This window comes from Mobula birostris, chromosome 1, assembly GCF_030028105.1.
Source record: "Mobula birostris isolate sMobBir1 chromosome 1, sMobBir1.hap1, whole genome shotgun sequence".
Taxonomy (NCBI): Eukaryota; Metazoa; Chordata; class Chondrichthyes; order Myliobatiformes; family Myliobatidae; genus Mobula; species Mobula birostris.
The window spans coordinates 121,983,124-122,271,481 of NC_092370.1; the positions used below are offsets into that span (position 1 = coordinate 121,983,124).

Genomic DNA, 288,358 nt, shown 5'->3' on the forward strand with positions numbered 1-288,358 from the left:
GAGGGTTGCAAATGTTGTTTCCTTGTTCAAGAAAGGGAGTAGGGGTAACCCAGGGAATTATAGACCAGTGAGTCTTACTTTAGTAATAAACAGGTCATTGAAGATCCTGAGAGGCAGGATTTATAAGCACTTGGAGAGACATTATCTGATTAGGGACAGTCAGCATGGATTTGACATGGGCAGGTCATGCCTTACGAGCCTGATTGAATTCCTTGACGATGTAACAAAACACATTGATGAAGGTAGAACAGTGGATGTAGTGTGTATGCATTTAGTAAGGCATCTGATAAGGTTCCCCATGCGAGGCTTATTCAGAAAGTAAGGAAGCATGGGATCCAAGGAGACCTTGCTTTGTGGATCCAGAATTGGCTTGCCCACAGAAGGCAAAGAGTGGTTGTAGATGATTCATATTCTGCATGGAGGTCAGTGAACAGTGGTATTCCTCAGGGATCTGTTCTGGGACCCATCCACTTTGTGATTTTTATGAATGACCTGGATGTGGAAGTGGAAGGGTGGGTTTGTAAGTTTGTTGATGAACAAAATTTAGGGGTGTTGTGGATGGTCTGGAGTGTTGTCAGAGGTTACAGCGGGACATTGATAGGATGCAGAACTGGGCTGAGATGTGGCAGATGGAGTTCAACCCAGATAAGTGTGAAACGGTTCATTTTGGTAGGTCAAATTTGAAGACAGAGTATAATATTAATGGTAAGACTCTTGGCAGTGTGGAGGATCAGAGATATCTTGAGGTCCATGTCCATGGGACACTCAAAGCTGCTGCACAGGTATACAGGTTAAGAAGACATATGGTGTGTTGGCCTTCATCAACTGTGGGATTGAGCTTAAGAGCCATGAGGTAATGCTACAGCTATATAAGATCTTAGTTAGACCGCACTTGGAGTACTGTATTCACTTTGGGTCACCTCACTACAGGAAGGATGTGGATACTGTAGAGAGAGTGCGGAGGAGATTTACAAGGATGTTGCCTAGATTGGAGAATGTGCCTTATGAGAATAGGTTGAGTGAACTTGGCCTTTTCTCCTTGGAGTGGCAAAGGATGAGAGGTGACCTGATAGAGGTGTATAAGATGATGAAAGGTATTGATCGTGTGGATAGCCAGAGGCTTTTTCCCAGGGCTTAAATTGCTAACACAAGGGGGCATAGTTTTAAGGTGCTTGGAAAGAGACACAGGGGGAATATCAAAGGTAAGTATTTACACAGAGAGTGGTAATGCACTGCAATGACAGTGGTAGAGGCAGATACAACACGGTCTTTTAAGAGACTCTTAGGTACATGGAGCTTAGAAAATTTGAGGACTGTGTGGTAGGGAAATTCTGGACAGTTCCTAGAGTAGGTTACATGGTCGGCACAACCATGTGTCGAAGGGCCTGTAGATTTCTAAGCTCCATGTTCTATATGAAGTTTCAGGTGGAAATCCTGCATCAATATGCCTACTTTACCCCACCCCACTGATATTGCTAGACCACTGAGTCCCCTCTAGCAGATTGTTTGTTGCTCCAGACTCCAGCACCTACAGTCTCTTCCATATTTTGCATATCAGATATTCTACTTAAACTGACAGGCGAGGCTGCAGATGCTGGAATCTGCTGCGAAGAACAGACTGCTGGAGGAACTGAGAGGGTCAAGCAGCATCTGTAGAGGGAAATGAACTGTAAACGTTTGGGGTTGAGTTTTTTCCACCTGAAATCCAGTGGAAACATATTACGTGACACTGGAATGTTTTATGAACTGTAACTGAGCAAATCAGGTCCGATTTATTAGTAGAACCCCACCTTTCAGACTAAGGGAGACTTGTCTCGCAATTGACGGCGATGGGCGTTTTTTTTTAGCAGAGGAGGGCTAGAAGGAGGTGTCTGGAGCTCCGTGGTGAGGGAAAAGCTGCGCTTCATCTGCAGTCTAACATCCCCTTTAAAAGAGTCTGTGCAAGTATCAGCCGCTTCGCTGTGTGACTGCAAACCCCAGGAACAGACTTATAGAGAGGAGGCAGTAGATGAACCTTCTGGGAGGGTGAAGCAACACAAATCAAAACTGCTTGGAACTACAGGCAAGAGTGAAGTCGCGGGAGAGTCGGAGGAGACGAGTGAGTTTAAAAGGGGTAGCCAGCCATTCAGGTGGTGGTGATGGGGGGGGGGGGGGTTTGCGTCTAAATCTGATACATAATTAAACGGGCATAATTTAACTTGTCGAGCGCACCGACTTCGAACAACTTTGCAAAGCCTTCCTGGTGTAAAGCAGAGAGAGAGAGAGAGAGAGAGAGAAAGAGAAAACTAAAGCTTGGAAGTGCTGTAGGCATTAACGATACTGTTATTGCTAGTTTGTTTAATCTACAGGTACAGGGATGGAACTGAACCATAGCAGTCTGGGGTTGAACGAGAGCGTGGAGGCTGCGGGAGGAGGCAGTCAGATCGGCACGGACGGGTACATCATCATCCCCGTTTTCAGCCTTATCTTCTGCCTCGGGGTCCTCGGCAATTCTCTAGTCATCACGGTGTTGGCTCGCAGTTCCCCGGGCAAGCCTCGAAGTACCACCAACATCTTAATCCTCAACCTCAGCATCGCCGACCTGTCCTACCTACTCTTCTGCATCCCGTTCCAGTCCACCTACTATTTCCTGCCCCACTGGGTCTTCGGGCGCTTCCTCTGCAAGTTCGTCCACTACTTCTTTACCGTGTCAATGCTGGTCAGCATTTTCTCTCTCGCGGCCATGGCGGTTGATCGCTATATTGCCATCGTCCACTCCAGGAAGTCCTCCTGCATTCGGGTGGCCAGGCACACAGTCATGGGAGTCCTGCTTATTTGGGTGCTCTCTTTGGCCGCCGCGTCGCCTGAAGCTTACTACCGCGTACTACTGCACATCAAAGGCCAGGGCCCCTTCTGTTGGGATTTGTGGACTTTCCTCGTTTATAGACGAATCTACAAGGTGGCCACCTTCGTGGTTGGCTACCTGCTGCCTCTGCTCCTCATCTGCTATTGCTACGCCAAGGTAAGTCCCGGGATTGCTCCAGTCACTAGCTCAGTATAGCAACACTCTCACCACTTTGCACTGTAATAGTCAGTTTTGTTCTGATGTTGCACAATTCTGTAAAATTTATGTTTACTTTGTATTTTCCATGTGACTATTGCGTATCTGATGCTACTTGCCTGTGATACTGCCGTTAGTTTATTATTGTACCACTGCATACATATACCTGACAACAAACTCGACTTTGATTGCAGGATAAGGGCAAACTGCAATTAGCAGTAACTTATATATTAACATGAATCATAGATAAGCATTTGATGTAAGTAGTTATAAGGAGTTAAAAACCCATATCTGCTCCCAGTATAATGCACTAGGCGGTTTGGATCTCACCGGCAGTAAATGTTGCACTTGCAACAAGGTACACTATCTGGTTGAGGAGCTGTGACCTACAGGGCTGGCTGATGGAGTAGCACAGATACAATGTTCAAAATAAATTTATTATCAAAGTACATATATGTCACCATAAACAGCCCTGTGATTCATTTTCTTGCAGGCATACTCAATAAATCCATAAAAGAATCAATGAAAGACCACACCAACTTGGGTGTTCAACCATCGTGCAAAAGACAACAAACTGTGCAAATACAAAAAGAAAGAAATAGTGATAATAATAATAAGAAATAAATATTGAGAACATGAAATGAAGATTCCTTGTAAGTGAGTCCCTAGGTTGTGGGAACAGTTCAATGGTGTGGCATGTGAAGTTGGGTGAAGTTATCCCCTTTGGTTCAAGAGTCTGATAGTTGATGGACGATAACTGTTCCCGAACATGTGAGTCATGAGGCTCCTGTTTCTTCTCCCTGAAGGCAGCAGTGGGACCTAGTTGGTGGGGGTCCCTGATGACAGATGCTGCTTCCCTGCAACAATGTTTCATGCAGATGTATGGGCTCAATGGTGGGGAGGCCTTTTACCCTGATGGACTGGGCTGTATCCACTACTTTTTGTAGGATTTTCGGTTCAAGGGCATTGGTGCTTCCATACCAGGCTATGATGTAGCAGTCAATATACTCTCCACCATACATCTATAGAAGTTTGTCAAAAGTTTTAGATGTCATGTTGAACCTTCAGAAACCCCTAAGGAAGTAGAGTTGCTGCCCTGCTTTCTTCGTGGGTGCAGTACAGGTCCTCTGAAAAGATAACACTGAGGAATTTAAATTTGCCGACCCTCTCCATGTCTGATCCCCCAGTGAGGGCTGGCTCATGGATTTCTAGTTTCCTCCTCCTGAAGTCAATAATCAGCTCCTTGGTTTTTGTGACATGGAGTGAGAGCATTTTGTTGTGGCCCCATTCAGCTAGATTTTCAATCTCCCTCCTATATGTTGATTTGTCACCACCTTTAATTTGGCCTGCAACAGTGTTGTCATCAGCAAACTTATATATGGCATTAGAACTGTGCTTATAAGTGTAAAGCAAATAGAGCAGGGGGGCTAAGGACACAGCCTTGGGGTACACCTGTGTTGATGGAGATTGTGGAGGAGATGTTGCCAATCAAAACTGACTGGAGTCCTCAAGTGAGGAAATCGAGGATCCAATTCAAAGAGGTATTGAAGAAAAGGTCTTGAAACTTATTGATTAGTTTTGAGGGGATGACATTTATATAACATGCTCCTCTGTAATTAAAACATTCAAATTGTGTCAAGTTTGCATTATCAAACAAAAGAATTGGACACTAAGCCACTTAAAGAGTATTAGATGTAATGAACAAAAGCTTGATAAAAGAAAGAGGCATGAAAGAGAATCTTAAATAGATAGTAACTTAAAGTGAGACCTCAAAGGCTTAGCTTGGTTGTGTTTGGTGAAGAGCCTATATTTTGCAGTGGAGAAGAGGCCAGAATTTGGAGAAGTGCCAGTTCTGGGGAGCTTGAAGAGAGTGGCAATTGTGAGGGAGTGGGTGTGTGCAAGCCCCTGGAGGTGTTTGAAAATCAGAAGCATTCTTGGTTGCTGAGTAAGGACATGGGTAAGACTGTTTCATCTGAACTCCTGTTTGCTGACTTTCGAATAGGATGGTTGGCCACAGGAGATTGAATTGAGAAGCAAGAAAAGGTATTGTCAATGGAAGCAGTAATGATGAGTGAAGTAAAAGTTGCTTCCCTCCTCATTATCAACTGGTTTACGCAATGAATTCACCCTGGCATAGGGAGAGCATGATCATCTCAGAGATATGTTATGTGCCATCATTCTCAAATCGTCAAATGGAGATCAGACCTGGACAGACTATAATACTCCCTTGATCCACTTTGCCCAGTATCATGTGGCTGAACTAAAGCTCAATATCTAGCTTCACCATGAAGCAATGTCACTCTGACAAGCTACCAGTGAGGAATTAGAGGCAATGTTACCTTGCAGCAGTGAGGAGTCATTGAGGTAGATTGGGACTTTGTAAAAATCTTGACAACCAGGAGACAAAGATCTAAAGTGACTGGGGGAAGGACTGGAGGGGAGATGAGGAAAAAGGAGGGGAGTGTCTAGAACATGTGGTGGAGCTGAAAACCACGTGGTATTTGGATGAGCTCTCTGACATGTGATAATCTGCAAGGTACACATCTAGAGCAGGGAAGTGAGAGTAGGCAAGATAGCTGTGCCTTGGTCTGAATGACTTCCCTCTGCCCCTTCCATTTCAAACAATCCTACAGTAAAGCTCCTATCCAATGCTAACCGTTTTGTATTGCTAACTGAAAAGAATTTCTAGCCCAGTGCATTCAGGTAGTGATGGGAAAGACAAAAAAAAAGTCAGGTTTCAACCCAAAACCTGGATTAAATGCCCTGCCTTTTTAATTCCTCGATAGATTGAAGCAGCAGGATGATGTGTTGCTTTTGGATGTTGGTGGGAAGGACTATGCTGAATTATCCTTCAAATGAAAGGACTGGGCAATAGTTCACTCTGTGCTTTGTGGAAACACCTTCATGTTTTCTATGGAAATAATCCAATGAGTTCAGAACCAGAGTTTATTGCACACTGAGGGAGTGGATCTGCGAGATCATTTGTTGAATTATCCTTTGATGATGCAAGAGACTGCAGATGTGGAATCACGGTTTTCACTTGAAACCTTGTCCATTTTCCTCCATAGATACTCTCATGTTCTTCCAGCATCTTTGTGTTACTCTTTACTTTTACTTTCCAAGTGGGAATGCTCAGAGTTTAACCTCTCTTCAAAAAAACATTCAGACAGCATAGAAGGAGGCTATTTGGTTATTCATGACTGTACTAGCTCACTAGTAGAGATAAAAATTACTTCTCTTTCCCACTGGCCTAACAAATATAAGACAAAATCCAAGTCCCTCTGATACCCGAATATGCCTCCTGGGCATGCATTCCAAATTGTTGAGACAAAACAATTTTCCTCACCTCCCTCATTATCTTCTTTGCTGGTTATTCCTAATCTCTGCACCCCGGTTACAATCTTTCTTCTAACCAATTTTTTCCATCTGTGCTGTCAAAGGTGCTTGAGTGCTGTAGTCGCATTTGTTTTGATTGTATAGCTGCAGCTTTTCTTGGAGTATCATCAAGATAACCGACAAGATCTCAAATGAGATTCTCATTGTAAATTGACCACCTTGCACACCTACAGTATGTATAAAAAAAACGATATTTCATTTCAGTGTCAGTTTCTGCAGCAGTGCCCACACTCGATGCTTGAACTGAGCAATCATTATTGAAAGCGAGATTGAACCAATCTCTTGTCCCTGCATTAGACTCTCCCCAAGTCTGATTTAATATGGTGTGTTAAAATGCTTACAGTCTCTAATTTTGCCTTATAGAGCTTCCCTCTTTTTATTGGAGTTCATCAATTCAATTTGAAATCATAAACCTCATAGAAAGCTTCTATCACTTATTGTGCAGCTTTAGATGAATTATAATATTAATACACCCTTTTTCATCTCGTATGTCATGATGCAGCTAGCATATCAAACAATGCAGGGTTTTGTATAAGAATGGGAAAGTTATTGGCTAATATTCTTAGATATACGTGGAGCATAGAACAGAGCAGCACAGAAACAGGTCTTTAATCGACAATATCTGCGCTGAACATGATGTCAAGTTAAACTAAATGTCTTCTGCCTGCATGTGATCCCTGTCCCTCCATTCCTTGCATTTTCATGTACTTAACCAAAAACCCCTTAAACACTCCTATCCTATTTGCATCCACCACTACAAATGGCAGCCTGTTTCAGTCATCTACCGCTCTCTAAAACAAACACTTGTCTCGTACATCTCACTTAAATATTCCCCCTCCTAACTTAAGCGCATGTCTGCTAGTATTTACCATTTCTATTCTGTGAAGGCGATCCTGTCTGCAAAACCTATACCTCTCATAATTGTATCAACTTCTGTCAGTCCTCCCCTGAGCCTCCAACGCTCTAGAGGAAACAACCTAAGTTTGCTAACATTTTCTTACAGCTCATACCCTGTAATCAAGGCAGCTTCTGGTATGGCAATATGATATCAAATTATATTCCACGATCTTTATGGTTGCAAGTCCATTAGTGTACAATGGCTCCCTGATCTGAAAATAGTGAATGTCACAACTGATAATGTGACTTTCAGGGTCAGCAAACTGAGAAGTTATTTGCAGATCAGCACTTTGGGTGTTTCTCTTTCCACAACCATCAGTGTAAATGATGTTTGTTACAAAGAGTCAAAGAGTAGTATATCACAGATACAGGCCCTTTGGCTCAAGCTGTCCATGTCAATCAAGGTACCCATCTAAACTAGTCCAATGTGCCTGCATTTGGACGCTATCCCTCTAACCCTGTCCTATCCATAAAGTATATCTTGCAATAAATGCAGTTAATGCGCAGAAGGAACAAATAGAGGGCAACTATAAGTCAAAGATAAATAACGTAGTGCTTTTCAGTGAGAAGAGTAGAGGTTGATTATTGCTTGGAATTTGTAAGTCTTTGTGGGATAGTTCAAAGTAAATTTATTGTCAAATTACAAATATGTCACCATATACAACCCTGAGATTCTTTTTCTAATGGGCAATCGCAGTAAACACTAGAATCAGTGATAGACCACATCCAACAGTGCAGACAATAACTCATGTGCAAAAGAAACAAATTGTGCAACTGCAAAAAGAAAGAGCAAAAAGAAATAATAATAAATAAAGAAGCAACAAATATTGAGAACAGGAGATGGAGAGTCCCTGAAGTGAGTCCAGTTCAGTGAAGGGCTATGTGAAGTTGAGTGGTTATCCCCTTTTGTTCAAGAGACTGATGGCTGAAGGGTAATAACTGTTCCTGAACCTGGCGACGTGGATCCTGAGGTTCCTATACCTCCTACCTGATGGCAGCAGAGAGAAGAGAGCAATGCCTGGAGGGCGGGGATCCTCGATGATGGAAGCTCCATTCCTGCAGCAGCGCTACATGTAGATGTGCTCAATGGTGCGGAGGGCTTTACCTGTGATGGACTCGGCCATATCCATTACTTTTCATAGGAATTTCCATACAAAGGCTTTAGTGTTTCCATACCAGACTGTGATGCAACCAGCAATATGCTCTCCACACAACTATAGAAGTTTGTCAAAGTTTCAGATGACATGCTGAATCTTCGCAAACTTCTAAGAAAGTGGAGGTGCTTTCTACATAATGGCACTTAAGTGCTGGACCCAGGACAGATCCACTCAAATGATAACTCTGAGGAATTTAAAGATGCTGACCCTCTCCACCTCTGATCCAGATGTTCCAGGATTGAGTGAAGAGCCAATGAAATGACATCTGCTGTTGACCTGTTGGATTGATAGACAAGCTGGATTGGATCCAAGTCACTCCTCAAGCAAGAGCTGATAAATTTCATCACCAGCCTCTCAAAGCACTTCATCACAGTGAATGTAAGTGCTACTGGATGATAGTCATTGGGTCATGTTACCATGTCCTTCTTAGGCTCTGGTAAAATTGAAACCTGCTTGAAGCAGTTGGGTAGTTTAGACTACTGATGGAAGGGTTTAAAGATATTGGTGAAAATTCCAGCTGGCTGCTCTGCACAAGTCCTTAACACTCAACCAGATACCTCATCTAGGCAGGATGCTTTCTGTGGGTTTATCTTCCTGAAGGACGCTCTCACGTCAGCCTCAGAAACCACAGGGTTTTCGGGGTTTGTGTGAGTTTATGAAGGTGCCTCCGTGTTTTGACGGTCAAAGCGAGCATATCAGGCATTGAGTTGATCTGGGAGTGAAGTCTTGGTGTCACCTATGTCACTTGGTTTCAATTTGTAGGACTGGTGATAGCATGCAAGCCCTACTACAGCTTTTGATCATCCTTCAGCGATTCAAGTTTGGTCCAAAATTGCTACTTTGGGTGTGAGGTAGCTTTCTGGAAATCATACCTGCACCTCTTGTATTTAATTTAGTTGCCAGACCTGAATGTTACTGATCTGGCTCTGAACAGATTGTGGATTTTATGGTTCAGCCAAGACTTATGGTTTGGGGAAGACTCAATGATTTTCTGAGGATACACTCGTTTACAAATGTTTTTATACAGACCTTGAACATGGCTCCATCTACCGACTTGAAGTAATCTGTAGCTCCTCCTCTGCCTCCATGACCACCTCTTTGTTGTCCTTATCTCTGGAGCCTTGCTTTTCAGTCTCTGCCTGTATGCAGGTGGGATAGGAAGATAGCTAGGATAGGGGAACAGAGGCATCCTGGAGTTAAAATGTACGCATCATTTGATGTGATGTGAGCCATTAAGTCTACAAACCAGGGTCTTCCTCCTTCCTTCTCAGTCTTGACGAAGGCTCTTGGGCGAAAATGTCAACTGTTTATTCATTTCAATAGATGTTTCCTAACCTGCTGAGTTCTTCCAGCATTTTGCGTATGTTACTCGGATTTTATTTCTAGAGGGATAAAATTGAAAATTGGGAAAGATATGCCAGATTTGTATTGGATCCTGATTAGATCATTGTAATCTTACACACGTTTCAGATTATCATCAAAAAGGATATGGAGGCACTGGAGATGGTACAGAGAAGACTTACAAGGCTGATAACAGAAATGCAAAGTTACACACATCATGAAAAGATGAACAAGCTAGGTTTATTTTATCTTGCAAACAGAAAGTTGAATAGTAAACTAATAGAGGTCATTAATATGATGAAAGGCTTTGGCAGAGTGGGTACAAAAAGAGAACATGGGAAAGAGCAAACCAGAGGCCACTGATGTAAGAAAATCCACAAGGCAATTCACAAGAGACATAGTTTTTAAGGATCAGTGAGAATGTTGGACATGCTCCCACTGGGCATGCTTGAAGCAAAGGTTATTTAAGGCTGTGAAAATCAAAAAGAGCTGCAGATATTAAAAGTCTGAAATAGAGAATATTACAGGACAGGACCAGACCACAATGCCTGAGCCGAGCATAATGCCACATTAAACTAATCTCTTTTGCCTGCAATTGATTCAAATTTCTGCATATTCATCTGCCTATCAAAAAACCTCTTCCATAGCTCAATATATAGTATTTGCTTCCAATACCACATCCACAAGCCATTTTGGGCTCCTACCATTCTCCGTGTTTAAAAAAAATCAAAACTTGTCCCACACATCCCCTTTCAACTTTCTCTCTCTCACCTGAAAAATATTCCATCTAGTGTGGTCCATGCTAGAGAAAAGAACCTGAGTTTGCATATCCTCTCCTTATAGCTTATACTTTCTAATCCAGGCAGCATCCTGATAAACTCCTGCACCCTCATAAAAACTGAAATAAAAAATGAATAAAAAAAGCACTGAGTTTTTGTCCTGAGACACTGTTTTTCTTTCCACAGATGCTGCTTGATCTGCTAAACTTTTCCAGCATTTTCTGTTTTTATTTTACACTTAAAGGGAGACTGGGTAAGCATTTGAGGAGGAGGTTACGCTAATGGGTTAGTGAAGGAAGCTCAAATGGAGTGAGAACATCAGCATGAACTGGTTGGGTCAAACAACTTGATTCCCTGTTGTGATCCTATATAATTTTTATGATTATTTTATGCCAATTGTTGATCCATTTAACCTAGAGTTTAAAAATTGATTGATAGTTATGATGCAAAAGTAGTTAAGGGTCAGCAAGGCCTTTGTGGGTGAGAATGTGCCTTCGCGAATGTATTGGTCATACCCAAAAAAAAGGCTGTCGATGAACTGGAGGTTCATAGTCTCCTGAGGACTAGATCTGTGGCATTCAAGAACTATACAAGAGGTCCAAGTATGATCTATCAAAGTCAATTTTAAGGACGAGAAAGCAAACCTGATTGCGATTAGAGATGGAGTCAGATGCACGTCAACTCTGGCACGGATTACAGGCCATAACTTCCTACAAAGCAAAACTTAACATCATGAATGGCTGTGATTCTTCATTCTCTGATGAGTTCCATATCTTTTATGTATACTTTGAAATGGAAAGTAGAACTACACCTGTACGAATCCCTGCAGCATCTGGTGACCCAGTGATGTCTGTTTTGGAGGCCAATGCCAGAACACCGCTCAGGAGTGTAAACCCTCATGAGGCGACAGGCCCCAGACGATGTACCTGGCAAGGCTCTGGAAACCTGAGCCAACCAACTGGTGGGAGTGTTCAAGAACAACTCCAATCTCTCACTGCTGCAGTTGGATGATCCACCTGCTTCAAAAGAGTGACTATCATACTAGTGCTGAAGAAGGGCAGGGTGAGCTGTCATCCAGTGGTACACACACCTACTGTGTTGAGGTGCTTTGAGAAGTTAGTCATGACAAGAATGAATGCCTACCTAAGCAAGGACTTGGACCTGCTGTAACTTGCCTTTTGCCACATTAGGTCCACAGTAGATGCAATCCCATTGGCTCTCCACTTGACTTGAATCACCTGGACAAGAGTAATAGGCTGCAGTTTATTGATTACAGCTCAACTTTCATCACAATCATACCCCAGTTCTAATCAACAAGCTCCAAGTTCTGGGCCTCTGTACCTCCCTCTGCGACAGGATCCTTGAATGCCTCACAGGGAGACCACAGACTGTGCGGATTGGAAACAATATTTCCTCCTTGCTGACAATCAGCACTGTCGTACCTCAGGGATGTGAGCTTAGACCACTGCTCTACTTTCTCTATACCCGTGCCTGTGTGGCTATGCAGAGTTCAAATGCTGTCTATAAATTTTCTTATGTCACAGCTATTGTTGGCAGAATTTCTGATGGTGATGAAGAGATGTACAAGCATGAGATAGATGAGCTGGCTGAAAGGTATCGCAGCAACAACCTTGCACTCAACATCAGTAAGACCAGGAAACTGAATGTAGACTTTAGAGAGGGTAAGACGAGAAAACACAAACCAGTCCTCATCGAGGGATCAGAAGTGGACAGAGTGAGCAATTTCAAGTTCCTGGGTGTCAACATCTCTGAGGATCTATCCTGGGCCCAACATATTGATGCAACTGCAAAGAAGGCTTGGGATTGGCTATATTTCATTAGGAATTTGAGATGAACTGGTATATCACCAAAGACATTTGCAAATTTCTACATAGTGAACATTCTAACTGTTTGCATCACAGCCTGGTATGGAGGGGGAAGGGCCACTGCACAGGATCGGAGGAAGCTTCAGAAAGTTGCAAACTCAGCCAGCTCTCTCATGGGCACTAGCCTTCCCAACATCCAGGTCACCTTCAATAGGCAATGCCTTAAAAGAGTGGCATCCATCATGAAGTACCCCTGTCGCCCAGGACATAAGACCATAAGACATACGAGCAGAATTAGGCCATTTGGCCCATCGAGTCTGCTCCAGCATTCAATCATGGATGATCCCCTTTTTTCTCCTCCTCAACCCTATTTCCCCACCTTCTCCCTGTAACCTTTGATGTCCTGTCCAAACAGAAACCTATCAGTCTCTGCCCTAAATACACCCAATGACCTGGCCTCCACAGCTGCATATGACAACAAATTCCACAAATTCACCACCCTTTGGCTAAAGAAATTTCTCCACATCTCTGTTCTGAAAGGGTGACCCTCTGTCCTGAGGCTGTGCCCTCTTGTCCTAGACTCCCTCCTCGTGGGCAACATCCTTTCCACACCTACTCTGTCTAGGCCTTTCAACATTCGAAAGGTTTCAAAGAGATCTCCCCCTTCATCCTTCTGAATTCCAGTGAGTACAGACCCAGAGCCATCAAACGCTCCTCATATGATAACTCTTTCATTCCTGGAATCATCCTTGTGAACCTCCTCTGGACCCTTTCCAATGTCAGCACATCTTTTCTAAAATGAGGACCCAAAATTGTACACAATACTCAAGGAGAGACCTCACAATTGCCTTATAAACCCTCAGCATCACATCCCTGCTCTTGTATCCTAGACCTCTTGAAATGAATGCTAACATGGCATTTGCCTTCCTCACCCACTGACTCAAACTGAAAATTAACCTTTAGGGTGTTCTGCATAAGGTCTCCCAAATCCCTTTGCACCTCAGATTTTTGGCTTTTCTCCCCATTTAGAAAATAGTCTGCACATTTCTACTACCAAAGTGCATGTCCAAGCATTTTCAACTATTATAATTCATTTGCCACTTTCTGGCCCATTCCCCTAATCTGACCTTCTGCATCCTGCCTGCTTCCACAAAACTACCTGCCCCTCCACCAATCTTTGTATCATCTGCAAACTTGGCAGTAAAGCCATCTATTCTATCATCTAAATCATTTATATACAGCATAAAAAGAAGTGGTCCCAACACTGACCCCTGCGGAACACCACTAGTCACTGGCAGCCAACCAGAAAAGGATCCTTTTATTCCCACTCGCTGCCTCTTACCAATCAGTCAATGCTCTAACCATGTTAATAACTTTCCTGTAATACCACGGGCTCTTAACTTGGTAAGCAGCCTCATGTGTGGCACCTTGTCAAAGGCCTCTGAAAGTCCAAATATACAACATCCACTGCATATTCTTTATCTATCCTACTTGTAATCTCCTCAAAGAATTCCAATTGGTTCGTCAGGCAGAATTTTCCCTGAAGGAAACCATGCTAACTTTATACTATCTTGTCCTGTGTCACCAAGTACTCCATCACCTCATCCTTAACATCTTCCCAACCACTGAGGTCAGGCTAACTGGTCTATAGTTTTCTTTCTGCTGCGTTCCTCCTTTCTTAAAGAATGGAGTGACATTTCTAATTTTCCAGTCCTCTGGCACCATGACAGAGTCCAACGATTTCTGAAAGATCTTTTCTAATGCCACCACAATATCTAATAATGCTACATCTTTCAGAACCCTAGGATGCAGTTCATCTGGTCCGGATGACTTATGTACCTTTAGGTCTTTCAGCTTTTTGAGCACCTTCTCTCTTGTAATAGTAACTGCACCCACTTCTCTTCCTTCACACGCTACAACATCAGGCATACTGTTAGTGTCCTCCACAGTGAAGACTGATACAAAATACTCATATAGTTCATCTGCCATCTCCTTGTCCCTGTTATTACTTTTCCTACCTCACTTTCTAGCAGTCCTATATCCACTTTCATCTCTTTTTTATTTTTTAAGTGCTTGAAAATACTTTTACTATCCACTTTGATATTATTTGCTCGCTTGCTTTCATATTTCATCTTTTCCACTCTTAGTTGCTCTCCGTAGGTTTTTAAAAAGTTCCCAATCCTCTATCTTCCCAATAATTTTTGCTTTGTTGTATGCCCTCTCTTTTGTTTTTACATTAGCTTTGACTTCCCTTGTCAGCTATGGTTGTACTACTTTGCCATTTGAGTATTTCTTTAATTTTGGAATAGACATGTCCTGCACCTTCCTCATTTTTCCCAGAAATGTATGCCATTGCTGATCTGCTGACATCCCTACCAGCAACTCCTTCCAATTTACTTTGGCCAACTCCTGTCTCAGACCACTGTAATTTCCCTTACTCCACTGAAATATTGCTACATCAGACTTTACCTTCTCCCTATCAAATTTCAAGTTGAACTCAATCCTATTGTGATCACTGGTTCCTAAGGGTTCTTTTACCTTAAGCTCTCTAATCGCCTCCAGTTCATTACATAACACCCAATTCAGTATACTAGGCTCAACGGCAAACTGCTCTGAAAAAAACCATCTCTTAGGCATTCAACAAACTCACTCTCTGGAGATCCATTATTAACCTGATTTTTCCAATCGACCTGCATGTTAAAATCTCCCATGACTACCATAACATTGCTCTTTTGACTCGCCTTTTCTATTTCCTGTTGTAACCTGTGGTCCACCTCCCAGCCACTGTTGGGAGGCCTGTATATAACTGCCATCAACATCCTTTTACCCTTGCATTTCCTTAACTCAACCCACAAGGATTCAACATCTTCTGATCTTATGTCACATATTTCTACTAATTTGATGGCATTCTTTACCAGTAGAGCCATGCCTCCCCCTCTGCCAACCTTCCTATCCCTCTGCTACAACGTGTAACCTTAGACATTTGGCTCCCAACTACAACCATCCTTCAGCCATTATTCAGAGATGGCCACAACATCATAACTGGCAATCTGTAATAGTGCAACAAGATCATCCATCTTATTTCTGATACTCCGCACATTGAGATACAACACCTTGAGTGCCGTATTTACTACCCTTTTTGATTTTGCATCCCTAATGTACTGATACTCACACTGTTGGCTGCGACTATGTCCCATCACCTGCCTGTTCTTCCTGACAGTCTGACTGCACACTATCTTTACTCTTTCACCATCCATCCTACCCTGAGTCCCATCACTCCGTTTCCCACCCCACTGCCAAATTAGTTTAAACCCTCCCTAACAGCGCTAACAAACTTGCCCGCGAGAATATTGGTCTCCCTCAGGTTCAGGTGCAACCCATCACTTTTGAACAGGTCATACGTTCCCCACCGCACCAGCTTCTGAGCTACGCGTTTATCTGCCAAATCATCCTGTTTCTACCCTCACTGGCGCGTGGCAACAGGCAGCAATTCAGAGATTACTACTCTGGAGGTCTTTCTCATTGCTCTCACATGCTCTCATGCTTTTCACATGCTCTCTTCTCATTGCTACCATCAAGGAGAAGGCACAGGAACCAAAAGGCACACACAGCTTTTCAGGAACAACTTCCCATCCGCCAGTCAGATTTTAGAATGGACAATGACCCCTTGGACAATACCTCTGTATTTTTCTTCTCTTTTTGCACTACTTAATTAATTTAATTTTCTCTTTTTATATACAATTTTTATCATAATTCAGCCACTCAGGCAGCATCAATGGATGTGAATAAACAGCTGACATTTTGAGCCAGACCCTTTTTCAGGACCGGGAAGGAAGGGGGAAGATGCCAGAATAAAAAGGTAGGGGAGGGGACCCAGGGGGAGGTGATAAGTAGATGAGAAGAGGTAAGAGGCCAGAGTGAGGAATAGAAAAAGAGGGGAGGTGGAGTGAATTTTTTTTACCGGAAGGAGTAATTCATATTCATGCCATCAGGTTGGAGGCTACCCAGATGGAATATAAGGAATTGCTCCTCCACCCTGACTGTGGTCTCATCGTGGCACAAGGCTTTTGGCAGATGGAGCAGATGTGCTCGATGAGGCGATTACCCACTCTATGATGGAGCTCTCCAATGTAGAAGAGTGCTCAACAGAGCAGTCCTGTAATTTATGTTGCGTCTCACCAGTGTAGAGAAGACCCCAATTTACGATGGGTCTCAGTAATGTAGGGAGCTCACCTTCCCCGCTTGCCATTTGCCTTTCCTTTTTATTCTGGCTTCTTCCTCTTTCCAGTCCTGAAGAAGGATCTCGGCCTGAATGTTGACTTTTTACTCCTCCTGCATTCTGTGTGTATTGCTTTGGATTTCTGGCATTTGCAGAGTTTCTCATGTTCTTACTATAAGTTATAGTTTTTATTATTATATGCTGCTGCCACAAAACAAGTTTCAGAATATTTCTCAGTTATATTAAACCTGATTCTGATTCTGACAATAGCAAAATACCTCAGGTGATGGAAATACTGATTTTTTTTCTATGCAAAGCAGAAAATTGTTCAAAATATTAACTTAATTCAAAGGAAGGCAGAGTTTGGGAATCCAAGTTTAACCTTGTCTTTATTTTAAGTGAGGTGCACACTTATCATGTGGCAGCATCATGACGTATGCAAGTCACTTATTTATACACATAACCCAAAATGAATTATTTAATCAAACAATAATGCTTAATCATATATCTATATATATACACACACACACAGTGCCTGTAAAATTTTCACCCACCCTTGGAAGTTTTTATTGTTTTACAGTGTTGAATCATAATAGATTTAATTTGGCTTTTTTGACACTGATTAACAGAAGAAGACTCTTTCGTGTCAAAGTGAAATCAGATCTCTAAAAAGTGATCTAAATTAAATACTAATATAGAACACAAAATAATTGACTGCATAAGTATTCACCCCATTCAAGCCAGTATTTAGTAGATGCACCTTTGACAGCAATTTCAGCCTTGAGTCTGTGTGGATAGGTCTCAACTAGCTTTGTACATCTAAACACTGCAATTTTTCCCCATTCTTCTTTACAAAACAGCTCAAGCTCTGTCAGATTGCATGGGGATTGTGAGTGAACAGCCCTTTTCAAGCCCAACCACAAATTCTCAGTTGGATTGTGGTCTAGACTGTGACTTGGCCACTCCAGGACATTAACTTTGTTGTTTTTAAGCCATTCCTGTGTAACTTTCGCTTTATGCGTGGGGTCATTGTTTGGCTGGAAGGCAAATCTTCTCCCCAGTCACAGTTCTCTTGCAGTCTGCATCAGGTTTTCCTCCAGGATTTTCCTGTAATTTGCTGCATTCATTTTACCCGCTACTTTCACAAGCCCTCCATGGCCTGCTGCAGTGAAGCATCCCCACAGCATGATGCAGCCACCACCATGCTTCACGGTAGGGATGGTGTGTTTTTAATAATGTGTTGTGTTTGGTTTACACCAAACATAGAGCTTAGTCTGATGGCCAGAAAGCTTCATTTTGGTTTCATCAGGCCATAGAACCTTCTTCCATCTGACTTCAGACTCTCGCACATGCCCTCTGGAAATTCTAGCCGAGATTTCATGTGCGTTTTTTCAACAGTGGCTTTCTCTTTGCTACTCTCTCATAAAGCTGCGACTAGTGAAGCACCCAGGCAACAGCTGTTGTATGCGCTGTCTCTCCCATCTCAGCCACTGAAGCCTGTCTGGAGTTGTTATAGGTCTCTTGGTGGCTCCCCCACTAGTCCCTTTCTTGTATGGTCACTGAGTTTTTGAGGACAGCCTACTCTAGGAAGATTTACAACTGTGTGATATTATTTCCATATCTTGTTGATTGAATTGGAAATTTTCTTGTATCCATCTCCTGACTTTTGCTTTTCAATCACCTTTTCGCAGAGTTGCTTGGAGTGTTCTTTTGTCTTCATGGTGTAGTTTTTGCCAGGGTACTGATTCACCAGCAGTTGGACCTTCCAGATACAAGTGTATTTTTACTACAATCAGTTGAAACACCTTGAATGTACCCAGGTCTCCAAAAACAGATCTCTATTTAACTAATTATGTAACTTCTAAAACCAATTGGCTGTACCAGTGATGATTTGAAGTGTCATGTTAAAGGGATGTGAATACTTTTGCAAACAATTATTTTGTGTTTTATATTTGTAATTAATTCAGTTCACTTTATAGAGATTAGTTTTCACTTTGACATGAAAGAGTCTTTTTCCTGTTGATCAGTGTCAAAAAACCAAATTAAATCCACTGTTATTCAATGTTGTAAAACAATAAAACATGAAAACTTCCTGGTGGGGGGGTGAATGCTTTTTATAGGCACTGTGTATATTAGATTACGCAAACATTTCTTAAATCTTAAATACACAACAGAGAGGTAGGAAAAGTAGGATGAACTGATTGAAGAAATGACTAAGGTTACAAGACAAGAGAAGGGGGGGATGAGTTCATTAACTTCCTTGATTCTCCGCAATCTTAAGTCATCTCCTATCATTGTCCAGTTCTGATGAAAGGTCATTGACCTGATTAGCTTCGTTAGTATCCTGATAAATATGCTGTCTGATCGATCGATTATTCACTATAGAAGGAAGAAACCAGAGGTCCATGGGTCAGTCCTCATTAGGGGAGTGAAAGTGGAGAGGGTCAGTAACATTAGTTTCCTTGCTGTTAGCATATCACTGGATCTGTTCTGGGACCAGCACCCAAGTGCCATCACAAGGGAGGCACAATAGCACCTCTACTTTCTTAGAAGTTTGTGTTGATTCAGCATGTTATCTAAAACTTTGACAAACTTCTATAGGTGCACAGTGGAGAGAATCCTAACTGGTTGCATCATGACCTGTGGTGGAAACACCAATGCCAAGGAATGGGAAAGTTTACAAAAATGGTGGATACAGCCCAGTCCAAAGCAGGCAAAGCACTCTCCATCATTGAGCACATTTACAAGGAGCACTACCACAAGAAAGCAGCATCCATCACCAATGACCCCTATTGTCGAGGCCATGCTGTCTTCTCACTATTACCATCAGGCAGGAAGTACAGAAGATTTAAGTACCATATCAATAGGTTCAGGAACAGTTATTACCCTACAACAATCAGGTTCTGAACCAACATAGAAAATGTCATTCACCGCAACACTGAACTGACTCCACAATCTATAAAGTCACTTTCAAGGACTCCACAATTCAGCATTTATTTATTTAGAGCTACAGTGTGGAATAGGGCCTTCTGGCCCTTTGAGCTGCACCACCCCAGAACCCGTGATAACCCTGGTTTAACATTAATCTCATCATGGGACAATTTACAATGAGCAATTAACCTGCTGGGTATGTCTTTGGACTGTGGGAGAAAACCAGAGGACCTGGAGAAAACCCAGGGAGGACGTACAGTGGAGGCTCGGATGGAGCTCTGAATTCCAATGCCCCAAGTTATAATAGCATTGTACTAACTGATACACTGTCTTGCTGTGTGATATTTACTTACTTTTTATTACTGGCACATTTTGTCTCATTTTACATGTTGATTGCCTGGCCGTCTTTGTTATTTACAGCTTTTCATAAATTATATTGCATTTCTTTATTTTTCTGTAAACTTCAGCAAGAAAACAAATTTCAATGTAGTATAAGATGACAAATATGTACTTTGATAATAAATTCACTTTGAACTTTTTGACCTGAGTACTTCGAATATTTTTGCTATAAATTCATTTTATGTTGTCTTGAGAGATCCTTGTGATATTTCTGGATGTCCCTGTTGGTTTATAATGCTGCTTGTACTGCTTTCAGGTCTTGAATCACTTACGCAAAAAACTACGCAATATTTCAAAGAAGTCCGAATCATCTAAAAGGAAGGTAAGCTGTTATTTTGACAACATCTAGGGACTCATCCAATTCCGTCCTATACTATATCCATTGACTCAGTAATGGCGACTGCGTCTTAAGGTTCCTAAATCTTAGGCTCTAGAATTCTCCCTCTAACATCCTTCTCTTAAAGGTACTTAAAATCTAGTCAGACTTTCTTAAATAGCCCCATATCAGATTTTGTTTGTTCAGTTTCCTTCTCTGGACTAATTCATGTTGGTGATGACATATTACACAAGTGCCTATTGTTGGTTATGTTTTATGTAATAAAAATTCATTGAATTTCATCCCATTTTATCAATATGCATTAGTTTGTAATGTAGTATAAGATTCCATAAGCACTGACTGTATGTGATTTAAAATCTTGGTGATGGAGTAACAATATCTGTAGAGAGAGATCTAATTACAATTTTGATAGACTCAATTCAAGAATAACGATGAAGTAGGTTGTTACACTCACTAGTTCTGAGAAACCAATATTAAGACTCAAACTCGAGGGACTGTTCAGATTAAATAGCAGTTTTATTTTAAATATTTGAAAGAATTGTCTCATGAGTAAAGTAAATAGGATATAGTGAAAATTAAACTCTTATTCCGTAGAGAGATATAGTAGCAGTAGTAATAGTCTTTCCTTGTTGGTGAGAAGCTGGAAAAATATGAAAAAAATGACAGGGATGAATAATGATAAAATTACACCGTGCTGCAACATGGCATGAAACATTTCTAACAAAAGCTATTTGGCCCCTCAAATATGATCATGATTCATTTGGATAATGGTTGAGCTACATCTACCTACCTTAGGTCTGTAACCTTTAAAATCCATACTCAATAAAACTCTGCCTCATGGTTTTTGAAATTTTCAATTGAATCAGCTCTAACAACTCATTGTGGGGAAGGGTTTTAGATTTTATCTCTCCTGCCTCCTGTTTCCTGTATTATATTTCAGGATTACGCCCACATCCTCCAAAATCTCCCAGCCACCTGCTACTCAAATCTCATCTCCCCGTCATCCAGCCCACCCTGAAACCCTGAAGAATTAATGTAGCTGGAGAGAAACCATCAAATCTTTCATCTTCTTAAACACCTAATTAGATTGTGCTCTTTCATGCTGATTAAGTAGTCGCTGTGGATTTAAAAGAGACAGGACTTAACTTCACTGCTTTGATCCTGGAAAATCATTGGCAAGTTCAGCTTGAGCACAGCCTTGATGTACCAACACACTTACAACCGTGAAGATTAATAACCAGTTTCTGGAAACTAGAGTGACAACATGCATAAGGGACCAGCTAATAGTCTGAAAGCAAAGAACAACATGTTTCTCACATTGGCAGTGTATGCCTTGTTACGTGCCTGTGTCTCATTGTTGGAAATCCTGCAACTGATACCTCTTAAACTCTTGCATGTTATGAGTTGTATAAGAATCAGATTCAGAATCAAGCTCATTATCACTGACATATTTCGTGAAATGTGTTGTTTTGTAGCAGTAGTATAGTGCAATACATAAAAAATTACTATAAGATACAGCAAGAAATATAAAAATATAACTAAATTATGCAAAAAGTGAGTTGGTGTTTATAGGTTCATGATCCGTTCAGAAATATAATGGTGGAAGGGAGGAAGCTGCTCCTAAAACGTTGAGTCTGTATCTACAGACTCCTATACCTCCTTGTGAGTGTAGTAATGAGAAGAGGGCAAGTTCTGCGTGGTGGGTGTCCTTAATGATGGGTGCCACCCTTCTGAGGCATCGCCTTTTAAAGATGCTCTTATTGCTGAGGGAGCTCGTGCCCATAATGGAGTTGGGTGAATTTACAGAATGCTCTGCAGCTTTCTCTGATCTGATGCAGTGGCCCTCTCCATACCAGATGATGATGCAACCAGTATAGTACAACTATAGAAAAATTTACTAGACTCTTTGCTAGATAAGATTAGATTAGATTATGAGGACTCTCAGTCCTCGTTTTATTGTCATTTAGAAATGCATGCATTAAAAATGATACAATTTTCCTCCAGTATGATATCACAGAAACACAAAACAGACCAAGACTAAAACTGACAAAAAACACATAATTATAACATATAGTTAAAACAGTGGAAAGCAATACCGTAATTTGATAAAATAACTAAATGTCCTCAATTCCTAATGAAATATAGTTGCTGGCATGTCTTCTTTGTAATTTCATAAATATGTTGTGTCCAGGATATATCTTCAGAGATTTGTCACCAAGATTAGCTGATACCAAATGGGAGCATTATAAAATATGAACAAGCATGCATGAGGTTACAAGAGTTAGAGACAGATTATGCAGATACAGGCATAGGCAACTCAGATTTGTGTAATCTAAGATTGTGTATTTTAGGAGCGGGAAAGGAAATGTATTCTAAGCTGTAAAATAATTCCACGTGTTTGAACAGCTGAGAACTTTACAGCTAGATTTCAGATTTATAGACTTATACATCATAGAAGTAGTTACTTTGATCCAACTCACCCATGCCAACCAAGATAGTTGCCTGAGCTAGTCTGTTTTGCCTAGGTGTAGCCTATATCTCTCTAAACCAGGGGTTCCTACCTTTTGTATGCCATAGACAAATACTATTAAGTAAGGGTTCTGTGGACCCCGGGTTGGGAACCCCTGCTGTAAACCTTTCCTATCAATGTACATGTCCAAATGTCTTCTAAATGTAGTAAATGTACACATGTCTGTCATTTCCTCTGTAGGGTCATTCTATATACCTACCATCCTCTAAGTGAAGAAGTTGTCCATCAGGTCCCTTTTAACTCTTTCCTGTCACACCTTAAATTTATGCCCTATTGTCCTGGAGCCCACTACCTGGGGGGAAAAAAGGACTGTGACATTATCTCTGTCCTTCATGCTTTTAGAAACTGCTAAAAGGTCACCCTTTGCTCTAGCGAAAACAGTTCCCAATCTATCTAATCTCTTCTTACAATTCAAGCTCTCAATATCCTTGAGATTTTTTTTGCATCCTCTGTAAATGAGTCACATCCTGCCTACAGTTCGGTGACCAGAAATGCTCTTAGTACTCCAAGTGCAGTCTCCCTAACAAAGAATATGATGTTTCCCATCATGTTCTGATTCTAAAATGTCTTCCAATCCTAACGATTCAAATCACTAATGATTTAATCTAATTTCTCCAAAGCTCTATCAATGATGTGTCTGTAAATCACTGTCTTTCTCTTCTGGTCAGGGGCATGGTACGAGTTGTATAGGAATCAGATTCAGAATCAGGCTTATTATCACTGACATATTTCGTGAAATGTGTTGTTTGTAGCAGTAGTATAGTGCAATACATTAAAAAATTACTATAAGATACAGTAAGAAATATAAAAATATAATTAAGTTGTGCAAAAAGAGAGCAAAAGTGAGTTGGTGTTCATGGGTTCATGATCCGTTCAGAAATCGGATGGTGGAAGGGAAGAAACATACTGCCTCTCACAGCTATCCTGACTATAGTTCTTCCCAATCTGTAACAGTGCCCCTCCCTTTTCTCAGTTCCTTCATCTCCACTGCATCTGTTCCCAGAATGCGGATTTCCTTTCCAGAACATCAGAGATGTCTTCCTTCTTCAAAGAATGGAATTTCCCTTCCTCCACCATTGCTGTGCCCTCACCATTATTCCTTCCATTTTCCGGACATCCACCTTCGCCCCATCTTCTAGCCACCTTAACAGGGATACAGCTCCCCTTGTCCTTACTTACCACCCCGTGAGCCTCTGCATCCAGCACATTATTCTCCACAACTTCCGCAATGTTCAACAGGACCCTGCCACCAAACACATCTTTAACTCCTCCTACTCTCCACTTTCCGCAGGGATCACTCACTTTGAAATTCTCTCATCCATTTGTTCCTCCCCACTTGGCAGCATCCTGGCACTTATCCTGCAAGTGGAAGAAGTGCTATACCTGCCCATTTCAGCTCCTCTCTCACCTCCTTTATGGGCTCCAAACAGTCCTTTCAGGTGAGGAAACACTTTTCCTGCAAATTTGTAGGAGTCATTTACTGTATCTGGTGCTCCTGATGTGTCCTCCTCTATATTGATGAGACATGGCGGAAATTGGAGTCTGCTTTGCTGAGCACCTTCGCTCCATTCGTAACAAGCAAGATTTCCTAGTGGCTAATCATTTTAGTTCCAATTGCCATTCCCATTTTGGCATGTCAGTTCATGGCCTTCTCGACTGCAACGCCTTCAACCTGACAGCACAAACGTCGATTTCTCTAACTTCCAGTAGTTTTCTCTGCCTTCCCCTTCCTTCTTTTTCCCCTCTCCTCGCCTGCCAATTGTCTCTCTCTCGTGCCCTTTCTCCTTTCCTTTCTCTCATGGTCCATTTTCCTCTCCTATCAGATTCCTTCTTCTTCAGCCCTTTACCATTTTCATCCATCATCTCCCAGTTTCTCACTTCATCCCGTCTTCCTGGTTTCACCTAGCACCTTCCAGCTTGAACTCCTCCCCCTCCCCCTCCCCGCACCTTCCTTTTCTGGCTTCTTCTCCTCTCCCTTCCAGTACTGACGAAGAGCCTCGGCTCGAAGTATTGACTGTTTATTCCTTCAAAGTTTTAAAGTACATTTAATATCAGAGTATGTTTACAGTACTCAACCTGAAATTCATCCTCTCACAAAAGTCCATGAAATAAAGAAACCTCATAGAATGATAGAAACATCGAAATCCCGAAGCCCCCCCCAACTTTGCCCAAGCAACTGCAAAAGTATCAATCCCTCCCTTTACCTCCAGTCACGCTAGCAGAAGAACCGACCACCCTAGACTCCCTCCCAACCCCATCACCATGCACGGCAGCAACAGAAGCACCAAAGAGTCCATCAAACTGCAGTTCACAAACCAGCCCTTCAGTATCTCAGACAGGCTGTCTCTGTCCAGCAAGAGAGAGAGAGGTCGCTCCCGTAACAACCAGAGTGGAGACCAGCAACTTGCCACTCCGATGTTACAATCCTTTGCGTTGCACCTCCAAGCCCCCTGTCTCAGGGACCAGCAGGCTCGATCTCTCTGTTGAAAGAAAGAGAGAAGGGATCGCTCGAGTACAGGGACTTCCCTCCAATAGCAACCGGTGATTAGCAAACACACTGCCTGCTGTCTTGATGTTCCAGTCTTGACAATTCAGTTGGCAAAACTGGTGAATGACCAGGTTGCCGACAGGGCCACTACCCAGCTGCTGACCTCCCTGCCCTAAGGGCACATGTCTTCCAGGCTGTTCCTAGAAACAGCGAAGCACAAGGCTGCACATTTGGTCTGGAAACCCATCGCTTGTGAAGAACTGTAGATCACAGACTCTGACAGAACGACAACCACCTTGAAAAGAAATGAAAGACATAAGAGAAGAGAAATAAGCTGTTTTGTGGACAAACTGGAAGAAGTCGCCTGGGTCTGCAGAATCCTTTGGTGCCATCTTTCCTTGCTCCACCCTCATTCTTTCCACAGATGCTGCCTGACCTGCTGAGATTCCCCAGTATGTTGCATGAGTTCCTCTGGATTCCAGCGCCTGCAGTTCCTTGTGCATCCCCATCTCCCAACTTTTAACTGTGCTTTGGGTATCTTTCCTTCATCTGTACGCTACCATGATTGCAGGAATGTGTATCTGGAATCAAATATTGCTTGGGGCTGGGGGAACTTAATGGATAGAGTATGGGGGTGATTGGCAGATTAAACCGGATGAGAGAAAGCAAAGAAATTTCATAACTGTGGGCTGTGGTGAAGGGGGTTCATGTGTTGGAAAGAACCTCACCCCTCCCAGTTTCTGTTAACCCAGTTATGATTCAGCATTTCAACCCCAAATGTTGACGACCCTTTGCATTCACAGACACTGTTTGACCCTTTGAATTTGTCTAGCTCCTTGCTTTCTGCTTCAGGTTCCAGCATCTGTAACAAATTGGTTTTGGCAACCCAGAATCTTGTCTACTGGCCTGTTTCCTGTGGTTAATTTATATCTTATGTTACTTTATCTGTCACTTGGGTAGATACCACCTTTGATTTCCTGAAGAAATGCTGTTGATGGATGCACAGAGCAGTGGATATGATGCAGGTATCAAGCAATAGTGAATAGTGATGTTTCCTTGGTTACAGATTATGTTGGCATGGTGCTAACAGGCCAATGCACAATGTCCGATGTAAAGGCTTTGTTACTTCAAATGGATTCAGAAGAATTACTGATAAATGTCATAAACTATGGCAAAATATTCATTATTACTTTCAACTCTAGAATCTATGAGAGAGGAATTTCTTTTGTGCAGTATAATATATGTGAGCAAATTTATCTAAAAATCATGCAATTAGGCCACTTAAAACTTCATAACTGAAATTCATAGACTTTTAATAGGTAAAGATATAAATAATTACCGAATCGAAGGTGGTAGGTACAGATCAGCTATGATCCAGTTGAAACACTAACAGCTTCATAATAGCCCAACATTGTTATTAATGTTCTTTCCCACGGTCCTGACAATGTTTGTGGCTAATGTCTGCCTGGGTAGCATATTTATATATCTTTAGCCTGAATCCCCACATGTTGCATGCCTGCAGATAGTGACGTCAAATCATGCACAATGCAGTTTTTTTGATGCAAATTAAAACACAAGACTGAAGAATTGAAGGCATTTTTGCTCTCAGTTTATGGGCCAATCTTATTCGGTCTGCTCCTGGACTGGAAGACACCAGTTACCTCCATGCTAGCCCACAAAAGGGCTCATTGAGGGAGTCTCCACAACATCTGAAACAGGAAATTTGAGGTTATTATTTGGAATTATTATTATTGCTCATAAAATACAGTACTACAGACAAAAAATGAGGTGTTGCAAGAGATTAAAGGTTCTATAGGCTGTACAGGCTGTCAGTAGCTAAAACCCACCATCGGTGTCATATGTAGATAGGGTGGTGAGAAAGGTATTTAGCAGGCTGGTCTTCATCAGTCAGGGCATTGAAGAAAGCAGCTGGACCATTATGTTGCAGTTGGAGAATTTATTGGTGATGTCACAGTTGGTGAACTGTGTATAGTTTTATAGGAAAGATGTGGTTAAACTGGAAAGCCAATGTTTGACTCCATTTTGCTGATTATAGCTTCCATTGTTCACCATGTAATGTGATGAGGGTGTTTGAAACATCAAGGCGAGTGCTGAAGTTTGGAGGTTGTTGGATGCTCCAGCGCTCTGCAGTCACTGAGCGGCTGAGGTAGCAAGCACGAACCTTGTAGCAGGCAGGCTGCGGGATGGGTGCAAGTTGATGTTTGGCTCTATTTTGCCGATTAAAGCTTCCATTGTTTGCTGATTAAAGTGATGAGGGAGTTTGAAGCATGGAAGGAAGCGCAAAGGGTGAGTGCTGGCTGCTTGCCTTTTGATCAGTTGCTCTGTACCAGAGAAGGGAGAGGCTGCTGCTGGGCCTGAAGGGTGGTGCCCAGGTTATTTTCTGCGTTTTAGATGTGGACTTGGATTATAGACTCTTTGTTTTTCAGTCTTATAGTTTTTTATATTTTGTGTTTTTTTGCCCGATCTTCTCGCCTTTTTGTGCAAGGAGGGGAATTTTGAAGGTTGACGTGCCTGATCCATTTTGTTTGCCTTTGTGTGGGAGAGGGATTTGGGTGTCGATGTACCTGATCTGTTTTGTTCATTTTTTTTGTGCAGGAGGAGGGATTTGGGTGTCGATGTGCCTGATCTATTTTGCTCAGTTTTTGTGCAGGACGAGGGGCTTGGGTGATGATGTGCCTGTTCCGATTTTGTTCATTTTTTTTTGCAGGGAGGTGAGGTTTGTGGGTTGATGATCATATTGCCTTTCATTTCTTTCTTGGATTCATGGCTACTCAGAGAATTGAAGAATTTTGGAGTTGTATACTTTGATAATAAACGAACCTTTAGACCTTTGAAAGAATGCATAAAGAATTTATGAGGGCATTGCTAGGACTAAAAGGCCTGAGTTATAGGGAGAGGTTGGTCGGGGTGGATGTTTATTCCTTAGAAGATTGGAGAATGAGAGGCAACCTTACAAAATTGTTTAAAATTATGAGAGGCATAAATAAGGTATATGGAAACAGTATTTTTCCTAGGGTAGGAGAGTCCAAAAATAGGAAGAAAAGATTCCTTAGGTGAAAAGATTAAAAGAGAGCTGAGGGACAACTTAATGACATGGAAGGTTGGAAGTATATGTAATGAACTGTGGGGAGAAATGTTTGAAGCAGGTACAGTATTATTTAAGAAGCACCTGGATAGGTACAGGGAGGATGGGTCTTGGAGGGATGCAGATAGAATGCAGGAAATTGGGACTAGTTGGGTGAGGACCATGGTGAGAATGGACTGGTTGGGCAGAAGGGCCTATATCCTTCCTGTATTGCTCTATGACTCTATGGTGCTAGTGCAACTTGGCCTTCTTGATCTGCTTGGTGCTTTGTCTTAACAACAAGCTCTCTGGTGATCTCCTTAGATTCTAATTGAAGCAGATTGACAGACAGTTGGCTGGTGTTTAACAGAATGGACTTGCTACTTGAAGTGCTACTACAGCGGTACAATCTTCTGAAATTTAAGGCACTATCAACAAATCAAAATTATTTCAGATCTTAATAACTTCATGGAGACCAAGTTAAAAGCAGAATTCCTGGCTCAGAGACTCTGAGTACTCAGAGATTGTGCATATGAAGGACTGAAATTGTTAGGTTTTTAGATACTGAGGAAATTGAGGAGATATGAGGACTGAATGGAACTTGGGATTAAGACATTGGGTCAGCCAAGTTCCTACTAAATGGTGGAGTGGGCTTTAGCAAACAGTCTGCTTGTACTTCTACTTTCTCTGCTCCTAAAGAAGATTAAAATGACTAGTCCATTACATTAAGAGTCTCATTGATTGATTGCTCCAGGATACTAGTATTCAAATTTTCCATCCATAGAGGCTTTAGAAGTATCCTGGAGACTTGCTACATGCAAGGATGGGGCCAGTGTGGAGATATCTAATGGAAAGAATTGCCGAGCTCCCAGGTAGTCAGGTCCTCTTATCTCATTGATATCTCCTTAAGATCCAAATGTATCCACAAGAACAATAAATTGGAGAAAATTTGCACATAAGAGGCCATTCGTGCCATCTTATCTGTGACATTGGAAGAAGTGTCATTTAGCCTAATCTCACCACCCAAGAGCAGGTCAATCCTATCCCCTATCTCCTCATGCACTGTATATGTTCAGATGTTTTTACATGACAGCTACTTCCTCCAATACTCGTTCACTTCCAGATCCCTGTTATACTCAGTTTGGCTCCAGAACAGTGTGTTTTGCAGCAGATTAAAGTTCTTTTGGAGTGACTTTAACCAGAAAACATGGAGCTCACCACAGCAACAAAAATTGCAGTTGATAAAGAATCTTTTTACCAAAGCACATTGATTCTGTGCTTCTGCAAAATACCAAGCCAAATAATGAGCCAAATAAATCATCAAAAATAAAACAAAAATGCTAAATTCTGAAAGTTAAAGGCAGAACATGCCAGAAATGTATCAGTTCCATGTGTTTTTCTTTTATTTGCAAGAAGTTTACGCCCCTACGCTGTCACATGTACTGAGGCGCAGTGAAAAATATTTTTTTTAAATCTACCATACATAATTACAGTGGGGTAGAAAAAAAAACAAAATACATAATATAGGTTACAAAGATATGGAAGGGTGTGAATAAAGAGTTTTTAAGATGCAATGTTTAACTGGGTGATAAAAAGAGCAGCAAGCGCAGAGTGAGGGACAAATGGACTCTGATGGAAAATGTGGATGGAGCGGTTAAGATAATTGGCAGAGAAACGTTTAAGAGAAAGCTGACCTGATCTTTTCATGTATTCATTCACAGCAGTTGTATGCCATAGTATTTATTGAGCATATCTAATTTCCTCTGATATGAGGGGGCAGTTAAAAGTTAGCTATGAGAGGGAGAAAGGGCTAAATATGTATGCTGAGGGTGTGGGAGGTGATAGGGGTGCAAACTAAACTCCAGCATGGGCCCATCTGATGAATAGACTATTCTTCCCTGGATGTAATATTCTTATATCACAGGTGTTAAATTTAGACTCTGAATTTAACTTTTGGCTCTGCATCTTGTGGGAAGGTTATGACAACAGTTAATCTGAAGCAATTTACTGATGCGATTAACAGTCACCCTTACCACTGAATTGTAACCAATCAAACACTGGCTGCGATCACCCCTTTAAGTAGTAGCCAGAGAGCACATAAGTGAGAAGCTTTTCCTATACTTGACTTATTGTGGCTTTTCTCTTTGAGTCTTTGCCAGAAATGCTCAGTCCATTGAACCAGTTCATATGCATTAAATTGTGCACTTGTCACCTTGTCACCATGCCATTTCTAAATCATATTCCGTCGTGTGGAAGAGGATCCATTGACTCTCTTATTATCATGTCTGGCTACCCTCAACTTAAAGGCTCAAATGGAATATTGTGCAGCTAAGTCATTGCTTCTTACTCTATGAATATTCTTATAGTTAAAATAATAAATCAATTAAATTTTTTTTTGCAATACATCAATGTTGTTTCAATTCCAAATGATCTTCGTTGCAGAGGCTTTAGGCTATCTCATAGTTATTAAAGGTGTTGCATAAAAGGACACCTTTATTTAGATGGACAAAGTATTTTGGCTGAAGAGGAGCAGAATGTAACTTTATGAACAGTAAAAGACAGAAAGTGGAAAGATGATAACAATTTATGGCCCTAATAGAGATATACACACAGTGGCCACTTTAATAGCTACACCTGTACATCTGCTTGTCAATCAAATATCTAATTAGACAATCATGCATTAGTAACTCACTGTATAAAAGCATGCAGACATGGTCAAGATGTTCAGTTGTTATTCAGACCAAACATCAGAGCAAAGTCAAGGGGTGGTTTGAATATCTCAGAAATTGCTGATCTTCTATGATTTTCATGCACAAAAGTCTCTAGGTTTACAGAGAATATTGCGGAAAAGTTTTTTAAATCCAGTTAGCAGCAGTTCTGTGGGCGAAAATGCCTTGTTAATAAGGGACATCAGAGGAGAATGGCCAGACTGGTTCAAGCTGACAGGAAGGAGACAGTAACTCAAATAACCACATGTTACAATGTCCCAAGGCAGGACAACATCTATGAATGCACAGCATGTCAAAACTTGATGTGGGTGGGCTATCACAGCAGAAGGTCACACTGGGTTCCACTTATGTATCTAATAAAGTGGCCACTGTTATACAGCATGAAAAACAGGCTTTTGGCCCAACTCATCCGCGTCCACCAAGGTGCCTATCTGAGCTGTTCCCATTTGCCTTTGGGCCATAATCTGTTAACCCTTTCCTCTCCAAGTACTTGCCTGAATGTCTTTTAATGTACCTGCCTCTACCACTTTTGGCAGCTTGCTCCATACCCCCTGCCCTCTGTGTGAAGAAGTTGCTGCTAAGGTCCATTTTAAATCACTCCTCTCTAATCTTAAACCTATAGACTCTAGTTTTAAGCTCCCCTACTCTAGGGAAAATACTGTGAAAATTCACTGTATCTCTGTCCCTCATGATTTTATAAACATCTAAAAGGTCAGTATGGTGAAACGTCCCAAGGCACTTCAGGGGTGTGTTCAGATAGAAAATAAGACCTTCCCCAAACAAGAATGATGGAGTTATGGACATGAAGCAGTTCTTTTGGAACACTAATCCAATGTTTATTCTCCCCACGTTTTCATTAAATCTCCCGGGGTTCTACCTCATACGGGCTCTCTTCCAGGTGCAGGTGGGAACTATACAAATATGATGTTTCACCTCACTGGAGGGGAAGCATTATCTGGAAGGTTAGCAGGGGTATTTGGGAGGGTTTAAATTGAGTGCAAGTAGGATGGAAACCACAGCAGCAGGGCAACAGGTGATAGGGCTTTGGATTCTCTTGTTAGTCACAGTCGTGTCATCTAGCCTTTAGAAAACTTCTTCCTCTTTGGGATATATATATCCTGTACCTTCCAAATTGCTTCTAGAAATTCCAGCCAATGCTATTCTGCTGTCATCCCTGCCAGCGTTCCTTTCCAGTCAATTTTCGCCAGCTCCTCTCTCATGCCTCTGTAATTCTCCTTACTCCACTGTAATATTGATACACCTGACTTTGGCTTCCCCTTCTCAAATTTCAAGATGAATTCTATCATATTATGATCACTTTCACCTCAAGGGCCCTTTATCTTAAGCTCTCTAATCAATTCCGAATCATTGCACAACACCCAATCCAGAATAGCTGATCCCCCTGTGGGCTCAACCATGAGCTGCTCTAAAAACCTATCTCATAGGCATTCTAGAATTTTCCCCTCTTGGAATCCCACACCAACTTGATTTTCCTAATCTACTAGCATATTGAAATCCCCCATGACTATTGTATCATTGCCCTTTTGGCATGCATTTTCTATCTCCCATTGAAATTTGTAGACCACATCCTTACTACTGTTTGTTTTATATATATATATAGATATATATAGCCTCTACTTCCTTAGGAGTCTTTGGAGATTCGCCATGCCATCAAAAACCTTGACAATCTTCTATAGATGTGTGGTAGACCGGCTACATTATGGCCTGGAATAGGAACACCAATGCTTTTGACTTGTTTGAGGAAGTGACAAGGGGCTAGATATGGGTAAGGCATGGATGGTATCTCCATTGCTGTTAGTAAGGATTTAATAAGGTTCCTTATGCTAGGTTGATTCAGAAGATAAAAGTGCATGTGATCTAGGGTGAAATGCAAGTTCAGATTCACAACCGGCTCGTCTACAGAAGAGAGAATGTAGAGGTGGAAGGACAATATTCTCTCTGCAGGTTCATGACCACTGACGTTCCACGAGGATCAACGCTGGGACCTCTGTTGTTTGTGATACATATAATGATTTGGATGAAAATGTAGATGAGTGGATTAGTAAGTTTGTGGATGACACCAAGTTTGGTGGAGTTATGGACACTGCAAGGGGCTATCAAGGAATACAGTGGGATATAGACATGGGCAGAGAGATGGAAGATAGAGTTTAATCTGGGCAAGTGTGAGGTGTTGCACTTTGGGAGGTTCAAAGGTCCAATTTTATGTCAGAGAAATGCATACAATATACATCCTGAAATGCTTTTACTTCGCCAACATCCATGAAAACAGAGAAGTGCCCCAAAGAATGAACGTAAGAACCCCAGTCCCCCCCAGTTCCCCTCCCTCCCATGTGTAGTGGCAGTGAGCAACAATCCCCCCTCCCCGCACCGGAAAATAAAAGCAAGCATTGGTCCCACCACCGAGCACTCAACGTGAGCAAAGCGACAGCAAAGACACAGACTTGCAGTTACCCCAAAGACTCGCATTCAACATACCGCAGGTTCTCTCTCTCCCTAATAAGGAGAAAAAGATGTCTCCATTTTCCCAGCGAGCGGGGTGACATAGCAAACAACTCACTGGTTTACGATGTTATAAGTCCATTATGTCGCTTTTTCCAATCTCTGTTCTCCAAGATCTCAAAGATCCCGGGTCTGTGGGCACACAGCAGATATCCCGACACACGGGTCTCCTGCCATGACACCGACCCTCGATCCACCCGTCTCCAGAACCCCGAGATCTTAGGCTTCCAAATACGAGCCGGACTCTCAGGCCGAACCCCTGGCGTGCCGAACAACGGCCAGTCCTGAAACCCCGGGAACAGGTCCCATTCCCACAAAGAACCGAAGTTAGCGTGTAATTCCAGGTTACGGTCTTCAAAAGAACCCTGAAAGGGAAAAATAAAGATATTAAAGATGGAAATAGAGCTGCTTCCAAAGATACAAGCAAAGGAGTCACCATTTAGCGCCATCTTAACTTAGCTCGCTCCGCCTCTGTCAAATGAAATGAGAAAGTATACAAGTAACCGTAGATCCATAGCTCATTGAAAGTGGCAATGCAAGTGGGTAAAGTGGTAAAGAAAGCACATGGAATGCTTGCTTTCATTGGTAGAGGTGTTGAGTACAAGAATAAAGAAGTCATGCTGCATCTACAGTCTATAAAAATTCAGTCAGACTGCACTTGGAGTATTGTGTGCAGTATAGGAAGGATGTGAAGACTATGGAGAGGATGCAGCAAGGGTTTACCAGGATGCTGCCTGGATTAGAGAGTATGAGCTGTAAAGTAAGGTTAGACAATGTTGGGTTGTTCTCCCTACAGCGTCGGAGGCTGAGGGGAGACTTGATAGAAGTTTATAAAACTACGAGAGACATAGAAGGTAGACCCTCAGAATCATTTCTCCAGAGCAGATGTATCAAAGACCGAGGATATTCTCTTAAGGTTGGTGGGGGGTAGGGTTGAAAGCAATCTGAATTGTAAGTTCTTTACACAGAGATTGGCAGGTGCCTGGAATAGATCACCAGGGGCCATAGTGGAAGCAGTTTGGTGGAGTTTAAGAGGCTTTTAGAATCTGAAGGGAATGGTGGGATATAGATGATAACAGAGGAGGGAACTTAGTATAAATTGGTATCAGGATTACCACAACATTGTAGGCTGAATGGCCTGTTCAGTGTGGTATTATTCCATCTACACTCTAGGTGGAACTTACAGTAGGGAGGAAAGGAGAGCACCTGGAGGAGAAAGATACAGTCACAGACAGAACATGCAAACACCACGCTGACAGCTGGAAATGTGAGGCAGCAGCTCTACCAACTGTGCCACGGTTTACCAAAGGTTTAAGCATGCAGGAGGCTAAAGGAGCGTCTAAAAGAAGAGGTAGTTCCAGTAAATAGGACCGGATTTTGTTAGCTGGGTTTCGAGAAAAGTCCTTGGGATATTTTTTCATATGAAAGATCTTGCATAAATGCAAATTGAAAAGTGAGTTGGGATGTCCTAAAAGAGATGTGAAAGGCACTATACAAGTGCAAGTTACTACTTGGGACCCTTTCTAGTATATATTTACTGAGCAATGCCAATGCAAATGAGATATCAGCAGATGGATCTTCACTTAAGCCATGGCTTCCAGTGGCAGGATGAAGGAGACAGGGTCTATGCAGCTGAAAGTGGGAGCAAGCATGGACGCCTGGTTATGAACAGGTTCTTGAACCGACCTGCACAACCATAATGCTTTCTCAGCATAGGAACACCTCTTGTACTACCATGGGCATAGTATCTGACTGCTAGCATCATAGTCTGGTATGGCTATTTAAATGTGCAGCAATGTAAGAAGCTGAAGACAGTAATAGATCCAGTCCAACACTTGATTGATCGATCCCTCCTCACTTTGGGTGTTTTCTAAATGAGCTACTGCCTCAAGAAGGCAGCAACTGTTGTCAAACATCCCCTTCATCCAGGACATGCCATCTTCCTGCAGCTACCATTGGGCAGGAGGTATAGAAGCCTGAACTCCCACACCACCAGGTTCAAGAGCAAATACTTCCCTTCAACCATGACATTCTTGAACCAGTGGTACAATCCTAATCACTACCTCAGTGTAGAAACCCAGTGACCACTCAAGCACTTTGCACTACAATGAAGCTTTCATTTTTCCTATTTGTGTATGTAAATTATGTTGAACTTATGTTTCCTTTGTGAATGTTGTGTCCCTGATGCTATGTGCCTGTGATGCTGCTGCAGTTAAGTTTTACATCACACCTGTGTATAAATGCACTTGTACGCATGACAATAAACTCAACTTTGATTTTGTCTCTGATTGTCTGCTCTTTGCACTGATGTTTTGTTTCATACAATCTTTTTGTTTCTTCATCATCTAATATCATTTATGCATACTGCCTGTGTCTGTGCATTGTCCATTTGGCTGTGATGCTGCAGCAAACAACCTTTTATTATACCTGTACCTCACTGCACTTATATGTATGACAGTAATCCCACCCTGAGTTGACCTAATGTTGCTTTTTTGCTTGTTCCCCTCTCCCCAGACTACACAGACGGTACTGGTGGTGATCGTGGTCTTCTGCATCTCCTGGCTCCCCAGCCATGTGATTGCTCTGTGGACTGAGTTCGGCAGCTTCCCGCTGAACAATGCCTCCTACATCTTCAGGATAACCGCCCACTGCCTAGCCTACAGCAACTCCTCCATCAACCCCGTCATCTACGCCTTCCTGTCAGAAAACTTCAGGAAATCCTACAAGGAGGTATTCAGATGCAAAGTCCGAAACACCTCTCCACCGAATCAAGTCAAGGAACTTCGGACTACAACAGACGTTGTGTCATCTAATTGCAGCACTGATATGTGATCTGAATTAAGACTGGATCAGTGAGGCTAATGGTAATACTGTAACATTCACACCAGTCATCCATTTTAGCGTTAAGCAGTCTGTTCTGTTGGAGATCATTAATCATTTTTGGGTGCAAGGAATTTTGGTTGAAGTTGTACTAGTGCACAGGAACCCAATGGGATAACAGTTTAGAGACATGTCATTGTAGGCTGTTCATTCCAAAATGTTCTGGCAGCACCATTGACTCTGGATTCAAATGGTGTGTGTTATTTTCCACTTGAGACGCAAGTGCGCACAATGTAGATTTGAACTTTTAGTGCAGTGTTGAGAAAGTGTAGGACTTGTTTATTCAGTTAGTTGCTAAATTGAATTCCCTCTATTGGGTATGAATGAAGATCCAATGGGAGTATTTTGAAAGAGTTGCGGGGGAGGGGGGGGTTGTTTGCTGTTATATCCTGGACAGTGTTAGTTATTCAATCAACATTCAACATTGGGGAACAGACATGTTCGTAATTATATTTCTTTACATACAGGAGCTACAGTGTCTATAAAAAGTTTTCATGCCCTTTGGAAGTTTTCATGATTTATTGTTTTACAATATTGTATCACTGTGATTTAATTTGGCTTATTTGACACTGATCAACAGAAAAAGACTCTTTCGTGTCAAAGCGAAAACAGATCTCTACAAGATGATCTAAATTAATTACAAATATAATACAGAAAATAATTGATTGCATAAGTATTCACCCCCTTCAAGTTGGTATTTAGTAGATGCACCTTTGGCAGCAATTACAGCCTTGAGGCTGTGTGGATAGGTCTTGCAACACTTTTTTCGTAATTAATTTAGATCACTTTGTAGAGATGTTTTCACTTTAACACAAGGGTCTTTTTCCTGTTGATCAGTGTCAAAGAAACCAAATTATATCCATTGTGCTTCCATGTTAGAAAACAATAAAACATGAAAACTTCCAAGGGAGGGGGTGGTGAATACCTTTTATAGGCACGATATCTGAATGCAGTTGGCTGACTTGTTCCCTTCATTATGATGGAGATTTATTTCATTAAATATAAACTAACTGGGATGTTCTGAAAAGGTTGTGAAAGGCACCATATAAATGGAAAGTATTAATTTGCAAACTCTTCGATATATAAAGTTTCACTGCTCAATACAGTGATCACACTTTAGTAATGAACAAAGTGGCAATGGAAATGAGATAACAGCACACAGTAGTATTACTAATCTTTCATCAGCATTGCCAGCAATGCCAGGATTGATTACCTGTCACTAACTGCTGCGAGATGGAATGGTTTGCTCAAATAGTTGAGAAGACAGATGTTCTGGTGCCGTTTGCATTTGCATGTATGCTGGATATAAAGACGCTGATTGAGAATGTGCGGGAAACACTCAGCAGGTTATGCAGTGGAAGGAGAAAGAAATAACCTTTTTAGATCAGAGACCCTTTGCAGAAAGGAAAAAGAAAGACAACAAAAGAGTAATTTTAACCTACAAAGAAAGCGATGGGAGGAATTGATTAGCCAAAGGGAATATCATTGATACAGTGAGGCTTCATTGAGATGGCATATTTCCATCTACTAGATTTTTTTTGAAACAACAGTTCAGTGGGTTCATGATTATCACTGCTGATGAACTTTATCCCGCCTTCTGTGGTGCCTCTGGCTGACTGTAATAAAAACTAAATGCTGGCAGAATTTTGGGGGAAGTAAACACTCTGCGAACTTTGGGCCTTGTATGAGCAGCCTGTACTGAGCTCTGAAACCCATCAGTCAGGCTTGATGTCAACAGAACTTACCTTTCAAAAGGCATAGAAGCAACTCTTTGGCAGATGTGCTCCTAAATATATTGTGGCTATTCACTGAAGTTTGTAGCTTGTACCTTTAAGTTCCAACTAATGTTTCTGAGGGAAGAAACATGAAATTTGCATCTGGTAATGATACTGGGAAACATCAAAGCACTAAGGGGAATCATGCACAAAGGTTCTGGAGACAACTTACCAATGGCTGTAATTTTGGGCAGAAATAAATTGTGCTTTCTAACATCACTACATTGCTTAGAGGAGGGACTGCACCTGAAAATGGACACTCAATCCAGTTTGTAGCCTCTTGAGATCAATTTAAAGGTAGAGGTCAGAACATCTGATCTTCTTTATTATGTTCTTTTGCCAGCCCTATGAGGCAATTAGCATTAGTGTATTTTAAATTGCAAGGACTGTGAGATGAATATTATGTGGGCTGGAACACAGGATTCAGAGTTTTGCTGCGGATATTGGCATAATGTCATAGGCAGTTTCAGGTTCTATTAGTAAAAAATAATCGACTTGCGTTAGAGTTGCCTTGGCTCCTATGGATTGGTCCCTGAATTGAGGGACTTCTCCTGTGAAGAAACAATGAGGAAGATTGGCCTGAAGAGAAGTCCAGGAGGGATTGGCAGGACTGGTGTTATAAGGCACATGCTTTGATTTAATGGATCAGCAGCTTAGTCCTGAGATGTGGAAGCACTTCTGTCAGCAGAGCATCCTAAATATTTGGGACTGTCTCTATCCCAGAAGTCTGAGGATGCTCGTAGAGTTATGCAGCCCCCTGAATCAGCAGAAAATATCATGCATGCATTTATGCTGAATCCATTTTTGTTTCTCTCCACATGTCCCCACCCAACTCATATTCTATCACTTGCCTGCACGACAGACAATCTACAACCATGAATTAACCTAACAACTCTCATGTCTGTGGGAGGAAACCAAAGTGCCTGGGTGAAATCGGTGTTGTCACAGGGAGAACATGCAGACTCCACACAGACAAGATTGAGTACGGTCACTGGCGCTGGGAGGCAGCACTTGCTGGACCCTGTGTGCTGCCAACCTCAAGGCTGTGATAAATTGTTGGATGTGACAGAAAACGGGAGTTATATAGATTGGTTTGATAGGTGCACCTGAGGCCTTAGTTCGGCTGTGATCATATTTCAAGCAAGACCAGGGTTATAATTTATCATTTATCACCACAATACAAGTTGCAGGTTAATGCAAGCTGCTTCAGTAAGAAGATTAAGAAGAAGAATGAGATTAGCTTTATTTGTTACCTGTACATCAAAGCAGGTGTATGGGGTTGGGTAGAATCCGGGATCAACCATGATGGAATATCAGAGCAGACTTGATGGGCTGAATGGCCTAATTCTGCTCCTATGTCTTATGGTCATGAATGGTACTAGATATGAGGAATTTCATTGTGATCATTCTCAGACTGGAACAGTGAAAGGGACTTTTAATGTTTTAATAAGAAGAGTAATGCTGAGTCAAGTATTGGAGTTCTGAAATACTGTGCAGCCTACAAACGTACAGTTGAATGAAAAATTTTTCCTTGGTACCAGCTACCATTGGCAAGGCTGTCATTCATTGCCCAACTCAATTTGCCCTTGACAATGGTTCAGCGATCCCTCCTCAAACCCATGTAGAAGCTGTGGAGAAAAGACTCCAGCAGTGGGAAGTTTTAGGATGTTGGTTCAGTGACAGGGAAGGAATGACCATATATTCTGAGTCAGGAAGCCATGGAACCAAAGACAGTGGCATTCTTGTACACGTACCAGTGTTTGCAAGATGTTGGTGTAGCCTTGCCAAGCAGCAGTGGTACAAATAGAAACCAAGATAAGCCAGTGCTGGAAGGTATTTTTCATAATCTATGCTTATTCTTTTGTAATTTCCTGTCATAACCTCCTCCAATGCTATAAATACTATTACCTTTGGCCCTTCGGAATATTCCACTTCCATCATCCCACTAGCATTCTGTTAACAAGGTCCTAAGCTTTGAAACTCATGCCCCCTCGTACTCTGATCACTTATGCCTGTCTCTCCACTCCTTGTCTGATCCTCTCTTCAGTTCCCCAGGCCCAAAGGTGTAAGACTCGTGCACCTGCCTCTCTTTTGTTGCTTGGGTCCAAAGCTCTGAAGCTAATTCCTCTTTTTTTCCTCTTCCTCTTTTTTTCTCTCCCTCTCCCCCTCAGCTCCCCCTCTCCCTCTCTGTCCCTCTCCCTCCCTTTTCTTTACTCCCCCCCCCCAATCTGTTTTTTCTGTGTCTCTGTGGTTTGTCTCCTTCTTTCATGGACCTAGAACATGGAAACTTCCAGGACAGCAGAAGGACAGCAGGTCCTTCATGTCTGTACAGAGCATGTTGCCAGATTTAAATGATCCCTTCTGCCTGTGTATGATCCATATCCCTCCACTCACTGCATATTTATGTATCTACCTGAAAGACTTTACAACAGCACTACAGTATTGTGTCAGTTTCCACGACCACCTCCGGCTGCCTGTTCCCGGCTCCTATCACTCTTTGTGCTTAAAGAAAACTCACCCTGCACATCCCTTGTAAACTTTGCCCTCTCACCTTAAAGCTTTGCTCTCTAGTATTATCAATTTCAACCCCAGTAGAACAATAATTTTGAGTGTCTACTCTATCTATGACCCGGCTGGTGGCGTAGTGGCATCAGTGCCGGACTTCAGAATGAAGGGTCCCAAGTTCAAATCCAACCAGCTCTTCTGCACGCTTTCCATCCGTGCTGGGTTACGAGCTGGTGATCCCTTTGGAAACTCACCCGGCAGAAGACAATGGCAAACCACTGCTGTAACTTGCCTCGTACGCGGTTCCCCTCTACGTCAGAGAGGCGTTGAGGGAAATCGTCCGCTAACCGGAGAAACTGGTTGCAACGTACCTTTCCTACTCTAGCTATACCTCGCAAAATCGTATACACCTGTCAGATCTCTGCTCAGTCTACGGCGCTTCAGATGAAACGATGATCCACCTCCAATAAAATGTCGCATGTATAGCTCTTACCTTCCCTGTTCCTCTACATCATGTTGCCCAGCATAATTATTGTGAATGATAATAACTAGTATTATAAGAACTCTTTTTTGGAATAAGTGTCCTTCAACAGATTCGGAGTGTAGCAAAATTATTTTGACATGTTTTGGACTAGTGATAAGCATGTGTTAAAAGCAAGTTACCACTGTATGTGTGTTTGACGTATGCTTAGCTTGTCACTTGTTTCTGACATCAGAAAACTTCATGTTTGCTCATGCAGTTCATTCTGACAGCCTCAAGATTTGGACGAGTAGATTTAGGTCGGAGATGAGGAGGAACTGCTTTACCCAGAGAGTGGTGAATCTGTGGAATTCTCTGCCCAGTGAAACAGTGGCTCTCCACGTCCTCTTCCAAGCATTCTGGCATGGGTGAATCAGAGCCCTGGTGGACTGCCCTCCGCAGGTTACAACGGGGATTGGTAACCAAGAAGCACCTTAAAAGGTTGCGTACCTCTGGCAGAGGAAGTGTGCAGATCATGGGACAGCTCAGCCCAGGGCAGATACCTTTCCGATCTGGAGGTGGTGAAGCATCATAAAAACTCCACTGGCTGATTGTCTCTTTCTGACTGACCGTTGGTCTGTGGATGATGGCCGGAGGACAACCTCACTGAGATGTGGAGGAGGGAGAAGACTCACCGGAAGTGGGAGATGAATCGTGGACCCCAGTCCGACATAATGACCTGAGTGAAGCAGTGGAGGTAATCTGCTTATTAGAGAATCAGGGCCACTGTCTCAGTGGCTGACGTAAGTTTGGGAGGGGCGATGATTTGGGCCACCTTGGAGGGTTCGTCTGCCACTCTCATGACCACTGAGGCCCCAGTGAAATGTGGAAAACTGTGATGAAATTCATGGTGTTGTAGGACCACGGGTGTCAAGGGACTGGTAGGGGCTGTAGGAGCCCAGAGGGCTGCTGGTTGGGGAAATTGGACTGGGCACATTAAGGGCAGAGAGCAATGAACAGACATTCATCTGTAATCATGGCAGGCCACTGGAACAGGAATTGCAGAAAATCCAGAGTCTGTTGTGTGCCTGGATGGCCAGAGAAGGGTGAGGAGTGCGTAACTGGATGACCTCAAAGTGCATGGCTGCCAACATGTATATGTGGATGTCAGGTGTGTCAGCCCGAGCGTGCATCTGCTGTAGGGCCTGGCGTATCTGGTTCCCAAGGTCCCAGATTATCAGGGTGAGGATCTGAGAGGATGGAATGATCTCTGTTTCAACTGGGTCGAGCTGTCATGATGGGGTGTCCGCCTTAGTGTACTTGGAACCAGGTCAGTAGGAGATGGTGAATTTGAATTGCTTGAAGAAGAGGGCCAAGCAAGCTTGATGTGGGTTGAGTTGGCAGGTCTATTGGCAGGTTCTGGCTATCAGTCCAGATCAGAAGGGCCCAGTGTTCCCATCAGCCAATGTCTCCATTCCTCCAAGGCTCATTAAATGGAGAGTAGCTCCCTGTTTCCTACTCCACAATGGCATTCTGTAGATTTGAACTTATGCAAGGAGGAGGCACAATGGTATGTCATCCAGGACATTTCTCACCTGGAGTAGATGGCCCCGGCTCCCATGTCTGATGTGTCCGTCTCTATCACAAAGTGTCTGGAGGGGCTTGGATGGCAGAGATTGGGAGGGGTGGTGAAGCACTTCTTGAGCTCTTTGAAAGTGTGGTCTACGGCAGCAGGCCAGGTTACCTGTGAGGTAGGTGAGAGAACTGGTGATTTGGCTGCTGTTTCTGATCAGCAGTAGAAGTTGTGGAAGCTGAAGAAGCACCACATCTGTTTGTGGCCATTCAATGATGATATGCACTTTCTCTGTGCCCATGGTTATGGATATTTCACAGGAAGGAAATGGCTGGGGTGTGGAACTGGTATTTTTCTAACTTGTCATACAGTTTGTTTTTAAGGAGATGCTGAAGGACTGAATGATGTGACAGACGTGGTCTTGGGGTTTCTTGGAGAAGATGAGGATGTCGTTGAGGTAGATGAACACATACCTGTGTTGCATGTCTCAGAGGGTCTCATTAATGAAGGCTTAGAAAACTGTTGGACTGTTGGAAAGTCTGAAAGGCATCACCAAGCATTTATAGTTGCCAGTGGGTGCTATGATCGCTGTCTTCCACTCACCCCCCCTGGAGGATGTGGATCAGGATATATACAGTTTCATGAAGATCTGGGCCCACTAGCATGTCTTGAATCTGTTATCCATCAAGTGGGAGGGTATCGGTTCTTATATGGTGATTTTGTTGAGTCCATGGTAGTCAATACAGGAGAAGAAGACCCACATCTTTCTCTTAGACAAAGAAGCGTCTTGCACTGGATACGGACTGTGATGTTCGAATGAAGCTGTGGTGTAGTGCCTCAGCGATGTGTTCATTCATGGCTTGCATCTCAGGAGGGGAGAGGGAGTGCAGACAACATCAAGAAGGTGTGGTGCCCAGGTGGAGGTCGATCGTGCAGTCGTGTAGGCTGTAGGAAGCAGGGTTCTGTCTTTCTCTTTTACTGAAGGCAATGGCTAGGTTGTGGTATTCCTGCGGGAGTTTGTTGATGTCGAAGATTCCCTCCATCTCTGTCGCACAGGGTGAAGTCAACTGAAGTTGCAGGCAGGTGGGCCCCCAATTAGGCAGTGAGTGGGGTGACCACATGAAATGAGGGATGTGAGTTGAGAGCCAGGGGTAACCTTAGGTGAGAAGAGTGTTGGGTGAGTCAATCAGGAGGAATTGGATGGACTCATGGTGGTCTGTGATGGTCTGAAGCAGAGGCTGCGTGCACGCTCTGACCATCCCAGACCCCAAGCGATGCCCATCAATGGCTATGATGAAGAAGTAAGAGATAGGCTTGCTAGGAGTCCAAGTTGCACACACAGATCCTGGTCCAGAAAGTTGCGGGCGGTGCTGGAGTCCATCAGAGTCTCCCGTGCGCACAGAGCCATTGGGGTGTGGAGAGTGAGTCTGACTATAGTGCTGGATTGAGATGTTGGGGAAGATTGCCAGAGAGAAGGCTCCTCTATGTGGTTGTGCCATTTCTCAGACACAGTGGCTATTTGCATGAGGTGCAAAAGGACTTGGGAATCTTTGTGCAGGATTCTTTCCACTTAGATTAGGAGAGATAAACATGAGAGGACATAGCTTTAGGGTGAAAGGGGAAAGATTTAGGGGGAACTTCTTCACTCAGAGAGTGGTGGGAGTGTGGAACGAGCTGCCATCTGACGTGGTAAATGCGGGCTCACTCTTAAGTTTTAAGAATAAGTTGGATAGGTGCATGGATGGGAGAGGTCTGGAGGGTTGTGGACTGGGTGTGGGTCAATGGGACTAGTGGAATAAAGTTTCAGCACAGACTAGAAGGGCCAAATGGCCTGTTTTCTGTGCTGTAGTGTTCTATGGTTCTATGATTCTCTGGAACAGGGGTTCCCAATCTTTTTTTAAATGTCCAGGATCAAAACCATTAAGTAAGGTGTCCGTGGACCCCAGTTTGGGAATCCCTGATTTAAAGGTTTACTTGCAGGTTGAGTTGGTGGTGAGGAAGGCAAATGCAATGTTAGAAATGAAGAGGCTAGAAGTCAGCATCCTAGGTCTCGGTGAAATAAGATGGAAAGGCCCTGGAGTATTCCAATCAGATGACTACAGGATGATATACTCTGGTGGAGATAAACATGAAAAGGGTGTTGCAATCATCTTAGACAAAGAAACATCCAAGAGCCTGCTAGGATACTGGCATATCTCAGACAGAATGATGCTAATCAAACTAAAAGGACAACAAAACAACATCTCTATCATCCAAGTATATGCACCCACAATGGCAAGTTCAGAGGAAGATATTGATGCCTTCTACCACTCCCTAGACAAAGCACTAGAAGAATGCAAATCACAAGAAGCCATCATAGTCTTGAGCGACCTCAATGCAAAAGTTGGTGAGGGAAGAGAAGGCCATATTGTTGGAGACCAGGGACTGGGAGAAAGAAATGAAAGAGGAGAAAAGCTTATATCATGGTGCAAAACAAACAATCAGATAATGACTCTTCCTTCAGTTAGTCCTGACGAAGGGTCTCGGCCTGAAACGTCGACTGCACCTCTTCCTAGAGATGCTGCCTGGCCTGCTGCGTTCACCAGCAACTTTGATGTGTGTTGCTTGAATTTCCAGCATCTGCAGAATTCCTGTTGTTTGCAATCAGATAATCACCAACACTTGGTTTAAACAACATCCAAGAAGGAAATGGACATGGAGAAGCCCAGATGGGAACTACATAACAATCAATAACAGATTCAAAAACTCGATAACTCAATCTAAAAGCTACCCTGGAGCAGACTGTGGAAGTGACCACATACCAGTCATTTGCAAAATGAAAATAAAGATGAGAAAATTAAAGAAACTAAAAAGATCAGAACCACTGGATTATCAACAACCACAAAATAACCCTCATCTGAAAACAGAATACACAATCAAGGTGATAAACCGTTTTCAATTGTCGCAGGATGAACGAGGCAAAACTTCCTGGGACATACTGAAGGAATCCATGGTTGAAGCTGCAAAAGAAACCATCCCATAAAAAGTATGGAAAAGTAAGAAGAAATGGATAACTGAAGATATAATACAATTGATGCAACAAAAACAGACCATCAAATCAAGAGACAGTGAAGAATACAAACAACTTGATAAGACAATAAAAAGAAAATGCAGAGAAGCTAAAGACAGATGGCTAAATGAGAAGTGCTCAGAGATAAAAATGCTACACACCCATAACCCTGGAACAAAGTTGATGCACGGTAAGATTAAAGAACCAACGGGGAAATTACCTTGCTCAGCAAGTGGATGCATCAAGGCAAAGGACCGCAGCTTAATTATGAGCAAAAAGGAAATCCTAAACAGATGGACAGAATATATAAGAGAACTTTTTGAAGACCAGAGAGGAGAAAAACCAAACATAAAGAAGAATCTTGAAGGACCTAGCATTCTAAAATGAGAAATTCGAGCAGCCATAAATAAAACAAAACATAACAGAGCAACTGGTCCAGACAACATCGCTGTTGAGATGAAACTGGCCTTAGAAGATTTTGGAATAGAGAAAATAAAAGGAATAGCGAATGAAATCTATGATCATGGGGACATACCTGATGATTTAAGTAAATCAGTGTTCATCACACTTCCAAAGAAAGAGGGAGCAACAGAGTGTGAGTTACATCGTACAATAAGCCTGATGAGCCACGTGGCAAAAACTATTCTCAATGTAATCATGATGAGAGCAAGACGCTGTATAAAACCAGAAATCAGTAAAGAACCATGTGGCTTTGTGGAAAACGCTGGAACCAGAAATGCAATTTTCATGCTACAGATGATCTGTGAATAAGCCATCCATGTACAAAAAGACACCTACCTATGTTTCATCAACTGTACAAAAGCTTTTGACACTGTCAGACACCAAGATCTTCTGGAAATGCTTCAAGATCCTGACATAGATGGGAAAGATATACGTTTCTTAAGAAACTTATACTGGGACCAGTCAGCATCCATCAGAACAGAAGGAGAAGAGAGTGAGTATGTGAATATCATGAGAGGAGTCAGGCAAAGTTGTGTCTTTTCGCCAGACTTATTCAACCTGTATAGTGAAAGTATCTTGAGAAGTATCAAAGACATCAAAGGATTCACAGTTGGAGGCCATAATATAAATAACATCAGATATGCTGATGACATCGTACTAATAGTTGACTCAGAAACAAAACTTCAAGAGCTACTCACTACAGTGGCAGCAGAAAGTAATCGCAGAGGCCTCTCAATCAACACCAAGAAGACAGAAAGCATGGTCATCTCCAGAGAGAAAAATATCCCACAGTGTGTGATCAAGATTGGAAATACAAACATAAAACAAGTCAACAAATTCAGTTATCCTGGCAGCCTAATAACAAGTAATGGCAGGTGCGACACAGATATCAAATACAGAATAGCAATGGCGAAGGAAGCTTTCCAAAAAATGAAGACCATATTAACGGACAAAAAGATGAGCATGTACACTAAAAACAGAATAATGCAGTGCTACATTTATTCTATCCTGACTTATGGAAGTGAATGCTGGACCATTTCCCCAGCAATAGAAAAGAGACTAGTAGCAGCTGAATTATGGTTCTACAGGAGAATGTTAAAAAATATCATGGACCACACACACATCAAATGAAGAAGTTCTCAGAAGAGCCCAAGCAGGTAGATCACTCATACCAACAATAAGAGAAAGACAACTCAGATTCCTAGGACACATCATGCAGAAAGATGAACTGGAAAGATTGAGGGGAGCAAACCTAGAGGAAGGCCTTGGCTTATGTACATCAAAAGCCTAGCCAGGTGGCTACACATCGAGGAAATGGAAGTCATCCAAAGAACGAGGGGTAGATCTATATGGAAAACCATGGTCACCAACATCCGCATCGGGTGTGGTACCTAGACAGTACAGCTGTGGAGGCCAAGTCATTCAATATATTTAAAGTGGAAGTTGATAGGTTCTTGATTAGTCAGGGTGCCAAACGTTACGGGGAGAAGGCAGGAGAATGAGGTTGAGAGGGATAATAAATAAGCCATGATGGAATGGCAGAGCAGACCCAAGTGGCCTAGTTCTGCTCTTTTGTTTTATGGGTCTTATTTGATACATGGGTGATTGACTGCTCCTCAGAAACAAGCTGGTTCTCCATTGACGCTCATAATTTTGGGGGTTTTAAGAGAGCTCTCCCCAACTGCATGGGTTCTGGAGGTGCTGTTGATGAGGGTCCTGCAGGAATGGAATTGGGTTCTGGCTGATGATGTGAAGGGTCATTCCATAAGATGCTTGTCAATACAGAGGGCCTGAGTGATGAGGCTTCTGAGGTCGGTGGGCATCCTTCGGGTAGACAGCTCATCCTTCAAACACTCCAACATGCCAGCAGTGCTTCCGCATTCCAACTACACTCTACCGTGAGGGTCTGGAATTCCACGGCATAATCCAGCACTGAGCAGGAGCCAGGACGCAGGTGAAGTAACCGATCCGCTGCTTACCTTCCACTTCCCATGTATCTAAAAGCCAAGCATACCTCGGTGGTGATATACTCATATTTATTGCAAATGGTGCATTTATTCACCAGTTAGCGGCGGCAGAGGTCAGAGCTCGCTCAGTCAAGGGAGAGATCGCTCAGACAAAGGCAATCTTGGCTAAGTCTGTTGAACACAGCGGTGGCTGGAGCTCAAAGCATAAGATGCACTGGGGCAGGAAGTTGCAGAATTGGGTTGGAGCTCCCTCGGGCACTGGAATCTAGGGTTGTGAAGGCGGAGTTTGACTGGCGTGAGGCCGCAGTATTGAGACGGAGAGTTGGTTGAGATGATGGTCAATGGTCCCCTGCTGTTCCTGCATGGTGGACTCATGTTGGAGGACAACTTGCTTTGGATGATCATACTCCTCTGGATCAACCAAGGGTTCATTCATCCCGTTGGGAAACGTAGAGGAGGCTTGGCCCAAAAGCAGAACAGGGGAGATGATTTATCAGTGAACAATATCTTTAATTATAAACTGCAAAATAACAAGCTACGAGCAGCCTCAAAACAAGAGCGAACAGGTGCTAAACACAACAAGGTAACTGAAAGCTGGGAGCAAGCGGTTGAGGCTGGCTGGTTGGATGAGTGAACAAGGACAGTGGATGAGAGCTGGGTTTAAATGGGCTGTACTGATGAGTTAGAAATGAGTGACAAGTGACTTCTATTAGCTGGGTGGAGAATGGGAGGAGCTGCACGTGCAGGCCTGACACAATCAATGTCCTGAGTCTTGGAGACCCAGATCTTCATCTTCACTGTTAAAAAAATTGTCGTCATCAAATAATGCTTGTAAAATTTGGATACAGCACCGCACCTGGCAATTAACTACTTGGGGAAAAAATATCAGCTGGTCACACTCTTAACTCTGGTTTGGGAGGGAAAAAAATGAGCAAATGGTTTAAACATTTGAAGGCTGTACAATACTTGGAAAGTGGAAATGGCTTTTTTATTGATTGGCTTGCATAGTACAGGGAGTCACAAGTTACGACAGGGTTTATTCCTGAGAACTGCTTGTAGCCTGAAATGTTCAAGAACTGCCGGAAATGAATAGAAACAGTGCGCAGGAAGAACAGCCACCAGCTGGCCACAGTGAGTCAGTGTGTGAGCGAGTTATTCTGCTCTGTGCTTCCAGCTCTGCTTAGCTCTTCCAGGTCCCTCACTGTTACAGGAGATGAAGCGGGAAGTGGTGGTGGGGGGGGGAGGGGTGGCAGAATGGATAGAGAAGGCACATGGAAATGCCCCATTCCCACATTCCTAACTGGCAGAAAATGGTTCCCTGCAGCAGCTGGCACACACATCCCCTTCCAACCCACTGGTCTCCCAAACACTGACATGTCCACAGGGTATCCATAAGCATTGGTAACTCTAGGAGGAAGATGAAAAATAAACTGCAGAGGCTGGAAATCTTAAACAAAAATGGAAAATGCTGGAAATACTTAGCAGACCAGGCAGAATCCATGGAATTATAAATGGAACTAACACTTAAATTGCTTGCTGAGTTTAAATCTATGAGTTTTTCATAATATCCCTTGAATCCAAACAGTTTTGTGGATGAAGGGGTTGCAGGCTGTACAATTGTCCCATTGTCTAAGGGTTCACTATTATCATTGTTGTTATTGGAGTGGCATTATGATCAAAAGATAGGAGCATACAAATCCAACTGTTCAGAGTTTTTTCTTGATGGGATTACGGGCAGAAGCAGTTGGAACATCCTGCTCTGCCTCGTGCTTAACCTTAGATTCGTAGGGTTAAGCAGAATGGAAAATGGCCCCTTGCCTCAACAAGTCCATGCCAACCAAGTTGTCTATCTAAGCTAATGCAATTTCCTGTACTTGGCCTATATCCCTCTAAACCAGGGGTTTCCAACGTAGGCTCCATGCACCCTTGGATAATGGTAAGGCTCACTGGCAAAAAAAAACAGTTGGAAACTTCCTGCTCTATGTCTGTGCTATCCAGGTACCCATTCAAATGTATTTTAATAACCCCTACAACTTTCTCTGGTGGCTCACTTGGCACAGTGAAGGGGTTGAGGCCTAAGGCAGGTCAGCATGATCCTGTTGAATGGAGGAACAGGCTTGAGAGGCCAGGATTCATTCCTGAGGCCTGCTCTGTTTTCTTGTGCACTTGTATCTATGCTTGCTGTTAAGTATTTCATATTGATAATTGGTTTATAATTGTCACATTAACCAGATACAGTGGAAAAACCTTAATTTTTATATATATGCATAAAATGTGTAGTGCAGAAAAACAAATAAGTTGAAAGGACACGGGGATGTAGATTGGGAGATCAGGAGTCTTGGAGTTCATTTTTTAGCATACGAGAGGGCCGTTGAAGAGTCTGATAACAGTGGGATAGAAACTGTCCTTCAGGTGGCTTATGGTCTCAGCCTTTTGTATTTTCTGCTTGATGGAAAAAGGAAGAAGAGAGAATGAGAGGGTGGAAGGATCATTGATTATATTGGCTGCTTTTCTGAGGTGGTGAAAAGGCACACAATTCCCATTTTCCAGCAGCTGGCCCATGGCCTTCTATACCATGGTGTTTCAAGAGCACAACTTAATTTTTGGCGGTGAAGTCCCCACCATTCCCAAATAGTGAGTCTTAGGTTCCAACCAACATCTGAGTGGAAAAGTTATTCCTTAAATCTCTTGAAACCCCAATTCTTGCCTTAATGTAACTGTGGATGATACGAGAGAACCACCAGTGCATGAATGAAACTTGGCCAGCAATAATGATGCCAAAAAATGGATAGCACTGTTGTAGCATTGGTTCATAGCTACAGAAGGAGCTTCAAACTGGAAGACAGGTCTTTGTGTAAGAAAGCAGACCCATGAATGTCTCTAAATGATGAGAATTTAAGCTCTTTTTTTGTTAAGTGCAATCGTGAACAATAGCCAGATCAGAAATGCTGATCAAGTCAACTAGTTCCCAAAGAGAATTCTGATAGGCCAATCAGATGGTTCACTGCTGCTCAGCGATAACAGGCACAAGAGTCGCTAGCCCCTGTACCCCAGAAACACACCTGAGCGGTGAGGCGGAGGTATGTGCTATGCATGACCTGATCTGAAAGCATCATGTTGACTCATAATAGATCATGTTCATGGTGGAACAGCTTAGTCAAGGATGGGGTGATCAGCACAGATGGACAAATTATACCTCCACTACCCCATTAGCTCAATTCAGACTTCGGAACAAGGCACTAGGCTTTGCACCCAGTGCTGTACAATGCTGTTTGAAGGAATCCTGAATTTCCAACACTAGTCTTCAAAAGTACTTCTTTATCCACAAGGCATTTGTGCATCATGGAAGGCACTTTATAAACACAATTATTTTCTGGTTTAATACTGGAAAAAATAATGCATGGCAATGTTATTGCTCTGAAAAGGGACGTGAAGGGTGCTATATAAAGGCAAGTTAATCTTCTGTCTCAATTTGTAGTTAGTAGCAAAAGTGGAAATTGTTCAACCTTCCCCTAACTATATATGACATGTGCTTCTCCAATTTATTGCTTTTCAAGAGACCATGTAGCCATACAGTTGTTTTGTGAAGCATAACTAGAAGTTAGGATTAAGTATTACAGTGTAGACTCATTAAATTGTGAAGCAGATGAATTGAATTATGCGGGCTCTCTGGAGAAGTCATATCTGGAGATACAGTAAACCCAAGGCCACTGGCAGGGGATCCTTGCATCACCTTCCCTCAGAAATCGGAAGTTCTTTCGGTTGGTCCAGTTTTCTGTGCTGGCCTTCCCAGCACTGGATGAAACCACATCTTGCCCACTCTAAAGCAGATCTGAAGCTCAGATGAGCTTGATAATTCATCAGATAAAGGTGATAAGTACTCGTGCTCTGCCCCACTTGTACTAGCATGTTGGAAAATGGAAGAAACTTGATCAGAGACTCTAATCAAGACCAGAATCAATTTAGACAGAGGCTTGTGTATAATGCCAGGAATCATGGAGGTTTCTCTATGGATATATGGTGTAGTGCAATTTTTAAAACATCCAAACTAGCAATCAAGAGATCAGACTTCAAACCTGCCATGTCTAAATGAGGTTTGCTAATTTGTAATGAAGGATCAGAATAGTTTCCTTGGGTTAAAAAAAAAGCATCTGTCCACATATGTCTTTCAAGAAATAAAATCTGTTTGCCTTCTTCTGGGCAACCTAAATATGAGTCCCTGTCCACCATCTGTCTATTTAATGCCTGCTGAACCTAGCAAATCACTCAGTTCGAGTCTAGTTACGGATGGTAATAAATACTGGGCTTGTCAGTGACACCAAAAGTCTGAAAAACATATGATGTAACCAGTGAGATAATTATGGAAACAAAGCTTAAGGCAATGTCCTGCTGCAGTTAAAGCCAAGTTTAGTGTCATATGCACAAGTACATGTCTGCACAGGTGAAATGAAAAATTTACATGCAGCAGCATACGAAAGTATATGGCATCATATCAGCAGCATAAAAAGAAAAAAACATAAATTGAACATAGATATGCACAAGCTTTACAAGAAAAGTATACAATTAGGTTAAAAAAACACTAAGTCCATTTTAATAGAACGTGGTTATAGTGATGCTAAACTGTAATGATTAGGGTTTTTCCAGTTGGTCCAAAAACTGAATAGTTAAAGAGATGTAACTGTCCTTGAATCTGCTGGTGTGGGACTTGAGGCCTCTATGACTCCTACCTAATGGTTATTATAACAAATGGGGACTACTCACTGGGAAAATTACTGCTATTTATTTGAAATTTAGAATATTATTGTTAATTTTAAGATAATTTGAAAATGTTGTCTCCTATAATGTACGTAGACATCAGCTGTAAGATGCTGATCAACTTAATCCTTTCTATTCCATTATCTGAATGTTAGGCATTAAATAATGCTTTAATCACACACTACAGTACAGTACAGCATGTCAGTAGTTCTGTGAGATTCAGCCAATTTCTACAGTCACCCAGAAAAGATTTTTATTTTATTGATGCTCCAATGGGCTTCGTATGCAGTTATACTTGGTTATTTCTGTATAAAGTGTTGCCTTTTGAATAGTTGCCTTTTAAACAGTTCTTTAGCAGCACTCACAAAGCACTCAGTAGGTCAAGTAGCATCTGTGGGGGAAATCGTTGATGTTTTGCATTAAAACCTTGCATCCGGACTGAGGGTGGAGAGGAGAGACAGTCAGTATAATGAGGAGAGAGAGAGTGGTGAGACAGGAACTCCAAGGTGACCGAGGTGGAGTGAAGGATGATGAGCAGAAGGAGCCAGGTAGGAGAGGTGGAAGAGTGGAGTTGGAAGACTGTGGCAGGTTGATTATAGACGGAGACAAGCAAAGGGAAAATTGATAGTGAGGGGAGAGTGAAGGTGGAGATAGCTGGGAGGCTGCTAAGCAGCAGCACAAAGGCTCCCAGTGCTGGAAGTGGATGAGTAAGGAATATGATAATTAGAAGGGTGAAAAGAACCAAATCTTGATGGGGGAAGGAGAGAGCTGGTGGATGAAATGTTGGAAAAGAGAGAGAGTGATATATATATAAGAAAAAACACACCAGAGGTCTCGCTTACCTGAAATTGAAAATAGTCCCATGAATCATTTCATGTAATCACATTGTAAATACTTCTGTGAAAAGGGAAGGATTTACAGGACCCCAGTGAGGTGTTCAGCTGAGATAGTATGGAGACACACAAGTTTGGTGTAGTTCCCTTGTAAAACAAAAGTCTTTGGGTCAAGCTTCTCACCCACATCTTGAGTAGAAAGTTGATGCTGATCATACTACTGGGGGACAGAGGACACTCGCCTGTGATTGGCCCATATCCCTCTAAAGATTTCCTATCCATTTACCTGTCCAAGTGGACTTTAAACATTGTAATTGTACCTGTCATAACTATTTTTTGTGGCAGCTCATTCCATAATCCACCAGCCTCGGGCTGAAAAATGTTTTCCCTTACGTTCATTTTAAATCTTCCCCTGTCACTTTAAACCTAAAATGTACTTTGAACTTTGAACTTCAGAGTCTCATACCCTGGGGAAAAGACTGTGACAAATTTCCCACATCCATGCCTCTCAGAGTTTTATAAACCTCTATAAGGTCACTCCCCTCAGCCTCATACACTCTGTTGCTTTTGCTGCTGAGAAACTTGGGCAGAGATCAGCACCTGGCTCTGAGTTCTCCTGGATCAGAGGGAAGGCCTTTGGCAGAGCTGATCTTTGAAAGGAGAATACACGAAGGGATTTTAAAAAGGAGAAAAGAATGGAAGGATTTATTGGTGGTTGAGATGAAAAGATGAGACAGATTGTATGCAGTATAAAACTCAGCAACTCGAGTCCAGTTACTGACTCTTGTGTTTTGCCTTTGCACACTAAATTATTTGCAAGGGAACACTTAGCAAAGCTAAACTCTCAGTAAGAAATCTTGCTCACTACTGTGGGCTGAAACTCTCTGATACAGAATCCCTGGGATATGTCTGCTGTTAGACCACAGAAAATTCGTACCATAGAAATCGCCCCTGATCATCTGAGTAGGAGAACAGATCATTTTATGCGGGAGCACTCCCCAGTCTCATCAGGGTCCTGCGAATTGTCTGTAACCTGAAGTTTCCAAAAATTGGAAACACTGTTGGCTGAAATCATAATTTACTGAGCTATAAATTAGTATGGATTTTAGTTAATTTTTGCTCTTCATTAGATCACAGTTAGAATGAGTTAATTAGCACAGATCTGTACTACAGACTTAAAACAAGCCAGGCAGGGGAAGCTAGACCAAAGAATGCTGGACTAATTTCAACCAGTGTCATGTAGTTCGCTGAGCTATAGGTTGAAACTCCATAATTCAGCTAAACTACATGACACTGGATGTACAGCAGAGCGAAGTTATCCAAGAACATCACTTCATATTGTTGCACCACCAAGCCTTGTAACACTTCCCTTAGAAATGATCCACTGAAACAAAAATGGCCTGAGATTTCAACACATATGTAAAGAGAAAAAAATTCTTTCCAAGTATGTCATTTTGGAAGTGTAGGCATAACAGTGCTATAAGTTGATTTCAGTGTCATTCATTGCTCCGAGGCCTCTCACTTGAACCTGTCAGCTTCCTGGAAAAATATATTCCTCAGATCAGCTAAGACCTCTTCCTTGTTGGCAGTGGATGCCTTTTGAGACAAGCTCCCATGTCTTTGCATGCTTTCATGTAATCTGTAAATGTTTACAGCGTCGGTAACCTGGGAGACAATATGCATTCATCAACAAAACTGAACATTCGTTGCTTGGAGGAAAATGCAGAATGAATAGTGTTTAAATAAATATTCCTGTTTATAATGCATCAATATTGTATGTACTTTCATTAAAGCAAGGACTCTGCTTGCTTTTCTGTGCCTTTGTTCTGTCTGTAATGTGGCCTTAATGTAATTTGGAGCTATGAATTTGTCTAGTTTTGTGCAGAAGATGCTGTAGTCTCTTGTGTTGATTAGATAAAAAGTTGCTTTCTTTAGATGTGTTAATAAATGCATATTGAATCTGACAAAGTTTTGCATTTAATTATCAATTTGTATGTTTCTCCACAAGTTTTCCCTTCTTGTTATAATAAAGTTGGATATTAATTGCATATATTTGAATACTTAAAAATCATATTGAAGTCATTTGGAGTTTAAAAACTGTATATGTCCAGAAACAGAATTATTAACAACCACAGATTTATGAAAATTTTCAAAACAAAATTCTTGGGGAGAGTTTACCCTTGAACACTGAGGTGTTTTGACTTGGAGCCCAATGACTAAATGGCTGATGAAAACAGATTTAGTTGTAACATTCAAAAGAAACTTGCTAACATCTGCCGGACGATGCTGAGGATGTTCTACATGTCTGTGGTGGCCAGTGCGATCATGTTTGCTGTTGTGTGCTGGGGCAGCAGGCTGAAGGTAGCAGACACCAACAGAATCAACAAACTCATTCGTAAGGCCAGTGATGTTGTGGGGATGGAACTGGACTCTCTCACGGTGGTGTCTGAAAAGAGGATGCTGTCCAAGTTGCATGCCATCTTGGATAATGTCTCCCATCCACTACATAATGTCCTGGTTGGGCACAGGAGTACATTCAGCCAGAGACTCATTCCACCGAGATGCAGCACAGAGTGTCATAGGAGGTCATTCCTGCCTGTGGCCATCAAACTTTACAACTCCTCCCTTGGAGGGTCAGACACCCTGAGCCAATAGGCTGGTCCTGGACTTATTTCTTGGCATAATTTACATATTACTATTTAACTATTTATGGTTTTATTACTACTTAATTATTTATGGTGCAATTGTAACGAAAACCAATTTCCCCCGGGATCAATAAAGTATGACTATGACTATGACTAAACATTCGAAGATGAAAGCGTTTCCTCTTAAAAAGTGACAGTACAACCTTGATAGGCTGAATTTCCGTCAGCCAAATTATCCCATGATTATATAGTTAAAGGCCCTAGTGCCACATTTGGATCAACTAACTATGTTAAGATCAGAATTAAAAACAAGATGTAGAAAACTTTTAGTAAGTCATTTGATGCTCCGTCACTTGCTGAATATTTCCTGCATTTTCTGTTTTTATTTTGGATTTCCAGTATCAGTATCAGATTATGTATGGAAAATGTCAAAAGCCAGGAAAAAGTAAGACTGCTGAGGTTCTAACTTGTTCTGAACAAGTAGCAACTCAGGATTTGAAAAATCACTGTGGGCAATTGGTAGATTCAAGGAACTACTGAGCACAGAAGCAGACCCTATTGCCCGCCCGTCTGTGCTGACCATTAAGTACCCATCTGTACTATCCCCACTTAATAGCACTTGGCCTGTTGACTTCTACATAAGCCTTGGTGATTCAGTGCAAGTTCAATTGGATGAATTGCACAGTCAGGTTCTAGACTACTTTATTCCTGGCCACATTTTCCGACAGATCATCTGTCTTGAATGTGCTCACTCTTCCTCCTTGGAAGGATGGACGATTGCATGTCTTCTGTGCCTGGTAGTAGCTGGTACCAGATGGATCTGTTGCTACCATCCATCTATCAGGCTAGTATGGAGACAGTTTGCTAACATTGGAAATTGGAGCAATAAATAATTTGATCAAGGAACTCTAACAAATGAGAGTGAGCTGCATCTGTGGGAAGAAAGGAATTCTCATGGGGTCCAAATACAGGGGTTTGAGCTGAAGCATTGGCAATTCCTTCCTCCCACAGAAACTGCTCAGCCTACTAAGTTCTTCCAGTAGATTGCTGGTTGCTATCAGGCCTGAGCCCATGGTATTTTTGCAACATCTGGTGCGCGAACAGAGGTTAAATGCTCTTCTTTCAACTTATCACAGAAAGTTGCTTAGAGTCTCTTGGAGCCAGTAGGTCACAAACATCCAGACACTGTGCCAAATGCACTGGATACTCACAGCTCCTCTGGCTCATTCCTGTGGAGTTTATGTCTGGAGATTATCTAAATGCAGGTAAGTGGATGAGTACAGATGGGTACTTGATAGTCAGCATACATGTAATGGGCCAAAGGGGTTGTTTCTGCTGAATGATGCTATGACTCCATAACCATGAATTGACTGCAGTAATTTTCCAGATATATGTTTGCGCTCTGTCCAGTCCAGAACTGAAGATGGAATCTCCAAAACAATTGGAAAAAATTGTAATTTGCTCAATTTAGGTGTCATAAAAATTTAGGAAGGAATGATGGGAAAATTAGCCAGAGGTAATGACTAAAATTGCACACAGTACTCCAAATTAGGCCTCACCAAGGTCTCATACAACTTCAACAGAATGTCCCAACTCCTCTACCCAATACTTTGATTTATGAGGGCCTATGTGCCAAAAGCTTTCTTTATGACCCTGTCTACCTGTGACCCTGCTTCAAGGAGTTATGGACCTGTATTCCAGGATCCCCTTGTTCTATAGCACTCCGTTCACCGTATAAGACCAACCTACCGAAGTGGACCTATTTGGACCTACTGAAGTGCAACACCTTGCACTTCTCTGCATTAAGTTCCATCTGCCATTTTTCAGACCTTTTCCCGGGTGGTCCAGATCCTAGTGCAAGCTCTGATAGTTTTCCTCAATGTCCACTATGCCCCCAATCTTGGTATCATTTGCGAATTTTCAGATCCAGTTAACCACATTATCATCTAGATCATTGATATAGATGACAAACAACAATGGACCCAGCACTGATCCCTGCAGCACTCCCATCAGAGAGGCAACCATTTACTATCACTCTTTGGCTTCACTCAGAAAGCCAATGTCTAATCCAATTTACTACCTCATCATGAACGCTGAGTGACTGAACCTTCTTGACCATGCGGGGCCTTGTCAAATGCCTGACTAAAGTCCATGTAGACAACATCCATTGCCTTGACTTCATCAACTTTCCCAGTAACTTCCTCATGAAACTCTATAAGATTGGTTAGACATGACCTACCTCGCAAAAAGCTATGCTGACTATCCCAAATCAATCATTGTTTATCCAAATATTCATATAACCGGTCCCTTAGAATAACTACCAATAACTTTCCTGCTACTGATGTCAGGCTCACTGGCTGATAATTTCCTGGTTTATCTTAAACAGGAGAACAACATTAACTATCCCCCAATCCTCCAATACCTCACTTGTTGATAAGGATGATTTAAATATATCTGCTAGGGCCCTGTAACTTCTGCAGTTGAATCCCAGAGAGTCCAAGAGTACACCTTGTCAGACCTTGGGGATTTATTCACCCTAATTTGCCTCAAGACAGCAAACACCTCTTCCTCTGTAATCTGTATAGGGTCCATGAAGTTGATGATGCTTTGCCTCACTTCTATAGACTCTGTGTCCATGTCCTGAGTAAATTTAGATTCAAGAAATCCATTTAAGATCTCCCCCATCTCTTTTGGCTCCACACATGGATTACCATTCTGATATTCCAGAGGACCAATTTTGTCCCTAACAATACTTTTGCTCTTAATATATCTGCAGAACCCATTAGGATTCCCCTTCATCTTGTCTGCTAAGGCAACCTCATGCCTTCTTTTAGCTCTCCAGATTCCTTTGTTAAGTGCATTTCTTGTACTCCGTAAGTGTCTCATTTGTTGCTACTTGCCTATGCCTGCTATGCACCTCCTTTTTTTTTCTTATTCAGAGCATCAATATCTCTTGAAAACCAAGGTTCGCTAAACCCGTTATCTTTACCTTTTATGCTGGCAGACACATACAAGCTTTGTACTCTCAAAATTTCACTTTTGGAGGCCTTCCCCTTACCATGTACATCCTTGCCAGAAAATAACCTGTTTTATTTCACAAGTGCCAAATCCTTTTTGATTCCATCAAAATTGGCCTTTCTCCAATTTAGAATCTCAACCCATGGACCAGACCTATCTCTTTTTCCATATTTACTTTGAAACCAATGTCATAATGATCACTAAGTGCAAAGTGTTCCCCATCACAAAATTCTGTCACCTACCCTGTTTCATTTCCTAATAGCAGATCAAGTATAGCACACTCTGTCACTGGGACATCTACGTACTTGTTAAGAAAGCATTCCTGAACCCACTTGACAAAATCTATCTCATCCAGTTCTTTTACAGTATGGCAGTGCCAGTCAATATGTGGAAAGTTAAAACCACCTACAAAAACAACCTTATGTTTCATGCAACAGTCTGTGATCTCTTTACAAATTTGTTCCTCTAAATCCCATAGACTGTTGGGTGGCATGTAGTATAGCCTCATTAACATGGTCGTACATTTTTATTCTCGGTTCCACCCATTACACCTCACTAGTCAAGTTCTGGCCGGCTGGTGGCACAGTGGCATAAGCGCTGGACTTCGGGGCGAGAGGTCCCGAGTTTGAATCCAGCCGGCTCCTGGTAAGAGCTGGTGATCCCTTAGAAAAAACTCACCTGGCAGAAGGCAATGGCAAACCACTGCTGTAATTTGCCTCGTACGCGATTTCCCAGTACGTCAGAGCGGCGTGGAAGGAAATCGTCCGCTAACTGGAAATAATTCCGGATGTGACATACCTTGCCTTGCCAGTCAGGTTCTCCTGTCTGTCCTGATGGAGCACTTCTGCGACATTTTCCCTGACTAGTAATACTACGCCTCCTTCCTCAATCCCTCCCACTCCGTTGCATCTGAAACAACGGAACACCAGAATACTGAGCTGTCAGTCCTGTCCCTTCTGCGATCAAGTCTCACTAATGCCCAAAATATGATAACTTCATGTGTTGATCCATGCCCTAGGTCTCCCAAATGATTTGGAGTCCAACCAGTTCTCGCGCCAACTCCTTAATGTGGTGTGTTAGAAGCTGCAGCTGGTTGCACTTCTTGCAATTGTAGTCATCATGGTCGCTGGAGGTCTCCCTGCCTTCACACATCCAGCAAGAAGAGCCTTCAACTATCCTGCTTGGCATTCCTACTGTTCTAAATGAGCAAATATAAAGAAGGAAAAACATAGATGAGTTAGCTACATCTTCTCATGCTTTGGATTTCCAATTGGCCGCTGCTCAAAACATCAAACTGCCACGAGTCAATGTCTTATGGACTCTATCAATTGCCAATGTTGTTGGCAATTTGAAGTGACTAGGGTCTGACAGTGAGGAAATTGAGGATCCAGTTGCACAATGAGGTACTGAGGCCTGGATCTCGAAGCTTATTAATTAGATTTGAAGGTATGGTAGTACTGATTGCCAAACGTTAGTCAGTGAAGAGCATCCTGATGTATTGATCGTCACTGTCCAGCTGTTCCAGAGTTCCAGAGCCAATGAGGTAGCATCTCCTGTTGACCTGTCGTAATTGTAGGCAAAATGGAGCAGATCCAAGTTGCTTCTCAGGCAGTACTTGGTATGATTCACCACCAACCTCTCAATGCACTTCGTTACGGTGGATGTAAGTGCAACTGGATGATAGTCATCGAGGCAGGTTACCACATTCTTCTTAGGCACCAGTATAATTGAAGCCTACTTGAAGCAGGTAGAAACTTGAGACTGCCAAAGTGAGAAGTTGAAGATATTGGTGAGCACTCCAGCCTGTTGATCAGCACTGGTCTTTAGTCCTCAGCAGTAATGGGCTGGATTAATCATATCCAACTTTTTAAGTGTCCAGGAGATGTAGTAATAAGCGTACAAGCACGACAAAGTAACTTAAGCCTAATTTATTATCATAAAACAGACAGCACAAATAAATCATACAATATGCTACATAGCAAGTCACAAAGATTTCTGCAAGGCACAAAGACTACTGGATAAATGACTCTTAGTTACCACTTGATTGCTGCATATCATAGACCACATATGACGTCAGGTCTCCCTCTGGGACACTGGGAATATGAATTGCCCTTATAGCAATTGCGGTAGACCCAGAGACCCAGCCATATCCCTAGGCAACAGGTTCAGTAATGCAGAGCCAACCAGGGTCCAATTCATGCAAGTCCAGATGTAACTGGGGAATGTCCTTCTTTTTGGGATTAACATTACATGCAGGTAGAGTGACTGGTCCCTTTGTACGAGCTATAGAATACAACCCACCTGGGTCACTATGCTCATTGTATAAGAGATAAAAAAATGCCAATAGGTGCACCATCAATTTTTTCCTTATCTAGTCCTGCCGTCAGTACAAACAGAAAAATTCTTTTCTACTAAGATGGGAAGAGGGGCTCTTTGATACTGACTGCTGGGGCACAGACATCAGTTGCTTTGTGGTATTCCTAGTTCCATTCATCTTGCGCCCAATATGCCCCTGCTGCTTCCAGGATGTAAAAGCACCCTTAAACTGCACCCATTCCCAATCTAGATCTGACCCTTCAAGTTGACCCAATAGACTGCTAGTCCCTGCAGCAGTCCGACACTCAGCTGGCCTGAATAAAGTCAGCAAGTCTCCCTTCCACTGTAAGGCCCCGATTCCTTCAATCAGGTGCACATACCAATGGAAAAGGGGACAGCCTCAGGGCAGTTAAAGGAGTTGTTATTATAAATGGCAGATTGCATTGCCATATCATGGAGGCATGAAATAGCCTCCGGGGGTGGGGGTGGGGGTTCCAGTGATGAGGAGACGCATTTCACTTCAAAGGGGTAGGGTAGTGAGCACAGGCAACATGTATAACCACTGCCCATAGGGAGCTTTCAGCTCCGTCAGCCTGACTGGCTTGCACTTAGGCCAGGATTAATGGATCTGTCTTTAATGACCCTAACTGAATAAGCTCATGCACATTGAAATCAGTTGGGACACTTCTGAATCCCATAGGTGGGTGAGCCAGCGGACAAGGATTGACACAGCCGCTGGGATATATAGTGTAACTCAGTGATAGTGTACTTGCAGATAATGGTCTTGGTGGTGGTAGGGACAGTTGCTACAGCTTGGTTTTGTTAGCTAGCACTTGTGTGATCCTCTTTAACTTTTACATGCCGGAAGGACGTGTGCCTCTGCATTGTTTTCATTCCCATCCAAATCATCATCATAGCAGATATCCCCATCCCAAGAATCTGGGTCCCAAACATCCTGCAGGACCACAGATTGGACCTTTACAGTCCTGCGCTGTATATAACACTTTTGCATAATGGCAGGCAATCTACATGCCACAATAATTTGTTGAACTTCAGAGTGCTCAGCACGTTCCTCTGCTGCCCGCACTGTTTCACTTCACATGGTGTTCTGAGAACACAAAGAGGCCAACTCACACTGCAGTCACTGGATTACCTCCCAGAATTCTGCTTTTTCAGTACTCAACTGCTGTCATGCAGTCAAAAATCCACCCTACTTGAGGTAGAGAATCCCTTTTAGAGGGAAATTCTATATGTGTTTGAATTATCCGTCCCTCTGGGGACCTGAAAAGCTTTGAACATAGAACATAGAAATTTACAGCACATTACAGGCCCTTCAGCCCACAATGTTGTGCTGACCACGTAACCTACTCTAGAGACTGCCTAGAATTTCCCTAACACATAGGCCTCTATTTTTCTAAGCTCCATGTACCCATCTAAGAGGTTCTTAAAATCAGAGTCAGATTTATTATCACCGGCATGTGACGTGAAATTTCTTAACTCAGCAGCAGCAGTTCAATGCAATACATAATCTAGCAGAGGGAGAGAGAAAAAAAAAAATTAAATAAATAAGTAAATCAAAACAGATTATTTAAAAAAGTGCAAAAACAGAAATACTGTATATTAAAAAAAGTGAGGTAGCGTCCAAAGCTTCGAAATTCATTTAGGAATTGGATGGCAGAGAGGAAGGAGCTGTTCCTGAATCGCTGAGTGTGTGCCTTCAGGCTTCTGTATCTCTTACCTGATGGCAACAGTGAGAAAAGTGCTTGCCCTCGGTGCTGGAGGTCCTTAATAATGGATGCTGCCTTACTGAGACACGGCTTCCTAACGATGTCCTGGGTACTTTGTAGGCTAGTACCCAAGATGAAGCTGACTAGATTTACATCCTTCTGCAGCTTCTTTCGGTCCTGTGCAGTAGCCCCCACCCCCATAGCAGATAGTGATGCAACCCGTCAGAATGCTCTCCACGGTGCAACTATAGAAGTTTTTCTGTCTATTTGCTGACATGCCAAGTCTCTTCAAACTCCGAATAAAGTATAGCCACTGTCTTGCCTTCTTTATGACTACATCAGTATGCTGGGACCAGGTTAGATCCTCAGAGATCCCGACACCCAGAAACTTGAAACTGCTCACTCTCTCCACTTCTGATCCCTCTATGAGGATTGGTATGTGTTCCTTCATCTTACCCTTCCTGAACTCCACAATCAGCTCTTTCATCTTACTGATGTTGAGTGCCAGGTTGTTGCTGCAACACCATTCCACTAGTTGGCATATCTCACTCTTCTACGCCCTCTTGTCATCACCTGTGATTCTACCAACAATAGTTGTATCATCAGCAAATTTATAGATAGTATTTGAGCTATGCCTAGCCACACAGTCTTGTGTATACAGAGAGTAGAGCAGTGGGCTAAGCACACACCCCTGAGGTGCGCCAGTGTTGATTGTCAGCGAAGAGGAGATGTTATCACCAATCCGCACAGACTGTGGTCTTCCCGTTAGGAAGTTGAGGATCCAATTGCAGAGGGAGGTACAACGGCTCAGGTTCTGCAACTTCTCAATTAGGATTGTGGGAATGATGGTATTAAATGCTGAGCTATAGTCGATGAACAGCATCCTGATGTAGGTGTTTGTGTTGTCTAGGTGGTCTAAAACCGTGTGAAAAGCCATTGAGATTGCGTCTGCCGTTGACCTATTGTGGTGATAGGCAAATTGCAATGGGTCTAGGTCCTTGCTGAGGCAGGAGTTCAGTCTCGTCATAACCAACCTCTCAAAGCATTTCATCACTGTCAATGCGAGTGCTACCGGGTGATAGTCGTTTAGGCAGCCCACATTATTCTTCTTTGGCACTGGTATAATTGTTGCCTTTTTAAAGCAAGTGGGAACTTCTGCCCGTAGCAGTGAGAGGTTGAAAATGTCCTCGAATACTCCCGCCCGTTGACTGGCACAGGTTTTCAGAGCCATACCAGGTATTCCATCGGGACCTTCTGCCTTGCGACGGTTCACTCTCTTTAAAGACAGTCTAACATCGGCCTCTGAGACAGAGATCACAGGGTCATCAGGTGCAGCCCTGTTGTATCCATTTTGGGTGCAATTAAATAAATAATACCAAAACAATTTACATGTTCATTTATTTATTGAGAAAACTGATCCAATATTACATGTATTTCTTGGAAAAATTATGTGAACCTCTGGGTGATGTCTTCTACAAAAGCTATTTGGAGTCAGATGTCCCAATCAATGAGATGAGATTGGAGGTGTGCGTTGTAGATGTGCCCTGCCCTATAAAAAAACACACAAAGTCAGGTTACTGACAGAGCCTGCTCTTCTTAGGAAAAATCTGTTTATGCTTCAATGCTTTGATCAAAATAACTTTCAGAGGACTTTAGAAGAAGAATTGTAAAGATGCATAAAGCTGGAAAAGGCTACAAAAGCATTTCTAAAGGCCGGAGTACTCATCGGTCCACAGTAAGAGAAATTGACTACAAATGGAGGAAAATCAGTCATGCTGCTATTCTCCCTCAGACTGAGCATCCTGCAAAGATCACACCAAGAGCACAAGGTGCAATGCTGAAGGTGGTGAAAGAGAATCCAATACAATATACTGACTTGACCTGTAAATATACTTGTTTTAAATATTGTCAGTCACTTCACCCCGCGGGACTCTTTTTTAAATAAAGGAGGGGTGAATGTGGTAAACCATATATATATGTTGTAACTGGGTTACCTGTCTGGACACGCCCCTCTGCTGACTGGTCCTGTGGCTCCTCCCACAGACCCCTGAATAAAGGCGATTGTGCCATTGCTCCTCCTCTCAGTCCAGGGGCAGATACTCAACATGGTGGAGGTCACATTTTACTGCTAATAAAAGCCTTTCAGTATTTACTCTACTTCCGGTCTTTTGGAGTTATTGAAAGTGCATCACTGCCGAATAGAACTGACTAAGTCCAGCCTCAGTTCTGTGGTGATGCATACTGACTGAATGACAGAGAGAGCCATCAAGTCTAATAGCAACTTCTGAGGGACTTGCCCATTTGATTAAAGGGCAGATTACAGGAACTGATTGATTTTGATTGCTGGAGGTAAATAAAAGTTGCTAGTAGCACTCAGTTGGTCAGGCAGCACAGAGTAGAACAGCATAGAAATAGGTCTTTCATCTGAACTTACCTATGCCTACCAATCAAGTTTCATTTGCCTGCATTTGGCCCATATCCCTCTGAACCTTTCCTCTCCAAGTACTCATTGAGAGGTCTTTTAAATGTTCTCATTAATATTGCTTCCGTGGAGAGAGAAACAGAGTTAATGTTTCAGATTGAAGAATATTGCCAAAGGGAAACTCTATTTCTCCTTCACACATGCTGAGTCTTCTCAGAATTTTTAGCTCTGATTTTAGGTGTGCAGTTTTTGTTAGATTTTCTTAAGAAAGGAGAGAAGTAGAAGCCTGAAAGCACAGAGTATTAGTGACTTATCAAACTTTTACATTGATACATTCCCTTGAAATACAGCACTATTGTATAGTTAGATTACAAGAGCAGAGAATAGGAGTTGATGCAGGGCAAATTCACAGTTTTTGTTAGAAAGTGACCATTAAGGGCTGGGTTGAGAAAGCATTTCTTTGTCTGGAGTGCCAGTTGTTAAGTTTTATAACTCCAAAACATTAAACTAATTCAAAGGAAGACACAGGAGTCCAATATGCATGTCTAACTTTGAGTTAGTTTAATGTGTTGAAGTTATAAGACATAACATTAAACTAACTTGAAATTAGACCCGCATTTCGGACTCCTACACCCAACCCTAATGTTCAGAATTTTCTTCCTCAGAAAACTCTGAATGTCCCTTTGTTGAGTATAATGAAAGATAGGATTGCTGGAATTTTAGAATCCAGGGAATCAAAACTCTGGGAATTAGGTAGGAAAGTTGACCTGCAAAAGGGGACAGGTATTAACTGACTCAGCGGCACTAGCTGGAGTAGTCCACATGTGCTTCTTGTAGGATATTAGTGATGATATGAATGCATTCATATCTCTGGTTCATAAAGCACAACTATGCCTCTATTTCCTGAGAAGGCTAATGAAATTCAGCATGTCCTGATGACTCTCACTAACTTTTATAGATGCACCATAGGAAACATCCTAACTGGATGCATTACAGCTTGGTATAGTAACTGCTCTCCACAAGATCACAAGAAACTGCAGAGAGTTGTGAATGCAGCCTAGCCATTACAGAAGCCAGCCTTCACAAACTCCATCTGTACTTCAGGTTTCCCATGACAACAAGTGATGTATCTATGTGGAAGCCAGGACTTCAGAAAGCAGGGGTGCAGATAAATTGGCTTTATTTACTCCAGCCACAATTCCTGGACACTTCGTAGAGAAACCACTTTTTCCACTGGGTATAGAATGTGTATGAAACTAAAATCAGAGATTTATATTTATAGGAGGATGTTTGTAATATCTTGATGAGATGTTGTTATGTGACTCCCAACTTAACCCCTTAAAAGTAGAACATAGAACACAGCACAGGAATGGCCCTTCAGCTCACAATGTTGTTCCAACTAATTAAGCTAATGACACCTAATCACTTCTACCTGCACATGATCCATATCCCTCCATTTCCTGAATATTCATGTGTCTACCTAAGAGCCTTTTAGATGCTTTTATTGTATATGCATCCACCACCACCTGTGGCTGCCAATTCCAGTGACTGCGTAAAAAGCAACATCTGCCTGCACATCTCCTTTGAACTATCCCCCATCTCCTTAAATGCATGTCCTCTAGTAATAGACATTTTGACCTCAGAAGAGATACCAACTGTCCACTCAATAACTCTCATGTTTTTATACACTTCTTTCAGGTCTCCACACAGTCTATGCCACTCCAGAGAAAACCACCTCATTTCGCCCATCCTCCCCTTATAGGAAACAATCTTTATTTCAGACAGCATCCTGGTCAACCTTTTCTGCATCCTCTCTGTAGATTTCACATCCTTCCTACAAAGGGACAAGCAGAATTGAATATGAACCTCCAGATGTGGCTTATTCAAAGTTTTATCAAGCTGCATATACTGCAGCTTCCTGACTCAAAGTCAATTTCATGCTTAAGGAAAACATGCATGCCAAACGCCTTCTTTACCACCCAACTGACTTGTGCATCTTCTTGCAGGGAGTTTTTTTTTTCCCAGTTCTGCACCATGTGTTGGTGCTGAGTGGAGAGGATGGTGAATCAGGATGTTGAGTCAGAGTAACTTGCGTTGAGTTTGGCTTGGTTTGCTCAAGAGAACATAGCAAAGGAGAGTGAGTCTAACTAATTAAACTGCAGTATTGTTTTTGACTAATTAATCTTCAATAGTAGAATGGTGTCAAAGAGGGCTTTGCCATTTCTCCAGCACCTTTCTGAATATTTCTTGTTGCAACGTTCTAAGTTCAAATTAAATTTATTATTCAAATACGTACATGTCACCATATACTACCCTGAGATTTATTTTCTTGTTGGTATTCACAGTACATGCAAAGAAACACAATAAGGTCAATAAAAATTACACACAAAGCAGGACAAACAACCTTTGTGCAAAAGAAGACAAATGGAACAAATACAAAAAAAGTAATAAGTAATATTCAGAATATGAGTTGTAGAGTCCATAAGACTATTAGACCATAAGACCATCAGACATAGGAGCAGAATTAGGCCATCTGGCCCATAGAGTCTGCTCTGCCATTCAATCATGGCTGATCCTTTTTTTTTCTCCTCCTCAACCCCAGTTCCCAGCCTTCTTCCTATAACCTTTGATGTCATGTCCAATGAAGAACCTATCAATCTCCGCCTTAAATACACCCAACGAGCTGGCCTCCATGGCTGCATGTGGCAACAAATTCCAGAAATTCATCACCCTTTGCCTAAAGAAATTCCTCTGCATCTCTGTTCTGAAAGGGTGCCACTCTATCCTGAGGCTGTGCCCTTTTGTCCTTGAAAGTGAATCCATAGGTTGTGGAATCAGTTCAATGTTGGGATGAACGAAGTTGTCCATGTTGGTTTAGAAGCGTAATGTTTGAAGAGTAATAACTGTTCCTGAACCTGGTGGTTTGGGACCTAAGGTTCCTGTACCTCCTTCCCAATGCCACCTCACTTAAACAAGTTTCAGGCAAGGGAGTAGCTACTCTTCAGACCTAATGAGAAGCTGTTCAACTATATGCCAGAACAAGGGCTCTGCAGTTCAGTGGCCCAACTGCAATATGCAGAGCACAGTTGTGGACAACAGTATCTGCTCACATGCTCACTACTTCACAGATGATGCATTCACTAAAGAACATCATGGTGGTACAAAAGGGGAAAAATAGAATATGGCGTTACAGTGACAGAGAAAGTGAAGTACAGGTAGACAAATAAAGTGCAAGGCCCACAATGAGGTAGATTGAAAGATGAGGAGTTCATCTTTATTGTATAAGAAGATTGTTCAAGTATCTGACAACAGCAAGATAGAAGCTGGTGGTCTGTGTTATCAAGCTTTTGTGTCTACCCTCAGTAAGCAGATACAAAAACAGATTAGGAGTCACTTGAAAGCAAGACTGAGGCAGGTAAACATGGTAGATTTCTTTCCTAAAGAACTTTAATGAATCATACAGGTTTCAAAGACCCAGCTGCCCCCGTGACAAAGTTTAATTCCAGATTTATTTGATTATGAATTAGATTCCTCTGGTTCCATGGGGGTTTGAACAATGTGCCTTGATCAGTAGCCTAGAATATGAAGCTGCTATTTCAATAGCTTAAAATAGATGGGTATAAGAGTCCATCTAGTTCACTGTTATCCTGTGGGGAAAGCTGCTGTTTTTACCTGATATGACCACCTTGAGACTCCTAACACACCAATGAGATTCACTTTTAACCATTTCCTCATTCAGACATTATGGGATATACAATCAATGCCATATATATTAATTGTAGAGAAATAATGTCAAGATGAAGATGGATTTGGTTTGAATATTGGAAAACTATATTGAAAATCCAACAATCCTTTCCAGGAAAGGCTTTAAGCCTATTTTATCAGAGTGATTGGCAATTGCGGTGTTTGACATATTGCTCTGCGACTGAAGTTATAATTTTATATTCATTATCTAATGCTTCAGTGTGTTCCATCGTAATTGTATGAGATAGCACCTAACCAGTACAGATTAAGTAAGACTATACTTGCATATAATATACTGTATCTTTGTATGATATCTGATTTTGAGATTTAAATTTCAGGATTAATTAACTTCTTTATTCATTCTGTACTCCGAGTAGAACAATTCACTAACAAGCTTCAAACAGGAGTGTACAGTGAAGCCAATGCCGCTGGTGGATGGCAGTGTAGTGGTTAAACTATTGAACTAGCAGCTGACATTTCTGGACTATTGATCATGAAACAGAAGTTCAAGCCCATCATAGAAACTGGGGAATCAAATGATTCTGGACTTAAGGCTTGTCTAGGTGCCAGCTGAGTTTTTGAAACCTGTCTGATTCATTAATTTTCCTCAGGAAAGAATTTTGAAATGTTAACCTACCCCAGTCTGGCTTTTGTATGTCTCTTAATCTAGTTCACTCTGAAGTGTCTCCTCTGATCAGAGATTCACAATGACAATGCCTGATCCTATGAGTAAATATGAGAAAAGTGTAACCTAAATCTCTTTGAGTCCTTCATCACAAAGCCCTTCCATCAACAAATGAACTAGTGGTAGTTGTAGGATATTGGGTCTATCTCAGGTACCCCAGTCAGGAAGGACCTCTATTTCCTAAGAAGTTTAACGTGAATTGGTGTGTCACTAAACACTCTAACAAGCTGCTACAGGTGAACTGTTGAAAGTGTCCTAATTTGTTATATCGTGGCCTGGTACAGCAATTCCAATGCACAGTAATACAGGAGACTCCAAAGAGTTATGAACACAACCTGTCCAGCAGGGGCTGAGCCTACCCCGGCATTGACAGCACCTATAAGAGCCCCATCACTCATGATAGGCACCAACTATCATTAAGAGTTCGCACTATCCAGGTCATGCCCTCTTTTCACTGCTATTCTTGGGCAGCAATACAGAGGTCTGAAGTCCTAGGGCACCAGGTTCAGGAACAGTTACTTTTCTACAACCATTCAGCTCCTGAACCAACCTGCACAACTCTAACCCTACCCTAGCAATGAAACACTAACGACTACCTCTTGCACTAAGATGGATTTATTTCTGATTGCGTGTGTTTTTGTACATGTGTCTTTTTCTCTTCACTATCTTGTATAATTTATGTATATTTAGGTTATATTTTTGCCTAAATCTATGTGTCTGTGATGTTGCTCCAAACAAGTTTCTGATTGTACCTCTATCTCACCATATTTGTGCACATGACAATAGGCTCAACTTAATATCCTTGAGATGAAGAACTATTGTAATTATACAAAGGATAATGGCTATCTGCTATTCCAAGAAACCAGAAATTTAGAAGAGACGGGGATTTAAAATAGACCCAGTTTAGTAGTCCAGCTGCAGTATGCAGAACACAGTTGCGGACAACAGTGTCTGCTCACATGGTTTTACTTCACAGATGATGCTTTCACTAAAGAACATCATGGTGGTACAAAAGGGGAAAAATAGAATATGACATTACAGTGACAGAGAAAGTGAAGTGCAGGTGGATAAATAAAGGGCAAGCCCCACTCTGAGCTAGATTGAAAGATGAAGAATTCATCTTATTGTATAAGAAGATTGTTCAAGTATCTGGCAACAGCAGGATAGAAGCCGGTGGTCTGTGTCCCCAAGCTTTTGTATCTACCCTCAGTAAGTAGATACAAGCACAGATTTGGAGTCACATAAAAGCAATACTGGGGCAGGTAAACATGGTAGATTACTTTCCTGAAGAACTTTAATAAATCATACAGGTTTCAAAGACCCAGCTGCTCCATTGGCAAACCTTAATGCCAGATTTACTTGATTATGAATTAGATTCCTCTGCTCCCAGGGGATTTGAACAACATGCCTTGATCAGTAGCCCAGAATTTGCAGCTTCTAGTTCAATAGGTTAAAGTAGATGGGTATAAGAGTCCATCTAATTCACTGGGGAAATTTGCTGTCTTTACCTGATATGACCACCTTTGGACTCCTAACACACCAATGAGGTTCACTTTTAACTATTTCCTCATTCAGGCTTATTATGGGATATACAATCAATGCCACATATATTAATCATTAATGCCACATATATTAATCATTAGTCAATGGCAGATGAAGATAGATTTGGTTTGAATATTGATAAGTTGGATTGAAAATCCCCCAATCCTTTCCAGGAAAGGCTTTAAGCCTATTTTATCGAAGTGATTTGGCAATTGCGGTGTTTGACATACTGCTCTGTGACTGAAGTTATGATTTGATATTCATTATCTAATGCTTCAGTGTGTTCCATTGTAAATGTATGAGATAGCATCTAACCAGTACAGATTAAGTAAGACTATGCTTGCATATAACATACTGTATCTTTGTACGATATCTGATTTTGAGATTTAAATTTCAGGATTAATTAATTTCTTTATTCATTCTGTATTCAGAGCAGAACAATTCAGTAATAAGCCTGTAACAAGAGTATACTGCAAAGCCAATGCTGCTGGTGAATGGCAGTGCAGTGGTTAAACTATTAAACTAGCTGTTGACATTTCTGGGCTATTGATCATGAAACGAAGTTCAAGCCCATCATAGAAACTGGGGAATTAATCATAATCATATGAATCTGGACCTAAGGCTTGTCTAGGTGCCAGCTGAGTATTTGAAACCTGTCTGATTCATTAATTTTCCTCAGCAAAAAATTTTGCCATGTTAACCTGCCACAATCTGGCTCTTGTATGTCTCTTAACCTGGTTGACTCTAATGGCCATCTGCTAGTTCAAGAAAACAAAAGTTTAGAAGAGACGGGGATTATTCTCCTTCGACTGAAGATGCCTAAAGGAAGACTCAATTAGAAGGAACTTTGTCAACATAATTAAGGAGAAAGGGATGTCGACTTCACTCAACTTCACTTGCCCCATCACTGAATTGTTCTTGCTATCCATGGATTCACATTCAAGGACTCTTCATCTCATGTTTTTGATTATTTATTATCATTAATAATAAATAAGCTTAGGAGACAATGTCACCTAACGGCAACTCCTTTGTTTGCATCTTCTGAAACAGTTCTATTTCTATCTTTACCATCTCTATTTTCTCCTTTCAGGGTTCTTTTGAAGACCCTGACCTGGAGTTACACACTGACTTTGGTTCTTTGCGGGAATGGAACCCGCTCCTGGGGCCTTACAACCGGCTGCTATTCAATATACCAAGGATGTGGCCGAGAAGGCCAGCATGCCATCAGAGTTTCAGGATGTCATGGCTCTGGAGGCAGGCAGACTTGAGGTCAGTGCCTCTGCAGGAATCTGATGTGTCGTGGGAGTACAAAGAAGATCGAAAGCAGCGAGCTGGCTGTGTGCCCAGAGACCTGGGTTCTTTGGGCACAGAGCTCAGTAAAAGTGACCCAATGGACTTTTAACAAAATAAATCAACGAGTTGTTCATTATGTCTCCCCGCTCACTGTGAAATGGGGACATCCCTTTTTCCCTTATTAGGGAGAGAGGGAGAGCCTGTGGTATGTTGAATTACTGGGTGAACGAGTAGTCCTTGGGGTACTGCAAGTCTGTGTCTTTATTGATGCTTTGCTGCACGCTTGAGTGTTCAGTGGGGGGGTGCAGATACTTTTTTGCTGGTGGAGTGGGTTATTGCTTTGCTGCTGCTTATGCATGGGAGGGGAGCTGGGGGTACTTTGGGGTTCTAACATCTAGCTGTCATTCCTCTGTTTTTGTGGATGGTTGCGAAGAAAAAGAATTTTAGGATGTATATTGTACACATTTCTTTGACATTAAATGTACCATTGAAATCATAACTTTCTTTTGTTCTTTTTGTATTTGCACTGTTTGTCTGCCCTGATGCTGCTGTCTTTCACTGATTCAATTATGGTTATTGGATTTATTGAGTCTGCCCGCAAGAAAAATAAATTGCAGGTTTGTATATGGTGACATATATTACCTTGATAATAAATTTACTTCAAACTTTGAATAATGCTGGGAGTGAAAGAGTTAGTGAAAGAATGAAAGGAGCATTTGATGGCTCTGGGCCTGTACTTGCTGGAGTTCAAAAGACTGAGGAGGGAATCTCACTGAAACCTAACAAACATTAAAGGCTTAGATAGAGTGGACGTAGGGAGGATGTTTCCCGCAGTGAGGGAGCCTAGGACCAGAGAGCACAGCCTCAGATTATAGGGATGTTCCTTTAGAACAGAGATGAGGAGGAATCTCCTGAGCCAGAAGGTGGGGTGTATCAGTGGATTCATCAGCAGAGATGACTGTGGCCAGTTCATTGGGTATATTTAAAGCAGAGGTTGATAGGTTCTTGATTAGTCAGGGTGTCCAAGGTTACGGGAGAGGGACCATAGGTCACAGCCTCAGAGTAGAAGGGTGTCCCTTTTGAAGAGATGAGGAGGAATTTCTATTGTTGGACTTGCTCTGTGCATACATAACATGCCTATCACCACTCCTCACCTGCATCCACCCATCACCTCCCAGCTTCTGTCACCATTCCCACTCTCCCCTCCTCCATCTGCCTATCACCCCTCCTCACCTGGATCCACCCATCATCACCCAGCTGTCACCATTCCCACTTTCCCCTCCTCCATCTGCCTATTGCCTCTCCTCACCTGGATCCACCCATTACCTCCTAGCTTCTGCAACTACTCCCACTTCCTGTCACTATCCCACTCTTCCCTCCTCCATCTGCCAAACATTAAAGGCTTAGATAGAGTGGACGTAGAGAGGATGCTTCCTGCAGTGAGGGAGCCACTGCTTTCACCTATCACCTCCAATCTTCTGTCACCACTCCCACTTTCCTCTCCTGTCTCCACCTGGATCCATCTGTCAGCTCTTGCGCTTTGTCATAAGATAGCATAAGACCATAGGACACAGGAGAATTAGGCCATTTGGCCCATCAAGTCTGCTTCATCATTCTATCATTGCTGATTTATTATCCCCTCAAACCCATTCTCTTGCCTTCTTCCTGTAACCTTTGATATCCTTACTAATCAAGAACCTATCGACTTCTATTTTAAATATACTCAGCGCCTTGGCCTCCACAGTCATTTGTGGCAATGAATTTCACAGATTCACCACTCTCTGGCTAAATGAATTCATCCTCATCTCTGTTCTAAAGGATAGCTCTCTATTCTGAGGCTGTACCCTCTAGTCCTAGATTCTTCCATTATAGAAAAATATCCTCTACATGTCCTCTCTATCTAGGCCTTTCAATATTTAATAGATTTTAATAAGATATCCATTATTCTTCTAAACTTCAGTGAGTAGAGGCCTAGAGCAACCAAATGCTCCCCATTCATTAACCTTTTCATTCTTGGAATCATTCTTATGACCCTCTGCAAAGCCAGTACGTCTTTTCTTAGACAAGGGGCCCAAAACTACTCACAATACTACAAATGTGATCTGACCAATGCCCTGTGAAGCCTCAGCAATACATCCTGTTTCTTACGTTCTAGTCATCTCAAATGCTGCCTTCCGCAGAGAGAAAGATGCAACAGAGAATTGCGGGGGTGGGGTGGGGAGTGTGATAATTCTCTAGAATTTTCTATGCTTGCAGGAAAGCTTCCAGCTGTAGAACTGAAGTGGAAAGTAAATAATTACCCAGACTTTCAAGCAATTAAATCACAAAGTAATCATGTCTTGCTCAGCTCCAGAAAAGAAGAACATGCTGAGTTTCAAATAGCCGATGATTTCTCATATTTGTTTGTGTTACTTTGTAAAAATATCAAATGCAACAAAACCGGAACAAGTGCCTGGAGTTTAGTGTTGGAAATGATTAACACACAAAAGAATGAAATCTTCTGCAGTATGGCTCACTTACAATCAGTTTTATTTGTCTTTGACAGAAACACAAATTAGTCATAACGTTTATTGGGAAAAATTATTTCCACTTTATTTCCTAGCTGGTATCTAGAGGCAAGAAGAGATTGTGCCAACAAAGCTAAAGAGTTGTGGGTCATCTGTGATGGAGGAAGGTGTGAGGGAGGTCAATTCTGCCAACATCACTTATTTGAGGCACAACCAAAATGGGGAATGAGAGATAAATCAACTTGATACATCAGAAGATGGTGCTCACTTCCCATTGTAGACCTAACTACACCGTTGAGATCTTCAGGATTGCAACTTTAAAAGTTTTCTTCCATAGATGCTGCCTAACCTGCTGAGTTCCTCCAGCTTTTTGAGTGTTGCTCTAGTTTCCAGCATTTGAAATCCCTTGTGTTGTCAACTACTCTGTACATGAGGAAGAGACTGGCTAGCAGTTGCTAGCTCCTTAAAGCCAGTCTCTTTGGGAAAATGGGGCTCATCAGCTGTGGTTGGCAGCTCATCTAGGAGAAAGAAAACTCTGATCTCAAACCTGCTGTGCCTTAGGCTGTACCCCCTCATAGGGTAGTCTTCAGGTATAAATCCTGAGGGAGCTAGAGTCCTACACTGAGTTCAACACTGTCTTCAAACTCCTGCGATGCAGCTGGTGCCAAACTGCATCGGTCGCTGCCATTCCTTTGGGTTCATCAGATGTGTGAAGAGAGGGAGTCTGCTACATGGACAACAGCTTGCTCTCCATATCGTACTGCCCAGGCTTGTGTATCTAGACAGCTAGAACACAACTTCCACGGTTAACCCTGACCAATAGAGGCCACAGAATCATAGAGTGTGATGGTACAGAAGGGATATCTTGCACATAATATCCATGGCAAGCAAGGATTGAACTGAGATCAATCCCACTACCCATCCCATGGTCTGAACTCTGCATGTTTCAGCTGACTAATATCAACACAATTATGTTATAGAAGGAGGCCACTTCGAAAAGCCATCCCATTGTAATATATATACTGGAAGTCTCGAGCAACACACACAAGATACTGGATGAACTCAACTGGTCAGGGTGCAACTACAGAGGGCAATGTACTCATCAACCTTTTGCAGATTCTGCCACTAACAGCACACACACAAACAGCAATTCACGTTAGCTGATCAACTTCCCAACAGGATTCTAAGGGGAAAATTTCAGACCTGCATAAAACTCTGGTGTCTGGAAACAAGACTACATATTTTGTAAGGAAGAACACCTTGTCACCACCGCTGATGGCTCAGGTCCATGTCTGAAATCACTTTAATTCAATGGTGCAGGTCAGAAATCTGTAAAGCAAGTTGTAGCTCTCTTTGCTGCATGAGCAGCTGTGTGATCTAATTTGTCAGACTCTGTTCAGAAGCACACACTATGTGATTATATTTGAGTTATAAATGGTCAAGACTGTCAAACAGACATGAAGCAAAGAATGATGGAAACTGAGACCTCTTTGAAGCAAAAGTTTGCTGGCACAAATGTTGGACATTAAAATCACAAGAAGGTCTTTACTTTGTTTCATTTGTATGGATCTGGGTAACAACTGCAAGTCCACCCATTCTTAAATCCACTTGAGAAGGCGGGGGTAATCTGCTTTCCTAACCTGTTATAGTTCTAGTCCCGTACAGTTCGAAGAGTTAGAACCAATGATGATGACAGACCAGTGATTTATTTCCAAATCGGATGGTGTGCAAGTTGGAATCTACAAGTGCATTGATAACTGGTAGCGAGATACAGTGAAAAGCTTATATTTTGTGTGCCATCCATACTGATGATGCTGTACAAAATTACACTGAGGTAGCAAAAAGAAAGCAGAAATCAGAATATTCTGTTTCAGTTACAGAGGAAGTGCAGTGCGGGTAGACAAATGAAGAGAAGGCCACAACGTAGTGTTCCTTTGCACTGACTGCCATGGCTAATCTTGGGAGTGGCAGTCATGGGTTTGGGAGGTGCCGCTGGAGAAGATGGGCTGAGTACCTTCAGCATGTTTTACAAATGAGATGGTGGGGAATTGAATGATTAGATTGGTGGGTATGAATATGGATTTCAAGAGCCTTCTTATAGAACTAAGAACATAGGACGACACATAACAAGGAACTGGTACTTCAGCACATGATGTTGTGGTAAGCTAACTAAACTAGTAATCATATGCCCAACTAAACCAATTCTTTCTGCCAGCACTTTGCCGATATCCTTCCATTTTCAACACATTTACTTGCCTGTTTGAGAGGAGCTTCTTATATACCTCTATCGTATTTGCCTGCTCTGCACCCCAGTAATATTCCTCTGCTCCATCGCTGCTCCTTCAATGTCACTGGGTCTAAATCCCGGAATTCTCTCATGTCAACAGTAAGGTGCAAGGGCCTTCATCAGAGGTACAGCAGTGGGTCACCCATCACATTCTCAAGGGCAGTTAGAGATGGTTAATGCAAGTTGGTTTTATTAACGACAGCCACATGGGAGAATGAATTTTAAAAATGAGTTAATATTGACTGCATCATCTGTGATTGGTAAGTGTCACATCCCTGTGTCACACCCAGGAATGCACAACAGTGATCTTCAGCTCCTCTCGAGTAGATGCAGTAATATGACATGTAGGGGCACGTTGCATTCGAGGCCTTGTTCCTTCTCCAGTGATTCAACACATTTCAAAGTAAATTTATTATCAAAGTATATATATACTACCCTAAGATTCAATTTCTTGTGGCTAGTCACAGTAAATACAAAGAAACACAATAGAACTAGTGAAAAGCTGCATCCAACGGGATGGACAACAAAAACCAACAAACTGAAAATATCTTCAAATATCCCTGTTTTACAGTACTACAGCTGAGATCCACGGTTACAGCTGTAGATATTACAGTAAGCAACATTGTTTTATGGTGTTTAAAAGACTCTATAGCTACTCAAAGTGCATCAAATCTTGGATGGCAGTCTCTGGTCGCAAGTGGGGTTCTTCTTTAAGACAGTGGAAGAGAGGATGCCATGATGGAGAAGTGTGTTCCAATCTCCACTATCAACTATTCTGTTGGCAAACGCACAGTCTCTAGGATAATAAAATCAAAGACCTCAGAGCGAGGTTGCAGTACCAGAAGGACATGAGGGACTGCTGTGTATTTTGTTTCATGGAGTCTTGGCTATCCCCTGCCAATTTGATCGCAGCAATACATGATTCACCGCCAAGATAGAACCACTGATTCTTTCAAAGGCAGAGAAGATGGAATATACTTTATGATTAACTCCCTTTGGTGCACAGATGTGGTGGTTCTGGCCCAGTCCTGCTCACTTGACTTAAAACATCTGGCGATTACATGTCATCCATTTTATCTACCGTGGGAGTTTTCAGCCATCATCTCGGTACTGGTGTACAGCCCACCTCAGGTCCATGTTGAACAGGCTGTAGACCAGAGTTTCCCACCTTTTTTATGCTATAAACCACTAACATTAAGCAAGGGGCCCTTGGACCTCAGGTTGGGAATCGTTGCTCTAGACGAACTGAGCGATGTAATCAACAGGCTTGAAACAATCTTCTCCGTCATTTTGGGGGGATTTTAAGTAGGCCAGCTTGAAAAAGTCTCCAGATAATTATCACCAATATATCACTTGTGGAACTAGAGGAGCCGGTACACTGGACTACTGTTACCCTATCATCAAGAACTCTTATCTTGCCATCCCACACTCACACATTGGAAAGTCTGACCACTGGCTGCACTTCTACTCCCAGGATATATGCAGAGACTGAAGACTGCAGCACCAGTAGAGTGGACCAAGAAACTATGGACAAGAGAGCCGAAGAAGTTTTTAAAGAACTGCTTTGAGTTGGTGGACTGGACATTATTCAGGGAATCATCTTCGAGCTTGAACGAATGCACCACCGTTGTCACTGACTTCATTAAACCCTGTGTGGAATACCTGAACCAAAAGCTGTGGATGAACCAGGAGATTCATAATCTGCTGAGGGCCACTCAGGTGGGCTTGCATCCCATTACTTACTCTTCAGCAAAACTTAACATCATGAATGGCAGTGATGCTTCACTCCCAGATGAACTCAGCACTTTTTATGCACGCTTTGAAAGGGAGAATAAAACTACAGCTATGAGGATACCTGCAGCACCCGATGTCCCTGTGATCTCTGTCTCAGAGGCTGACGTCAGAATGTCTTTCAAGAAGGTGAACCCTCACAAGGCGACAGGCCCCAATGGTGTCCTCTGAACACCTGTGCCAACCAACTGCTGATGGTTTCCAAAGACACCTTAAATTTCTCATTATTACGATCGGAAGTTCCCACCTGCTTTAAAAGGGCAACAATCATACCAGTGCCCACGAAAAGCACGGTGAGCTGCCTTAACAACTATTGTCCAGTAGCACTCAAATCTACGGAGATGAAGAGATTTGAGAGGTTGGTTATGGCTAGAATCAACTCCTCCCTAGCAAGGACGTGACTGCACCACAATCACTACAATAGGTCTACGGTGCATGTGATCTCATTGGCTTTTTATGTGGCCTTGTATCACCTGAACAATACCAATACTTACAACAGGCTGCTGTTTGTTGACTACAGGTCAGAGTTTAACACAATCATTCCTACAGCCCTGATCAAAAAGCTTCAAAACCTGGGCTTCTGCATCTTCCTCTGCAACTGGATTCTCAACTTCCTCAACGGAAGAGCACAGTCAGTGCGGATCAGAAAGAATATCTCCCCCTCACTGATAATCAACACTGCCACACCCCAAGGATGTGTGCTTAGCCCACTGCTCTATTTTCTTTACACCCATGACTATGTGGCTAGGCACAGCTCAAATGCCATCTATAAATTTGCCAATATCACAACTATTGTTTGCAAAATTTCACATGGTGACGAGAAGGCGTACAGGTGTGAGCTAGATTAGCTAGTTGAGTGGTATCGTAGCAACAACCTTGCACTCAACGTCAGTAAGATCGATTGTGGACTTCAGAAAGGGCAAGATGAGGGAACACATACATATCCTCATAGGGACATCAGAAGCAGAAAAGGTGAGCGATTTCAAGTTCCAGGGTGTCAACGTCTCTGAAGATCTAGTCTGGGCCCGGCACATCAATGCAGTTACAAAGAAGGCACAACAGCGGCTATGTTTTATTAGGCGCTTGAGAAGATTTGGTATGTCATCAGAGATACTCACAAGTTTCTACTAATGTACCGTGGAGTGCATTCTAACTGGCTGCATCACTGTTTGGTATTAGGGTGGCGGGGGGAGGGTGGCACTGCACAGGATTGAAATAAGCTGCAGAAAGATATAAACTCAGTCAGCTCCATTATGGGAACTAGAACCTCCCCACCCCTAGCATCCAGGACCTCTTCAAGGAGCAATGCCTCAAAGAGGCAGCATCTATAATTAAAGACCTCCATCATCCAGGACATACTCTTTTCTCATTGTTACCATCAGGGAGGAGATACAGGAGCCAGAAGGCATACACTCTACAATACAAGAACAGTTTCTTCCCCTCGAATCAGATTTCTGAATGGACATTGAAACCATGAACACTATCTCAATATTTTTCTAAAAATCATTTTGCACTATGTGTTTAATCTAACTTTTAAAAAATATATATACTTCTTACTGTAATTTACAGTTTATTATTATTATGTATTGCAATGTACTGCTACTACATAATAACATATTTCATGACATAGGCCAAAGATATTAAACCTGATTTTGAACTGTGCAAATACAATAAGAAACAGAAAAAAATAATATTCAATAAGTAAATAATAAATATTGAGAACATGAGCTGTTGATTCCTCGAAAGTGAGCCTATAAGTTGTGGAAACATTTCAGTGGTGGGGTGAGTGAAGTTATCCCCTCTGATTCAAGAGCCTGATGGCTGAGGGGTAATAACTGTTTCTGAATCTGGTGATGTTAGTCCTGAAGCTTCTGTACCTCCTTCATGATGACAGCAGTGTGGATGGTCTGGATGGTGGGGGTCCTTGATGATGGCTGCTGCTTTCCTGTGACAGCACTCCTTGTGCTTAACATGAACTGAGGCAATGCTTTTTCATCCGTTTCAAACTAACACAGCCTTTGATATCAGAACATTTAATAAGTAAGAGGTAACATTAGCACAGGGCAAGGCAACACTGACTCAAATGATTTCATAAACTGATGGCAAATTCTGGGAGCTGATCAATTACCAATGAACCATGATATGTTGTGTCTGATGCCTAGTTAGTGATTTTAGAATCAGAATCAGAGACAGCTTATTATCACTGTCTTACATGATATGAAATTTATTGTCTTGTGACAGCAGTATAGTACAAAGACATGCATAAAATTACCATGCATTTTAAATTAAATAAATGGTGAAGACCATAGTCCATAAGACATCGGAGCAGAATTAGGCCATTCAGCCCGTCAAGTCTGCTCTGTCATTCCATCAGGGCTGATCACGGATTGCACTCAACCCCATACACCTGCCTTCTCCCCATTGACGCCCTGACCAATCAGGAATCTATTAACTTTCGATTTAAATATACCCACGGACTTGGCTTCCTCAGCAGTCTGTGGCGGAGCATTTCACAGATTCACTACTTTCTGGCTAGAAAAATTCCTCCCTACCTCTGTTCTAAAAGGTTGCCCCTCAATTTTGAGGCTGTGTGCTCTAATTCTGGCCACCCCAACCATAGGCTACGTCCTCTCCACATCCACCTTATCTAGTTATTTCAATACTTGGCAGTTTTCAATGAGATTCTAAATTCCAATGAGTACAGATCCAAAGCTGCCGAAAGCTCCTCACATGTTAACCCCTTCATTCCCGGAATCATCCTCGTGAACCTCTTCTGGGCTCTCTTCAATGACAACATATCCGTTCTGAGATATGGGGCCCAAAACTATTGACAATACTGCACCTATCTTCGTATCATCTGCAAACTTTGCCACAAAGCTATCAATTCCGTTATCTAAACCACTGACAAACAACGTAAAAAATAGCGGTCCCAACCTGACCCCTGAGGAACATCACTAGTCATTGGCAGCCAACCAGAGAAGGTCCCCATTATTCCTACTCATTGCCTCCTGGCTGTCAACTATTTCTTTTCAATATCTTTTCAGTAATGCCATTGGATTTTATCTTGTTATGCAGCCTCATGTGCCTTCTGAAATTCCAAGTAAATGACATCCACTGCCTCTCCTTTATCCACCCTGCTTGTTACTTCCTCAAAGAACTCTAAGAGATCTGTCAGGCAAGATTTCCCCTTACAGAAACCATGCTGACTTTGACTTAATTTTATCATTAGTCTCCAAGTACCCCGAAACCTCATAGTTAATAATGGACTCCAACACTTTCCCAACCACTGAGGTTAGGCTAACTGGCCTATAATCTTGCCTTCCTCCCTCTTTAAAGAGTGAAGTGACATTTTCCAGTCTTCCGGAACCATGCCAAAATCAAGTGATTCTTAAAAGATCATAACCAATGCATCTGCTATCTCTTCTGCAACCTCTTTCAGAACTCTGGGATGTAGTCCATCTGGTCCAGGTGACTTATCCACTTTAAGACTTGCCTAGCACTTTTCAGTTTGCCTAGCACTTTTTCCTTTGTAATAGCAATGGCACTCACTCCTGCTCCCTGACACTCATGGACCTCTGGCACACTGCTAGTGTCTTCCATAGTGAGGACTGATGCAAAGTACTTATTTAGTTCATCTGCCATTTCTTTGTCCTGTCACCAGCATCATTTCCCAGTGGTCCAATATCAACTCTCACCTTCGTTTTAGTAGTAGTAGGCAGCCGTTGATCCCAGGGATCATGGGTTTGCGCCTCTGGTGGACTGCATCCTCTCCAGGGCTCAAGCCTGGGCGGGATGATTTGAAGAACCGGCTGTTCTGTGTCATTGATGTAGTTGAAGGGAAGGGCAAGTGCTGATACAGTTTGGCACCAGCTTGGCAGAGGTTGCCAGAGTGAAGTTGTAAACAACATCAAACTGCCTTAGGGAGCCTGGCTCCTGATTTCTTCCTCGGGGTTTACTACTGAAACCTTTCCCATGGGTGGGTATGGCCACAAGGTAGTGGAGGTTTAAAATCAGAGTTTTCTTTCTCCTAGGTGGGTTGCCATCCAAGGCTGACGAGCCCCACCTGCCTGACGTAACCAGTTTTGAGGTGCCAGTTGTCCACCTTTGCCCCTTCTCCTGTCAGTAGAAACAGTTCCGCTGGGCCTAGTAGCTGAGCCACACGTGAATGCCAAGAGTTGGACTTGGTTATCACAGGCTGTTAGAGAAGCACACCATTTGGAGCACTTTACAGGTCGTCGGAACTTAACCCCACTACCACCCCTGGCTATGACAACCTTAGGAACCACCCTTTTACTCTTTATATAGCTGAAAAAACTTTTAGTATCCCGCTTTATATGATTGGCTAGTTTGCATCTTCATCTTCATCTTGCAGATTTCCTCTTTTCCCTTCTTATAGCTTTTTAGTTGCTTTTTGTTGGATTTTATAAACTTCCCAATCATCCAACTTCCCATTTACTTTTGCTACCTTATATGCCTTTCCTTGGCTTTTATGCAGTCATTAACTTCTCTTGTCAGCCACGGTTGCCCACCCTTGCCATTTGAGAACTTCTTCCTCTGTGGGACATCCCTATCCTCCGCCTTGTGAACTATTTCCAGAAACTTCAGCCATCTCTGCTCTGCCATCATTGAATTGAATTGAATATCTTTATTGTCATTGTTGTGGAGCAATGAAACACAGTTTAGCAGCGCAATGTTTTGCAGCATGACAAAGAATATATACATAAAATAAACTCTAAAACCTCAGGAGTGCAGTCCAAAATTAATAATATATGGATGGGGGGGGGTGGGGGTAGGACTATTGTACACCTGCCATTCCTGGAAGTGTGATGCATTTAGCTGCCGCCGTCTTAGGAGGGGGGCAGGAGAAGGGAAGGGGGTGTTATACATTTCACTGCTTGCGGGTAGAAGCTGTTAAGGAGTCTCTTTGTTTTCATCCTTAATGCTCTGTATCTCTTCCCAGAAGGTAGAGGGGAAAACAGGTGATGTCCAGGATGAGTGGGATCCTTTGAAATACAAGTAGCCTTCTTTTGAAGTCTGCCAGTATAAATGTCTCTAAGGGAGGGTAATGTTGTGCCAATAACCCGCTCTGCTACCCTCAACACCCGCTGCAAGTCCTTCCTGTTCTGTTCTGTGCAGATGGCAAACCACACTGCACAGCAATACATCAGGAGGCTCTCTATAGTTGTCCGATAGAAGTTGATCAGCAGGTGATGAGGGAGGAGAGCGTGCTTTAGCTTCCTTAAGAAGTAGAGCCTCTGTTGGGCCTTCCCCACCTGATAAGAGACATGGGCAGTCCAGGTGAGGTCAGCCGAGATGTGGACACCGAGGAACTTGAAACTCTTCACCCTCTCCACCTCTTCCCCGTATACGTGCAGAGCAGAGTGCTCGACGCGCTTTGATTTCCTGAAGTCTACTATCAGCTCCTTGGTTTTTGTGATGTTCAAGTCCAGGTTATTATGACAACACCATTCTGTCAAATGCTGTGCCTCCTCCCTATAGGCTGTCTCGTCACAGTCTCATATGATACCTATTAGGGTGGTAGGGTCACTCCCACCAGTATCTCCCTCCAATCTGCCTGGGCAAGTTCCATTCTCATGCCTCTGTAATTCCCTTTAATCCATTGCGATACTGATACATGTGACAAGCTTCTCCCTCTCAAAATGTAGTATGAATTCAATCATATTATGATGTGAAAACGGAGGAGCTAAGATAGTGCCAGAGGGAAAAAGTGGCTGGGGTCCTCACTGGTGTTGTCAACTGTAACATCATGGAGATTGGAACATTGAGACAGGGGTGCAGCTGTCGGAGGCCTCTGCACTCAGGCAATCACTCTCTCTCTGTCTCTTTCATTGGGGGTGGGGGACAGTCTGCTGGTTCTCGAGTCAGGTGAACTCAAATAAGCATCGCTTTAGATTGCAACATTGAAATAGTGGCTTGTTGGTCTCTCTCTCTCGCGGTAGAATGTGGACACCTCTCTGTCCCTTGTTAGTGAGAGAGCTTGTGGCATGTCAAAGTGTTGGGTTATGAACTGTAGTTTTTGTTGGACTGTGAATCATCAGCTCTTAGGGTGCTTTGCTTAGTGAGTGGTGAGCGTTGATGCTTCCTGCTGGAACAAGTGGGAGGGTTGATGCTTTGCTGTTTGTGTGTGGGAGGTGAGTGGGTGGGCTTTGGGGTTCTAATGATTTTTCTCTGATTCATTCTTTGGGGTTTTCTTCTGTTTCGCGAATGTCTGTGAAAGTAAGAATTTCAGGTTGTAGCTTGTGTCCATTCACTGATGTATACATTCTCTGATATTAAATAGAACCATTGAAACATTGAAAAAAATGAATAATGAGGTGATGGTTATGGAACTCATGGATTATTCAGAAATTTGATGGTAGAGGAGAAGAAGCTATATCTGAATCATTGAGTGTGGATCTTCAGGCTCCTGTATCTCCTCTCCAAAGATAGTAGTGAGAAGTGGGCATGTCTTGGATGGTGAGAGTCCTTAGTGTTAATACCAGCTACCTGAGGAGCCGTCTCTTGAAGATGTCCTAAGTGGGAGGGGGGCGGGGGGTTGATTTTACCCATGTTGAAGCCTGCTGAATTTACGACAATCTGCAGCAAGCTGTGATCCTATGCTTTGCAAGCTCTGCTAGGCTGTGAGTACCTGTCAGAATACTTTCTATTGTACATCTATAGAAATTGGTCAGTGGTTGATGATATACCGGACATCCTCAATCTCTGAACAAACTAGAGCTGTTGATGTGCCTTCTTTGTGATTGCTTCAATGTGTTGACTTCAGGATTGATTCTCTGAGATTTAAATTTAGTTTTATTGATTTATGGTTTTCAGTTTCACAAATCTCTATGGAGTATACAAATGATAATAGTAGGTGTCCCAAATTAGAATTACAGATCTGTAAAGCATAATAGGAAACCATTCAGTTCATCTGGTCCATGGCCGTCTTCTGAAAACAAAAGTACTAATTATTTCTCTCTATTCTGTCTTTATTCTACAAAATTTTCCATTTACAAGGAGTGGTCCAGTTTGCAGCTTAAAGCTTCTGTTGTATCCACTTCCTGGTTATAACAACACATTATCATGCTTTGTAGTGATGGTTCATTAGAAATATGTCAGTTTCCGTTATGTTCTACGAGCTTATAAAGTCACTGAGTCAAGATAGTTTTGATTTTTGTTTGACCATTGCCTTAAGGTTGTGTTTGTATGATTCTAAATCTGCCTGTACATGGAAGTAATTACTCTCTCTCTCTCTCTCCACTCCATCACATATACTTCCATTAGAAATGCTCCTTGGAAGCTTTGCTGTTCTGAGGAGGACAACACCAGCTTTATCACATTCTCTCTCCTTTCAGCTGATTTTTAAGACTTCCAAGAAGCATTTACTTCTCTGCAGCATTGTGTGCAATAGTTTGTTCATGCAGTTCAGTATGACCTGTGCTGCAATACTCTGAAAGAAGAAAATAAAGAGAAAAAATTACCGAAGTATTGGCAGAGAAGAAATCAAAATTAAATTAAATTGCAGACCAATTGCTTTCTGTTTGTTCTGTACCAGGTGTTATTTATGAAGAATTTGGGAACTTTCTGTGCTTGAAGTGGAAAAATAACATACATTGCCAGTGTTAATATGATTAAGTGAATAAACTCCTGCTCCTCATGTCTTGGGTGGGAGAAGGGTTTTGAATTATTACTTTAGATGTGCAGGAAGATTTCACAGTCCTTCTGCTGACACCTGAAACATTCTTTCCCCTGGTAATAAAATGGAACATTTGATGACTTTATGTTGAATCATAAAAGGAAAGAAATGTAAATCATGAAAAACCAAGACCTTATTAAAGAATCTCTTCTTGTCACTTCGAATTAGAACATAGCTGAGTCTATTTCATCCTGGCCTTCACTCAATCCCAGGAGGTACACGGGTAGTTCAGATTCAGATTCATTTATTTATCATATGTACATCAAAACATACAGTGAAACACATAGTTCGTGTTAACAATCAACACAACCCAAGGATGTGCTGTTACACATTTCGACACCAACAATGCATGCCCACAATACTCAGCAGAACCATTCCTAATTGCCCAAAGAAGGTACGGATCATTTTGCTTCTTCAGACATGATGGACACTGCTTCTGCCTTCTAAATGGAGCAGCTTCCTCTGCCATTTGGGGAGCTCTTTTTAGTCACTCTTCTTGCTATAGGCTTAATTGGATTAGATTGGTTTAATATTGTGGTGAGCATTTGGTCCGTGACAGCTCAGAACAGCTTGTACAACTCAGCAACTGTTTTTACTGTGATAAACACAAAAACAGACTGGGGACTATGATCTGGGGAGAGAACTCGTTCAGCCACATACAGACAGGGGAGATGATTATTACACAGCCCAGTTACAGTCAGGGTGCCCCACAAACACATATGTGAATAATTGGGCAACCCAAGATAAAAGGTAACATGTAACAGTAAATGAACTTGAACTTCCCGGCATAATCCCAGGAAAGCATTTTAACACAAGAACAATAAACAGTACTGGTCTTTAGAAATGGAGGGGCGGGCTGTCGACCCTGCCCCCCCCCCCCCACCCGAAGCATCACAATATCGTCACATGTACTGAGATACAGTGAAAAGTTTTGCATGTCATCATTCCATGCATGATTACCTTGTGTTAGTAGAAAGAAAACAATGCACAGTATAGTATTACAGAGTAAGTACAGTACAGGTAGACAAATAAAGTTCCTTTAACATATAAGAGGTCCATTCAAATGTTTATTAACAGAAGATGATCTTGAGGTTGGTGAAGCATGCTCTCTGGCTCTTGTATCTTCTGCCTGTTGGGAGTGGGATAAGACAGAAGTGCGGGAGGGATCTTTGATTATCCTTGCTGCTTTCCTGAGGCAGTGGGATGTGAAGATTGTGTCAACAGAGGGGAGTATAGTTTGTATGATACACTGGGCTGCATTCCCAACCCTCGACAATTTCTTGTGGTCTTGGGTAGAGCAGCAGCCAAACCAAACTGTGTTGCATCTAGATAGGAAAGGGAAGGTACGTCGCATCTGGAGTTTCTCCGGTTAGCGGACGATTTCCCTCCACGCCTCTCTGTTGTAGAGGGGAATCGCGTACGAGGCAAGTTACAGCAGTGGATTGCCATTGCCTTCTGCCGGGTGAGTTTCCAAAGAGATCACCAGCTCATAGCCCAGCACGGATGGAAAGCGTGCAGGGGAGCCGGCTGGATTTGAACTCGGGACCTTTTATCCCAAAGTCCGGCACTAATGCCACTACGCCACCAGCCGGGTCACATCTAGATAAGAAACCCTATAACGGGTGGACAGTAAAGACGGCTGATTTCCTTTCCAAGAAGGATCCAGAGATCCAGAATTTTCTGACAATTTGGTAGTTCTTACAACCTCACTGTCTCATTACTGATGTTAATTTTTAGGTTCACTAACGTGAAATTCTGCATCTGCTGGTTCATGATTCAAATCCAATTTCTGCATCACAGGGATGAGATTATTGCCACTAAGGACAAAAATTAATTTTTGGGAATCAAAAAAAAACTGCAGAAATAAAAATAGGAAATGTTGGAAACATTCAGCAAGTAGGCAGAATCTGTGGAGAGAGAAACAGATAGTTAACATTTCAGGTCTAAGAACTTCATTATATATTTGTTGGAGAATCTTTGAGATTATCTGCCTTCTGCTATTCAGCAGATGTAAGGCTGAGATAGGTGGATGAAGGGAAATGAGGGATAATGAGCTCAGAAAGACACGTGTATTGGAATGACCACGGAAACAGATTTGAGGAGTTCTAAATCTGTTTTGTTTTAATTAGTCGGCCTTTTAGTTTACACATCCATGACTTTGCCACTTTGCCACCATAGCCATATTGACAGAACCTCCCAAGATCCTAGGTGGAATTGAACATGAAGCCATTATCAAATATGGCAGTAGTCGGTCTGATTGCCATGGACATATTTGATCTTCACCAGGCACAACCTAACCCTGCTATCAGATGTTCTTCTGTAACGACGAAGTCAAATTGAGATTATTGAGGTACAGGTACAATGAAAACATTCTTGTAGCAGCATCTCAGACACGTACATCCAGACAACAACACACAGAACGTAACATATGCAAGACAGTGAAGAGAAAAAGAGTGTGCTAAACAAGATACTAGTGCTACAGTAACACACTCAGAGACAAGTCCATAATGGTGCAAGAAGTGATCCGTGGTGTTCCATTGCAGAGGTAGGGTTGGGGTTGTACAGACCATTTCAAGAACCCAATGGCTGTATGAACTTAGCTGTTCCTGAACATAGTGGTGTAGGACATCAGAGTTCGGAGAAAGAGATAGCATTTTTTTTCATGACAGGTTCTTATAATCATATACAGTGGCTGAAAGGAGAGCGTGCCAGGAAACATTCAACAAAGAAATGGATAATACTTAAAGGAGATGAATTTACAGAACAGTGGGGAAAAGGTAGAAAAAATTACAGGGATAAGTCGCACACTCAAAATGCTGATGGAACGCAGCAGGCCAGGCAGCATCTATAGGAAGAGGTACAGTCGACATTTCGGGCCGAGACCCTTTGTCAGGACTAACTGAAAGAAGAGATAATAAGAGATTTGAATGTGGGAGAGGGAGGGGGGGATCTGAAATGATAGGAGAAGACAGGAGGGGGAGGGATGGAGCTAAGAGCTGGAAAGTTGATTGGCAAAAGGGATACAAGGCTGGAGAAGGGAGAGGATAATGGGACGGGAGGCCTAGGGAGAAAGAAAGGGGGAGAGGAGCACCAAAGGAATATATAGTGAGAGGGACAGAGGGAGAAAAAAGAGAGAGAAAGAAAGGGGAATAGATAAATAAATAAATAAACAAGGGATGGGGTAAGGAGGGGAGGAGGGGCATTAACGGAAGTTAGAGAAGTCAATGTTCATGCCAGCAGGTTGGAGGCTACCCAGATGGAATATAAGGTGTTTTTCCTCTAACCTGAATGTGGCTTCATCTTTACAGTAGAGGAGGCCATGGATGGGCATATCAGAATGGGAATGGGACGTGGAATTAAAATGTGTGGCCACTGGGAGATCCTGCTTTCTCTGGCGGACAGAGCATAGGCGTTCAGTGAAACGGTCTCCCATTCTGCGTCGGGTCTCGCCAATATATAAAAGGCCACATCGGGAGCACCGGACGCAGTATATCACCCCAACCGACTCACAGGTGAAGTGTCACCTCACCTGGAAGGACTGTCTGGGGCCCTGAATGGTGGTGAGGGAGGAAATGTAAGGGCATGTGTAGCACTTGTTCCGCTTACAAAGATAAGTGCCGGGAGGGAGATCAGTGGGAAGGGATGGGGGGGGGAACAAATGGACAAGGGAGTCATGTAGGGAGCGATCCCCGTGGAAAGCAGAAAGAGGGGGGTGAGGGAAAGATGTGCTTGGTGGTGAGATCCTGTTGGAGGTGGCGGAAGTTACAGAGAATTATATGTTGAACCCGGAGGCTGGTGGGGTGGTAGGTGAGGACAAGGGGAACCTTATCCCTAGTGGGGTGGCGGGAGGATGGAGTGAGAGCAGATGTGCGTGAAATGGGAGAGATGCGTTTGAGAGCAGAGTTGATGGTGGAGTAAGGGAAGCCCCTTTCTTTAAAAAAGGAAGACATCTCCTTCGTCCTGGAATGAAAAGCCTCATCCTGAGAGCAGATGCGGCCGAGCTGGAGGAATTGCGAGAAGGGGGTAGCATTTTTGTAAGAGATAGAGTGGGAAGAGCAATAGTCCAGGTAGCTGTGAGAGTCCGTAGGCTTATAGTAGACATCAGTAGATAAGCTGTCTCCAGAGATAGAGACAGAAAGATCAAGAAAGGGGAGGGAGGTGTCGGAAATGGACCAGGTAAATTTGGAGGGCAGGGTGAAAGTTGGAGGCAAATTTAATGAAGTCAACGAGCTCAGCATGTGTGCAGGAAGCAGTGCCAATGCAGTCATCGATGTAGCGAAGGAAAAGTGGGGGACAGATACCAGTATAGGCTTGGAACATGGATTGTTCCACAAAGCCAACAAAAAGGCAGGCATAGCTGGGACCCATACTGGTGCCCATGGCTACACCTTTAGTTTGGAGGAAAGGAGAAATTATTAAGGGTAAGGACTGATTCTGCTAGACGGATGAGAGTGGTGGTAGGGGAGAACTGGTTAGGTCTGGAATCCAAAAAGAAGCGGAGAGCTTTGAGACCTTCCTGAAGTTGAATAGGTTAGGGCTTCATTCACTGGAATGCAGGAGAATAAGAGTAGAGGAATACAAAATTATGAGGTATGTGGATAGGGTAAATGCCTACAGACTCTCTCCCTTCAGGTGGGGTAAGACTAGAACTAGAAATCATAAAACTTAGAATGAAAGGGGAAATACTTAATGGAAGTCTAGGGAGGAACTACTTCACTCAGAGGGTGTTGTAAGTGTGGAATGGTCTTGCAGTGTAAGTAATAGATGTGGGTTCAATTGCAATATTTATGGTAATTTTGTATAGGTACATGGATGAGAAAGGTATGAGTGCTATGATCTATGTGCGGGTAGATGGGACTAAGCAGGAAACCAGGCTGGCATGGGCCATTTAGGCCAAAGAGCTTGTTTCTGTGCTGTAGTTCTCTGTGACTCCTTGACACTATCATAAAAGGACAACCAAATGATACCATGGAGATCAACTTTACAGAGTTATAAATATTCACTGAGTCAAATGAACAAGTCCTTACTGCTGAGGATGAGTTTTTTTTTGTGAGATGGGATACATTCATGCACAGTACTCCACTCATTTTGCATTAGGAGGTGCATCAGAGCAGATGTTTCAATAGACATCATAATGGGGTCAGAAGCAGTCCATTATCCTATCTGCTCTCCCAAACCCTCACAGATTGGCTCCTCGGCCACTATTTAATAAGAAATTCCCACAAGACATCTTACACCTCACCTACAGATCAGGATATCTCCTCTGACAGAGCAATTTAGTTATAAAGAGAAACTGGAGAGGCTGGGTCTGTTCTCCCTAAAATAGGGGTTGATCAGGGGGTATGTGACTGAGGGTACGTAAGGGGCATATATAGGGTGGACTGTTGGAAACTTTTCTCCGTATTAGAGGTAGGTAAGAATTAAGGGCATATATTTAGGGTAAGGGGTGACAGATTTAGAGTGGATTCTTCACGCAGAGAGTGGTGAACTCTTGAAAAGCACTGTCTAAGAAAGTGGTGGAAGCAGGGTCACTGACAGCATTTAAGAAGTGACTAGACGAGCGCTTGAATCAGCCAGGCATGATGGAAGTCAATGGTCCAATTACTGGAAGATGGGCGCCCACTGATTGGCATGGACATACTGTAGCAGCTAAGTGGCCTGTTTTCATGCTGTATAACCCTGTGACTGTGATTATTGCGAACAAAGGTTTCTGCCAGCTGTCCTGTATATTGACACTATTGTGAACTTTGTCCCACCATGCTTGGGTGGCCTTCACATACTGTAGATACTTGTCGATCTTCCTACAACCCACAATCAGAGCCCACGGGTTGCAGAGCTTAAGATTGCATTCCTTCCCCATAACCCTGTAGAATCTCTTCCAATGCCATTTCACCCAGCTCTGTCAGCAGTGTTTGCTAATAAGGCAAAGTATGAGATCACCTCCCACTTACTGCAGAAACAAAACTTTGAATTATAATCAGCAACTCAACAATCTGAAGTTACCTCGGGTAGATCTGACAAAACACACAAAAAAACAATAATGTGCTCTTTCAGCCTTTGATGCTTTGCAATAAATTGATTTGAACACACCACTGTAATAAATGTAATGGATGTATTATATGAGATATAACGATGCAGAAAATAGTTTCACAGAGCCGTTCCTTAGTGCATGCAGCTCCTTTCCTTCTGCCATCAGATTTCTGAATGCTACCTCACTCTTCTTCTCTCTTTTTGTACTGCTAATTTATTCTCATATTCTGTATTTCTTATTGTCACTTATGTCACTTATTTTCATGTGTGCACTGATCAATACTGCTGCTACAAAACAACAAATTTCACAACATGCTTCAGAGAGAATAAACCTGATTCTGATTCTGTTTCTGAGAATGATTGAAGTATTAGGTTGCCTTTAATCCACTAGATCAAACAGGTTATAACTATTGGGAAAGGCAGAATGTGCTGGGAGATACAGGAGACTGCGGGTGCTGGAATCTGGAGCAATAAACTTAACTGCGCTGGAATTTGGCAGGTTGAGCAGCATCTGTTGGGGGGCAAAGGAACTGTAGGTTTTCAGGGTCAAAACCACGCATCAGGACTTTGGGCTTGGATTTCCACATCTCACTGCGCTTAGCTGAACAGACGTGACTCTGGAGCACTGTACTTTTGACAGGTGAAATTTTAAATCTGGCTTTCCCACTGCCCATGTCCCAGATCCCTTCACACTATTTCAAAGAAGAAAATGTTAACTATCTGTTTACAACAGGAATTCTGCAGATGCTGGAAATTCAAGCAACACACATTAAAGTTGCTGGTGAACGCAGCAAGCCAGGCAACATCTCTAGGAAGAGGTGCAGTCGACGTTTTGGGCCGAGACCCTTCGTCAGGACTAACTGGAGGAAGAGCTAGTAAGAGATTTGAAAGTGGGAGGGGGAGGGGGAGATCCAAAATGATAGGAGAAGACAGGAGGGGAAGGGATGGAGCCAAGAGCTGGACAGGTGATTGGCAAAAGGGATACGAGAGCATCATGGGACAGGAGGTCCGGGAAGAAAGACGGGGTGGGGGACCCAGAGGATGGGCAAGGGGTATAGTCAGAGGGACAGAGGGAGAAAAAGGAGAGTGAGAGAAAGAATGTGTGTAAAGATAAGTAACAGATGGGGTACGGGGGGGAGGTGGGGCATTACCGGAAGTTAGAGAAGTCGATGTTCATGCCATCAGGTTGGAGGCTACCCAGACGGAATATAAGGTGTTGTTCCTCCAACCTGAGTGTGGCTTCATCTTTACAGTAGAGGAGGCCGTGGATAGACATGTCAGAAAGGGAATGGGATGTGGAATTAAAATGTGTGGCCACTGGGAGATCCTGCTTTCTCTGGCGGACAGAGCGTAGATGTTCAGCAAAGCGGTCTCCCAGTCTGCGTCGGGTCTCACCAATATCTAAAAGGCCACATCGGGAGTACCGGACGCAGTACATCACCAGAGCCGACTCACAGGTGAAGTGTTGCCTCACCTGGAAGGACTGTTTGGAGCCCTGAATCGTGGTAAGGGAGGAAGTGTAAGGGCATGTGTAGCACTTGTTCCGCTTGCACGGATAAGTGCCAAGAGGGAGATCAGTGGGGAGGGATGGGGGGGACGAATGGACAAGGGAGTTGCGTAGGGAGCGATCACTGCGGAATGCAGAGGGGGGGGAGGGAAAGATGTGGTTAGTGGTGGGATCCCATTGGAGGTGGCGGAAGTTACGGAGAATAGTATGTTGGACCCGGAGGCTGGTGGGGTGGTAGGTGAGGACAAGGGGAACCCTATTCCTAGTGGGGTGGCGGGAGGATGGAGTGAGAGCAGATGGACGTGAAATGGGGGAGATGCGTTTAAGAGCAGAGTTGATAGTGGAGGAAGGGAAGCCCCTTTCTTTAAAAAAGGAAGACATCTCCCTCGTCCTAGAATGAAAAGACTAATCCTGAGAGCAGATGCGGCAGAGACGGAGGAATTGCGAGAAGAGGATGGCGTTTTTGCAAGAGACAGGATGAGAAGAGGAATAGTCCAGATAGCTGTGAGAGTCAGTAGGCTTATAGTAGACATCAGTGGATAAGCTGTCTCCAGAGACAGAGACAGGAAGATCTAGAAAGGGGAGGGAGGTGTCGGAAATGGACCAGGTAAACTTGAGGGCAGGGTGAAAGTTGGAGGCAAAGTTAATAAAGTCAACGAGCTCTGCTTGCATGCAGGAAGCAGCGCCAATGCAGTCGTCGATGTAGCGAAGGAAAAGTGGGGGACAGGTACCAGAATAGGCACGGAACATAGATTGTTCCACAAAGCCAACAAAAAGGCAGGCATAGCTAGGACCCATACGAGTGCCCATAGCTACACCTTTAGTTTGGAGGAAGTGGGAGGAGCCAAAGGAGAAATTATTAAGAGTAAGGACTAATTCCGCTAGACGGAGCAGAGTGGTGGTAGAGGGGAACTGATTAGGTCTGGAATCCAAAAAGAAGCGTAGATCTTTGAGACCTTCCTGATGGGGGATGGAAGTATATAGGGACTGGACATCCATGGTGAAAATAAAGCGGTGGGGGCCAGGGAACTTAAAATCATCAAAAAGTTTAAGAGTGTGAGAAGTGTCACGAACATAGGTAGGAAAAGATTGAACAAGGGGGGACAAAACCGTGTCGAGGTATGCAGAAACGAGTTCGGTGGGGCAAGAGCAAGCTGAGACAATAGGTCGGCCAGGACAGGCAGGTTTGTGGATCTTGGGTAGGAGGTAGAAACGGGAAGTGCGAGGTGTGGGAACTATAAGGTTGGTAGCAGTGGATGGGAGATCCCCTGAGCGGATAAAGTCGGTGATGGTGTGGGAGAGAATGGCCTGGTGCTCCTTAGTGGGGTCACGATCGAGGGGTAAATAGGAGGAGGTATCCGCGAGTTGTCGCTGTGCCTTGGCAAGGTAGAGGTCAGTACGCCAGACTACAACAGCATCCCCCTTATCGGCGGGTTTAATGATAAGGTTAGGATTAGTGCGGAGGGAGTGGAGAGCAGAGCATTCGGAAGGAGTGAGGTTGGAATGGGGACAAGGTGCGGTGAAGTCGAGACGGTTGATGTCCCATCAGCAGTTAGCGATAAAGAGATCCAGAGGAGGCAGAAGACCAGAGCGGGGTGTCCATGAAGAAGAGGAGGGTTGAAGACGGGAGAAGGGGTCATCGGTGGGGGTGGAAGAGTCCTTGCTGAAGAAGTAGGCACGGAGACGGTGGAAGAATAGTTCCGCATCATGGCGAACACGGAACTCACTGAGGTGTGGGCGAAGGGGGACAAAGGTGAGGCCCTTACTGAGGACAGAGCGCTCTGCCTCCGACAGTTGAAGGTCGGAGGGGATGGTAAAGACCCGGCACGGATGACAGCTGGGATCAGAGGGGGGAGGGGGGGAGGCTGGGGGTGTCAATGGAGAGGGGAGGTTTGGGGTGAGAGGAAGATGGAGCCTCTTGAGGACCCAGGAGCTGACGATGGGATCTGAAGGAGATGAAGAAGTAAACTATCTGTTTAGTTTGTTTTGGCCAATATTAGCCAATATTCATTCATTCAACATTATTAAAACTGCTCACTTGGGTATTGATACATTGCTATTTATGGGAGCTTCTTGTGAAGAAATGAAGACCATAAGATATAGGAGCAGAATTAGGCTCTTTGGCCTATTATAAAAAATGAACTGTTATAATAATATTATGTTACTGTGTGTATATATGTAGTTATATTTAAAACTAATGAGTAGTTTTAACTATGTTTGGAGTATTCTTGGCATAAAGCAGTCCCTTCAGCCTGTCATCAATTACCATTCTACACTAATCCTATCTTATACTCCCGACATTCCCTACATGCCTGGAACAGGCTGCAGAGTAGTAGTGAAAGCAGGTAAAACAGGTATTTGAGAGACTGTTAGAAATGTGAGTATACAAGGGATGGAAGCATAAGGATCATGTGCATGCAGAAGAGATTTAGTTTAATTTAGTTTAATTTTAGTGCAGACATTGTGGATCAAAGGTCCTGTTACTGTGCTGTGTTGTTCTATGTTCTATTCCCTTCATTTCTCCCCAGATTGTCAACAACTCAGCTACGCAGCAAGGGCAATTTACAGAGAGTAATAAATGTGCCAGCCAACATGACCTTGAGATGACTTTGATGCAGACCTAGGGAGAAGGTATAAACTCCACACGACGGCACCAAAGGTTAGGTTTGAACCTAGGTCAATAGAACTGTGTACCAATGGTCGTGACCTGAATGAACTATTGGAAGGACAGAAAAAGTAGATCCCATAGAGTTTTCAAAGAAGAATCAGGTAAATGCATGAACAGGGATCATTTACAAGGTTTTGAGGGTATGGGACTATATAAAGAGATCTTTCTAAGGTCCATTTGTAATATCATGGGATGAACTGGCTCATTCCGTAATGAGGATTTCAGTGCTCAGCAATGGCATTCAACATTGATTTTTCCTTTGACTGTCTCTCTCTCTCAATGGCATTCCAGACTCTATATTGAGACTACAGAAGATGCCAAATGTCACAACATTATCACTTAGTAGTTTTTACACCATTCATTGGGTAAGTATGGGCCTATTCTAATCCCAGAAAAATGACACTTAATGCAAAGATGTAATTTACATTCATTCTCAACTGAATTTCAAATAATATTGCTCTTCCTTCTATTTAGCTAATCTATTTTCATTTTCAGACCTATGCACTCTGTCACTAATTGATCATGCTCTAGATCTGCACTTTGTGTGAATGTGAGGATTCTGCACTGAGGGTGTGAATTTGAAAATATAGAGACCATCATATCCGTCAATGCTGCACATTATCCTACAACATGAATGTGGTGACTCAATTTGTTTTCTTCTGTGCTTTTGTTTTCTATAACCCCACCCAATTGAAACTTAGTTGTGTGGAAGTTATAAGCACAGAAACCTGGACCAATAATCGAATGACACAGTGGCACAGCCGGTAGAACGCTACTTCAGCTACTTAGAATTGATTCTGATCTCCGGTGCTATCTGTGTGCAGTCTACATATTCTTCTTGTGAATTTGTGGGCTTCTTCCACATTCTCTGGTCTCCTCCCACTTCTCAAAGATATGTGGGGTTGGTGGATTAATTGACCACTGCAAATTGTCTTGATGTAGGTTTTTGGTTAATGGTGGTGGGACCCGGAGAGAGATACATCAATGGGAATGTGTGATTAAAGGGAAAAAAGACAATGGGGAAGTGGCATTGCTTTATGAGCTGGCATAGGAACTTGATGGGGCTGAAATAATGTCCATCTATGTTGCAAGCAAGTTTGTAAATATGAAATGAATTTAAACTTCCCTAAATTTGTGTGGGTGTTTATTGGGGGAGGGGGTTAAGTTCACTTAAATAATTAAAGGAATACAAAACTAATCTAAATGTTAATGGAATCTCTAGACTAACAAAAAAGCCTTTCAGTTCATTAAAGTCCCTTAGGGAAGGAACCCCTCTTGCTGATCTGACAACATGTGAATCCCCTCCACCAGTTGTCACTACACATATTGCACATTCGTAATTGCCTTTGAATTAAGGAGGGAATTGAAAGTCAAGCACACTGCAGGATCTGGGATCACACATAAGTCAGTTCATGGAAGAGTAGTAGGCTTTCTCCTCTGAAGAGCATTAATGAAATCAGCTTTTAAATCATACCATTAGTTACTGAGCCTAGTGCTTTATTACTCATATAATGACATGGATTTAAATTTCTCAGTTGCATTGGTGGGAATTGTACTCATAAAACTGGGCATCAATTAATAACTTAACTACCATGCTCCTGTACTTTCTCATTTCCCTCTGCAATAGCATAGCAAGCCACTTAGTTGAAGAGGAAGCAGAAATTGGCAATAAAGTCAGTCATGAACAAAAATGGCCCCCTCCCATAAATGAATAAAAATTACCAACAAATATACCAGTTACCAACATCCTTCTCTCCTACTGAAAACAACCTAATAGATGGGAGGATCGGTTCTAAATCAGACTGTGAAGCAGTGCACCCAAATTTTCAGGCACAGTAAATGTCTACTAGCGAAGACAAAGCTCTTCAAAGAAGTCTGTCTTCTCTCAAATGGTATTTACTGTTCTTAGAGTAGCTACAAGCAACATGATATTCTGATTTTTGGTCTGAAGGGAACATGTTGACAGGGTTCACTGCCTGGTGGACCACAATCTTCTAGTCAAGTCTTACAATTACACTGCCAGAGTTAAAACTCACTCTGAGTGTGCATCTACCAGATTTAAGTAATGAAAAACAAATTAATGGATACGTGTATTTTTCTCTCCCACCAGTTAGTTTCCCTCAGCATTACTGGCCACTCCCAGTATTGTCTCAGAGTATTTCATCAGAAAATTAAAATGGCAGGGGAATAGGGTTGAGGAAGATGAGGAGAATTTATTTGTTGCAGCTGGAGTACATGATGACAGTATACAAAAGCCTGAAAGCACATGTTACCAGGCTCAAAAACAGCTTCTATCCTGCTGTTATATGACTATTGAATGGACCTCTTGTATGATAAGATGGATTGTTGACCTGCCAGACTACTTTGTCATGCCATTGCACATTGTCTGCTGCACTGTAATTATAACACTGCATTCTGCATTTTGTTATTGCTTTTACTTTGTGCTACCTCAACGCACCGATGTGGTGAAATGATCTGTATGAATGGCATGCAAAATAAAGCTTTTCATTGTAGCTTGAGACAGCTGGCAATAAGAAACCAATTACCTTCAATAAGCATCGGATATTTATTTGAAAGGGTAGGGATATTGAGAAGGAGGAGGAGAGTGGGTGTAATTAGATTCCAAAAGTTGACACAGGCTCCTTGTACCCTATTGCAACTCGACAATATTTTTCCTGAGTTTTTTTTTGTAACTTTCTTTTTATTTTCTAATTTCTAAGCATCTTAAGCATGATCCTCAGTTATTTCAATCCAGTCTCATTTGGTTAGAAATTCATTAGTGAATACATGTGTGATAAATTCTTGGACGTAGTTGCTGTTTGGGCTGTGGTCGTGTCGTGGTTAAGCAACTGAATTTATCGCCAGCATTTGGAAATAATCAGTTTGAATCTCACTGTGACAGCTGGGGAATTTAATGTCAAGAAATTAAATAAACCTAGAATTTAAACAAAAAGCTTGTGTCAATAATGGTAACTATCAAGTTATCAGTAATGCCATAAGAACCCATCTGGCTCACTACTGTCCTTACCTGACTGATTAATAAGTGAAAATTAAAAAAAGAGACATTTGTGAACGCTAGAAGTCTGAAATAAAAGCAAAAAGTGCTGGAAAAACTCAACTGATCTGACAGGATCTGTTGAAAGAGAAACAAGAATTAATGCTTCAGATTGAAGACCTTCATCAGAGCTGCTTGCTTTTATTTCCAATAAAGGGGCATGGACTGGAATATTAACATGATTGAGTTTTAATTGTTTCTCCTATCTTTAACATTTGGGAATGGACAGTAAATGATAGCATTGCCGATGACAGCCACATCCTGTAACAGGTAGAGGATAAACAAACAGTAGGTAACATTATGGCCTCCATCTCAAAGATTTGCAAGGTACATTTAATGTCAGAAAAATGTACACAGTATAACCATATAACTATATAACAATTACAGCACGGAAACAGGCCGTCATGGCCCTTCTAGTCCATGCCAAACTCTTACTCTCACCTAGTCCCACCGACCTGCACTCAGCCCATAACCCTCCATTCCTTTCCTGTCCATATAGCTGTCCAATTTAACTTTAAACAAAAACATCGAACCTGCCTCAACTACTTCTGCTGGAAGTTCATTCCACACAGCTACCACTCTCTGAGTAAAGAAGTTCCCCCTCATGTTACCCCTAAACTTTTGCCGTTTAACTCTCAACACGTGTCCTCTTGTTTAAATCTCCCCCACTCTCAACGGAAAAAGCCTATCCATGTCAACTCTATCTATCCCCCTCATAATTTTAAATACCTCTATCAAGTCCCTCCTCAACCTTCTATGTTCCAAAGAATAAAGACCCAACTTGTTCAACCTTTCTCTGTAACTTAGGTGATGAAACCCAGGTAACATTCTAGTAAATCTTCTCTGTACTCTCGCTATTTTCTTGACATCTTTCCAAAACTGTACACAATACTCCAAATTTGGCCTCACCAATGCCTTGTACAATTTTGACATTACATCCCAACTCCTATATTCAATGCTGTGATTTATAAAGGCCAGCAAACCAAAAGCTTTCCTCACCACCCTATCTACATGAGATTCCACCTTCAGGGAACTACGTACCATTATTCCTAGATCCCTCTGTTCTAAAGCATTCTTCAATGCCCTACCATTTACCATGTATGTTCTATTTTGATTAGTCCAACCAAAATGTAGCACCTCACATTTATCAGCATTAAACTCCATCTGCCATCTTTCAGCCCACTCTTCTTATTGGCCTACATCTCTCTGCAAGCTTTGAAAACCTACTTCATTATCTACAACTCCACCTATCTTAGCATCGTCTGCATATTTACTCATCCAATTTACCACCCCATCATCCAGATCATTAATGTATATGCAAACAACATTGGACCCAGTACAGATCCCTGAGGCACACCACTAGTCACCGGCCTCCAATCTGACAAACAGTTACCCACCACTACTCTCTGGTGTCTCCCATCTAGCCACTGCTGAATCCATTATACTACTTCAATATTAATACCTGACCATTGAACCTTCCTAACTAACCTTCCGTGTCGAACCTTGTCAAAGGCCTTACTGAAGTCCATATAGACAACATCCACCGCTTTACCCTCGTCAACTTTCCTAGTAACCTCTTCAAAAAATTCAATAAGATTTGTCAAACGTGACCTTCCACGCACAAATCCATGTTGACTGTTCCTAATCAGACCCTGTCTATCTATATTATGTACCATCTCTAAGAATACTTTCCATCAATTTACCCACCACTGACGCCAAACTCACAGGCCGATAATTGCTAGGTTTACTCTTAGAACCCTTTTTAAACAATGGAACAACATGAGCAATACGCCAATCCTCCGGCACCATCCCAGCTTCTAATGACGTTTGAAATATTTCTGTCAGAGCCCCTGCTAGTTCTACACTAACTTCCCTCAAGGTCCTATGGGGTATCCTGTCAGGACCCGGAGACTTATCCACTTTTATATTCCTTAAAAGCTCCCGTACTTCTTCCTCTTTAATCATCATAGTTTCCATAACTTTCCTACCTGTCTCCCTTATCTTACACAATTCAATATTCTTCTCCTTAGTGAATACTGAAGAAAAGAAATTGTTCAGAATCTCCTCCATCTCTTTTGCCTCCACACATAGCTGTCCACTCTGATTCCCTAAGGGACCAATTTTATCCCTCACTATCCTTTTGCTATTAATATAACTGTAGAAACCCTTGGGATTTATTTTCAACTTACTTGCCAAAGCAACCTTATATCTTCTTTAAGCTTTTCTAATTTCTTTCTTAAGATTCTTTTTACATCCTGAAATTCTTTTTCTTCACAACCATCCACATAAACAGAGGAATACTCCAAAGAGTGAATGACAGTTAAATGTTAGAACCCCAAAGACCCCCCATCTCCCCCCTCCCACGCATAAGCAGCAGCAAAGCAATGATCTCCCCCGTCCCCCACCAGCAAAAAAGTCATCGGCACCCCCCCCACCAAGAACTTAAGCACACAGCAAAGCATCAATAAAGACACAGACTTGCAGTACCCCAAAGACTACTCATTCACCCAGTAATTCGACATACCACAAATTGCACTGACCTCGCATCTGCTCGCCTCCAGAGCCACGAGATCCTGGAACCCTGAAGGCCCGCTTACTAGAGTCTAAATTCAAAATTTTCTTTTCCTTCAATATTGAGTTCTGGATTCTGACTCTTGAATTGGTTTATTCTTGTCACATGTATTGGGTAAAGTACAGTGAAAAACTCATTTAACATATTATCCACACAGATAATTTCAATGCAAGTTTGAGCAACGGTGGCTTTTTCTTTTTCTTCTCCTGCGACAACTTCTGCTTGTCATCAACTTCCCACTAATTCTCTTCCCACTCACTGACATGAGGAATAAGTTACCATGGGCACTCAACCTACCAGCACATCACTTGGGTGTGGAAAGCAAATGGAGTACACAGGGAAACCCTGGTAGTCATTTATACACATACGTCAAACTGCACAAGGTTAGAATTGAACTCAGGTCAATAAATTTAGTTAATCAACTTCAGTTTGTTACAAAAAATAAAAGCAAATCTTGGTTTTTCTTTTCTTCAAATACAATGAATTATGACAGGCATTCTTCTAGATTTGACAGCTTAATTTACCTGAAAAGAGTTTTAAAGTTGTTTTCAGTACCGTACATTTAATTTTGATCTAACTTGCATTTTGTCAATCACTCACCATTTTGCAAATTATGCACTCTCACAGCAAATTTTTCTTGCTAAACTGACATTGTTTGCTTTCAGTTTTTAAGACTTCCACTAATCGTCCCTCTTTGCCTCTTTTGTAAATAAGATTTAACCACTTACAGTTATGTTTACTCATTACCATTAATCATTCTCCTACATAGTGCCATTAGTTGAGAAATGACTCCTTTCAACCAAGGATATTTTGTTCGTTTCTCTACCTTTGTTAAGCAGAGAAGGCTTGTATTCTCTTAGCGCTGCAATGAAGGTCCTCCAACTTTGGTGGTGTGCGGAGCTTCCTTAATCATGTCAGTCGCTTTCCCTTATGTTTCACTGATGTCAGTCATGCAAGTCCTGGTTGGAGACACAGTAATGCAGTTGTACTCAGATGTAGCAGATAGAGAAGGATTCTTCATTGTATTTCGGTAACAATTTTGTTTTACTAGTCGGGGTTGCTAGCCCTGAGCAGAACCCCCAGAACTGGGGGAACTGGTGGACCACTTTTAGTCTGACTTCTAACCTTTGATCTGTTTCACATGGGTGACCCTACTGTAACCCTCTCTCTGGGGCTCATATATAGACCTGGCTCATTGGCTAACTCTGCTAACAGTCACGAGTCTTAGTGGTGAGAAGGGCACCTTTCATAAACAATATACATCTAGGGTCGGTATGATTTGGGGTTCAACCAAACAGCAAAGTTGTGGTGTTCTGATGAAAGAAACCTTGACTTGAGTGAATGCTGTGTAAATACTGTCCATACCTAATTATTGGTCGGCAAGAAATAACAGATTGTACACCGCATAAAGTTATAAAGAAGGCATATTTACTAATCTCAACTTTATCAAATAGTTACTAAGAGAAAGGAAAGAAAACAAAGATAAAGAAATAAAAGGACCCATTACAATTAAATGAGTCTAAATGTGCACATGACCATTGGAGCTCGTCTCTTCCAAAAGCTGGGTATAACTGTTACTCATGGCACTGAATTCTCATTGGTAGAGCTTCCCATCTTGGGCTCTTTCATCTTGTGAAGCATTCCCTGCAGTTATGCCTTCCCATCAAATTGGAATCCTACGAGTGCCTTTCCCGATCTTCTCTTTGCTGCATCTCCCACCAAAAGACCACGAACCAGACTACTCTCCTTTAGCAAACTCTTCTCCGCAGCTCTCTAGAACCTTCTCTCATAACCCACAATCCTGATTGGGTGACTCACATTACTAAGTTGGACAACATGGGTCTTTATCTCAGCCGAAGCCAAAACACACTTTCCAGCATGGCACACAGCTTTCACAGAAAACTGCTAATTTAAACTACCTCACAGCACAGCAGTAGAAATCTTAACCAGTGCATTACACTACCAAGAGCAAAAGTGTAAAGTCTTGACCCCAGCCAACATAGCTCTCCAGATCATTGAGGCATGCAAACCTCCAAACCGAACAACATGGTTGTGGTCTTCTTGGAGGTTAACAAAATAAGTAGAGGTCTTATTGAAACTTGTAAAACTCTTAAATTAGATAGATATGGATTTCATGTTTGCTTAGGTTTCCTGAGTCTAGAACTGAGGGCCCCAGCACCGGTCTAAGGGATTGTCTGTTCTGCACTGAAAAGAGAAGACTTTCCTTCACTCAAAAGGAGCTGAGTCTTTGGAATTTATTTAAGACAGAGAAAAAAGGGATTTTGGATATAACAGAAATTAGGGAATATGTGGTCAGCTCATGAATGGCACTGATGTGGCAGAGTGGCCATGATTTCATTAAATGGGAGAGCAGGCATGAGTGGTCAAATGGCCTACTCCTGCTTCTATATCTTATTTTTCTTTGTAAGTATCAACACTAAAGGTATTACAGACTCCTAATCTCCTCATCACTCGAATTTGACCTTAATGCTTTTTCATCTGGCTAATTGACTTGAATGAATGACGAAATTGACTTTATTACTTAGATCCTTCATATACATGAAGAGTAAAAATCTTCATGTTTTGTCTCTGTCTAAATGTGCAATATGCAATTATAGTAATTTTTAATACTATGTACAACAGGATAGTCAATATAACATAGAAGTACAGGAACTATCATTGCTTTTAGAATTTCCAATTCAAGCAACTGAAAGCAGCAGAATTTCCATTTGTTCTCATGGGTCCTATCATAATTTCTTGATCATCCTTGCTGGAATAGAATTTGCAGGGTAGTACACAAGATCAAGCTACTGCAGACACAGAAGCGGATAATGCTGGAGCAACACACACAAAATACTGGAGGAACTGAACAAATCAAACACCATCTTTGGAGGGGAGACCTCTATCAAGTCTCCCCTCAACCTTCTACGCTCCAAAGAATAAAGACCTAACTTGTTCAACCTTTCTCTGTAACTTAGGAGATAAAACCCAGGTAACATTCTAGTAAATCTTCTCTGTATTCTCTCTATTTTGTTGACATCTTTCCTGTAATTGGAAATGAAATGGCGGAAGAACTGAATAAGTATTTTGCATCAGTCTTCACTGTGGAAGACACTAACAGTGTGATGTGGTGTCAAGGGGCATGAAATGCCTGAAGTTGCCATAAGTAGAGAGAAGGTTCTTGGGAATCTGAAAGGTCTGAAGGTAGATAAGTCACCTGGACCAGATGGTGTATACCCCAGGATTCTGAAAGAGGTGGGTGAAGGCATTAGTAATGATCTTTCAAGAATCACTAGATTTTAGAATGGTTCTGGAAGAATAGAAAATTGCAAATGTCCTTCTACTCTTCAAGAAGGGAGACAGGCAGAAGAAAGGAAACTGTAGGCTTCTTAGTCTGACCTCAATGGTTGGGAAGATGTTGGAGTTATTTATTAAACATGAGGTTTCAGAGTACTTGGAAGCACATGATGAAATAGGCCATAGCCAGTGTGGTTTCCTCAAGAGAAAATCTTGCCTGACAAATCTGTTGGAATTATTTGAAGAAATAACAAGCAGGATAGACAAAAGTGAATTGGTTAATGTTGAATTAGTTGGATTTTCAGTAGGCCTTTGATAAGGTGTCACACATGAGGCTGCTTAATGAGCTACGAGCCCATGGTATTACAGGAAAGATTCCAGCATGGATAAAGCAGTAGCTGAATGGCAAGAAGTAAAGTGCAGGAATAAAGGAAGCCTTTTCTGGCTGCCAGTGACTAGTGATGTTCCACTGGGGTCTGTGTTTTTTTTACATAGACCAGTGGACACAGCCTCAGAATAAAGAGGCGTCCTTTTAAGATGGAGTTGACAAGGAATTTCTTTCGTCAAAGTGTGGTGAATCTGTGGATTTCTTTGCCACAGGCAACTATGGAGGCCAAGTCCATGTATATTTGAAGCAGAGGTTGATAGATTCTTCAAAGTTGCTGGTGAACGCAGCAGGCCAGGCAGCATCTCTAGGAAGAGGTACAGTCGACGTTTTGGGCCGAGATCCTTCGTCAGTCCTGACGAAGGGTCCCCGCCCGAAGCGTCGACTGTACCTCTTCCTAGAGATGCTGCCTGGCCTGCTGCGTTCACCAGCAACTTTGATGTGTGTTGCTTGAATTTCTAGCATCTGCAGAATTCCTCGTGTTTGCGTCGATAGATTCTTGATTGGTCACAGCATGAAGGGACACAGGAAGAAGACAAGAGACTGGGACTGAGTGGAAAATTGGACCAGTCATGATGAAATTGAAGAGCGAACTCAATGGGCCAAATGGCCTAATTCTGCTCCTATATCTTATGGACTTATGGACATTTCAGGTCGAGACCCTAAACGTCAACTCTTTATTCCTCTCCATTGATGCTGCCTGATCTGCTGAGTTCCTCAGGCATTTTGTATGTATGGCCCATTGATCAGTTTCCTTATTTAATTAAATATTTTCTGCACTGTTTCCTGACTCCATTTGCTTGGCAGTTCTCTCCATTCCCATGATTAACAAGCCTGTCAAATACAGTTTTGAAACTTCTGATTTATTCTTAGTCTTTATAGCTGACAATTCCTTATTTTGAGTGTTCACTGTTTCATAATTTGCAAGATTTACTCTGCTGCTTCAAATAAATATCTAATAACTTAACTGTCAGCTTCAATCCACAACCTAGTCTTCAAATTGGCAAGTTTCAGGATGGCATGCACAGATAGTGTTTTAAATTTGTATTATGGAGAGAATTTGACATCTTGTACAATAAGGAGATTATTTGCTTAAATGTTGTTGATATCACAATGTCTTTGATGAACAGAAATGTAGTTTGGATGATAATTTGGTACACATGTGACACAGCCTTCCTCAAAGGCTTTAATACAGTCACAGATGATCTGAAATCACAGTGATAGAGACCACAATTCGTAGTTCTCAAGCTCTCATTATTTAGAAACAAGCAGGTGGAAACTATCGGTACACTAGCTGTCTGAGGGAAGACTTTGATGCAGGCTAACATGTCCAAATGTTGTTGCTAAGTACGCACATTCAATTTTATTGTCATATGCACACATACCCAGGGTATAAATGACATGAAAATTAACTTTTGTGGCCGCAACAGAGAACATTACAGAGATAGCAAACACAAATTACAAAAACAAATTAACGTAGATTATACATAACCTGCAATGCAATATGTGCCAGAATAAAGATAACGGCATGGGAAATGTGGTCTGACGTAGAATGAGGGCTCTTCAGGTTGGTTGAAGAACCTGACTGCAGTGCGGAAGAAGCTGCTGTTGAACCTTGAGACTCCGCTCTCTCCTGCCTGATGGCAACATTAGGTTGAGCTAGCAAGAGACGTCAACACCATTCAAAGCAGAGCAGTTTATTCAAGGCAGTGCACACTGCACTTGAAACGTGCAATTGTGATCTCGGGGACTAAGCAAACCTGGTGTGTTCAGGAGATGAATTTAGCATGGATTACCGACAACAAACTCTTCATTTACCACACCCTATATAAATATGGCAAACAATATTACTGGGTGGCTGATAGGCACTCAATGTTATGTTATGGGATTCAGAGTGGTAAAAGTAATGTCAGGGATAACAGAATGTCTTTGGTAAAGGTTCCAGTGCTCTACAAATTGCTCAAATAACTTATCTCCCTAGGATGATCTCTGGACCGGAGACATAAGAGACTGCAGATGCAGGATTCTGGAATAACACACAAGACACAGGAGGAACTCAAAGCATCAGGAGGCAACCATGGAGGGAAATGGACAGTCGATATTTTAGGTTGAGACCCTTTAGCTGGAAATTCATGAATCTCAACAAAAACATCGAATGTCCATTTGTTTTCATTGATGCAGCCTGACCTGCTGTGTTTCTCTTGCACTTTGATTAATGATCAGTAGCTTCCCTGGTTTAGGTCAGGGTTGAAACAACACGAGTCTCGTTATCATCATTATCAATGGTTTATCTGTCTAATGGACTTTACCTACAAACTCCATCCCTAGCAGAAACAAGCTGCTAGAGGAAATCAGTAGGTCAGGCAACATCTGGATGAATGGGCTCACCGTGAAACATTGACTGTGTATTTCTCTCCACAGATGCTGCCTGGCCTGCTGAGTTCTACCAGTGTTTTGTTTTTTGCTCTACAATCTCTTGTACCTCCATCCTCAGGGCACTTAGGGCATAATGGTTAAGTGACTGGACTATTACTGGAAGCTTAGATAATTGCTCTGGTAGATTACTGGTTGGAAATTCAGAGGCACAGTCTAAAAATTACAGACAGAATTGAAGTCAGGAAACACTTCTGCAGACAGAGGGTAGGGTACATTTTAATTATCTTACACACAAACAATTGATGCTGGGTCAAATGTTAATTTTAAATCTGCATTGCATCACTCAAATCTTGTTAAGCTGAAATGTTTGGATTGTGAAAGATTTGGCAAGTTACAGAATTTAGAATTTAGTATCTGCCCCCACCCCATACAGTACCAGCAAACTTCCCCACTAGGATATTCATCCCTCTCAAGTTCAGATGCAAACCATCCCTTCTGGACAGGTTCCACCTTCCCTGGAAGAGAACTCCCGATCCAAAAATCTGAAGCATTTCCTCTTGCACTATCTCCTTAGCCATGTATTAGGCTGTAGGATCTTTCTTTTTCTGGCCTGACTAGCACATGGCATGAGTAGCAATCATGAGATCACACCCTGGAGATCCTGCCCTTTAACTTCAAACCTAACTCTCAGAATTCACTTTGCAGGACCTCATCACCTCTCCTACCCATGCCATTGGCACTGACATGCACTACAATATCTTAACCCTCCCACTTAAGGATGCTGTGGACTTGATCTGAGATCTCCCTGAACCCAGCACCAGGATGCCAACATACCATCTGGGAATCTTGTTCTCAGCCACAGAACCTCCTTCTTGTTCCCCTAACCAATGAATTCCCTATCACTACAGCTTGCCTCTCCCCCTCCCCCCCACTTCCCTTCTGAACCACAGAGCCAGACTCAGTGCCAGAGACCTGACCGCTGTGGCTTTCCTCTGCTAGGTCATCTCTTCCAACGGTATCCAAAACAGTGTACCTGTTGTTGAAAGGCACAGCCACAGGGGTGCTCTGCAATGACTGCCTAATCCTGGCAGTCACCCAGCTACATTTGTCCTGCACCTTGAGTGTAACTACCTCCCTGGATGTCCTATCAATCAAATCTTTAGCGTCCCAGATGATCCGGAGTTCAACCAGTTCCAGTCCAACTGCACAGCATGGTCTGTTTAAAAGCTGCAGCTGGATGCACTTTCTCTGGTGTAGTCATCAGAGGCACTGGAGATCTCCCTGCCTTCCTATATTCCACAACAGTAGCATTCGACTATCCTCTCTGGCATCTCCACTGCTCTAATTGTGCAATAAGAAGGAAAGAAAGAATAAATAATGAAAAAAATCTGTCTACGATCTATGCCTCTCCTTGCCAAAACCTTGAGAGACAATGCCTCAACTCTCCACTCTAACACTGGCCCACTCACACAATGACTGCTCTGATTAAACCTAACTTCTTTTTAATTGGATCTTGCCATCTTTCTAATTCTGTGTAATCCAATGTCTCCTCAGGAAAAGTGGTGCGCAAAATTTGTCATAGGTCAGCTGTGAACTCATTGAATGAGTCTATATAGGGTGACATGCAACAGCCAGGGATAAATATTATGTGGAGATTTGTGACAAATATGATTATATGATATATATGTACAGTATCTGAAATACATCTTATGGAAATGTTTCTTTGATGATGAAATTCAATAAAAAATAAATTACAAAAAAAAAGATGGCACCAGTGAACAATGCGACCAAAGGTGACATCCTTCAGAAACCTCACAAGACAACTTCTTTCACTTCATGCACTTCTTCTTCTTTCAAATATGATTCTGCTACTATTGGAGCAGGTGATTTACATTTTGCTGGTATGTTTTCAGGCTGGTTGAGTGAGCTGGAGCTCTGCTGCCTCTGAGGGAGCTCGCTGAGATTTTGAGCAAAGTGCGTGGCCTGAGTCTCCAGGAAGCCTGGAGTTGGGTCACGAGTCCATTTCTTGCTGATCTCACTAATTAAGCAATGAGGAAGATTGAATCCAATGAGGACAAGGGCAGCAGATGGGCGGGTGTTCAGCGACAACTGTCTGTGTTTGACCGGTCTCTCTCTCTCTCTTGCACACTGCTGCAGGAGGAAGGTGCCAGCGTTCGATCGGTCTCTCTTTTCCTCTTGTTCTATGCTGCCAGAGGATGGTGCCGAGTCTCAGATCTTGGGTGAAATTTAATCAACGCAGTTTGTGGATGGGTCTCTGTTGTTCATGTTATGATATGTTTCTGCTTTCTGCTTGCTTCTTTGTTTATTGTTATTTTATGCAATTTTGACTGGATCAAACTGGCTCTGCAGCCTGCGGTCAATGAACGACACAACGCTAAGTTAAACTGAAAATGTTCAAAGGTTCATTTTATTATCAAAGTATGTATGCAGAATACAACTTTGAGAATTTCTTCTCCAGATAGCCATAAAATACAGAAAACCATACAAGTAGTTGAAAGGAAGACACCAATCCCCCCCTCACACTTTAGTTGTAATCACTCCCAGGGCATGAAAAGAAATGTGACAAAAAACTCCAAAACCCCAAACCCTTTCCTCACACAAAAACTAACAGATCACCTACATGGAGAAAAAACAGTTAGATCATCAAACGCCAAACCTCCAGCCCACCAATCAGCAAAAAGAAAGAATGAATGAGCACATCAGAAAAGAAATAGAACTGAAAGAGGACAATATGAACTACAGTCCAATCCATAAATCACAAAAGTTTGATAACATCTTTGAGAGCATTGGGACCCAGCAACACAAGGGCAGCAGCATGAGCCAGTAGCCTCTCCGAGGGAAGTGACATGAACCACTGGCCTCTCTGACGCAGTGACTCGAACCCAGTGTCCGCTCTGAGCAAAGTGGCATGAACCAGCGGCCTCGCCGAGGGTAGTGACACAACTGGACTGCACTAAACTGAACATTCCTGGACTGTTTTGATAACCTTGTGGCTTGATGTTTTATATTCTGTGTTTTTCGCTTGTTTTTTGCCGTTTGGGCAGTTTGTTCTCTTTTTGTGCATTGGGGGTTTCATGATTTTCTTTGAATGAGTTTCATAGCTTTTCTTTGTTTCGTGGCTGTTTTTGGGAAGATGAATTTCAGGGTGGCGTACTGCATACATTGAATCTTGAATCTTGAATGTGCTGTTAGTGATAATAGTCATGAAATTCCAGATCCTGATTCACAAACTCAGTTGAAGCAGGTAATACACCACTATCTGGCCTAGGTGTGATCCAGCAGCATGGCTCTTAACTAATCATATAAATAACCTGGCAAAACATTTATTTCCATGAGTAATTAGGGATGGATAATAAATGCTGAATGCTGAGCCCTCATCCTGTAAGTAAATAGTTAATGAAGGATTGTGTACATATAGGAATTCATCCAAGGGTTGTATTAACAGCTTTATTTCTCTTTTAACTCTTTTTTAAACATTGCAAAACACATATCTCTTTCAATAAGGACAGCACCATTCCCTCCACATCACACATTCTCCTGATTTGCTTCTATGCCACCATTGCTTTATTGCTGCTTAGGTCTAATCCCTGGAGCTACCCAACTAAGCACACTGTAGAAGTGTCTTCACCATATGGAGCAGAGTGGTTTAAGGCAGATCACCATAACCCTCCAAAGGGACCTTAGGAGTTCAGCAGTAACTGGTAGTAACAACAGAGGTTATAAGAATAGTTTTCAAAAGATATGTCTCGCCCTGAAGACTAAGAGTAGTAATGTTTTGGGAATACTATCATCACCCACTTCCTCTTCAAACCACATGGCATTTTGATGTGGATAAATGCTGTGGAGCCCTTAATGGAATTGCTTCCATATCCTGGAATACGTCTGAACTGGGGAATGCCAACATCAAAAAGATTAGAGTGATTCAAAGACAAGGTCACCACTGAGCTCTTAGGATGAGGAATTAACTTTGTTCACATCTTACAAATAAACATTTTTTCAAAATAACCCATATACAACAAAAAAGCAGTATAGACTGGAAATAATGTAGGTCTGGCAGCATTTATAACAAGGACAGGCAGATTATCACTTCAGTTATGATCCCTTACCAGAATAGAGTTATTGAAGAAATCCTCAGTATAATAATTCATACATTTGGTTACGGAGCAAGGCAATCATCCACTGTAGATTGTTTAGTCACTCAGTGAGATCACAGCTGACTTATGACCTAATTCTGTACCTTGCCAAAACTTTCTCAATCCAAACACATCTGGATAACACAATCTGACTGATACAATGCAGATTTAAAATGAACATTGGACCCAGCATCATTTTTTTTTATTTATAGGATAGTTGAAAATGTTCCTTACCTTTTGTCTGTAGAAGAGTTTTCTACTTCACTTCTGTTTGTAATGTTTAGACTGTACCTTTGAATTTGCCAAACAGTGAAAATAAAATAGAAATCACAACATAAGTAGAAAAATACAGCACAAGAACAAGCCCTACAGCCCACTTTGCTGAAGGAAACGCAACCTAACTTAGGCTAAATCTCTTCTGTCTGTACATGATCCATATCCATTCTTTGCCTGCATATTTGTGTGTATATCTAAAAGCCTCTTAAATGGCACTATCATATCTACTTCCATCACCACCCTTCACAGACTGCTCAAGACACCTACAAAAATCATGGTACGTGCATCTTGCTTCAACTTTGCAATCTCATCCACTACGGCATATCTTCAAGTAATTGACATTTCTACCCTGGGGGAAGTTCTGGCTGTCTACCCTATCCACACCAATCATTGTTTTATAAATTTCTTTCACTCTTGAGGACAACGTCACTGAATTGGTTCCAGTGATTTGTGAGGGGATGTCACTGAGGTTGCTCAGCTTTTAAGACATTATGTTTTCATCCAAGAGATGTATTCTTGCCCCCTCTCCTTTAGAGATGTGTTTAGTTTCTGTAAGTAATGTCTATCGCATCAGAATCAGGTTTAATATCACTGGCATATATTGAGAAATTTGTTGTTATGTGGCAGTAGCACATTGCAACACTCAATAATAAAAGCTATAAATTACAATAAGAAATATATACAGGTAGATTAGATTAGATTATGAGGACCCTCAGTCCTCGTTTATTGTCATTTAGAAATGCATGCATTAAAAAATGATACAATATTCCTCCAGAATGATATCACAAGAAAACACAGGACAAACCAAGACTAAGACTGACAAAACCACATAATTATAACATATAGTTACAACAGCGCAAAGCAATACCATAATTTGATAAAGAGCAGACCATGGGCACGGTTAAAAAAAAGTCTCAAAGTCCTGATAGACTCATCATCTCACGCAGACGGTAGAAGAGAGGAACTCTCCCTGCCATGAACCTCCAAACGCCGCCAACTTGCTGATGCAGCACCATTGGAAGCACCTCACCGCAGCTGACTCTGAGTTCGTCCGAAAACTTCAAGCCTCTGACCAGCCCCTCCGACACAGCATCTCCAAGCACCATCCTTTGCCAAGCGCTTTGACTCCGTCCCGGCCGCCGAGCAACAAGCAAAGCTAAGGACTTGCGGCCTTCTCCTCTGGAGATTCTGGGCCACACAGTAGCAGCAGCAGTGAAGCAGGCATTTCAGAAGTTTCACCAGATGTTCCTCCATGCTCTCATGTCCGTCTCTATCAAATCAGGATTGTGCACGGCACCCTACTTGACAAATAACAGACATCACCACCGGAGTGGCCGCTGCGAGCTGCCTCTCCATATCCATTCTATCTAGGTCTTTCAATATTCGATAGTATTCAATAAGATCCCCCTTCATTCTTCTAAATTCCATTGAGTACAGGCCAGAGTGATTAAATGCTCCTCATACATTAACTCTTTCATTCTTGGAATAATTCTTGAGAACCTGCTCTGGACTATCTCCAATGCTAGCACATCTTTTCTTAGATAAAGGGCTCAAAAGTGCTCACAATACACCAAGTGCGGTCTAACCATTGCCTTATAATGTCTCAGACTTACATCCTTGATTTTGTATTCTAATCCTCTCAAAATAAATACTAACATTGTATTTGCCTTCCTTACCACTGACTTAACCTGAAAGCTAACCCATAGGGAATTCCCAAGTCCCTTTTCACCTCTGAATTTTGAACTTTCTCCCATTTTGAAAATAGTCCATACCTTTATTCTTTCTACAAAGCGCATGACCATGCACTTCCAAACACAATATTTCATCTTCCACTTTTTTGCCCATTATCCCAATCTGTCCTTCTGCAGGCATTCTGCTTCTTCAATACTACCTGCCCCTCTGCCTATCTTTATATCACCTGCAAACTTGGCCACAAAGCCATCAAATCCTTCTTTCAAATCATTGATATATAGTATGGAAAGAAGCTGTCCCAACACCGACTACTGTGGCACACAACTAGTCACCAGCAGCCAACCAGGAAAGGTTCCCTTTATTCCTATAATTTGCCTTCCGTCAGTCGTTCAATGTTCTATCCATGCTGGTATCTTTTCTGTAATACCACGCGCCCTGATCTTGTTAAGTAGCCTCATGTGCGGCACCCTGTCAGAGACCATCTGAAAATTGAAATAAACAACATCCACTGATTCTCCTTTGTCTATCCTGCCTGTTATTTCCTCAAAGAATTCCAATAAATTTGTCAGGCAAGATTTCTCCTTCTGGAAACCATGATGACTATGTACAAACAAAAGAAAATCTGCAGATTCTGGAAATCGAACCAACACACACAAAATGATGACTGTGGCCTATTTTATCATGTACCTCCAAGTATCCTGAAACCTCATCCTTAATAATACACTCCAACATCTTTCCAACCACTGATGTCAGGATAAGTGGCTTATAATTTTCTTTCTTCTGCCTTCCTCCCTTCATAAAGAGTGGAATGACATTTGCAATTTTCCAGTCCTCCAAAATCATTTCAGGATCTAAAGTTTCTTGAAAGGTCATTACTAATGCCTCCACAATTTCTTCAGCTGCCTCTTTCAGAACCCTGGAATTTAGTCCATCCGGTCTAGGTGACTTATCTACCTCAGACTTTTCAGCTTCTCCTTAGTAATAGCTACAGCAATCAGTTCTGCCCCCGGCACTCTTGCATTTCTGGCATTTCACAGTGAAGACTGATGAAAAATTTCATCTGCCATATCTTTGCCTCCATTACTGCAACTCCAGCGTAATTTTCCAGTGGTCCGATATCCACTCTCATCCGTCTTCTACTCTTTATATACTGTATCTGAAAAAAAAAACTCTTTGCATCCTCTTTCATATTATTGGCTAGTTTATCTTCGAATATCATCTTTCCTCTCTTTCTGCTTTTTTTAGTTGCCTTATTTTGGTTTTAAAAGTCTCTGAATCCTTTGCCTTTCCACTCATTTTTGCTATATAATATGCCCCCACTTTTGTTTTTATTCTGTCTTTGATTTTCCTTGGCAGCCTCATCCACCTTTTAGAATACTTCTTCCTCTTTGGGAAGAATCTTTCCTGCACCTTCCAAATTGCAGCAGTAACTCCAGCAATTGCTGTCCTGCCATCATCCCTGCTAGTGACCCCTTCCGATCAACTTTGTCCAGCTCCTCTTTTATGCCCCTATAATTCCCTTAACTACACTGCAATATTGATACATCCGATTTTTACTTCTCCTTTTCAAACTGCAGGGTAAATTCTTTTATATTATGATCATAGACTCCTAAGGATTCCTGTACCTTAAGCTCCCAAATCAAACCTGTGTCATTACATATCATCCAATCCAGAATTGCCATTCCCCTTGCTCTCAACTGGAAGCTGCTCTAAAAAGCCAACTCACACTCATTCCACGATTTCCCTCTCTTGGTATCCAGCACCAACCGGATTTGCCCAATCTACTTGCATATTGAATCTCCTATGACTATCACAACATTGCCCTTTTTATATGCCTTTCCTGTCTCCCATTTTAAATTGTAACCTACTTCCTGGCTACTGTTCGGATGCCTGTATATAACTCACAGCAAAGTCTTTTTACTCTTGCAGTTTCTTAACTCTACCCACAAGCATTCGACATCTTCCAATCCTATGTCACCTCTTTCTAAGGAGTTGATTTTACTTTTTCCCAGCAGAGCGACCCCTTACCTTTCGATGCAATGTGTATCCTTGTATGTTAAACTCCCAACTATGACCTTCTTTTAGCCATGACTCAGTGATGCACATAGCATTATACTTGCTAATCTCTAACTGTGCTACAAGATCATCTACCTCATTCTGTATATTGTGTGCATTCAAATGTAACACCTTTGGACTTGTATTCATTACCTATTTTGTATTTTGGCCCCCTGTCACTCTTTAACTCATCCCACTGCCTGCAATTTTGCCCAATCACCTGTCTGTCCTTTTTCATAGTCTCACTATACACTGCATCAAGTTGTATACAAACTGCTTCATCATTAGCCTTATCACTCTGCTTCTCATCCCCCTAACAATTTGGGTTAAAACCTCCCCAACAGCTCTATCAGAATTGAGGGCCTCTGTCAGTCAGAGTTTACCATGGATATTGCATCCTACCTGTCTAGATATGCAAGCCTATGCACTACGCTATGGAGTGTAAGCTGTTGCCCATGTAGCGAGCACCCTGTCTCCATACATCTGATGAACCCAAAGGAACGGCAGAGACTGATACAGTACAGTATGAGAAGCATTACAGGAGTTGCAGGTCAGTGCTGAACTCGATATAGGAAGGCTTTAGGGACTCCAGCTCCAGAATTTTCCCTCTGGTTTTACACCTGAAGACTTTACCATGAGTGGGTATAGCTGAAGGCACAGTAGGTTTGATATCAGAGATTTCCTTCTCCTAAGTGAGCTGCCAACCATGGCCGATGAGCCCCATCTGCCCGAATTGACTGGATTTAAGGCTCCTGTCAGTAGAAACGGTTCCGCTGGGCTTAGTATCCAAGACACACATGAAGACCAGGAGCTCGACTTGGTTGTCAAAGGCTGTTTGAGGCGCACACCTTTGGGGCATTTAATAGGTAGTGGGAGCTTGTCCCCATTACCATTCATGGCTATAACAACCTTAAGGAGCCTATCAAAGCTACTCGCAATAATATTGGTCCCTCTCGGGTTCAGGTGTAATCTGTCCTTTTTGTACAGGTCATACCTTCTCCAGGAGAGACCCCAGTTATCTAGAAATCTGAAACCCTATCCCCTGCATCAGTTCTTCAGCTACATGTTCATCTGCTAAATCATCCTATTCAAACCCTCACTGGTGTGTGGCACAGCCAACAATCTAGAGGTTACTATCCTGGAGGCCCTGCTTTTCAAATTTCTAACTCCCTATGTTCTCCCTTCAGGACCTCCTCCATTTTCCTATCTATGTCATTGGCAACAAGATATACCACAATTTCTGGCTGTTCATGTTTCCCATTTAGAAGGCTGTGAACCAAATCTGAAACCTCCCTGATCTTGGCACCTGGGAGGCAACATACCATCCAGGTCTCTTTTTCATGTACACAGAACCTGCTGTCTGCTGCTCTAATTATGGAATCCCTATCACCATCTTCTCTCCCTTCCTCTCTGAGCCATATAGACAAACTCAGAGCCTGAGATGAGATCACTGTGGCTTCCCCTGGTAGATTGCCCTACCCAACAGTATCCAAAATGGTGTACTTATTGTTCAGGGTAATAGCCAAGGGATACTCTACACTGGCTGCCTATTCCCTTTCCGTCTCCTGTCAGTTACCTAGGTACCTACCTACTGCAGCTTAGTGGAGACTACCTTCCTGTAGCTTATATCTATCTCCTCTACATTTTCCCAAATGAGATGAAGGCCAACTTGCTGCAGCTCCAGTTCCTTAACATGGTCTCTAAGGAGATGCAGCAAGTTGGCCTTCATTTCATTTGGGAAAATGTGGAGGAGATAGATATAAGCTATGTAGTTCATGCAGATGTAGTTATCAGGGAGACTGGAGGTCTCCTAAAGTTCCCACATCTCACACAGGGAATACACCACTAACCTTCAATTCATTCTCAGTGCACTACCTATGGATTAACAGGAAAAAAAAATGACTAGAAACTTACTTAGAGCCTCCTTCTGTGCTTGCCCAAGCCCATTGAGCCAAAGCCTGACAACTCTAGCACTGTCCACTCATACAATAGCTGCTCTCACAATGGCTGCTCCACTTACACCTTGGTTCCTTTCATTGGCCCCTGCTGAGTGCCTAATAGATTGTTATGATTACAGCCCATCAAATGGTCCTGAAAGCATCAGAGCTCTTTTTAAACTTCGCACTGCATCACCGCTGAAATGTTTCCATTTATGTCATTTGCAGTGAGAGGTTAACATCTTGCTTTGTTGCACTTTGACTTCACTCACTGGCTCACTTTTGGGTACTGAGTTGGTTACATGTGATCCATAAAATGCAGGGCAGATCCACCTCCAACATTCAGAAGGAAATTGCAGACATATGAGTTTACATCAAATGTTGTGTTGGTACTTTCAGATTTCAATACAATTAGCAGCAAGTGCACTCCCAGGATTGTCAAACCTGCAGTAACCTTTACATTTTCTCACTGATCCCTCATGGGACAATGGCAAAAATTGTTCAAAATGTGTTTGTTGATCAGCTTGACTTGAGCACCTGCATCAACAAGTGATTTGCAAATGTTGAATTATGAATGTGATGAATAACAAACATGGACTCAAATTCAGCTGAGATGTTATTGATCTCTGCATTAGCTTCAACACTGGGTTTACTGATCGACAAACTTCCACAAAGCAAAGTTTATTATCAACATACATTATATGTCACCATAAACAAACCCCGAGATTCAATTCCTTGTGAGCATACTCAGCAAATCAATAGAATAATAACCATAACAGAATCAATGAAAGACCACACTAATGAGTATTTAACCAGTGTGCAAAAGACAACAAACTGTTTAAATACAAATAAAAAGAAATAATAATAATAAATAAATAAGCAGCAAATATCGAGAACATGAGATGAAGAGTCCTTGAAAGTGAATCCATTGGTTGTGGGAAGATTTTAATGATGGGGCAATTGAAGTTGATTGAAGCTATCCCCTTTGGCTCAAGAACCTGATGGTTGAGGGGTAGTTACTGTTCCTGAACTTGGTGCTGTGAGTCTTGAGGCTCCTGTACCTCCTTCCTGATGACAGCAGCGTGAAGAGAGCATATCTTGGGTGGTGGGGGTCCCTGATGGCGGATGCTGCTTTCCCACAACAGTATTTCATGTACATGTGCTCAATCATTGGGACAGCTTTATCCATGATCGACTAGGGGCATATCCATTACTTTTTGTAGGATTTTCCATTCAAGAGCATTGGTAAATCCATACCAGGCTGTGATGCTACCAGTCAATATACATGCCACTACACATTTATTGAAGTTTCTCAAAGTTTTCAATGTCATGCTGAATCTTTGCAAACTCCTAAGGAAGTAGAGGTGCTGCTGTGCTTTCTTTGTAATTGCATTTATGAGCTGGGTCCAGGTCAGGTCCTCTGAAATGATAACGCCGAAGAATTTTAAGTTGCTGACCTTCTCCACCTCTGATCCTCCAACGAGGATTGGTTCATGGATCTCTGGTTTCCTTCTCTTGAAGTCAATAATCAGCTCCTTGGTCTTGCTGACATTGAGTAAAAGGTTGTTTTTATGGCAAATTTTCAATCTCCCTCCTGAATGAGGATTTATCACAACCCTTGATTTGGCCTATGACAGTGGTATCACCAGCAAACTTCAAAATGGCATTGGAGCTGTGCTTAACCACACAGTCCTAAGTGTAAAGTGTAAAGTGAGTAGAGTGGGGGGGGGGTGTTGAGTTTTCTACAGCATTTACATTATTTTCTCATTGTATGCCATATACTGCTGCAATGATGGTACAATTAATGACTCTGTCTACCTCACTGATATTAGCAGTTTGTTGATGATATCAGCAATTGTCTTATTCACAGTGCTACTCATGGCTTTACCATACCAGCTCCACTACTTCCTACTTGCTGTCCCATTCAGCTCAGGCGAGCTGATGCCAATAAATAAAAACAAAACAAATAAAACTGCTGGAAGATCCTCCAGGTCGATAGTTTCAGGTAACCTACGTCCTCCTGGGTTCCTTTTCCATTCCCACTTTCCCAGCTTTGAACAAAGCTTCTCTCCCTTTGTTCGCCCTTTCTATCCCTCCCTCACCCCTCCTACCCAGACTCATTATACTCTCCTGTATGGTTCAATCTGCCCCTCAGACACATGCCTCCCACTTAGATTTCTGCTCCCTTGGTTCACCTATCCCATCCCCTCCCCAACTGGTTCCATCTGTCCATTATCCCACCCATACCCATTTTCCACTCTTCACCTCCCAACCTGTTTCATCCCTCAGTCTTACTTCTATATGTACTCACTATCTACCCTCTATACGCTCAATCCTGATGCAAAACCTTGACCTGAAATGTCAACCATCTCCTTACTGCACGAATGCTGCTTCATCTACTGAATTCTTCCAGTAGTCTATTTTTTTTTTTTTGCTCCAGATTCCAGCATCTGCAGTCTTCTGTATTTTCAGATGATGGGATTTTTTTAATCAAGGGCTTTCACCAAACCACCTTTCTTATGCATTCATCAATGACCTTGTTCGGGTGCACAAGTTTTCAGTTATTATGCAAGATTAGAGAATTCACATTTTGGGGCAGCTCGTCTCAGACAGATAGAATATTGGTCAATTGTTTCTTTTGCTTCTTGCCTTGTGTGACAAAACACTATTTTGTTATGTCTATGTTTTTATTTCTTCTTTTTTAAATTAATTTTTTATGCATTTCTACAGTGAAACTACAAAGAGGAACCCAACAACAAAATGGAGATTTATACAGTGCAAAACAAACAAATCCAATATGTAATTCATAACAGTAAGAAAAAAAGCACCCAAAAGAGAAATATGTAAAATTAATATCCACCCCAACCTCCCACTGAAAAAAAGAAAAACTCAGGCCAACCACTTTACATATGAAAAAAAATCAATCAGAACATTCAACCCCAGAGAACTGTAAATATATATAGGGAAAAAATAATATAATGCCAACTACCAAAAGTATAATATAATTCATAACAAAAAAAGTATAACTTTCAAGAAAAAAAGCTGAAAGTAAGGGATTGTAGCATACTAAAAAAAAGGATAAACTTACCCTGAAGAAGAACAATGAAAATATTCAAGAAAAGGTCCCCACACCTTATGAAACTTTATGTCCGAATTAAGAAGTGAATAATTAACCTTTTCGAGCTCTAAACAGGCCATAATATCACTGAGCCATTGAGCGAGAGTGGGTGGGGCAACATCTTTCCACCTAAGAAGAACCAACCATCTAGCCAAAAGAGAGGCAAAAGGAAATGTTTGGCATTTTGACTCAAGTGCATATTTACTTCACCCAAGGTGCCAAAAAGAGCAACCAGAGGGTTAGGTTCTAAATGGTTATTTCATCTAACAAATGCATGACCATACACTTCCTGGTATTATATTCCATCTGCCACTTCTCCTCTGCCTACCTGCTTTTCCTTTTGATCCAATGTGTATCCTTGGACATTAAGCTCCCAGCGTTAATCTTCTTTCAGCCATGTTCCAACAACTGAGGCAACGCGGCTCCTTCAGCATCGGTCTCACCAATGAATCAGTGAATTGGACTCACAGTTTTCAACTTTACAAATATCCAAAAGGGTCTTGTGATTACAAGAAAAATGTTGAAACCAATCATTTCCACTGTTTGTTGGATTGCACACCGCTAGGGCAGCTAAGGTAGCTACATCCCAGTGCTCCATTGCCATCCAGCAACTCACTAGTGGGGTAGACTTGGCGTACTTAATATTCTTAACGTCCAGCACTGTCTTGCAATTGTAAAAAAACAAAAGGGATGAGCAATGGTGTCTTTAAATTCAAGAGTCTACCCCAAGGAAAAACAACTCCTTCACATCCATTCTGTTAGAAAACTTCATGTGGCTGTTACTCATACATACAAATAGACCTTTATTCCTATTGCCAATGTAAACTGCAGTTAATCATCCTTTTTCAGAGTCATTCTGTACGCAAAAATTGCTTTCCTTCAAGCATCACCCCATTTACAGGAATTATAAAGATTTACAGGTCTTACAAAGAAAATACAGGTAGATATTTTAAAAGGTGTTAACAATGCCTAACAAAAGCAAAATGGCACTGTAGAACTCACTGGAGCTTTTACGAGCAAAGACTGTAATAAACAACATGACGTTAATGAAGTTTCTCCAAGATGGACAAATGCTCTTTTTGTGATCATAGAAAGTGATAGAAAATATTCCCAGTTTCATTTCCAAGTTACAATTACAGTTGTAATGGAGATGTTGTATCTAACAAGTTTCAAGTGAGTTTTGGCACTTTGTGAAGGATGTTGTTCTCAGTTACATGATGCTGTTCTGTCCTAGTTTCGTTAATTGCAAATGCAGCCCAGTCAGAAATTACATTGCCTTCATGCCCCAGATTTCTCTATTCACATCTTGAAGTTTATACATGTCAAAAAAAATTCAAGGTAATTATTGTCCTCTTATGAACAAGTTATTGCACCATTTAATCTAATGGCACTGAATGCTCTCTTCTCTGGTGCACTGATGCTGTTAACATAATGAAGCACATCAATGGAGATGGAAAACAGATTATTTCTCAAAAGAATGTGAATTTCATCATGGTTTCCAGGAATTAAACTTGTATTTCCCCTAGCCTGGAGAGAACATATGGTGAGATGTGAAAATCCAAAATATTGCAGATGCTGAAAATAAGACAATAAAACTATAACATATAGGAGTAGAATTAGGCTCTTCAGCCCATTGAATCTGCTCCACCATTTAATCATAGTTGTTTTCTTCAACACCTTTGTCCTTCCTACTCCCCATTACCCTTAACCCGCTTACCAATCAAGAACCTATTAAGCTCAACCTTAAAGATAGGGAATGACTTGGCCTCCACCAAGTCACCACTTTCTGTGAATTTCTCCTCATCTGTTTTAAAGGGATTCCCTTTATTCTGATGCTGTGGCCTCAGATCCTAAATGGCAATACCCTCTCCATCTCCACTCTGTCCAGGCCCTTTAGTGTCCAGTAGGTTTGTTTCAATGAGATCTCCCCCCAGTCCTTCTGGACTCCATTGAGCACAAGCCCAAAGACATTAAATGCTCCTCGTATGTTAAGACCTTAATTCCTGAGACCATTCTTGTGAGCCTCCTCTGGACTCTTTCTAGATATGGGGCCCAAAATTGCTCACAATCTGAAATAAAAGTAGAAGGGACTCGAGGAGCAACTTTTTCACAAAGAGGGTGGCCCATGCATGGAACAAGCAGAAATACTTGAGGCAAGTGCACTAACACCATTTAAGAAACATTTAGTCAGGTATGTAGATAGGAAAGGTGTAGGAGGTTATGGGCCAAATGCAGTACATTAAGTACACTGTATATTAAGGTAGAACAACATAAAAGATAAACAATGCAGAATAAAGTGTAAAAGCTACAGGAAAAGTCCAGTACAGGTAAACAATAAAATGAACGATCGCATTGATGTAGATTTTGAGGTTAAGAGTCCAACTTATTGTAGTAGAGAACCTATTAGTACTCTTATAACAACAGGGCAGGAACTGTGCTTGAGCCTGGTGGTAGATAATTTCAGGCTCTGGTACCGTCTGCCTGATGGAAGAGAGGAGAAAGGAGGATGTTTGGGGTGGGTGAGGTCTTTGATTATGTTGGCTGCTTTGCCAAGTCAGCGAGAAGTGTAGCCAGAGTTCATGAGGGGAGGTTGTTTTCCATGATGTGCTGAGCTGTGACATGTGCTCATGTTCAGAGCAGTTGCCATACCAAGTCATTATGCATCCAAATAGAATGCTTTAGGATGGTGCACTAATAAAATTAATAAGGGCAAATGTCGTGTACCTTTTAACAGCACAAATGATTTCTAATCTGAAACATTAACTTTGTTTCCTCTCCTCACCTGGATGAGTAATTGCACCCTGCGGGGTTAAAGATGCAGAGCTAGAAAATGGAAACATACATTTGAACAGCATAGACTTGATGAACTGACTAGCTTCCTGTGCTACAAATGTCCATATTTCTCTTATCTGGAAAGGAAAAGCACGCCCACCTGAGCAATCAGATAGGACAATAGCTTAATGCCACATGCAAGAGGCAGACAGTTTCCATCTAGCAGAACCAGAGTGGAATGAGAACTTGGTTCTGGCCTCAGGCTTTACCAAGTCTGACCTGTGCAGAATCATTGCTCTTAGCAAGTGTTAGACAATGAATCAGGTGGAAGAAATGGGATTTGCACTAATATCCCAAAGATGTAAAGAGACTGGTGCTGAGATTGTTGGCAGGATATTTGTACAAATTCTGTTCAATGAACTGATAAAGCATTTAACATTCACTTTGTTCATTTTGAGCCTAAGACAAAATTCTTTGACAAAGGGTCTTCACCCTGAAAGATTAGCAATTTTTCTCTGCTGCCTTACCTGTTGAGTGTTAATGCAATACAGGACAGCACAGTTTTGGAACTGGCCCTTTGGCCGACAATGCTACACTGGTGCTGCACTCCCAGGATTTTCTGTTTAATGGTAAATTCCTCTTTGTTTCTAGCTCATTGAAGGTGGTATTGCTAAGCAACAATACTAATGGCATTGTCTCAGGTAAAGAATTAGTAATGATTGGATAATTAGAATATGAATTGATAGTCCACAATCTCCTGATTGACCATTGCCATTTGTCCTGTCTCACTAAACCTTTTCTCATTTCATAAAGTAATTTCTTTGCCCAATTTGCCAGTGAGATGGGAGAGGTGGGACTTTGGGGTTATGATGTTTCATTCATGCATTCTTTGCTGCTTTTTTTGTTTTGTGGATGTCTGTGAAGAGTAAGAATTTCAGGTTGTATTCTGTATACATTCTCTGATATTAAATTGAACCATTTGATTGGCAGAAGGCAAAGAGTGGGAATAAAGGTGGCCTTTTCTGGTTGGCTGCCAGTGACAAGTGGTCGGTGTTAGGTCTGTGACTTTTCACATTATATGTTAATAATCTGGATGATGGAATTCATGGCTTTGTGGCCATGTTTGTGGATGATATGAAGATAAATGGAGGGTCAGATAGTGTTGAGGAAACAGGGAGTCTGCAGTGGACTAAAATAAATTAGGTAGAGATGTGGTAGCTGGAATACAGCATAGGGAAGTGTATATCATCAGTCTAATAGAAGGAACAAGAGGTACAGTCTATTTTCTAAATAGGAAGTGAATTCAGAAATCAGAGGAGCAAAAGGATTTTGGAGTCCTTATGCAGGATTCCCTAAATGTTAACTTGCAGTTTCAGTCAGTAGTAAGGAAGGCAAATGCAATTTTAGCATTCATTTCCAGAGGACTAGAATATAACAGTGAAGATGTAATGATTATACTTTAGATCAGATTTGGAGTACTGTGAGCAGTTTGGGCCCAATAGCTGAGTAAAGAAGTTTTGGCTAAAGTTGGCTGACAATAATGATCTCAGGAATGAACGGGTTAATGTTGAGGACTGTTTGATGACTCTAGGCCTGTGCTCTCTGGAACTTTGAAGAATGGGGTGGGGGTGGGGAATCTCATTGAAACTATTGAATGTTGAAAGGCCTACATGGATTGGAATTGAAGACAATGTTCCCAATAGTGGGAGCGTCTAGGACCAGAGGGTGCAGTCTCAGAATTTCTTCAGTCAGAGGTTTGGTTAATCTGTGGAATTAACTGCCACAGACAGCTGTGGGGGTCAAGTCATTGCGTATATTTAAAGCGGATGCTGATATGTTCCTGATTAGTAAGCATATCAAAGGTTACAGGAGAAAGGCTATGACCATGATAGAATGGAAGAGCAGACTCAATGGGCCGAGAAGTCTGATTCTGCTCGTACGTTTTATGGTCTCATGGTTATGCAGAGAGGGGAGGAGAATAGGGTTGAGAGGGAAAATAAATCAGCCGTAATCCAAAGGCGGAGCAGACCTAATGGGCCAAAAGACCTAGTTCTCTGCATATGTCTTATTGTTATATATGATAAAATGATCTTTATGGATGGCAGGCAAAATAAAGTTTTTCACTGTACCTCAATACATATGACAATAATAAACCAATTTACCAATTAATGAAGTCAAAAATTTACAAAATGCTTCAGGTTTATTGACGTAATCAGGAAAGGAGTGAGCAGCAGCGCATTTATCTGCAAGCTGTTATCAATCGGTGTGCTCTCCTGCATCAAAATTTGAGGAACCTTGAACATGGCTTGTCTAAAACCATGAAAGCAAAATCTAAACTTCAACAAGCATTGTCCAAAATGAAAACTTAATTATATTTAGATGTAATGGAAAGCTTTTCACATAGTCTGAAACAAAATAATATGATTTTTCGTGATCATCTGTTCTAACGTTTCTAACTTTTAAAATAATTTGGCCAAATGCTTCCATCACCAAAGGCAGATTTTGTTGCACGGTTCAAATCTACTTTCCCAGTGGCATCTACAGTGAAGCCAAAGTGTAAAATGGAATGGATAATTGATGTTAGCTCAGCATAATTCCAAGCTGTTGCCTAATTTGCAGGTGTTAGAGCTTAATAGTGATAGATGTGAAGAAAGACTACATTTATGATCACATCATTCATTATTGTAAACATGTCTTTATTTCTTTCACTTGTTCAGTAAGTTATTTATTCCCACTGACTAACCTAAAAAATTGCAGATGCTGGAAATCTGAAACAAAAGCAAAGAATGTTGGAAACACTCATCAGGTCAAGCAGCATCTGTGAAGAGAGGAAAAAGCATTTACATTTCAGTCTGAAGATAGCATAAATAAATTAATGAACTGGCAAGTGGCGGTACTTTTGATATTCTAAAATAATCCCACTTTCTCCTAGACTTTGACATTTAATTCTGTTGAACTCTTTCTTGTAGAAATTTTCCTATTTCTTTCCATGCTCATGTTCTCAAGCTTCAAAGCTTCAAACTACAGTCTAAAGGATAGGGAGTAAAGGTGTTGCCGGGCAGCCATTCCAGCTGCAGGGCATCACAGGCAGAGGCTTAAGGGCAAAATATAGGACCAACTATCTTCAGTTACTTTGTGAATGATTTCCCACCTAGCTTAAGGTCACTTAAGGGACTCCTCACTGATGCACTTAAGGGACTCCTCACTGATGTGGACTGGTGTTTGGTTCTCAGTACCAGTTAACACAGGCAACAACTGAATTTTGAATGATAAAGGAAGAATAGCCGCCAGCACAAATTCAGAGGGTGTTGTTCATTGATGCAAATGGTGCATGTTTCAATGTTTTAATGTACATATGATGAATAAAACAAATCCTCAGATGTTTTGCCAGACAAAATGTATCAACCATGTTTAAGGGAGCGCCACTGATTACAAACTCAACTGGGGGTTCGCCAGGGTACTGCTTGAGTTCAAGGATTTAAGTTATGGAGAGTGATTGGATAAAATGTAGTGTCTTTAGTATTCCAGTAATATTTGAGTTACATTGTAAATATATTTTCTGATTAGACATTCTTTGTTTACTATGCATTCTATGTAAGAAGTACATGAATGACATACAGTATGTCCTTATGCCACTGTGTCTTATGTGAGCACCTCACTAATAAAACAAAAGTAAGTAGGCCATTATTCAGGGCTTGTGTGTTTTTTCTTTTGATTAGTTTCTGGAATTCCCAAACATAATAGTGGTGATGAGTAGGTTTGAAAATTAGCCCGTGACAATTAGCTAGCTGTTGAAATGCAGCACATTTTTTCTCTGGAAGGGGAGAGAGAGATGGTCGAGTTAAAAAAAGGCAGAATACAGATGAAATTAACGAGCAACATTTATGGCCATGGGTTCATAAACAATGAGTACCGGATATTAATAATCATAAATAAATAAAACAGAAATGGCTGGCTACACCAGAAAAAAAGACACATTCGATTGCACAACAGATAACTTCTTTTTTTAAATATATGGGTGAATTAATGTAATTAAAATGTAATTTCTTCCTAAATTTTTATACTTATTTCAATCTTTACCCATATTTATTCCTAAAGTTTTCTTTGATTCTTTAGATTCTATTATCTCGTCGTACCTATGGAAGAGTAAACAGTCTAGACTGAATAAAGCTCATCTTCAAAGGCCTAAAAGAGAAGGTGGCTTGGCGTTGCCTAATTTTTGTTTATATTATTGAGCAGTCAATATTCACAATATTATCTTTTGGTCCTACTTTTATAATCAGTCTATTTGTCCAACATGGGTGGCAATGGAATTGAATGCTTAGAAGAAATTATTTATTCCAGCTTTACTTGGATTTATACTTCCTTGCCACTTGCCAAAATTTATTATTAATCCTGTAATCAGGCATACACTGAGAATATGAGCTCAGTTTAGAAAACATCATGGCCTTTATAGTTTTTCCCTTTCTAGTCCTATTCTATACTAGCCTTTATTTCAACCCTCTGTGCAGGATTCCACATTCCAAAACTGGTGTAGGAGACGTATCAGGTGTTTTGAAGATCTTTTTATGGACAATCGGTTTGCGACTTTTGAACAGTTGTCTACAAAGTTTAATTTACTGAATACTCATTTTTTTTTAGATTTCTACAAATTAGACATTTCATTAGCCCTTTAATACCACATTTTCCTGAACAATCTGATAAAAATGTTGTAGACTTGTTTCTTTAAATGAAACCCTTGGGTAAAGGTTTAATTTCTACTATTCGTGTCAAATTTATTAATCTCAGATGAGCCCCTTGTGATAAAATTAAAACTGCTTGGGAGCATGACTTTGGTTTTTCTTTGTCCAATGAGCTTTGGGATTAAACTCTTAAGTCAGTCAATTCAACTTCTTTATGTGCTCATCACTGTCTTTTGCAGTTTAAAGTTGTCCACAGGGCTCGTATGTCTAAAACCAAACTGGAGAAGTTTTATCCTGATATTAGTCCCTTGTGTGACAAATGCAAAGGGGATGAGGCTTCACTTATTCATATGTATTGGGCCTGTCCTTCTTTGGAAAAGTTTTGGAAAGATGTTTTTTAACTTTATCTTCTATATTAAATTGTCATTTGGAACCTGATCCTTTGATCGTTCTTATCGGTATTTCTCGAGACTCTGAGAAGCATTTGATCCCGGCTAAATGACGAACATTATCTTTTGCCTCTCTTTTAGCTAGACATGCAGTACTCCTTAAGTGGAGAGATGTAGTTCCCCCTATCCATGTTCAATGGCTTAGGGATATTATGTCTTGTTTAGATCTTGAAAAGATTTATTATTCACTTTTTAATTCGGACATAAAGTTTCATAAGGTGTGGGGACCTTATCGTGAATATTTTCATAATTCTCACCTAGACGGACAGGTATATTTTTTTTCTTCCCTTGATAGTCAGATCCTGCATTTCCAGCTTTCTTTGATTTTTTGATTAGGTAGCAGGCTGCTTTTTTTATTATTCATTTCTATTTTTACTACAATATATAGCTCTGGGGTGATAAAAGTTTATATCAAATGTTCTTTCAAATATTTATACTTATAATGTAATGGTTGGCTTGGAGTTGGATAGTGGGTGGGTTGGGTGCTTTCCTTTCTATTTTTCCATTTTTAATATGGGTGACTTGCTCATTTGTTAAGATATGTATTATTGCTATTTTTGTCTGTATTGCAATGATCCTTCTATTTATACTATTGATATTTTTTCTTCTATGCTGTAGTTTGTAGAAAATCATAAATAAAATACAACAGATAACTGGATGATGTATATTGAAAGAATTGAGTACTATTTTGAAGCAAATGAAATAGCCAATGAAAAGTCACTGCCAGTGTTACTGAGATCAATAGGTGGAAAAGTATACAGTTTTCTTGGGATTTTAACTACTCCAACCAAACCAGCAGAAATTAACTTTGTGAACATATTGTGAACATAATGCAGGAACATTTAGAACTGAAACCATTGTTGATTGCAGAACACTTTAAGTTTCATAAGCAGATTCAAAAGGAAGGGGAGTCCATTTCATCTAATGTGGCTGAATTGAAGAGATTGTCCAAGCACCTTCAGCTCAGTGATGGACTTAATGATGTACTGAGAGATCATTTAGATTATGCAATCTTAAAAGAAAACATTCAAAAATGGCTCCTAACTGAAGCACAGTTCACATTTAAAAGAGCAGTTGAAATCATTGCATCAATGGAAACAGCAGTCAGAGACACAAATGAGTTGCAGTTAGGAATGAAAGTGAGTGTGAATAGAACTTCAACTTTTAAACAGAAATCTGTAAGTCCAAACAAATTGTGTTACCATTGTGCCAGGAGTTCACATACACCAGAGCAATGGGGGATTAAAGGTGAAACTTGCAGAAAATGCAACAAAGTAGGACATACAAAAAGCTTGTCAGGCAGACAAAAAAATAAACAGACTGCATGGGGAAGAGAAAAAAAAAAGTCAAGTTGCAGTTTCAATAAGAAAACTAATCTGCATGCTGTTGATGAGAAACCTGATTATGATGAAAGGGACACAGGACTGAGTATTCTTGAGTGTTACAATATGAAAACTAACAATAGACAAACATTATGGCTTACACCAGAAGTAAATGGCAAATTAATTGAAATGGAATTGGACACTAGGTCGGTTGTTTCAGTCATTCCACAAAATAAGTCTGAACAGTATTTCAAAGATACTGAACTGAAGCCTACAGATATCCAACTAAGAACTTGTACTGGAGAAAAGATAGCTCCTGTGAGAATGACATTCACAGCAGAGAAATACAACAACCAACAAACATTGGGTTTCTATGTAGTAAAAACAAGAGGGCCCGCATTGTGGAGCTGTGATTGGCTGAGACAACTACAACTTGGTAGGATATCCATCCACCACTTGCAGCCACATCCCTTGCTGTAGAGTCAACTGAAGTGAATTAAAAAAGGTACTGGATGATGCTACAACAGTGTTCAGTCATGACATTTGAAAACTCAAACATATCAAGGGTAAAATAATGTTAAATAACAATGCCAGGGCCAAGTTATGCAAAGCCCTTCTGGTTCCTTAAACCATCCATGATAAAGTAGCCAGTGAGCTCCTTCGTATGGAGGATGAAATAGTTCTTTCCAAGGTGGAGAGAAATGCATGGGGCACGCAAGTGATCCCAGTAGCCAAGAAGGATTCTTCTGTTAGAACCTGTGGTGATTTTAAGGTCACCATCAGTCCAAAATAAATCAATACCCTCTGCCCAGAATAAAGGATATTTCTGAAAATCTTTCTGTAGGAAAACACTTCAGCAAAGTGAGCTTAGCTGAGGCCTACCTACAGGTAAAGATGGAAAAAGAGGCTAAAGTGTTTCTCACCATAAACACTCACAAATGGCTTTATCATTTGCACTCTGGCAGAAAGCTATGGACCAGGTGTTGCAAAGCTGCCCAGGCACTCAGTGTTGGATGACATAATTGTTACCAGTGAAGGTGACAAGGGACATCTCCAAAATCTCACAACGCTGTTAAATAATAACAGATTAGCGGCTTGGATCATGGCACAACAAGTTTGAATTATTTAAACAAAGCTTTACTTACTGTGGACACACCATTGATGCACAAGTTCTATACATTTTTTTTCTGAGAAGATCCAATCAGTGGTGGATGCCCCAAGGCCAAAGGACATATTACAGTTGTGGTCCTTTTTATGATGTCAATTACTATAAGTTTCCTGCCATATCTGGCCACTGTGCTCCACCTCCTGAACTCATTACTACAGATTGAGAAGAAATGGCAATGGAAAAGTAGTGTGAGGCAGCTTTCATATGACATAGCATCCAAGATGGAGTCGGTACTGCACTCCAGTGTTTGCCTGGCAGAAGACAAGCTGTATTGTGTTCAGCTGCAGACTGCTGCAATGTTCATGGACTCAGGGTCTTGGACTATTTTTTGTGTGACCATTCCACTGATATCTTACATGCGCTTGCTATGTTTTATATGCTATATGTTCCTTGTGCTATGCATAACTGTTGGTACTGTGCTCTGCTCCTCGACCCCAGAGTAACACTGTTTAGCTTGACTGTTTTCAAGGGTATTCATTTATGGTTGAATGACAATTAAGCTTGAGCTATGAACGATGAGTGATTCCCAAGGCCTTATCACCATCTGTAAAACAGAAGTCAGGGATTTCAGCCGTTTCAGCAGAAGTCAGACGTTTTAGCCCTGGGAAAAAGCCTCGGACTATTCTTCTCTGACAAAGCATGAAACTGAACTCTAGCCAGGGCAAAGTAGACCTCTTGACACTGGGATTAGGATGAAATGTGTTCTCGTAAAAAAAGATCACTGAGTCCTCTCACAGTATCTCTGATACTTTAAACCACGATGACCTACATGGACACATGCAGTAGATTTACAAGAACATTATCTCTTCCAATGTACATGTCATATGGATCAGAATCAGAATGACATATCATTGTGAACAGAGTGATGTGCACATATATCCTCTTCCATTACTGACACTCTGCCAAATCCTTGACCAATCAACAGCCATGTTGCACATCGCCAAATGTGGTTTCACTATAGCTTCTTGATGGCAGAATATAGCATTAATGGTAAGACTCTTGGCAGTGTGGAGGATCAGAGGGATCTTGGGGTCTGAGTCCACAGGACACTCAAAGCTGCTACGCAGGTTGACTCTGTGGTTAAGAAGGTATACGGTGCATTGGCCTTCATCAACCATGGGATTGAGTTTAGGAGTCAAGAGGTAATGTTGCAGCTATATAGGACCCTGGTCAGACCCCACTTTGGAGAATTGTGCTCAATTCTGGTCGCCTCACTATAGGAAGGACGTGGAAACCATAGAAAGGGTGCAGAAGAGATTTACAAGGATGTTGCCTGGATTGGGGAGCATGCCTTATGAGAATAGGTTGTGTGAACTCGGCCTTTTCTCCTTGGAGTGATGGAGGATGAGAAGTGACCAGATAGAGGTGTAAAAGATGAGGAGAGGCATTGATCGTGTGGATAGTCAGAGGCTTTTTCCCAGGGCTAAAATGGCTAGCACGAGAAGGCACAGTTTTAAGGTGCTTGGAAGTAGGTACAGAGGAGATGTCAGGGGTAAGTTTTTTTTTTACGCAGAGAGTGGTGAGTGCGTGGAATGGGCTGCCGATGGTGGCGGTGGAGGCAGAAATGATAGGGTCTTTTAAGAGACTCCTGGATGGATACAGTTAGCTGAGAAAAATAGAGGACTATGGGTAAGTCTAGGTAGTTCTAAGGTAAGGGCATGTTCAGCACAGCTTTGTGGGCCAAAGGGCCTGTATTGTGCTGTAGGTTTTCTATGTTTCTATGTTTCTAGTTCTGCACAGAACAGGGCTTTCAGCCTATGATGTAGTGCAGAGCTAATCAAACGAATTAATTTAAATGCCTAACTAAACTACTCCTTTCTGCTTACACATCCGTATCCCTCTATTCTCTGCACATTCATCTTCCTATCTATTTAACAAGCTCTTAAATGTCTGTATTGTATTTGCCTCTACCATAGTATTAGACATTTTGATCTTGGGAAAAAGATACTGGCTGTTCACTCTATCTATGCCTCTCATGACCTTATAAACTTCTTTCGGGTTTCCCCTTAGCCTCCACTTCTTCAAACAGAAGAATGCACATTTTCCAGCCTCTCATCCTAGCACATTCTTTCAAATCCAGGCATCATTCTTTACCCTCTTCAGTACCCTGTCCAAAGCCTACAAATTCTTCTTAGAATGTGTTAACCAAATAAAGTAAAAAGGCCTCTAGAATTGGCTTTGGAACTTGCTTATAAGAAGCTTTTTTTGTAGTCTGATTGATTTACCTTCCAGTAAAAATTGGAAATGATCTAATTATGTGTAAATTATGTTTTTTTTTCTTGTGAATACTGCTTGTATAATGCTATATGTCTGTAATGCTGCTCGAAGTAAGATTTATTTCATTGTACCTGTGCATATGTGTAATTATACATATGACTAAAACTTGCCTTTGACTTTAACTCTTTTTCATAGGATGTAATATCATTGACATTACCAACATTTATTTCCCATCCCTAAGTGGTCATTAACGAAGCAGGCAGTCAGCCACATTGTTTGTTGGGTGTTATACATAGAACAGATTGAAATTTTCTGAGGAGATTATGATCTCGCACTTTATTGCTTACCTGGACAATACCTTCTCAGTAGTTTTTGCATGCTATTGTTTTATCTAATTCCAGCTCAATGCACTGTGTAATGACTTGATCTGTGTAAGCAGCATGCAAGACAAGCTTTTCACTGCATCTTGGTACATGTGACAATAATACACCAAAAAAAACCATCCTTGTCACAGTCTCCCTAAGCATCAGAGAGCAATCCAATCCTTATGGTTTTTGGATTAGGAAGTTAAAAAACATATCCAAAACATACTGAACAAGGGATATACCTCATATTCTTGAGAGAGGCAAAAGATGAGATTGCTGGGGCCTTGACTAATATCATCGTGTTCTCTGGAAATAAATTGGAAAATATGTAGTTTAGGTGGTTTATGGTCATATTGAGTTGCCCTCTGATCTTGGCAGTCCATTTGCAAATGTTTTGTATCCACACAAGGAGCCAAGTGTTACTTTTGGACATGCCCTCTGAATGGTTGGTGTCTCTTACTTACTAATCAACTGATTGGTTGTCATTATGGAAACTCAGCTGTGACATAGGGAGGGGGTCTTGTCACTGATTGGTTGCATGGCGAACTTTGTGCATTTTGGTCTGGAAGTTTGCCTGCATTGGCTTAAATGAAGGATTTCTCTCTAGCCATAAAGGAGACCCCAGAGGTTTTGGCAGGTATCTGGTATTTCAGTATTCATGAAGGAGATTAGGGATAATCCCAGAAATCATGGAATGGTTTGTCCCTTGACAATAAGATGCAGAAGCAGTGTTTAAGGCATAGGATTTATGAGCATCTGGAAACCATGCCTAATCAGCGGCTGTCTGCATGGTTTTGTGTGGGCAATGTTGTGTTTTACAAACTTGAATGAGTTTTTCAGCAAGTGACAAAGGTGATTAATGCAGGAAGATCTGTGGATGTTTTTTTTCTTGGATTTTAGTAAGGTGTTTGACAAGTTCCCACATGGGAGGCTCATTCAGAAGATTAAGATGCATGACAAATTAGCCATTTGGATTCAGAATTGGCTTGCTCATAGAAGGCAGAAGATAGTGATCAATAGCGTTTGTGATATATATAAATCACCTGGATGAAAATGTAAATATGTGAGTTGGTAAGTTTGAAGATAATTTAGATGATGAGAACACTCAGTCCTCTTTTATTGTCATTTAGAAATGCATACATGCATTAAGAAATGATACAATGTTTCTCTGGAGTGATATCACAGAAAACAGGACAAACCAAAGACTAACACTGACAGAACCACATAATTATAAAATATAGTTACAACAGTGCAAAGCAATACCATAATTTGATGAGGAACAAACCATGGGCACTGTAAAAAAAAGTCTCAAAGGTCCCCAAGTCGATAACTCCCGAGTCCCCGATAGCAGGCGGCAAAAGGGAGAAACTCCCTGCCATAAACCTCCAGGCACCATCAACTTGCCGATGCCTTGGAAGCAGCGAAACTGAGTCCATCCGTCCAAAAACTTCGAGCCTCTGACCAGCCCCTCCGATACAGTCCCCCAAGCGCCTTCGACCTAGCTGCGGCCGCTGAAACAAGCAAAGCCGAGGATTTTGGGGCCTTTTGCTCCGGAGATTCCGGTTACCACAGTAGCAGCTGCAGCAAAGCGGGCATTTCAGAACTTTCCCAGATGTTCCTCCGTACTCTCATGTCCGTCTCCATCAAATCAGAATTGTGCACGGTCCCCTACTTGACAGATAACAGATATTCATCACAGGAGAGGCTGTGCACGCTGTTGTCGTGCCACCATCTTCTCCTCCTCTATTAATAATGGTGGTGTTCTGGATAGCATAGGAGACAATCAAAGGATACAGCTGGATATAGGTATCGCAATTTAAGTTGGCCAAATGTGGGAGCTCAGATATATAAAAAGACAGAATACCGTAAATGGAAAGAACCTTAACAATGATCTTAACAAAGTGCAGAGAGATCTTGGAGTCCAAGTCCATTGCTCCCTGAATGTGCCGACACAGGTTGATAGCATGTTAAAATAGACATGATATCAAGGAACTGAGTTCAAGAGTCAGGAAGTTATGTTGTAGCTTTACAAAACTTTAGATAACTGCATTTGGAGTTTCATTCATTTCTGGTCACACCATTATATGAAAGATGTCATGGCTTTTGAGAAAGATGTTATTTTCCAAGTGTCCAGTCATAGCGGCCACTCCAGCGTCACTCACAGAGAACATACAGCTACTTCTGTAACACCAGGGACATGAGGTCCACGTGGCAGGGCATTCAGACCATATGGGACTACAAAGTTCATTCTGCGTGTCAGTGACAGTGATGCTTCTCTTTCAGATAGGCTGAGCATCTTTTACACTTGGTTTGCAGCATGGAGAAATGTGCTGGCAAGGAAGACCTCCCCGTCTCCCTGAGGAGCAGTCATTCTCTCTGACTATATCTGATGTGAGGAAGACCATAGCCAGGGTCAACCCATGTAAAAGTGTGGGGCCTGATAACATACTTGGTCAGGTGCCAAGGGACTGTGCAGCCCATTTGGCAGAAGTTCTGACAGACATCTTCAACATATCTCTGGAATAGTCCACTGTCCTCTTAGGCTTCAAGGCAGCCATCATCATCCTGGTGCACAAGAGGGTGACAGTAACCTTCCAAACGACCACCGTCCAGTGGCACTGACCTCAACAATAATGAAGTGCTTTGAGCAGTTGGTTATAGATCACATTAAGTCCCATCTTCCTGTTACACTGAACCTTTTACAGTTTGCTTACTGTTCAAATCAGTCTACTGATGATGCCACTGCCTCTGCACTCCGTCCCACCTGGAAAATGGTGCCTCATACGCCAGGATGCTGTTTATTGACTTCAGCTCAGCAGTTAATATGATCATCTCTCCGAAGCTGGTGGGTAAACTGTCCTCACTGGGGCTCAACACTTCTTTCTATAACTGGATCCTGAACTTCTTGACAGAAAGGTCACAGTGTGTCTGTGGTGGCAGAAACATCTCTAGCTCCATCGCACCGAGCACTTTCGCTCTCCGTCGCTGCGTGCTCAGCCGTCTGCTGTTCACGCTGCTGTTGCATGACTGAACTGCACGGTCCAGTTCAATCTGAATCATCAAGTTCAACGATGATGCAACAGTGGTTGGCTTCATCAGCAATGCTGAGAGGATGGTGTATCGAGAGGAGGCAGAGCAGCTGGTAGAATGGTGTCTCAATGTGGACAAGACCTAAGAGATGATTGTGGACTTTAGAAAGGTGCAGATTGACCGCTCCTCACTGCACGTACACAGCTCTTCCGAGGAAAGTGTTCGGAGCACCAAGTTTCTGGGAGTACACATAATGAACAATCTCACCTGGTCTCTCAACACCACCCCTTGGTCAAGAAAGCACAGCAGTGTCTCCACTTTCTGAGGAGAATGAGGCGAGTGAGGCTCCATCACCACATTCTAACCAATTTTTACAGGAGCACCGTCAAGGGAGTCTTTGTTAATGTCCCAACAACGAGGACAGTTTTTCTGTTGTTTAAAAAAGTTCAGTAACAGGCCCTTCAGCCCATCAATTTCATACAGACCATCAACTGCCCATTTACACTGATCTGACATTAATCCCATTTTAAGCTCCCCACATACTCATTGACTCTCCTCATATTCTACCACTCACTTACGCACCTGGAGCAATTTACAGCAGCCAATTAACCTACAAGTATGCATGACTTAAGGATGCCAGAGGGAACTAGTGTACATCGGGAAACACATGCAGTCACTTGGAGAATGTGCAAACTCACACAGCCAGTATATGAGTTTGACATTGTGCCCAATTCTTTGACTCTGTAAGACAGAGCCTCTACAAGCCGTGCTACCTTGCCACCTTTTGAGTTTCTAATTCTAACTTCCTTCCTGGTGTGCTCATAATAAGTCTGCGCTTCTGGACCATTCTCTACTTCCTTTGGATTTCACAGGTAATGTAGCACTCAATGTGCAGTCTGTTGTCACTTAACTAGATTGATGACAAGTATCTTTCCTTGCAAAATATTAGGAAAAAATGGTAGATTTTAACAACAAACTTACAGTATCAAAGTCACCATTATATTAGATCTAAACCCTACTGCTGCAGTGGAAGTTCTCCTGACTTCCTGATCACTAGTTCAGGCCTCTGCATTATGAGTATTCAGAGTATCCTTCAATTGATAATGAGAAGCTTGAATTTGTACAGACCTTTCACAGCCTTGGGACATCTCATAGCTAATGAGTTTATGTTTGAATGCTGTAAGATAGGGAAATGCAATCACTCTCTACACAGCAGTCTCCTAAAAACACTGTTGAGATAATTGATTAGGCCTTGATTATGTTGATAGGATTAGGTGAAGAAGATGAAGTTGAACAGGAATAACAGCATTTGAATTTGTAGTAGCTCTCATACTTTGATAAAATAATCAGTTGAGAGAAGAATAAGTCCTCCCCATGTCACGGGTCAAAACTGTAGTTGTCAGCTTTGAGACTCTTCCGTGCAACTTCACTCTTCGTGAAAATCTTCATTGTAGACATACTGTAGAATGCATCCTATCCGGATGCATCATGGCTTGGTATGCCCAAAACCATAAGAAACTGCAATGAATTGCAGACACAACTCAGCACATCATGAAAACCAGCTTCCCTTATATGTCTCTGTCCACTTTTCTCACTGCTTTGGCAAAGACCCTTTCCACAATGGACATTCTCTCTTCTCCCCCCTCTAATTGGGCAGAAAAAGCTTGAAAGCTCATACCACCAGACTCAAGGACAGCTTCTGTCCTACTGTTATAAGACTTCTGAATGTAACACCTTTACGAGAAGATGGACTCTTAATGTCACATCTATCTCAGTTTGGCTTTGTACTTTTCTTTGTATGCCTTCATTGCTCATTCTCTGAGACTGTAGCAATTTATTCTGTATTCTGTTATTGCTCTTCCCTTGTACTTCTTTGATGTACTGATCAGATGAAATGATCAATATAAATGACAAGAAAAACACAAATATTCCACTGTACTTCAGTACATGTGACAAATATAAATCAATTCCCAATGCGTCAGGAAGCCCATGGTTTTGAACAATGAGAAACACTTACTACTCTTCAATCAACTGATCATTTAATAAAAGTATGAGAATTGTAACAGATTCATGTATTGCACCATTATCTCACTTCATCTAATTAGATTTAAAATGATTGACAGCATTACCTCAATTCAATCTACACAGGCTCTCATAGAAACATAGAAAGCCTACAGCACAATACTGGCCCTTCAGCCCATAAAGCTGTGCCAAACATGTCCTTACCTTAGCACTACCTAGGCTTACCCATAGCTCTCAGTCCAGAAGCAACTCAGTTTATTCATTCCCATTCTTGTTTTTGAATCCCTCAAATGCAGTGGTGCACAGCACATTAAACTTGCCAAATTTGGAATTTGATGCACTTGTATCCTTAATATTACAGGATGGACTCACATTCATAATGCCAGAACCTGTTTTGGATCAATTTTTTCTTCTACTGCTTAATTGGACAACCTGGGATACTACTTCATCCTACCAGACTCACCCTTCTTTCCAAAGTCTCATTTCTCTCTCCTTTTCATTCTTCAGTACATCAAACCCTCTGCATTCCATTTCCAACTCACCTCTGCACAATTCTGGTTTCTAGTTCTCTACTGTCAACAAGTACGCCTTCAACTCTGGAATTTCCTCAATATACATCTCAGTCTCTCCATCTCCTCCTTAACAGTTGAGCTACATTTATTGCTTTATGCACAAGTACAATGAGGTACAAATACATGAAGAAGTTGCTTGCAGACAACATACAGAGCATGAATTATACATAAGATAGACAGGATAGTGAAGAAAAAGACTGCAAGGCAAGATATTAGCCGAGAAGAACACAACTAGAAACTATGAAACTCTAAGTTCCAAGGCCAAGTTTTCTTTTGCTCTCTTGTCTATTTAGAACATAAAGCAGCACAGCACAGGAAGAGGCTCTTTGCCCCATGATGTTGGGCCGAACTAATTAAGCTACTGACATCCAATCCATTCTTCCTGTGCCTGGTCTGCATCTTTCTATTTTTGGCATATTCATATGCACCTATCCAGGAAAGGAAAGAAACAAAGAAAGTTATTTTATCAGCTTGAGACTCAAAACTGCAGCATAAAGAATCAGGGGGAGACAGCTGAATGGAAGTTAGAAGCTAGAAGAGTACAATACCTGAACACAATGTCACCTGCTAGCTTGTATTCTTTCCCCCAACACTCACTTCCTTATTACAAACAAGAGAAAATCTGCAGATGCTGGAAGAAATTGAAGCACACCAAATGCTGGGGGAACTCAGCAGGCCAGGCAGCATCTATGGAGAAGAGTACTGTTGATGTTTCGGGCCGAGACTCTTCATCAAGTTCCTCCAGCATTTTGAGTGTGTTACCCACCTTCTTATTCTGGCTTCTGCCCCATTCCTTTCCAGTCTTGTTGAAGTGTATTGGCCTGAAATGCTGACTCCCTTATTCATTTCAATAGATGCTGCCTGACTTGCTGAGTTACTCCAGCATTTTATGTGTGCTTCTCTGGAATCCCAGCATCTTTAGGATTCAGAAGGAGATGAGTTATTAACTTCAAACCTTCTGCATAATCACTGAAAGAGTTGAGCTGCACGTGCATGTAACAAGAGCTGTATAACTCATCTCCCTCTACCTTAGGCCACAAACTTATCAATCACCCCTGCTGTGGACCACTTCTAGAGGTCCAAGACGCTGACTAAGTGTGTAAATGTAGGAGGGGATTATGTTGAAAACTAAATGTGCTAGGTTTCCTAAAATCAACTGCTTCTACCTTAGGCCATGAACTTATCAATCAGCCCTTGTACTATGTTCAGACCCCACCATCGCATACTCAAGTGTATATGTAACAATTTCTTAAACATCTCTATTATACCAGCTTCCACAACCAGATCTCTCTCATAGTGCATTCCAGGCACCCAGCACTCTGTTTAAAATACTTACGTGGGTAGTGTTAAATTTTGTTTGAAAACACTCCTGCTAAGTGCTTGAGAACCTTTTACCATGTCAGGAATATTTTGTAAATGTAAATTGATTGTTGATATTTCTATTAAGTGGGAAACAATTAGTGATATGAACAGCAAGGCAAACACACACAAATTGCCGGAGGAACTTAGCAGGTCAGGCAGCATCTTTTAAAATGAATAAACAGTCTATGTTTCAGGCTGAGACCTTTCTTCAGGACTGGAAAGAAAGGGGGCAAATGACAGAATAAAAAGGTGGGGGGTAGCGGAAGGAGGATAGTTAGAAGGTGACAGGTGAAGCTAGGTGGGTAGGAAAGGTAAAGGGATTGAGAGAAAGGAATCTGATAGGTGGGGGAAGAGGACCATAGGAGAAAGGGAGGGAGGAGGGGCACTAGGGGTGAAGTGATAGGCGGGTGAGAAGAGGCAAGGGGCCAGAGTAGAGAGTTAGAAGAAGAGGGAAAGAATTTTTTTAACTGGAAGGAAAAATCATTATTCATGCCATCATCTTGGAAGCTACCCAAATGGAATACAAGGTGTTGCTCCTCCACCCTGAGATTGGCCTCATCATGGCACAAGAGGAGACCATAGACTGACATGTCGAAATAGGAACTGGAATCGGAATTTAAATGCTTGGCCTCCAGGAAGTTCTGCTTTTGGCGGATGGAGCAGAGGTGCTTGACGAAACAGTTCCCTAGTTTGCGATGGGTCTCACTAATGTAGAGGAGACCGCATTGGGAGCACTGGACACAATCGAGAACCCCAGCAGATTCACAGGTTAGGTGTTGTCTCACCTGGAAGGATGGTTTGGGGCACTGAATGGAGGTGAGGGAGGAGGTGAATGGGCAGGTGTAGCATTTTGGCCACTTGCAGGTATGAGTGCCAGGAGGGGAATTAATGGGGAGGGATGAGTGGACAAGATAATCACGAAGGGAGTGAACCCCGCGGAAAGTGGAGAGAGCGGGGGGAGGTGAAGATATATTTAGAAGTAGGATCCCTTTGGAGATGGCGTAAATTGTGAAGAATGATATGTTGGATGTGGAGGGTCACAGGGCGGTAGGGAAGGACAAGAGGAACTATATCACTGTTAAGGCGGGGGAGGATAGGGTGAGTGCGGACATTTAGAAAATTTAGGGATGTGGGTGAGGGTAGTATCAATGGTGGAGGAAGGGAAGCCCCATTGCTTAAAGAAGGAGGCCATCTCTGATGTCCTGGAAAGGAAAGCCATGTCCTGGGAACAGGTGCAGGGGAGACAAAGAATGGTATTTTTGTAGGAGACAGACTGTGAAAAGGTGTGGTCAAGACAACCATGGGAATCAGTAGGGTTATAAAAGATGTCGGTCGACAGTTTGTCTCCAGGGATGGTGACAGGGACGTTGAGAAAGGGGAGGGTGGTGTCAGAAAAGGACCAAGTGAATTTAAGGGCAGTGTGGAAATTGAAGGCAAAGTTGGTGAAATTGATGAGCTCAGAGTGGCTGCATGAAGCAGCGCCAATGCAGTCGTCAATGTAGTGGAGGAAGTGCTGTGGAATATTACTGGGGAAATCTAGGAACATGGACTGTTCTATGTAGCCAACAAAAAGACAGGCATAGCTGGGGCCCATGTAGGTGCTCATGTCTATCCTTTGAATCTGTAGAAAGTGGGAGGAGCCGAAGGAAATTTGGTGAAGTTGAGGACCAGTTCTGTTAGATGGAGGAGGATGGTGTTGGAGGGGAACTGGTTAGTTCTTTTATCGAGAAAGAAGTGGAGCACTTTAAGGCCTTTTGGTGGGGGATAGACATCCACAGTGAAAAGGAGGTGATCAAGGCTAGGCAAGTGAAAGTTAGTGAGGAGATGAAGAGCATGAAAAGTGTCACGGATGTAGCTGGGAAGGGACTGAACCAAGGGGGATAGGATAGAGTTGAGGTATGAGGACAGGAGTTCAGTAGGGCAGGAGAAGGCAGAGACAATAGGCCTACTGAACAGTCAGGTTTGTGAATCTTAGATAGGAGGTAGAAGCAAGCCATGCGGGGTAAGGGTACAATGGGTTTGGTGGCAGTGGATGGAAGTTCTCCAGAATTGATGAGGTCAGTGATGGTGTCGAGGGCAGTTTTCTGATGGTCAGGAGTGAGGGTCCTCTTCAAGGGTTTGGTATCAGGAGGTGTCTGAGAGTTGCCACCTGGCCTCAGCAAGGTAGAGGTCTGTGCACCAGAGTACAACAGCACCCACTTTGCCTACTGATTTGACGGTAACATTGGGATTGGTACAGAGAGAGTGGAGGACTCTGCGTGCAGAAATTAGCACTCTGCTCCCTAAAATTAGAACATTTTGCACCACTGTCCTGGCATTATTCCAATACCCCTCAATGCAACATAGTGATTTCACTTAATCTCTTCATTAAATAGAACAGAACTGAACCTCACATTTATCTGACATGCCAGCTGCTCTCACAAACTTTTCCACAGCTACTGTATATTGTTGTGTATGTTTTGGTGCGTAACACATTTAATAGCCTTTGGAATATTCCGTATCATATAATTAAAGGATTTGCTTATAAAATTCATCTTTCATTTCCTTAGGGTCAACAGCATGTAATTTATAGACTGACACTAATTCCTAGGCATGTATTTACTGTGTCTCTGTGCAAAATGTAAAGACTAATATTGCAGACGGAACATGGTTTTACAAGGAAGGAATTAGCAAAAGGATCAGAAAAGGCTCTCAGGTTCAGGTAGTTATTATTTTTTTCTGTAAAATTTTATTTGTTTAATTAGTTTATTGTTGTCACATGTACCAAGGTACAGTGAAAAACTTTGATTTGCATGCCACTCGAGCAGATCATTACAAAGCATTGGAAACAGCATAAGAGAAATGGAAGGCAGAATTAAATTTGGACAGTCTGAGATACTGCACTTTGAGAGATCAAATGTAAAATGAAAGTATGCAGTAAATGGCAGGAATCTTAGCAGGGTAGAACATAGAACAGTACAGCACAGTATGAGCCCTTCAGCCCAGGATATTGTGCCAACCTCTATAAACTCACTTCACGATCAATCTCATCCTTCCTTCCTACATAGCCCATTATCCTCACAGTGACAACTCGCGGATACCTCCTCTTATTTACCCCTTGATCATGACCCACTAAGGGGCACCAGGCCATTGTCTCCCACACCATCACCAACTTTATCAGTTCAGGGGATCTCCTATCCACTGCTACCAACCTTATAGTTCCCACACCCCACACTTCCCGTTTCTACCTCCTACCCAAGATCCACAAACCTGCCTGTTCAGGTAGACCCATTATTTCAGCTTACTCCTGCCCCACCGAACTCATTTCTGCATACTTCGACACGGTTTTATCCCCCCTTCTTCAATCCCTTCCCACCTATGTTTATGACACTTCTCACGCTCCAAATTTTTTCAATGATTTTAAGTTCCCTGGCCCCCACTGCTTTATTTTTACCATGGATGTCCGGTCCCTATATACCTCCATCCCCTACCAGGAAGGTCTCAAAACTCTCCGCTTCTTTCTGGATTCCAGACCTAACCAGTTCCCCTCTACCACCACTCTGCTCTGTCTAGCAGAATTAGTCCTTACTCTTAATAATTTCTCCTTTGGCTCCTCCCACTTCTTCCCATCTAAAGGTGTAGCCATGGGCACCCCTGTGGGTCCCAGCTATGCCTGCCTTTTTTTTGGCTTTGTGGAACAATCCATGTTCCAAGCCCATACTGGTATCCGTCCCCCTCTTTTCCTTCACTACATCAACGACTGCATTGGCGCTGCTTCCTGCATGCATGCTGAGCTCATTGACTTCATTAACTTTGCCTCCAACTTTTACCCTGCCCTCAGGTTTACCTGGTCCATTTATGACACCTCCCTCCCCTTTCTTGATCTTTCTGTCTCTATCTCTGGAGACAGCTTATCTACTGATGTCTACTATAAGCCTACAGACTCTCACAGCTACCTGGACTATTCCTCTTCTCACCCCGTCTCTTGCAAAAATGCCATCCCCTTCTTGCAATTCCTCCGTCTCTGCCGCATCTGCTCTCAGGATGAAGCTTTTCATTCCAGGATGAAGGATGTGTCTTCATTTATTAGAGAAAGGGGGTTCCCTTCCTCCACCATCAACTCTGCTCTCAGACGCATCTCTCCCATTTCACGCGCATCTGCTCTCACCCTATCCTCCCGCCACCCCACTAGGAATAGGGTTCCCCTTGTCCTCACTTACAACCCCTCCAGCCTCCGGGTTGAACATATAATTCTCTGTAACTTCCGCCACGTCCAACAGGATCCCACCACCAAGCACATCTTTCCCTCCCCCAACTCTTTCTGCTTTCCACAGGGATCACTCCCTACGCAACTCCCTTGTCCATTCGTCCCCCCCATCGCTTCCCACCGATCTCCCTCCCGGTACTTATCCTTGTAAGTGGAACAAGTGCTACACATGCCCGTACACTTCCTCCCTCACCACCATTCAGGGCCCCAGACAGTTCTTCCAGGTGAGGCGACACTTCACCTGTGAGTCGGCTGGTGTGATATACTGCGTCCGGTGCTCCCAATGGGACCTTCTATATATTGGCGAGACCCGACGCAGACTGGGAGATCATTTCGCTGAACACCCACGCTCATTCTCATTCTGATGTGTCTATCCACGGCCTCCTCTACTGTAAAGATGAAGCCACACTCAGGTTGGAGGAACAACACCTTATATTCCGTCTGGGTAGCCTCCAACCTGATGGCATGAACATTGACTCTCTAAATTCCGTTAATGTGCAACCACCCCTTCGTACCCCATCCCTTATTTATTTATTTATCTGTCTATCTATTTATTTTTCATTATTATTATTGTTTTCTTTTCCTTTTTTTTCCTCTCTTTTTTCTCCCTCTGTCCCTCTCACTATACTCCTTGCCCATCCTCTGGGCTTCCCCCCCCCACCCTTTTCTTTTTCCCTAGGCCTCCTGTCCCATGATCCTCTCCCTTCTCCAGCTTTGTATCCCTTTTGCCAATCAACTTTCCAGCTCTTAGCTCCATTTCTCCCCCTCCTGCCTTCTCCTATCATTTTGGATCTTCCCTCCCCTCCCACTTTCAAATTTCTTACTATCTCTTCTTTCAGTTAGTCCTGACAAAGGGTGTTGGTCCAAAACGTTGACTATGCCTCTTCCTATAGATGCTGCCTGGCCTGCTGCGCTCACCAGCATTTTTTGTGTGCGCAGCCCATTATTCTCCTTTTTTCTTGCATCCACTCATTTTAAATACACGTTCTCATGTCTGTATCTATTGGCTTTTGCTGCTTGGGAGAAAGGTGTTGGCTATCCATTCTATTTATGCCTCTCATAGTCTTATACGTCTCTATCAATTAGCATCCCATCCCTCATTGCTCCAAAGAGAAAAGCCTTAGCTTACTTAACATTTCCTCTTAAGACATATCCTCTAATCCAGGGAGCATCCTAATAAATCTCTTCTGAACCCTTTTTACAGCTTCCACATCCTTCCTATAATGAAGCAAACAGAATTGAACAGGGTACTCTAAGTGTGATGTAATCAGAGTTTTATACAGCTGCATCATAATCTAGAGTTCTTGAACTCAATCCCTTGACTAATGAAGGCCAGCATACTATACACTTTCTTAATTAACCTATCAAGTATGCAGCAACTTTGAGGAATATGTGGACTTGGATTCCAAGATCCCTCTGTTCCTCCACACGTCTAAGACTCTCATAAAAGACCTTGTACTCTTCCGTCACGTTTGATCTTCCAAACTGAATCACTTGTCACATGACCAGCAACAATGAATATAGAATTGAGTCAGGTTTTAAAAACAAACATAAACATTTATTAAACTCTGCTCAAAAATAGCAAAAAGAAAACAATAGAGAAATGACTAACTTAACCAGAAGTTTACTGCTGTACGGCAACTCTGGAACAGTTCTTAAAGTGGTAAATTCAAACACAGTCTTACAATGGTAAATTTGAAAGTCCAAGTGATTTACACAGTCAATAAGGAGAGACTTCTCTGGAAACGGATTTCTTCGAAGACATGACGTTACTGCTGATTCTATCCAAAGGATTCACGATGAATGAAATAAAATGGCTTAAAGGAACTGACCTTTCCCCTGGTGAATGAACTCTGCACAAACCTTCCCGATCTTACAGTGGTTATCTCAGATGCAGGTCACTATTTCTGAACGAAGATTCAATAAGGTCAATCCTTTATGAAACTGCTGAATGACACCAACTTTACTCAATTCTTCAGGTTCCCATACTTTAGTAAGGTCTTCACTCTCCAATACTAGACTTACAATAGAAAGTAAAACTCCACTTTAAAACAAAACTGCGTCATGAGACGCGAATACACAGCATACCGGAGTAACTGATTAATTAAACAACAAATCAACTGTGTAACAACAGGGGTTTCCCGTTATATACCTGTTGAGAACGTGTCATCACGTAACCTCACACTGGCGGGAAAATTACATCACCCCACCATCACAAGACCATTACATCATGCTCACAAAATACTCAATTACATCATGGTCATAAGACAGTCACAAGATACCCATGAGGTATGTAACACACTTCACACTTTTCCAGGTTGAACTCCATCTGGCACTTCTCCAGCCAGCTCGGTATCCTGTCTATTCTGTTGTAACCCATGACAACCATTTGTACTACTTACAACACTTTCAACCTTCATGTCATCTGCAGTCTTACTGAAGCGCCCTTCTGCTCCCTCATCCAAGTCATTTATAAAAATCACGAAGATCCAGGAACTACATTTACCATCTGTCATCCACCTTGTTGTACAATATGTCAGGCCTGCACAGGCAGGCACTTCCTGATCTCCACCCAGCTAACATGAGTCATCTGCCACTCATTTCCAACTCATCACCTGCAGCCTATTTAAACCCAGATCTCATCCACCGTCATTGTTCACCCATCAAAACAGCCAGCCTCAACCAGTTGCTCATAGCCTCATACAGTCATAAGGTCATGAAAAACTAAAGGACATAAACAGGCCCTTTTGCCTATCTATTCTGTGCCAAACCATTAATCTGCCTTGTCCCATCAACCTGCACCTGGTCCATAGCCCTCCATACCATTCCCATCCATGTACCTATCCAAATTTCTCTTAAATTTTGAAATCGAACCCGCATACACCACTTCTGTTGGCAGCTCATTCCACACTTGCACCATCCTCTGAATGAAGAAGATCACCCTCATGTTCCCCTAAAACATTTCACCTTTCATCCCTAACCCACAACATCTAGTTGTAGTCTCACTCTACCTCAGTGGGAGAAGTTTTCTTGCATTTACCCTATCTATACCCTCATAGTTTTGTATACTTCTATCAAATCTCCCCTGAATCTTCTGCGTTCTGGGGGATAAAATCCTAAGCTATTAAACCTTTCCTTATACCTAGGTCCTCAAGGCCCAGAAACATGCTTATAAATTTTCTCTGCACTCTTTCAATCTTATTTACACCTTTCTTGTTGTAGGTAGGTGATCAAAATTGCACACAATACTCTAAATTAGGCTGCTCTAATGTCTCATACAACTTAAACATAATATCCTACCTCCAGTACTCAATACATTGATTTATGAATGCCAACATGCCAAAAGCTTTCTTTACAACCCTACCTACCCGTGATACCATTTTCAAGAGGTTATGGATCTGTATTTCCAGATCCCTTGGTTCTATTGCAGTCCTCAGTACCCTACCACTCACTGTGTAAGACCTACCCTGGTTGATCTTCCCATAGTGCAACACCTCACATTCGACTGCATTAAGTTTCATCTGTCATTTTTCAGCCCATTTTACTAGCTGGTCCAGATCCCACTGCAAGCTTTGATAGTCTTCCTCACTGTCCACTACAACTCAAATCTTGGTGTCATCTGCAAATTTGCTGATCCAGTTTACCACATTATGATCCAGATCATTGATACAGATGACAAACAACAATGGACCCAGTGCTGATCCCTGCAGCACACCACTAGTCACAGGCCTCTAGTCAGAGAAGCAACCATTTCCAACCACTCTCTGTCTTCTTTTGTGAAGCCAATGTCTAATGCAATTTATTACCTCATCTTGAATGCTAAGCGACTGAACCTTCTTGACCACCCTCCCATGCGAGACCACCTTGTTAAAGCCTTGCTAAAATCCATGTAGACAACATGCACTGTCTTGCCTTCATCGATTTTCCTAGTAATTTCCCTGATAAACTCTATATGACTTCTCTTCAGGACTGAAAACAATGGACCCAATGCCATCCCTACAGCACGCCACTATTCACAGGATGGAGGAAGATAACAGGATAAAAGGGCAGGAAGGGGAAAGCATCTGGCTAGAGGGTGTATCCTTAAACTTCCTCTTTTGAAGGCCTCCTACTTACCAGCACACCTTTGCCGGAAAACAACATTTCCCAATTGACTCTTGCCGGTTTCTTTCTGATGCCTTTAAAATAGGCATTTCTCCAATTTAGAATCTTAACCCTAGGACCTGACCTATCTTTCTCCATAATTACCTTGAAACTAATTATCATCACTAGATGCAAAGTTTTCTTCCACACAATCTTCTGTCACCTGCCTTGTCTCATTATCAAAAAGGAGATCTAGTATCACACTCTCTCTAGTTGGTACTTCTATATACCGATTAAGGAAACTTTCCTGAACAAATCTGACAAACTCTTTCCTATCCAGCCTTTTTACAGTGTGGGAGTCCCAGTCAATATGTGGAAAGTTAAAATTACTTACTATCACAACCTTTTGTTTCTTGCAACTGTCTACGATCTCTCTCTACAAATTTGCTCCTTTAAATCCCAGAGACCATTGGGTGGGTTATAATAGAACTCTATTAATGTGTTCATACCTATTTTTCAGTTCTACCCATAAAGCCTCACTAGATTGAAGGTACCTACAGTTACCTTGTTGCCTACTGGTGTTAAGTATCTATTCTCTCTTTGTGCCCTCTCATGGATTATTATTAGCACTTGCCACTAAATCATCTCCGCTGCTTTGCTTTTGGGTCAAGTCTGGTCGACATTCCTTGACACAGAGGGGTCTTGGAGTCCAAGTCGATAATTCCCTTAAGGTGGCACCACAAGTAAAGATGGTGGTTGAAAAAGCATATGACATATGGACCTCCATCATTTAGGGTGTTGAGCATAAAAGTTGGGAAATCACATTGCATCTGTATAAAGTTTCAGTTATGCCACTTATGGAGTATTGTGTGCAGTTCTGGTTACTTCATTGCAAGAAATGAAGTGGAGACTTTGAAGAGTGTGCAGAAAAGGTTCTCTTCCCTCTGAGTGAGTGCGTCTGACCTGCCTCACCTTCCTGCAGGAAGTCACCGCTTTATTGCCGAGCCCTCACTCAGTCCTGGGGACACGGTGTCTAGCATCCATGTCTGAAGGTTCCTTTCTCATTGAGTCATACAATACAGAAATAAGCCCTTCAGCCCATTGAGGTTGTGCCAACAATCAGGCACCCATTGATATTGATCTGACACTATCCTTTTTCTTTCATTCCTCCACATTTCCATCAACTACCCCACTCCCCCAGTTTCTACCCCTCAGGTACACAAGGGTAAATTAACCCAACAACCCACACACCTTTTGGATGTGGGAGGAAAGCGGAGAGCCACTGGGAAACCCTTGTGATCACAAAGAGAATATGTAAACTCCACATAGGTAACAATTGAGGTCGAGATTGAAGCAGAGGTGACTTGAGTTGTGAAATAACAGCTATATTAGCTGTACTTCTGTTTTCTTGGCTGGTTGCACCTTTCAAGTTACCTACTGGTTCTGGTCCACTGAGAGTGTACCTGCTGTTGACACTCATTGGCCAAGGACAGCCAGTGGCTCAGCTGCCAATCAGCACTGGATGGACAGTTTGCTGGTGGATAGAGTGACCCTACATTGGACAATCACTCGAGTAGGAGTAACACCAGGTGGGCATAAGGACCATGAGTGGCTGTGACCATGTTTTGTATTTGCAAGCTCTCTGTCCTGTTCTGAGTCCAGCACATTGATGCAATCATGAAGACACACCAGCTCCTAAACTTTCTTGGAAGCTTAAAGAGATCCAGCATGTCACCAAATACTCTCACAAATGTCAATAAATGCACTGTTGAAAGTATCCTGATGGGTTGTATTGCGGTCTGGCATGGCAATTCCAATGTGCAGGAATAGAAGAGGGTGCAGATAGTAGTGCACGCATTCTGGTCCATCACAGGGACAGTCCTCTCACCCCTGACAACTCCTATATGAGGCATTGCCTCAGAAGGCAAAATTTATCATAGTGCATCCCACCAATGGTACAGGAGGCACAGAAGTCGGATGTCCCACATCGGCAGGTTCAGGAACAGCTACTTTCCTTTAACTATCAGGACTTTGAACCAACCCTACCCCAGTACCAGAACAAAACAGACCATCTCTTGGCCCTATCATGGATTTGTCACTGATTTTGTTTTATTTTTGTACTAATGTCTCGTTTTGCAGTCATTTTTATGTTAGTTATATTACACATAATTTATGTATTATTCATGTTATAGAGTCATAGAGAACTGCAGGACAGAAACATGCCCTTTGGCCCATCTAGCTCATGCCGATCTATTGTTCTACCTAGTCCTATTGACTTGCACCTGGCAATGGTCCTCCATGCCCCTCCTTTTCGCATACTTATATAAATGCATCTTAAGGGTTGAGATTGTACCCACATTCACCATTTCTGCTGGCATTTTGTTCCACACTCTCACCAGCTTCTGAGTGAAGAAGTTCCTGCTCATGTTCCCCTTAAACTTTCACCTTTAACCCTTAAGCCATGACTTCTAGTTCTCTCCCAAACTCGGTAGATAAAGCCTGTTTGCATTGACCCTATCTATACCCTTCACATTTTATATGCCTCAATCAAGATTCCCATCATTCTCCTACGTTCCAGGGAATAAAGTAATAATCTTGTCAACCTTTCCTTATAACTCAGGTCCCCAAGACCCAGCAGCATCCTTGTAAATTTCCTCTATAGGCTTTCAATCTAATTGATATCTTTCCTGTAGTTGGTTGACCAGAACTGCATACTATACTTCAAATTATGCCTCACAAACATCTTAGGACAACTTCAACATAACATCCTAACTCCTGTACTAAATACTTGGATTTATGAAGGCCAATATGCTGAAAGCTTTGTTTACGACCTCTATCTGCTACACCACTTTTAAGGAACTATGTATCTGTGTTCCCAGATTCCTCTGTTCTATTGCACTCCTCAGTACCCTACCATTCTGTGTGTTGTCTGAATCTATATACCTGCGATGCTGCTGCAAGCAATTTTTTCATTATATCTGTACCTCACCATAATGTGCACCATAATTTGTCTTTGAATATTTAAAATTTTAAAGATGACAATAAACTTGACATGACTTGCACATTAATGGTCCTGCTAGAGGCACTGACTGGTCTGGTAAGAGAATGCATTTGCCACACTTAGCTAAGACAGGGCTTGCGCAGCAGGTGAAGTTTGGACCTTTCATCTTCTCATTCACATCACAATCACACAGGTCAAATAGTTTGACCTGTGATTACCTTGGGTCCTGTTTAAGCTGACTAGCAGCCCAGCAGTCAGTTGATCTGGCTAGTGCACTTGTGTTACCTATCTCAATGTGGGAAAAGTGCCCTGCTTACACTACCCACACCTAGCAGTAGTCCACTGTGTTGAGATTTCCAAAACACAGAAATGTTTCTGTTTTTCCCTTCCCTCTGGAACAAAATAGGGGTAAATTTTGGTAGGAAAATCAACTATTTGGTTGTCTGATTTTCTAATGTGATTTTAATCAGAAAAGGACTATACAAAAGAAAACAACATGATTTATAATCAATTCAAGAACTGGTAATTGGAATAAGTTTATTATTGTCACATGTAGCGAGATACAGTGTAATGCTTCTGTTTTTGTCTGTCATCTAGACAGATCATGCCATACATAATTGTATTGAACTAATCAAAAGAAAACAGAATGCAGAAAATAGTGTTACAGTTCCCGAGATCATACAGTGTAGGTCATTAAGTAAAGTGCTAGTGGCATGATGTGGTAGATCAGGAGAGTTTTAATGTGTGAGAGTTCTGTTCAAGAGTCTAATAAAGGTGAATTACAAGCTGTACTTGAGCCTGGGGGTTCATGCACTCTAGATTTTGATATCACCGATACAATAGACAAGGCAATAACACAGTATAGGGTTATTGTTGGGTGTATGATTGTACAGGGATTCAAGGAACTAAGGAGGGGCCAATGGCATTGATGAGATTTTTGGAAACTAACACGAACCTGTGTCATAATATGTAGGAATAATTTGATCGGTTAAATAATTTGGCAGGTGGAAGTGCTCATTACCTGTCTTATCATTACATAGTTGAATACAAATGGGAAGACAGCACATTGGAGTGGATGTCCAACTCACTGCTGGTATTTAACAGTGTTGCCTTGGAAACTTATAGACTTAACAGACGAATGTTGATTGCTGCATTGCCAACTTTCCTACCTTCCCAGTCACTTTGGTATTATTTCAGTGAAGGCGAGAATCAATAATTTCTTTGACTCTTCATTGGGATAAAACATCATTAGATAAAATCTTGGTACAGAGGGGTTTTAAGGTGAAGTGAAATGATATTTTAATATTTCTTCAGACAGGAATCAACAGAACTGTTTTAATCCCAAAGACACACATTTAGGGTTAATGAGTTGTGCTCTGCTATGTTGGTGCTGGAATTGTGGTTATACTTGTGGGTTGTCCAACACAATGCTCGCTGATTTCATTTGATGCAAGTGACTCATTTCTCTGTACATATGACAAATAAAGCTAATCTGTAATCTTTAATCCTCATCCCCAAACATTTACCACACCTCGTCACATTTGGTTGCTGCAAGTTGTTGTTGGAATGGCAGGGATAGTAAAAAACAATCTCTTCTTTCCTTGTGACTTTTGCAAAAGTGTGCTACAGTTCTGTAAATGAGTCATCTGCCTGTTCCCAAAGCTGTTGCCTGATGTGATATTATTTTATCTGTCACAGCAGGTGCATTATTCGCTAGTCAATAGAGATATTCTTTCAAGTCAGGCTTGAATCTGGAATAGCACATTTCAAAAGGAAACTATAATCTGACTGACAATTTGCCAAGGACATTTCATGTGTTATAAGATCTTATTTTCAGCTTCATAGAAAAAGACCAAACTCTTCAAGTGTTAATCACAGTACAGATTCTCTTTAAGGATAGTCACAATAATTGAGTGACTTGTTGGAGCTATCAACAGATTATAAAAGACTGTAAAATAGTCTGTAGCAATAACATAGAAACATAGAAACATAGAAAATAGGTGCAGGAGTAGGCCATTCGGCCCTTCGAGCCTGCACCGCCATTTATTATGATCATGGCTGATCATCCAACTCAGAACACCGCCCCAGCCTTCCCTCCATACCCCCTGACCTCCGTAGCCACAAGGGCCATATCTAACTCCCTCTTAAATATAGCCAATGAACTGGCCTCAACTGTTTCTTGTGGCAGAGAATTCCACAGATTCACCACTCTCTGTGTGAAGAAGTTTTTCCTAATCTCGGTCCTAAAAGGCTTCCCCTCTATCCTCAAACTGTGGCCCCTCGTTCTGGACTTCCCCAACATCGGGAACAATCTTCCTGCATCTAGCCTGTCCAATCCCTTTAGGATCTTATACGTTTCAATCAGATCCCCCCTCAATCTTCTAAATTCCAACGAGTACAAGCCCAGTTTATCCAGTCTTTCTTCATATGAAAGTCCTGCCATCCCAGGAATCAATCTGGTGAACCTTCTTTGTACTCCCTCTATGGCAAGGATGTCTTTCCTCAGATTAGGGGACCAAAACTGCACACAATACTCCAGGTGTGCTCTCACCAAGGCCTTGTACAACTGCAGTAGTACCTCCCTGCTCCTGTACTCGAATCCTCTCGCTATAAATGCCAGCATACCATTCGCCTTTCTCACCGCCTGCTGTACCTGCATGCCCACTTTCAATGACTGGTGTATAATGACACCCAGGTCTCGTTGCACCTCCCCTTTTCCTAATCGGCTACCATTCAGATAATAATCTGTTTTCCTATTTTTGCCACCAAAGTGGATAACTTCACATTTATCCACATTAAATTGCATCTGCCATGAATTTGCCCACTCACCCAACCTATCCAAGTCACCCTGCATCCTCTTAGCATCCTCCTCACATCTAACACTGCCACCCAGCTTCGTGTCATCCGCAAACTTGGAGATGCTGCATTTAATTCCCTCATCCAAGTCATTAATATATATTGTAAACAACTGGGGTCCCAGCACTGAGCCTTGCGGTACCCCACTAGTCACCGCCTGCCATTCTGAAAAGGTCCTGTTTAGTCCCACTCTTTGCTTCCTGTCTGCTAACCAATTCTCCACCCACACCAATACCTTACCCCCAATACCATGTGCTTTAAGTTTGCACACTAATCTCCTGTGTGGGACCTTGTCAAAAGCCTTTTGAAAATCCAAATATACCACATCCACTGGTTCTCCCCTATCCACTCTACTAGTTACATCCTCAAAAAATTCTATGAGATTCGTCAGACGTGATTTTCCTTTCACAAATCCATGCTGACTTTGTCCGATCATTTCACCGCTTTCCAAATGTGCTGTTATCACATCCTTGATAACTGACTCCAGCAGTTTCCCCACCACTGACGTTAGGCTAACCGGTCTATAATTCCCCGGTTTCTCTCTCTCTCCTTTTTTAAAAAGTGGAGTTACGTTAGCCACCCTCCAATCCTCAGGAACTAGTCCAGAATCTAATGAGTTTTGAAAAATTATCACTAATGCATCCACTATTTCTTGGGCTACTTCCTTAAGCACTCTAGGATGCAGACCATCTGGCCCTGGGGATTTATCTGCCTTCAATCCCTTCAATTTACCTAACACCACTTCCCTACTAACATGTATTTCCCTCAGTTCCTCCATCTCACTGGACCCTCTGTCCCCTACTATTTCTGGAAGATTATTTATGTCTTCCTTAGTGAAGACAGGACCAAAGTAATTATTCAATTGGTCTGCCATGTCCTTGCTCCCCATAATCAATTCACCTGTTTCTGTCTGCAGGGGACCTACATTTGTCTTTACCAGTCTTTTCCGTTTTACATATCTATAAAAGCTTTTACAGTCCGTTTTTATGTTCCCTGCCAGTTTTCTCTCATAATCTTTTTTCCCCTTCCTAATTAAGCCCTTTGTCCTCCTCTGCTGAACTCTGAATTTCTCCCAGTCTTCAGGTGAGCCACTTTCTCTGGCTAATTTGTATGCTTCTTGTTTGGAATTGATACTATCCCTAATTTCTCTTGTCAGCCACGGGTGCACTACCTTCCTTGATTTATTCTTTTGCCAAACTGGGATGAACAATTGTTGTAGTTCATCCATGCAACCTTTAAATGCTTGCCATTGCATATCCACCGTCAATCCTTTAAGTGTCATTTGCCAGTCTATCTTAGCTAATTCACGTCTCATACCTTCAAAGTTACCCCTCTTTAAGTTCAGAACCTTTGTTTCTGAATTAACTATGTCACTCTCCATCTTAATGAAGAATTCCACCATATTATGGTCACTCTTACCCAAGGGGCCTCTCACGACAAGATTGCTAATTAACCCTTCCTCATTGCTCAAAACCCAGTCCAGAATAGCCTGCTCTCTAGTTGGTTCCTCGACATGTTGGTTCAAAAAACCATCCCGCATACATTCCAAGAAATCCTCTTCCTCAGCACCTTTACCAATTTGGTTCACCCAATCTACATGTAGGTTGAAGTCACCCATTATAACTGCTGTTCCTTTATTACACACATTTCTAATTTCCTGTTTAATACCATCTCCGACCTCACTACTACTGTTAGGTGGCCTGTACACAACTCCCACCAGCGTCTTCTGCCCCTTAGTGTTACGCAGCTCTACCCATATCGATTCCACATCTTCCCGGCTTATGTCCTTCCTTTCTATTGCGTTAATCTCTTCTTTAACCAGCAACGCCACCCCACCTCCCCTTCCTTCATGTCTATCCCTCCTGAATATTGAATATCCCTGAACGTTGAGCTCCCATCCCTGGTCACCCTGGAGCCATGTTTCTGTGATCCCAACTATATCATAATCATTAATAACAATCTGCACTTTCAATTCATCCACCTTATTACGAATGCTCCTTGCATTGACACACAAAGCCTTCAGGTGCTCTTTTACAACTCTCTTAGCCCTTATACAATTATGCTGAAAAGTGGCCATTTTTAATGCTTGCCCTGGATTTGTCGGCCTGCCACTTTTACTTTTCTCCTTAGTACTTTTTGCTTCTACCCTCACTTTACACCCCTCTGTCTCTCTGCACTGGTTCCCATCCCCCTGTTGTGAACTAACCTCCTCACGCCTAGCCTCTTTAATTTGATTCCCACCCCCCAACCATTCTAGTTTAAAGTCACCTCAGTAGCCCCCGCTAATCTCCCTGCCAGGATATTGGTCCCCTTAGGATTCAAGTGTAACCCGTCCTTTTTGTACAGGTCACACCTGCGCCAAAAGAGGTCCCAACGATCCAAAAACTTGAATCCCTGCCCCCTGCTCCAATCCCTCAGCCACGCATTTATCCTCCACCTCATCGCATTCCTACTCTCACTGTCGCGTGGCACAGGCAGTAATCCTGAGATTACTACCTTTGCGGTCCTTTTTCTCAACTCCCTTCCTAGCTCCCTATATTCTCCTTTCAGGACCTCATCCCTTTTCCTACCTATGTCATTGGTACCTATATGTACCACGACCTCTGGCTCCTCACCCTCCCACTTCAGAATATCTGGGACACAATCAGAAATATCCCGGACCCTGGCACCAGGGAGGCAAACTACCATCTGGGTCTCTGGACTGCGTCCACAGAATCGCCTATCTGACCCCCTTATTATCGAGTCCCCTATCACAACTGCCCTCCTCTTCCTTGCCCTACCCTTCTGAGCTACAGGGCCAGACTCTGTGCCAGAGGCATGGCCACTGTCGCTTCCCCCGGGTAAGCTGTCCCCCCCAACAGTACTCAAACAGGAGTACCTGTTGTTAAGGGGCACAGCCACCGGGGTACTCCCTATTACCTGACTTTTCCCCTTCCCCCTCCTAACCGTGACCCACTTGTCTGCCTCCCGTGGCCCCGGCGTGACCACCTGCCTGCAACTCCTCTCTATCACCTCCTCACTCTCCCTGACCAGACGAAGGTCATCGAGCTGCAGCTCCAGTTCCGTAACGCGGTCCCTTAGGAGCTGCATCTCGATGCACTTGGTGCAGATGTAGACGTCCAGGAGGCTTGGAGACTCCAGGGCCTCCCACATCCGACACCGAGAACAGCAAACTGCCCTCACACTCATACTGCCCCTCTCCTCAAATAACAACAGAAAATGAATGCCAAACCTTCCTCGTCTGTTTCCACCTAAGCCCGTTGAGCCGAAGCCCTTAAGTCTTCACTCTGCTTCCGGCTCACTCCGCAGCCCGCAAACTACGCTGCCCGCTCTATGAGGCTCTGTTCCTTTTAAATCTGCCGCGCTGCACAGCCCGACGTCACACGCCTGCGCAGTCCCGCCTCTCAGAACACCGTTGGAGAAAAAAAATAACAAAGATTTCAAAAATGTCTTTCTCGGCACTCCCACTCAGACTCTCAGACTCCTTCTTTGAATCAAACCCGAAGCAGGATGTCTGCCCTTTTAAATCTGCCGCGCTGCACTGCCCGACGTCACACGCCTGCGCAGTGTCGCCTCTCAGAACGTCGTTGGAGAAAAAAAATAACGAAAATTTCAAAAATGTCTTTCTCGGCACTCCCACTCAGACTCTCAGACTCCTTCTTTGAATCCAACAGATGTCTAATATTGTATGATTCAGGGAGCATCTTCAGAAGCAGAAACAGAATTCAGGTTGGAGACCTCTGAGGTTAAAGAAATGCAGAACATTAATCCAGAAGTTAAATGGATTTTATAAAGGGTATTACAAGGAGAGTTATAAGGATGAACTTAAGTTTTTTCACTGGAGCAGTGGAAGCTGAGGGGAGACCTGAAAGAAGTTCATAATTTATGATGGTATAGCTAGGCTAGATAGCCAGAATCATTTTTCCAGGGTTGAAATGTCTAGTACTAGAGGACATGCATTTAAGGTTTGAAGGAGTGTTTATTTTACGCAGCGAGTATGGTGCTTGAAATAATGGAGACACATACAGTATAACAGAAGCTTTTAAGAAGCTCTTAGATAGGCACATGAGTAGACAGAGAATGGAGGGATATGCACATTATGAAGGCAGAAGCAATTAGCTTAGTCAGAGTGTGTGGCTCTCCATTGGTCTAGATCGATCCTGGACGTTGGGCCCTAGCTATCTATGTTGTTGGTGCAGCGCTTTCTGCAGCTGATGAAACAAATGTGAGAATGGCAGTCTCTGTTGCAAAGGCCGCATTTATAAGTGGTCTCAACTCTACTGGAGATGCAATGTTCCTTTCTAGGGCCCGTTTGTCTTCTGCTGCTTTCGGGAATATTTCCTTGCCTGACTTAAGGTGTTATTTCAGGGTGCTTCTTCACCTGGTGCGGTCAGCTGCAAGGTCCTCCCAAGACACAATTAGTATTTCCAGTGCCTTCCCAGCCCACTTACAGACATCCTTGTAGCGCAGTTGCGGGTGGCCAGCGCAGCCTATGCTGCCTGAGCAGGGTGTACACACTAGGGAGGTCAGCATAAGAGAGAACCTCAGCTTTGGCTATACTGTCTCTGCAGAAGATGCCTGAAATGTGACGAAGGAATGTGCTGTGCCTACTCCCTACTTAGTGTCTGTTGCCCAGGTCTCATTGCCTTTACAGCGGTGTGCTGGTGACACAAGCATTGCACATTCCCACATTTGATTTGACTGAGAGTTTGGAGTTCTCCCAGACTCGTGTGGTAAGATCCCTTAAGGTTGTGATAGCCGGGGTGATAAGCTCCTACTCCCAAATACTCCCAATGGCTAGTGTCTCAAATAGCCTCTGATAGCAGTGTCCAGCTCCTGGCCTTCCCATGTGACTTTGCTACTAGGCCTGGTGGAACAGTTTCTACATGCTGGAGAAGGGGAAAAGGTGGGTTACTGGTGCCTTAAAACCAGTCGCTTCAGGCAGATGGGGTTCATCAGTCATGGTTGGTAACTCCTCTATGAGAAAGAAAACTCTGATCTCAAACCCCTGCTGTCTTGTGGCCATACCCACTCATGGGGAAGGCTTCAGGATCAAAGTCTGGAGCTTAGTAAAGTGCTGGAGTCCCTAAGGCAGCCTTATGTTGAGTTCAACATTACTGGTGCCAAACTGTATTGGTCTGTGGTGTTCCTTTGGATTCATCAGCTGCTTGGAGAGGGGGAGCCTGCAAAATGCTTGGTCTGCCTACTGTACTGCCCTGGCTTGTGAATTATCTTGAGTATCGACTTCACTTTGTAGTGTTGACACAATTCAAGAGAGGACACTCTGGCATTGACACAATTCAAGAAGCAGCGGTTACCAGTTATAAGCCACTATGCTCAAATTTCGTAGAATGTGGCGGCAAGGGTTGCTTCCAATGGTGGAAGAAATTCTTGGATCTCACTAGACAGCTACCTCCTACCTTAAGCTGGGAAGCCCCCAGTGAGATAGGTGCTGTCCCACCAGAGTCTGCCTTCCTCACTGGGTGCATGTGGATTAGGTACTAGTTTAGTTCGGGATGCAATTATGACAGTACAACTTTATGGACTGAAGGGCCTGCCCTTGTAACATGTTCTAGTTTGGGATGTACAAAAAGGGGAGAGGGGAACAGAGAGCAAAAGTGAAGGATGGAATGAAGAATGAGTTTTAAACATAAGGGGAAGGAGGAGGGAGTAGAGAAATTGAAGAAAAGAGCATGATAGAGGGGAACAGATGGACATTATTTACATGGTTTTCCAGAAGGCGTTCGATAAAATGTTGCATAAACGACTTATCCATTAGATAAGGATGCATAGAGTTGCGGGTGAGGTATGAGCGTGGATAGATGATTGGTTAACTAATAGAAAGCAGAGAGCTGGGTTTCATGGGTGTTACTCTGGTGAGCAATCAGTGATGAGCGGTGTGCCGTGTGGGTCGGTGCTGTTCCGGCAAACTGTTCACGATACACATTCACGATCTGGGAGAAAGGACTGAGAGTGGTGTATCTACGTTTACTGATGATACTAAATTGAGCGGATAAGCAAATTGTGCAGAAGATACGGAGAGCCTGCAGAGAGATAAAGATAGGTTAAGTGAGTGGGCAAGTGTCTGGCAGATGGAGTACAATGTTGGTAAATGTGAGGTCATCGACTTTGGAAGGAAGGTGAAAGAGCAGGTTATTATTTAACTGGTAAAAAATTGCAGCATGCTGCTGTACAGAGGGACTTGGGAGTGATTGTGCATGAATCACAAAAGATTGGTTTGCAGGTGCAACAGGCTATCAAGAAGGTAAATAGAATGTGGCCTTCATTGCTGGAGGGATTGAATTTAACTGCAGGGAGGTTAAGCTGCAACCGTACAGGGTACTGGTGAGGCCGCACCTGGAATACTGCATGCAGTTCTGGTCTCCTTACTTGAAGGAGGATATACTGGCTTTAGAGGTGGTGCAGAGGAGGTTCATCAGGTTGATTACAGAGATGAGGGGTTTAGACTATGAGGAGAGATTGAGTCGCCTGGGACTGTACTCACTGGAATTCAGAAGGATGAGAGAAGATCTCATAGAAACATAAAGAATTTTGAAATGGATCGATAAGGTAGAAGTAGGAAAGTTGTTTCCACTTGTAGGTGAAACTAGAACCAGGCAACATAGCCTCAAGATTCGGGGGAGTAGATTTAGGACGGAGATGTGGAAGAACTGCTTTTTCCCAGAGAATGGTGAACCTGTGGAATACTCTGCCCAATGAAGCAGTGGAGGCTACCTCAGTAAATATATTTAAGATAAGGTTGGATGAATTTCTGCATAGTAGGGGAATTAAGGGTTATGGGGAAAAGGCAGGCAGGTAGAGATTAGTCTATGGCCAGATCATCCATGATCTTATAAAATGACAGAGCAGGCTCGACAGGCCAGATGGCCTACTCCTCCTATTTGTTATGTTCTTAAGGTAAACTGAGACTACAAAAGTACTGGAAATCTGAAATAAGAGAGAACAAATTAAAGAAGGTCACACCCACAGAAGTGATGGTAGATGTGGACAATCAATGTGCAAATAAATAGTAAGGACATCCCCAATATATCCAGCATTGCAATGGTTAAATCATTAGGCTGAGAGCCACAGTTCCAGTCCACTCACGCAGAGACATGGGTTTGAAGTCCTTATTCAATTACATTGAAGCAATTAACTAAATCTGAAATTTAAATATGAAAGCTAGATTCAATATAAAGTGCTTTGAAAGTACTAGATCATGTTGAAATCCCTTCCAATTCATTAACTGAAAGAAATATGCCACCCCTTTAACCCTTGACTCTCATGTAAATTCAGAAACAATTAAAGATGGACAAAAAATGTATGATATATCCATATGCTATTAATGATTTGACATTGAGAGATCAAAGCGAGGGAGCTATTACTTCAGGTCTAACACAAGGTACTTATTTATGACCCTTTATGAGTTTCAAAGGCCTGGATAGGGATTGACTGCATGGATCCAGAAGATCGTTTGAAATTTCAAATGCTGGCCAGGGAACAATGTGTAACCAGAGTGGTATCAGATCACAGTGCTCTGCTGCATATTAACATGCTGTTTGTGGTAGTGCCAGGTTCTCACTTATGCAGAGCATGTCATGGTAGAGTGTCCAAGGGCCATCACTAATGTCCATAGTTCTGATACAGATGTTTCTCAATTTTGATCAAAAGTCATAGTGAGATTAATCCAACACTGAATGGAAAGAAGATATTATTTACCTGAGAGATATCTCATTTAGCAGTAAAAGATTGTCCAGAGATTGAGAAAATGGCAGAGAACTCAAATGTTAGCTATCATTGTGGGTTAAAAATCTCAGAAAACAGTAAGGGTCAAGCAGCATCTGTAGAAAGAGATATAGCATCAAAAGAAAGAGTTCCATTGTTTTTGTGGATATCTTTGTTCTTTGCAACACACACCAAATGCTGAAGGAAATCAAGAGGTCAGGCAGCATCAGTGGAAATGAATGAACAGTTGACATTTCAGGCTGAGACCCTTTTTCAGGACTGGAAGGGGAAGATGGCAGAATAAAAAGGTGGGATGAAGGGAAAGAGGACTAGCTAGAAGGTGATTGATGAAGCCAGGTTGGTTAGAATGGTAAAGGACAGGAGAAGAAGGAATATGATAGGAGAAGAGAGTGGACCAGGTGAAAGAGAGAGAGGTGATAGGTGGGAGAAGAGAGAGGTGAGAAGCCTGTGTGGGAATAGAAGTAGGAAGGGGAGGGAAAACAATTATCAGAATGAGAAATCTATATTTATGCCATCAGAGAAGCCTCGTCGTGGCAAAAGAAGAGGTGATGATTGAAATGTTGGAACGGGAATGGGGATAGGAATTAAAGGTTGGCCACTGGGAAATATCGCTTTTGATGGATGGAACGGAGGTGTTCAACAATGTGGTCCCTAATTTATGTCGTGTCTCACCAATGTAGAGGAGGCCACATTGGGGGAACCAGCTACGATAGACGACCTCAAAAGATTTGCAAGTGAAGTGTTGTCTCACCTGGAAAGACTGCTTGTGGCCCTGAGTGGAGGTAAGGGAGGATGTGAATGGACAGATGTAGCATTTATGTTGCTTGTAGTTATATGTGCCAGGATAGAGATCAGTGGGGTGGGAGATGAATGGATGAAAGCAGAGAGTTGGAGGGGGGGGGGAGTTGAAGATGTGTTTGGTGATAGGATCCCACTGAAGATGGCGGAAGTTGCAGAAAAGGACGCGGAGGCTCATAGCATGGTAGTAAGGACAAGAGGAACTCTGTCACTCTTAAGGCGTCGGGAAGATGGGGTGAGAGCAGATGTTCAAGAAATGGAGGAAGTGCGGGTGGGGGTAGCATCAATGGTGGAGGAAAGGAAACCATGTTCTTGGAGGCCTGGAAAGGAAAGGCTCATCCTGGGAACAGATATAGCGGAGATAAATGAACTGAGAAAAAGAAATTTTTACACATGGTTAAGAAGATGTATAGTCAAGGTGGGAATTGGTAGTATTATAAAAGATGTCAGTAGGCAGTTTGTTTCCAGAAATGGAGACAGAGAGATCAAGAAGTGGAAGAGAGGTGTCAGAAAAGGACCTAGTGAATTTAAGGGCAGGGTAGAAGTTGGAGGCAAAGTTGATGAAATTGTTGAGCTCACTGTGGGTATATGAAGCAGCACCAATACAAATGTCAATGTAGCACAGGATGAGTGGGGAGCATTACCAGGGAAGGCTTTGAACGTGAACTATTCGACATTGCCAACAAAAAGGCAGGCATAGCTGGGGCCCATGCAGGTGCCCATGGCTACACACTGAGGAAGGCAACTGGTTGGTTCTTTGTTTTTTTGCCATTTATATTCTATTTGTTTCAATTGCATTATTTTCTCCCAAAATTAATTCCTGTTGGGAATCTCCTTATGGGAGCTCTTAGGGAGAAATGGACCTAAAGCATGTGGTATGTCATTTGACCTCTGGAGGCTTCCTGCTATTTTGGTCAGACTGTGGCCTGTCTACAATTAGCTCCCCATCTCTCCAATTTCTTCCAGCCTCCAACATTTTGAGATCTCCTCCACTGCTAACCTCACAATCAATCTCAGTTTTAACCATTCCAACGTCAGCAGCATACCTACAGCTGGCAAGAGCTAGGTTCCAGAATTTCCTCCCTAAGACATCCTTTTGTCTTGCCACACTCATAAAAGTTGCTGGTGAACGCAGCAGGCCAGGCAGCATCTCTAGGAAGAGGAACAGTCGACGTTTCGGGCCGAGACCCTTTGTCAAGATTAACTGAAAGAAGAGCTAGTAAAAGATTTGAAAGTGGGAGGGGGAGATCCGAAATGATAGGAGAAGACAGGAGGGTCCTGACGAAGGGTCTCGGCCCGAAACGTCGACTGTACCTCTTCGTAGAGATGCTGCCTGGCCTGCTGCGCTCTCCTAGCAACTTTTATCTGCCAGCATCTGCAGATTTCCTCGTGTTTGCGCTTTTGTCTTGCCATTTCGCTTTCCTTTTTTAAGAGCACCATAAACTTAATCTCTTTGCTTTTAGCTTTTGATCACTTGCCTTAACTTCTGTGTAAGCAGTGCACAGTGAAGTTTTCTTTGATTATGCCATGTGAAGTGTTTTAACTGAGTAGAAACACTCATGGAAATAAATTGTGGTTATTGCTGTCTCTTGTTCAATTTGTAAAACTTTAGAGAATATCTCTGTATACACTGGACTAATAACAATCTATTTATTTCACTCTGCAACCAATCTAGTCTTTATGGGATTTACTGGGGATGGAGGGAGTTGGTTAACATTTGTCTGTTATTCTTCATTATTGAAGACTGTTACATGTAAAATCATCTATGATTGTCCATTACTTGTTTGTTACAGGAATCCAGGATGGAGACTTAATCCAAAGGATCTGTTACTGTTGAAACTTCCAATAAACCCAAAAAATGAAAGCTCTGGAATTCTCTTCTGAAACTGAAATCAAGCTCAGAATAAGATATATCATCACTAACTTCTCTGATATTATAATGTGTGATGGATAATTACTTCATGCTTTTTTCTGCTAACGTTGCTTTCTAAATAACAGCTGCCATTTGGAAAATTACAAATGTGCAAGTGAACTTCTAACTCACAGCTTTTTAAACATTTCTGGTCGTAAATGGAAGTCAGTCTTCAGCTCTCAAAATGAAGACCATCAGACCATAAGACATAGGAGCACAATTAGGCCATTCAGCCCATCAAGTCTGTTCCGCCATTCCATCATAGCTGATCCCAGATCACACTCAACCCCTTACGCCTTCTCATCATGTAAATGGAAACCAGCAATCATTTTGAAGTAAAAAAACACAGATTTGCAAACAATCTCTGTATTTTGAAAACACTCTTTCTGGGAAAGCAAATGTTAGCTGACTACACCTGCTTTATTGTTGTTCAGGAGGTCCGTGTAAGCCAAAGGGTTGTTTAATTTGAGTTGTTTTGAACAGACAAGCTGACTCTTAAATTGCTTAGTTCAAGGAAGCTTGCAGAACAAATGGATAATATCATTTAGCATATCAATAACTAATGTGTTTTATTTGGAAGTTTTATATGCTCAAGGAAGTTAGCTTTACAGCCTTTGCTATGCTCTAAGTCTCCAAAAATGATTTTAGACTATCTGTGAAGTCACTCAAGAGGTAGAAAAAGTGTATAAACACAGAGAGCAATTTGGGCTTATTAGGAATGAGGTAAGGAATTTCAAGAAGAAACAATGAAGAAACAGAGCATGAGTGAGAATCCATTCCTCCAGCTTTGTTTTTTGTGATGGACAATTCATTTGTCTGCAAATTGCTGGTATGTCATTTTAGTTTATAGGAATTATACCTGTGCTTAATTAGTTTATTGAGTTTAAGAAATCCTTAATGCTTTGTGCTTTATGTTTAAGAAATGGCATGTGTTTTAGGAATTGTTTGTAATTTGAAAATGTTTTATAATGTTTCAATGTTCAATATAATGATTCAATAATTCAAGACAAGACAGACATCCTCTGAAAATATGAAAGTATTTAAGACAGATATCCTCTGTGAGTTTTAAATGTGTTTTAAAAGTGTTGTTTGGATTTAAACGTGTATCACTGTAAATAAATGAACAGTGTTTAAACCACTTTGTTCACTGGAAGCATCTTCTCTTTGGGAACCAATTTCTCAAATAGTGGGTATTAGTCGTTAATCTCACCATGGAGAATAAACAGGGAAGTAACCTTGTCTTTGAAGGCTGGGTAGTTACAGTATAAGCTCGCTTTAGTGAGAATACTCATGGCTACTTATATCCGGTAGGACACACTGGGGTGTCTGAAAAGAGGATGCTGTCTAAGTTGCATGCCATCTTGGTCAATGTCTCCCATCCAGTACATAATGTACTGGGTGGGCACAGGAGTACATTCAGCCAGAGACTCATTCCTCTGAGATGCAGCACAGAGCGTCATAGGAAGTCATTCCTGCCTGTGGCCATCAAACTTTACAACTCCTCCCTTGGAGGGTCAGACACCCTGAGTTGATAGGCTGGTCCTGGACTTATTTCATAATTTACTGGCGTAATTTACATATTACTATTTAACTATTTATGGCTCAATTACTATTTATTATTTATGGTGTAACTGCAACGAAAACCAATTTCCCCCAGGATCAATAAAGTATGACTATTAAAGTTTTAGTTTGAGTTTAGAACTTTGTGGTTAGCAAACCAAAACCCACCACAATTGATATTTGTTTTGTAACAGCAGTGTAATGCAAAGGTGTAAAAAAATAAACAAACACTGCAAAAAAAAACAGTGAGATATGTTTCATGGGTTTATGGATTGTTCTGATGGCTGAGGTGAAGAAACTGTTTCTGAATCACTGCATGTAGGTCTTCAGGATTCTACAGCTCCTCCCATTGGTAGTAACAAGAAAAGGAAATGTCCCACATGATGAGTTTCCTTAGTGACAGACACTACCTCCACAGAATCACCACAGTGGTAGATGAGTATGTCAGTGATAGGGTATGCAGATTTGCTGATTCTATAACACTCTACAGCCCCTTGTGATTCTATACGTTGGTAACTCCATACCAGTTAGTGATACAACCTGTTAACATGCATCGATAGAGTTGTGTAAAAATCTTTGGTAACATATAAAGTAGAGCTGCCGGTATGCCTTCTTTGCCTTGCGGACTATCACCTCATTTATAATGTTTCTTAAAGCATAAATCTTTGAACAAGCTTCAGCTGATCTTGTTTTATATCTCCTTATGAGTCTTGACTTTAAACGTTCTGACAAAGAGTCTTGGACAGTAAACATTTACTCTATTGTTTTCCCATAGATCCTCTCTGACCTGCTGAATGTCTTCAGCATGTTCTGTTTTTATTTGAGATTTCCAGCAGATCTTTTTATTTGATCAGCAAGCTTGCTTTATTACTTTGAGAGAATGTATCATATCAGATGCATCAATTAAATGTGTTTTGAGAGTAGGCTGTAAGAAGTTGTCATTAGTTTTAATTTTCCATGGACACCACAAACATCTGTTTCACTTTGACTTGTCACACAGACCAATGCGTTTTGATTGGTGAATCAGTCAGTAAACTGACAGACTTTATGGCCTTTCAGTCACAAAATATACATTGGGAGGCAGGGGAAAATATAAAGCCAGCAATGACTCAGGTGTGCAGGGAAGCATTACGGGAAAAGAAATGTTGACAATAGACCTCAGAGAGAGGGAGAAAAGCAGGTAAAGTAATTAAAATTAGACAAGGCAAGCTAAGCAAGCAAATAATTAAAAAGAGTGATAAGGTTGACGAGGTGTGAGTGGATTTTCAAAAAGTTCAGCCTACTGGGGACGGAAACTTGGGTTAGTTGCAGAATTATGAAATGAAGTTAAATTTATTGACTGGTGTACCAAGATATACCTTGAGCTTGGTTGCCCAACCCAAGCCCGATGGATCCAATGATGAATGCTGGGTTTGTTGGCAGGTATCAAAAAAAGATTGTGTGTTCTTTGGTTCTGGATTGCTGTGTGTAAAATTGAGTTTGAATTGTCTATAGTTGGATCAAATGCAGATTAGAATTTGCCATCTTCAGACCAGCTCCACTTTGGCTGTGGTTCTGTGCGATTGGGTCAGAAAGAGATTGGCTCTTGTGAGTTGGCTTTGGATTAGCTTTGGTTGGACCTAATTGGGATTTACTGTGGTCTGCACAGATTTGGTGGCATCAGGTTCAGATTGACCATGGTTGGCTTGGTTTTGGATTGGCTGCAGTTGGGTTAGATCTGGTTTGGTTGTGTTTGGTTTGGATTTAGATTGGCTGTACTAAGAATACCCGTACTTGGAATGGTTTCAGAGAGATTTTGGTCAGGTTGATTCAAACTAGGCATTTTGACTGCAGCTCATAACGCACCTTCTCTCAGCAGGAATCAGTGGTAGAGGTAAAGGGGCAGTGTCAGGCAGTCTTAGAGTATGTAAAAGAGTGCTTTGACTCAACACAACTAAACAATATAACCACAAAGGTGAGAATCTTGAGAAAGCATCAGAGTGCTTGGTGCCATTGATAATGTCTCCTCCTAAAGAATTTAATCTGACTTGCAAAACACTGAGAAATCTGGTCGACTGAGGAAAATTCAACATAGATTTCTGCAGAAAACTCCACACCAACGACACAGACAAGGTCTGACCATTTAAAGAGCATTCAGCCAAGCTTGCAACCTTCTGCTGGGGCTTTTGTTCCTGATTGAGGTCCTTGCTGTGCATGCACATGCTCTAACACCATTAAGTGATATGAAATGGGTGTTGTGTGTCTATTGAACTTAGTGGCTCAGTAGAATTTCTGTGTCACTATTTCACATTTGACTGACAACTGGATGACTGAAATCCAAATTATATCTATAATTAAACTTATGCCTCAATTCAATCAGGTAAGAGCTGGAGAAAGGGGATTCATCCACTGTATATGACATGGGGCTCCAGTTGGTTCGTGAGGCTTTAGGTAGCTGATAGGTATCATATGAGAAGGCACAGTTTTAAGGTGCTTGGAAGTAGATACAGAGATGTAAGGGTAAGTTTTTTATACAGAGAGTGGTGAGTGAGTGGAATGGGCTGCCAGCGACTGTGGTGGAGGCGGATGCAATAGGGTCTTTTAAGAGGCTCCTGGATAGGTATATGGAGCTTAGAAAAATAGAGGGCTATGGGTAACCCTAGGTAATTTCTAAGGTAAGTATACGTTCAGCACAGCATTGTGGACTGAAGGGCCTGTATTGTGCTGTAGGTTTTCTATGTTTCTATGTTTCATCTATGTACATTTTCAGTATATCATCCAGAGATTTCAAAACAGCTCAAAACCAGCACCGCAATCCATAAATGATAAATTAGTGCTCTATCTACAGTATATCTGATTTGAATGATATTTTTAAACAAAGAACCTTTGACCGAAAATGTTAACTCTGTTTCTCTTTCCATAGATGTGGCTTGACCTGCTGAATATCTCCATCCCAACTGTTCGTATTATTAACGTGAGGTGCTGTCTAAAAAAGGCCACATCCATTGTCAAAAATCCCCAACACCTTGCAACTACAATCAGGCATGATGTGTAGAGTCCTGAAACCCCACACCACCAGGTTTAAGAGAGCTACTTCCCTCCAACCATTCTTTTCTTGAACCAAACAGCAAACCTGTAGTCACTATGGTTTAGTAGTGTTATGACCAAATTAATTGCTTTGCATTAAAGTGGATTTTTTGTTCTCATTGTGCACTTCATCGAAAAAACTGAGTATAATTTATGTTTAATTTGCTTTTTTTTCTTGTGAATGCTGCTTATATGATGCTATATGCCTGTGATACTGCTGCAAGTGGGCTTTTCATTGCACCTATACATACATGTACTTGTGTTTATGAAAAAAAACCTGACTTTGATTTTCCATTTTTATTTTAGATCTCCAGAATCTCAGTATTTTTTTGAATTACCGTTTGCAGAAGTGAAATATGAACTCATCTTCATATGTTGTAGAAAATTAGCAAGGTATTTCAATCGACTTTCTATCTAGCATCAACTGCTAGTTGCATGATGTTAATGTTCATGTGTTTCTCATAGAAAGTACAGTAGAAAAAGATACTACTAATGGACAATCCATTTGCCCTCTCTGATGTCAAGGCAGCTTCTGTTAAGTTTCTGAACTAATTCTGAATGCCCACAGCTAATATTTTCTGTCCTGGCTGTGTCATAAATGAACCCAACACGAAGTCAAGTCCAAGTGCGTTCTTTGCATTGTCTGATTCACTAGCACAGAATTTGTCCATACCTTAAATATTTTTAACGACTGGCCTCCACCATCCTCAGGGGCAGAAAATTCCAGCTATTCACTACTGTCTGAGAGAAGGGATTTTTATACATCTTAGTTTTAAATAGTCAACCGCTTTCCTGGTACTACATATATCCCCTTGTTCAGAACTCCTTTAAAAGGCAAATTCTATTTAGCTTGTTACCTTAAACAACTTTATGAAATCTTTCTTGTTGATTTAGAAAAACTTTTTAAAGTCTTTCAAATGCTTGTTAATTTAAAATGACAGTTTAAAATCTTTTCAAAGTCTTATTTATTTTAAAAGACTTGCATGTTTCTGCCGCTTGATAATGGAAAAGTGTTTTTACTTCTTTCTGAAATGTTTAATATTTTTTCCAAGAGGCTTGTTAATTTGACGTATTCTTTTCCACGGGCCTTTTAAAATCTTAAAACAAAATAACATAAATTCTCCGTAATTTCCGCCGCCTCCAACGGAATCCCACCACTAAGCACATCTTTCCTTCCACCCTCCCCCCGCTTTCCACAGGGATCGCTCTTTACGTGACTCCCTTGTCCATTCGTCCCCTCCATCGCTCCCCACCGATCTCCCTCCTGGCACTTATCCTTGTAAGCGGGACAAGTGCTACACATGCTCTGACACTTCCTTCCTCACCACCATTCAGGGCTCCAGACAGTCCTTCCAAGTGAGGCAACACTTCACCTGTGAGTCGGCTGGAGTGATATACTGCGTCCGGTGCTCCCAATGTGGCCTTCTATACATTGGAGAGACCTGACGCAGACTGGGAGATCGTTTCGCTGAACACCTACGCTCTGTCCACCAGAGAAAGCAGGATCTCCCAGTGGCCACACATTTTCATTCCATGTCCCATTCCCATTCTGATATGTCTATCCACGGCCTCCTCTACTGTAAAGATGAAGCCACACTCAGGTTGGAGGAACAACACCTTATATTCCGTCTGGGTAGCCTCCAACCTGATGGCATGGACATTGACTTCTCAAACTTCCGCTAATGCCCCACCTCCCCCTTGTACCCCATCCGTTATTTATTTATATACACACATTCTTTTTCTCTCTCTCTCCTTTTTCTCCCTCTGTCCCTCTCTCTATACCCCTTGCCCATCCTCTGGGCTTTTTCCCCCTCCCCCTTTTCTTTCTCCCTGGGCCTCCTGTCCCATGGTTCTCTCGTATCCCCTTTTGCCAATCAACTGTCCAGCTCTTGGCTCCATCCCTCCCCCTCCTGTCTTCTCCTATCATTTCAGACCTCCCCCTCCCCCTCCCACTTTCAAATCTCTTACTAACGCTTCCTTCAGTTAGTCCTGACGAAGGTTCTCGGCCTGAAACATCGACTGTACCTCTTCCTAGAGATGCTGCCTGGCCTGCTGCATTCACCAGCAACTTTTATGTGTGTTGCTTAACATACATTACAATTGCTTGTTAACTTGGTTTCACAGAAGCTTGAAAAGTTTTTGAATGAAAGTTTCTAAAATCTTTGAATCTTCCAGAGGTCTGAACAATACATATATCTGAAGCATTGAGGCTAATTCAAAAGGGGTAGGCTATTGCAGTATTTTCACTTCTTGTTAAGTTGGTATGTGAAGCTGCTCTTAAAGTTCCACATGATGTCACTTTCAGGGCTGAAAGAAATAGGAAGTGATTGAGTCATTGAGTCAGAGTCATACAGCACAAAAAGTGACCTTCTGGAGAATTGTGAACATCACGAAAACCAACTTACCCTTCATAGTGTCTGTCTAACACTTCCTGCAGCCTTGGGGTAGCAGCCAAGGTAACAACAGACTTTTCCCATCATGGTTATTCTGTCAGGTCAGGGTCTTGCCTTGCTGCTGGTACCACGTAGGCCAGTACTACCTGTCTCGGTCAGGTTGATGGCGACTCAGCCGGCACACCCCCGGTGCACTTCGGTTAACCAGGGAGGAGGGTGTGTAGGCACCCAGCAGGACTAAGAACAAAACCTGTCAAAGGGCGGATGAACTCTTTGTGAGTCAACGGCCACCTACTGTCTGTGTGAGGAGTGGCAGCCACACAGTCTTTCGTTTCGCGCCTTAAGGCATTATGATGACAGACAACCTAACAAGCCCTATACTTCCAGAGCTGGGAGTGCTCAGGAACTCTGCGGAACACCCAGACCCTGGCCTAGACAGGCAGTATGATTATGCAACCTCAAACCCCACAGAGAGTCTAACAAGGGGGCCGAGTGAACTACACCTCTTTTGCATTGTAAGGTAAAAACGATCATCTCAACCTTCAACGCAAACACCATCCGCCTCTTTCCTTGATGCACAGAGTTGGCATCACAGGCAAGCAGCTACGAGATCTCCATTCTGGGGATCCAAGAACACCATCATGTACACCCTGATGAAGAGATAAGGTTCACAGAGGTAGAGGGGATGCACCTCATCACCTCGTCTGCATGGAGAGAGCTGACGACGATGTCAGCACAAGGTGGAGTAGGGCTGATGTTGAACTGCAAGGCGAAGAAGGCACTGAGGGGCGTAGTCTCAGTCAGTGACAGAATCCTTACTGCGGAATTCGAAGGAAACCCGGCAACCTCTGTCATCATCTGTTACTCCCCGCACAACTGCAGTGAGGAGAAGGAGGTGGACGCCTTCTACAGTAAACTTCATGAAGCTGTCACTTCAATACCGGCACATAACTTCTTGGCTGTGCTCGGTGATTTTAATGCCCAGGTCGGACTGGAAGATGTTCCATACTCATACTAAGACTTTACCAACAGAAATGGACAATATCTAGTTGACTTCATCCAGGAACACAGTCTCATTGCCGCTAACACACAATTCAAGAAGCGAGCTGGTAAACTGTGGACATTTGAAAACAGAGCCTCCATCTGCAGGAAACAGCTCAATTACATCCTCGTAAGAACAAAATGGCGTAATTGTGCGATCAACACAGAAGCCTACAGCACCTTCAACTCGGTCAGTTCTGACCACAGAATAGTGTCAATGCAAGTGAGACTGACCCTGCAGCAACCCAAAGCCACAGGTCCCAAGGAGAAGATAGACTGGAAGGCATTCCCCTCACAACCCATTCTTCAAGCCCAGTACACGATGGAAGTGAGAAATCGCTGCGGCCCACTGGAAAGGGGGGAGGAAGAGACTGCCACCGGCCGCTATCAATGGGTCATAGACGCACACACAGATGCAACAAAGAGTTTGCCTACTGTGAAGTGAACTAAGAAGAGTCGGATCTTGAAACATCCTGACATCGTCACAGCAAGAAGTGTCATGCCGAACTTAGAAGGAGCAAAACAGAAGAGCTAAGAGATAAGTTCAAGACAGCAGAGAAGAATCTCTTTGCCACCTACGACTGACTGAAGGAAGAGGAACTAGCTGAGAGGATTAGAGAGATAGAAGCTGCTAATGAAGACATGCAGCATGGAGAAGCATGGCGCTTAGTCAATGAGATCAGTAGACGGAAGAAGTCCCCATCAGGTCAAATAAGTGGTAAAACAGCAGAGGACCGTGTCCTGACATGGTTTACCCACTTTAAGAACCTGCTGGGAAGCCCTCCAACGATCATGAAAGAAGAAAAGGACATACCCATGATACTAATGCAAGTCGACATCGATGACGGCTCATTCACCACTGAGGAACTGAAGGAGGCCAAATATGCACTCAAACAGGGTAGGAGTGCTAGACCAGATGGGATACCACCAGATGTCCTGAAGAACTACGACCTGGATGACATCTTGCTAGACATATGTAATACGGCACTGATGAAAGGTGACAAACCAGAACAATGGTCACTCTCAAGCATTATCCCAGTCCCCAAGTCTGGATCCTTCACGAAGACAGATAACTACCGCGGTATCAGCTTGACCTGCATCTTAGCAAAGTTACGCAATCGGATGATCTTGAACAGGATTCGCACCGCCATTGACCCTAAGCTAAGATTCAATCAGAATGGTTTTCGGCAGAAGAGAACAACAATAATGCAAATACTTGCTCTCCATAGGATCATCGAGGAAGTCAAGAAGAACAACCTACCAGCCATGCTTACTTACATTGATTTTCGCAAAGCTTTTGACTCCATACACCAAGGTAAGATGCTGAAGATCCTGAAAGTTTACAGAGTGCCAGACCATCTACTGAGAGCAATAGAGTCCAGCTATACCAAAACCATGGCGAAAGTTGTATCACCAGACGGAGAAACAGCAGTGTTCGAGCTCCTAGCTGGTGTGCTGCAAGGAGACACTCTGGCACCCTACATCTTTATAATCGTCCTTGATTATGCTTTATGTCAAGCTACCAAAGATCATGACAAGCTTGGTTTTACCATAAAACCAGGGAGAACCAAAAGGGTCAGACCAGTTACACTCACAGATCTCGATTTTGCAGATGACATAGTCCTGCTCTCTGACCAGATGGAGGAAGCACAGCAGCTACTGACAAAAGTGGAAATTGAGTGCAATAAAGTTGGACTTCACCTAAACGCTAAAAAGACAGAGTACATGGCGTTTAACTGCGTCGAAGGTACTCTCAAAACCGTAGAGAATGATACTATTAAGAAAGTCTTTGACTACAAGTACCTCGGGTCAAGAATGATGAGTTTGGAGAAGGACGTAAAGATACGGAAGGCGCTGGCGTGGAGGGCTATGAACGACATGAAGGAAATCTGGAAGTTGAACCTGACCAGAGGGCTTAAAAAGAGGGTTTTCATAGCAGTCATAGAGTCCATTCTCATGTACGGATGTGAGACGTGGACACTCGCCAAGACTATGCAAAAGTCTCTAGATGATTGCTATACACGAATGCTCCAGATGGTTCTTGACATGAGTTGGCAACAGCACATGACGAACGTCCAGCTCTATAACAACCTACCGATGCTCACCACTAAAATCGAGGCGAGAAGACTGCAACTAGCGGGGCACTGTCTACGCCACCCCAAGCTACCTGCCAGCCTAGTCATCATATGGGAGCCCAAGCACAGGAGGATGAACCCTGGGTGCCCTCCCATGACTATGGTCAACATGCTCCTAGAAGACAGCGGCGTGGCTAATGTAGATGAACTGAATACACTGATGAGGGAGAGGGAGAAGTGGAGAATCCATCATCATGCCCGATGCCAACCCCCTAGGCCTGAGTCGACGTAGTAGTAGTAGTAGTAGTAGTAGTAGTAGTAGTACTAGTAGTAATTATTCTGTCTTCACCCCTCCCATCAGGCAGAAGTTATTAAAAAAATGAAAAATGCAAAACAACCAGGTTTAATAACAGTTTCTATCTGATCTCTTGAACCAGTTCTCTTGTATGATAAAGATGAATTTTTGACCTTACAATCTAACTCGCTAAGGTCAGTGCACCTTATTGTTTTCCAGCACTGTGATTTCTCTGTAATTGAAACCCCACACAGACATGAATCACAATCAAACCCAGCCTTTGGTGTTGTAAGGCAGTAGCTCTACCAAATATGCAAGATCTCAAGGGACAATATTCTTACAGTATTTTATCCTTGGTGTTTCAAGTTGAGGCTCAGGTTCAAGTTCATTGTTGTCATTGACATACATACACAGAGTAGAAATGTTTTTTCCTGCAGCAACACAGCACACTACAAACATTGCAAACATGAATTACATAAACTTGAATTAACATAAATTATGTATAACATCAGATGTGCAAAAATAAACAGCAAAATAAATATATCATCCTGATGAAGGGTCTCAGCTCAAAATGTCGACAGTGCATTCTTTTTCATAGATGCTGCCTGGCCTGTTGGGTTCCTCCAGCATTTTATGTATGTTATATAACATTAGAACAAGCTTGAAAGAGAGGTAAAAAGAAATATAATCTGAGGAGGTGTTAGGGTTTATCAGGTTGTTTCAAGAGCCTAATTTCAGCTGCTGTTAAATCTTGAGGTGTTCTGCAGGAGAGAAAAACCATGGTGCTTTTTGACAGCTGTCAACTTGCTGCAGAGATTACAGCATAAGAGTCTTGGCATTAAAACCAAATCATGGCATTTTAAAACAAACTTTAAATATTTATGAGATATTGTAACTTTACAGCAGAACATATCCATTGGACAGGGATTTTATATTCATTGCACAGTTTAGAAATTCAAAACAGTGACCAGCATTTTCCTTGAGTCATTTTTATGACAATAGTGACCAAGTGCAAAGATGTGAAGATGATGCACTTGGAATTGAAACATGCCAACCAGCATTTGGTTGCTGAGTGTTATCCTGGAGTTACACTTATTTCATGCTCAAAAAAAGTTGGGTATTGAGCTCCACTGACCTGCACCAGTGTCTAAAACTTCATTGACTTTCACCATTCTGTGCTCATGGAACTCATTCATACCATTCTAATGGAGATACAAGAGATAGAAAATGCTGGAATCTGGAGTATCTGCACTCTCTTGTATTTTCATTGTAATTCTAAATTGCAAAGTCTCTACAAGGCACGCCCATTTTGAAGAAGTTTTCCTCCTCCCTTCCACAGGAGTTCTGTGAGATCCTCTCTCACTGTTCCCCTTCTCTGGCTCCAACTGTTTTCCTGCATATCACCCCTCAGTCCGAATGAAGGGTCTCAACCCAAAACACTGACTGTCCATTTCCTTCCACAAATGCTGCCTAACTGTTTTGTGTTCACCCAGCAATTTTTCTCATATCATTCTAAACTTACTTATTTTAGCACAGAAGGAGGCTATACTCAATGATTCAGAACCAAAACAGTTACTTTTTTAATTTTTGTAAGTAAAAATGAAAATGTATCAATCTTTAAAACTGGCAGACTCCAGACTGCAGACCACTCAGGTTGTGAGAGCAGTTTTTTTAAGAAAGCATGGCATCCAGGCTGGATTGCAGGTAAAACTAAAGTGCTGAGCCCTGAGGCTCCTACTACCGACCATCCTCTTGGCTAATGCCCAGCCTCTGGAAAATAAAATTGAAGACCACAGAGGGAGATTGCAGTACCAAGGTGACATTAGGAACTGTTGTGTACTTTGATTCATGGAGACATAGTTCACCCCCAGCACTCTAAACACGGTACTGCAACCCAAGAGCTTCACATTCCACTACATAAACTGGACAACAGTGTCAGATAAAGGCAGAGGCAGTGGCATTTACTTCATGATTAACTCAGTGTGGTGTTCTTTCTCAGTCCTGCTCTCCTGATCTTGAACATCTGATGGTCAAGTGTTATCCATTCCATCTGCTGAGGAGGTTTTCCACCATCATCCTTGTCAGAATATACCACCCGTAACTAATGCCAAGCTATCAAAGGAGCCGAAACTGTGATTAACAGCCATAAGATAGCATATCCCGATGCCTTCTCAATCCTTGTGGGGATCTTCCAGCAAATTAGCTTGAGGAAGTCACCAACATATCAACGTAGAAGCAGGGAGCCAATGAACTGTTGACCACTGTTACACCACTATCAAGAGCACTTACAGTGCCATCCCGTACCCAAGCCTGATCATCCAGCTGTACATCTACTCCTGGTGCACAGGTAGAGACTTAGGACCGTAGCATCAATGGTGAGGACCACAAGGGTATGGCCGAGGGAGGAAGAGGAGAACTTAGCGGACTGCTTTGAATTGGTGAACTGGACCATATTCAGGGATACATCTTCGCATATAAATAAATATGGCACAATCATCACTGACTTCATCAAGACCTGAGTGTGGCCATTGAGACCAATCTGGACATATCTAAACCCGAAGCCATGGATGAATCTGCTGAGGGCTAGATCTGTGACATTCAAGACTGGTGATCCAGAAATTTACAACAAGATGAGGTATGATCTATGGAAGGCTATTTTAAGAGCACAAATACATTTGGACAACAGCAATACCTACATCAGGCTGCTGTGCATTGATTAAAGCATCATTCCATCATCTCTTCAGTACTAATCAACAAGCTTCAAAACCTAGACCTCTGTACCTCTTTTCGCAACTCGATCATTGACTTTCAAGTCGGGAGGTCACAATCAGTGTCGATTGGAAATAACATCTTCTCATTGGCAATCAACACAGGCACAGCTCAAGGATGTGTGCTTAACCCACTCTTCTATGCCTCTCTACCTTTTGATAGAACTTTTCCTGCAGTTGAGAGGGAGAGACTAAAGTTAGATGTATCAGTATTACAGTGGAGTAAAGGGAGTTATAGCAGCATGGGAGAGGAGGTGACCAAAGTTGATTGGAAGGGGACACTGGCAGGGATGATGGCTGAACAGCAATGGTGGAGTTTCTGGGAGCAATTCAGAAGGCACAGGATAGATACATCCCAAAGATGAAGAAGTATTCTAAAGGGAGGATGATGCAACCATGGCTGACAAGGGAAGTCAAAGAGAGCATAAAAACGAAAGAGAGGGCATATAATATAGGAACAGTTAGTGGGAAGGTAGAGGATTGGGAATCTTTTAAAAAACCAACAGAAGGCAACTGAAAAAAGCCATAGGAGAAAAAAGATGAAATATGAAGGTAAGCTGGCTAATAATGTAGAAGTGGATAACCAAAGCTTTTCATTTATATAAAGAGTAAAAGAGAGCTGAATGGATATTGGGCCTTTGGAAAATGATGCTGGAGAGGTAGTAATGAGTGACAAACAAATAGTGAATGAAATTATTAAGTATTTTGTGTCAGTCTTCACTGAGATCCCAGGAATTCAGGAGTGTCGGGGCAGAAGTGAGTGTAGTTGCTGTTACTAAGGAGAGGGCGCTTGGGAATCTGAACGGTCAGAAGATAGATAAATCTGCTAGACATGATGCAGTACTGCCCAGGGTCCTAAAAGAGGTAGTTGAAGAGATAGTGGAGGCATTAGATTCAATAGATTCTGCAATGATTCTAGAGGACTGGAAAATTGCAAATGTCACTCCACCATTAACGAAGGGAAGGTAGCAGAAGGAAGGGAATTATAGGTCACTTAGCCTGACTTCAGTTGTTAAGAAGATGTTGGAGTACATTATTGAGAATGAGGTTTCAGTGTATTTGGAGGCAGATGATAAAATAGACAAGGTCCATAAGAGAAAATTTTGTAATCTTGCCTGATAATTCTGTTGGAATTCATTGAGGAAGTAACAAGTAGGATAGACAAAGGAGAATCAGTGGCTGTTGTTTACTTGCATTTTCAGAAGGTTTTTGACAAGGTGCCATACACGAGGCTGCTTAACAAGGTAAGAGCCCATGGTATTACAGGAAAGATACTAGCATGGATAGAAGATTGGCTGACTGGCAAGAGTAAAAGGACAGGAATAAAGATGTCCTTTTCTGGTTGGCTGCTAGTGACTATTGTTCTTCAGGAGTTGCTGTTGAGATTGCTTCTTTTCCTGTTATATGTCAATAATTTGGATGAAGGAATTGATGGCTTTGAGGCCAAGTTTGCAGACAATGCAAAGATAAGTGGAGGTGCAGCTTATGTTGAGGAAGCAGAGAGTGTGCAGAGGGACTAAGACAGATTGGGAGAATGGAAAAAGAAGTGGCAGGTGGAATTTAGTGTAGGGAAGTGTATGGTCATGCACAGTGGTGGAAGGAAAAAAGGCATAGACTATTTCCTAAATGAGAAGAAAATTTAAAAAACCAGAGGCGCAAAGAGACTAGGGAGTCCTCATACAGGATTGCATAAGGTTAATTTGCAGGATGAGTTGCATTAGTTACATTATCTTCTTACCTACCCATCACTTCCCTCTAGTGCTCCTCTCCCTTTTCTTTCTTTCATGGCCTTCTGTCTACTCCCATCAGATTTCCCCTTCTCCAGCCCTGCATCTCTTTCCAACTTCCCAGCTCTTTACTTCACCTCTCCCCTGTCCTGGTTTCACCTATCACCTTTTCTTTTTTCCTCACCCCCAACTCCCCACCTTCTTACCCTGACTCCTCATCTTCTTTCTCCAGTTCTAATAACGGGTCTCAGCCCGATACATCAAATGTACTCTTTTACATAGATGCTGGCTGGCCTTCTGATTTTCTCCAGCATTTTGTGTGTGGTATTTAGGTTCTTGATTAGTCAAGGCATCAAAGGTTACGGAGAGAAGACAGGAGAATGGGTTGAGAGGGATAATAAATCAACCATGGTGGAAAGGGGAGAAGACTCGATGAGCTGAATGGTCTAATCTTGCTCCTTTGCCTTGTGGTCTTATGACTGTGTGACTAGACACAGCTCAAAAGCCATCTATAAATTTGGTGATGACGCAGCTGCTGTTGGCATATCCCAGATGGTGACGAGGTGGTGTTCAGGAGTGAGATAGATCGGCTGGTTGAATGGTATCGTAACAACAATCCTGCATTCTTTATTAATAGGACCAAGGAGTTGATAGTGGACTACAGGAAAGTGAAGTTGGAAGAACACACACTTGTCCTCATTGAGGGCTCAGTAGTTAAAAGGGTTAGCAACTTCAAGTTCATGGGTATCAGTATCTCAGAGAAATACTGATATGGGCTCTATATATTAATGCAATTGTGGCAAAAGCATGCAAGTGGGTATACTTCATTATGAGCTTGAGGAGATTTGGAAGGTCACCAAAAACTTTAGCAAATTAGTACAGCTGTGCCATGAAGAACCTTCCGACTGGTTGTGTCACTGCCTGGTATGGAGATGCCAATACGCAGGATCAGAAAAGCTGAGGAGAGCTGTAGACTCAGCCAGCTCTATCATGGACACTAGCCACACCACCATCAAGGACATCTTGAAAAGGTTGTGCCTCAAGAATCTATCATACATCTCTAAAGACCATCACCTTCCGGAACATGCCCTTTTCTCATTATTACCATCAGTGAGGACACACACTCAACTTTTTAGGAATGGCTTCTTCCCCTCTGCAATCAGATTTCTAAACGCTTCATGAATCACGAACATCACCTCACTATTTGGTTCACTTTTTGCACTATTTATTTATTTTTGTACCTCTCTTGTAACTTCGTGCATTACACTGTACCACTGCTATGAAACAACAGGATTCATGACATACAAGATATATCAGTGATAATAAACCTGATTTGTGATGTGTCTCTTGTGAATTGTGTGAGGTGTGAGTGTGCTGGACCTGGTGTTCCTCAGCTGATAGTTACCTGGGGCGATTGACTGAAGCAGGAACACCTTCGAGAGTTGTATTTCAGAGATAGATAGAGTAATTCAATCACAGAGTCATACAGAACAGAAAATGGGCCTTTGGCCCTTTATATCCATGTCTACCATCATGTACCCATCTATGCTAGTTCTATTTACCAGCATGTGGCATGTAAAGGAAAACAAAACAAAATATCTTTATTGTCATTGCATAGTACAATTTGTCATGCACCAATACAGTGAAAATGAGTTTGCAACTCTTGTACTCAATGCTATAAAACAACAAATAAAATAAATAAACAATAAATAAAATCAAGTAACCAGCCAGTACAAGCAATGTCCAGCAGTACAAAAGCGCAACTCGGATGCATGACAGCCATAAAACCAGTATTAAAGTAGCAATACAACAATTTTATGGATGATGATTGATCGATTGGTTCAGAGCAATTATAGCTCTGGGGAAAAAGCTATCTTTCAGTCTGGAAGTGCGGACATAGAAAACCTTATAACGTCTACCAGATGGAAGAAGTTCAAACATTGCATGGGTGTGTATTGTCCTTACAGATGCGTGTAGCTTTCCTTAGACAGGCAGAGCAGTAGGTGTCCTCCAGGGCTGGGAGCTGTGTCCCACTGATCTTCTGTGTGCTAGAGACAACCCGCTGAAGTGCTTTCCTATCAGCTGCTGTACAACTGAGATACCACCCAGAGATGCAGTATGTTAAGATGCTCTCTATGGTGCAGCGGTAAAAGGTCACCAGCATTTGATCAGGTCGACCAGCTTTCTTCAGCGTCCTGAGGAAAAACAAGCGTTGCTGTGCTTTCTTAACTATTGTTGTGGTGTTAGTGAACCATGTAAGGTCTTCTGAGATGTGTGTTCCCAGAAACCTGAAACTGGACACTTGAAACCTGAAACTGGCCACTCATGCTCAACTAGACACTACCTAAATGTTGTCAGAGTCTGTGGCTCCATCACCCTTTCTTTTTTTTTTGCATGTGCCTGCGTGTGTGCGAGTCTGTGCGTGTGCATCTGCATGTGCGTGCGTGCACGTCTGTGCATTTGTGTCTGCGTGTCCATGCATGCATCCGTGCATGCGTCCGTGATGATGGATTTTTCATGGCTTTTTTACAAGGCGCGGAGCGAGAGAGAGAGGCTGAGACTGTGTGGCACGCCGCTCCTCACAGAAACATTCTTTGCAGTATTTTCCCTTGAGTATTGCGACACTCAACCCGGCATGGATGGAAAGCGTACTCGGGAGCGGACCTGACTAGTTTCGGGCTCGGGAACCTCCGCTCCAGGCTCCGGCACCGATGTCGTTGCGCCACCAGCCGGCCCTCCCTCACCCTTTCAAGTGAAAGACTTCTTCCTTGGATCACCTCTAGACCTGCTACTGTATAGCTTCAACCTTGAGACCTCTAGTTTTAAATATGTCTGTTCCGGAGAAAAAAGATTCATGCTATCTAGAAATTCTGTACCTTCTTCTTCATCCCTTTGTTCTTTCAACAGTTGTATCAGCACTGGTGAAGGTGAAGTGGGATGTTTCAACCAGGTACACATCTTGGACTGAGGATGGAGGTAAAAGCGAAGAGAGAGGTTTATATAAAATGTCCAGGGATGGACATCAGTGCACAGTCACAAAGCTGCAAAATACCACTAGCATTTGATCTTTCATTGATCCTATTGTAGTTACTATTCTATAGATTTGCTGAGCATGCCCACAGGAAAATGAATCTCAGGGTTGTATGTGGTTGTACAGTATGTTGGTAATAACATTTATTTCAACTTTGACTATGCTGCAAATTACCATTGGAATAACCCTGTCCACATTGGAACCAGAAACCACCTGGTTGAAAGTTGAACATATGTTGAGCTTACGCATCATTAGATTGTAAGAAACCAATTATGAAGTAAACAATGGTATATTGCACTGTTGACTGTTGTGAAGGAAAATATTCATTGACAAGATAGCAGGAATTGTGGCCCGGTTTTGTGGCCAAGTTAGCAGATGACACAAAGGTAGATTGAGGGGCAGGTAATTTTGAGGAAGCAGGGTGTCTGCGGAAGGACTTGTACAGATTAGGAGAATGTGCAAAGATGTGGCAGATGGAATACAGCATTGGGAAGTGTAGAAGAAATAAAGGTGAAAATATATTCTAAATAGGGAGTGAATACAGAAATCAGAGGTGTAAAGGGACTTGGGAGTCCTAGTGCAGGATTCCCTAAAGATTAACTTGCAGATTGACTTGGTAGTAAGGAAGGCAAATGCAATGTTAACATTCATTTCGAGGGGACAAGAATATAAAAGCAAGGGTATAATGCTGAGGCTTTATAAGTCATTGGGCAGACGGTATTTGGGATACAATGTGCACTTTTATATATAGGAAAGCATGTGTTAGCATTGGAGAGGAATTTTATGAGAGTGATCTCAGGAATAAAAGAGTATGAAGAGAATTTGATGGCTCTGAGCCTGTACTTGCTGTACTAGGATGAGGGGGCATCTCATTGAAATCTATTGATTATTGAATGGTTCAGATAGAGTGACATGAAGAGCAAGTCTCCAATAGTGCAAGAGTCTAGGACCAGAAGATACTGTCTCAAAAAGCAAGGATGTCTCTTTAGAACGGAGGAAAATATTTTTTAGCCGGGGGTGGTGAATCTCTGAAATTTAATGCCACAGATGCCAGAGAAGGCAAAGCAATTACTTATATTTAAAGTGGAGATTGATAGATTCTTGATTATTAAGGATGTCAAATATTATGGGGAGAAGGCAGGAGAAAGTGGCTGAGAAGGAAAATAAATCAGCCATGAACATATGGTGAAGCAGACCCAATGGGATGAATGACTTAATTCTCCTCCTCTGTCTTATGGTCTTATGGAATGGTCTTATGGTCTTATGGAATGAGTGTAAGTATAAAGTAATTCATCAAGCCGTGAAGGTGGAGAAGATACCTGAGCTCTGGAGACCTAATTCTTTAATATGTGCTAGACAGGAAAGCTTGAACACAGTGAAGTATGTGGGAGACAGGAAGTCTTGCAGATAAAATAAGGCAAGATCGATTTCCAAAATTATTTAGGATACACAGAAGCTTTATGGGAACAAAATTTACAAAATCAGCTTGAGATATGGAAAAACTATTATTCATTCAATACACTAGACACAGTCAGAAATCTATAAGAGAAAAACAAGAGGGGTGAGAGATATTACAAGCTATTCTTATCCTGTTACCATGTGAAGGAATAACTTACCAGAGAACAATTTAATAATCATGAAAAGCAAATAAAAGGAAAGCAAAACAGCAGATTGAGAGTGTATACATTAGAGCAACAGAATAACATAACAATTCGATGAAGAGTTTATAGGCACTCACAATTTTGCAAACTTACCAGTCCTACTCTAAATACTATATGGTGCAATTAGGAAAATAGATGAATCTTTAAGGGTGAATCGCGATTCTAGTTCCAAGGCAGCCTAGAATGATGTGCGAATAATTCCTGAGAAAAATTGTTTTGGGGTTGAGTTATTATTGTCATGTGTACAGAGATACAGTGAAAAGCTTTTGTTTTTACACCAGCAAGGTTGTAAAAAGAAAAATGGAATGCAGAATGTAGTGTTTCAGTTACAGAGATAGTGCAGTGCAGAAAAATAAGCACAAACACCGTGACGAGTTGATTGGGAAAGCAAGATTTCATTTTTAGCATATGAGAGTACATTCAAGAATCTGATAACAACCAGACAGAAGCTGTCCTTGAGTCTGGTGAACAAGCCATCAAAATGTAGAGAGACTGAAAGATAGATATTTATCAATGATTTCATGCTATCAACCCTATCTAAGCCCTGTATACCTCTATCAGATTCCTCATCAGCCTCCTACACTCCAAGGAAACCTAGCTGACTTACTCCAGTCTCTTCTCATTAATCAAATGTTCCATCTCAGGCAATATCCTGCTGAATCTCCCCTGCACAATCTCTAATGTAATGACATTTTTTCCTACAGTGAGACCAACACTCCAGCTGTGTACTGCCTGCTTTCTGTTTCTTGGTGTAATGCTGGCTTTGAATGCTTTTAAGTACTTTGAGTGCTCAGGCAAATTCAAGAGCTATTAAAATTGATGTAAATAATTTAAGGGTTCTTTTGAAGACCCTGACCTGGAGTTACACGCTGACTTTGGTCCTTTGCGGGAATGGAACTGGCTCTCGGGGTGTCGTGACTGGCCATTATCCGACATACCAAGGGCTCAGCCTAAGAGTTCAGCTCGCCTTTGGAGGCCTAGGATCTCGGGGCTCTGGAGACAGGAGGATCAATTGTCGGTGCCCTGGTGTGTCGTGGGAACTTAAAGATCTTTGGCTGTGTGCCCAGAGACCTAAGATCTTTGGGCACAGAGCTTGGAAAAAGTGACGCAGAGAACTCTTAACATTGTAAACCAGCGAGTTGTTTGTTATGTCTCCCCTCTTGCTGTGAAACGGAGACATCTCTTTCTCCCTTATTAGGGAGAGAGAGAACCTGTGGTATGTCAAATACCGGGTGAACATGTAGGCTTTGAAGTACAGCAAGTCTGTGTCTTTGCTGTTGCTTTTGCTGCACACTTGAGTGCTCGGTGACGGGTGCCAATGCTTTTTTTTGCCAGTGGGGGGCAGGGGGGATAGTTGCTTGCTGCCGCTTACGCATGGGAGGGAGGGGAGCTGCAGGGGGACTTTGGGGTTCTAACATTTAACTCTCATTCATTCTTTGGGGCATTCTGTTTTTGTGGATAGTTGCGAAGAAAAAGCATTTCAGGATGTATATTGTATACATTTCCCTGACATTAAATGCACCTTTGAAACCTTTGAAATATCAAATTATTGACACTTTTAAAGAAGTTAAAAGGAAATGTAGAATATGCTTCTTCACCCAGAGAGTGGTAAGAATGTGGAATTTGCTATGGTGAAGAGTAATTGAGGTGAATAGTGTAGATTCATTTAAGGAGAGACTGAACAAACACATGAGAGAGAAGGGAATAGAGGACTACACTGATAGTTGGGGAAAGACTGTCTTTATACTGTATATCCCATATTTTATATAGCTATAGGGTAATACAGCATAGAAACAGACTCATCAGCCAAACTTGTCCATGCCAACCAAGTTAGTCCAAATGTCCACATTTGGCCCATATTCCTCTAAACCCCTCCTCTCCATATACATAATCATCTGCAAATGTAAAGGATTCATTAAAATGCATGGAAATGTAGATATTAAATTAAAGTAACATTCAAACGTTATCTACTTTCCCAGCTGCCTCCTGGATGTGTCATCTGCTAAGCTCATTTTAACCAGTCCCATATCTGGGCGCATTACAGTTTGGAATGACAACTGCTCTGCCCAGGACAACAAAGAAATTGCAGAGAGCAATGAATGTAGCCCTTCATGAAATCGAAGCTTCCCTCCATTGATTGTCTACACTTGTGCTGCCTCAGGAAAGCAGCCAACATAATCAAGGACCTCTTCCACCCTAGTCATTTTCTCTTCTCTCCTTTCTAATTGGGCAGAAGATGATTAAGCTTGAAAACACATATTATCAGGGTTAAGATCAGTTTCTACTCTGCTGTACTCAGGCTCTTGAGCAGACCTCTTATACAGTAAAGATGAACTCTTGACCTTACAGCTTACCTCATTATGACTAACCTTAATTTGTTTACCTGCATTACAGATTCCATGTAACCATGATGACAAAGATTCAAGGATTCAAAGTGCATTTATTATCAAATAACGTATAAAGAGTGTATTCAACAGTCTGCCTTTTTTTATTCCTATTGTACTATCTTGACAAAGTGTAGGGATGATCTGTCTTAGACTCTCCCACCATAGGAAACATCCTCTCCACATCCACTCTATCAAGGTCTCTCACCATTCTATAGGTTTCAATGAGATCTTCCCCTCATTCTTCTGAATTCCAGTGAATACAGACCCATAGCCATCAAACACTCTGCATTTGACACGCCATTCAATCCTGGAATCATTTTTGTGGGCCTCCTTTGAACCCTCTCCAGTTTCAGCACATCCTTTCTAAGATAAGGGGCCCAAAACTGCTCATAATACTCCAAGTGAGGCCTCACCAATGCTTTATAAAGTTTCAATATTACAGCCTTGCTTGTATATTCTAGTCCTCTCGAAATACATGCTAACATCGCACCTGCCTTCCTCACCATAGACTCAACCTGAAAATTAACCTTTAAGGAATCTTGCACAAGCACTATTAAGCCCTTTGTGCCTCAGTTTTTTTGTATTTTCTCTCCATTTAGAAAATAGTCAACCTTTTTATTCCTTCTACCAAGGTATATGACTATACACTTCTTTACACTCTATACCATCTGCCATTTCTTTGCCCATTCTTCTAATCTGTCGAAGGCCTTCTGTAACCTCTCTACTTCCTCAAAAACTATCTGCCCCTCCACCTGTCTTCATATCATCCGCAAACTTTGCAACAAAGTCATCAATTCCATCATCTAAGTTATTGACATATAATGTAAAAAGAATCAGTCCCAACACAGACCCCTGTGGATCACTGCTAGTCACTGTCATCCAGTCAGAAAAGGCTCCCTTTATTCCCACTCTTTGTCTCCTGCCAATCAGCCACTGCTTTATCCATGCTGGGATCTTTCCTGTAATACCATGGGCTCATAGCTTTTTAAACAGCTTCATGTGTGGCGCCCTGTCGAAGGCCTTCTGAAAATCCAAGTACACAACATCACCTGATTCTTCTTTGTCTATCCTGTACGTGTAGCAATTACAATCTAATTACTTATTTCCATGGATTGGAGTGGTAAGTAATGGAGGGAAATCTCAGTAAGTATGGGTCCCACTGTTGAGTGGTTCAGAGGAAAGGAGAAAGAAGAGGAAAAAGAGGCAGGTTTCCTTCTCAGATGGTCACACTGCTGCTTTACACAGTCCAGTTCAGGTGGAAAAAGTGCAGTGGAGATTTGCAAAGATGTCACTGGGACTTAAGGGATTGAGTTATACAGAGGTGTTGAACAGATTGGGAGTTTTTAATCGGAGTGCAGGAGAATAAGGGTCAGCCTTATAGATACGTAGAAAATTATGAAGATCATAGATATGCTGAATGTGCACAGTCCTCTTCCCAGGGTAGGGGACTCTGAGATTAGAGGGCAAAGGTATAAGGTGAGAGAGAATTTTTGAATTAGAAACATGTGGAGCAGCGGTTTCTGCTCCCCTTCACATGAAAGCGGTCAGTACATGAAATGAGAGAAAGTGGTTGAGACAGGTACATTAACAATATTTAAAAGCTACTTGGACAGGTACATGGATAGGAAATATTTAGAGGGATATGGGCCTCTAAGGTAACTGGGACTGGTTTTGATAGCAATCGTAGTTGGCCTGGACCAGTTAGGCTAAAGGATTTGTGTCTGCACTGTAGGAATCGATGACTCTCTGCAGGCTTCCCCCCTGTGTTGCACTTGATCTTGACTTGAAAATGTTGTCATTGGGTCCAACTCCTGGAACTCCTTCCACAACAGCACCATGGGAAGCATCTTCACACAAAGCTGTGCAGCAGTACAAGAAGGCAGCTCACCTTGCAAAGGGCAAATGCTGCCCTTGAATGTATCAAAGCTATTGCTTTTGTCTCTATTAGCAGAGATAAGGTTTCTATTTCAGAATAGTTTCAAGCTAACGGTAGCTTTAATTAACATGTTCCTCTCCACTAGAGATTCCAATATATTCATTTGCGCAACTAAGTTTTGAAGCGGTTTTGTACTGTTTGGGAAAAATACTAGTGCCCGATAACTGCTCTGCAATTCTTTTTACTCAGGAAGGTAGGAAATACTTAATTGAGAAAGTTGCCAGCTCTTCTTCGGGTGTACATCTTAAAGGGACAATGGGACATCACAGCTTTTTGGCTTGCTCATTTTGTGACTATCGTTCTGTATTTAATTTTTTTTGGGCCACCCTCTTCAAGAAGAAAATGACAGAGTGGAATGGATTTATGAGCTCTACTGTAATTCCCAAATGTGAAAGGCATGCTGCTGATTTGACTGTAGACTAATGATAATGTCATTGATTGCAGAACACCTGTTCACAGCACACACTGCGTCTCCCACTGTCACTCAACCGAAGGGCTGTTCTGCACAATCAAAAACCATTTACAATCCTCAGAGATGTGAGGCTACTTAAAGGAGATTGGTATTTCTCACATTTTTCTTCTCACTATCATTTATATTTAATTCCATTTCAGTCAGCATCGAAGGAGGTCATTGGGCTCAAAGAAGCAAGTTTCATTCAACATTTTGAAAGGACTTTCCAATTTGTTCCATTCACCCTGCTCCGTCTCCATTTTAAGTATAAACCTCTGTTTAGTTTGAATGTGCATTCACTGCGCTTCAGGTAATGCAATTTTAAACTTACTGGTCAACAGATGTGAGGTCAACAAAGAAAAACTTTTCTTATGTTCCTTTGTCAATGGCCTAGCTGTCTGTTCATTTGATTCCTCTCTTCATGTTCATTCATCTCACTGCCAGTGTACAGTGGCTGCAGTGGGTCCCTACCATAAGATAGACTCCAGTTCTCACTTGGCTTATTCCAACACCACCTCTCAAACCTATGATGTCTGCCCTCAAGGTCAAGGTTGGATGGGAACATCACTCCTCCAAGTCACGCATTTGGGAGACATATTATCATTCCTTTAGGTCTAATGCAATCTTCCACACTAGTGCAGATGGACTTCACTGCACCCACAGTAGTACACAGAACACAAGAAAGAGGGAGCCTGTCGCCATTCAATATAATCATGACTGACTGAACTCAGGCCTCAAATCCCTCCCTGGCCAATTCCCCCTCAATCTCTTGATCTATCAACAATATATCCTTCTTCACTTTGATTCATTAGTGCATCTCACCACTACAACATTCTCGAGGGCAGTGCCAACCTTGCCAGCAGAGTTTATGTCAAGGGGGGAGAAGATGGCAGTGCGACGACAGCGCGCGCGGCCACTTCGGTGATGAATGTCTGTTATTTGTCAAGTAGGGGACCGTGCACAATCCTGATTTGATGGAGTCAGATGTGAGAGCACAGTGGAACATCTGGAAAACTTCTGAAATGCCTGCTTTGCTACCGCTGCTACTGTGTGGTAACCGGAATCTCCGGAGCTAAAGGCCCTGAAATCCTCGGCTTTGCGTGTTTCAGTGGCCGGGGAGAGGTTGAAGGCGCTCGGCAGAGGATGGTGCTCAGGAGGCTGTATCGGAGAGGCTGCTCAGAAGCTCGGAGTTTTCGGACGGATGGACTCAGGGTTGGCTGGGGTTGGTTGCTTCCAAGGTATCGGCAAGTTGACGGTGCCTGGAGGTTTATGGCAGGGAGTTTCTCCCTTTTGCCGCCTGCTACTGGGGACTCGGGAGTCGATCGACTCGGGACTTTGAGACTTTTTTTACTGTGCCTATGGTGGGTTCTTTATCAAATTATGGTATTGCTTTGCACTGCTGTAACTATATGTTATAATTATGTGGTTCTGTCAGTGTTAGTCTTTGGTCTGTCTTGTTTTCTGTGATATCACTCCGGAGAAACATTGTATCATTTCTTAATGCATGTATGCATTTCTAAATGACAATAAAAGAGGACTGAGTGTTCTCATAATCTAATGGCGTACTTTCTAGGTTAATATAATATACACTAATTTTATTAAAGATACTGTATTTATCTTATCCTATCGATCACTGTCTCAGAAGCTCTGCAACTTGAAGCCAGCTTCTTTTTCCAATTTCCCTGTTCTGGCGAAGGGTCTCTGACCTGAAACATTAACTCTGTTTCTCTCTTCCCAGATACTGCTTGATCTGCTGAGTATTACAGCATTTCTCCCCTTTATTGAGCCAACCTATGATTTTGTTTATTTCCCTATTTAATTTTCACAAGAGAAGAGTTTAAAAAGTAAGCATTTCTGTCTTTTACAAAATGGCATGAAATACGCAGTAACTCAGTGTGGAGCCATAAGCAACAAGCAAAGCTAATTAAAAGTGGAAGTACACTGAAAGGTCATGTACGTTTTTAAATCTCCAACTGGGAAGCTTGTGTGTTGCAGAAACAGCAGGAAAGCTTTTTCACATTTAGAGATATACAACTTCATAGAACACTGGACAGGATATTTGACCCATGATGCTGTGCTCATCTTGATGCCAATTTATATTAAACGTCCTCCTCCTGTGTATCATTTATATTCCTCCATTTTTTCATATTCATGTGTGAAGCACCTTCAATTACTCCAAAAGACTGAGGTTTGGTAAAATACTGAAAGGCTTTTATTCGCTGTACAATACGACCTCCACAGTGAGTGTCTGCCCCCGGACTGAGGGGGAAGGGCAAGGCGAACACCTTTATACAGGACTCTGTGGGAGGAGCCACAGGGGCAGTCAGCAGAGGGGTGTGTCCAGACAGGTAACCAAGTTACAACATATATACATGTTTTACCACAATGTGTCAATCTGAAAGCCTCTTAAACTCCACCGAACTTCCTGCTTCCACTATTACTCTGGTAACTAATTCCAGGCACCTACTAGTCTCCACGTAAAAAAAAAAATATCCATTGCATGGCCTTTACCCATTGCCCCTCTAAACTTAAAAATATGTCACCTAGTCTTTGGCATTTCTACCCTGGTGAAAAGGTTCTCAATATCTACCCTATTTATGGCTCTCATTATTAAAAAAAAAAATCTGGTCCCTCCTCAGCCTCTGACACTTTAGAGTCCAGGGAAATCAAGCCTAGTACGTCTTACCTTTCCTTATAGCCTAGTCCAGCGGCCAGGTTTTCTTACAGCCTAGTCCAGGTTGCCGCTCTGGTCCAGCAGTAGCCTGTGATCAAGAAGACTATTAGGAAATGGTCACAGGAGGCCAATCGCCGAGCACAGCCAAGAAGTTATGTGCCGGTATTGAAGTGACAGCTTCATGAAGTTTACTGTAGAAGGCGTCCACCTCCTTCTCCTCGCTGCAGTTGTGTGTGTGTGCGTGTGTGTGTGTATATAAGTAAATAACAGATGGGGTACAAGGGGGAGGTGGGGCATTAGCGGAAGTTAGAGAAGTCAATGTTCATGCCATCAGGTTGGAGGCTACCCAGACGGAATACAAGGTGTTGTTCCTCCAACCTGAGTGTGGCTTCATCTTTACAGTAGAGGAGGCCGTGGATAGACATATCAGAATGGGATACTGTTCTGGGGGATGACCTCCCAGGGGATTGCCACAGAGACCGAGTTACTGGCACTGAGCATGGGTCTGTGGTGCAGAGGGGAAAGAGGGAGAAGAGGGGAACGGTAGTGATGGGGACTCAATAGTCAGAGGAACAGGAGATTCTGTGGATGTGAATGGGAAACCAGGATGGTATGTTGTCTCCCAGCTGCCAGGATCAAGGACATCTTGGATCTTATCCACAGCATTTTGGAGAGGGAGGGAGAGCAGCCAGATGTCTTGGTACTTATTGGTACCAATGACATATAGTGGCATGCAAAAGTTTGGGCACCCCTGGTCAAAATTTCTGTTACTGTGAATAGCTAAGCGAGTAAAAGATGAACTGATTTCAAAAAGGCATAAAGTTAAAGATGACACATTTCTTTAATATTTTAAGCAAGAAAACTTCTTTATTTCCATCTTTTACAGTTTCAAAATAACAAAAAAGGAAAAGGGCCCGAAGCAAAAGTTTGGGCACCCTGCATGGTCAGTACTTAGTAACACCCCCTTTGGCAAGTATCACAGCTTGTAAAGACTTTCTGTAGCCAGCTAAGAGTCTTTCAAGTCCTGTTTGGGGGATTTTCGCCCATTCTTCCTTGCAAAACGTTTCTACTTCTATGAGATTCTTGGGCTGCCTTGCATGCACTGCTCTTTTGAGGTCTATCAACAGATTCTTGATGATGTTTAGGTCAGGGGACCATGAGGGCCATGGCAAAACCTTCAGTTTGCGCCTCTTGAGGTAGTCCATTGTGGATTTTGAGGTGTTTTTTGGTTCATTATCCTGTTGTAGAAGCCATCCTCTTTTCATCTTCAGCTTTTTTACAGACGGTGTGATGTTTGCTTCCAGAATTTGTTGGTATTTAATTGAATTCATTCTTCCCTCTTCCAGTAAATGTTCCCTACGCCACTGGCTGCAACACAAGCCCAAAGCATGATCAATCCACCCCCATGTTTAACAGTTGGAGAGGGTTCTTTTCATGAAATTCTGCACCCTTTTTTCTCCAAACATACCTTTGCTCATTGCGGCCAAGAAGTTTTATTTGAACTTCATCAGTCCACAGGACTTGTTTCCAAAATGCATCAGGCTTGTTTAGATGTTCCTTTGAACCTTTTGAATAGAGGTGTAATATGAAAGCAAGCTAGCAACCACAAAGAACAAACAAAAAACATAAAAACGAGGGTAGTAAAAACTTTTTCAAGTATGTTAGAAATACAAGAGAGATGAGAGTGGATATAGAATGGCTAGAAAATGAGGTTGGAGAAATAATAATGGGGGTCAAGGAGATGGTAGATGAACTAAATGAGTATTTTGCATCAAATTTCACTGTGAAAGACACCAACAATGTGCCAGATTTTGAAGGGTGCAAGGGAGAAGAAGTGAGTGCAGTTATTATTACAAGGGAGAAGGTGCTCAAAAAGCTGAAAGACATAATGATACTTAAGTCACCCGGATCAGATGAACTGCATCCTAAGCTTCTGAAAATAGTAGCAGTAGAAACTGTGGAGGTATTAGTAATGATCTTTCAAAAATCATTGTATTCTGACAGGAAAATTGCAAATATCACTCTACTCTTTAAGAAGGCAGAAAGCAAATTATAGACCAGTTAGCCTGACCTTGGTGGTTGGGAAGATGTTGGAGTCAATTGTTAAGGATGAGGTTATGGAGTACTTGGAGACACAGGATAAGGTAGGACAAAGTCAGCATGGTTTCCTTAAGGGAAAGTCTTGCCTGATGAACCTGTTGGAATTCTGTGAGAAGATTAAATGTAGGATAGATAAAGGGAATGCAGAGGATGTTGTACATTTTGACTTGCAGAAGGCCTTTGACAGGGCGCCACACATGAAGCTGACTACTGAGTTAAGTCCCCATGGTATTACAGGAAAGTTACTGACATGGTTCAAACATTGGCTGATTGGTAGGAGGCAGCGAGTGAGGAAAAAGGCCCTTTTCTGGTTGGCTGCCAATGACTAGTTGTGTTCTGCAGGGGTTGGTGTTGGGACCTCTTCTTTTTATGTTATATGTTAGAGTGATTTTTGGGTTAGGACATAAACATTTAACAATTGGCTTTGGCTACCAGTCTTCACATCTGAAAATGTATTGTGCATTTAATTTGGAGTGCAGCTCTGAACAATGGGTTCCTAAAAGCTGTGAATCCTAATCAGACATTGCTGATTAAAATTCATTTGGATGTCTATGGTGTGGATGTGCATCAGGAGGTGTGAAGGTTGTATGTAGTTTCAAAGAAAGCATTGTCCATATATTGTAAATATGGAATTGTCCTTTGAAGTTTAGCCAATAAAACATTGAGCCCCACATTGGGCCAGCAGACCTTTCCGCCCAAAGCACCTCTATATGATACCTGCTGTACCTTGTTTTGTCGAACAAAGAAGCTGTTTTGCATCTAACGGTAATCTTCTCGGTGACTTCAGTCACGCAACTACACTGTATATCAATGGTTTAGGATGACGAAATAGATGGTTACATTTTCAAATGATACAAAGAATGGTGGAGGGGCTGGTAGCGCTGAGGAAACAGGTAGGCTGCAGAAGGACTTAGACAGATTAGGAAAATGGGCAAGAGAGTGGCAAATGAAGTGCAATGTTGGAAAATGCATGGTCATGCACTTTGGTAACAGAAATAATGTGCAGACTATTTTCTAAATGGGGAGAAAATCATAAAATCTGAGATGCAAAGGGACTTGGGAGTCTTGTGCAGAACAACCTAAAGGATAACTTGCAGATAGAATCAGTGGTGAGGAAGGCAAATGCAATGTTAGCATTCATTTCAAGAGGTCTACAATACAAGAGCAGGGATGTGATGCTCAGACCTTAAAAGGCATTGGTGAGGCCGCACTTTGAGTATTGAGAACAGTTTTGGGCTCATGATCTAAGGAAAGATGTGCTGGCATTGGAAAGGTTTCAGAGGAGGTTCACAAGGATGATTCTGGGAATAAAAGTGTTATCATATGAGGAAGGTTTCATAGCCCTGGGTCTGTACTCACTGGAATCTAGAAGGATGGGGGAGATCGCATTGAAATCTTCAAATGTTGAAAGGCCTAGACAGAGTAGATGTGGAATGGAAGTTTTCCATGGAGGGGGAGTCTAGGACAAGAGGTCACAACCTTGGGATAGAGGGGCATTTAAAATAGAGATGTGGGGAAATTTCTTTAACCAGAGGGTGGTGAAATTGTGGAATTTATTACCATAGGCAGCTGTGGAGGCAAGGTCGTTGGGTGTACTTAAGGCAGAGCTTGATAGGTTCTTGACTGGACAGGGCATCAAAGGTCATGGGAAGAAGGCTGGGGAGTGGTACTGAGGAGGGGTAAAAAGGATCAGCCATGATTGAATGGTGGAGCAGATGCAACAGGCCAAATGGCCTAATTCTGCTGTTATGTCTTATGGTCTTCATCATAGAAACCGACCCTATACAGTCTTTCGAAGATTCATATTCACTAATTCCAAACAAATCATGTTTTATTTTAATTTTAGCAATCCACATATCTGGAGATTTATCACTTCAACAAAATTCTGACAGAAGACTTTCATCTTTCTTATGCAAACATTTTGCTCTAACAAATTAGAGTGCTTTTCATTCAGCGATTGGTTTGAACTTTTTCACTGAGTGCCTAGACGAATGCAATGTTGTCACACTGAAATCTCCAAAGTGTCAAAGATAACACAGTTGATGGATTCAATGTCAGGGTGCAGAAGAGATTCAAGTCAATGTTGTTGATGAGTAAAAACACTGAGGCTTTTCCTTTAGAGCTCAGAAGACAAACCTGAAATGTATTTGAGATCTGTTTATTTAATGAGGGGCTTGAACAGAATGAAGAGAAATATTTATTTCACTTAACAGTATAGATTTACAGAAAGTTGTAGATGGATTTCAAGATTCAAGATTCAAAGATTTAAAGTACATTTATTTTCAAAGAATGTATAAATTATATAGCCTTGAGATTTGTCTGCTTACAGGTAGTCACCAGGCAATAAACCCGATAGAACCCAATGAAACAAATAAAGACCAACCCCCAATGTGCAGAGAAAGATGGGGAAAAAGACAAATCATGCAAACAATAGAAGTAAGCAACAGCCTTCCAAACCAAATTGAGAATTTGAGAAGAATTGAGAAAATATTATTTTACTCAATAATTTGTGGGTGGGTAGAACTCACTACTTGAATATGCAAAGGAGACAGAAATCTTCACTGCATTTGGAGACCTTTTGTGTGCGTACTCAAAGAGCTGCGACCTGCAGGACTATGGACTGAGGGCTGAGAGTTTGGATTAATCTAAAATTTGATTTTGTCCAGCACAGGTATGATGTGGCAAATGGCATCATTCTATAATTCTGTAAACCACAATTCTTTAAGCTTGCCTCAATTAAAAATAAACTTTTGGAAAATGAATTAATGGGCACCATGGGAAAATTGACATTTATTCTCAGTGCATTAATGACTCATAGTGATAAGCTTGGATTCTTGCAGGCCTTCTGGAGAATGGAGCTTTTGAGCAGTGAGTTCTGGGATTTGAATCAACCACCAATGAAGGAATTAGTCATTATGTGCTGTCCCATATGACATGAATGATCATCGTCTTCCATCTGTCTTTAATCTGAGCATTTCCAATAAATTCTTCAAAACTCTTGCTTGCCCATCCCTTGATGTAACTCATGAATGTCATACACTGTCAATCGTGATCTTTTTGTTCAATTAATTTTCCCAAACTTGCAAGAAGATCAAGCTTCTCTTTCCTCAAGACGTATCCCAGATATTCCAGCTGCCATTTCCTGATTGATGATATCAGTTCCCTTTTTATTCCGATTTTTCACAACACTTCCTTATTTGTTACCCTGTCCTTCCATGATACTTTCATCATTCTTGTCCAAAAACCATTTACTGCATCTTCAAGACTCCTCTCATTTTGCTTTGATATTGTCCAACATTTGCTTCCGTGTGTTAAAGTGAAATGAATATAGTACCACAATACTCTGAGTTTCGTACCCATAGAAATCACCTTATTCTTTAGTATCTTGTTCAAGTATAATTGCAAATAAAGCACAACAGCACTTCTATTTCCTCAAGAATCCATTGTGATTCAGCAAGTCATCAAAAACCTCGACAAACTTCTACAGATGTGTGGTGAAAAGTGTGCTGACTGGCTGCATTACGGCCTGGTGTGGGAACACCAATGCCCTGGAGTGGAAAATTCTGCAAAAGGTAGTAGATTTGGCCCAGTACATCATAGCTAAAACCCTCCCAATCATTGAGCATATGTACATGAAATGTGGCCATAGAAAAGCAGCATCCATCATCAAAGATCCTCACCACCCAGGCTATGCTCTGTTCTTGCTGTTGCCATCAGGTAGAAGGTACAAGTGCTTCAGAACTTGCACCACAAGGTTTAAGAACGTTTACTACAGCTTAACCATCAGGCTCCTGAACAAAGGGGGAAAACTACACTCATTCTATTTCTGGTGTTCCCACAACTGACCGTCTCTCTTTAAGAACTCTTTATCTTGTTATTTCATGCTCTTTTATTTCATGTTATTTCATATTCATAATTTATTGCTATTTAATTATATTTGAATTTGCACAGTTTGTTGTTCATTGCTCCTGTTTACAGTTACTGTTCTATAGATTTGCTAAGTACGCCCACAGCAAAAAACTCAGGGTTGAATGTGGTGACATGTAGTACTCTGATAATAAATTTATCTTTAAACTTTGAAATGAAGGATTAGCCAATCTAATTGCAAAATGGGAAGGTGAATAACTTGGAGGAAGACCAGGAAGTGGTGTTTCCATACCAGGCTGTGATGTACCTAGACAATATACTCTTTACTACATAGCTATAGAAATTTGTCAAAGTATTAGATGTCAAGCAAATCTCCGCAAACTCTTCAGCAAGCAGAGGCACTGTTGTGCTTCTTCATAATTGCAGTTACTTGCTGGGCCCAGGACTGGTCTTCCAAAATAATATCACCTAGGAATATAAAGTTGCTCTTCCTCTCCACCTCTGATATTCCATTGAGAACTGGCTTATGGACTCCTGGTTTCCTTCTCCTGAAGTCTATAATTAGCTCCTTGGTCTTGCAGTCATTGAGTGAAAGGTTGTTGCTATGACACCATTCAGCCAGATTTTCAATTTCTCTAACACAAGCCGATTCACCACCACCTTTGATTTGCCCAATGACAGTGTATCATCAACAAACTTGAAAGCAAACTTTCTGGCAATCAACAACCAGAAAAAGTGGGATCTCCTAATAGTCACCTATTTCAATTTTACTTCCCATTGCCATTTCGGTATGTCAGTCCATGGCCTCCTCTGCTGCTGTGATGAGGCCACACTCAGTCTGAAGGAGCAACACCTTGTATTCCTCCAACCAGATGGCATAAACATTGATTTCTCAAATTCCCAGTAACTGCTTCCCCTCCCCACCCTCATTCACCATTCCCCATTCCTGATTTCCCTCTCTCACCTTTTTCCTTTCCTGCCCATTACTTGCCACTGGACTCTTTGTCCTTCCCTTTCTTCCATGGTTTTCTACCCTCTTCTATCAGATCCCCCTCCTCCTCCAGCTCTTTATCTCTTTCACTAATCAAATTTCCAGCTCTTTACTTCACCCCCTCCCCCCTCCCAGTTTCACTTATCACCTACCACCTTGTACATCTTCCCTCCCTCCCCCCAACTCTTATCCTGATTTCTTATCTTTTTTTTCCAGTCCTGATAAAAGGTCTCGGCCTGAAACACCAACTGTTTATTCCTTTCCATAGATCCATGGATGCTGCTTGACCTGCTGAGTTCTTCCAGTATTTTGTGTGTGTTGCCATCAACAAACTTGAATATGGCGTTGGAGCTGTGCTTGTCACTGCACTCTAGCAAATCACTGCAAGGTTTGCAGATACAAAGCCCAGCAGCCACAGGCAGATCACAGCCTTCGTGTCACAGAGGGAGGAGCCACCAGACTATCTGGGCCGGCATTTAAATTGTCTGAGCCTCGCCCTAGGATCTGGGTCCCATCACCAAGGATTGTTCCGGGCTTAGGTTTTGCTGCCGGAGAAGCCATCTTCAACTTCTCCAAATTGGTTTGGCACTTAGAGCAATGCAACCTCGCCCGACTCTCAACACCCTGCCTTGCCAGTCCCTCGGGGCTGATGTTTAGATTGTCCGTACTGTGTATTGCACCTTGCATTAGGACCTGCACCTTGCCTTGGCAAATTGCACTAGGCCTAGAACATACAGCCCAGTGATTCGCTTTGGACCTGGATATCGCTGCTGAAGAAGCTGTTCTCGACCTCTCCGAAACAGCTCGACGCGTAGCCCAATCCACCCTCGCACCCAGCTTAGTTGGACGGGCATTGAAACTCCTCCATCCCTTCTTCTCCCCTCCAAACTCTCCAATTCAACCAGCACAGCTTCAACTCCAAGTGCAGTGATTTTGCAGCTCACCAACATGGCACATCTCTCAAGTTCGCTTTGCTCTCACTTGCCTCTTCATTATTCGCAGTGATAGTTTACCACAATTTACTTCAAAAAAAGTGTAATTAATAATGTTTTTAATCAGATTCCTTTGCTTTCGAACCACCAGTAATCTGTTGCATGCTTTCGGTAGCGCCATCTTAAATCATATGCATCTTTGCTATCCAGGTGTTCCAGGGATGAGTGAAGAGCCAATGTGATGGCATCTCCTGTGGACCTGTTGCTCCGGTAGGCAAATTGGAGCAGATGCAAGTCACTTAGGCAGGAGTTGGCATGTTCCATCACCAAACTCTCAGAACACTTCATCACTCTGGATGTAAGTGCTAATCATAGAGGCAGGTCGCCAGTCTCTCGGGTACCAGTATAATTGAAGCCTGCTTGAAGCAGGTGGGTACCATGCACTACCAAAGTGAAAGTTATTTCAATTCCCATTACCATCCCTACACCTAGATATCTATTCACAGCCTTCCCCACTGCCTGGGTGAGGTGAAATGCAAACCAGAGGAGCAACACCTCATATTCACCTTGGGTTTCCCACAATGCAAATACATGAGTATTAAATTTTCTAAATTTTAAGTAACCAGCTCCCCTTGTATTCCTTTCCCAGTCCCACCAGTTCACCCAGGGTCTCTCTCCCTTTGTTCACATTTTCTATTCCTCCTTCTTTGTAGCTCAAACTCATGACCTTCCCTCACTTGCTGCCATCTGCCCATCATCTCTCCCTTGTATGTTTCTACATATCACCCACCACCCTCTGTCACATTTTTCCCTATCAGTTCCATACACAAGCTAGCTGCCTTCTACGTTCCCATGGAAAGTCTCAGCCTGAAACATTGACCATCCCTTTATCCCCATAGGTTGGGAACTGTATCCAGTCATTTGGTTTGATATTCAGTACAGTGGTGGATGTGCAGATATCTGACTTTCATTCTAGTTCAGACTACTGTGAAAAGGTAAGTATGTGTTGAGCCAACTTTAGTAAGGAATATAGGATAAAGAGTGCCTAATTGCAGGCAGCATTGCCAGTTCTTTAAGTATGGGACACCCCATATGATGCAAGAAAATTAATGGTCTTGAGGTGGCAGGTTAAGGAGCAGATCAACAGAGACTCAAGTCTATGATGGATTTGGGAAGTAAAATGAAAATTTATTCAGTGCTGAGTCCCATTCTGGTGTATGGTGTAACCAAAAGATGGCATTTACTGTTAGAAAACTTGAACAGCGTAAGAGTCTTTACTCTTGTGGATAAGAGAGTTAAAAGTAGTTGAAGACATTTCAGAAAGAGAAGGAGTCGCATGAGATGAAAATAATTGGAGGCAACATTGCATGAATCATTTTTAATTGGAGAGATGAATAGCAGCCTGACTTGTTTAAAGATAAAATAAATCTTTGTTTCAGCTTGGAAGATAGATGACTTCTTGTTTGCTTGTTAGAAATTATTTAATAAGGTTGTGTTTTATGAGCTGTGAGTAACTTATAGTCATAGAACACTACAGCACAGAAACAGGCCCTTTGGCCCTTCAGCCCATCTAGACTGTGCCAAACTATTAGTCTGCTAAATCCCATTGACCTGCTCCTGGACCATAGCCCTCCATACCCTTCTCATCCTATCCAAATTTCTCTTAAAAGCTGAAGTCGACACTGCATCCACCACTTGTGCTGGAGGCTTGTTCTCACCAACCTCTGAGCGAAGAAGGTCCCCCTCATATCCCCTTAAACATTTCAACTTTCAACCTTAACCCATGACCTCTAGTAGTAGTCTCACCCAACATCAGAGAAAACAAACCTTCATAATTTTGTATCCTTTATCAAATCTACCCTCAATCTTCCAGGTTTTGGAGAAGAAAGTCAAAACCTATTCGACCTTTCCTTAACTCTCAGGTCCTCAACTCTCAGCAACATCCTCGTAAATTTTCTCTACGCTCTTTCAATTTTACTTATATCTTTTTATTTGAAGATAGGTTGTTACATACCCCGTAACTGGGTTGCCAAACCAGCAGAAATGGACCACTTAGTTGGAGTCTGGATTACTGGAACTAAGGAAGTTTTATTAAAGAAATAAGCAACACAGTACTCTAATCAAAAGGATATAAATGCAACAGTTTAGCAATGATAAAACACACATGTACACAGAAATAGGATAATAGGATAAATCAAGCTCTATCGCAGTCTAGGGGTAAAATGATCAGTCGTCAAGTGACACAGAGTTCAGTTTAATTCAGTTCGCAGTAGTCGCCGTCGTGTCGTTGGGGAGAGAGAGAGAACGAATGAATATGCAAAACGGTTTCCAAACAGACCTTCGATATTCCTCGCAGGTAGCTTTCGGGCAAGCCCTTTGTAATGTCTTCTGAGGTCACCAACTGTGACCGCTCCATTCCAGATACAATCGTTCTTTTGCAGTGAACCCGGCACCCAGGCAAGGGCGGACACACACACCAGGTTCCTGCCCGACCTTATCTTTCCACCCTGTGCGTCTATGGCTGGTCCCGCGATCAGACCTCCAAAAACTCCCACCAACTTGTGGGGGGGGGCACACCGCTTTCAGGGTCTCGTTACCTCGTGGAGTCGTGTGTCTGTTGCCTTAGCGAACCTATCCCTTTTTATCCCCCTGCTGGGGTATCGCCTGTCCATCAAACTTCAAACAGTTCAGGGTTCAAAGCCACCGGTCTCTGACAATACTCGGAACTGTGTCTCCTTTCGGTAATCTCTCTCGTCTCTCTCTTATTAGCACCTTGCATGTTCCCCCATTGTCCTCTTATTGGCATCAATATTCTGATAACTGGTTCTTTTGTCACAAGGTTAACAAAACTGCACACAATATTCCAAATTAGGCCTCATCAACGTCTTATAAAATTCAACATAACAACCCAACTCCTGTACTCAATACATTAATTTATGAAGGCCAATGTGCCAAAGTTTTCTTTATTACTCTATCTACCTGTGAGACCACTTTCAAGGAATTATGGATCTGTATTCCCAGATCCCACTGTTCTACTGCACTCCTCAGTGCCCTGCTGCTCACCATGTAAGAACTACCTTGGTTGGCCCTCGCCATAGGCTTTCTCTTGGAGATTCCAGATGATGCTGTGATATGGAGTGGGCCAAAGAGAGCAGCCTTTATCAAACAATTTCTTTCTGATGTGGCACGGGGAGAGCTTGACTATCTCATTGTAGATGCACCTCCGGGAGCTTCTGATGAACGTATCTCAGTGGAGGAGGCCCTTTGCCAACATAAACCTGATGGAGCTCTGTTGGTTACAACACCTCAAGCAGTATCTATAGGAGATGTGAGAAGGAAATTGACATTCTTTAAGAAAACTGGATTACCTCTCATTGGAATAATTGAAAACAAGCGTGTCTTTGTCGGCCTAAACTGTTCAGAATGCACTAATGTATTTTCCAGGCGACGTGGAGAAGCACTTTCTGGGCAGTCCAGTGTTCCATTTCTAGGATGTGTTCCTCTAGATCCTCAACTGATGCATAGAATGGAAGAAGGTAGAGATTTCAACCAAGCCTTTCCAAAGTGTGCAACTTTTGATGCCATTAATAAAATAGTGGAGAAGATTGTAAACAATGATAGTGAATTCTCTGGACATGATACATAACCATAGAAACAGAAATGGGTTATTTAGACTGTCATGCCTCATCCACCATTAAATATAATCATCACTGACTCACGAGCTAACTCCTTTACCTTATAGTTCTTGATTATTAGGATGCACCAAAAACTATCAATACTTGATACAAAATTACAAATTGACCAAGAAGCAGCTGGCATTTGTGGAGGAAGATTTAATACCTGTATACGACACAGTAGTTGGACAGCAGGTAGCGTCGTGATTAGCACAACGCTTTACAGTACCAGCGACCCGGGTTCAATTCCTGCCACTTCCTGTAAAGAGTTTGTATGTTCTCCCTGTGACCGTGTGGGTTTCCTCTGGGTCCTCCGGTTTCCTCCCCTTAGTGCAAGACGTGCCAGTTGGTAAGTTACTTGATCATTGTAAATTGTCTCATGATTAGGCTAGCATTAAATCAGGGGATTGTTGCACGGTGCAGCTTGAAGGGTTTTTTCTGCACTGTATCTCAACATGCAAGCATAGTGCAACAGCTCACATTTGTCTGTATTGAATTCCATCAGCCATTTTGCAGCCCATTTTTTCTTCTTATCCAGATCTCGCTGCAGGCTGTGATAGTCTTCCTCACTACCTACTACTCAACCCCCAGTCTTGATGTCATCTGCAAATTTGCTAATCCAGTTTACCATATTATCATCCAGATCATTCTTATAGATGGCAAACAGCAACGGACCCAGAATAAATCCCTACGACAGACCACCAGTCATAGGTTTTAGTCAGAGAGGCAGCCATTTACAGCCATTCTCTAGCTTCTTCAACAAAATCAATGTCTAATCCAATGTACTACCTCAGCCTGAATGCCAAGCAATTGAATCTTCTTGACCAAGCTCTCATGTGACACTTTATCAAAGGCCTTGCTAAAGTCCAGGTAAACAACATCCACTGCCTTGCCTTCATCAACTCTGTAAGATTGTTTAGACATGACTTACCACGCACAAAGCAATGTTGGCCATCCCTAATCAATTCTTGCCTCTCCAAATGCTTATATATCTCCTCCCTTAGAATACCTTCCAACAACTTTCCCACGACTGATGTCAGGCTTGCCGGCCTATAATTTCCTGTCTTATTCTTAGAGCCTGTCTTAAACAATGGAACAACATTAGTTATCCTCCAATCCTCCGGCACCTGAACTGTGGCTAAGGATGTTTTAAGTATCTCTGCAATTTCTGTACTAGTCTCCCCTATGGTCCGAGAGAACACCTTGCCAGGCCCAGGGGAATTATGCACCCTAATTTGCTTCAAGACACCAAGTGCCTCTTCCTCTGTAATCTTTATAGGGTCCATGACCTCGCTGCTGCATTGCCTCTCATCTACAGACTCTATGTCCGTCTCCTGAGTAAACACAGATGCAAAAACATCCATTTAAGATCTCCCTCATCTCTTTCGGCTCCATGCATAAATTGCTAGTATGAGTTTCCAGAGGACCAATATTGGCCCTTGCTATCCTTTTGCTCTTTATATACTCTATCTGTAGAAGCTCATTGGATTCTCCTACACAAATGTCTTCTTTCAACTCTCTTGATTTACTTCTTTATGTGTTCTCTTGCATTTCTTGTACTCCTCAGGTACCTCCTTTGTTCCTAACAGCCTATAACTGCTGTGCACCTCCTTTTTTGGCTTAATTAGGGCTTCAATATCTCTAGAAAACCAAGGTTCCATGAACCTGTTTTACTTGACTTTTATTGTAACAGGAACATTCAAACTATGTACTCATAACATTTCACCTTTGAAGACTTCTCACTTACCAAGTACACCTTAGCCAGAAAACAACCTAATCCAATCCACACTTGTCACATCCTCTCTGATACCATCAAAATTGGCCCTTTTCAATTTAGAATCTCAACCTGAGGACCAGATCTATCTTTTTGCATAGTTGCCTTGAAACTAATAGCATTATGTTCACTGGATGGAAAGTGTTCCCCAACACAAACCTCTGTCACCTGCCCTATCTCATTCCCTAATAGGAGAGTGAGTATCACACTCTCTTTAGCTGTGTCTTCTATGTAATGATTAAGGACATTTTCTTTCCCATTCAGCCTTTTTACCGTATGGAGTCCCAGTCAATGTGGAAAGTTAAAATCACCTACTATCTCAACCTTACGTTTCTTGCAACAGTCTGCTATCTCTCTACAAATTTGCTCCTCCAAATCCCAGGCACTGTTGCATTGTCTGTAACAGAATCCCATAACATAGTCGTACCTTTCCTGTTCCTCAGTTCTACCCATAAAGCCTATCTAGATGAGCTTTCCAGTCTGTCTTGTCTAAGCACTGCTGTCACATTTTCCATGACTAGTAATGCCACCCCATCCCCTTTAATCTCTCCTGCTCTTTCATGTCTAAAACAATGGAACCCTGGAACACTGAGGTACAGTACCACTCCTGTCCCTCCTGCAACTGTCTCATTAATGGCTACAATGTCATAATTCTATGTGCTGATCTATGCCCTAAGCTCATCTGCCTTTCCTACAATCTTCCTTGCTTTGAAATATACGCCACTTAGAATATTAGCCCCACCATGCTCAACCTTTTGAGTCCTGACTTTGTACGAAGGCTTAACATCTTTCTCCACAACTACTCCCCTATCTGTTCAGGTGCTCTGTTACCATTCCCTTGCAACTCTAGCTTAAAGCCCCCCACCCCACCAACCCCCAAGCACCCCTATGCAGCACCAGCAAACCTTTACACTAGGATATTAGTTCCCTCCAGTTCAGGTGCAAACCATCCCTTCTGTACATGCCCTACCTTCTCTAGAAGACAGCGCAATGATCCAAAAATCAGAGGCCGTCCCTCCTGCACTAACTCCTTAGTTATGTGTTAAACTGTAAGATCTTTCTATTACTAACATGTGGCACGGGTGGCGATACTAAGGTTACAACACTGGAGGTTCCATCCTTTCACTTAGCACCCAACTACCTGAACTCACTTAGCAGGACCTTGTCACCCATCATATTGAGGGGAATATCCACAAAGGCACTGGCTGCCCTGTTCCATTTCCCTCTCTTGACAGTCACTCAGCTACCTGCCTCCTGCAGTGTGGGGCTGACTACCTCCCATCTCGTCATTGTCCTGAATGAGACAAAGGCATCCTGTTGCAGCTTCATTTCCTTAACATGGTCTCTAAGGAGCTGCCGCTTGGTGCACCATGCAGAAGTAGTTATCAGGGAAACTGGAGGTATCCTAAAGTTCCCACATCTCACACAAGGAACATATCACTAATTCTCGACCCATTCTCAGTGCACTGGTTATGTACTAACAAAAAAATTACTAGAAACTTGGAGCTTGTGTCTGTGCTTGTCCAAGCCTGCTCTTGCTGAAGCCTGTGGAGCCAAAGTCAGACCAGTCTAACTGCTCCACTCAACAATAGCTGCTCTGTTTACACTTCCTTTCTTTTTACTGGCTCGAATAATGACACACTCCTGATGAGAACTGCAGTTTTCAAATGGCTCCTGTCCTGCAAGATGTTGCTCTCTCACTCACTACTTTAAACAATGACACACTCCTGGCAAGACTTGCAGTTTTCAACAGGCTCCTGCCCTGCAAGGCAGGTGTTGTTTTTGAGGTTTTTTTGTGGCCAAATGAGCCTTTAATGATTACTAGAACAGTATATTCATGCACCACTCTCAGCAAAGTCCTTTGACTATTTGTTTGGTTGAAAGATATTGGCTTTGAATCTTCCATCCATGTGTACAAATATTTAAGTCTTGGTGAATGCATCTGAAGGGGCCTTGCTGCTGGAGGAAATATAGCAGCCAAAGATGGCACAGCAAGTTCCTACAAGCAACAATATGATAATAAATGATCATTGGTTGAGGGACAATGCAGGAAATTCATCGCCTTTGTATAACTAAACAATATTGTAGGCCACAGGAGATAAGCAGGATCCAAGGGTTGAAAGTGCAATTCTTGCACTCAGTAGCGGTCTTATAAAGGAAATCTATTGGCAGATGAATTGACTGCCACTCTGGTTCAAGTCTTGTAGGAATAATCGTTTGTTTTTTTTTTGTGATTTGCTTACACAATTAATTCACAGGTTCAGCCAATGACCTCAGATGAAAGCAATGAAGATTGATTCTAAGCAACAGGGTCCAGGTGGATGCTACTTGCTTAATTATTGCTCCTCCTGCATATACTTAGACACCATGATCCCTCTGAATGCCAACATTCGTCATTACCATGTAAATTAAATAATCTCCATTCCTCCCGCAGGTGGGAGTCTCTTTGATGAAACTTCCAGGAATCCAACCAATGAAATAAGAAACTTCATAATTACAAGCTACTGGCAACCTCTGGCTTGTCCAGGTTTCTGGACATTCCAGGAGTGGAGCTCCTGGTACCATAACATAAACCCTGCTCCTCATTTCTTCTTTCTGCCTCCATAATGCTATTCAGAGTAGGGGACAGAAGTTCACAGTTGCCTGGCACTTGCATAGTTGTGTGAGCATTGACAGTTCTTGCTACTGGAGTAGTGAGTTCTACAACTTACTTTGACTGGTTGCACCATGATCTGGTATGGTTACTTGGATGCAAGAAACTGCAGACATTAGTGGTCGCAGCCCAGTACAACACAGACCCATCCCTCCTCAGTGATAGAAATATCTACATGAGGTATTGCCTTAAGAAGGCAATATCTACCAAGGATCTTCACCATCTGGGCCATGCCAGCTTCTTGCAGCTACATTAAGCAGGACATACATTATACCGATGCCCCACACCACTAAGTTCCCTTCAACCATTTGGTTTTTGATTACGTCACAAGATGACGGCACATACAGTCACTGAAGCCATTCCGGCTGCAATAAATGGTGAAATTTCTTGTCCAGTTCATCTTTACTATGTGAAAAACACTGCTGATCATAAGGTACACTAAAATCTGCAAGTCTACCTCACCAGCAAGCGGGGCAACAAAGGTGCTGTGCAGTTATGGTCTAAAGCATGGAGTGGGTCCTCGTTCCGTGCCGTGGCCTGCTACAGATACTTTGGGAAGTGACTGTCAGAAATGGAGTGGGAGAACACAGAAATGCAGTAAGCATGCCGGCATTCGAACGAGACATAACGCAGGCTCGCGCTCCTGACAATTCCACTCGCTGATGTCCAATCATTAGAAAGTAAGATGGATTACCCACATCTGCAGGAGATGAGGGAATGTTGCTTACTTGTCCTGACGGAAATGTTGTTCCAGGACACCATTTCAGACTTGATCATCAGCCAGAAGGTCTAATCTTCTTTCGGGTGGACAGGAATGCTGCAATTTCTGGCAAGACTCGTAGAAGAGGTCTGTGTGTCTATATCAATAAGAACTGGTGTTTTCATGCCCCCTGTGCTAGTGCTGGGGAGGCAACACAGGAGCTCTACAGCAACGCCTGTGACCTCGAAGTCACTCACCCCACTGGAATCTTCATTGTTGGTAACTTCAATCGTGCCAATTGAAAACAGTCCTGTGAAAGTTCTACCACAATGCCAACTTTGCATCAGGGGAGGGAATATACTAGACTTGGTTTACACCAATGTGCGTGGAATCTACAAGGCAACACACTGTCCCCCACCCCCAGCCTCACCTTGGACCCTCAGAACACCTATCTAATCCCTGCATATAGGCCACCGGTTAAACAAGTTAAACCGGTTTACAAGGAGATCAGGACCTGGCCAGAAGGTGCCACTTCAGCACTGCAGGAACGTTTTGAAAGCATGGACTGGAGCATGTTCAGGGAGGCGGCTGCCTACAATCATCACGTCAACAGTGATGAATATGAGGGATTGGAGACTGGCTACACTGAGGATGTTACTGTGATTAAACACCACACTGCCAGGGAAAAGCAGAAACCATGCCTGACTGCAGAGGTTCGTGCACAGCTTAGGGATCAGGACGCTGCCTTCAGATCGGGGGTAAGACGACTCTATGGTCAGCAAGAGCTACACTCTCCCATGCTATCAGGAAGGCAAAGCGAGAGTTCTCACTGAAAATTCACAAACACCTTTGTGACAACAGCGACACGCGGCGCATGTTGCAAGGTACTGGATACAAACCATAAGAGATTACAAGTCCACCCTGCGAATCAACAACAGCGATGCCCCTTTCTGATTGGCTGAATGCTTTCTGTGCTTGATTTGACACAACGAATGATGTGATATTGAGAAAAGTCCCCCCTTTCCCTGAAGAACAGGTACCCTGTCCAGCCAGAGCCAAGGTGAGGAGGATCCTAGCCAGGGTAAACTCACACAAAGCTGTGGGTCTGGGCAACATATCTGATCAAGTGTTGAGGGTCTGTGCAGCCCAGCTAACAGAGGTCTTGACCCAAAACCACAATCCAAATGCCTATTGGTTGGTGGGTTAAATGGTCAATGTAAACTGTTCTGTGATTAGGCTGGGATTAAAATGGAGGCTTGCAGGATTGCACAGCTCAGATGGCTGGAAGGGCCTTTCTGTGCTGCTGTATCTCTGAATAAAATAAAAATATTTCTTTGAAACATTCCACTGTCCCTGCAGGCTTCAAGGCAACCACAGTCTTTCTGGTGCCTAAGATAGCGACGGGAAATGACCTAAGAATTATGGCTCAGTGATACTAAGTTCAACAATCATGAAGTGTTTTTAGAATGGCTGGTGATGGACTGTATGAAACCCCACCTTCCAGCTACATTCAACCCTTTTCTCTTTACCTACCATGCAAACCAGGCCCCTGATGGTACCAAAGCTTCAGTCCTTCAATTTGTCCTGTCACATCTAGAACATGATACTTCATGCACCAGGATGTTGTTCATTGACTTCAGCTCAGCTTTTAGCATGATCACCCCCTCAGAGACTGGTGAGTAAACAGTTTTTGTTGAGACTCTGCACCCCTCTCTGTAACTGTATCTTGGACTTTTTGACAGAAAGGTCTCAATCAAAAGTTGTCAGGGTGTCTGACTGCATATCAAGTTCCGTTACACTGAGCACTGGTGCCCCCTGCTGTTCATGCTGCTGACTTACGATTGCAGTGCCAGATCCAGCTCAAGATGCATCATCAAATTCACCAATGAAGCAATGGCGGTTGGCCTCATCGGTAACAATAATGAGTTGGCATATAGAGGAGAGGTAGAGAGGCTTGTCAAATGGCGGTAAAATAACAACCTGTTCCTCAAAGTAGATAAAGCAGAAGAAATGATTTTGAAATTCCGAAAGGTGCAGGTTGACCACATGGCTCTGCTGTGGAGAGAGTGAAGAGCACAAAGTTCCTTGGTGTGCACAAAACGGATGAGTTACCCTGGACACACAACATCTCCTCATTGGTCAAGAAGGTACAGTAGCATCTACACTTTCTGAGGAGACTGAGGCATGCAAGGCTATCCAAACACAATTCCAAGAACTTTCTTCAGGAGCACCGTCGAGAATCTCCTGTCTGACTGCATCATTGTGTGGTATGGAAGATGCAAGGTGTCAGACCACAAGACCCGACAGAGGACAGTAAGAACTGGCAAGAGGAACAACGGTTCAATTTAATATCAGAGCAAGTATACAGTCTACAACCTGAAATTCTTATACTTTGTAGACATTCGCAAATCAGAAAAAACCTCAAAGAATGAATCACAAAAAAATATTAGAGCTCCTAATCTCCCGCCCCCACACACAAGCAGCAGCAAAAGCATTAACCCTTCCCCCACTAGCTCCAGCGAAAACATCAACCACCATCACCCACCTGGCAAGCAATAGCTAAGCCCCCAAAACCCATAATCTAGATTCCATCAAAAACTTCTGCCCATCCCAACACTTTGATATGTCAAGCAGACTCTCTCTCACCAACAAGGGAGAGAGAGAGACATAGCTCCTGTCACGACAGGAGGGGAAACCAACAGCTGGCTGTTTCGATGTTACAATCTCGCACAGCGCTTCACTTGGTGCTATCAGCAAGGAATCTGGTCATCCACAGAGCTGCATCCCAGGGGCACACACGTGCCAGGCCACACCTGGAGATATCGAAACGCCAGGCTGTTCTTGTAAACAAAAACAGAGAATATCGTAAGTGCTCAGCAGGGCAGTCACATCTGTAGGAGGAAAAATAGGGTTCACATTTCAGGGTCTCTTAGTCAGCTGAAGCCTTCAACTTGTTTTCCTCCTGCTTTGTCCTGTTGAACAGCCTTTGACTTTAAACTTCTCCTCTGCTTTTCCTTCTAGAGAAAAGATAACCAACCTTATGGAGCGCTCAGTGGGAGGGAGTCGATGGCTATTCAAGAGAGAGGATATTACAGGGAAGTATGCAGGGGTGCAGTGGTAGCCGGAGTGCTCTGAAACGCATCTGGCACCTCTAAGAAAAAAGCTGAAATAAACAAGCTAATTAATTAGGTGCCACCCTGGGTGATTTGAGTCTCTCAGAAACTTCTGATCTCCTGGGATTTTTACACACTACACACTTTGGAGTTTACAAAGAATGGTGCCAAAAGCAAAAAAAAATCCAGCGAGTGGATTTAACAAGATGTTTTTGCTCATGGAGCAGCCACTCGCTGGGTTTTTTTTGTTTTTGGCACCATTCTTTGTAAACTCCAGAGCCTGTTGTGCGTAAAAATCCCAGGAGATCAGCAGTTTCTGAGATACTCAAATCACCCTGGGCGTCACCTAATTAATTAGCTTGTTTATTTCGGCTTTTTTCTTAAAGAGGTGCTGAACGCGTTTCAGAGTGCTCCAGCTACCACTGCACCCCTGGAAGTATGTGGGGGATGGTGTTTCTTGGAGAGCTGGTATAGACTCAATGGGCTAAATGGCTTCTTTCCATGTTGTAATGGAACATAAATTAAGGGGAAAGTGGAGGGGCAGGTGACAAGGGTATCAAGGATGCTGTGCAATAGAGTGGAATTTTAAGACAATATTATTGATGTTGACTTCCTTAAGAGTTTTAAATTGTATTTTGTCCCAGTTCTCATTGAAAAGGAAGGAGAATAACTGCTCTAACATAACGTTGATGCAAATTTTCAATTAAACAGAACATGCCAATCAAAGTTAGTTTGCCAGGAATGAGCAACACACACAAATGCTGGAGTAACTCAGCAGGCCAAGCAGCATCTATGGAAAAAAGCGCAGTCGATATGTCGGGTGAAGATCCTTTGGCAGGACTCTCAAAATGTTGACTGCACTTTTTCCTATAGATGCCTCCTGGCTGCTGAGTTCCTCCAGCATTTTGTGTGTGTTGCTTGCATTTCCAGCATCTGTAGATTTTCTCTTGTTTGCTAGGAATGAACCTGGATGCAAGTAGTCACAAGAGGCACTGCAGCAAACAGTGGGTTTTCAGCCTTTCAGCCACCATTAGAGTGTGGATACTACCACACAGTGGCCAAAGTTTATACTACAGGACTTGGGATAATTTGCATTGCCAATTCTTGACATTATTACTCAATCACTGAATGCAATCGCTGTCAGCTAATTATTGGCTTATTAATTGGTTTATTATCATCATACGTACCAAAGTACAACAAAAAACTTTGTTTTGCATGCCATCCATACAGCTCATTTCATCAACTCAGTACATTGAAGAAATGCAAGGGGGAATTCAATTACAGAATGCAAAGTATAGTGTTGCAGTGTTACAATAACATGTAAAGCCATAATAAGGTAGATTATGAGGTTAAGAGTCTATTTATCATACAAGAGGTCCATTTAAGAGAATTAAGAGTTGCCAAAAACTGAATTAGAATCAGGTGTATTATGATTAACATATGTCGTGAAATTTGTTGTGTTGTGGCCGCAGCACAGTACAATATATAAAATATGCTATATATATACATACACACACACAAAGTGGATTCTGGTTAGTTGGGATGCACAGGGACCAATACACTTTGGCCCAATTAAGCAGCTGTCCCAATTAGCTGTGGTTTCATGGAAATATTTAAAAACCCATAAAAAAAGGCAAACCTACTGTAACTAAGTAGCCAGTTACATATTTAAATGAAATACAGAACAAATTGAAGTGTTAACAATACTACTGCAGTACTATAAAACCCTAATTCCTAATAGTTATGAATGCTGCCATATCTTTGTGATTGACTGTGAATGAACAAAATCCGCGCAGGCACCTAAATGCAGATAATGGAGTGCCTTCAAACAGCGCATTCGATTATTACATCTTCCAAATCTTCATTTTCATTGTAGCATTCAAGGTGATTGTTGATAACTTCAAATTCTTAGTAGTTCCTATCTTGTTGAAGTAACGGAATCATTTCATGTTCAATCCCGGACATTTCTGAGTGTTTGAAAGTGCAGTGAGCAAAGCGGTTCTGAATAGTCTTACTGCTTATTTCTCGCCAGCTATCAGTGACAAAAATCACTGCTTTTTTGAATAGAAACGCATGCAACTGATGCTATCAAATCACTATTCACTCTAAGTATGGTGTAGTGTTCAATGGCCACAAATGCATGTATTAGTGGCAGTTCAATCGATTTGAATTCATGGGAAATTGGCACCAATATTGGGGAAGGAGGGAGTTGTACCAATGGGACAGGCTTCCCCGAACCGTGATGGGACCTGAATCCTGGCTAATTGCATAACTAGGGCTGTAGATAGTAGGGGGGTGGGTTCAACAGATTGGAGAAGTATGGATAAAGTAAACAAGAAAAGTGTGGATAAAGATAAAAGAAAAAAACAAAAGATAAAAAGGAGAAAAGTAAGAGTGGACTGAAGAAAAGTCAAGTGCAAAAGAGTAAAAGATTACAAGATTTTAATAGCACAATGAGCGTAAGGGCACTTTATTGGAATGCCCATAGTATACAAAACAAAGTCAGTGAACTTGTGGCTCAAATCAGTACAAAGATGTATGAATTAGTGGCCATTACAAAGATGTGGTTGCAGGGTGGAGAGGATTGGGAATTAAATATCCAAGGATATAAGGTAACATAGAAGGATAAGCAGGAAGGTAAGGGAGGTGGGGTGGTGCTCTTAATTAAAGATGAGATCAGGGTGATGGTGAGAGGTGATATAAGATCTAAGGAGCAGAATGTTGAATCCATCTGGGTAGAGATTAGGAATAGTAAAGGGAAAAATTCACTGGTGTGAGTTATCTATCGGCCACTGAATAATAACATTGCAGGGGCATAGGCAATAAACACAGAAATATCTGAGACATGTAAGAACGGAACAGCAGTTACCATGGGGGGCTTTAACTTGCATATAGATTGACTGAATCAAGTAGGACAAGGCAGTCTTGAGGAGGACTTCATAGAATGCATCCTTGATGGCTTTCTTGAACAGCATGTTACTAAACCTAAAAGGGAACATGCTATTTTTGGTCGGGACTTGTGCAATGAGACAGGTAAAATTAGTGATTTTGTAGTTAGGGATCCACTTGGAAAGAGTGATCACAGTATGATTGAATTTCTCATACAAATGGCGGGTGCAATAGTTCAATCCAAAACCAGTGTAATATCCCTAGACAATGGAGACTACAATGGGATGAGGGAGGATTTGGCTAGTGTAGACTGGGAACACAGGCTATACGGTGGGACAGTTGAGGAACAATTGAAAACTTTCAAAGAGATTTTTCATGGTGCTCAACAGAAGTATATTCTAGTTAAAAGCAAGGACAGTAAGGATAGGAAAAGCCAGCCTTGGATAACTAAAGAGATAAAAGAAGGTGTTAAACTAAAAGCTTGTGCATATGAAGTCACCAAGAGTAGTGGCAAACTGGAAGATTGGGAAAACTTTACAAAGCAACAAAGTACCACTAAGCGAGCAATAAAGAAAGGGAAGCTAGATTATGAAAATAAACTAGCACAAAATATAAAATCTGATAGTAAAAGTTTTTATAATTACATAAAGCAGAAAAGGATGACTAAAGTGAGTAGAGATCCCTTGGAGGACAAGAGGGGGGAATTGATTTTGGGTAATGAGGAAATGGCCGAGGCTTTGAATGACCATTTTTTGTCAGTTTTCACAGTGGATGTCGCAACTAACATGCCAAAGAGAGATGTTATAGATGCGATCGGAGGTGAGAACCTCGATACAATAGCTTTCACTAAAGAGGTAGTGCTGAGTAAACTTGTGGGCCTGAAGATAGATAAGTCCCCTGGTCCTGAAGGAATGCACCCCAGGGTACTGAAAAAAATGGCAGAAGTTATAGTAAAGGCTTTGGTGATGACTTACCAAAATGCTCTGGACTCTGGGCAGGTCCTGGAGGAATGGAAGATGGTGAATGTCATGCCACTGATCAAAAAAGGATGTAGGCAAAAGGCAGGTAACTATAGGCCAGTTAGTTTAACATCTGAAGTTGGGAAAATGCTTGAAGCTATCATTAAAGAAGAAATAGCAAGGCATCTGGAAAAAAATTGATCCATCAGGGAGATGCGGCATGGATTCACCAAAGGTAGGTCCTGTTTGACAACCTTACTGGAGTTCTTTGAAGATATAATGAGTGCAGAGGATAGAGGGGAACAGATGGACTTTATTTAATTGGATTTCCAGAAGGTGTTCGATAAGGTGCCACATAAAAGACTTATCCATAAGATAAGGATGCATAGAGCTGGGGGTGATGTACTAGCATGGATAAAGGATTCGTTAACTAATAGAAAGCAGAGAGTTGGGATACATGGGTGTTACTCTGGTTGGCAATCAGTGGTGAGTGGAGTGCTGCAGGGGTTGGTGCTGGGCCCGCAACTGTTCACAATATACTGTATATTAATGATCTGGAAGAGAGAGCTGAGTGTAGTGTATCTAAGTTTGCTGATGATACTAAATTGAGTGGAAAAGCAAATCATGCAGACGATACGGAGAGTTCTACAGAGAGATATAGATAGGTTAAATGAGAGGGCAGGGGTCTGGCAGATGGAGTACAATATTGGTAAATGCGAGGTCATCCACTTTGGAAGGAAAAGTGAAAGAGCAGATTATTATTCAAATGGTAAAAAATTGCAGCATGCTGCTGTGCAGAGGGAATTGGGAGCTCTTGTGCCTGAATCACAAAAGGTTGGTTTGCAGAAGGCAAATGGAATGTTGGCCTTCATTGCTAGAGGGATTGAATTTAAGAGCAAAGAGGTTATGCTGTATCTGTACAGGGCACTGGTGAGGCCACACCTGGAGTACTGGATGCAATTCTGGTCTCCTTACTTGAGGAAGGATATACTGGCTTCGGAGGCAGTGCAGAGGAGGTTCACCAGGTTGATTCCAGAGATGAGGTGGTTAGTCTATGAAGAGAGATTGAGTCACCTGGGACTGTACTCACTGGAATTCAGAAGAATGAGAGGAGATCTTATAAAACATATAAAATTATGAAAGGGATAGATAAGATAGAGGCAGGAAAGTTGTTTCCACTGGTAGGTGAGACTAGAACTATGGGACATAGCTTCAGGATTTGGGGGAGTAGATTTAGGACGGAGATGAGGAAGAACTGCTTTTCCCGGAGAGTGGTGAATCTGTGAAATACTCTGCTCAGTGAAGCAGTGGAGACTACCTCAGTAAATATACTTAAGACAAAGTTCGATAGATTTTTGCATGACCAGCCATGATCTTATTGAATAGCGGAGTAGGCTTGAAGGGCCAGATGGCCAACTCCTGCTCCTATTTCTTACGTTTTTATATTATCTGACACTAGTTAAAAACTTCGGCAACAGTCTCCCGCCCTTTAAGTGGCATAGTGCCCCAAGTAAATATAAGGAATCCTGGCTATCTTCTCTATTACTTTTTGCTTTTATAAGAGTTGTCTCAAATAAGCAGCTTCCCTGATTAACTGATGACCTAATTAGCGGGAATCCACTGTATATAAAAACATAGAAAAGTTATTTATTTATTTATTTATTGAGAAGAATAGCCCCTTCCAGCCCTTTGAGTCACACCGCCCAGTAACTCCCAACTTAACCTGAGCCTAATTATGGGACAATTTATAATGACCTGCCTACTGGTATGTCTTTGGACTGTGGGAGGAAACTGGAGCGCCCAGAGAAAACCCACGTGGTCATGGGGAGAAAGTACAAACTCCTTACAGGCAGCAGAAGGGATTGAACCCAGGCTGTCTACACTGTAAAGTGTTGTGCTAACTACAATGCTGCCATACCACTTTACTTCTCAGCTTGGATAGTACAACAACTCTCAATCCCCACTCAAGACAACCCCCAATCAGGGCAAGTTCAAACTGGATCTGGTTTAAAAAAAATTGGAGAACTGGATTTCTGCTGCACATTTCAGCCACTTTGGATTGCCATGTAGACTTGAGACAGTGTGGAGTCTTTTCTAGTTTCCCATTGGATCATCTCTGTCATGATAGAGGAACGTCCAATTTGCATTAGGGAGAATATGTCAAGAGCAGTGTCCTCCTTTGTAAATTTTTCAGGTATTTCCTTTTTCAAGGGTAAACGGGACAATCCATCAGCAATTAAAACAGAACCCATCTCTGCATTTTTGCTTCTGCTGTTAGTGGAACGCTCTTCTGTGGATTGAAAATGGACACCAGTGGTTTATGGCCAGTAACGATAGTAAACTTTCTCATCCAAGTACTGGTTGTAACATTTTACACCCCAAACCAGACTCAAGGCCTCTCTGTCAATCTGTGCGTAACTTTTCTCTGCAGCGGTAAAGGAAAGTGATGCAAAGACAATGAGGTGTTCACTTTCATCACTCATAGCATGTGATATGACTGCACCTATACCATAAGGCAAGCTTCACTGGACCATATGGATTATAATGTGTGAGTACAGTCTCTGACATCACCATTTCCTTTGACTTTTGGAAAGCCACCTCACGGTGCTTTGTCCAGTGACATTTCTTTCTGATCTGTAGTAATGAGTTTGGGGGATGTACAGTAGCCAGGTTTGTCAGGAACCTTTTATAGTTATTGACAAATTCTAAAAATGACCATCACTGAGACATGTTCTTTGGCCTTGATGAATCCATACTGTTTGAATTTTCTCAGTACATTGTGTAAGATCTTTTGAGTCAATAGTGTTATCACAGTAAGTGATTCTTGGTTTGAAGAATTCGCACTTGGCATGTCTTGCTCTAAATCAATAATCTTCTAATCTCTTTAACACTGTCTTGAGATTTTGGAGATGTTCCCTGTCATTTCCGACAGCACGGTAGCGTAGTGGTTAGCACAACGCTTTACAGTACCGTTAACCCGGGTTCATTTCCTGCCAGTTCTTGTAAGGAGATTGTATGTGCTCCCCGTCACCATATGAGTTTCCTCTGTTTGCTCCGGATTCCTCACACAGACCAAAGATGTGCCGGTTGGTTGGTTAATTGGTCATTGTAAATTGTCCCGTAATTAGGCTAGCGTTAAATTGGGGGATTGCTGGGCGGTGTAGTTTGAAGGGCTGGAAGGGCACACTTCATGCTGTAGCTCGATGAATAAATAAAATAAATAAAAATCTTCACTGGTTACAATGACCCTCAATGTTGCAAAAACAAAGGAGCTGGTTGTGGACTACAGGAGGAATGGAGGCATACTAATCCTTATCGACATCAATGGTTCTGGGGTTGAGAGGGTGAACAGCTTTAAGTTCCTCGGCATAAACATCACCGAGGATCTCACGTGGTCTGTACTTACAGGCTGTGTGGTGAAAAAGGAACAACAGCGCCTCTTTCACCTCAGACAGTTGAAGAAGTTTGGTGTGGTTCCAAAAATCCTAAGAACTTTCTGTAGGGGCACAACTGAGAGCATCCTGACTGGCTGCATCACTGCCTGGTATGGGAACTGTACCTCCCTCAATCACAGGACTCTGCAGAGAGTAGTGTGGACAGACCAACTCATCTGTAGACATGAACTTCCCACTATTCAAGACATTTACAAAGCTAGATGTGTAAAAAGGGCCTAAAAGATCACTGGGGACCCAAGTCACCCCAATCACAAACTGTTCCAGCTGCTACCATCCGGGAAATGGTACCGCAGCATAAAAGCCAGGACCAACAGACAGTTTCTTCCACCAGGCCATCAGACCGCTTAACTCATGCTGACACAACTGTATTTCTATGTTAGATTGACTATCCTGTTGTACATACTATTTATTATAAATTACTGTAAATTACACATTGCACATTTAGATGGAGACATAACGTAAAGATTTTTACTCCTCATGTATATGAAGGATGTAAGTAATAAAGCCAATTCAATGTCATCCAAGTAACACTGAGTGTCTGGGCAGCCATACAGCACCTGGTCCATAGCTTTCTGCCAGAGTGCAGGTGCGAAAATAAGCCTGTTTTAGCAACGTTTTAGCCTGTTTTACCCTTTGTGACTGTTTATGGTGAGAAACACTTTTGACTCTTCTTTCATCTCCATCTGTAGGTGGGCCACTTTGGTGAAGTGTTTCCACCTAGAAAGGTTTGCAGAGATATCCTCTATTCTGGGCACAGATAACTGATCTGCTTTCAGTACTGAGTTGATGGTGACCTTAAAATCACCACAGATCCTGACAGACCCATTCTTCTTGGCAACTGAGACCATTGGCTTTGCCCATGGGTTCCATTCAAACTTGGCAAGATTTCTTTCAGACCCAATTGGATTTAGTTTACTGGCTACTTTATCACAAGATGTTATAAGGAACCAGATGAGCTTTGTAAAACTTGGGTGTGGGATTTTCATTTAACACTATTTTATACTTGATACTGTATGTCTGAGTTTTCAAATAATATCCTTAAAGAGTATTGTGGCACCATCCGTTATCTTTCTTAATTCAGTTGCATTTGACTCCATTGCAGGGGATGAGGCTTGCATACTGGTGGATGAATCTCTAATCAAGTTGCAGTTGTCCCAGTCAATCACAGCCCCAGAATGCTGACTTTCTGCTGTAACCATATGCATGTCCTGTCATGATGCGGTCCGAAGTCTGCACTCTGGTTCACGGTCCAGCCCGCGGACTCCGGGTCTTCCGGCTGTCCCTTGTTTCGGTTGGACTTAACCATAAGCACCTGATGCTCATCTTGGGGCTGGGAATATAAGTGGCCCTGGGATGGAGTGTGGTTGCTGGGTTGTCTCATCAGTCTTCCCTTGGAGCAACCCCCTGGTGGAAGGTTGGTGCAGTCATCGAGATATGGATTTGGCTGTTCTGCAGCCCGCCCAAGGTTACCGGCCACCTCGAGTCTTGGAGCCACCCAGGACCGAGCTCCCTTCCTGTCCCTTGCCTCTGTCAGGTAAGCCAGGCCGTTTGCCGTTACCCTGTGGGTGGGTCTATCCCTCCCTGTCCCGTGTCCTGCCCAGGAGTTGCCTCGAAGTACCCAAGCCTCATCACGTCTTTGCCTGGTCTCCAAGAACCCGAGCCTTGTCATGTCTTTGCCTGGTCTCCAAGAACCCAAGCCTCGTCACGTCTTCGCCTGGTCTCCAAGAACCCGAGCCTTGACATGTCTTTGCCTGGTCTCCAAGAACCCAAGCCTCGTCACGTCTTTGCCTAGTTTTGGGGTCCAAGCCTGAGTCAAGACCCAGGTTCTGGGTCCTTGTCCAGTCTCTGGCTCGGAGTCCATGGCCAGGCTCCTTGTTCCCAATCCCTTGTCCTGGTCCTGCTTCCTTAGCCTAGTCTGTGTTCCTGTCCTTACTCCTAGTCTGTGTCCTGTCCTGTCATTTAGTTTTGTCCGTTCCTGTTCCTAGTACTTCAATGTCTGTGTCTTGCATTTGGATCCGTTCCCAACGCCCCTCATTATGACATGTCCAGTGTTGGTTGTTGGTTGTCGTATTTCGCTGTTATGACTGTCATTCCTACATGAGTTGTCTTTTCTTCAGTATACATTCTTAGTTGGATTTACTTATTTATTTATTGAGATACATCACAGAATAGATCCTTCTAGCCGTTTGAGCCACACCACCCAGGAACCCCTGATTTAACACTATCCTGATCATGGGACAATTTACAATGATCAATTAATCCACCAATTGGTACAGTATGTCTTTGGACTATGGGAGGAAACTGGAGCATCCAGAGGAAAACCTCATGGTCATAATAAGAATGTACAATCTCCTTACATAGAGGATTCAGTTCAGTATCTTTGAAATGCTGTTCAGACACATTTTGTGGAATAACTGAAACAGCCGAGCTGGTGTCTGAATCCATTTTAAATAATTTGCTGTTTATAATTTACTTCTGGTGTAAGCCATCTTGCTTGGCTCTTGTTAGTTTTCACATTGTAACTCTCAAGACTACTCAGTCTCACTCTCATTATCAGATTTTTCATCAACAGCATGCAGGTGTTCTCTTCCCTGTGCAGTCCTTTATTTTTGTCTGCCTGACATGCTCTTAGAGTGTGTCCTGCTTTGTTGCATTTTCTGCAACTTTCATGTTTAAATCTGAATTGATCTGGTATATGTGAGCCCCTGCCATAACGGTAACACAATTTGTTCAGCCAGGCAGGTTTCTGTTTAAACGTTGCAATTTTCTTCACATTCCCTTTCATTCTTGACAGAAACTCAATTGCACCTCTGGCTTCTGTTTTCATTGATACAGTGATTTCAACTGCTCTTTTAAATGTGAGTTGTGCTTCAGTTAGGAGCAGTCTTTGAATGCATTCTTGTAAGATTCCACAAACTAAACGATCTCTTAGTGTGTCATTAAGCTCATCAGTGAACTGACAATGCTCATACAATGTCTTCAGTTCAGTCACATAACTGAAATAGACTCCCCTTCATTCTGATTCTCCTTATGAAACCTAAAGCATTCTGCAATAAACAATAGTTTTGGTTCAAAATATTCCTGTATACATTCAAGATACAGCAAAATTCATTTTAGCTGGTTTGGTTAGAACAGGTAAATTTCTAAGCAAATAATGCTTTTCTTTTCCACCTATTGCACTCAGGAACAGTTTTCATAGATTATTTCATTTGCTTCAAAATCTGCTCAATTCATTCAGTATACATTATCCAGTTTTTTTTTGTGCAGTCGATCGCATCTATCCTTCTAATGTAGCCAACTATTTCATCTATTTATTTACTTATTTATTATTATTACCTGACACTCACTGCTTATGAACCCATGGCTTTTTTTAAAACTCGAACGTCTCTCTCCCCTTCTGAAGGAAAGTGTGCAGTGCCCTAACAGGTAGATTGTCATTGCGGGTTCATTTTAAAACTTCCTCATTGCACTGTTATGTTTTGTGACTCCAGAAACTTATCAAAAGAAAAACACAGGGGTTTGGATATTTTAAATACTTAGTTTTTCTTTAGTGAGGTGCTCAGCTATGATATAGTGACATAATCACCGATGCCATTCAAGTGCTTCTTACATATAACTTGTAATGAATTATGCAAACAAACCAAGAATTGAACAATATATTTACAATATTACTCAAATATTACTGAAATATTTAACACACTACAACCAATAGTGTAATACAGTAATTGATGTCAGCACTTTACGCCTTCATGACTTGATGTGAAAGTTGGAGGTGTGACTAGCAAGTTTGCAAATAATGTAAAAACTAGTGGCTTGTTGATGCTGACAAGGGCTGTGAATCTGTAGAATACTGACCAGCTGGTAAGCTGGATGGAGCATTAGCAGATGGAATTTAAGCCTGATAAGGATGCATTATTTCTTTAATGGGGGCAGTGGGTGATCTATCAAAAGTAGAACAAGTCAGTCCAAGGAGTAGTGAGGAACAGAGACCTTAGTAGACATATCCATGGATCTCTAATGGTTGCAGCACAGATGAATAAGGTGATGAAGAAAGCACATGGGATGTGTAGTAAAGAACAAGGGGGTGATCATGTAGCAGAGAGATAGGGGGTCGCTGCGGATTTGGTACCACGCAGAGAAATTCTGGAACTAGTTCAAACTGGACTGAACCACACACTACAGGCTAAGGTGAGCTCATTATTGTCAGAGGCCTAACAGCAATCCCATAAACTCAGAGAAGGAAGCTTGGCACTGTACATACTGTATAAGGTAAAGACTGAGGTGCACCTGGCTCACATAGCATAGGCAATGAAGCCTGACTCTGTAAAAGGCTTACTTCACTCTATGTATACACAGTGCATGTGGGGTGGAGATGCAGAGAAAAATTATATATTGAAATAGTATAAGAATAATGGAAAATTTAGATGAAGGAGCACTCATTCCATGACAAGTGACTCTCCTTGTTGGTGCCCGCTTGAAAATAAAGAGTAAGTTTCTTCAGAATGTAAACCCAAACTCCATGTGAATTCTGTCCATTTACAGGATGCTTGCATTCATTATCTAAGGCCTTGAATATAAGAGCACAAATATCACGGTACTATTTTATTCAACATTGACTGAGCCGCAATTGGACTTCTGAGCAGTTCTGGTTTTCTTACCAAAGGAAGAATATGCTTGAGGGAAGATTCACCAGGATGTTGCCTGGGATGGTGTGTTTCCTTTGGGCTTATTTCCTTTGAAGCAAAGGCAGCTGAGGAGGTAGAATCTAATGATCATGAAGGGCAGTGAAGGGATGGATAATGGAAAGGGCCCTTTTATATAGAAGTGTTTATAACCAGAGGCATCGGTTTAGGATAATGAGAAAAGATCAGAAAGGATCTGAGGAACAGCTTTTGTTTCACTCAGAGGATGTTTGGAATCTGGGACGCACTCTTTGAGTGGGCGTTTGACATTGTTCCCTCTATGCTGCTCGGGTGAGCAGCCACTCAGTAACTGAAATACTCCTGTGTTTGTTGTGTGCAGCTGGAATTTTCTTTTATATAATGTTAATATAATTTTGAAATCTATGTTAACATAATTGTGAAATACCCTGTAATTATTTATGTGTTAATGAAAATAATCCATGAATTACCTAAATAATAACCTTTACTTTGAACCATTTTAGAGCTTCAAAGTACATTGTCATTGCTTCAAGTTTCAATACTTAGAAATTGTTACAATAATTAGTGAATGAATGTTGGTAGCTCATTGTTAATAAACTGCTGGCCACTGAACGGTGACACCATTTAAAGTGCTGCGGCGTTTTCAGGCCGTGTAAAAAATTTCCTGCTCAGAGCAACAGTTGGTCTGAGCAGCTGTAAAAAAAAAAGAGGAATATTTATTTATTTATTGAAATACTGCGTAGAACAGGCCCTTACAGTTCTACGAGCCTTGCCACTCAGCAATCCCCCAATTTAAACCTAGACTAGTCACGGGACAATTTACAATGACCAATTAACCTACCAACTGGTACATCTTTGGACTGAGAGAGGAAACTGGAGCACCCGAAAAACACCCACATGGTCACCGGAAGAACGTACAAACTCCTTTTGGACAGCGGCAGGAGATGGAGGTACAGTCTCTCATAACACATAAGAAATATCTGAATATGCACTTGACTTGCTGAGGTATAGAACACTGTGGACTAAATACTGATAAGTGAATAACTGTTTATTATTTCTGTTAAACATTTGTTTGCATGCTATCCAATCAAATCATTCCTTATATAAGCACATTGAGGTAGTGCAAAAAGCAAAACAATACAGAATCAGAATCCTTTATTATCGCCAAGTATGTAGACACATACAGGGAATTTGATGCCGGTTTCCCTGAGCTCTCGCTGTAAAGAATCAAAAAGCAAACAAAACAATAGTGCAAATAATCATGAACTATATACAATGAGGTATACCTGTGTATGTACAGGTGGACTTGGTTTATAATAGACTAAAATTCAAGTGTTCATAAGACTGATGGCATACGGAAAGAAACTGTCCTTGTACCTATTTGTCCTGGCATACAGTGATCTAAGGCGCCTACCAGAAGGAAGGAGTTAGATCAGGTGATGTCCAGGGTGTGATGGGTCTACAATGATGCTGCTTGCTCGCTTCCTGACTCTAGATGCATATAAGTCCTGGATCGAGGGCAGCTTCACGCCAATAATCCTTTCCGCAGCCCTGACGGTTCTTTGGAGTCTATTCTTGTCTTGTTTGGTAGCTGATCCAAACCAGACAGCGTTGGACGAACAGAGAACAGACTGGATTATTCCCGAACAGAATTGAATCAGCAGCTCCTGAGGCAGGTTGAACTTCCTGAGTTGACCTAGGCAATACAACCTCTGCTGAGACTTTTTGATAAGAGTGTCCGCGTTGGGTGTCCACTTCAGGTCCTGGGAGATTGTGACACCCAGAAACCTGAAGGTCTCCACAGCAGACACAATACTGTCGAGTATAGTGAGTGGGGGGAGTATTGGGGGCCTCCTCCTGAAGTCCACTGTCTTCTCCACAGTCTTGAGCGTATTTAGCTCCAGATTGTTCTGACCACACCAGAAGGCCAGCCGTTCCACCACCTGTCTGTATGCAGACTCAGCAGAATATAGACTTACAGGCAAGGTACAGGTAGTATTGATGGGTACTTGATGCATGAATATGGACAAGATGGGCCAAAAGTTTGATTTCTGTGCTGTGTTGCTTCTTCTTTGTGACTACGACAAACTAAGACGGAGAGGTTTTCTTCTCTTAAGAACTTCAGTCATTTATAGGTTTGCAAAGCAGTCCAGGATGTTCTTGGCCATTACAGTTAACATTACCATCTTTTTCCCATATTTTCTTTAATTAACTAAATTTAACTTGCACAGTTCCCTTGGTAGGCTTCAGACTAGGGTTGCCAACTGTCCCGTATTAGCCGGGACATCCCGTATATTGGGCTAAATTGGTTTGTCCCATACTGGACTGCCCTTGTCTCGTATTTCCCCCACTAAGGTAGAGCGTTCCTATGAAACCGTTCATAAGCCGAAATGACGTAAAGCGAAGGAGCAATTACCATTAATTTATATGGGAAAATTTTTTGAGCGTTCCCAGACCCAAAAGATAACCTACCGAATTATACCAAATAACATGTAAAACCTAAAATAACACTAACATATAGTAAAAGCAGAATCGGGAAGATGAAGCCAAAACCAATTTGTAGAAAAAAAGATCAGCACATACACGCATGCGCACACAGGTGCCCGCGCAAAGCTTCATGGTCATGGTAGTCTTTCTCGTGGTAAACACAAGTGTCCCGTACTTGACTGCTATTTTTGTCCCTTATTTGGGAGTGAGAAAGTTGGCAAAACTACTTCAAACTCATTACTCTGCTGCAAGGACAAAATACAACAACTCAAAACATATTATTCACCAACATGATGGGAAATCAATTGGACACAACATCATCCGAAAAGCTACAGACTTCTCTGAAAGGCACTTTATTTTTATTTTCTTGTGTAGAGCATTAACACGGCTGTAAGGTTGGAAAAAGTGTCTTTTGCAACCTGAAAGACCCAAAGTTTGCAGCACAGAAGCAGTTTTTTTTGCATAGGTTTTAATTGTGCATCCCAACGCTGTCTGTGCCCATAATGACCTCTTGTGGCAGATCATGGGAAATGACATGAGAAACTCTGGATGCTCACTTTGAAGTTTCGTGTGGAATCATGGGGCATCACAAAAGATCTCTCAAATATGCGAAGTGCAATCCCCTAGATAGTGCCAGAGAACACACACAGATGTTTAAAGAAATGAAGTAAGACAGTCACCCAGGGCAGATTTACTTTAGAATCTGAATCAGATTGATTATTGCCGACTTGGATTATGTGAAATGTGTTGTTTTGTGGAAGAAATATAGTGTAAAGATATACAATTATGATAAAATCACTAAAATAAATAGTGGAAAATAAAGGAATCATGATGGTGCCTTCAAGGGTTCATGAAACATTCGGAAATCTTATGGTGGAGGGGAAGGAGCTCGTGAATTCGAGTGTGGGTCTTCAGGCTCCTGTAACTCCCCCTCAATGGTAGTAATAAAAAAGGGCCTATCACGTATATTGAGGGTTCTTGAGGATGGACATGCCACCTCCAGGCAACGACTCTGCTGATGTCCATGTGGTGGAGGGGGGTGTGCCCATGATGGAACTGATTGTGTCTACAACCCTCTGCATCTTCTTGCACTACTGTGCTTTGAAGCCTCCATATCAGTCTGCGGTGCTCTCAGCAGCTCCCAGCTGTTGAGCAGACCAACACCCGGATAACTGTTACTCACAAGCAAGATTGAAACTTTATAAAATATCAAAAAAAATTTAATTATTTTAATCTATATATACTTCTCTTGATTTTGCAAGAATGTACTTGACTACACAAATTTTCAACTCTACAAGATACTGGTGGGAGCACATTCGGAGTATCGAATGCAGTCCTGATCTCCTAGCTGTGGGAAGGATGTGTTAAACTGGAAAAGGTGCAGGAAAAAAAAATCATAAGGATGTTGTTAGGAGTGGAGGGCTTGAGTTAGAAGGAGAGACTGGATAGGAACTTTTCTCCTGGTGTGTATGAGGCTGAGGAGTGACCTTGTATGAGGTGTATAAAATAATGAGTGGCATAGATAAGGTTGATAGTCAGTTTTTTACTAGGCTAGGGGAATCTAAAACTTGAAGTTTAAGGTGATAGGGGAAATATGTAAAGAGGATCTGAGAGGCAGCTTTTCCACATCAAGGGTGCTGCTAGGTATGTGGAACAAGCATTATAGCCAGAATATATTTTTGTTCTTTAAGGGATACAAGCCAATTAGAACAAAAATGATCAACAAATGAAAACTTTTCAAGTGTATTCACCATTAATACTGTTGTCTATCAGCTATCAGTAAAGACATGCAAGATCTTGACTAGATCGGTTTTTGCGCAGTTCACGTCTTTGTAACAGTCCAGAGAAGTGCATAGGTAAACAGTGTACGTTTTGGTACTTTGTCCGCCAAATTAATTTGAGCCCATGTAGAGAGAGGGCTATTTGTGCTGAAAATGTGAAGACTGCTCAAAACAACAGCCTGACTCTTAAATTCTGAAACTTGCTGACTGATCACTTTTATACACTAGCTGCTGCCAACCCCTGCTCATTGTGGGTCTCTTCATCTCTCTCATCACTGAGCTTCTGCCATCCAGTCATACCTCCCAATAAATAAGACCATAAGACATAGGAATAGAATTGGGCTATTTGGCCCATCGAGTCTACTCTGCCATTCAACCATAGCTGATCTTTTTCTATCTCCTCCTTAGCCCCACTCCACGGCCTTCACCCAGTAACCTTTGATGTCATGTGCAGTCAAGAACCTATCAATCTCTGCCTTAAATACACCCAATGATCTGGCCTCCACAGTTGCCACAAATTCACCACCCTCTGACTAAAGAAATTTCTCCACATCTTTATTTTACATGGACACCCCTCTATTCTGAGGCTGGGCCCTCTTGTCCTAGACACCCCACCATGCAAAACATTAATTACACATCTATTCTGTCTAGACCTTCCAACATTCGAAAGGTTCCAATGAGATCCCCCCCCCCCCCGCCGCATCCCTCTAAGTTCCAGCGAGTACAGACCTGAGCTATCAAACGTTCCTCGTATGATAGCCCTTTCATTCCTGGAATCATCTTTGTGAACCTCCTCTGAACTCTCTCCAATGCCAGCACATATTTTCTTAGATGAGGAGCCCAGAACTCTCAGCAATACCCAAGGTGAGGCCTCACCAGTGCCTTATAAAGCCTCAACGTCACGTCCCTGTCCCTGCATTCTAGACTTCTTGAAATGAATGTTAACATTGCATTTGCCTTCCTCACCACCGACTCTACCTGCAAGTTATGACGTTTCCTCCTATGTTGGTTTATTATTCTCACTCATTCTGAGGTACAGTGACAACCATTGTTTTGTATGCCATCCATACTACTCATTTCATCACATCAGTACATTGAGGAAAACAGTAACAGAATGCAGAATAGAGTGTTACAATTAAAGAGAAAGTGTAGGAAGGGCAGTGCAGGCAGACATTAAAAAGGAAGACCATGACAAAGTAGATTGTGAGATCAAAATTCCACTCTGTTGTACAAAAGGACTGTTTGGTAGTCCTATAAAGTGGAGTAGAAGCTATCCTCGATCTTGATGGTAAGTGCTTTTAGGTTTTTCTATCTCCGCCTGATGGAAGGATAGAAAAGAAAGAATATCTGGAGTGGGTGGGGTCTTTAATTATGCTGACTGCTTTTCTGAGGCAGTACGAAATATAGTCAGAGTCCATGGAGGGGAGGTTAGTTTCTATCATGTGCTGAGCTGTGTCCACAACTGTCTGCATTTAGCAGCAACAAATCATGCTTTTCCCTATTCTCCCAATCTCTACACCCACCACTCAATCTCCTTATCTCCTTAACCCAAATTCCCACCTTTTCTACCTCTCTCCATTGCAGCCACACTGTGTTCCACCTGAGTAAGGTGTTTTTGTGTTTACAACACACCTTTTGCTGATTCCACTGGGCATGATGCGTTGGACATAGAATTATTGAAGAGAATATTAGTGCAAGAAGAAGATCCAGGCACAAAACAAATATTGGCCCAGTGCTCATCACTGGATTGAAACAGCATTTTGAGATGATGAATAATTTTGGTGTTCAACAGCGGGAGGAAAATAAACTAAAGAAAGAGCAAAATAAACTGTGTCCATTCTGCATATTAGTGGCCAATCTAAAGGGTTAAGAGACAAAGAGAAACCACAGGTAATTTTTTGAAGGTTTGGGGAATCCAGAGCAGTGTGGAACTAGCAGAGGAAAGCAAAGGCCTGGGGCCTATCATCCATGATCATATTATATGGTGGGGTAGGATTGAGGGGCCGAGTGGCTTACGCCTGTTGTTATGTTTAGGCACTGTTTCAGGTAAAAAGTAATTTCTGGCACCTCATATTCCGTACCACGTTTCATGATCGTCACATGTTCCAACAAAGTATGATCAATAAAGTATTTATGCTGAGAGGCATGTTTTTCTTTGTAAAATATTTCCTGATTTTTCATCTCGCATCACAAGCCAGATGTTGTGATATTTCTACACAGCCAATGCTCTGAATGTGTTGTACCTAACAACAGCTCAAGCATCCCCAAAACCTCTCAACATAGTCCAATTTTGCCAAGGCCTTTGGACCTTTTTCACTTTCTTGATGCCCTGAAATGTCACGTGACAGCCAATCATCACAAGATCTCAGATCCTACATTCAGGATCGAATATTATACTCTCGCTAGACTTTTCAACTAGTTTTCTAACTGTTAACAGTATACAGAATTAAGCTTTCGATCAGATTGATGTGATGTTATTAAATAGCTCAAGGGGATAATTAGTTTACTGTTCTAGTTTGTATGGTACCTCAAGCCTTTACAACTTGTGGCTTGAAAATGACTACAAATGTCCTTGGGATTAAGTTCAAACTATGCTCCATATCACTGTCACTCATCCGTTCATCTTCAAGCTACACATTATGCTGCTAACATCCTGAACTTGCTTAGGCTAGATACCTCTCATAGAGTGACATGGTTGCGTAGTCTTTAATACAATGCTTTACAGTACCAGAGAACCAGGTCCAATTCCTGCCGCTGTCTGTGACTGTGACCGGGTGCTCCGGTTTCCTCCCACAGTTCAAAGACCTACCAGCTGGTAGGTTAATTGGTCATTGTTACTCGTCCTGTGATGAGGTTAGTGTTAAATTGGGGGTTGCTGTGTGATGCAGCTTGAAGAGCCTGAAGGGCCTAATCTACGTTTTATCCCAATAAATAAATAAATAAATATGCAAGTTCTCCTTCCTCTCCTGTTGTTCACATCATTTGGAGTTTGAGGCAATTCAGTGTATCAACTAAAACACTCGAAAACTTCTACAAATATGCTGCGGAGAGCTTTCTGACTGGCTGCATCACCATCTGGTTTGGGGGGCACTACTGCACAAGACTGAAGTAAGTTGGAGAAACTGGTAAAATTGGCCACCTCCATTATGGGCACTAGCCTTTGTAGTAACAAAGACAGCTTCAAGGATTGGTGCCTTAGGAAGGTGGTGTGCATCATTAAGGACCTCCACCACCCAGAACATGCCTTCTTCTCATTGTTTACCATTGGGAAGGAGGTATAGAAGCCTGAAGGTACACACTCAGCGATTCAGGAACAGCTTCTTCCCCTCTGCCATCCAATTTCGAAATGGACATTGAACCCATGAACACTACCTCACTACTTCTTTTATTTCTGTTTTTTTGCACTAATTTTAATGTAATTCAGTTTTTTCTTTATATTTATTTATCTTGTATTTCATTGTACTGCTGCTGTAAAGTTAATTAATTTCATGACATACACTGGTGATATTAAACCTGATTCTGATTCTGTTGAATAATGGTTGCACAATCATCACGAAACTACCTATTTTACATAGATACAGTGGCAGCAGATTTAATAATCTGGCAACCATTTACCGCTGCAATAATTTCATAGCTATCCTCAGCCTGTGAACTGATATCAACCAAACTTATGTTCTGATACTCCTTAAGCAACAACTTAACAATCTGTTGCTCAGTGTTTCCTGGAGTCTCACTGGAGTTGGGCTGGAGGGAATAAATAATCTTTAAGAAAATTGATGTTTATAAATTAGGTAGCTTCTGATGAAAATGCAGCATGCAGTATAAGGTTTGAACCTGCCTCACCTTCTAGTTAGATCATTGTTGTTCCTCAAGCACAAGATCACGTCCCCATGTCTCTCAATTAACTCAGAGAGCCAGGTCTCTTCTACCTTGAATAAACTCAAATGTGTGTCCTGAGCCCCTTTTAGATAGAGTCCTATAAGATTTCACAAGCTTTTGAATGAAAAATGTTCACCTTGTGTCTAACCACTAGTTCCCTGGTTCCTGCAACCTCAGGCAGAGCTAACAGCCTCTTAGAATACACAGTATCAATCTCTTTACATTTTACTGTGAATGCAATAGTTTGGGGAAAAAAACAGGAGGTGAGGCATATTTCTCTAGGGGAAAAAAACGGTATGCCATTTACATTCCAAAAATAACAGACCATCTGTGCATCGCTGAGTTTCTTTTCAGCTCATAATCAAGCGATAAGAGATTCAAGGATCGAACACACTCAAATATTGGAAGGTGAGGCCAGATCTGATTCACGTTGCTTAACATCAGTCCCTCAATCACCTCTGTTGTGTCCTGGGGCAGAAATCTGGCAATCTTGCAGGAAGTTATAGTGTCAATCATTGCATCATCTGATGCTGAATAATAAAGCAGATCTACAACTAATGAAAAGCCAACCAAAATGTAGATTGCGATGTAACCAAGTTTAGGTGCATTGGAGAATTTCTTTCTAAATTTCAATATTCACTGAAAGTGATAAAATAATGAAAAGCTAATATACCGTAAACTTGTGCAAATAAAACAGTGTGAGATGTTTTTTAAGGCCATAAGACATGGAGGCAGAATTGGGCCATTTGGCCCATCACTTCTGTTCTGCCATTCAATCATGGCTGATACTTTTTTTCCACTCCTCGTCCCACTCCCTGGCCTTCTCCCCGTAACCTTTGATGCTGTGGCAAATCAAGAACTTATCAATCTCCACCTTAAGTACACCCTACAATCTGGCCTCCACAGCTGCCTGTGGTAACATATTCCGCAAATTCACCAAACACCGGCTAAAGAAATTTCTTCGCATCTCTGTTTTAAATGGATGCTCCTCTACCCTGAGGTTGTGCCCTCTTGTGTTAGACTCCACCATCATGCGAAACATCCTTTCCCCATCTACTCTGTCCTGACCTTTCAAAATTTAAAAGGTTTCATTGAGATCTCCCCTCATCCTTCTAAATTCCAGTGAGTACAGGCCCAGAGCCATCAAATGTTCCTCATATGATGATGATGATGTTCATCAGGTGCCGTGCCCAGTTTGAGCTTTGACTGCCATGGCCCACACACTCCTGTTTCAGGTCAAGTGGATCAATTCATTGGTATTCATTTCCAGTTCTCTGGCTGCTGTCTCCATCATTATTTGTCTTTGTCTCCTCTTGCTTTCTTCCCTTCAATCTTTCCCATAATTACCATGCATTCTGACTCCTCTTTCCTAATCACATGTCCAATGAAGTTACGTTGCCTTTTCATGATCTCATATGTTATTTCTCTTTTTGTGTTTGCTCTGTTCATGACATCCTTGTTAGATATTTGTTTCGTCCATGATATTCTTTGCATCCTCCTCAAAAACCACATCTCTGCTGCTACAATTCGTTTCCCCATGTTACTAGATATTGTCCAACATTCTGAGCCATATAACATAACTGGATAAACGTATAATATGATAACCCTTTCATTCCTGGTATCATTCTTGTGCACCTCCTCTGAACCCCCTCCAATGCCAGCATATCTTTTCTTAGATAAGGAGCCCAAAACTGCTCACACTGCTCAAGGTGAGGCCTCATCAGTGCCTTATAAAGCCTCAGCATCACATCCCTGCTCTTATATTTCAGACTTCTTGAAAGAAGTGCTAACATTGCATTTGCCTTCCTCATCATCAACTCAACCTGCAAGTTAATCTTTAGAGTGTTCTGAATAAGGAATCCCAAGTCCTTCAGATTTTTGGATATTCTTCCCATTTAGAAAATAGTCTTCATACTTATTTCTTCTACCATGCATTTTCCAACATTGTATTTCATCGGGGGTGTTGTGGATAGTCTGGAGGGCTGTCGGAGGTTACAATGGGTCATCGATAGGATACAGAACTGGGCTGAGAAGTGGCAGATGGAGTTCAATCCAGATAAGTGTGAAGTGGTTCATTTTGGTAGGTCAAATTTGAAGACAGAACATAATATTAATGGTAAGTCTCTTGGCAGCGTGAAGGATCAGCAAGATCTTGGGGTCCATGTCCATACGACAGTCAAAGCTGCTGCACATGCTGACAGTGTTGTTAAGAAGGCGTATGGTGCGATGGCCTTCATCAACCATGGGATTGAGTTCAAGAGCCATGAGGTAATGTTAAAGCTACTTAAGACCTTAGTTAGACCCCACTTGGAGTACGGCGTTTAGTTCTGGTTACCTCACTACAGGAAGGATGTGGATACTATAGAGCGAGTGCAGAGGAGATTTACAAGGATGTTACCTGGATTGGAGAGCATGCCTTATAGGAATAAGTTGAGTGAGCTTGGCCTTTTCTCCTTCGAGTGATTGAGGATGAGAGGTGACCTGATTGAGGTGTATAAGATGATGAGAGGCATTGGCCGTGTGGATAGCCAAAGGTTTTCTCCCAGGGCTGAAATGGCTCACGTGAGAGGGCATAGTTTTAAGGTGCTTGGAAGTAGGTACAAGGGGGATGTCAGAGGTAACTTTTTACACAAAGTGGTGGGTGTGTGGAATGCATTGCCAGTGACAGTGGTAGAGGTGGATACAATAGGGTCTTTTAAGAAACTCTCAGGTACATGGAGCTTAGAAATATAGAGGGCTATGCAGTAGGGTAATTATAGATAGTTTATGGAATGGGTTACATAATCGGTCGAAGGGCCTGGAATGTGCTATAGATTTCTATGATTCTATGATTTGCCACTTTCTTGCCTATTCTCTTAATCTGTCTAAGTCCTTCTTAAGTCCTCCTTAAGTCCTCCTGTCTAAGTCCTTATGCCTCAGAAAAGGACTGTAACACATTTTATTGAGCACCAAAGCCTGAAGGCAAAGTCTGCTAAAAACACTTTATATAATTACATCATCACGTCAGACCTGCCTCTTTAGGTGAACCTCAACTCCATGTTTGGATGTTGTGAATACATTTCCACCAATTACGTTGCACGGCACAGCCTCCCCCAGAGTTCTCTAAAACCGTCATTGTGGACCTGTCAGGAGGTCAGTCGATCCGCCTAGCTCAGGTCCTGTGTTCCATGTGATCCATGAGTGAAGGAACAGCAATTGCCTCTGGCTCGTCCAGAGGTGTGTTGACATGCTCATGGTCATGTCATGACGGCAGGGGCCTGCTAGCGGAATCCTCCAAAACTTGCTGGGCTGGTTTAAGGTAAACTACTGGAACACATTCAGGTTATCCCTCTTACCTACTTTCTCTCCGCTCCAAAACACAAGACGTTTCATCGTAAGGGGGCCTAAGGGGATGCTCGTGTGCATCATGGTGGATAAAATCAAACGAGGCTGAATATAGGTCAACAGGAATCCGAGAGTGCTGTATGCCATGAAGGGAGGTAGGAATAGGTGCAAAGGAATTGAATTTACTGAGGAGAGCGGAACGCTGCTGAGAGGAAAACTAGGTAGTCATGGCGTCAAAAATACTAGGCAGCCATGGCACTTGTATTGGCTGCCTGTATATCAGCCATGAGTGACTGCGGGTCCTCTTTTGGAGCTGTTCTGAGCCCCAGCAGGACCCATGGGAGATGGTCATGCTAACACTCATTGTCAGGGGAGGCCCTCACAGCAGCTCTTAAGGAGCAGTGAAACCACTTGCATAGGCTGTTGGACTGTGGGTGATACGCCGTGGTGTGATGTAGTCTAATGCCAAGGTTCTGGGCCATTGCAGCCCAGAGAACTGATATGAGTTGGGGACCACGGTCGGAGGAAATATCAGATGGGTTGACAAACTCAGCATCCCAGGTACTGATGAATGCCTGAGCCACATCTGTGGCTGAAGTTGATGCTAGAGGGACAACCTCTGGCCACCTGGTGATACAATCCACTATGGCAAGGAAGTGCGTGAAACCGCGGAAGGGGGAAAAAGACCAACAAGATCTATATTGACGTGGTCAAACTATTGCTCAGGGACCTCAAAAGGTGCCACTGGTGCCTGAACATAATGACTAAGTTTTGCATGGTGGCACTCTACACAGGCTGCAGTCCAATCCCTTCTAAGGCTGTGGCACACAAACTTTAGTGCATTTTGTTTCTATGAAGCGTTCTGGCCTGGATGCGAGAGGCCATGTGTGGAGTCAAAAACAGTCTGCCTCCAGTTTGCAGGCACTAGGGGATGAGGGTGACTGGCTGAGATATTGCACAGGAGAGAAACCCCAGCTTCCGCAAACTTAATGTCAGCCAGCCACAGGCCCATGACTGCTATTCAGTAAGCCTGAACCTCTGGATCAGTAGCTTGGTTGGCTGCTATGCTGCCTCAGTCGACCCTTATATGTATGGCATCAATGGCTGCCATGAAAGACAATCAGCTATGGCATTATTTTCCCCTTTGACATATCTCATATCACTTGTGCACCCTGATATGTAGGCCAGATGGCTTTGCTGCCATGCAGACCAAGGGTCTGATATTTTGACCTTCGCATACAGAATGGGTTTTGGGTTAATAAATGCAGTGAAATGGCCACCCTCGCTGCTGGAGCCCATGGTGTACACAGACCTCTGATGTCTCGATGTGCTGACACTATCGAAGCTGCAAGGTGGTCGGCACTTCCTAACATTCCTACCAAAGTGAGCATAGTAAAAACACAGAGCTGGTGTCATCTGTTTCAAATCCATGGGTGTCCATATGTTCAAGGCCTTGCTGACTGGGCTTACTGAGGCAGAGAAAATAGGAGAAATGGTGCACAACTGCCTGGCTATCAGCCATTTTAGCAAGATCCATATCATCCTTCACAGGTGCATTAGCGAGGGCTATGTGAACTTGATCAAGCATTTGCAGCATGAAGAGTTATTTAAGAATAAAGTAGGGATGGTGATTTCCCAGGAGGACAGCATGTGGTCCACTTGCACCAACGGCTTAGCATCACCCAGGCTGGGCAAACAGAGCAACTGTTTGGCGTGTTCAGACTCCTATAGACCAAAAGTCTGTAAAGGGTGAGTTTTCAGCGATCAGAGTTTAATGTACTCAGGTGGGTGTTCTAGTAGACTCACCACTCTCTCAGCCATGGAATTATTGAGCCACACTACCACATTAAAAAAAAATTGGTGTCATTGGTGATGATTTCTTACAGCGCCGTTTGGGCCTCAGCGTGTACAAACCAAGCAATGGCATTTTGCTCTCAAAACTCCATCAGTTTCAAAGTGACTGTGTTGGCCGCCATGTTCAATAACTCAGGAATCATCCTAGTCCATTGGGGTCACCAATGTAGGTTTTCACAAATAAAACAAAGTGATATGTTTTATGTTTAATGAAATGCGTAACTCATTTTATTGAACTTTAAAACCCAAACACAAAGTGCACTAAAAACCTTTATGTAATTATATCTTCATGTCAGACCTGCCTCTTAAAGTGAACCCCAACTCAATGTCGGTGGTTGTGAATTATGTAAGCCTTCACCAATTACATTACCCTACAATACTACAGCAGACACAGAAAGAGAGAGAAGGAGACAGTGGCAGAGCAGGTTGTCTGAAATTAGAGAATTCAATATTCATGCTAACAACAGGAATTCTGCAGATGCTGGAAATTCAAGCAACACACATCAAAGTTGCTGGTGAATGCAGCAGGCCAGGCAGCATCTCTAGGAAGAGGTACAGTTGACGTTTCAGGCCGAGACCCTTCGTCAATGCTGTTGGGTTGGAGTCTACTTAGGCAGAATATGTTCCTTTAGTTTGCGTTTGACCTTACCCTGGCAGTGAAGGAGACTGAGGACCGACATGTTGGTGTGGGACTGGGGAGAAGAATTAAAATGGCTAGCAACTGGGAGGTCCAGAAGGCTATGATGAACAGAGATTGGATAGTTTACAACACAACCACGTGAATGTTGAATTTTCAGTTTTCATGTGAAAACCTCTTTCCCTTTCTCTCTCCTTCAGATCTACCCAGGCCCTCTCATGTGCACCCTTCTTTCCAACAATCCCTCACCCCCTTTCATTCAGCTTCTTTCTTCTTCCTTCATCTATTCCATCAGCCCATCATTCACACACTCCTCCCTCATTGCTCCCAGCTGCCCTCTCACCTCTTAATTTTGTTCCATGCTCCACCTTCCTTTCCTATCAGATTCCTCCGCTTTTTCTCGCATCCATCAACCATTTCACAGCCATCCTTCCCCCACTTGACTTCATCTGCCAATCAACTCCTGTTCTCTTGAATTTACTTATTGCTTGCTAGTTCTTGTTCCACCTCTCCCCTACAACACCTCTTATACTGGCTATAAACCTACAGTATCTCTTTGAGACCTGACAAAGAGTCTCAACCCAAAACATTGACCGTCCATCTAGAGATGCCTCCTGACCCATCGAGATCCCCCCTGTTGCCAAATTCACTCCCAGTCACTTCATCCATCAATATCACTAAGACTGTTTGCCACTTCGGATTCTTCATTTGTCACTCTGAATCTGACAAGGGTGGTACCCAATCAGCTCCTTTCGATGGTAGTACCACCTCAGAAGTAATACAACTGGTGTAGAATATTGGACATATATCAATATAAATACATCTAACAACATAATAAACAAGAGCAGGAGAAGAGCATATGGCTACTTAATCTGCTCTTCCATGCAATAAGAAAATAGATGGTGTTGAATTCAGATCTATTTCCCTGTCTGATATTGACTCCACTACAGTTATGGTTACAGATCCCACAACCCGGCTGTGTCGTAGGGGCACTGTTGAAGCTACTAAAATCCTTAAGATCACAGCTCATTGCTTCATTCCATCCAGTCCATACTTAGGGTGCACTGCATCAGGAAAGCCAACAGTATCATCAAGGATGCCAACCACTCTGGCCATTCCATTTTATCTTTGGTGGAAGATACAGGAGCTGGAAAGCCTGGATGACAAGAACAGCATCTACCTCACAGTTATCAGACTTCTGAACCAATCACCTCTTTCATATCCCTTTCGCAGTGGTGCTGCCACATTCTCAAACCCTTAGTTCTATCTCTTCCATTATTGTCACTTTAGCATACTTTGTTAGATTTTTCATGTGATTACTCAATTTATCTACACCTCTTTGCAGAATTGCAGCTTGCCTACACAACCTAGCTCTGTATCATCAACACATTGGGCCACACCATATTCTGTCCCTTCATTAATATAAAAGAAGGTTGGAAATACTCAGCAGGTCAGGATACAACCGTGGGAAGAGAAACAGAACTAAGGCTCAGTACCCCTTTTGGCCAGATTCAGATTCCGTCATATATACCAGGGTGCAATGAAATTCCTTACTCGTGGGAAGCTTACAGAGAAAAATAGCACAAAACAATAGAATGGGTCAAAGTACAGAGCAAAGTGGAAACTGAGATAATGCAAAAAAAAAATGCTAAAATGATAAATATGGTAGAAATAGGATTAAGGGTTCAAGGATATGGCATGAGAAGGGAATGCAAAAGAGGAGATTGATCCAAGTGTCTGATAGCAATGAGGAAGGAGCTGTTCTATTTGCATAGTAGGGGAATTAAGGGTTAGGGAGAAAAGGCAGGTAGGTGGAGATGAGTCTATGATCAGATTAGCCATGATCTTATTGAATGGTGGAGCAGGCTCGATGGGCTGGTTGGGCTTCCCTGCTCCTATTTCTTATGTTCTTATGTTCATGGGTCTTGTTGACTAGGCTTTCAAGCTCCTGTATCTTCTCCCAGAAGGTAGAAGAGAGAAAAGGGAAACCAAAATATTCCATGTTGTACTGGCAGTTAGTAATGAAAATTACTAGCTACCAATATGATATTGACTAATTTTTCTAATTATGTTAACCATATTGATATAAAGATACAAGTTGAATATCATTGGCTGTTATCCATTACCATGGAGAGAGAATTGGCTAACTAACACCAGACAGTTAGTCAAGATAAATGGGGCATTCTTAGCCCTCCTCTTGTACTTGATCTTGCGCCCTTACAAAAATTGATCTGGAGCCTTTACGTCAAGCTGTGGGGCCTTTTACCTGTCTTTAGTACTCCCGATCCACTTGGACACCACACTCTGGCCAATTGCTATCTCTGGATCTGTTCGTTGCTAACTGCTGATGTGACACTGACCACCTTGACTTTCCACTCCCCTCTCATCCTCTAACCTATTCCTTCTGAAACCGACAAAGGGTCTGCAACCTGAAATATTGACTTTGTTTCTCTTCCCGGAGACGAGGCTTGATCGGCTGAGTACATACAGCGATTTTCAGTCCTTTATTTTAGGTGTCCAGCAACTGCAATTTTTTTAAACTTTCATTTGGCAACTTGCTTAATCTATTTGTCTCTTTGCAGAATCAAAACATCCATGCACACCTTTCTCCAACGTATGTCATCAACATATTTGGTCTCTTCATCTAAATCCACTAATATAGACTCATAAATGCTTGGGGCTCCAGCTCTGCTTCCTGCAGCACTATATTGTTACAGACTGCCAGCCTGAAAATGACCCATTTATCTCAACTAGCTGTCTGGTATTAGTTAGTCAATTCTCTCTCCATGATAATGGGTAACAGCCAATGATATTCAATTTGTATCTTAATATCAATACAGTCAACATAATTGGACAAGATTAATGCTCCAAGCTAAATAATAGATGATTTTAGCAATGCTATTTGCTACTGGGACAGTAGCAATCTGGAACATTAATAGACTAGGAATTTGCGTGAATGGATTCTTTTATGGGGGGAGATACCCACCAATCTTGAAAGCCTCATCAATCTGGCCCTCCAAATTGACAAGCGTCTCATGGAAAGACCATCCAGATCACCAGCCAGAATTCAAGTTCCATCCCCAGAGCCATTTCAGGCTGCAGGACCCTCATCAATACTGCGTCCAGAGCCCATCAGTTAGGGTGGGCTCCCTTAACCATCCACCACCCTCTCCCATGAGCGAAATAACCAGTGGAGAAACAACCTGCGCACTTGCTGCAGAGCCACCGATCACCCACACATCAAGGGCCCACTGCGTCCGGGAAACAGGACCACCAGGTAGAGATGAGGGGCCTTCTAACTGGTAAGCTCCCCACAGCCCCTCAATGCAGCACCACAGCCCGACTCACTTTCTCTGTTCTCCTCCACACTCCAATGGCTCTACGCACTCAAAGCTGGTGGATTCCCAGTGCATCAGGCAACTTTCTGGACTGGGCTCTGTGTGTGCAGCTTGGACTCTGCACCAAGTCTATATCTCACCCCGTCTGCATTACAACCATTGATGGATATCCTTTGGGGTTTCGGGTGGTCAGAATGCGCACACGGTTTGTGCACATGAGCATCAGAGCACACTGCGAGTCCATCCAATTCCTCTTTAGCGACTCACCCAACACTCCTCTCACCTTGGGTTATACCTGGCTCTCCAGTCATCACTCTCACTTTGCCTGGTCATCCAATTCACTGTTGAGTTGGGGACCCAGCTGCCTGCAACCTCTTTTGACCTCACCCCATAAGTCCATGGAGACAGAGAAAATACCCAACCTCACCGAACTCCCACAGGAATAGTGCGACTTAGCCATCACTTTCAGTAGAAGGGAAGCCAACACCCTACACCTCACAGACCACGTGACTGCACGATTGAACTTCTATCAGGCACCACACCTCACCCTTCTCCCACTGAGGTTGTCTGTTCCCCCCTACCCTCTTGAGACCCCAGTTGTGTATGCCTACATCACTGAAAAACAACAGCATGGTTTCATTCGACAATTTCAGTCCCCAGCTGGTGTAGGATTCTTCTTTGTCAAGAGGATAGATGGGGGTCTTCATCCCTGCATTGACTATTGTGGACACAAGAAAATTACTGTTAAGAACCACTACCATCTCTCCTTAATGGATAGTGCATTTGAAACACTCCGCAGGACCCATATCTTTACCAACAGGGAGCATACAGCCGGACCTGCATCTGCCAGGGGATGAGTGGAAGACGGTGTTCGTGACATGCACTGGTCACTATGAATACTTGGTGATGCCTTTTGGACTTTCCAGCAGTCCAGCAGTTTTCCAGGCCTTTATCAATGAGATCCACAGGCATGTGTTCATCTAACTCAATGATAACCTCATCTTCTCCAAGGACACCCAAGACCACATCAGTCACTGCAGATCAGTCTTTCAGTGTCTCCTCGAAAACCAACTGTACCACAAGTTAGAAAAATGCCAGGTCCACACCCCAGTCATTTCCATCCAGGGTTACATCGCTTCACCCAGAAAAAGTGCATGATTGAATGGCCCTGAATGGGCTGTCAAACAGCTACAGTACTTCCTCTCCAACTTCTATCATCAGAAACTTCAGCAAAATCACCACTCTTCTCAGTCCCTCACCAAGTCACCTACCTCATGGATAATCTGATCTGCTGCCATGGGCCAAACTGTCAAGATGCTTAAGAGATGTTTCACCACTGCTCCTATTCTCCGCTATCACAACCCCTCCAGAACTTTTATGGCAGAGGTGGACACATCTGATGTGGACTCTGGGGCCATCCTTTCCCAGTGAGGAGTGGACGGGAAGACACACCCTTGTGCCTTTCTCAACACCTGGAGTAGGAGACAGGGAGCTATTCACCATCAAATTGACCATGGCGGAATGATCACATCGTGTGATGACCTGGACTGACCACCAGAACCCGTCTATTCAATCCACGTCAGACTTGCTGGGCCTTCTCCTTCAAGCAATTCAACTTTGTCATCTCCTGCCAACCCATCCCCAAGAACACTAAGACAGATGCCCCACTATGACAGTTTGACGCAGCCCATCATTCCATCCTCCCAGTTCCTCACCCCGATTATTTGAGAGCTTGAGAATCAGATCTGCCGGACCCTACAGCACGTGCCAGCTCCGGCCAACACACCTGACAACAGTGTGCATTCTGTGGCACTCCAGTGAGTCCACTCCTCAACTCTCACTGGCCTTCTAGCTCATGACGGACTCTGGATTTTGTGCGATGCCACTTCTAGTAACTAACCACAATTGCAAATGTAAGTCAGTTTGTTGCTGCCTTCCCTCAATGTGTCCAGTCCAATTCCTACCTCCAGCAGCCCTCTGGGCCCCGGCCGGTCACTCAATGCCCATGGTCCCAGATCACCATGGATTTCATCATGGGTTTACCAACTTCTGATGGGGTGATGGTGATCATGACAGTGGTGGACTGATTCTCCAAGGTGGTCCGATTCATTGCTCTCCCCAAACCTCCATCGGCTGCTGAGATCACAGAATAGTTCTCCAACATGTCGCTCACCTCCACAGCTTCCTCCAGGACATTGTGTTGAACCGGGCCCACAATTTGTTTTCTGGTTCTAGTGAGTCTTTTGCTCCTTCCTCTGCACCTCAGTGAGTTTGTCCTCTGGCTATCATCTGCAGACCAGTGGACAATCAGAAAGAGCCAGTTAGCAAGGGGAGAAGTTTCCGCAATGCTTCCCTGCTTCTAACCCTTCCACAGGAGCTGTCCCACAATCTACACACCTCCTCTGCCATGGGTGGGCCACCCTTTGAATCACTTCATGGCTACCAACCCCTGTTGTTCCCCACGGAGGAGCAAATGGAAGTCTCATCTGCCAGAGCCCTGACCCTGATTTGCTGCCACTGGAATGCTTGGTGGAGGGCATGGAAGGCCATCCTAGCTGAAAAACTGTGCCTACTGCATGGCCTAGGACTGTCTGGCAGTCTACCTGAGACTACCCCTTCACACCAACTCCTACAAACTTTCGCCCCGGTTCATTGGTCCCTTCAAGATTACCAATCGCATCAATCCAGTCACCTATTATTTCCAGCTGCCACTATTCCTCAGGTCACACCTATCTTCCTCTTGTCCTGCCGCAAGCCTGTTGCTCATGGACCATTGAATCCACCAGTGCCTGCTCCTCCAGAGTTTAGGATGATGGAAGTTGGTCCATTATACACTCTTGGCCATTTGATGGATTCACATCGCCATGTTCATTACCTGGTTGATTCTGAAGGGTACGGTCTACAGGAATGAACTTGGGTGCCGTCCAGTTATATCTTCGATCCATCGTTCATCAAGGAGTTCCACTCGACCAATTTGGATCATCCTGGGCTGTTGGGAACTGGCTGTAGGAGTGGGGGGGGGGGGGTGAGTCGAGTCTTGTCAGGCCTGCACATTTAGGTGCTCCCAGTCTCCACCCAGCTGTCAGGAGTCACCTGACACTCATTGCCAACTCATTACCTGCAGCCTATTTTAGATTATGAGGATACTCAGTCCTCATTTAGAGATGCCTGCATTAAGAAATGATACAATGTTCCTCCAGTATGATATCACAGAAACACAAGACAGACCAAGACTAAAATTGACAAAAAACACATAATTATAACATATAGTTACAACAGTGCAAAGCAATACCGTAATTTGATAAAGAGCAGACCATGGGCACAGTAAAAAAAATCTCAAAGTCCCAATAGCCCCATCATCTCACGCAGACAGTAGAAGGGAGAAACGCTTCCTGCCATGAACCTCCAGCGCCGCAAACTTGCCGATGCAGCACCCTGGAAGCACCCGACCACAGCCGACTCTGAGTCCGCCCGAAAACTTCAAGCCTCCGACACCAAACACCATCTCTGCCAAGCGCTTTGACTCCGCCCCGGCTACCGAGCAACAGGCAAAGCCGAGGACTCGGGGCCTTCCTCTCCGGAGATTCTGGATCGCATAACAGCAACGGCAGCAAAACAGGCATTTCAGAAGTTTCAATAGGTGTTCCTCCATGCTTCTCACGTCTGCCTCCATCAAATCAGGAATGTGCACGGCACCCTACTTGACAGATAACAGGTATTCATCACTAGAGTGGCTGCTGCACACTGCATCGCGCCGCCATCTTCTCTTCTCTTAAACCCAGCTCTCATCCATAATCCTTTTTCAGTCATCAAACCAGCCAACCTTAGTATGTTGCTGCGAGGTTTTAGTTACTTTGTTGCCTGTGAGTTTAGTATCTTTTCTTTTATGTCAAGCTCCCCGTGGCTTGTTACTTTGTAAGTGATTATTAAAGTTATCGCTCATTGCTGAATCATCTCTGCTGCTCTGCTTTTGGGTCAAGCTTCCTCTACATTTCCTGACAAACCTGAGAAGTATCACAAGACTTTCAATAAGGAAGGGTGCCTCCAGCTTCTGAAGAGACTTGAGAAATGAGCACTAACAGCTGGCCTTGCTGATGATGGTAAAAATGAATTGAAAAATGAACAATAAAATGGATCTTGATAAGTCAAGGCATTGAGTATAGGAATTTGGACGTATGGTTACAATTGTAAAGAAATTTTTACAGCCACACCTGGAGAATTATGGGCAATTTATAGGAAAGACATCATTAAGATGGATAAATTGCAAAGAAGATATGAGACTATTACCAGCACTTAACTGTAGGAAGATGCTGGCCTGGCTAGGATTTTATTATGTGGGATATAGAGTCCTGTAGAGGTGTATAAGATCATGGGAGGCATATATAGAGTTAATACACATATTTTCCCCAGAGAAAAAGAATCCAAAACTAGAGGACACAGGTTTAGAGTGAGAAGGGAAAGATCTATAAGGGACCTGAGGGGCAACTTCGTGTAAAAGTGGTGGATTAATGGAACGAACTTCTGGAGGACGTGGCTGAAGGAAGTACAATAATTACATTTGAAAGACCATGGACAACCATATAGATAGGAAGGATTTAAAGGCTGATGCAAGAAAATGGGACTAGCTTAGAAAAACATTTGTCAGTATGGATGAGTTAGGCCAAATGGATGCATGCTGTATAACTGAACTGAAGGTGTCTTCCTGCTGAAAATCTACTTTTAAGTGTGAAGGGATTGAAATCAGAGGAGGTGGTTAGAGAGCTTAAAATGTTTTGCAGGATTAGTGTTGTAGTGGTAGACATTTTGTTAGAGCTCAGTAGATTTATATTAAAATCTGTGCAGTAAAATAGACAAAGTATTCTATTTCCCCTAACTCTTGCAATGTATTATAGAGCGGTACATGTACTATGCCAGCTGTGATTCATGTAGTTGAATTCTCTTTGCTCTGAATGAAATAACTGTGGGCTCAAATGTTAATTCAGTGACATCTACATGATTGGGTGTCTCCCCCAGAGGGAAAGCTACATTGTCAAAGACCTGCTCTGTCAGGAGCAGATAAGAGGGTATGACTGGAGGAGGGTGGGGGAATTATTCCCAAGGCCCTATCTAATGCTTAATCCTCAATCAATATCACTAATAAAATGGTTATATTTGCAATGTCATTTTTTATGGAAACTTGTGTGCAGTATCTCCTGCATCACAACAGAGAGTTCACCTTAAAAGGAGCTTCATCAGCTGTGCATACGGGGTGTTCTGAGAGTGCAAGGTTCTATGGAAAGGTGAAACTCTCTGAATGAAAGAGAAGCAGGAGCAGGTTTGTGTGGAGAATGAATACTAGCACAAAGCAGCCCGGCTGAATGGCCTCACTGTGCGAATAATGTGGTTTTATTCAACCAATCGAATGAACAAAAGAAAATGTAAATCTATTTTAGCAGCTCAAAGCTTTTGCCAGCTACATAAAGAAAGAAATGCGGGCAGAAGTTGAGAAAGAGCAGCTTTTTCATGGACCCTAATGACAAAGACTGCAGGAATACAGAATTAAACAACTGGGCCAGTGCTACTGAGCTGTGAATGAGAGGCCATACCAGCAGATGTCCTCAGTACACAGGGACTGGTGCAAAGTGACTCACACCATCTGCTTGCAAAGTAATTTTTAGCTTTTATGGAGTCATACAACACAGAAACAGACCCTTCAGCAAACTGAGTCCTTTACATGTCACATTACCTGCCACCCATTGAAAGACACGACACCGTGACAATCCAGCTCTCAGACTACTATGACCCTGTGAACACCCACTAAACTGCATCTAAAACCACAAAAATACAATACACTGTGATATAAACCACCCAGTCACCATCCAGTGTACCACAGTAATCCACCAACCATCTAGCACCCCAAAAGCCATCAGCTACACCCGCCCCCCCCCCCCCCCACCAGGAGTGTAATAGCTATGGAATTGGTCCCTCATTTCCTTAATTCATCCACTAACTGTCGGATGTGATCAGCCAGGTGAGTGATGTTCCACGACTCATTCAGAATGTAAATGCAGCATTCTTGACTGATAACAGCACAAGTGCCACCTTTCTTTACAAGCTGGTAATCTAAGGCCATCCATATCAGTTCCCGGGACAGTCTGGTGGTACCATGCTGGGAACCACTATCATCCAAAACCTTTCTGTCTCTCTAAGAGCCTTCCTACAATGGCAACCAACATAGAAAGGGTGTTCATCCAGGGCATTGGGTGATGCAGTTGAGGCTAGCGTTGATGGTAGAGGAAGGGAAGTACCTTTCTTTGAATAAGGGAGACCTTTGTTCTCCTTTGTTTTGGAATGAAAAAACTCACCTTGAGTGGAGATGTGACAGAGACAGAGGAATTAAGAGAAAGGGACGGCATTGTTACAAGTAATTGAGTGGGAAGAGGTATAGTCCAGGTAGATGTGAGAATCCGTGGGTTTATAATAGACATCAGTAGATAAGAGAGAGAGACAGAGAGATCGAGAAAGGGGAGGGAGGTGTCGGAAATGGACCAGGAAAATTTGAAGGCAGGGTGAAAGTTTGAGGCAAAGTGGATAAAGTCGACGAGTTCAGCATGGGTGCAGGAAACAGCATCAATGCATTCATCGCTATAGTGTAGGAAAAGTGGGGGATGGCCAACAGTATAGGCTTGGAACATAGACTATTTCACATAGCTGACAAAAAGGCAGGCATAGCTGGGACCCATGCGAGTGCCCATGGCTAAAACCTTTGTTTGCAGGAAGTGGGAGGAGCCAAAGGATAAATTATCCCGCTCGGGGTCCGACCCTGTTAGCGGACTCACAGCACCTGGTCCATCCTCTGTCTCTCTCTCCTGCCTTCTCCCCCAAAACCCCGCGCATACAGTATCTTCAAATACACCAAAACCATAACAACTATCCCAATTGGTTAATAGCACCCTCTTATCACCCTCCAAACCACAATAAGCTGCTAGCGCAAACTTTCTCAGCGTTAAAGCACAACAAAGCCGCATTCCCCAGATTAATATAACAAAAACGCCATTTTAATTAGCCTCCGCGGTAACATAAAAATCGAAACCCCCTTACACTCTCCCCCCACCAAATAAAGTCATGTCCTCATGACTTCTAAATAACTCGCCACCCAGTCCTACAGACACACAACACACACATACACAGATACACACAGTGACAGTGCTCCCCAAACAGTGGACCTTACTCCCGTCCCACGGGCGCTAAATAGGCCAACCTATCTGGGAGCTTCTTAACCCTCTGAGACCTCCGTACCCCCTCACCTAAACCCAAAAGGCTCAGACACTACTAGGGATACCACGGGCCTGCTTGCCAACTCCTCTCTCACTCAGGCCACCACTACAGCTTGGAGCCCCCTGTCCCGTGTCCGGGGCCCCACCTCTCCTCCTTCCTGATCCTGCCGTAACTCAGACTGCCCACAGCTAGCCCTCCCCACTACACCTGACTCAGTAGGAGAAGGGCCAAAGGTCTCTTCCTCAATCACGGGGAAGTTAGCGAAAGGCAGCATCTACCACATGTGCAGCACATCATCCTTCGAATCCGTACCCTTCCTCATTCCCTCGATCGATAGCTGCTGGTTAAGTTTCTCCAAACTGAAACATTTAGCCGGGGCTACCCCTTCAGCCTCCTGCAGTTGAGACGTCAGCTTCTTCGGGGACTCCTTCAACTCTCGCCACAGCCTCAGCAGTTCTGACTCAGGGTTCCTGGCCATCTCAATCTGGGACGCAGTTACCCCACCAGCTTCTTCCACCCTGACCTGAAAAGCAGCAGTTAAAGGATGTTCAGCCTCCGGTTGTTTCTTCCTGAGGGCGTCTTCCAGGTCAACTTTCAGTTTTTCCACTTCATTTAAACTCGCGATAGTCATCTTCAGGTTCCTTTCAAGCGTCCGCCTCCCTTTTCCGACATCTGTCCTCCATTTCTTTACCTCCTCGTGAGTGTAGTCAAACTCCCCTCCCTGGGCTCTCGGTTTTCTGTTGACCTTAGTCAGAACACTTCCTTGATCTTCCCCAACTTGTAAATCTTCCAATCTGTTCTGAATGGACGTCTTGAGTTACTGCTGATCCCTTCGAAGGTGCGTCATTGTTTCTTCTCGCTGGATTAATTCGTCAGTATATGACCGCAGTGCGGTGCAAATCCCCTCTCTTCCCTGTGTCTCATTCAGATTGACGACCTGGGTTTCCATCCCCCGGTCCACCACCGTCTGTCCCAACACCAGGAAGTTCAACTGGTATGTCGGGTCATTTTCCTCACATTGCACCAAACTCCTCCGGCCAAAAACTCCTCCACATTTGACACTTCGCTTCGGTTGCCCGGGCTCAACCACTCGCCTCGCCTTATAGTCCCCCCAGGCGAATCCAAGCTCCAGGCGGTCATCCACATACGTCAAAACTCCACACACCTTCACTTCCCCCATGGTTTTCCTTATGCCCCGCGGGAAGGATGCAGGGGCTCCGGATATGCCCTTGGGCATCTTTTCGGATCGGAAGAATCCTAGGGAACTAGTAAAGGCCATCTTCGGCTCAACAGCCGCACTCTTCAGGATCTGGCAACATCCACCCCTCAGATGCAGCACATTAAACCACGTCGCATCATCCACACACACGCTGCCTTCATCTTCCACGCCGCCAGGGTCCAGTTGCCGCGACCTCTCTCTCACTGAGGTGTCTTCAGCGGTCAACTCCCCTTCCTCGTGGTGGTTCGGAGCATCTACTAAGAGGGTCTCACCCTCAGCTACTTTCCCCAAGCCGTATCACCGCTGGGTCTCGTTTAAATTCGGTACTGGCTCAAGGCTGCTACACATGTCCTCAGAAGCAACTCGACACGCTGGGTGCCCAGAAAATGCCTCCATGAACTCCAGGGTCATTAACCAATCATCGTCTTCTGGATAATTACCGGCACTGGTACCCAAAGTCTCGGGTGCCCTTGTGGTTGTCAAGGATAAATGCTTCAGACACCGGTTGTAAAACGAACTGTACAACAACTTGATCTGTGCCCCGGGGTCGAGGATACCTTTAGCATCGCTTCCCTCTATTCATAACGACACCCTGGGGCGTGGTCCCTCTAAACCTTCAGGAATAGGGTCTTTTCCTTGCGGAAGTTCAGTGGTACATTGCTAGAAACGTGCTTCCCCAGAGACCGCAGGCCGTTCCCCCACTGGGCCTCCACTAAGTTTCCCGACACCTCTCTGATCAGCTGAACAACTGATCCCCTGGCACTGCAAGCAATTTAGCCGCCCTCCTCGCCAGAGAAGACACACTGAAAACTTTCCCCCCTCTTTCAAATAACTGACAGCTGTCACTCCGGTGTAAGTGAACCTGACAGCTCTAACACCGTCACCAGCCCGCCTACTCAAACTTTCAACCAATCCCTGTCGCTCTCCCTCAACCAAGCACTGCCACTCATCTAACAACTGAGAGATCCGCTCCGCCCACGTCTCACACGTCTCCGCCCCTCCTGGGGTGGACACTATCCCCAGTGCCAGGCGGAGCCTGCCAGAGCTAGAACATTTATTCGCAGACTCTACCTCCAAATCAGACCACTCTTTCCTCTCTCTCCCAACTGCATGGACAGCCCCGAGTGCCACCTCTAACTCGTCGATGCTAGTCTGAACTCGAACAAAGACCGCACCCACAACGCATACAGCAATCAACAGCAAATAACCCACAGAGACACACATTACAGATTTAATCAGGGCACCCACACAGCATACCAACAGACTCAAGCATCCCGGACGAGCCCCCACAATGCAGCCCCCCTGGCCACCCTCAGGGTCGCTCGGCTCGCTGTCGTCTAGGGAAACAGCCTCGGCCCCGCCAAACTGGGTAATTCGTTTGTGTGGATGCTGTGTCAGGTACCCCACCCCGCCCAAATAACAGACATTACACCAGATGCAATTAAATGATTTACAGTTTATAGATATTACTGGAACTATATAATTAAAAGAGAATAAAATATAAAAGGAAAATAAAAGGCGCCACACTTATCAAAGTTCAATCTCTTCGTGCACAAAAACCGTTGGAGCTCAAGGACCTTCTTCTTCACCCTGCGACCCCCTCGGACCACCTCGACCGGCCGCCTGGGACCAACAACGGTGGTCGACCAGACGCTCCACACGAGTCCGTCTCCTCTCCTCGCCGAAAGTCCCGCTCGGGGTCCGACCCTGTTAGCGGACTCACAGCACCTGGTCCATCCTCTGTCTTGCTCTCCCGCCTTCTCCCCCAAACCCCCTCGCATACAGTATCTTCAAATACACCAAAACCATAACAACTATCCCAATTGGTTAATAGCACCCTCTTATCACCCTCTAAACCACAATAAGCTGCTAGCGCAAACTTTCTCAGCGTTAAAGCACAACAAAGCCGCATTCCCCAGATTAACATAACAAAAACGCCATTTTAATTAGCCTCCGCAGTAACATAAAAATCGAAACCCCCTTACATTAGAATATTTGACCAAACATCTAAGTCAAACAAGTACTCAACTAAGCAACCCAAAGTTACAAAAACTATGATGCAAAACATTCAGTAGCACCTTAAACTCAGCAGGAACTTTAAGTATTTCCACGTTATACAACCACAAAACTGAACTTACAACAAACAGATACTTGGCTATAAGTGTGTGTGGGCCTTCCTATATCTTCAGCACACTTTCCCAATGGTTCTTCAGCACTGGTTGTGACCTCAGTGTGAAGTTGAGCTCCTGGAGACAAAGGAAAGAGAGTGAGTCTCTCACATGTGCTATTCTCATACCCGTGAAGCACTTGGAACTGGAAACTGTGGTACGGCACATGAGACAACCAATGATAAGGAGCTGCTGCATCCTTCAATGCCCTTGAATGGAAAAGCCTACAAGAGGTAGTGGACACAGCCCAATCCATCATGAGTAAAGCTCTCCTCATCATTGAGCACATGTACATAGAGTGCTGGTGCAGGAAAGCAGCAGCTATCATTAAGGACCCCTACCATACACGCTATGCTCTCTTCTTATTGTTACCAGGAAAAAGATACCAGAGCCTCAGAGCCCATATCTCCATGAACAGTTGCTACCCCTCATCTATCAGTCTCTTGAACTGAAGACAATAACTTCACTCAACTTCACCTGCTCCATCATTGAACTCTTCCGACAACCTGTGGACTCACTTTCAAGGACTCTTCATCTCATGTTCTAGTTACTTATTGCTAATTTATTATTATTTGTTTTCTTTCTTTTTGTATTTTCACACTTCGTGTATTTTGCACATTGGTTGTTTGTCTGTCCTTTTGGGTGTGGTCTTTCATTGATTCTGTTGTGTTTCTTGTACTTACTGTGACTGGCTGCAAGGAAATGAATCTCGGGGTTGTATATGGCGACATATATGTACTTTGATAATAAATTTACTCTGAACTTTGAACTTTGAGGGGTAGAATCTGGTGTAGCTATCCTTTGTGTCACTTTCTGTCAGGTTGGAAGACATCCAACATCCAACATCTGTCCAAAGGGTGCCTCATGTTCACATGACTGGTCTTCAAATGTGGAGCGGAGATTTAAACTGCAACTTAATCTCTAATTTCCCTATATCCCTGTCCTTAAACCCTGAACTGACTCCTAACTGTCCTCTCTGTCTCCAAATTCATCCTTGTGAATCTAAAAACAATAAAATTAAATGATTAAACAATTAATAAATAACTAAGTCTGAGCTATAACTCAACGGAGGTCACAGCTTGGCACCATCTTGGAACAACCCTTGCTTGGAAATGGTAGAGGTGTGTACAATTACAACATTTAAAAGGTACTTGAACATGTGGGTGGATTGGAAGGTTTGAGAGGGATATGAGCCAAATGTGGGCAGCGTGTACCACATAGTTAGGCAATGATTGGCATAGATGAGTTGGGCTGAGGGACCTGTTTCCATGGTGTTTATCATTGTTTTATACATAGCAAGCTTCCATAAGCAACAATATGATAATAAGGAATTATATGTTCAAAGGATAGATATTAGAGTGTCATAGAATCATCCAGCATAGCAAAAGACCCCACAGACCATTACATCCAATATGGCTATCAAGTACCAATCTATAGTCATCCCATTTGCACTTTAGCCTTCTGTGCTTTGGTGATTCAAGTGCTTGTCCACATACTAGATAACTACTGGAGAGTTCCTCTCTCCACCATCCCCTCAGGCAGTTCATTCCAGAGTCCAGCCACTCTCTGGGTAGAAAAGAAATTTATCCTCTAATCCCCTCCAAGTTGTTTTCCCTTACCCCCTAAACCTAAGTCTTTTAGAAAACTTCTGCTGTGAGGAGAAGTTTCTTACCATCTATCCTATTTATGGCATGTGTTGGGCATGTGGCCAAGTGGTTAAGGCGTTCATCTAGTGATCTGAAGGTCGCCAGTTCGAGCCTCAGCCGTGGCAGCGTTGTTGTGTCCTTGAGCAAGGCACTTAACCACACATTACTCTAGTGTCTGTGTGAGGAGTGGCGCCCCACACAGACTACCAATCTGTGCCTTGTAAGGCATGAAAATGCCCAATGCAGTCCTCTCATGGTCTGAGTCAATGTTCCCTCCCTACCCCTACCTATGGCGCTCATAATTTATATATACATATGTCAATTAGATTCTCCCTTCATCTTCCTTCACTCCAACTTCAAACCTGCTGAATCTCTTGAGCAACTTGTCCAGTGTAATCTTGTCCTTCCTCTTGTGTGGTGACCAGAACTGCACACTGTACTCCTAGCTGTAGCCTAACCAACGTTTTATAAACATGTACCACAGTCTCCCTGTTTACATATTCTATGCGTAGCTAATAGAACACTAGAACAGTAGAGCACAAAATCAGGCCCTTCTGCTCACAATGTCTCAACCAACCATGTTGCCAACTTAAACTAATTCCTTGGAAAAAATCTCTCCTGTTCACGTGTCTGTCTGACTGTGTCCTAACCACTGCTAACAAATGTGTTTCCCCTACTAGTATGTTCTAGGCATCTACCACTCTCAGTGTATATTGTTTTAAAAAATCCTCAAATAGTTTTTAAACTGCCCTCCTCTCATTTTAAGCCCATCTCTTCTAGTATTTGACACTTCCACCCAGGTAAAAGACTCCTATCTTTGACTTTTTAAACTTCTATCAGATCAGCTGTCATCTCCGATGCTTCCGAGAAAGTGTAAAAGGTTTTCAGCCTCATCTCATAACTAATACTCTCTAATCCAGGCAACATCCTGGTGAAACTCTATGCATTCTCTCTAAAGACTCCATATCCTTCCTGTAATATGGTGACCAGAACTGTTCACAATACTCTAAATGTGGCCCAACCAAAGTTTTTATAGCTGGAAACTTGCCAACTTTTGACTCAACCAATGAAGACAAGTTTAACATATGCCTTCCTTACCACCTTGTCTACTTATGTAGCCCCTTTCAAAGATCTATGGACTTGCATCCCAAGAGCCATCCATGCACAGTGCCACTTACTTGATAATTAAAGTAAGTATCCCTTATGCCTCTGCATCAACTTAACTACCTGTGAGGGCAGCTTTCAGGGTCTTTGGACTTTACTCCCTTCTTGCTCCTTCATTTTAGCTCCCTTCAGTTCCTCTGCCCTTTGAAATGAGCAGAATTAGCACTGTATTGGCTTTGACCAGTCCGATCTCAAAGCAGTAATTGACCTCCAGTTTGCATTCTATGACCTGACTTCCATTTTACATGAAGTCTTTCTTCTTTGAAACAAGCAGAGGTTAAGAACACCCATTAGGATATAGCCCTGGCTCATAACCAAATCCTCTTTAAACTGCATATAGTATTTGCTGAGTGTTACACAGTTTAGGAAGTATATGTTGCTCTTGGAGGGAGTACAGGAAATTACTGTGCAAGGAGAATTTGCCCAAAATAGCATTTATATGGTTAAGAGAAAATTAGTTTGAATTTTTTGTGGATATTTAGAAGAACTAAATGTTGGGAGGACAATATTTTCTATTGGGAACTGTGAGATTGCAGAACAATCTAAATTTTAGAGTCAGATCTTGTAACAGTGATATTAGAAAATACTTTTGCACATAGAGCAGTAAAAGTGTGGGAATCTCTTGTTGGTTGGTACCACGTCCATCGGGAGCTCTAACTCTAACATTGGTGATTTTGTTAACCAAACTGTTTAGCAATGTGGGGTGGGTGGAGGGCAGAAAAATAGGTGAATAGTATTGTGTCATGGATTAGGTGTGACTTGTGAATGCTTGAACAGCCACAAGGGGCTAACAAGATTTCCACCTTAATCCGCCTAAAGGCATCTTTCAAAGTATGAGCACTGACTCCATTTTGAGACTTTCACTGCCATATCAACACCAGTAAACTCATAATTGCACATTACTGCATCTGAACTTCAAGTGTGCTGTCCTCTGCGGTTGGGGGAAGTGTGATGCTTCTCACTGGTAGTTAGACATGATAAAAATCATGCTTTGGAGCCTGTTCAAACAACACTGAGATTAAAATTGAATGATCTTTTCTCCAGTTAGGACTGAGGGAGGGAAATTAAATGTATCCTAAATAGGAGTTAAAAGGTATGTCAGCACATTGAAGTGAAGACTTGAAGACCACTTTATTCATCAGAGATGAGAAGATCCAGGGATATGAGAAAGCAGGGATTGGGAACTGACATATTCTTGAATCAATATTGATCTCTTAGGATTCATATAGTTACACACCATAGAAAAGGACCCTTCTGTCCTACACAATCTTACTAACCAAACTGTATATCTCAGCAAGCCCTATTTGCTTGCATTTGGCCTACATACCTCCAAACCTTTTCTATTCAGAAGACCACAAAACGTAGTAGGCCATTTGGCCCATCGTGTCTACTCTTGGATTCAATCATGGCTGACTTATAATCATTCTCAACCTCAATCTCCTACCTATTCCCCATAATCATTGACACCCTTACAAATCAAGAAATTATCATGTAGGTTCAAGTATATTAGATGTGTACCTGTTGCAGTGTACTTAATATTTCAATAACATTTGAGTAATATTGTAAATATATTGTTTGATTAAGCATTCTTTGTTAAGTAATTCATTACGGATTATATGTAAGAGTATGTGAATGGCATATGTAATTATTCCACCACGTCCCATGACAGCGAAAAGAAATTAAGTAGAAACACATCTCCTGGCTCTCATGTTTTTCTTTCGCTTATATCTTGAAGTTACAAAACATAACATTGGCAATGAGGAAGGTTTAAAATGAACCTGAGATGATTTCCTAACCTGTTGAAGTGCAGACATTTTTTCTTCACGGGGAGAGAGAGACATTCAAGTTGAAATAAAAGCAGCACATGTTTCTTCACATGGGGAGAGCGGCACAGCCAGGTTCAGGAACAGTTATGAAGCAAAGGTGATAACTTCACTTAACTTCACTTGCCCCAGCACTAAACTGTTCCCACAAGCAACAGACTCACTTTCAAGAACTCTTCATCTCATGTTCTCAATATCTATAACTCATTTATTATTATCATTATTTCTTTTTCCTTTTGTAATTGCAGTTTGTTGTATTTTTCACAGTGGTTTTTGATTCATTCTCTTATGATTATGGATTTATTGAGATTGCCTGCAAAAAATGAATCTAAGGGTTGTGTATAGTGACATATATGTACCCTGGTAATAAAATTACTTTGAATGTTGAACTTATGAATTTTGAGGTGGTTGAGTTAAAGAAAGGCAGAAAACAAATGAAATTCATGGGTTCATAAACAGTGAGAAACAGGCAATAATAATAAATAAATGAAGCATAAATGGCTAGCAACTTTGGAAATACAGATGCATTCAATTGCAAAACAGATAACCGGTTGATGTATACTGAACAAATTGAGCAGTAATTTAAAGCAAATGGAATAGCTGATAAAAAAAACAACTGCCAGTTTTGCTGAGTGAAATTGCTGCTAAAGCATGCAGTTTGCTTAGAAGTTTAATTGCTTCAACAAACCAGCCAAAGTGAGTCTTGCTGATATTGCTGATATTGTGAACATTTAGTACTGAAACCACTGTTGATTGCAGAATGCTTTAGGTTTCCTAAGTGGAATCAAGAGGAAGGGGAGTCCATTTCGGCGTACATAGTGAATTGAAGACATTGTAAGAGCATTGCCAGTTCACTGATGGGCATAATGGTGCACTGAGAGATTGTTTAGTTTGTGGAATCTTACAAGAGAACATTCAAAAATGGCTCCTAACTGAAGCACAACTCACATTTAAAAGAGCAGTTGAATCATTGTATCAATAGAAATAGCAGCCAGAGATGCAACTGAGTTGCAGTCAGGAATGAAAGTGAGTGTGAACAAAATTGCAACATCTAAACATAAACCTGCCCGGCCAAACAAATTGCGTTACTTTTGTGGCAGGGGCTCACAGACACCAGACCAATGCAGGTTTAAAGGTGAAAATTGTAGAAAATACAACAAAGTAGGACGCATACAAAGAGTATGATGGGCAGACAAAAATAAATGGACTGCACAGGGAAGAGAAAAAGATAAAAAGTCAAATTGGAGTTTCAAAAAGAGCACTAATCTGCATGTTGTTAATGAAAAATCTGATAATGATGAAAATGACACAGGACTGAGTTGTCATGGTCCGGTCCGTGAAGTTCGCATTCCGGTTCACGGTCCGGAACGTGGACTCAGGACTCCGGGTCTTCCAGCTGTCCCTTGTTGGGTTGAGTTAATCATAGGCACTTAATTCCCATCTTGGGGCTTGGAATATAAGTAGCCTTGGGGTTGAGGGTGAGCTGCTGGGTTGTCTTGTCAAGATCCCCTTGGTGGAAGGCTAGTGCAGTGATCAAGATATGGATTCGGCTGTTCCGTAGCCCACCAAGGTTACCGGTTGCCTCGAGTCTTGGAGCCACCCTGGACCTAGCTCCCTTCCTGTCCATTGCCTCCATCGGGTAAGCTAGGACATTTGCTGTTACCCTGCGGTTGGTTCTGTCCCTTCCTTTCCCTTGCCTCCGTCGGGTAAGCCAGGCCGTTTGCCATTACCCTGCGGTTGGTTCTGTCCTTTCCTGTCCCTTGCCTCCATTGCCCAGGAGTCCCGCGTCCTGCCCAGGAGTTGCCTCAAAGTACCCTTGCCCCGTCATGTCCTCGTCTGGCCTCCAAGAACTCAAGCCTCAAGACCCCAAGCCTATCTCCAAGCACAAGACCAAGACCCCAGCTTCAAGCCTCAAGACCAAGACCCCAGCCTGCAGCCCCAAGCCTCTAGACCCCAGCCACATCCTGTCCCATAGTCATGTCATGTCCTTGCCTGGTTCTAGGGCCCGAGCCCAAGGCAAGACCCAGGTTCTGGGTCCTTGTCCAGTCTCTGGCTTGGAGTCCAAGCCCAGGCAACTAGTTCCCAGTTCCTTGTCCTGGTCATGCTTGCCTAGCCAATGTCCTAGGCCAAGTCTGTGTTCTTGTCCCAGCTCCTAGTTTGTGTCATGTCACGTCCTTAACTCTAGTCCTGTCTTGTTCCTAGTACTTCAGAGTCTGCGTCTTGCATTTGGGTCCGTCCCCAGTGCCCCACATGTGACACGAGTGGCCTTGAGATTTACCATATTATAGCTAACAGGAGACAAGCAATATAACTTTCAGCAGAAGTGAATGGCAATTTAAGTAAAATGGAACTGGACGCTGGCTCGACTGTTTCAGCCATTCCACAAAATGATTTTGAATGGTTTTGAAATAGGTTCAATAGGTACATTTAATGTCAGAGAAATATATATAATATACATCCAGGAATTCTTTCTCTTCACAAACATTCACAAAAACAGAGGAGTGCCCCAAAGAATGAATGACAGTTAAACATTAGAACCTCAAAGTCCCCCCCCCCAGCTCCCCCCTCCCATGCACAATCAGCAGCAAGGCAATGGCCCCCTTCCCCCACCAGCAAAAACATCAGCGCCCTCCACCGAACACTCAAGCATGCAGCAAAGCATCAATAAAGACACGGACTTGCAGTACCTCAAAGACTACTTGCTTACCCGGTAATTCGACCTATCATAGGATCTCTATCTCCTTAATAGGGGAAGAAGAGGTGTCTCCGTTTCACAGCGGGAGGGGAGGCATTGCATTGCTTTTTCTGAGCTTTGCGCCCAGAAAGTTGGCTCCAGAAGGGCACAGCTCTCCAAACACACAGCCCATGGCAGCTTTGTGTCCTCCCGCGATGCTTCAGTCAGGGGCACCGGCCTAGAATCACCTTCTTTCCAGAGCCACGAAAATCAGGCACCAGGAAAGCAATGGAATAAAATGAAAGCAAATTAAGAAAGATGCAGGATGATTCCACAGCATTGTTCAAGGATGACATTGGAAAACTCAAACATATCATGAGTAAAATAGTGTTAAATGAAAATGCCACACCCATGTTTCACAAAGCCCATCCAGTTCGCTATATCATCCGTGATAAAGTAGCTAGTGAGCTAAATTACATGGAGGCTGAAGGAATTCTTTCCGAGGTCGAGAGGAATCCATGGGCAATGCCAGTGTTCCCAGTAGCCAAGAAGTTTTCGTCTGTCAGGAACTGTGGAGATTTTAAGGTCACCATCCACCCAGTACAGAAAGTAGATCAATGTCCTCTGCCCAGGATAAAGGATATAATTGCAAAACTTTCTGGAAGGAAACACTTCAACAACGTGGACTTAGTGGAGGCCTAACTACAGATGAGTCCGAAGTGGTTCTCACCATAAACACTCACAAAGGGCATCTGCACCCACACTCTGGCAGAAACCTAAGGCCATGTGCTACAAGGCTGTCCAGGCACTCAGTGTTAGCTCAATGCCATCACTGTTTCCGATGAGGCTGACATAGAAATTTCCAAAGTCTAAAGACAAGGTTGAAAAGATTAAAAGATTATGCATTCAGAGCAGAACACAACAAGTGGTAAATTCTTTAAACCAAGCATCACATACTGTGGTCACACCATTGATGCACAAGTATCACACAAGCATACTGAGAAAATTCAAGCAGTGGAGGATGCCCTAAGGCCAAAGGACGTGTCACTGTTGTGGTCCTGTTTAGGATTTGTCAAATATTGTAACATGTTCCTGCCAAGCGGGAAGAAATGACAATGGACAAAGCAGTATGAGATGGTTTTCCAAAAAGGTAAAAGACATGGTGACATCAGAAACTGTACTAACACATTATGATCCACACCATCCAGTGAAGCTTGCCTGAGATGCCTTGCATTATGGTATAGGTGCAGTCATGTCTCATGTTATGAGTGACGGGAGTGAATACCCTATAGCCTTTGCATCACATTTTCTTATCACCACAGAGATAAGTTACACACAGATTGACAGAGCGGCCTTGACTCTAGTTTGGGGTCTAAATTGTTTCAACCAGTACTTGTATGGGAGAGAGTTTACCCTCACTCCTGATCAACAACCATGAATGTTCATTTCAATCCATAGATGTGTGTTCCACCAACAACTGCAGCATGAATGCAGAGATGAGCTCTCTTCCTTGAAGGTTGAATTCAAGAGAATGACTAATCATGGAAATGTTAATGGATTGTTTCATTTACCTTTGGAAAAGGAGATATCTGAAAAACATACAAAAGAGGACACTCCTCATGATGTATTCTTCCTAATGCATTTCAAAAGTCTCCTTATTATGGCTGAGATGCTTCCCAAAGAGAAACTGTAAGAAACCCCAACACCATCTCAGCTCTACATGGTTGCCCTAAATGGCTGAAAGGTGTAGCTGAAATTCTCCCATTTTTACTAGCACTGGGATAAACGTGCCCTTGACGGGGTTGCCTTCTGTGCTGATTGAGAGTTGTTGTACCATCCAGGCTAAGAGTTGAAGTGTTGGAGGAGCTATATGCTCGTCATCTAGGTGTGGTCAAAATGAAAGCATTGGCTCGAAGCATTATCTGGTGGCCTGGGATGGATCAGCAACTTGCAATGCACTGTTCAGGAGACTAACATGTCCAGAAGATGCCAAGAGCAGTGCTTCTCCATCCCTGGGAATGCCCTGCATTGCCCTGGCAGAGGATTCATGGGATTTTTCTTGACCTTTCATGGGTAGTAGTGGATATAGCCACAAAGTGGCCAGAGTTGTTCTCAATAGCCTCTACTACAGCCTTGTGCTCTGTTGATGATTTGAGAAGCCTCTTCTCAAGGACTGGTGTCCAGAATACATAGTCAGTGACAACGGACCACAGTTTGTTGCGGATCAGTCTCAGTCATTCCTGAAAAAATGGAATAAAACATATTACATCTGCACTGTACCACACAGCTACAAGTGGCTTGATAAACAAGTGTGCTCAGTGTCTAAAGAATGTGCTTCGAGTAATGCCAGCAGAACTCACTACACTAACACTGGATCAAAACTTGCCAATTTCTTCCTTGCATAGTGTAGTGCAGCACACTCCACAGCCAAGAACTCATGAACTATGCTTTTCCTGGGTTGTCCCTTAGGCTCACACTAGGATCTCCTCAAACACAATCTCAGGAGGAGTACGTAGGACAAACAGCTGACATAAATTGAGTGCTCCTCATACAAGGAGATTTGATATTTCACTCCTGGTCAAGTAATCCTGGCAAGGGTCTGAAGAGGTGATCAAAAGTGGGTACTCAGAAAGATTAAGGACAAAACTAGACCACTCTCCTCCACAGTGAAGATTGCATCTGTTGTCATCTGGAGACAACACATCGATCAGATGAGGAGAGCAGATTTCAATCCTTAAAGAAGAAAGTTGTCCAGAGCTGTGAGAATCACTTCCTGCAACTTCCTGCAGAGTCAACACCTACAATCACCATGGAGGAGGCCGCAGAACCGAGATTGTTTCACAGCCACAATTCTCACCCGCCAAATAGAGTGACTCTCCTTGTCAGGAAAGATGTTGTCCAACAAGAGTAAGAAATCCTCCACAGCAACTAAATCTTTAAGCCTAAATGGGTCAATGTAAAATTTACTATGCTGTGGATGACTATATAGCAGTTGTATTATGTATTATATAGTGCATGTGTGGGTGTGTGTGTATATATATATATATATGAATAGACAGCAAAATGTATATATCTGAGTTGAGATAGTTGAGATGCATTCTATATTTAATTGGAGTTTATACCTTAGCAGGGAGGAGTGTCTAATATTTCAGTAATATTTGAATAATATTGTAAATATCTTTTTAATTAAGCATTCTTTATTGTTTACATAATTTGTTACGATTTATATCTAGGAAGTACATGAATGGCATATGTCATTATACTACCAAGTCATATTTGAGTGCCTTCCTAAAAGAGAAACTAAGTAGACACGGATCTCCTGGCTGACCTGTTTTTCTTTTGATTAGTTTTTGGAGTTATGAAACATAACATGTGTTATGTCGCATCCAGCACATTATTTTCCATAACTTACACCATCTCCAGTGGGATCCCACCACCAAGCACATCTTTCCCTCCGGCCCACTATCTGCTTTCTGCAGGGATCGCTCCTTATGCGACTCCCTTGTCCATTCATCCCTCCCCACTGATCTCCATCCTGGCACTTATCCTTGCAAGCAGAACAAGTGCTACACCTGCCCCTACATCTCCTCCCTTACTACCATTCAGGGCCCCAAACAGTCCTTCCAGGTGAGGCAACACTTCACCCTTGAATCTGTTGGGGACATCTACTCTATCTGGTACTCCCGGTGTGGCCTCTTGTATATCAGTGAGACCCAATGTAGATTGGGAGACTGCTTCGCCGAGCAGCTACATTCCATCTGCCAGAAAAAGTGGATCTCCCAGTGGCCGTCCATTTAATTCTACTTGCCATTCCCATTCCAATCTGTCCATCCATGCCCTCCTGTACTGTCACGATGAGGCCACACTCAAGTTGGAGGAGCAACATCTTATATTCTGCTTGGATAGCCTCCAACCTGATGGCATGAATATTGATTTCTTGAATGCCCCCCCCTTCTCTATTCCCCATCCCCTTTTCCCTCTCTCAACTTATCTCCACGCCTGCCCATCGCCTCCCTCTGGTGCTCCTCCCCCTTCTCCTTTCTTCCATGGCCTTTTGTCCTCTTCTATTAGATTCCCCCTTCTCCAGCCCTGTATCTCTTTCACTAATCAACTTCTCAACTCTTGAACTTCACCATCTCCCCACTCCCAGTTTCACTCATCACCTTGTATTTCTCACTCCCCTGCCCCTCTTTCTAACTCTGACTCCTCATCTTTTTTCTCTAGTCCTGCTCAAGAGTCTTGGCCTGAAATGTCGACTATACTCTCTTCCTTAGATGCTGCCTGGCCTGCTGAGTTGCTCCAGCATTTTCTGTGTGTTACGTATCATGTAGGTTCCTGTATATTTAGATATGTACTTGGCTAAATGCCTTTTAAGTGTAATTGTACCTGCCTCAAACACTTCCTCTTCCTCAATCCACCTACCCACCAGCATGATAAAATTTTCCCTTTTGTCCCTTTTAAATCTCCTCTCATCTTTGATCTGTGCCCTCTAATTTTAGACTCCTTGTCTTTGGGAAAAAGACCATGACCACCCACTTTATCTATGACCCTGGTGACTTTATGTACCTTTATAAGGTCACCCTCAGCCTTCTAAAGAAAATTATGCTCGAATTAGCTGCTGCACTGAGGATCCCTCAGAATAATAAACCTTCCACCTTTTAAAACATGTTTGGAAAATGACTTAGAAAACCCACAATGTACCTAATAATTAATTCTTTGCTGGAAATTTTCACTCATTCTTATCAAGCCGAACACTTCACACTGAGGAGAGGTACAGGTAAAAAAAATAATCCCAGGATACCAACAGTTATTAAATAATTTTGCTGCAGACAATAGATTTATATTTTTAGCCATCTCGACACTATGGTTAATAATATGATCTGTACGTATTCAAAGTCACTGAGCTTCATCATAACAATGGTCACTCCAAAGGATGCCTGGATCCTGCGGGCTCGATTCTTCCTGAGGAGACAAATACACCACAGAGGCAGCTTAATTTTAAACTAACTATTTTTATTTTATTTTTTTGTTTTGTGTGTGTGTGTGTGTGTGTGTGTGTGAGGAAAACATGGCGAAACCTGCAAATATGCTATAAAATGCAAGACTTGCTAAGTTCTTCATCATCAGTGCTACTTGTCACATTGTTATGAGACTCTTTGAGTTATTTGAGCTGGGAGTAAGATAAAACAAAGTGATGGGGAAAATCAGAAGTCAGACAGCATGTGCGGAATGAGAAATTCAATGTTTTATATCCATGACCTGGGACCTAGTCGTTATACCCTGGTGAAAACAAGTAATCCTTAGACAATGAAAATTAGCAGCTGGTAATCATATTGAAGATCACAGTACACAATTGTCCATTCATCTGCATTTTCCCCCTGATATGTTTACCAATTATTTATCCAATTCCCATTTGGAAGCTTCCATTCCCTCCAGCAACTTTTAAGCAGGCTATTTCACAGAATCTTGGCTATCCCCTGCCATTTCACCATGGAAACATGGCCACCTTCTGCCATTTTGGATGCAGCACTGCAGCCCAATGGTTCCACCATTCTCTGCAAAGACAGTTCGGCTCAGTCTTTTAAAGGCAGAGGAGATAGAATATTCTTTATAATTGACTCATGATGCTGCACAGACATGACAGTTCTGTCTCAGTTCTGCTCTCCCAATCTGGAACATCTAATGGTCAAATGTTGTCCATTTTATCCGCCAATGGGATTTTCCACCATCATCCGAGTACTGCTGTGCATTCCACCTCAGTTAGGTTGGAGGAACTGAACAACCAAGTCAGCAGACACAACGTTATCAATTGCCATAGATTTCAACCAGGTGAGTTTGAAGATGTGCCTGAACAACTACCACCAACATATCACCTGCGGAAGCCGAGGCGCCAACACACTTGACAACTGTTATATCACCATCAAGAGTGCTTACCGTGACGTCCCACGCCTGTGCTTTGGAAAGTCCGATTATCTGGCTGTACTTCTACTCCCAGTGCATAGGCAGAGACTAAGGATTGTTGTATCGTGGGGAGGACCATGAAAGTATGGTCAAGGGAGATAGAGGAGCACTTACTGGGCTACTTTTAGCTGGTGGACTGGACAATATTTAGGGATTCATCTTCAAGTCCGAATGAATAGGCCACAATTGTCACTGACATCATCAAGACTCATGCGTATGAGTGTGTGCCTTTGTGATAATACGGACAGACCCAAACCGAAAGCCATGGATGAACTAATAGATGAGTAGTTTGTTGAGGGCTGGATCTGTGATGTTGCAGACCAGTGATCCAGAACTATATAGGAAGTCCAAGTATGGCATACGGAAGGCTATTTTAAGGGTTTGCAAGTCATTACTTCCTACAAAGCGAAACCTAACATTATGAATAGCTGAGATGTATCACTCCCAGATGAACTCAAAGCCTTTTATACACACTTTGAAAGCGAGAATAAGACTACTGCTGTGCAAATCCCTGCAGCATCTGGTGACCCTGCGATCTCAGCCTTGGAGGCTGACATCAGAACATCTTTCAAGAGGGTGAATCCTCACAAGGCATTAAGCCTCGATGGTGTACCTGGTAGGGCTCTGAAAACCTGTGCCAACCAACTGGCAGGAGTGTTCAAGGACATCTTCAATCTCTCACTGCTGCAGTTGGAGGTTCCCACCTGCTTCAAAAGGGCAATAATTATCCTAGTGCCATGAAGAGCAGGGCAAGCTGCCTCAACAACTATTGCCAGTGGTACTCACATCTACTGTGAGGAAGTAATGGAGTGCTTTGAGAGGTTGGTCATGGCTAGAATTATCCCTGGCCCAAGCAAGTACCTGGACCCATTGCAATTTGCCTATCATCACAGCAGATGCATTCTCACTGACTCTCTACCTGGACAATAGTGATACCTAATTCAGGCTACTGTTTATTGACTAGAGCTCAGTGTTCAACACAATCATACCATCAGTTCTAATCAACAAGCTCCAAAACCTGGGCTCCTGTACATCCCTGTGCAACTCGACCCTTGACTTCCTCACCAGGAGAACATAGTCTGTGCAGATCAGAAATAATATCTCAACTTTGCTGACAATCAACACTGGTGCACCTCAAGCATGCATGCTTAGGCCACTGCTCTGCTCTTTACATTCACAACTGTGTGGCCAGGCACAGCTCAAATGCCATCTATAATTTTGTTGATGACACAACTATTGTTGGTAAGATTTCAGATGGTGAAGAGGAGGCGTACAGGAGTGAGATAGATCAGCTGGTTGAGTGGTGTTGCAACTACACCATCAGTAAGACCAAGGGGATGATTGTTGACCTCAGGAAGGGGAAGTAGAGGGAACACACAACACTTCTCAGCAAGCATTAAGAGGTGGAAAGGGTGAGCTGTTTTTAGGTTCCCAGGTGTCAACAGCAGCTATATTCCATTAAGAGTCTGAGAATTGTTATACCACCAAAGACACTCGGAAATGTCTACAGATGTATTCTGGAGAGCATTTTAACTGGTTCCATCACCACCTGGTATTGGGGGGGTGGGGGAGAAACGACTGCACAGGATCAGAAAAATCTGTATAATGTTATAAACTCTGCCAGTTCTGTCATGGGCATCAGCCTCCCCAACAGTGAGGACTCCTTCTCAAGGTGATGCCTCTAAAAGATGGCATCGATCATTAAGGACCTCCATTGCCCAGGACATGCCCTCTTCTAATTGCTACCATCGAGTAGGAGGTACAGGAGCCTGAAGACACACACTCAATGTTTCAGGAACAGCTTCTTCTCCACCATCAGATTTCTGAATGGACAATAAATCCATGGACACTAACTCAGTACTTTTTCCTCTTTTTTTACATTACTTATAAAATTTTCTTTTTGAATATACACTTACTGTATTTTAATATTTTTTAAATTATTATGTATTGCAATCTACAGTTGCTGCAAAAGAACAAATTTTGTGACATATGCCTATGATAGTAAACCTGATTCTGAATCTGATTCTGATTCGGATTCGGTATCACGATAACTTGCTGCATTAAACACTTCTTTCAATCGCCCCTCTGATTCTTATGCCAGTGACCTTCAGTTCCGTAGCCTGCTGGGGAAATGGTTTCCCTTACTCTAACGAAACTCTTCTTGTTTTCAAGTTTGATGATAAGCAGCTTAGTATTTATTCCATTAAGGAAGATAACCGAATGCTAATACTGAACGCAATTTCCAGGTTCTTTGGCTCGATCACATTTGTACATTTATCAGTGTCTCTCCAAATCAACCATTAATTGAAAAAAAGAGAAAATTAATTATTATTCTGTTCCTTTAGGGGTTGTATTAACTTTTATTAATGATATTCAACTACTTAGACACCGATGTTAAAAGAGTTTTGCTGCAGATCATTAAAAAAGTTTAATGGAACAGCTTTGTTTATAAAAAAAAAGAAGAGGCTTATAATTAACTATCAGAGAGATAGTTTATTAGTTAAGTAATGAGGCTTGTCTCCACTAGGAAAGCACTGACATGATTGAGAGTTGTTGATAATGTGCTGTCAGACCTGAAGCGAAAGGCTGATATCTCCACCAGACATAATTATTTTTTGATTAATTAAACTTGCTGCTCTGTTCACGTAACTATTGTAGTTTCAGAAGGGTTTGCTGCCAGTTAGCTTTGTCATTTTCTGTGTTGTGTTGGCTGTGTAATCAAAAATCATAGTGAGGTCTCCTGTCCCCCTCCAGTGGCAAGGTAAGGTAGTTGAGCCATTCAAGTTGAGAAGGCTCAAGGTTTGTCCTTTCTAATTCTCCTTCCCATTCCCACACCAACATGCCCTCAGCCTCCTGTACTGCTATGTTAAGGTTAAATGCAAACTAGAGGAACAGCAACTCATTTTTCACTTGAGTGGTCCCTAACCTGGTTGTATGAGCATTGATTTCTCCAACTTTGGATAACAGTTCTCTCTCTGTCCCTTTTCTCTTTGTTCTCTCCTTCTGATCCTACTTGCCCCCATCATAATAGATGTTCCCCCTTCCCCATCCTCACCACCTGTCCATCATCTATACACTCCTTTCACTGGTTTCCTCCCCTCAACTCCCTCCCTTTATCCCAAGCTTCACCTTCCTCTCCTATCAAATGCCATCATCTTCAGCTCTTTGCTTCAGTGATGCTTCACTTCCTGATGAGCTCAATGCCTTTGATACACATTTTGGGAAGAAGTGTGCACACTTTAATGCACACCTGTGATCTCTGGCTTGGAGGCAATGTCAAAACATCTTTCAAAATGGCGAATGCAAGGTGTCAGATTCTGATGGCATAATTTGCCAAGTACTGATAGCCTATACCGAATAACTGACCAGAGTATGTAAAGGTGTTTTCAACCTCTCACTACTGTAGTCTGAGGTTCCCACCTGCTTCAAAAGGCAACAATTATACCAGTACCCAAAAATGGCATTTTTGAGCTTCCTCAATGGCTATTGCCTGATTGCACTCACATCTACTGTAATAAAGAGCCTTGAGAGGTTGGTTACGACTAGAATTAACTCTTTTCTGAGCAAGGATCTGAAACTGCCATTATTCACCCACTTCTACAACAGACACATTCCCACTAGCTCCCTATTCTGTGTAGAGCACCTATATAACCAGAAAATATGCATCAGGCTGTAATTTATCTATTACAGATTGGTATTTAATGCAACTGTCCCCTCTGAACTAATCACCAAGCTTCACAACATATGCCTCTGCAATTATATCTTCAACTTCCTTATCAGGAGACCACAATCACTGTGGACTGGTAATAACATCCACTTCTCAAAATCAACACAAGCACACCTCAAGGACGAGTGCTTAGTTCACTACTCTTCTCCCTCTCTCTACACTCATGACTGTGCGGCTAAGCACAGCGCAAATACCATCTATAAATTTGCTGAAACACCACTGTTGTTGGTAAAATCTCAATATGATGATAAGAAGGTGCAGAGGAGAGAGAAAGATTGACTGGTAAATTGAGCAGATTTGTGGATTCAGTAAGTGGGACAGAAGACTGTTTACAAGTGAGCACGTTGACTATTCATTTACAAACAAATAGTGAAATACTCAACCAAACATCTAAGTCAAACAGATACCTAGCTAATCCTTCTAAGTTACAAAACTACAACATTAAACATTCAATAACACTTCTGACTCATTCAAGTACTTGGTTATGTTCCCCAGTTTACACAACTATGACTTCAACAAACAGGTTCCTATTCAAGTGTGGATGTATGCCCTTCTTTCTGCAGCACACTTTCCCAACAGCTTTCCAGTCCTGGCCGTGACCCAGTCTGAAGAAGAGCCCCTAGCAGAAAGATACCGAGGCTCTTGCACATGCTATTCTGACACCCCTGGGGTGCCCAGAAACAGAAGCCAGCCAATTGGAGAGAGAGCTGCTGCATCCTTTGAAAGGCCAATTAGCAGCTGACATGGCAGAGGTGGCTTTCAACCAGCAGGTTACCCTTCATGTTACAATTACCCAGATCTCTGCAGAAATCTGCTGGAATTCTGAAATATTTCACAAAAGTAGTGTCAGTCAAAAATTGATATTCAACCACAAAAGACGATACAAGGACAGAGGACCCACAGTTTTCCAACAATAGTTTTACAGGCATCTTGAAAGAAAAGAGAGAAGTGCAGGGAGATAGAGATAATTCCACAGTATAAGTTCCTGGTAGATACAGAAAGACAGAAATCATGGAAAAATAAAATAAGGAAAATGTCAGAAATGAGGGAACACAGATTTCTTGGAAGGGTTTTAGCCTTAGAGGAGATTATTGGGTCTCTGAGAGCATTTAAGGAGTGATTAGAGACATTTTTGGAAGAGTGGGGAATTGAGGACTGAGGAATAGGGTGCCAAATCAGAGATGAAGCCTCTGATCAGCTGTGATCATGTTGAATGGAGGGATACTCTTCAGGGGTCGAGTGGCCTATTCTGTGCTTTCTTTATGTGATTATGTACTGAAAAATGAGGGGGCTTAAAGCAACAGTGAGAATTCTGAATGTCTAGGCATTTTCAGACAGGAAAGTAAAGAGTTCAGAGCAGATGAATAGATGGGATCTGCCTCTGTGAGGATCTAACCAGCATTCTTTCGTCCATGACCTTGTTAGTAATGGCGTCAAGGCAACCCAGTATGTTGTCTTTAGCTGTGGCAGTGAGCCAAAGCAGGTTCCTTCCCTGTAAAGCCGCGCACAGCCACAAGAAATTGAAGCTGGGTTCAGCGCGTCACAAGAGTGGCTATCACCAAATGAGTTGTTAAAATTTTAATTCTCTGAATGCGTCACGTGTGTCCGCAAGACAACAGATTCTGAGGCAATCATCCTTCTTTGTGTCATTTCTTCCAAAGACAGCAATCAAAGCTCCCAGCTTGGCAGCGGATAAAGTTACAATCCATTGCACTTGAAGGAGGTTGAGATGCAGCATTCCATTACAGTGAATAGATACAGAAATCAAAAATGATTGCCATGATTCTCAAATGGTGAAACTTGATTCATATTTGTGCTGAGAATCTATCTTATTCCCACTTACCATTCACAATTAGCATACTAATATTAGGCTGCAAAGCAGCTCTTCTCATATAAATAAATATTACACAAAATACATTTGATCACAATAGAGAAACTATCTAGATTGATAGACTGTCTTTATTACAGTCCTTCTTTGTCTATTGAAATGTCAGACTGGGTCAAACTCATACGAGTTGAAATGTGATCTAGACCACTTTGATCTAAAAACATTTAGGAGTAATTAAGCCATTATGGAATGCTAAGATGTGCATAACAGAATTGAAAAATAGTCTTGATGGTGTAAAGTTGTCTTGAAATACCAGGCTGAAAAATCTTGCACTGAACTCATTCATAACATTGCAGGCTTTCATATTTTCGCCCCTGTTCCTTTCATATCTCTTGGAACCTTGCAACTCCTGAAGAAACCCGCTTCAGTTACATGTTGTCTATTTCATTCCCACTTTCTTGTTCACTAAGTGTCAACATGTACCTAGCTCTGTGCCAAAGGAATGCCGCTGGCAGTGAATGTATATTGTGCTAAAAATATGTTTGCTTTGTTTAAAAATGCGCATGTTATAGAACAATAATAAGGTTAATTAAAGTAGCTTCAGCACTATTGTAAAGACTGATAGCAAAAATTCAAATAGATTCTTTTAAAATTGGGTATTTCATTATTATAGTTCCAGAATGGGTAAGGCAAGAGTGTTTATGGATATTTTGAAACACTTTAGAGTTAAAGACCATCATCTCCAAAGGGTTTAAAACTTTACTTCTAAGGTGCAGTGAGTTTGTTCTTCAGAGAGTTCAGTTTGAGAAGACCATAAGGCCATAAGACCTAAGAGCAGAATTAGGATATTTGTACCATCACATTTGCTCTGCTACTTCATCATGGCTGATTTTTTTGATCCCCCTCAGCCCCAAACTCCCACCTTCTCCCTGTAACTTTTGATGTCCTTTCCTAATCAAGAGACTATCAAGCTCTGATTTAAATATACCCAATGACTTGGCCTCCACATCCGTCTATGGCAATGAATTCCACAGATTCACACCCTCTAACTAAATAAATTCCTCCTCATTGCTGTTCTAGAAGGACGTCTTTCTATTCTGTGGTTGTGCTCTCTCATCCTAGACTCCCCCACTGTAGAAAACAATCAATCCACATCCACTCTATCTAACCCTATCAATATTTGATAGTTTTCAATGAGATTGCCCCTCATTCTTCTAAACTCTAGCGAGTACAGGCCCAGAGCCATCAAATGCTCCTCACACGTTAACCTTTAATTCCTGGGATTATTTTGAAGATCCTCCTCTGGATCCTTTCCAATGCCAAAACTACTCACAATACTCTCATGCAGTCTTACCAATGCCTTACAAAGCCTCAGCATTGCTTTTATATTCTAGCTCGCTTGAAATGATTGCTAACATTGTATTCGCTTTTCTTACCATTGACTCAACTTGCAAGTTAACTTTTGGGGAATTCTGTATGAGGACTCCCATGTTTCTTTGCAACTCTGATTTCTGAAGTTTCTCCCTGTTTAGAAAATAGTCTATGCCTTTATTCCTCCTGTAGGTTTTTGCAAATAAAACAATGTAAGGCATCTTATGTTTAAGAAGAACCGTAACAACTCATTTACTGTACTCCAAATGCTGAACACAAAACGCGCGGTAACAGAACTTCATGTAATGTCAGACCTGAGCTGGGGTTTACTTCCCCTTAAAGTGAAGCCCAACTCAGTGTCGGTGGTTGTGAGTATGTTTCCACAAATTACGTTACCCTACACAGGCCCTCCCTCCCCCCCAAGAATTCACTAAAACCGGCATTGGGAGCCCATCCGAAGCTTGGGCAACCCACCCGACTTGGGTCCTATGTTCCATCGGTGGAGGAACAGCAGGTGCCCCTAGCTCATCCAGTGGTTTGTTGACATGTTAGATTAGATTATGAGAACACTCAGTCCTCGTATATTGTCATTTAGAAATGCATGCATGCATTAAGAAATGATACAATGTTCCTCCAGAGTGATATCACAAAAAAAACTGGACAAACCAAAGACTATCACTGCCAAGACCACATAATTATAACAAATATTTACAACAGTGCAAAGCAATACCTTAATTTGATAAAGAGCAGACCATGGGCATGGTAAAAAAAAGTCTCAAAGTTCCGATTGACTCCCGATAGTACCGATAGTGGGCGGCAAAATGAAGAAACTCTCCCTGCCATAAACCTCCAGGCGTCGACAACTGCCGATGCATTGGAAGCACCTGACCACAGCCGACTCTGAGTCCGTCCGAAAGCTTCGAGCCTCCGACCAGCCCTCCGACACTGAGCACCGAGCACCATCTCCGCCGAGCACTTCAACCCCGCCCCAGCCACCGAGCAACAAGCAAAGCCAAGGATTCGGGGCCTTACCCTTCGGAGATTCTGGATCACACAGTAGCAGCGGCAGCGAAAGAGGCATTTCAGAAGTTTCTCCAGATGTTCCTCCATTCTCTCAAGTCTGTCTCCATCAAATCAGGATTGTGCACGGCACCTTACTTTGCAGATTACAGATATCATTCACCGGAGTGGCCGCTGCACGCTGCATCGCATCGTCATCTTCTGCTCCTCCTCCATGTTCATGGTCATGCTGCGATGACTGGGGCGTGGTAGCAGAATCCTCCAAATCTTGGTGGGCTGGTCAAAGGTAATCTATCAAAACACGTTTGGGTGTACCCATCTTATCTATGATAAAAATCTTTTCTCACTTTTCCAAAATGCTGAACAGGCTATTGTAAGGGGCCCTAAGGGGATATTGGTGTGCATCATGGTGAACAAAAACAAACAAGGTGCAATGTAGGTCAACAGGAACCCAAGAGTGCTGTATGCTATGATGGGAGGTAGGAACTGAATTTACTAAGGAGAGTGGAATGATTTTGGGAGGCTGACCAGGAAGTTATGGCACCAGGAATAAAATCATCGGGCAATTGTAACGCTGCCTGTATGCCAATTCAGCTGTGGGCTACTGCAGGTCCTTTTTTGGAGCTGTTCTGAGCCACAGCAGGACCCATGGGAGACAATCATGCCAACACTCATCCATTAGGGAGCCTTCAGACTAGTATTTAAGGAGGTCATTGGACTGCGGGTGGTATGCCATGGTGTGATGTTGGTTCTGCGCCATCTCAGCCCAGAGATCTGAAATGAATTGGGGACCGTGGTCAGAGGAAGTATCAGATGAGGTGCCAAACCAAGCAACCCAAGCACTGATGAAATCCCAAGTCACGTCTGTGTCCGTCGTCAATGCTAGACGGATGGTCTCAGTAGTAGTGGCTATGAGTGCATTGGGGAGTTGGTGGGCCAGCAGAATCCTGTTGCAAGAGCTTGCTTGGTATCATCAAATGCCCTGGTCATGTCCGTGATCAGTCAAGCGCGTGATTAGGGGTATTGCCTTTAGGTGCACTATACAAGAGAAGCAGAAGTTCAGCAGTTTGCAGAAAGAAGCAGTGATAGAAATTCACCACACTTAAAATCTCCTGGAGTTTTTAGTAGTGCAGAGCAACAGAAAATCCATAATAGTGGCTGCTTTTGATAGGAGAGCTTTTGCAGCTTCTGCAGAGATGTGATGGCCGAGGAAGTTAAAAGCCGACAACCCAAACTGCCATTTTGCAGAGCTAATAATCAAACCACGTTGATGTAAACACTTGAAAAGTGTGCGGAGAAGGGATATGTGTCCAGGTTTGGATGCACTGGCAACGAATATGTCATCCAGGTAAACAAAAAGAAAATCTAAGTCTTTTAATACAGCATCCATCAGCTGCTGGAAAGTCTGTGCTACCTTTTTCAGCTCAAACGGCATGCACAGAACTCAAAGAGGCCAAACAGCGTTATCACAGCCATCTTGAGAATGCTCTCCGAGCACTCAGGCGCCTGACAGTAGTCCCTAACTACATCGACTTCGGTAAAAAATAACTTTCCGGCTACGCATTCCAAAAAGTCTCGCAAGTGTGGGATTGGGTAACGATCAGGGGGTGGTGTCTCATTAAGGCGTCGGTAATCGCTACATGGACAGCAACCACCATCAGACTTAGGGATTATAAGGAGGGACAAGGCCCAGGGACTATTGGACCATCGTACAATGCCAAGTCTTTCCATGTTGGCAAACTCAGCCTTTGAGGTTGCCTGCTTTTCTGGGTCCAGTCTACGCGCGCGGGTATGAACTGATGGGCTAGTTGTGGAAATGCGGTGCTCAACCCCATGTTTTGTGACTGTAGTGGAGAGCATATGCTTGGTGAATTTATTGAATTCACCCAGCAGTCACGTAAACCCACATGCGGTGGTGCATTGGCTTGACACAATCATTGTGAGGAACTTACAGAGGGAGCAGGGTAGTGACCCAAAGTCCCTGACGTCCACAAGACAGTGGTTCTTAAAATTGACTAATAGTTCTTGGGCGCACAGGAAATCTGCATTGAGCAAAGGTCTAGCCACTTTTGCCAGGATGAAGTCCCATGTGTAACGTCACGCAGTGAAGCAGCATGTCACCGTCGTGTCCTGTACATTGAATCCTGCTGCCGATGGTGGCCTCCAGTGAGATTTCGTCTCTCTCTGCCTTCTCATCAATAGGCGATGGTGGCAGCACACTCACTTGTCACACAGAAAGTGTCACCCTGAAAGAATATCAATAGACGATCCTGGCAGCTGGAACCCACAGTGTCCAATAACTCCGGAATTGTCCTAGAGCACTGGGGTCACCAGTGTAGGTTTTCATAAACAAAATGACATGAGGCCTTTTATGTTTAAGAAAAACTGTGACAACTTGTTTATTGTACTCCAACCACTGAACACAAAAAGCAAGGTAGCAGAACTTCACATAATATGTCATCACATCAGACCAGCCTCTCAAAGTGAACCCAACTCAATGTCAGTGCTTGTTAACTATGTACAGCAAGTTTCCACCAATTACATTGCCCTACACTCTTACCGGTGCATGACCATACATTTCCATACTTCGTATTCCATCTGCCACTTCTTTTACCAGTCTCCTAAACCGTCCAAGTCCTTCTGCAGGCTCCCTGCTTCCTCAGCACTCCCTGGTCAATCTTTGCCCAGTTTAGCCACCACAGCTGTAGCTACATTAAACCTACTCTCCAAGAGTTGTAACAAGTAGGAGAAAATTATTTCTTGGTTTTTGACTGGACTGAAAGTTTGTGGCTGCTATGGTAAATGCATGTTCATTTGTGCATGACTGGTGAGTATGTCTGGTTTATGGATGGTGTTTGTGTGTGTGTTTATGTCAGGTGAGTTGTAGACTGAGTTTGCCTACAAAATATCCTGTAGTAATGAGCATGGAACAAAATTGGTTGGGGATAAATTAATCATCCCATTGTGTGTTCTAAACAGATGACATATTGCTGTGTAAATATTGATTTCTGGTTTTGATATGTGGTTCCTTGCACCAGAAGCTGTTCCCCACATCCCTGATACTATATCTGCAACAAAACTTCAACAATTCCTTTTCTCGCATAGCCCTGCTGATTGCGTGAAACTCTAGGGTAATGGAAGTATGAGTTTGCAGTAAAGACTCCAATGATATTTCAGAGAAGGTGATGATCTTTTTCGGCATTGATGTTCATTTACAATATGGAGCATAATCTCAGTACGTGTGAGGTAGTGCAAGGAAAATACCTACTTAGAACCACGTTCTCAGAGAAAACTACAACTGCAGTAACTGCTAGGGGTGGTGGTAGAGGTAAATACATTAGGGACATTGAAGAGATTCTTAGATAGACACATAGATGTAAGAAAAAGGGAGGGCTATGTGAGAGAGAAAGGTTAGAATGATTCAATATTCAAAGTATGTATAAATTATGCAACCTTGAAATTTGTCTGCTTACAGCAGCCACAAAGCAAAAAGCCCAAAAGAACCCAGTTCAAAAAAAAGACCCAATGCACAGAGAGAGAGAGAAAAATAGACAAATCATGCCCATAATAGAAGCAAGCAACTGCATTTTCAAACCAAATTGATCTTGGAGTAAGTTAAAAGGATAGTACAACGTCATGGGCTGAAGGGCCTGTACTGTTCTATGTTCTCACATCAATTTCATGCTTCACTTTACCCTCAATGCTCTTTGTTCTATCTGCTGATTTGCCTGGGTTGAAATTAAGTATCATAAACAGCCCATGACTTGCTTTGGCACTTTACCTCAGAAAAGGATCTTAATTCCCTAAGCTTCCCATTCCTTTCTCAGTCTTCCTAATCTTCATGGCAATCATTACTCCTCAAATTTTTATTTGGGGACACAGCACGGAACAGGTCTTTCCAGCACCACCTGGAAACCCACTTATTTAACTAGCCTAATCACAGAACAATTTACAGTGACCAATTAACCTACTAACCAGTATGTCTTTGGACCGTGGGTGGAACCAGGAGCAATCAGAGGAAACATATGTGTTCACAGGGTTTCAAACTCCTTAAAGAGGATGCCGAAATTAAACTGCAAACTCCGATGCCCCAACCTGTAATAGGATTGCACTAACCACTACTCTATAGTTCTCCAAATTAAATTTTTTTCCCTACACTGCAGACGATGAAACTTTCAGGATGATGTGAAGTTACTGATCAATATTTATTACCTCCCATGCAAATACAACACAGCTTCTCAATCTCTTTTTTCTAATTACAGAATAAATAGCCAAATATTCACATATGCCCATATACAAATAAATTTGTGGAATAACTGTTCCCTGCTGAATATCCATATTTATATTCTGGCTTTAAATCTAGTTGCACATACTTGTGCACTGAAAAATCCATGTCAAGACAGAGAGAAAAAAAAATGGATTACATAGGCAACACCCACTGTATGTCTGAATAACTAAACGACATTGACTATAGTGAATTTGCCTCTCATTAGTATTGGAAACAAAATATTACAGCAAACCCATCTGTTAATCATTGCTTAGGAAGTAATTCAAACCCTTAATATTACAAAACCCATTAAAGATTATGCCCAGGGTAACTGCCAGTTACTATTTTGCAAAACTGCACAGACTATTGAAAAAAGATTAAAGCAAAGAATTAGAATATTTGAACAGAAATCTCCCACACTCCAGCAACACTTCAATTTTAGTGCACCTCATAAAACCAACACTTAATGCTTAACAAAGCTATAATATCTCAACTTTAGGAACTATTAACTGTAGAAAAAAGAACAGTTGTTTAATGATACTGTAATAACATTGCCATAAATAATTATTATGTGTTTAATAAAAAGGTTGTTATTGTGTAATAACTAGAAAGGAACAGCTGACTGCAGATGAACCAGGCTGGTGGTGATTTGCTCCATTGCATCTCATTCCCAATTGACCCATTGTGTAAGACATCCGTTTCTCTGAAAGCCCAGGTCGATTTCACACCATCACCTTCTTAGCACCAGTCTTAGTGGTGGATGGGTTTCCCCACTGTTTTGAACCTGTTGTTGGATACACTGTCCTCGGCCAATAACTTATAATAATCAGGGGTGGTTATGCTGTCTTTAAGAAGCACATAGGAACTCAAACACTTTTGTTCCCTTGGCTTGGGTTGTAATGAAAATACACTTCATTCATTAAAATGCTTCTTGCTGTTTTTACACTGGTATTGGTGACTACAATCCCGTAATGTGTTCAAAGGTAACCCAGAAAACCACTTGTGCCAAGGGTAAGTGGGATACTGTCCACTGAGTTCAAATTTACTATTGTAATAGGCATACATACACAAGGCATAAACATATGAAAATCAGCTTTTAGCAGTAACAGTACAGTATATTGTAAGACAAGGACAAACATTAGTTAATATAAACTTAAATTAACAAAAACAATATATCATTTTAGTATCAAAATAAGCAACGAAATGAACTCATGCAAGATTGAGAGGGAGGAAAATATATAGTCCAAGGTCAGTTCAAGGATCTGATAGTAGTGGGACGGAAGTTGTTGTTGAAAATTCAGTGTGGATCTTCAGGCTTCTGCACTTCTTGACTGATGAGAGCATCAAGAGGAGGGCATGGAGTGGATTGTGATGTCCCTCATGATGGACTCTTTTTAGTTGTCACAAACAAGAGAAAAATCGGGAGATGCTGGAAATCCAAGCAACACACACATAATGCTGGAGGAATTCAGCAGGCCACACAGCATCTGTGGAAAAGAGTAAGCAGTCAATGTTTCAGGCCTGCCGAGACCCTTCATCAGAACTGGAGGTGTCCTCTGGTGGGGAGAACTATCTTCTTGATAGAAGTGGCTGCATCCACTACCCTCTGTAGCCTCTTACGTTCCTGTACTTTGGGGTTTCCACACCGGGCTGTGGTGCAATAAGTAGCAACTTAGCACACATATCCTGAATAAATAATAAAAAAAATACTCAAATGTCAAACTCCACATGCCCATCAGTAACGTTGCAGTCAGAGCTAAAGTTCCATTGAGCTGCATCCAAATATCTCCTGGACAATGCTGGGAGACAAATATTGGTTGCTACATCTCATGTTTCATCTCCTCCTAACGAGGCCAGCCCTCACATCTAATTATTTATGATGCCCTTTCCAACTTAAGACATTGATGTGAAAATAAAGGAGGTGTATTTGTTTGCTGGTGAATAAAACATGGGTGGAAGGTAAGTCTCAGACACTGCTCTTCCTTTTTTTCCCTAATAATCCCCTTTAAATATGAAATTAAAATGTCTTACATCCTTTGTCTTAGTGTGCAGAGAAGCTGATAAGTGTCAGCCGTGTCTCGGTGGGTAGTACTGAGTCAGAAGGTTGTGGGTTCAAATCCCAATCCAGAAATATGCGTGCACAAAATCAGTTCAGTGCTGCTATCAGAACTGTGATCCAAATACAACTATTAATTTCTCACAAGGAGCAAACTGTGTTAGGGTCCTATGGTGCTGTAACTCCACTGAACTTTATATGCTGGATGTTGATATCACTGCACCTGCCATTCTGAACTCAAAGGTCCAATTAATCTCCAGGCTTCCCATGAGATAAAACGACCCATGAGCAGTGACTAGGCCTCAGGTGGAGGATTCTGAGGCCGTACCAGGATGATTTGGGGTCAGGGTGATTTGTGGGTGTAGTGGTTTAAATGGATCAAACCATTGAACCTCCAAATCACCCTGACAGCCTATTGCACGTTGAGATCAAATAAATAAAACTAGATCAAATTATTTAGAACAAAGAACAGTACATGTTCTTAAGCTTCTTTATCTACTGTCAATGGAAGGGGAGAGAAGAGGATAAGGGGAGTGTAGGGTCTTTGATTATATTGGCAGTGTTCTCTACTCACTGTAATTCCTTGTTGTATTGAACAAAATAGTGGCCATTCCAGGTATAACATGTGAACTCAGCATTGAACGTGCACTTGAACCCATGGAATCTCTTCAAACTCACCAGCAAAGGTAAGTACTATAGTTAATTGCTATGAACTATAATTATCCAGTTGCCAGATACGGTGATGCATAATTGACAAATCACCTTTCTCTCGCTGTCCCTAAGTATTGTGCTGTAGCTGGATTTGTAATGGGGTTCAAGAAATTTGATTGTCAGTGCAATCCCAGAAAAGAAGATTTACTCCAGAGTGAAAAATGATTGAACATAATCTTCGCCCTCTGATATAACAAAATTGGTTTCACCAGAATATCATCTTTATCATCTTTATTGCATATGTCAATATGAAAAATTAATAAAGCAGTTACATAGCAGTTTACACTTAGAAATTATTGCAACATTGTAATTGGTTACTATAGTGAGATAAAGCTAATTTTATTAAACACATATTAATTATATATCACATGATAATTACAGAGGTCTTATCTAAAAAAACAATTAGAGAATTATAGCTTTATTAACTGCCAGCCAACACTTAAGATGAAATATTATCAGCTCTCTCAAACCATTTGCTTCGACTAATCTCACAAGCTGTGACTCCAGCCTTCATAGTTGGTGGGATTCACAGCATTTCTACTTCAACAGTGTGCCATCAGAGTTGTCACCACATTAAGCCAAGTCTTCCAGAATCACTTCTGGTGGTTCTTGTTCACACCCATTCATTGATCCAGATGTGGAACCAAATTGTTTAACTGTCTGCATCCTAGAAGTCGACAGTAAAGCTTCAGCAGCTGTTCACCAAAACACCCCAATACAGGTATTTGGAAAGAGGTAGCTGAAGTGATTGTGGAGTCTTTAGAAGTGATCTTTCAAGAACACTAGATTTGGGAATGGTTCCAGACAACTAGAAAATTACAAATGTCCCTGCACTCTTTAAGAAGGGAGGAAGACAAAAGACAGCAAATTATAGGCCAGTTAGTCTGACTTCAGTGGTAGATAAGATGTTGGAGTCCATTATTAAGGATGTGGTTTTAGGGTACTTAGAGGCACATGATGAAATAGGCCAAAGTCAGCATGGTTTCCTTAAGGAGAAATCTTACCTGACAAATCTGTTGGAATTCTTTGAGGAAATAACAGGTAGGATAGACAAAGGAGAATCAGTGAATATTGTTTACTTGAATTTACAGAAGCCCTTTGACAAGGTGTCACATGTGAGGCTACTTAACAAGGTAAGAGCCCATAGTGTTATAGGAAATATATTAGCTTTGATAGAAGATGAGCTGACTGGTGGGAGGTAAAGGATGGGAATAAAGGGGGCCTTTTCTGATCGGTTGTCGGTGATTAGTAGTGTTCTGCAGGAGTCAATGTTGAGATGTTTTTTTTCATATTATATGTCAATGATTTGGATGATGGAATTGATGGCTCTGTGGCCAAGTTTGCGGATGATAAGAAGATAGGTGGAGGGGCAGCTGGTTTTGAGGAAACAGAGAGTCTGAGTCTGCAGAAGTACATAGTTGGATTAGAATACGACAATGGTCATGCATTTTGGTAGGAATAAAGGTGTAGATTATTTTCTAAACAGGGAGCAAATTCAGAAACCTGAGGTGCAAAGAGACTTCGGAGTCCTTGGGTAGAATTTCCTAAAGGTTAACTTGTAGTTTGAGTCAGTGGTAAGGAAGGCAAATGCAATATTAGCATTCATTTTGAGAGGACTAGAATGTAAAAGCAAGATGCAATGCCAAGGCTTTATATGGCATTGGTCAGACCTCACTTGGAGAATTGTGAGCAGTTTTGAGCCCCATATCTAAGAAAGGATATGTTGGCATCGGAAAGGGTCCAAAGGAGCTTCACAAGAATAAATTCAAGACTAAAAAGGTTAATGTATGAGGATTGTATGATGGCTGTGGACCTGTACTCACTGGAGTTTAGAAGAACGAGGGGGGATCTCATTGAAATATTGAAAGGTCTAGACACAGTGGAAATGCAAAGGATGCTTCCTATAGTGGGAGAGTCTGTGTTCAGAGGGCACAGCTTTAGAATTCAATGAAGTCCCTTTAGAAAACAGATGAAGAGGAATTTCTGTAGCCAGAGGCTGGTGAATCAGTGGAGCTAATTTCCACAGATGGCTGTGGAGGCCAAGTCATTGGGTATATTTAAAGCAGAGAGTGATAGGGTCTTGCATAGTAAGGGCATCAAAGGTTACAGGGAGAGGACAGGAAAATGAGTTTGAGAGGGATAATGAATCAGTCATAATGGAATGGTGGAGCAGAACCAATGTCCTGAGTAGCCTCATTCTGCCCCTATGTCTATGCTCTAGAGATTTTATGGTAATTTAGGGATTCCATCTGCTCACAGATCGACAGATGATGTGGGACACACAAAATGCTGGAGGAGCACAGCAATTCAGGCAGCATCTTTGGAAAAGAGTAAAACAGTCAACATTTCGGGCTGGGGCCCTCCTTGGCCCAAAATGTCGACTGTTTACTCTTTCCCATAGATGCTGCCTGACCTGCTGAGTTCCTCCAACATTTTATGTGTGTTGCTTTAGATTTCCAGCATCTGCGACCTTCTTGTGTTTGAGATAATGTGGGAAATGCTTGTATAGAAGAGCGTAAGCAAAACAGTTTAATGGGAGCAAGGAAACCATTCATCTGTCCCTGAAACTGGTTTGGATGGATTGATGAGAGGATGAGATTCCTGGTGATCCAGTGGATTAGAGATCATTGGGCACCATCTGAAGTGAATGAAACAGTTCATGTTTCAGGTTGCTGACTTTCCAGCAGGACCAGGGAACACTGATTTAAACAGGAATCAAAGGAATCTGAGCCGTTAATTCCGTTCCTCTCTCCCTAGGTGCTGTTGTAGCCTTGGTTGTGAAGGAGCGGCAAGGTCCCGTCTGAGCTGGGGAGGAAGGGGAAGTGGAGGCAATAGGGGGCAAGGTATCCACTGATGAAAATGGAGCATGACAACGCTTTTGATGTGAACCCTCAAGTGGATGTTCCAGTGGTAGAACTGAAGACTATTAACCCGAGAGCAAGCCAGTGACAGGACTAAACACAGACATAAACACTGCTTCACTGGCAAGCCAAATGATAGTGACTTCTGTATATTGTGCCAAACCTTTTAGAAAGCTTTAAATGTGTCCTAGCAATGAGTGTCGCAAATAGGTGGTGAATATCGAACAGCTATTGTACTGAAATAATTATAATGTGTCATCCCAGTGGTCAGTGCTCGACCCATGCAGATTTCTAAAACTCTGAGAAATGGTAATTACTGCGAAATAGCTGACATTTCATCATCTTGATGGAAATAGCAGCTCAGGGGAGGCGATTTGTTGCACTGTTATTTATTTGGGTTACCATTCAGATCCTTTTTGCAGCTTTCTATAAAGACTGCGTGAGAAGAGGCAAATGAAGGTAAACAAGTATTCAGTTAGCTGACTGCCTTCAACTTATTAAATACAATTGCCAAAAATATACTGCATATCATACCAACAGCTCACTTTAGCTTACTGCACCTCATCCTACCAACATATTTTTCTATTGCTTCATTTATTTATTTAGAAAGATACTCTGTGTTGTTTGCATTAACTAGTCCCTAAACTGGTGAGTTATGCATCTTTGTCATTCATAGGGTAAGCTACATTCAAAAGTTCAAAGTTCAGAGTAAATTTATTATTGAAAAAGTGCAGTGCCTATAAAAAGTATTTACCCCCCTTGGAAGTTTTTATGTTTTGTTGTTTTACAACATTGACTCACAGTGGATTTAATTTGACTTTTTTGACACTGATCAACGGAAAAAGACTCTTCCGTGTCAAAGTGAAAACAGATCTCCACAAAGTGATCTAAATTAATTACAAATATAAAGCACAAAATAATTGATTGCATAATTATTCACCACCTCCCCCCCCCACTTTAATATTACCACCAAATTATCACTGGTGCAGCCAACTAGTTTTAGAAGTCACATCATCAGTTAAATGGAGATCACAAGTGTACAGTCAAGGTGTTTCAATTGATTGTAGTAAAAATATACCTGCATCTGGAAGGTCAAACTGCTGGTGAGTCAGTATCCTTGCAAAAACTGCACCATAAAGACAAAAGAACACTCCAAGCAACTCTGCGAAAAGGTTATTGAAAAGCACAAGTCAGGAGATGGATACAAGAAAATTTCCAAGTCACTGAATATCTCTTGGAGTACAGTTCAGTCAATCATCAAGAAATGGAAAGAGTATGGCACAGCTGTAAATCTGCCTAGAGCTGGTTGTCCTCAAAAACTGTGTGACTGTGCAAGACTAGTGAGGGAAGCCATCAAGAGACCTATGACAACTCTGGAGGAGTTATAAATTTCAGTAGCTGAAATGGGAGAGACTGCGCATACAACAATTGTTGCCTGGCTGCTTCACCAGTCACAGTTATATTGGAGAGTGGCAAAGAGAAAGCCACTCTTGAAAAAAACACACATGAAATCTCAGCTAGAGTTTGCCAGACGCACGTCGGAGACTCTGCAATCAGCTGGAAGAGGGCTCTATGGGTCCGATAAAACCAAAATTGAGCTTTTTGGCCATCAGGCTTAACCAAACATTGCACATAATCAAAAACACACCTTCTCTACCATGTAGCACACTGGTGATTGCATCATACTGTGGGGATGCTTCACTGCAGTGAGTCCTGGAAGGCTTGTGAAGGTCGAAGGTAAAATGAATGCGGCAAGATACAGACAAATTCTGGCAGAAAGGCTGATGTGCTCTGCAAGAGAACTTCGAATAGGGAGAAGATTTGTCTTCCAGCAAAACAATGACCCCAAGTATAAAACCAAAGCTATACAGGAATGGCTTCAATCCAACAAAGTTAATGTCCTGGAGTGGCCAAGTCAGAGTCCAGACCTCAATCCAATTGAGAATCTGTGGCTGGACTTGTAAAGGGCAGTTCACTCACAATCCCCATGCAATCTGACAGAGTTTTAGCAGCTTTGTAAAGAAGAATGGGGAAAATTTTCAGTGTGCAGTTGTGCAAAGCTGATAGAGACCTATCCACACAGACTCAAGGTTGTAATTGCCGCCAACAGTGCATCTACAAAATACTGCCTTGAAGGGGGTGAATAGTTATGCAATCAGTTATTGTGTGTTTTATATCTGTAATTAATTTTGATCACTTTGTAGAGATCTGTTTTCACTTTGACACAGAAGAGTCTTTTTTCTGTTGACCGGTGTCAAAAAGAGCCAAATTAAATCTGCTGTAATTCAATGTTGTAAAACAATAAAGCATGAAAACTTCCAAGGGGGTGAATACTTTTTATAGGCATGTTATATATCACAAAATACTACCCTGAGATTTATTTTTCATAGTCGTTCACAAAAGAACAAAAAAATACAACAGATTCAATGAAAAGCTGCACACATTGGCTGACAAGCAGCCAATGTGCAAGAGCGGACTAACAGTGCAAATATAAAAACAGCCAATAGTAATAAGAATGCCTGTCTCAGAGTTGGAGACCTCTTCCCAGAAACAGAAGGGTTCTGTGTGGCAATATAGTACTAGGTGGTACACACAAGAAGTTATCAAAACTACATAATAAAGCAGCAACAAATTCAAGACGATGTATGCAGAAAATGCCACAAGAAACCAGAAACAATCCAAAACATTACAGGATCTTCCAGCAGTTACTTACAGAGGCACAATCACCATCCAGCAAAATCTTGCTTTAAGATACAAACTCATGAAAGACACCATACCTTACTACATGTATAAGACTGATCCAATATTAAAGTCAGTCCTACAAATTATATCATGGCAGATGCATTATTACAGATAGGACAATCCATAATAACTGTCTGGATATAATATTACAGGATAAACAAGCAAGAACAACTTCCTTAATAGATATAGCCATTCCAAACACACATCACAGACAGATATCACTAAGTGGGAAATACCAGAAATATGCTGAACTAAAAGAGGAAATTGAAAGACTATGGAACATGAACTGGGTATATATTGTCCCAATGGTAATATCTACAACTGGTATCATACCGAAGTCACTACAAAATAGCATTAAACAATTAGGCCTACACAGCAATATTTATGTATGTAAATCTC

General features: G+C 42.4%; 1 protein-coding gene and 2 pseudogenes across 1 annotated transcript; all 3 read left to right on the forward strand.

The window, feature by feature from the left end:
- Window positions 1–2,356: 2,356 nt before the first annotated feature.
- On the forward strand, window positions 2,357–36,506 carry galr1a (galanin receptor 1a). Its single transcript, XM_072248181.1, has 3 exons — window positions 2,357–3,001; window positions 20,242–20,307; window positions 36,189–36,506. The coding sequence occupies exons 1-3, from the start codon at window positions 2,357–2,359 to the stop codon at window positions 36,504–36,506; spliced, it is 1,029 nt and encodes a 342-aa protein (XP_072104282.1).
- An 8,632-nt stretch (window positions 36,507–45,138) lies between these two features.
- Window positions 45,139–175,836, forward strand: LOC140191137 (craniofacial development protein 2-like; annotated as a pseudogene).
- Window positions 175,837–176,183: 347 nt separating this feature from the next.
- Window positions 176,184–205,932, forward strand: LOC140191204 (cytosolic Fe-S cluster assembly factor NUBP2 pseudogene; annotated as a pseudogene).
- The last annotated feature ends 82,426 nt before the right edge of the window (window positions 205,933–288,358 follow it).

What these genes read in the sequence shown, in the direction of transcription:
- galr1a (XM_072248181.1), top strand. Translation starts at nt 2,357, where the DNA reads ATGGAACTGAACCATAGCAGTCTGGGGTTGAACGAGAGCGTGGAGGCT. An exon ending in TCTGCTATTGCTACGCCAAG is followed by an intron (nt 3,002 to 20,241) that starts GTAAGTCCCGGG and finishes TACTGCTTTCAG; the next exon opens with GTCTTGAATCACTTACGCAA. An exon ending in CCGAATCATCTAAAAGGAAG is followed by an intron (nt 20,308 to 36,188) that starts GTAAGCTGTTAT and finishes CCCTCTCCCCAG; the next exon opens with ACTACACAGACGGTACTGGT.